The sequence below is a fragment of the Lagopus muta genome, chromosome 1 (assembly GCF_023343835.1).
Source record: "Lagopus muta isolate bLagMut1 chromosome 1, bLagMut1 primary, whole genome shotgun sequence".
Classification (NCBI taxonomy): Eukaryota; Metazoa; Chordata; class Aves; order Galliformes; family Phasianidae; genus Lagopus; species Lagopus muta.
In genome coordinates this window covers 166,987,085-167,230,877 of record NC_064433.1, presented here as the reverse complement: position 1 = coordinate 167,230,877, position 243,793 = coordinate 166,987,085, and the positions used below count along the sequence as shown (strand labels likewise).

Below are 243,793 nucleotides of genomic sequence, written 5' to 3'. Positions count from 1 at the left end.
TGATTTTAAGGGGATGGCTGTAGGAAGAAAACATGTCCCTGCACCTCTCTGTTCTGCTGGGCCAGATGCAAGCTGCCTTTGCAGACAGCATCGTTTTAGCCACATCTTGAGCTGCTTCAAAGGTCTTTGTTTCCCGAAAGATCAATTGCTGTGAGCATGCAAAACCTCCATCCAACACAGTGGTAACACTCAGGTTTTTTTTTGCCCCTCTGTCCAGTTCTATTTTTTTGGTTGTTTTGTTCTCATGAATACATTAAAGGGAAAAAAAAACCAAAAAAAAACCAACAAGGATTGCAAACCCCTTTGTTATTTGCAGATGCTGCTGGTACAATGCCCCAACCCAAGGGCAGCTCCTGGGCCATGCTGGGTTTCTCTGGAGGGTTTGTGCTGTGTCCCTGTGCTCCTCACAGCATCCTGCACTTTTGCCCTTTCCCAGGAAGTTGGGTGCTGCCTGTCCTGGTTCTGCCAACTGCTTTTTGGAGCAGTACTGTTTTGGGAATGGAGATTTCAAGGCTGTGATTTCTTGCAAAAGATGTGCCTGGAACTATTTCTGTTTGCCTGGTTCCACACTTCTAAAGAAGACTGGAGAAAGGAATTGAGGACTTGATGGTCTTTTCATAATAGACCAGAAAGAAATGCAGAATGTCTGCATGGACCAGAAGACCCATTTGTTGCCACAGTTTAGAAGGAGGTTTAGTTAAAATGGAGTATCTCATGTCCATGCCTTTGCTTAGCAGAGCAATGTCCATACATTCCTAGAGGAGGGTGCCAGAGACCAGAGCCTCTGTCAGTTGTGCCCGGTGCCAGGACCAGAGGCCATGGGCACAAACTGGAGCACAGGAGGTTCCCTCTGAACACCAGGAGCCCTTCTGTGCTGTGCAGTGATGGAGCACTGCCACAGGCTGCCCACAGGCTGTGGGGTCTCCTCCTTGGGGATCTCCCAGAGCTGCCTGGACGTGGCCCTGGGCACCCTGCTCTGGGTGTCCCTGCTGGGCTGGGGGATGGAGCAGAGGGACACAGAGGATCCTGCCAGCCTCAGATGTTCTCTGTTTTGATTAACACAAGCATATCAAGCTGATTAAATAGAAGAGAAATACTGTGCTTACAGTAGTTTTCCACAACATTTATTTTAGAATTGAAATTCAATTTTTCAAGTAGGTTTCTAATAGCGATTGTCTAATTTGGATAAGCTAAGATAAACTTTATTTTAGAGTCATGTTAAGTGAAACAATGACTGCAAATGCAAATGAGTTTATGTTAAACCAAGGGAATATCATATCCTGCATTTATTGTGGACTTCTATGTGAAGTGTACAGCTACATGATGAGTACAGAAATTGGATAGTTCGAAATTAAGATGAGAGTTGGAGAGTGACTTTCTGGTCCCTGGTTTAATGTCTGTATGGGTACAGCTAACTATGGTCTGCAAGAAGTCTCCAGAGTCATCCGTGCACAGATCACAGCTTTCCCCCCATGCATTTCAAGTGAATGATCCTTCAAGATGCATGAGGATAGGCTTTCTCTTTTCCTCCTTTCTTTGTGCTTTGCTTTCACATTTCCCCATTTCTCTCTTTTTATTACTGTCATCTCTCTGTGTATGTTTCTGAAGCTCTCTGCTACTTTTCCTAATAGTCCATAAACAAATGACTTTTGAAATATTCCTTCTAAAGACAACCAAGCTGCATCTGAGCAGTGCTGTGGGAACGAATAACCCAGTGCTGCTGTTTGTTTGCAGGCTGTCTGCTTGCTTGGCCTGGTGCTGACTGCCACACACAGCGATTCCAGGCTCGGTAATTCTAAGGAAACTCACCAACTCAATTTATTTCTGAAGGATATGCCCTAATGGGGATGGAACATTAATTAAAAGGCATTACAAGCTCACAGATGTGGTTTGCTGCATGTGTTGTTGTACTGCTCCCATAAGGGTATTTATCACGAGGACGCCAACGGTCTGGCCAGCACATCAGACCCCCTCCTCGCAGCCTGCTGCAGGAAGCAGGAGGATGCCAAGTGCAGGCAGGTGCCACACACCCCAGCAGTGGGCACCAGGCCCAGTGCAGCTCAGCAGCCAGAGGAAAAAGAGGCATCACCAGCAGACTGCAGGCATGCAGGAGAGCGCTGCGTGGCCGCACAGCAGTGCGACAACGGTTCCCTTTCTTCCTCCTACCTCTGCAATGTGCCAGCTGTTCTGTCATTTTGATGTATTTTACTGAAGGGCACCACCCAGCAAAAGCAAACCAACCCAGCCCCAAAGCTGCAGCGAAGCTGATGTGAGGAGAATGCTCCATGTGTGTGCCAGGAGCTGCGGAGCTTTGTGTCTTCACGTATTTAATTTGGTGACTCAGAGTCAAATGAAGAGTTTGGTCATACTTCTAAGGTTGGAGAAGGCCTGGGTTCAGCCCTACTGTGCTGAGATCCATAAGCTGGATTTGGAACAGTCCACATTTCAGGTAGGACAGATGGTAACTTCAGTATGCACTAAGCATGTGTGTTTAAGCGCAGTCCCACTTCATTGATTTTTGTTCCAGGCTTATTTTACTACAGCCAGAAGGAAAGCGGGTAAGATACAGAGGTAAAATGTACTCACTCTCCAAAGAAATGGCACTGTAACTCCCTGTAGCCCTCCCTCCCTAACAAACACTTGTGCCTCAGTTGCTCAGCTTGAGTTTGTATTGTAGACCTTTGGAGCAAAGCTAGCATGTTGTTTTATGGCTTGCATTGCAGCTGTAGGTCCAGGCACAGCCAGCATGCTGGGCACGCAGCTCAGCCAGGGGAGCTTGGCTACCTTGGCACATTGCACCACAAGAACATAACATGACAGAGCACTGTGGAAGAGACTGAGAAGCAGAAGGTTAATGTCCCAAGCACTTGGTAGAAGACTAAAAGGAGACCACCATAGTAACAAGATAAAAAGTGGCTGGAGGAAGCTGTCTAAGGAGAGGTGCATTCCATCAGACCCAAATCCTTATCCTGTAAGAACACACAGACCTGCTGAGTTCCAATAAATAACAGTGGGGGAAGAAGAGATACTGCCAACTTCACTGCACACCACAGAGGGCCAATGAGCAGTCATTTGGGGACGGGGAGAGCGAGGCCTCTCTGACCAACCACCTATTTCCAGAGTGCCCCAAACCTTGAAATGCACTTGTGCAGGGTTAGGGCCGCACCTCTATCACAGCGTTACAGGGGCCTGATGACCACATAAGATCTCAGACTCACTGACAAATGGTGACTGCATACGTCCTTAGGGGGGCTGTCTGAGCACAGAAGGCTGACAGCTGGTGTGTGCCCACCATGAGCATTGCTGGGACACTGCTGGGTCCCACAATGGTGGTAACCCCTTTCTCTCTCTACAGCGTATATATTATAACATCACACGAGGCATATCATCATAAATTATCCTCATGAGTGGTGTCCCACAGGTCCATCCAGGGACCGTACCAAGCTGTGTGGTGCAGGTGATATGAAGAAGGAAGGGATGCCATCCACAGGGACCTGTACAGGCTTGAGAAGTGGGCCCACAGGAACCTAATGAGGTTCAACAAGGCCATTTTGGTCAAGAAAATCCCAGATATGTGTACAGACTGGGAAAAGAACTCACTGAGAGCAATCCTGCCAAGAAGGACTTGTGGGTCCTTGTGGACAAAACATGAGCCAGAGGTGTGCATTTGCAGCTCAAAAGGCCAACAGTATTCTGGGCTGCGTCAGCAGAGGGGTGGCAGCAAGAATAACGGGGGGACTGTTCTCTGCTCTGCCCTCGTGAGGCCCCATCTGCAGTACTGCGTCCAGACCTGGACACCCCAACACTGGAGGGATGCAGATTTGCTGGAGCTGGTCCAGAGGAAGGCCATGAAGATTCTCAGAGGTCTGGAGCACCTCTCCTCTGAAGAAAGGTTGAGGGAATTGGACTTGTTTAGCTTGGAAAATAGAAGGCTCTGGGGAGACCTCATTGCGGCCCTCCGTACTTGAAGGGAGCATATAAACAGGAGGGAGAGTGACTTTTTACACAGTCTGAGAGTGACAGGACAAGAGGAAATGGCTTTAAAAAGGGGAGATGTAAGTTAGATGTTAGGAGGAAATTCTTTACTCAGAGAGTGGTGAGGCCCTGGCACAGCTGCACAGAGAAGCTGTGGGTGCCCCATCCCTGGAGGCACTCAAGGCCAGGCTGAATGGGGACCTGGGCAGCCTGAGCTGCTGGCTGGCACTGCCCATGGCACAGGGTTGCAGTTAGGTGGTTTTTAAGCTTTCTTCCAATCCAAGCCATTCTACGATTCTACGGTTTCTTATATAGCACCAAAAATCACCAGGCAATAAATAATTTGAATGAAACTGTTAACCAGCCATTTGTTGATGTTCCCCCTTAATTTACCCCAAGGGAATCTCAAACATCACGACCTCTGTACCGGGGTAGCCCGGTGCCAGGTGGTTACACACTAATGCTAACCAAACACTGCCAAGAGGATGTAAGCAGCGATATCTAAATTGGTTGCCAGTAATTAAGAGATGTGTTTAATGGCATGGGGCAGATCAACAGAGCTGAGTGCAGAGGATATGCTCTCCCAGGGGAAGAGTCAGTTAAATTGTCCTGGAAACTCACACTCACGGTAGCAAGACTGGTTAATAAAAACATGCATCCCCTTCTTATAAAAGTGCTGATGGCGGTGGGCAATTCCTTCTGCATCCGTCTCCTTGTGAGAAAACTGCTTGAAAACAGCACAGGCTCTCTGCGAGTCACCCCTTGCTTTGCAGTCCCTGATGTTAAGATGTTTAGAAAGCACCAGGGATCGTAGAGTACAAACGTGGCTGAACAACACAAAATAAACCAAACCCGCAGTTTCACCAGTAATATCCTCCAGCTGTTCCTTTAGTGTTGGCTTTCACACCATTCTCACTGTTTTATGGTCCCTGCTTGCTCTGCTGGCAAAAATCCAAGTATTTTGGCACACAGAGAGTGGATACGCTACCAAAGCTCTGACAGATGTGACTTCTGTGACTCTTTGCAGTGGGAAGCGTCCCTCCTTGCACGGAATGCCTCGTGAAACCCACTGCTGGGGCACAGCCTTGGAGCTGCCCATTTACCTGTGTCTTATGCCACTGCTGGTCTCTGTGTAGGTCCTGGACATTTTTGTTCCCACCAGAGCCCTTCTCACACGCTGGCAAGGCAGCAGGAGCTTGCAGGCTGCTGCCCGGTACCTCTGTGAGATGAGGTTGTAAAGGATGGGATTGATGGAGGCACTCAGGTAGAACAGCTGCAGGGCAAAGATGTTGAAGTACTGGGAGAACAGCATCGTTCTGGTGTCTCGGGTGTTTATAAATATGATCCTGCCAATGTGGAAAGGCAACCAGCAAATGACAAAGGCCAGGATCACCACAGCTACAAGACAAAACAATACAAACCATAGTTAGGGAGTGAGTTAATCCAACAGTCATCTTGTATTCTCAATTTCACAGAATCATGGAATGATTTGATTTGGAAGGGACCCTGAAAGGCCATCTGCTTCAACTCCCCTGCAATGAACATGGACACCTACAGCTCACATCCCCTCCAGCCTCACCTTGAGTATCTCCAGGGATGGGGCATCCACCACCTCTCTGGGCAACCTGTGCCACTGCCTCACCACCCTTACTTTAAAAACGTCTTCCTTATATCCAGTCTAAATGTCCCCTCTTTTAGTTTGAAACCATTTTCCCTTGCCCAGTCACAATGGACTCTGCTATAGAATCCGTCCCCTTCCTTCTTACAGCTCCCCTGTAGACACTCAGAGGCTGCTCTCAGCTCTCCCCACAGCCTTCTCTTTCACACAATTCCATCTGGTTTTGCAGACAGTAGAAATGATGTACAGAAATAAATGGCATCCAATTGTTGAAAATGGGAACAGCACTGAGTGCAGTTGTCAGCCTTTGGATTAAGAGGCGATGGACAAAAAACTCAGACAATCTCCAACGGCTGAGTTTGCTGAGAAAAATGTAACAGAAGCACAACGCCTGTACAATGGGATCAGAACAACAAGGATTCCCCCTGGGGATGCCTGTGATGTCACACAGATGATACGGAAACCACAGCTGGAATTAGGAGACGTACCTGTGGAAGCACAGAGCTGCTGCTTACAGCGCTGCTCCTACGCACATCTCAGTTCCCAAAACAAGACCGCAGGGCACAGCAGTGTTAGCACAGCACCTGCACCACATCCAAACACTGTTACAGCAGCCACACGGCTGAAGCAGATGTGAAACAGCCAAGCGTGTGGTTTAAAAGTGTCACCTATGGGGTGACTGCAAAATGTATCACTGTATCCACAAGTGCAATCATTCTTGCCTATAAATGAATGCAAGTGAAGTGAATAATCATTTGTGGAGGATCCCTCACGTTTCTCACAGCTTAGCAAAAGGAATAAAGCCAAAGCAAGTCTGTGCCTGGAATGCATCACATACAGAACTCTGTCAGCTCCTTTGAGGTAAGCAAGAATCATCACACAGAAAGATATGGATATATAGAAATATGTGGTTATATGGAAATTTATATAGAACTAAATGGCCCTCGCTGTTGAAAAATGGAATAGCATCAAGCCCAGCTGTCAGCCCTGGGACTAAAGGGCGACTGCTTTCTTTTTAAAGATGGTTCAGCAGGTTCTGAGTTTGGATGCATGCATTTCTGTTGGAGAGCCCTGCCTCACGGCAGGCAGCCTTCCCAGTAAGTTAGCAAAGGGTGTGCCCTTTGCCTCTGTGTAGTAAGGGTGGTGAGGCAGTGGCACAGGTTGTCTGGAGAGGCTGTGGATGCCCTTGTTCCTGGAGACACCCAAGGTCAGGCTGGATGGAGCTCTGAGCACCTGATGGAGCTGTAGGTGTCCCTGTTCAGCGCAGGGGAGTTGGACCACATGGCCTCTAGTGGTCTCTCCCAACTCAAAGGACTTTGCAACTCTAAGAAAGTCAGACAAAGCGCGCTTGTATGAGCTATCAGTGAACCTCACAGGGCGTGCTGGCTCCCACGGCTGTATGTGAGCTGGGATGCTCTGTGCACAGGACTCTAAGGCTGCTTTGGTCCCAGGCCAAAGGAGAGCAGAACCACAGCACTGCTGGAAGGGAGCTCGAGACATCATTGAGTCCAACTCCCTGCTAAAGCACGTTCTCTACAACAGGTCACACAGACGGGCATCCAGATGGGCCCTGAGTATCTCCACAGAAGGAGACTCTGCAACCTCTCCGGGCAGCCTGCTCCTGCACTGTCATCCTTACCGTAAAGAAGTTCTTCCACACGTCAGTGTGCAACTCCCTGTGTTCAAGACCGTTACTCCTTGTCCAATTGCTACACGCCACCAAGCAGAGCCCGGCCTCATTCATTTCACCTCCCTCTGGCCATTTATAAACACGAATCAGACCCCCAGTCAGACGCCCTTGGAGGAGCCCAGTTTGCGGACAGGCGCGACGCAGCCGGTGGGTCAGACGGGAGCCCGGACCGGGACGGACCCGCCGGCTCCCGGGAGCGAGAGGAGCCGCAGGGGCGCGGCCGCGGGACTCACCCAGGATCCTGACGGTCTGCCGGTGGCCCCGCTCCCGGAGGGCAGCGCCGGGACCCCGCAGGCGGCCCCTGCTGCGCCACAGCTCGCGCCCGATGAAGCCGTAGAGGACGGTGAGGCAGACGACGGGCAGCACGAAGTAGGAGGTGGTGACCCAGAACATGGCGCCCAGCAGCCCGGACTCCAGCGCCCGCGGGGTGGGCTTGCACTCGCGGCTGAAGTCGGTGCGGTTGTCGGGCTGCACCACGCCGACCAGGAAGAAGAAGGGCGCCGCCGACAGGAGGGCGAAGGCCCAGAGGGCGCCGATGACGGCCCTGACGCGGCGCCGGGTGACCAGCACCTTGGCCCGCAGCGGGAAGCAGACGGCCAGGTAGCGCTCCACCGTGAGGGCGGTGATGTGCAGGATGGTGCAGTAGGTGCAGCCCTCGCTCAGGTAGTGCGAGAGGCGGCACAGCAGCTGCCCGAAGATCCAGGGCCGGGAGCGCCACAGGCGGTACAGGTCGAGGGGCAGCCCGAGCAGGATGAGCAGGTCGGACATCGCCATGCTGCCCACGTACAGGTCGGTGGTGCTGCGGGCGTCGCGGTGCCCGCAGGTGACCAGCACCGTCAGCACGTTGCCCACCACGCCGACCGCGAAGAGCCCCAGGCACACGGCCGTCACCGGCACGAGCGCCCGCAGCGGCAGCGCCGAGCACAGCCGCTCGTCGCACGGCGGCGCGGCCCAGGGCTCGGCCCGGCTGCCGTTCCCCCACATGGCTCCGGGTCGCGGCTGCCGCACGGCGCTCCCTCGCTGCCTCCCGCCCGGCCCCGCGCCCCGCGCCCCGAGCTCGGCCCGCCCCGCCCCGCCCGAGCGGACGGAGGGCGGAGGAACAGAAGGGACGAACGAAGAAAAAGAAGGATGCTTTTATTTCCCACAGAGTTTAAAGATACTTTGCTACATCGTTTATGCATTTTCTATGAGACTATACAGGTTTCATCTTCATGAAGTCCGACGTCGTACAGTTGCAAAGTGATATGTTTGGTAGTGTAACTATAACGTTTTAAAAAGTTTTTTTTTTCATTTTTTTTTTTTCTTTTTGGAATGTACAGAATATGAGGTAAAATTAAGATTACATTAAAAACTGTCTTCAATGCAGTCATACGCACTGAGGCTCAAATGGCAAATACGCTATTAAATGACTATCAAAAATAGGAGCTCATTTGGATTTGACTATGAAAAACAGAAGTCACCGCAGCTTCACTGTAGTAACAAATCTTTACCATTTGAGACATTCGACCGTAAGAAATCTCTGGGCTGTTCCACTCAACCGCGTGCGTGCTGCCAAACGTGGCACCGGGGGGAGGGCTCTAGAAAACACCTGTTGTCACTGTGGTCGGGGGAGGAATCGGCCTGCACGTCAAAATGACAGGTTGGAAATCAAATGTAAACATACAGTACATCTCAAAGACAGACCATTCCGCTCACTTGGAGGCCAGGCTCTTCGCCATTGCTTTTTTTTTTGTTAAAACCAAAAACGAAACTCAGCAACAGTTTTGTACAGCACAGCTCATTGGACGTATAACCAAGTACGATACATGCCCGCTCTAAGGTACGAGAAAGTCTTCAGAGATCTTCAAAGCACGAGACAGAGGTTCCTTTTTTATTATCATTAAGACTGACAGAAGTGTTTAATACCATTAAAAATGCTAAACTGAACGCAACTAGGAGTCATTAATGATCCACTATCTTGTAACTCAAATAAATTAAAAGTAGCTAATTACAAAGTGTATAACAAAGAACGTAAGTGTGATGAGACAAGAGTTTTCAAAGATAGTTCACTACAAGCTCTGTGTCACTGGCAATCATCGACATCCAGCGAGATGTTCCATGGGATACTTGATGGAATTCAGTCTGCTCATCCAAGAACTCACGAACGCAAGCTCACAAAACATTGATGAGTTATGCAATTGCAAAGTGCTCTAATGCGACATTAACTACATGCAGTTAACGATTTGGTACAGTATCCAAAAAGAGACATTACATTAAACATTAGGATCTCGAGAAAAAAGCAGCTTTAAGTTTTCTGGTGCAAATTACTACACTTCGTCTTCTGATTTGGTGCCCCAAAGGAAGAAAGAAAAGAAAAAGCAAACGAAAGGCAGTGCTGGATTCTGGTGGGTATGGCAAGTGAGTGGCGGGGTAACAGCAAAGATTCAGAAATGAATTTTGTCTCAAAAAATCTACAAACTGGCCAAACCGGAGGGCACAGACACCTGTATAAACTGCATCCGATCAAAAGGTCAACTTCAGAACGAGTTTTCAATTTGAGTAACAAATCTAAAAAGTTCTCTCTCGCTCTCCCTTCTGGATTCGTAAGAAGAGGCATTTTGATGAGCACACATCAAATCCTGGGGGGAAGATAAACCACTTGTGCCATCCCCTCGCAGTCTTCCCAAGACATCTACTTGCAGTGAAGAACTCCACATTTATCGGGTAAGAAGCTTCCTTCGTGCACACTCTTCCATCCAGTTTATTATTTGCTGCCTGAGAAAAGCCCCTTCCATTTTTCATCATGTATCCTGCCTTCCAAATATTTAAGACAAATGAGGAGGTAGAAATACAGCGCTAAATTGCTTTCACAGCATCAGATTAATATTGTATACAGCACAAGTTTGTTAAGAGTAAGTTTTAAATGCGTTCTACACATTCTTCCCTGTTACGGTAGCAACCCTTAAAAGTGTGGGCCAGGAAACCATTTCTACACTCGTGTTTACTGGTCAAACCCTTTACGTTAAGCACTGCTTGCCCCATATGAAGTTTGTACTGCAAGAAGGCATATTAAAAAAAAGATTGTATTTCTGTGGCTTGCATTCTAATAACGTGTGTCAGCCTACACCTACCAGTAAGCATTTTAAAGTGGCTGAAAGGGTTTGCATCAGTCCCAATGCCGGTGCTAAATGCCTGTTTTTGTAAAAGCAAGAGAACAGAATTTTTTTTAGATTATGAGAAAGTAAAATGTAATGGGCAGCATTCTAAAATAAATCCGTTTTCTTCACTTTATTACAAAGTACTGAATGATAACAGCAATCAGAATGGAAAAGATAGCAAAAAGTGCAAGAATGACAGCAGCACACACTTGGTCGCTCTGTGACCATTGTGTCCTTGTGGTTTGCACAGTGTCCTTGTTGGTGCTCGTCGGTGGTTCAGTCCTCTGAGAGATGAATAGCACTGGTGAGCTGTAGGGGCCTATCAGGTCCTGGTGTCCCGATGTCTCTTGGCACTGGCGAATGGCACACGCACGAAAACGATATTCACAGTTCAGCTGGAGGCCTGTGTATCGGAACGAGCAGTCCGGACCCTTATAAATCTGTCAGTAAAGAAAAGATGCATCGAGTAAAAATGCCACACATACGTATACGTCCCTCAACACGCCTTTCTTTATGCAGACAGGATGAGAGTTGAGGCTGTTCAGCCTGGAATAGGTTTGAGGGAGACCTGAGAGCGGCTTCTCAGTATCTAAAGGGGGGCCGTAAGAAAGAAGGGAACAGACTCTTTAGCAGGGTCTGCTGTGACAGGTCAAGGGAAAATGGTTTCAAACTACAACAGGAGAAATTTAGACTGGATATGAAGAAGTTTTTTTACAATAAGGGTGGCGAGGCAGTGGCATGGGTTGCCCAAAGAGGTGGTGGATGCCCCATCCCTGGAGATATTCCAGGTCAGGCTGGAGGGGCTTTGAGCACCTGATGGAGCTGTGGCTGTCCCTGCTCATTGCAGGGGAGTTGGATCAAATGGCCTTTAAGTGTCCTTTCAAAGTTAAATGATTCTAAGGCTCTGGGGACCTCACTGCAGCCTTACAGTACACAAAGGGAGCCTACAGGAGAACTGAGGAGGCAGTCTTCATCAGGGAGTGCAGTGATAAGACTAGGGGTCATGGTTTTAAACTAAAAGAAGCATTAGAAAGAAATTATTCACTATGAGGGTAGTGAGGCATTGGCACAGCTGCCCAGAGAAGCTCTGGGTGCTCCATCCCCAGAGGCACTCAAAGCCAGCTTGGATGGGGCTCTGGGCAGCCTGAGTTGCTGGGAGGCACTGCTCATGCAGGGAGTTGGAACTGGAAGGGTTTAAGGCCCCTTCCAACCCAAGCCATCCTGTGATTCGATGGTGAAGGTAATTGTGTTCATACCCATTGAAAGAAAAATATACAAAAAAGCTCACAAACACAGTTTCAGTACAAGAAAGTCTCCAATATCTTCCACGTAGCACAGAAAAAGAACCACAGATTCTTTTAAGGCATGACGAAGACCTATTAAACTCTGTTGAAATCTGCAATGTTAAGTGACCGCTTGAAATAGAAATACCAGACCACAGGATATAATCTTCCATTTCCTAATATCTAAAATTGTATCACAAGATTTTAGGTAATTAACTACATTGGGCTACTTCATTCATTAAATCTAATCCAATCCAACTACTTTGCTGTAGTTAAGATACCGTGTGTTTCAAATACTGTCATTCAGCCCAATAGGCGTTGTATTAGGAAAGCCTAAAGGAGTCTGTTCTGTGATTCATCATTTCAGCAGACCCCAGCACAAAGACGACTTTCCACGGGTGTCTCAATTAGTTCACACAATCACAGAATGGCCTGGGTTGAAAAGGAGCACAATGCTCATCCAGTTTCACCCCCCTGCTGTGTGCAGGGTCACCAACCAGCAGACCAGGCTGCCCAGAGCCACATCCAGCCTGGCCTTGAATGCCTCCAGGGATGGGGCATCCACAACCTCCTTGGGCAACCTGTTCCAGTGCATCACCACCCTCAGAGTGAAAAACTTCCTCCTGATATCTGATCTAAACCTCCCCTGTCTCAGTTTAAAACCATTCCCCCCTGTCCTATCACAGTCCACCCTCATAGACAGTCCCATCTCATCAGGCTCCTAGACTTCATTCACTCACAGCAGCAAATCCCACTCAAGTTCAACGTCAGCCAGGAGCTTGTCACTCCTCAAATTGTGTTTCTCCAAACCAAAGCTCCAGAGGTCCAGCACTCATCACTCACATTAGAGAGAGGCAAAGATAGCATTAAATGTCTCTGCTGGACCGCTGTCCCTGTTTGTGAGGTGACTAACGTCATCAGGTAGCGGTCAAACATTTCCTTTAGTCCTCCTTTTACTGGTAATAACAATTAAAAAAGCCTATTCTTTTTCTCCATTACAATACTGGCCAGCTTCTGCTCAGAGTAGGGTGTGTTTATGTGGCCTCATTGCTTGCTATCGAATATACAATATAAATCAGTGGAATTTTGAGAAGCTGCACTTTCGATGACCTGCCCTGTCGCTGCACACAAACAATTTTGAGATGAAGAAAAGCTTTTTCCAAGAGTTTCCAGACCATAGATTCCAGTAATACTCAGCTGCCTGGCTGTCAGAGCGCTGAGTTCATGGGTAGCCACAGGCACAACAATAACTTCACACAGCAAAATCGGAACAGATTTCCTGCTTCTTTCTTTGAATGGTTGGAAGTTTGCACTTGTAAAATACTGTCTAACAATAAAATAGCGGTAGGCAAAACAACTGATGTGATATTTCTATATCCTTCTACCAATTAAAGAAACCCAGATACTGGAAAGAAAAAAGATGAGAGATTTTGAGCAGAAAAATCAAACTCTACCAAGCTATGTGAATATCAGCTTAGTTCCTACTGATACACCTACAAAGAGAAATTGGGCCCACTTGAGATTTTGTTGCTTTTTACAGGGCCTTTCATGGCTGCAAATTTGCTCAATTAGGCACTCCATGCTGATCCTGGGAGTCTAAGAAGTGGTTAACACCAACAACCAGCTGGAAGTTTTTCACCCAGAGGGTGGTGATGCACTGGAACAGGTTGCCCAAGGAGGCTGTGGATGCCCCATCCCTGGAGGCATTCAAGGCCAGGCTGGATGTGGCTCTGGGCAGCCTGGTCTGCTGGTTGGTGACCCTGCACATAGCAGGGGGTTGAAACTGGATGAGCATTGTGGTCCTTTTCAGCCCAGGCCATTCTACGGTTCTATGATTCATTCCAGAGTACTCGAAGAGTTGGACGATGTTACTGTGAGACCTCTTTTGGGTATCTGTCTCAGTGGTCTTGGAAATCTGGAAAGGCCCCATTTTACTGGAAGCTAGCAAATGTTTTTCCAATTTTCAAGAAGGGAAAGAGGATTCTGGTAATTACAGTCTATCAGTCTCACTTTGGTGCTTGGTAAAATTATGGAGATTATTCTGGCAGGTGAAGGGACAAGTGGCTGGAGAGCAGCCCCACAGGGAGGATTCTGGGGATTGGGACTGATGTTGACTCATATTGAGTTCACCAATGTGCCCTGGTGGCAAAAAAGGCAGGGCCATATCCTGGGGTGCATCAAGAACAGCAGAGCTAACTGGCTGAAAGGAATCACTGTCTCACTATAACCAGCAGCAGTGCAGTCCTACCTCGAGTACTGTGTGAAGTTTTGGGCTCCACAGTATAACGACGCCAACATATTAGAATGTGTCCAAAGAAAGGCAGTGAAGATGCTGAAAGGCCAAGGTGGCATGGCATGACTTATGTGAAGTGGCTGAGGATGACTGGCTTGTTCAACTTAGAGAACTGATCTCACTGCTGTCTAGAAGTCCCTCACAAGATGGAGGTGCTGACCTCTTCTCTGTGGTGACTGGCGAGAGAACATGAGGGAATGGCTTAAAGCTGCGTTAGGGAGAGATCAGATGGGATACTAGGAAAAAAGTTCTACACTGAGAGTGTACTCAGGCACTGGAACAGGCTTTTCAGGGAAGTGGTCCTGGCCCCAAGCCTGCAGGTGTCGAAGAAGCACTGTGATACACGGCTTAATTCTTAAGTTGCCCTTTGTGTAGTCAGGAGTTGGACTCTAAAATCCTCATGGGTCACTGCCAACTCAGGATAATGTATGACTGTTTCACTCTAGCTACAGATATGCCAGATGACATAGGTTACTGTTCTCAGCTTCTTGCCCCCATGCTTTGCCATAAGCTACCTTCCCCTGGCAGGAGGTTGGAACTAGATAATCTTTAAGATTCCCCTCCAACCCAAACCATTCCGTAATTCTATGCTTCCTACCTCAAACTGTTTGCTGGGGTACTAACATGATTATTACATAATCCTTTTAAGAATCTGATTGATGTATACACCTCAAATAGTAGATTATTAACCCATTTTGTCTGAAGCATGGGGAGCAATGACACGAGGAACTCAGTTGGGAAATTTCTGCAGGGAAGTGGTAGCAAACACCAGAGAGTTTACATCTCTCCATGAGGCAGTTTGTTTTTTACCCATGTCAAAGAAAATTCTTGCCATCACATTTAAGTACCTTAAAGGCTTCTTCCACCGTGCTTACTGCTCCAGTATTAATTTCTGAAAACCAATCTACTCATTTTATTGCAATTTACTGTGCTAATCTCCTCCGGAAAGGTGAAAGGAACCATACACCTTCAGTTGCAACCTTATTTTCTTGTCCAGTTCATATGGCAATGCACATCGCTTATTAAAGCATTATTTGAATCCATCTCTAGAAGCAAGTACACAGATTATGTCCTACTTACGTATTTAATACTGCATTTACGATTTTAAAGTTACCATAAATTTGACCTTTAGAGGTCCCTTCCACCTCTAAAGACTCTACGATACTATTGATGCCCTGTCCCTGGACTTTCAAGAAGAGGCTGGCTCAGGCCCTGGGCAACCTGATTTAGCTGTGGTGGCCCTGTTGATTGGAGGGGAGCTGGACTACATGACCTTTAAAGTTGCCTTCCAACTCTAAGCTTTCTATGATTCTATAAAGAGTGTTTTCATGACAAGATAATAAATACCTTGGATTACAGTTCAGAGTGTACCGAAAAAGCCCAAACAAATGGACACAACAAACATAGCACTGCACTAGAATCACAATCTCTAGGTTGGAAAATACCTTCAAAATCATCTGCCTGACCTACTGAGTCTCATCACTGAACTGTGTCCCTTAGTGTCACATTTCCACATCTCTTAAACAACTCCAGGGCTTAGGATTGCTTCTTGATTCTTCCTGATATTCTATCTAAAACTCTTCTGGTGCAACTTGAGGCCACTTCCACATGTCTTATCACCTGTCACCTGAGGAAAGAGACTGACACCCTCCTCTCTGCAGTCTTCTTTCAGGCAGATGTAGAGAGCAATGAGGTCTCCCTTTAGCCTCCTCTTCTCCAAAAGTTATGATAAATGAAAATATTAAACATCTATAACTTACTGAAGCACGAGCAACAGATATTTAATACTGGCCTATAATAAAATCATAACATATTTTGTATATACTTATACCAGAATTAATTGTGTTTCCTTTCTGGAAGGAAACACAATTGACTGCTTGCTTAATAATGTGAAAGAGAGTTTAGAAGCCTAATTCCATGCCAATTATCAGGCATGCTCTGGAAGACACAGCATGCCCTACTCCTGAAATGATCCAAGGGTAAGAATTCCATGGTTCATTCTATGATTCTATGAAAATATACTTCATTCTAAAAACAAAGAGAGACTACTGAGGAATGCACAGTCCCCATATTCCGTCCTATAAGAGTACAGAGAAAAGAAGTATCTTGTTGATTTATCCATTTAGGTGTCTATATAGCATCATTCTCAAGAGCATCTGGATTCATGGAGTGAGAAATGCAAAAATGGCTCTGGGCAGCCTGCTCTGGTGGTTGGTGACCCTGTGCAGAGCAGGGGGGGTTGGCTGAAACTAGATGATCATTGTGGTCTTTTTCAACCCAGGCCATTCTATGATTCTAAGAAACCAATTACTGAGTTATATGAAAACCAAGTTTTCCTTCACCTGAATGTTTATACTGCTTAATCCACAGTTCTCTATGAAGAGGCATAACTTACAGCATCAGACCTTTTAAAATATTGCCGACTGTCTTCAAACAGCTTAGTGCAAAGATTGTTTGTGTGTCTCAATTCTGTACCATTTTTTCTGTTTTCTTTTTGCCATTTCTTCCCATTAGCAGACAATTCTATCACCACTTGAGGTGTGAAGCTGTGTTTAGTAACCATCAATATAAAAGCAGAGAGGCCATATTACTCATATCACTTGTGTCTATGATAACAGTTTTAGGAGATGCTACCTTCTGCTATTTAGTAACAGAAAGCATGGTTAACTAGCACAATAATTTCAAACTACTTAATCAAAAGGAGGAACAGAAGAAACATATAATAACTCAAACGCATCATACCTGTTTGAATTCAGAGTCTTTTCCCACCATGACCTGAAGGCAGTAAATAACCGGATCGCCCTTCATGGGCTGCAGAGCCTCCCACGTGATTTCACAGGTGTGATCGTTCATTCTCTCTATCCTTGGTGCTGAAGGAAACCACAAAGCAACAGCTTCACTCTGCTTGCTGTCACTTAACATTACATTCTCATGCTTTGTAAAGGTCTGTACTTTACGTGTGATTTTTGACTTAGAAAAAGAAGAGACTCAGATTAAAATGTATTCTTCCAACACTTCCTGGAACAGAGTAACAATACTTTGGTCTCTTGCTAGCTAAGGTATCCTAGGACAGAATACACTAAAACTTGGTGAGTGTAAATGCTTATCTTATTCAAGAAAATTAGGTGCTATGCCTAACGATATTTTACTATTAGAATTAGAATTATCAGAATCTAGTAATTATTCTAATATACATAGGAGAAAGAACTTTCACATCAAATTACTTAAGCAGCCTGGCCACTCTCTCTCCTGGTAAGCAAGGATTTCACATATAAGCATTCTTGTATCAAAGAATGCATAAACTCTCTTGGCTTTGGAGCAAACGTTTTAGGCTTCAGGCAATTACCTTAAAAAAGCATTACTTTACTATCCCTACCTGCACTTTGAAAACTGCTTAGCACTCCACATACTCCAAGAGTAATGTAATACTACCACCACCAACTTGCCATCTCTTTCAACACTTCCCATGCTCCCCACAACATTCACTGCCTCAAAAACAAACAAACAAACAAACAAACAAACAAACAAACAAACAAACAAACAAAGTAGCAGCATCTTTACCTTTCAAGGCAGCTGGAACAGATTTGGGAGTAGTGAAAATATATTCTTGCGAAAGGGGACCTTCACCAGCTTCATTACATGCCTGAATACAAAATTTGTATGATGTTGACTCACTGAGTCTTTGTACTTTGTATGTATGACATGGTCCTCTGTACAAGGATACAAACCTGAAAATGGAAAGGGTGGCTTAGAGTAAATAGAGAGCCGGAGTACTGTCTTGTAATTTATTCTTATAATTTCCCACAATCTAATGAAAAACCAGAAATACTTAACTATTAAACAATGAACTCATTTTCAGGAGTAGGCTTTTGTTTCTCGTGACTGTGAAACTGAAACAAAATCTCTTTCCAACACAGAATACCGTACACTTCCTCTTGACAAAAATGAACCTAAGCATTTTCAGACACCCTTCTGCACTTGAAATGGGAAAGGACAGTAGTCCTCTCCCTCCCAACAATGCATACTTTCCTTTTTTGAAAAGTCACTTAAACTTGAAAATCAGGCCGACCAGCTTTTAGCTATTTGTGCCTTTGCAGCTCTCCCTTATTACACTTAAGAAAGGATCACAGATCCGACAGCTCTTGTACATCACTGTTAGATGTAGGTAAATGCTGATGCTCAAATGTGAGTGGAGGCCTGAACTTCGTATGTGTGCGTACCATGTACCATTGTGATAGCTCCTGCAGACTGGCCGCTTCCCTTCTTGTTGTAATTCTGACAAAGACTGATCTCAGCAGCTCAAATTCTATTTTCAGTTTTGGCATTCCCAAAACACAGCAGAGATTGATTTTATGTTTACAAAGCAGTGTACTGCTTACAGCAGAGAATGAAGAATCTACCTCTTTCAACATCGATTAGATAAAATTTACAGGACTAATTAGACTAAATACTTCAATAAAACACTAAAAAAAAAAGTGAGAAAAGAGAGGAGTATACCAGTACAAAGCATTTCATTAGACTCTTACTATTGAACTGTAAATAAAAAAGCTATGAAGTTTTTCATCTTGTGCTTTGCAGCACTTAACACTACAGAGCTTCTGCCTTGCCAGATGAGAAGACCTCCTACTGCCCTTGCAAATTAAGCCAAGCAAAAGGAATTTTGCCCTTTGATACTATCTCCAAAGACCATGATGAAACAGCAGATTAAGGCAATGCCAAAACTAACCTTCCATTCTTATCCTCCATTTGAAGGTGGTACAGAATGGAGTCAGTTAACGCTTTTGCAGTTCCCTCTCCCCACTTCAGCTTGAGAGTCTGAGAACTGTATGCAACACACTCCAGGCGAGGAGGATCCGGGGGGAGAGGCTTTGTTTTCAGTTTTATGGTGTGGCTGAAAGGTCCTGCTCCAAGGCTGTTAAGGGCTTGAATTCGGATTCTAGCATTCGAAAAAAAGTACAAATGAACTTGAAATTAGATTAAAAAAACTAACTGGTTACATCCACCAGTTGTGATCAAGAGAGAATAATGGTATCGTATAGGCAGTACTTTCTATGGTGAAGAATTTTTTTCAGTATTGTGCTCTTATAAACTCTCACAAAAATGCAGGATGTCACTCTCCTTGACAAATTCTAAGGGAGTTGAGCTGATTCAAAATTAAACGCATTCGTGTATTTGCATCATAAGCATTAGGGCAAAAATGCAAAAGCTACTCAAGAATGGTTCATCTTTCTGACCCTGCAAGGCCTTGTAGCAAAATTTTTGACGGCCAACCACTATAGAATTTGTATTTCTCACCCTGGAGAGTTGAGAGGATGAAAAACAACCAGCAAACAAACACCCCCAAAATATACAAATCCATAGCTTTGGCTATTTCATCAGCTGACTTTGAGAATGACTACAGGAAAGTTTTAAGCACAGAGCTGGCTCATGTGAAAATAAGGGGACAGTGTCCAGCTCCTTCTCTTGCAAAATGCTGTTTTCACTGCTAAAGTATCTCCAGGTGCACGCAGACATTTTGGGTCTGCCTGAAATGGGAAAGGAGGCAATGAGAAGTTGAAGGTCACATGGCAGAGGGCTTTGTAGAACTTGACATTCAGGGATAATTTTTATTTTTTAGGGAATTCAACAGAAAACAATGATGGCCAAGAAATTTGTTTCCAAAAAGAAAAAACAGAAAACAGAAAAAAACCCAAAAAAACCCTGAGCCAATCTACAGATCTCACAGGTAGCCATAGATAGCAATGTTTGCCTAATCTCATTTTTCAAAGACTAAGGTTCACATGTCTGAAATAGTATCTAGGTAACTGGAAAAAAGTAATCACAGCCATTCCATTCTAAAACAATCAACCACACAATTTCAAAACACTGGAACAGAAATGTGTGTGCAAGTTTATGAATAAGTATCTCTCCTTCTCTACAGTAACATTTAACATTATGTTAATTTATTATAGCACAGAACTAAGGACTTCATGCAGCTTTTATTTGGAGAGATGACAATCCAGGATATGTTCTGTAAAAGCACTTTTGTGGGTAGAAGTGCAGAAGTGCCTCTACAAGAAGCTTCTCAGTTTTCAGTTCGTTGATATGGAGAGCAACAGTTTGCCAGCATTATTACTAAATAATTATGAGGCAACAGAAAAGATTTTAGTCTTGCATACAGCATTAGAAAGAAAGAAAGCCAAATCTTTCAGGTTACAGAACTATACTGAAACCAGTGTGAGCTTAAATTCTAACGTCCGTGAGACTGATATTCTCCTTTAGGTTTGAACATAGAAGATGTGTGTTTGCAACAAGAATGTAGAGTGCCTTTAGGATCTCTACATTTCTATTTTTCAGTAACTCTTATGTCAAACATAAGGGACAATTCTGGTAACTGAAATTGTTCAATTAAATTTTAAATTGACTGATAGATTTCCAAACCAATGTTCTTAATGCTGCCTGTCACCCAAATACATGGTATTTCTGCAGAAATGACATTGCAAGATGTGATGAGCTGTTATTAGATCAGACAATCCAGTCAAAGACTGGATATGGTCCTTCCTTGAATGCACTTTAGCTTGACAAACAGATTAGAAGCTATCTCTCTATAGAGCAAGCTATCCAAAAATGGTTATGAATCTGGACCTGTAATCTGAATTCAATTGAACTGATGCATTAAGAGATCCATCAAATCTACCACAATAAACAAATTAAAATAAATTGTTCTAGAAACAAAATAAAACCAACATAGCTCATCTATTTATGAAGATCATAATTACAGAGCTTCCTTTTACTCCAGGGTTATCTACTAATGCCTCTCAGAGTAAAGGTAGAGAACAAATAAATAAATGGAAACAAAGAATTTGCTGCTGTGGAATATATGTTAGACTTTTGAGTAGCTTTGCATAGCATACCTGTAGGTTGTATCTGGCTGTAAGCCATCTATAAAATAGCTCAGAACCTTCCCAACAGTTATTGGCTGCTTATCTCCAAAGTCTATGCTGTAACCAATGATCTCAGACCCATGGTCACAAGGTTTTTCCCAACTTAAAGCAAGGCATGTGGAAGGATAATAGTGTGGACTTTCCACTTCATCTTCACTTAGTCCCCGAAGACAAGTCACAACTGCAGGCACAGAGGCTGGAGTCATGCATGCCACTACTTCACTGAAAGGGCCTGCACCCGCAACGTTCACTGCCTGCAAATGCAAAGCAGACCACGTTTTTATGGCAGAGACAACTCCTGTTTCCAGATTCCACTAGCAAAACTTTTACATCTTTACCTGAACCCTGCAATAGTATATAGTAGCAGGCAAAAGTCCTTTCATTTCACAGTTGAGGCCAGGCCCGCAATAAGAGATCTGCATGCATCCTTCCATACCACCCCATTCCAGTCGGTATTCTGTGACATCAGCTCCATTACTCCCTGGAACCTTTAAAATGGATACAAGTAGTTAGAAGTTGAAGTCACTGACTGAAAATGAATAAATAAATAATCAGACTCCAAACTTTCTACATCTCTTAGTTTTTTTTAGGTTTGTTCCTATAAAGCAACAGGATCCTAGGCAACAGTGAGGCAGAGAGCTCTAAGCTCCACGGGAATGTTACCCTTCCCCTTTATTTCCTAGTTTTTATTTTAATACAATACAAATAAATCTGATTGCATTACTGGCCTTGAGTCATCCATACTTTAAAAACACTATTTACTATTGCAGACCACTTTGTACAGAGTAATTGTGATTTAGTTGCTTAAATACAGAGATGACCTAGCCTGTACAATTTAGCTTAGGAACCACAAAAGCCAATGGCAAGAGATGGTCTTCTTGGGAGGGTTATGGAAGGTACAGGAATTTTTGCAGACTGGGTCTATAGTGCAGGGAGAACAACATGCAAACGCATGCTGCTGCTCATGTCTTCATCTTGCAGAACAAAGGACTCCTCCTCTGAAGCACATCATGGCTCTCCTGAATGGAAACCAGGCTATAACAGAGTGGGAAGCTGAAAATTGTGCACTGTCTTTTTCCAAGACAGTGCTGCAAAGATATCAGATAGACAGCTATACAACACCACAGACCTGGACTGAAATGCCTCCTCCAGTAGCCTATTTTTCCTCACTGCCTACCGCAAACTTAGCCTCCCTATTTTTGGGGAGTTTTAATACTACCTCAGAAACAGTCATCTGAAATGCAGTTCCAATCAGTCTCAACTAAGATATGACATTACAGAAAGGTATCAGCAGTCAACAAGTTAATTAAGAAAAAAAAAGGTCAAAAACACCTTACCACAAATAAAAAAAAAAAATCTTAGATCATCAGGAGAACTGAAGGAGAATGATGCTGCTGTTTTGGACTACATATTCCAAGAAAGCAATCATATCAAGCCAACTGTTCCAAGATGTCTTCTGCTTTCCCCTTCTTTTGAAAGAGGAACATTCCCTACTTTCAGCATTATGCATGTGAAGATAAGTGACTCGACGCAAACAGAATTTCAAAGGATAACATCTGATGTGATTGATAGACCCCCTTTCAAGTATTTGATATGCTGAAGGGTTCAGCTGCCAGAGAATTTCAGCAAGCAGGATCTGATACAGACCTCATTAAGTTCAACTAAGGCAAAGGTGAATTCAAATTCCTAGACAGAACTGTACTGGGGCTGAGGAGCAAGCTTACCAAAAAAGAACTTGGAGTCCTGGTATGCAAGCTGAACAGGAGTCAGCAGTGTGTGCCTGATGAAGGCTAACTACATACTAGCTGAATTAGCAGAAGAGGATCAAGAAAGCTGAGAGGAATATGATTCCCTTCTGTTTGGCACCTGTGGGGGCTCCATCTCTAGTACTCTGTCCAGTCATGGGCTCCCCAGTACAGACATTGACATACTGGAAAAAGCCTGGCAGATGGCCATCAAAAGGGAGGGCACTGAAATGAGTATTTGATACTAAGAGGAGTTGGCTAAGGGGAAAGTTGCCTTAAGCTACTTACTGGGAAGGTACAAAAAAGACACCGCCAAATTCTTCTTGGAGATACTCAGTAGCAGGACAATAGGCAAATGTCACACCTTGTAGTAAAGGACATTTTGACTGGACTTGAAGGAAAAAAATCTGCAGCATGACAGTTTGCCCAGAAATAGTTTTGTGAGACTGCAGAACCTTCAGACTTGGAGATATGTAAAACGTTTGGCTGGACAAGGCTCTGAGAAACCCAATCTAAATGTGAAGTTAGCTGTGATTTCAAGGAGAGAGTACAGTCCTACGTTACTTATTCTGGGATTCTATAAAGCAGATATCTAAGATTGGCCAAACTATTTCTACCTGAGAGATTTTAAAGAGATTTCTTTAGATTTCTTCATCTCATGGGTGAGTAAGGAGGGCCCCCCTGGGACATACCCAGCAGGAAGCATGAACATTCTGGGTTAAACAAGCCTAATCTTCTGTACAGTTCTGTAACCCACATGATTGTCTCCACCTCAAGCCATTGAAGAGCTCTGTTTAAACAGTGTTCTCAGAGAGAATCCTCCTTTTTATCAGCCTTAGTTTTTTATCTATTGCATTTTTTTAAATCAGACATCTAAATACCATGGGTTTCTAGGAAGTCTGAAAGGCTTTTGCTATGTTACTACTGATGCAATTACATAAAATTAAATCAACTTATGAAAACAACAAATGTACAACAATCCATGGATGTATCTGCTCTGAGGAAACAATTACATTAAAGAAAAAGAATTAATAAGAGCCTGCATAACTCAAATCTAGTGCAGTAGTTGTGGCAAAACTTAAATAAAAGAAGAAAGTAAGACCTCAGGTATCTGTGGGGTTCTAACTTACAGCTGTCATACCATGGTATGATGGATTACTTCTAAGTTTTCACCTACCAAGCTCTGTGTACCCAAGTAAGTATGTTTAAAAATATGATTAAAGTCTAAAGCTTTTAAGGTTGAACTTAAAAATGCAGAAGACATTCACATACACAGCATTGCATTCTTACCTCCCAGGACACCTGGGCACACGCGGCAGATCTGCACGTCACCTGGGGGGGCCTGCACTGATCTGGTGGTCCAGGTGCTGTAGTAATTTCACATTTTTCCGAGTAAGGTCCAAACTATTGAAAAGGGAATTGATATAACTAACTGATAAACACAAAATTACTGCTTTCTAAACAGTTTGTCACAGCACAACTGTGTAAGAGCAGCCTGAAAGTTTGTACTGTTCACTTGCAAAATAAATCTTTGTGGACTGCGGACTGAGGATTTATTTCAGTATCTGACTATTCTCCAAAATAGCTGCAAGACTTGTCTCTACAGCAAATAAGTTCAGCACTTCAAACTCTCAAGCAGAAGGATTTGAAAGCACTTTCCTCTTTTGAAGCTATGTGTTTGCTACACCATAACAGAACACAATTTGTAACTGCCTATTTGTATGTAACTACGAGAAAGAAAAAGGATTCCAAAAATGCTCCATCTATAAACTGCTTGTTAGGGGATTTAAAATTAAGGTCAGTGCATTAAAGCTTTAAGCTGCAGACCTTTCCACAAACAGCGTCAACTGGTGATGATAGTTTTTATGCAGCAAATGCTATCAAACAAATGCAAGCAGCCCTGCCTCGGTCTTTAAATAAGGACTTTGGATACATAAGCAGATAATGCTTGTACTACAGCAACAATTGATTTAAACACATTTAATAACTCAACAACAAAAAAATAGCCTTGCATCTGATAAAACATGACTCAGAAGTTAAGCTAAATATTAAAAAACCCAGAATATGCTTATTAACATGTTCTAGAACAGCAACATACAGTAATAAAGGATGATCAGCTTACAGAGCTGAATACAGAAAACAGTTCACTACCTTACTTCACATAAGAATATTCAAGTCACAAAAATGCTTTGATGAAATACTTAGCACTTCCTAACCTTTTCCCAATGCTATGATTCAGGTATAAGACATAATTTAGCTGTTTTCCCTTCCTTTAAAAATCCCTTTGTTCTAAACTGATGTTTAACTCTTCCCACACAGCAATAAGCTCTGTGTACCAAATGAATCTACATTAAGAAATCCTCATTTTGAAGCGACTTTAAAATTGATTCCTACAAAAGAGAAGATGCTTAATAGCAATTGTACTCTCCTGAATCAATTTCATTTCAGATTGCCTCCTTACCCCAGCCTTGTTAGCTGCTCGCAGTCTGAAGTTGTACATCCTCCCTGGAAGAAGGCTGCCTACCGTGCATTCAACATCAGAGCCTTGGTAAACCTCTCTGTGTTCATCGGTTTCTGTCTGAAACATTTCCAGACCATAGCAGCTAATGGGTGAGCCGCCATCTACCTGAGGTGGTCCTGAAAATAAGAAAGCAAACCTTACTTAATGTTAACACACAACATATTTTGATCCCTCAGTACCCTCAGGAATGGTTGTAATAGCATTACCCCAGCGCAGCTGAATTTCTCTTGCTCTTGGTCTACCCTGTAGCCGAGGAGGTTGGCATGGACCAGGAACCACTGCAGGTGTCTGTACCAGTAAAGAATCAGATGCCTAGGAAGGGGAGAGATTAATGAAGACACCTGCACCAAAACATCAGTTATGTTACAAGTAAAAGCACATACTTGAGTTCTTCCATTTCTTGAACCACATCCTCAAATACACGAAAATACTTTGGCATTAATACTAATACTTAGTATGTATGAATTGTAATACTTATTTAAAACCTGCTACAGCGATTACACAATATACAAAGTTAACTTTTGTCTTTGAGTCACTGTTATACAAGGGGCTACAGTAATAACAATGAAGAAGTCTCACTACAAAGCTAGTATAGGACCCTGAGCTATGAATTGATATGTCAAGCCATTCTCTTTTCCATTAAACTGCAGTTTAACAGTTTCTAAAACCTCACTCCAAGAGCTGTACACTTCTTTCTGTGCAAGAGCCCCTTAGAAAGCCAAGTGGGCAGAAATGTCAAACAGAACTGATTAAGAAATTGAGATTTCAACTTTTTCACTACTTAGTAACACTTACTGTGTAAGTATTTGAAGTGTGCCAGAAAGTACATAGCAACATGCAACAGATGGCACTGTCTATTCTGGATGCAGAAAGGAATGAGTCAGCTGTGGTGAGGGGTTATTAGCTTCAGTGTGATACAGAACAAATATGCCTATTTCTGGACTGAAGGTGATAAGCCTTTTAGTTCACAACAGAGATGCAACTTAGAGTCTTTTTTCACAGCTGCTCTTTACGTATGTTCCAGTAGGAGTGCACTAGAAAAATCTGCTGCCTTTCAGTTTCTTTGAAATGTATTATTTCACTGAGCAACAGATGCTAGATAAAAAGTAGAATGTTTCACAGAAAAGTTTTCATTACATCTTTGTTTACTGTTTTTCTGTCTATTTCTGGCACTTCCAAAAAGTACTGCAACTTTCTGAAAGCTACCTCCATCTTGGAGCTTCTTGGGTATTTATTCTAAAATATATTTATTCAAAGAAGGAAGGAGGTTGGCAGATTGAAAATCTCCATGGAAAATCTCCATAGGTAACTTGTGGGTAGGTGACTGGAAAATACACTGCCTTTCTCCTTCCCCTGTATGGCAGGAACAAAAGCACCACAGCTGCATCAGCGCTGAAGAAATCTCAATTTATTCTCAAGACAAGGTGGCTGTGGGCAGGACTGTCTTTGCAGGAGACTTCTATATGGAAGAATTTCCTATAGCCTAACTCAGCTGCTCAGAGTACTACACTGATCACATGGAAAGCATTAAATTTAGTCTGATGCCTTGGGTTAGGACTTGGGAAAAGTCATTTTCAATTTACTAACGTTGCACAGGGAAAGACATAGTATTTTTTCTGTAAACAAGTAAAATCACATAAAGCAAAATACCATCAGAAGAGAATATCTGTATGTATTTCTTAAAGAAGTAGGCAGAAACTTGAACCACTCTGCACCAGTACTGGGATTTCTTGGAGATTCTGACAGTGCTTTTGTTAAGCACTTCTGTACAATTATTCCTCTGACAGTATTTATGAACTGTTGGATTACGTTTTCTCAAAGATTTGTATTAAAAAACACATCAGCTAGTATTACCATGCTCTGCCCTCCTTCCCCAATGCAATACACACGTAAGCGGTAGGAACAACCAGGATTTAATCGATCACACAAATGCTCCCTTGCAGCTCCACTGTATATTGTGTCCCACTTGTTTCCTGAAAGGTAAAGAATAAGTGTGCAATGAACCAAGGTGTAATTTACCACACTTCAGTATCCTAGACTCACCAAATTAACGTCTGCTTATGTGTTTATGAAAGAAGTAATATTAAAGGCTTGCTTTGCATGCCCTGGGATAAGGTCTAATTGTTTCAGTTTCCTATACAAACTTGTGTAGAGCTGCAAAGTCAAACATCTTCCTTATTTGCTATTTACATTAAATAAGAGAGCATTTACTTTAAAAAAGGTAATTATTACTGGGTCAGCAACCATATCTAAACATCATAACCAATAAAAATAGAAAAGCAACACTTTCCAAGGAAAAGATCTTTTAATTACATCACATATATCCACTCTGCATATTGTCACTACAGCTTAAAATTGATAAAGCTCGTTTCTGTGTTTCTGAATGGTTCAGCATCATCGGGAACACTTGATTTCATTCTTTTCTCTTCAGACAGATTCTTAAATGAGAACATTCTTCCTCTCTGAAACATTACTCTGCTAACCTGGAGCCTTTAAATTAAACCTACAACAATTCACCCCATCACAGAGGGTCACGAATGAAATGTAATGCACAGCTCACTGCATCTGCATGAAAGGCTTAGGCAAACTGTTCCACAAGTGACTGAATGTGGACATGCAACACAGTAAGGAAGTGTTGCTGAATACAATAAAAGGTTTAGATTTTCAAACAATTTAGTTGGGTACTTTTATGCCCAATTAAGAAACGTGCATGACGGAACATAAAAGCAAATAGTAGAAAAACTTCTTCTCTGAAAGAGTGGTCAGGTGCTGGAATGGGCTGCCCAGGGAGGTGGTGAAGTCACTGTCCCTGGAGGTGTTCAAGGAACGTTTAGACGTTGTACTGAGGGACATGGTTTAGTGAGAAATGTTGGTGATGGGTGGGTGGTTGGACTGGATGATCTTGGAAGACTTTTCCAACCTTGGTGATTCCATGATTCTATGAAAAAGAATTACAATAAGGGTAGTGAAGCACTGGCACAGGATGCCCAGAGCGGAGGTGGATGCCCACCCAAGGTCAGGCTGAACGGGGCTCTGAGCACCTGATTGCGCTGCACATGTCGCTGATGATGGATTGTGGGAAAGCTGGTCCAAATGGCCCTTAAGGGCCTCTTCAAACTCAAACAATTCTGCAATTCTGATTCTAAAAACTTTTTCCAGCTACATCAGTGTTCCATCAGTGTAGCGGCAGTGAATGGAACACCGGTGATTCAATCATGCATCCAGCAAGGCTAAGTGGCCCTTTCTTGCCCTTTAAACATCTGAAATACATCATTTGATTTCCAAAACAGAACACGCTCATTTGATAGGTTAAACAGAGCAGCACTTTTGACTCAGTTTTACTGCATTTTCTTTCTAATCCTGAGAAAGAAAACTTCCTGTGTACAAGTATCAACATCCTCATTTTTAAAATGACAGACTCTTGCAATAATATCTGCTATCACATTACATATTTTACCCTTTCCTCAATTTACAACTAAAGGTGTGCATACAAAAAAGATCACAGCTGAATGCCAACACATGACTCCTAGTTCTTACCATTAGAGCCCTCAGAGATTTCCACAACGTATGTATTTATTGCTGCTCCTCCAGTGTCTTTTGGTGGATCTGTGAAAAAAACAACATTCCAACTATAAGCAGGTGAACTCAAATTGTTTTGTAGCTCTTGGGGAAAAATTGAAAAAGGAAAACCAGTCACCCAACAGGAAATGAATGCTTTTTTCACCCAGTTGGCCACAGCATCCTGCATCCTAGTTCAGACAGCTGCAAATCATTCAACTCCTCCACTACCCTAAGCTGCCAAATCATAACCCTGCTGTCATCCACAGATGATGTGTGATGAGTGAATTAGGCAGCTGGGAGATGCCACAGCAAACATTTCATTTAGGCTGAAGTCCTGCGGAAGGCTGCCCGATTACGGTTTCAGGGTCATTGATCCTAATGGCACTGTAATATGGACTGCAGATTGGAAAAAGATTCATATTTACAAGTCAGAATATATCAAAATGTTTGGAGGAAAACATGCAAAAAACCCTAAATATTCTGAGAGAGAACAGAAGTCAGGAGTTCTGTGCTGAACACTTGAACTTTTAATATAGCAATAGAAATCAAGTTCACTATCCTCCTTAGGACAATATGCAAGAAAAACATAGGAAACTACAGAATTATCTTTGGCATAATCCTACTACTCTTTCTCAGAGCTGACTTAAGGAACAGTAAAATTAAAATACTGTGGGAAAGCAACATTTTTGCCAAATATAGAGGCAGCTTCAATACAGAAGGGCACTGCTGCTATAACATTACATTATGTATATGATGGATGAAAGGATGTTGGCTCTGAGGCAAGCATTACATATCACATCATACTTGCTAAACAAAATAAGATGTATTATATGGCACATAACACTTCTTTGGTTGAAAGACAGCAGTTAATTTACTTCAAATGGAAAATGAAGCATTCATATTAATTATCACTCATGAAAAAAAAAAAGAGTACTATAGAACCATTAAAAAATAGGTATTTTTAGATAGTTTTCTTTTTACAAATTAGATATTCCTAATACAATAGGATTTTACTTTCACAAATTAGATATTTCTATTTCTAACAACTTCAAACGTTCTACAAGGTAAGAAATGAAATTGCAATAACTAAGACCTTCGATCACTTGGTTTTCTGCTACAGTAAAATATCACAGCACTGCTTCACCTTTTTCTATTTCATTGCATAAAGGTGACAAAACTCACCCTAACGAAAGTTTCTCAAGATCCCTAATGAAAATAAAAAAATAAAAATATTTTAAAAAATCGAGCATTTTACAGACAGAAGTTAAGCCTGGGCCCTTTTTTTTGATTAAAAAACCTGACAATTTCATAGCATCTACTTATTAAACCAGAGCAACATTAACTTCTTAGTACGCTGATCCATTACTCTTCCAATAATCACTCTATTACTCTGCCACCACAGGTATTTTTTACCTGTATTTTCCTCTTAGTTGACTGAAGTTCTTTACAGTTGACTGAAATGTTACTGAAGTGAAACCTGGCCTTCTGTGTGTGAACATTCACAAAATAAAGAGAACAAACTATAAACAGAGCCGGACAACATTCTTACCCCAGATTATTTTAAAACTTTGTGCGTGGATTTTTCCCTTCACTGAGGGTTTTGAAGGTGCTCCAGGTTTGTCTGGGCAAGTAGTATAGTCTACTGTCTCACTTGGACTGCTTTTCCCTTCTGAATTATAGGCAATGACCTGTAAATATACAAAAATTATCATAACCACAGAACAAATATACCAGTATGCTCTTCAGTGTTAATGGTAAGAACAAATTAACTTATATGTATGCGTAGATAGATATGCCATCAGGAGGAATGAATCTATTATGTACCTTCATTTCATGATTTTTCATTAGTCCTGCAGTTAGTCAACCACTATGCTGAAATTAAAAATGCCTGTGAACTGCTAGAAAGAAAAAGAATCCTTAAAAACAAACAAACAAAAAAACCAACCTACCAAAAACTGGTAATGGTGAAGTTGGAACAAACCAACCAACCAAACAAAAAGAAAATTCATAACCTGCCATATCCTCCAAATTTCAAATGCTGGTGTATAAATTTAGGTTTCTACTCAAGGCATTAAACCAGCCCGACTGTAAAAGGTAGTTCAGATATGCAGCTCTCAGTGGTGCTAATGGAACCTGCAGGTGCTCAAACTGCTTTAATTCAAATGAAGGATTTGAAAGCTTGTTTTTTTAAAACTAAGAGACTCAGAAATTAGTCAGGTCTAAGAGCTACTACCTTTTCCATTACAGTTCTGCAGGACCATGGGATCCTATTCAGAGAAAGGCAGCAGTGCACCCTGGCAGCAGTGCACGTAGACTGTTTCATGGCCTGCCTCAGCAAGCCTTTCACTAGCAGAGCAAGGGATGTGATTTTGCCACTTTGTCTAGCATCATTTAGGCCAAATCTAGAACATTCTTCCCAGTTTTGGTACTCCCTGTTCAAGAGACACTGAGAAATTGGAGAGTGCAGAAGAGAGCCAGCATGATGATTACAGAACTGGAGAACAGGAGGAAGAACTGAGGAGCCTGAGTTTACTCTGCCTAGTAAATGTTTCAGTGAGGGGGATCTAATCACTGCCTTCCAAAACACAAGAAGCAGTTAAAGAAAATAGGAAAACACTCTTTTGGCAAGGATATGTGATGACAGGACAAAAGAGCATGGGCACAAACGTGTCAAAGAAAATTCTGTCTGGATATAAAAAAAGAAATTAATCACCAGGAGTGCAGGCTGCTCAGCAAAGAAGAAAAATGTCCCTTGCTGGAAATACAGAAGTCTCAGGTCAGCAGGAATAGAACAGGGTTAAAAAGCTTGACTGAAAGTCCTGCTCTCTAGACAAATTGTTGCCAGATGATCACCAAAGGTCTCTTCCAACCTGGACTGGTCTGTGATTCTAAGAAAACAAACTGCTGCTATTCTTTACTTCCTAGTTGTGCAGTTAATTTATCATGTATTCCAATTTGTTCCTAGCAAAAATCTAAGCAACCTAAATATATATATACATTTTTTGCTTTTATATTTATTTAACAATTAAATAGAATCCAAACGATAGGATTGATGTCACTACAGCTTGAGAAGAGGAAATGTGAGCTAACCTGCTTCTTAGACATTCTCCTCATAGAGTTTACAAGATTAACAATCATCTGTTTGTTTTTCTGCCTTACAAATGAAGTTACAAGGACAGTTGGTATTTACCTATCGTAATAAGGTTTCCAATGGTTACAAAGTTTCTTTCAAAAGCCTTAAGGAATATTACTACTAATTAAGTCTTTCTCCTGTATAATAAAAATTAAAGACCTGATTAGCGCACAATTTGTTTCTCCTTTATGCCCTGTGAAAGTGAGCAGACTTCTGGTAGCAGTTCTGTTATGAAAACCATAGTATAAATGTTGGTTCTTTATTTTAATGACAAACTTGGGATGCTGAAGTTAACCACGTACTTACTAATAATGTATGCCATTAACATACAGAGCTACTTTCAAAGGAAAACCATAATGCTTTTCAGTTTAAATACATGTATAACCTGAACAGTGGCACCATCTTAAAAATATACTGTAAAATTTAAGTCACATAAGCATTAAATTATGGATATGTACCATAAGATGAATGCCTACTGCAATCTTTTCCACTTCTGAAAAAGTCTGAAGGCATTCAAGGCCAGGCTGCATGTTGCTCTGGGAGCCTTGCCTAGTGCTTGGCAACCCTGCACATAGCAGGGAGGTTGAAATGAAATGATCTTTGTGGTCCTTTTCAACCCAGGCCATTCTATGATTCTATGAAGTAGTAATATTCAGAACTGTAAAATACTTGCTGTAATTTCAAAAGGAGTACTTAAAGTATTAGACTCAAAACAAACACAGCAAGTGCCGGACTTCTCCCTCTCACATTGCTAAAAGATGCTGTTCTTAAGCAGCTCCACTTCTTGCTTATGAAATAGTCATTTAGGTGTATGCAAGAAAACAACTATGGACATTTTTTTTCCTTAATAGACTGGAGACCATTCTGATTCTGCTCCATACTATGGGACACACATCAGCTTTGCTCCAAAAGCCATGCAACTGTTCAAGCGTGACTTGATCGATCCTGAGCTAGCAAGTTAAGACCTTCAAAACGTAGGAATGGACTCAGCATCACAGTAATATTAAGGCCACAAAGATGGTGAGGGGCCTGGAGCATCTCTCCTATGAAGAAAGGCTGAGTGAACTGGGTCTGTTCAGCCTTGAGAAAAGGAGACTGAGAGGGGACCTGATCCAGGTCTATAAATATCTAAGGTGTGGGGGGCAGAATGGCGAGGCCAGACTGTTTTCAGTGGTGAGTGGAGACAGGACAAGGGGAAATGGATGGAAACTGCAGCATAGGAAGTTCAGCACAAACGTGCGCAAGAACTTCTTTACAGTGAGGTGACGGAGCACTGGAACAGGCTGCCCAGGGAGGTGGTGGAGTCTCCTTCTCTGGAGATGTTCAAGACCTGCCTGGATGCCTACCTGTGTGACCTGCTGTAGGGAACCTGCTTTGGCAGGGGGGTTGGACTCGATGATCTCTGGAGGTCCCTTCCAGCCCCTACAATTCTGTGATTCTGTGATTCTGTGTAATATGAGTGATTTACTCACTTGGGTTCAATCACTGCATAGCACTGATACATTAAAAAAAATAAAATCAAACTTGCTCCTTATCCTAAGAGTTTGAGATGTTTTCTATCTACCAAAGAACTAAGTAATAGTACCTGTGTGACAGAGAAGCCAAAAAACAACCAAAAAGCTCCACAGCTGTTACAAACGTGGAGTAATGAGCAAGAATGACACATTTCAAGATGCCTGCAATGGTGCTATGCCCTTTCAGAGGTTCATGAACTTCTACAGAGATGACCAATAAAGCAATGAGATGATAGTTTTAGGAGAGAGACTGGTTTCCCTTCAAATTTAGTTTCCCTTAAGTCAACAAGTCAAACCTCGAGTTCCAAGAGACCCAAACAGCCAGAGGAAGCCATCCAAAACCCACATATGTGAAAAATCTTACCCTAAACTTGTATTTCGTACTACGCCTCAAATTCTTCACTGTGTAGGTAAGATCGTCGCCATCGTATTTTGGCTTGAAACCATATCCCTGCAGAATCAAAGGGGATTACTTGAAACATTATGTCTGTCAACCAGATTCTATAATATCGTTCATATAAATAAATTACTGCATCTTAGAGTGTAATTGTTTTATGTTCCTCTGACAAAGTAATTAAGTGTAACATCATTGTGTAAACACAAGATATTTTATTTCTACCACGTGTATGTGCTGTATATGAAAGCCAAGTATAAAAATAAGGGTGGGGTGAGGGAGGAAATGAATTAATCGTTCTCCAATTCTGAAGAGGAGAAAAGAAAAATAACGAAAAGTGCAGAGTGTCAGGAGAAATTACACCTAACATTTTCCAGCGGGAGAACAAAGGTGCTTATGCTGAAATAACGTCTAAAGGGACTGCACTTCATCATGCCATTACTTTGACCCATTCGTACAGAGCTGAACTTTCACAAGCAAAATTACAAAGTTAAAAGTAGTCCATTATTCTGCAGGATCGGGATTTAATACTAATGACAATTACTGCTGCAATGGAAAGGAGAAAGCTACGTGAGGCGGTCGCTGCAATGACAACTCTTTAGTTTCATTTCAAAAAACACAGTTCCCTGTAGAATATTCTAGTAAAAATAATCACTGTCGCACTTAAATTCAATGATGTATCAAACACACACTATAATCTCTTTCTTAAACTGAGAGAAAATACTTTGAACTTACTGAGTTCTCGTCCTCCATCTCTAGTATATATGAAATTCCTTCATCTGACGGTGTTCCTGAGGGTTTTGTCCACTGTAGGGATAACCAAGTAACTCCAGCATTAATCAGCAAAGGACTTGCTGGTGTAGTTGGGGCAGTGCCTGAGGTATGATACAGGACTTCTTCACTAAAACCACTGTATATAATAAAACAGACAGCATGTAAAACTAACCAGACACAATAACTGATATCTAGAAAAACATCATTCTTACTAAACACAGCTATGACAGTTTTTTGGATATGTGCACAACCAGAAATTGGTACATGCAGATGACTCAACTTGCCCATGAAATCTATTGGTTATAAACAATTTGAACAAGGTTCACATACTCATAATTGAAAGATTCCTGCATGTGACAAAATTACAATGTTTTGCTAAACAAAATGTTCTGCTTTTACTATTGTCATCTCTGTAAAACAGTAGAGCTCTATGCAAAACAGTATGCTAAAGCCAATGCAAAATAAAAACATGAAAATATAAAAACATATATGGGAAGGCCTCAAACTACTCTTTGCTTCCCAGGCAGCAACCAATGCAAGTTATGTGCTTCAAGTATATTCTGAAGCACCAGTCTCTATAGTGATTCAGAAAATAACAGAGTATTGTTATTCAGTGTTCAGTTGCTTTAACAGTTGGCAACATGAAAGTAGGATGTACACCAGACAGTCTCCGAACACAACTTTTAACCTCAGCTGATGACTCTTTGGTAAGTCACAGAAAGAGAGCTAGGGTGAAATGGAGGCATGCAGAAGTCAGTACATGGGTGTATCACACAAACAGGTGACAAAACAAATCGTTCTCAGCTGGAGTTCATTCAGAAATTTGCTGCTTCTACATCACATCTGAAGAAACACTTGTAGGCTTGAGAGCTTGTCTAATTTTTTTGTAAACCGTATGAAGCAAATGTCAAATATATAACTTTAATCTAAAAGCTACACACCACTGAAGTGAGCATTAAGAAACCCTGAAAACTGAACTCATTGTGTGGCTTGAATAACAGAACCAGTTAAAGACCTTGTGTGTCCAAATGTGACATTCCTAGAAGTCAGAATACAAAGACACCCTGATGTTTGTTTCTCTTTTACTGAAACTATGTTATAATATCACACAGGTTGTAAACTTTGGTCTGCTCTGGATTCTTTCGGGCATTTAAAAAAATATCTCACAGACAATGCCTTATCAAATATGCTGACAGCATCCAAAACAGACACAAAGTCTGTGTGGGCATGTAGATTGTGAAATACACTGTGAAGCAGGAAATGGCAAAGTGCAAAGGAAGAGAAAGCTTTAAGGCAGGAGGAATTGTATTTTCTTTTTTTCCTTGCCAAAGTTATGAGGAATTAATTCTCTGAAATGAAAATGATGTGATACTTACCATCTACCCATGGAGAAAAAAGTTCCAGCACTACATAGTTGGGCTAAGAAAGAATGAAGAGAGGCTAGACAGATGCTAAGCCTGTTTCTACTCACAAACAACTACTGAAGCACTTCACAAGTAGATGCAAGGAAAGAAAAAATCTGAATCACCTTAAAAAGCCTTATCTCTGAAGCACTCTGACATCCATTGGAATCACACAGCAGTAGTGTTTATTTAATGTGTGTGGGTTCTCCTAGAGGATACCTTTACAATCGGAAGGAACTGGGAAACAGGAAGAGAACTTGAGCACCAGACCCTGCTTAACTGTCATCTCACTCCCTGTCTTCTCTTTTGAACAGCTGCACTTAAATCTCATCAAGACAAGTCCAGGAGCAACTCAGAGAACACTTCATTCCAGAAACATTTTCCAGAAGGCAGTAACATAAGAAAGACTCTGTTGGAGCACTCTGAAAGTCAATTTAGCCCATTATACAGTCCACTGCCAGTGGCCCAAAGCAGGAGCCTAAGGAAAGACGTTAGAACAGATGCTGAATGCAACACTCTCCAAAGCCTCCCAGCATCTGAGACCTCCTGAGGCAGCTGTAACTTCCACGTATTCAGCCTGCAAAAGATTTCTTCTATCCAGCATGAATTAAACCCTTGGGTCTGGCTCCCTGGTTTTAAACTGTGCTTTGATGCTGTCCAAGCAGGCACTGCTCCCTCCAGCGCTCCCTTGTGCCAACTGAAGGATGCACAACACGCAATCCGTGTTACAAAAACACCACTCTGGTCAGCTGTAGCACAATGCTAAAAATATTTCAAACACTGATTAGGAAAAAAAAAAGGCAATTGTACACTCACAGCTAGAGAAGCCTTGATTTTATATCTCATAGGATCTAAAGGTCCAAGTGCTAGGACACGGTGTAGACACAGGCAGCCTTCTCTAGGGATAATGAGCACTGGTCCTGACAGCATTAGCCAGCCTTATCACTTCACCAGAGGACCAAAAAAAGCATTACTAAGAGCTAATGCATCCAGCAGTGTAAGCATAACCTGACAACATATTACTCTTGCTTTGCATTTTTGAGTTCTTACTTACATTCCCTGCTGTAGTCAGATGTCATTCATTTGGAAATTAAAAACAAAGTTTGGTGCTCTGCAACTTGTGAAAAGTAGAAATAAAAAATAATAACCACATATCCTAAGCATTTATAATAAGCTCTGGAAGCTCAAAAGAATTCAGCACTATGGTAACATTATATTCTGCCCATTTCCCACAGTAACTGTGACTAACTGACTTAGGTAAAAGGACATACACAGGCAATGGGATAGGGGAAAGCACAGCATCCTACAGACAGGCCTACAAGATGCAGCACGGGTTCCGATGGCCTTACTCTCTGCTCCAGCAGAATTCCTGACATCTCTTTATACTGTTTTTACTACAGTGCTAAATTTAAGGAGGGCTGCTCAAACCCTGGCAAACTGTTAGACCAGCTTCAAGAAATGCCTTAGGTCTGAGCACCAGAGGGAATAGTAAAAGGTATCTCTGCTCACACAACTTCAGTACAAACTGCAGCACTAAAGCCATTCAATTCTGGCCCTCTGGCAGGGTAACTCATCTTTTATGACAGCCACCAACATTTCAGTAGAAGTGTGTATTACACAACAGTCACAATTTCATTGAATCTGTGAGTCAGTGCAAAGCAGTGCTTAAAGAAAAATTCTACTGCAAATCAGAGCAGTAAGGAGCAGGTTCAAGGTAGCAACCTTCTGAGGAGGTCAGTGTGAGTCTACAAACACTAAAACTAAAAGCTAGCATAGCCTGAGCTGATTCCATGTGATAGCAGCTATGCTGTATGTGCCACACTTGTGCTACCACTTTGTGTACAAAGGTAGTGTATGAAGGTTATAGAAGGCAGTTTGAGAAATTAGGGCAAGTGGTAGGAGTAGCTGAACTATAGCTGCTTATAAGGGGGGCTGAGATCTGTAGCACTTAGATGCCAAGTATGTACAAATGCTATGGCAGTAATAACACAGCCATAATGCCTGAACAAAACAGATGATGACAGGAATCACCAAACAGCTGAAGTTAGAAAGGATTTCCAGAGGTCACCTTGTCCAACCTCCCTTGCTCAAGCAAGGTCAAGGGATTCACAGTGCACATGTAAGCTGCAAACTGAATAATCCAATCACATATGGTAAATTAACTATGAAAATCCTAGTAGGACAGAACTCTCGTTTCTTTAAATGCCATCATGTTTTCTCCAAAGCAAGCACACATATGCACGCAAATGCATTCTGTATTTATGTATACAGCAGTAATATTTACCTCATCCCCATGTCATTTTTGGCTGCTAGTCTAAAGGTGTACCCCATTGCTGGTGATAGTTTAGTAATCCTATACTGCTTCTGTTGGCCATAATAACACTGGCAAAACTCTCCATTTCCTTTTCCCTAAAAAGAAATAAATTAATCACATTATTCACCCTATTAAATATGTGTCCATCAATTAAAGCAACACACATAAGTGAAGTAAACTCATTTTTTGTAGTGTAGATGACTAAAAAATCCCTCACACAGTGAGACTTTATATAAAACTTTTGCATATGTATGAAATTAGAGGCTTTTAAAATTGTGTTCCATTTCCCAGCTCCAAGGGGCTGGAAGGAGAAAGCAGTACAATACAGCTCAGCAATCTCCCTCTTGGGAAAGCTTCTGGGTAGGAGCTGCAGATGTTCATGGGGACAGAGCTGACCCAGCCCTTTTATACCAATGAAAGGCTGTTATAGTAAAGTGATCATTTATTGTCTACTCTTGAGAGAAGCATTGGCTAAAAAACCACCATAAAAGTGGCAGAATCATGTAACTAAGAAACATCTGACATTTTACATATCCTAAGAAGAAAATTGGGCAGTAACCAGGATTTCACGCTTGCTGCAGGACTTATTTCTCATGTGCCTACATAAGCCATCATTGTGACACAACTTGATGTGCACAGTCACATACAGCTACTTTTGAAAGCCACAAAAAGAAAATTAGAATAAATTGCTTACTTCATCCCATTCTAAAAGGTAACTGTGGATTTTAGAACCATTATCACAAGATGCCTGCAACAAGAAAAAACAGAAACTTGAGCTGTAATTGGATACAACATCACTTTAGGAAAGACCCGCGTGTGTATCACTTCATGACACAACCAGTGGGGGGCAAAATGATGTTTCACTTGCCAAGACGGTCCTTGTTCTGTTTCCATCCAGAACATGCTTTTTTTTTCTTTCTTTTTCTTCATTTAGACTTTGATAAAGTATTCTGGCAGCAGTGTAAAATACACAGAACTTTTCTAAGCAGCTAGACTGTAGGTCTGTTCAAATCTCAGTCTTTCCAAGACACTCCATTTGATTTGCACAAATAAGTCTATTTTTAGTAATAGAGGGAGAAATTGGTTCTTCAGTAAAGGAGGGGACCAGAACACAAACCAGTGTCTCTTGTTCAAACTCATTAACTTTAATTACAAAGGCTCCTGGCTTTTCTGGGAAGTTTTTTCTTTTTAATGAAGTCTGCATTTAATCTGATATACATACCTAAGACCCAGAACAGTGGTTGAAAGTAGTTATGACTGGCAAAAAAATTCTGTTTCAACAAACTGGCATTTTATTCACAAATCTGAAACTGATGAAGAGTTGGCTTTAAAGGTCTTCAGCAGTTCTTACCTTCCACTGCAAAGTAAGAGAATTTTTGGTCCGATTAGTTATCCTGGGCAGATTTGGAGCGTCAGGTTCACAACTCAATGTGGTAAAACTCTCTGCTTCTGAAGGACTCCCCTTTACACAATTGCATTCCACTTGGACTCTAAGTGTGAAAAAGAGTCAGAAATGTTTTACTGCAAAATCTGTGTATAAAATTTCCAAAGAAAACTGAGTATTCAGAATTACGTCACTGCCTTCTATCTCCTTACGTAATAGATCTCTTTTATATATATATGTAATTTAACTGGTGTAAACATCTTGGTTGACAGAAGTAATGTAAAAGAAGAGCCCTTTACTTTGGATCTTCACAATTATATTTTAAATATGCTCACTGTTTGCTGTACTTTGATAAGGAAATGATGGTAACATCTTGCAGGCTTGTTATCTGCTGTTTGAACTGATAATACAGATAATTATTCTGCAAGTGCTTTTGTGAGATAGGCACAATGAAGCTGTTAAGGTACTTTCAGACTATCTTTTGCATTCAGTAGAGCTTACTGAGTTGTTTCACTCCGTCCTTTCCTTTAGGAAGGCTCTGTACAAGCTCTTCTTGTATTTCTGAAGAATGAATTGTTGCCTCTGCCTCAAAGAGGAATGGTTTGCTTTGCTCATAGCCCTTCTCCAAAATGAAATAAAAGATTATTTCCTGGTCGAATCCCACCCTCCTCCTTTTCCTAGCAGCTGCATAGCTATGCCTTGTTTCTTCCTTGGGTGAATCCACACATTACTTTCTTCTAATTCATTTGTTTCTTTGAAATACAAGAACAAAAACCCAAACCAACAAACAAACAAAAAACCCCTTTCCTCTGATCACTGTAACGTGTGAGACCTGTGTCACCTGCTTATGAAGCACAAACAGCAAGTCATGGGAAATGTGACACTGCAGAATACATGAGCATGGAGACCAAAACATCTAACAGTGACTAACATTGCACACAAACTTATTTGTCTTTAAAAACAGTGGCAGATATCAAATTTGTCCATAATCTTCATAGTTCAATCTTTCTCATCTCCCTTTTTGGCAATGTTCAGACTGGCAGAATTCTAATTACTACTTCAGGAAGAACTTAGATGGCTAAGTCATCTAATCACATGAATCCTCTAACGACCAGAAACAAATAAAATCAAATCTGGAATCTGAACACAACCAGGTAGAAAAGGACATTCACAGGGAAAAAATATCCTGGACTATGACCTCTAAGCTCCACACATTTTCAACTTAAATGTAATTGGATAAAGTGCTTAAACATTAACAGAAATAATAACAAAATCACAGAGAAACACTTGCATATGAAAGAGTCCAGTCAATTTACCACTCATCCTTCTCCTGAACACGGTGGCACACCATAAATGAGAAGGGTGGGATGAACAGAAAGCCTTGTTTGGCTTTCAGTTTGGTAATGGACAAAACCCTGGAAAAGGCACTAGAAGGTGCACAGTCCCTCATACTGAGGACCCAGAACTTAGCACTCCCTTTTGAGCAAATGGGAATCACGAGAGTACTTCATAACTGAAATCCTTCTCCTCCCCACTGCACGTGGAAAGAGGCACATTTCTGACTCACATCCTTATGCACCCTTTCCTTCCTACCAGCTGCCTCTAAATGGCTTCTGAGCACAAAAGTCTTGGGGTTTTCCAGACTGGCCTGCTGGAACAAGGAGAAAGTGGCATGAAGCAGCCAGTAGGAAGAACATTCTCGTGCAAGGCACCTCTAATACTTGTGAGGAAATGGCATAAAAGAAGCACCATTGGTGCATGGCTCAAAGGAAATACAAAGATCACTGCACTGGCATGAAGTGACGAGCACAGATACTGGCTGACGTAGCAAAAAATGTTTTCCAAAATTGTTTATGTGATGAACTAAACAAAAAAGGCTGACTTAAAAATGGCAGTATTTCAACTACCACTGTGACTCAAAGGAGGGGACCAAGATAAAGACAATTTCTGAAGGCAATCAAATGTACAGATGATGTACAGTGAAACTTCTGAAACGTTCCCATTGAATTTAGTTATCAGAAAAGGCAGATACTCACTTTGCATGGTAATCGGTTGCTGGCCTGAGATCACTTACAGTAACTTTATTTTCTTCTCCACTGAAAAGAAGTATGATTTTGTTAAAGAGATCATTTTAGAATCACATGCATTTATAAAATGGCACATATCCAACCCAGCTACCTAACATTCCTTGTAAGAAACATATTTGTCACTAGATTGTTTCTGTTGCTAAGTGTGCTAAAATGAAGACACATCAACCCTGCAATCTTACAGGCTTCCTTTGCTATGTTTCTGGTTTTTTTTTTTGTTTGTTTTTTGTTTTTTTTTTTTTGTTTTTGCCTTTTTTGTTTTTAAATAAGAATCACCTTCTTCCTTACTCAGTTGTAGCAGCTGACATGCTGCAGTGTGTGCATGTGTGTGTTATTAGAAAAAAAGTACAAAAGAATTGGGACCTGTAGAAACGGGGATATTTCTAACTCTTCAGCCTTACAAACATGATTACCTAAAACTGCATATGATTACATACACCTACTTTTTAGAGCCTAGTAAGCAGAAAAGGCACTTATGAAACATCAATTACTCTGCTTTTACTGAATCAGCCCAGGTTTGAAAAGCTCTTTTCATCTAGTTTCTAAGGCAGGGATATTCAACTTGTGATTCATGAGCTGCTCCTAAGAAATTCATGGAGGATGACTAATATAAACTCACTAAATACAAAGATTTGTCATTATTAGATAGCTCTATATCTTTAATGATTAATTTTACTGCTAAATTTCTTCAAATTGCAGGGAAAAAAAACAACAATTAAAAACTACTGTATTACAAATTAAACAGCTTGAGAATTTAGCTTGTTTCAATGCTGCTAGAGTTGTGTTATGTGAGAATCTACTTTATTTCATAAAGTAACAGTCTCTTGCCAAGCAGAAAGGAGGAATACCCTTATTGGGAGGAGAGACAAGTACAGGAGTAAATAAACACATGCAAAATTTGCATCTGTCACTATTTGTGTACTTTACTACTTGAAAAGCTGAGATTTCTGCTGTAGCTGATGTCAGTACAGCTAAGCAATATTAAAACAAGCTCAACATCTAACGGTCTTCATATTCTACTTATTAATATAGACTTTGGTAATGAAACAGCCATTTCAACTGGAAAAAGACCTTGTTTCAAAAAGAGATGTTGCACCAAGCTGCTAATTACTTAAATCTCCAAACAACAAGCAGGTTTGAATGAGATTTTAAGCCACACAATTAAATGCAGCAGCAACAAAATAAAGAAAATGAACACCTACATATATACAGTTTTGTATTTTCCATCTTTCCCGGTATTTGAAATCATCACTTCGTAAGTATAAACCCCTGGTATGTTACTCTTGTCAGTGTCTTCTCCGACATCAATGGATGGAGGTGACCACATAAGCAGTGCTGCTCTTGCCTGAATGTCTGACACCTGGAGAAATATAATTTTTGAGACTTCTGCCACTTAAATGCTATTGTGTATAAAGAGAAGAGAAGAAAACTACGCATCATTAGCAAATCAGAGTATTTATACTGATGTATGAGCTACTGATTAGTTTTTACAGACGAAATGCAGATGTGGTACGGAGGGACATAGTGGGCATGGTGGGAATGGGCTAATGGTTGGACCAGATGATCTTAGAGGTCTTTTCCAACCTTAACCTTTCTGTGATTCTGTTCAATCAAGCTGGAAACGAGAAAACTTGTTACCCTAGGGCTGATTGCAAAGTAACGAATGCCACCTAGTGGGCTACAGAGGTTCGGCACAGGAACAGGATGCCCAGGATGCAGTTTGTGTGCTGCACCTGCCTACTATTCCCAATCATTTCAAAAGAACTGGCAACACATCACACGAAATGACTAGTTTCACAGTATCACTGTCATATAATTATATATGTAAAAAGATATATTTTGAGTAGTTGCTTTTGGAAATCTATTACCAGAGTCTGAGAATCAAAATACCATTCTCACAACTGGTGCCCTTAACCCAAATGAGTCAACTTTAAGATTGAAACAGAGAAACTGGGTTACTGGCATCAGATAAACTTTATTCCTAATTTCCAGGTAGTATCTCTTTTTCTATCAGTTAAGTCTACTTGCCTTAGCTGCTGGATTTGAACATCAGATCTCCCCTTCCTTTCAGCAATTTTCTTATGCACTTGAAGACTCCCCTCACTTGTCTGAATCTCTCATCATTTTCACCCTTCTCTTTGATTATTTACTTCTGTTCTATTACCTTCGATGCTTTGCCCAGAATTATAACACTTGATGTAATGCTTTACTAGTGCCAAACTGTCTTATACACTCTATAGATCACATTTCTCTTTGTATGCTCTAGTATGTCTTTTACACAGAGTAAGTCAGGTTGGTGTGAATGAAAGCTGGCATTATGTCTTATTGGAACATTCAAGCATTACAAGTTTCAGCTGTTCACTAGAGAGAGTTAAGAGAGTGGGACACCAAAGGCAACACTGGTACATCAAAGACAACATTCCACTCACAGAACTTAGACTAGTGAAATTAAACAAGGAGCACAGTGGAAATCTCTTTTACTGCAACAAAAGGCAAGAAAGAATATGTAGTCCTGTTCTTAAGTCTCTGGAAGAAAAGTAGTTACCCTGAGTTATTCACCCAGGGCAAATATTTGCTGGTCAACTGAAAACAGACAGAACTTCTGTAAGACATCCAAAACAATAGATGACAACTTTGCACCCAGTAACTGTAACACAATGAAACTATATTATGCACCAAGCTAAAAATCAGTGACCATGTAGGTTGTTCTGGTTGTTTTACTTTGTGTAAACAGGGTATGACACTAAACAATGTTCTGAAGATCTGAAGCTTTGCTGTGGTCAATTTGCCAAAGTTTAAAATGCAACTGTCAGTGTAATTCAGCATGAACAGAAATGCGAAGTAAAAAGTATCTGCAGAATTTAAGAGGAAGTTTTTCACACAGAGGGTGGTGATGCACTGGAACAGGTTGCCCAAGGAGGCTGTGGATGCCCCATCCCTGGAGGCATTCAAGGCCAGGCTGGATGTGGCTCTGGGCAGCCTGGTCTGCTGGTTGGCGACCCTGCACATAGCAGGGGGTTGAAACTGGATGAGCATTGTGGTCCTTTTCAACCCAGGCCATTCTATGATTCTATGATAAATTGGGAATTATGGATATCTTAAAGCATAAAAAGCAGCAGTGTATGTATTAAAAAAAAAGCTTCTATTAATTTTTTTTTGTACCTACACATATACATATGTGCATATAGGGAAAAAGGAGGAAAACACTGTAAATAAGCTACAATATATTAGAATTTATAAAGGAAGAGATTCAGTGAAATAAAACAGCTAACAGGATTAAAGACAGAAGATATTTTAAGAAATCTATTAGGAAAGCTCCAAGTCAAGCACTATTCTATTTCTGCTGGATGTACAAGTCAAAGTTGTGAAAGAAAGCATTCAACAGTTATTTCTACCTTGTTTTTGCAGTGAGGTAGAAATCCATATTCACTCCATATAACATTGTAGCTGGGCTAGAAAATCAACAGCTTGCAGCAAAGGCACTGGGTCCAGTTGATGGTGCCCAGTGAAACTGGATGGTCAACTCTAAACCAGGTGGTCACATACTGGTTCCCTTCTGTGATGTACACTCGTATTAAACCAAGCAGTGCCAAGAAGCCAAACCTAACTACCAAGCAATGCTGAAGAGCACTGGGGAGTGAGCTACTTAAGAAACAAGTGTAAGGGCTATATACCTGAGGATCTGGGAGAAAACTGCTCAAGCTGTGACAGTCATTTACTAATTACTTCATTAAGCAATTATTCGATATTGTCCTTTATACCCGATGATCAGAAATATCCCAATACTTGACTTTTTCACACTAGCCAGAGCTTTAGTATGGGAACTAATCACTAAGAGTTTCAGAAAATCCCACCATCTCTCAAGCGCAGAACACCAGCATATTTTCAGTTATCTCTGTGGTATGTGGAGGGAAAAAGTATTTTTGAAGAACAAAGATTAAAATCAGAAGAATTCACTTCTCTTAGGTGCCCAATCTGAGACACCCAGGAGTAAACTTGAAAAACGTTATGTTACTAATTACTTTGTGTACTTATTCAAGCAACTGCAGTTGATTTTGATTTTGGCTGCAGCTCTGAACATTCTGTGCTTCTTCAAAAGCAGATTGTAATACTTGGACCCTAACATCGAGGAAATTGAGGTGGGCATGTCTTCATTTGAAGTCCAACTTGGACAAGTTAATCTCCTTTTTAAAGATGTGCCATTTGGTTTAAAGAAAAAAAAAAAAAAAAAGAGCAGTTTTAATATGTGCCAGCTGGACTGCACAAGCTACTTAACTGGTAAGTGAACAGCATCATGTTCTAAAAGAACATTACGTTTTGTAGCTCATGTGTGTACTCCCAAGCACTTTATAATGCTATGTAACCAGAAACCATGAGTGACTATCCCTTCTTCTCATTAAATATCCATTCTTCACTTTGCTTTTGTCTTTTCAGTTCCCCTCGTCTTCTCCTGTACTTCCTTTGCCACTTGCTTAGTGAACATGATGGCTGGTGCAGACTGCTTGAATGCTGAGGAGTCAACATAGTTCATAAAGAAACATCCAATAGGAATCTGGAAGCAGCAAGGCTTATGTGCCTCATAATGCACAGGACTGACAAGAGATGCATTAATTAAAAACTCACCATGGAGCACACTGAGACATGGGGAAGCCCAACACTCCAGGCCTCCTAAAGGAGGATATGATGCAGTGGACACTGTACTGAGCAGCACCTGCATGACCATCTGATCATCTGACTGCCATCACAGCTGGTACCTGGTATTCCCTGTGCTAGCACTGAAGTTCAACAAGGAAATAGGAGCTTATGATGCATCAAGAAAACCAAGAATCCCCATATACGAGAAAAACATTAATCAAAAGCCTACAGAAATATTTCTGATGATAACTACAATCAGAAGGTGTAGAAAAACAATCTCCCTGTTCACTTGTGGGAGACAAGGACAGTATTTCCTTGGAGAAACTGTGGGAGGCTTACTTCTGATCATGCAAGGCCTCAGTATGGAATACAATCTCCCTTCCTCTCATCGCATTCCCCTAGGTGCAACATTGGCTAGCATTCCACTTATGCACAGCCCTAACTGTCCTTGGCCTTCACAAACAGTAAGCTGCTCTGATTGCTGCAAATCTGGCTTTTTGCTTGTGCGCTCTTTGGCTTGTAGCAGATTACTGCTGCCTAGGCCTGTGATCTCCTGCTAAAAGGTCTTCTGCAAAGAGAGCACTTGCAGGCACACAGCTGTGCAGTGAATGCAGTGAAATTCAAGAAGGGTCATGGGTGGGGGGGAAACAGTGAAACTAGTCCTGCTTGCCTATAGGGGATGGATGGATGAATATTCTGAGTGGAAGGAAGCAAAAGGAAACGAGACAGAGACGCACTGGGACACTATTGCTTTTTTTCTGTGTCCTCTGCCAGCACTGCTGATGTTACACCTGTTTAATACACTTCTCACTGTCTCACTCTAACTGCCCTAGCATGCTCAACTGTCACTTCCCATGGCAATGGAGTCACTGCTGACATTCCTGACTTGGATGGCATCCTGTATGCCCTGACCACTGGGCAGAAGACTGTGCATATATGTTTTCTAGAAAACTAGGCCCTTCACTTCAGTCAGGATAGAAAGCATCATCCACATTCTTTGGGAGGAAAGGTCACAGCTCACACACATGATGTGAGGGCTACTGAGACCACTGTTGCCTTGTGTGCCCAAGGGCTAGCACTATCTTACAGTAAGTTAACCCTGCAGTAAAATTTGCTTCTGATCCATTCTGATGTGGTTAGACTAGGCACGTGTTTTTCTAAGAGACTCTTGTGATCAACAGTCAAAAGGGGTCTAAGGCACCAGTCCCTTTACACAGCCTGCACAGTCCTGATCCCTTAACAGAGCAGATCTATTTGTACTATGAATTGCAGGGTCCATACAGAAAAAAACAGCATGTTACCATGTTAAAAAAAAAGAAAAAAGCTATTGTAATCAACGGCCCATCATTAACACTAAATCTTCTCTGTTTCACTTTGAAAATAGAATATAATTTTTCTGCCACTATTTTGATGCATATCTTCCTAAAATGTAACACTCAAAAGCAGAAGTCTTGCACAAGTGTCCACTGCTTGATGTAACATAGTGATAGCAACTGGCATTTAGTGTCATGTATGAAGATTAAATGCACAGCTGGGCACCGAGATAACAGGCTGCAAAATAAAACCTCTGCTGCTATATTTCTCAAGTTCCTGCTGTCAGAAAGATGATGAGGTTTAGGAAAGCTGGATTTCATCCCAGGTCCTGGGCAAAACTTAATGCTAGCAGATACAGACCTATGTTCATTCCTCACAGCCATAACCTTTCCTGATTTTTTTTTGGCAACTTTTTGAAGTTTGTTCCTAACCACTGGTTCTTCATTCCAATCTGTACTCATTCATTTATCCCATACCGTTCTTCTTCCCTTTAGTCTTCTTTTTAAATTCTGGTGCCCCTGTCTCACAAATCTAAGCTCTTTACAGAGAGAGTGGTGAGCTGCTGGAACAGGCTGCCCAGAGAGGCTGTGGATGCTCCATTCCTGAAGGTGTCAGATGGGGCTCTGGGCAGCCTGATCTAATGCCAGATCTGGAGGCTGATGGCCCTGCCTGTGGCAGGGGGGTTGCAACTTAATCATCCTTGGGGTCCCTTCCAACCCAAGCTATTCTACGACTCTATGATCTTCATCCTTCTTAGGGAGTTTCAGCCTCCTGCTACTGCCCATCATCCCCTCCACTCTCATTCAGACTCCCACAACCCTTCCATTATCAATCTGCTTGTAAAAATAACAAACAGAAAAGCCATCTGTCCTTTCAATAGTTCACGTCCACAATTCTATTTGCTTCTTGACTCAATTTCTGAAGTCAGATTCCTCATCTATTTTAGGATCCCTCAGCCTTGATTGTCCTTTGGATCTGTAGTCCTTGCCAAGAGCTGTATCTGCTCCTCACTTTCTTTCTCCATTCACACCTTATTCTTCATAAACTTTCTTTCCAGTCCCATTTTACTCTCCAAAATTTCTTCTTATTGCTCCTCCACCAGTTCTGGTCTCCAAGGACATGCTGTTCAGTGCTCTTGAACTTGACTGTTACAGCTACTATCTTCATCCTGGTAGCAGCCTTCTTACAGAATCTGACACAGGGGCAGCAAAGAAATAGTCTCAATCTGACGCCTGGACACAGCAGGACTCTGAGCATTTAGGACTGTAGTTATTTATCCCTGCTCAGCTCTTGCAGCACCACAGAACCACAGAATAGTTGGGGTTTCAGGGCCCTCTGGGTCCCTCTGCTCCAGCCCTGTCCCAGCAGGGACACCCAGAGCAGGGTGCCCAGGGCCACGTCCAAGTGGCTCTGGGAGATCCCCAAGGAGGAGACCCCACAGCCTCTGTGCAACCTGTGCCAGTGCAGAAGGGCTCCTGGTGTTCAGAGAGAACTTCCTGTGCTCCAGTTTGTGCCCATTGCCTCTGGTCCCAGCACTAGGCAAGAGGAACTGTTTAGCCTAGAGAAGAGAAGGCTCAAGGGGGATCTTATCTATGCATATGAATACTTAAGGGATGACTGTAATGAAAAGAATTCCACATATTAAGTATTGAGACAATTCTGGCTTCATAAATGTTAACATATTAAAAATAACTTTGGTCATTTACATTTCAATCAGTGAAAGTTAAATGAGTTTTTATTAATGCTGAGAACTGAAGAACTGAATTTGGATGCAGAAAAGGAGGCATCACTGTATAATATTGCAACAGATACACTCCAATTTTATAGAAAGCTGTAACTACTTACCACTGGCTTGGCTATTTTAGAAAGAAGTGCTTCAAGTGCTTTTGTTTCTTCATTCTTTTCTTGAAAAACAAAATCAAAGCAAACAAAGTACCCATGAATCATTGTTCAGTGACTTTCTATTGAAACAGCTCTTCAACAACTGCATATAGACTCAAATATGTATAAAACAAAGCCACATCAACTTGCATTCATCTAGGGCAACATAAAACTAAAAGAGCTCCCATAGTTATTGTTCATTTTAATTCTAAATCTGTTCTACAATTTAAAAGAATACAGAAAAGATGGTTATCTTTTACCAGTGTATAACTTGAAACTACTGCTCTGGAGAATTTAACCTCATGGCTGACATACTTCCTGCAGATTTCTGTTTGGATAGAGACAAGTTACAGTAGTTTAAAATATCTTACTGTTCATCACCTGGAGGACTGCTGGTAATGCTGTTGGCCTCCATCAACTACAGAGTGATAAACCTCAGCTGAACCATCAGCTACACCCCAGTGAAAAGACTTAAGGTGTTCTGCTTCAGCTGAAGGCATATCTGAATTTTACAGAGCACTGAGTAAGTCTGCAGAAAATGTCTGTATGTGCTTTCTCTTGCAAAGTACAAAAATATGATCATCTCAATAGTATTAAGTGCACATACTACACGTGCTACTTTGGAGGAGCAGACAGACACTTTTAATTCACTTAAAAGCCTCCATTAAACTAAAAAGTTTTTTTTTTAAAAAAGGAAAACAAATGTTAAAAAATCTTAAAAAAAATCAGGTTTAAACCATTTGCAACTTTATATTTCTAAGATCGCTTATGCTGTTGAAACTGATCACATTTCCAATTTCTGCTTCTTTAGAACAAGTCTAAGTTACAGTACATCATTTTCCAAAAAGCCTTGTTAAATCAGAAACAAAACAACCTGGAAAATGGGCATTTCCATCTTTCAAATCAATGTTTGCAAAAAACTGTTGACAAAATGTTTATGATGTATGTGAGCAGCGTATTCTGCCACCTTGCCTTGGCAAAGTCTGTTTTAATAATAAATGCACTACGTAAGAAAAATATGAAGTCACAAGGACAAGTGTGAAGACTATTTTTCTACAAAAGTCCTCCTATAGTGAGGTGGTAGAGACACACATCATGTGAATTTCATAGAACAACAATTCTTTTTCCATAAAATATTCCTCTTTTAACAAGTTCAGTGTAGATCTCCTGATCACATTTATGGTTCTTTCCACGTTCTCTGCAGTATCAGACAGGCCATCAGTATTCAGTTGCTCCTCAAAGCTAAAGCAACAGTAACTTTGGCAGCAGAACACAGTCTTTTATTTACACAGAATTAAGAGGTATAACTAATAAAATCTGCCCAAATCTATACAGGGACTTGCACAGCAGTAGTTTTGCTCTTTAAGGTACATCATTTCAACAAGAGGAGCAGGCTGCTCACTCTTAACTCCATTCCATGCAAGTCAGTGTAGTTATAGGCTACCACCCAAGACTGTCAAAGCATGGTGTTGAACTTACAAATTATGTGCTCAGCCAGTCACTGGACTAGTATGTATAGCAATATATATATATTATATTATATATATATATATATACATACACAAAAAATACTTTAAAAGTATATGCTACATATATATTTTATTAACACTTACCTTCTACTTCTATGTCTGTCTGAGAATTGCTTTTTCCTTTACCCACTGACTTGCTTTTGGTAGAACCTGTGCTTATACCAGCTGTGTCCTGTCCTTTTGTAAGTCCATTAGGTTCACTTGTAGGAGAAGGACATTTCTGAGGAGATGATGGAGGACTATTTAATTTATCCTTCTGAGTTCCATGCCGGTCTTTTAATTTTTTTTGTAACCTTTCATATGTTTTACTAGACCTTTCATCTCTAAAGTTGGCTCTTCCATGTGCAGGCAGGGTATCTAAATGAAAGTTAAACAAGCAAATAAATCACAACACAATGTAATCAAAAACCAATTTAAAAATGCCACGTGAGTTAAGCGTATGCTTGTGTGCAAAATTACATCTATATTCCTACTATAAAACTGAGCTGTCCAGCAAGTAAAATTATGCACAGTAATTGGATCTTAATGACCTGTTAGAGGAAAAAGCATAATCTTTCATTCTCCATTTTTCCACTTAAAAATTAAAATGTTTCTATATTCTTTTGTGAGCTGTGAGGTGCAGAATAAAGTTAACACAGTCCTCCTCCTATAAGTACTTGATTACAAGGTAGAAAACTTGCTCTAATGCTGAATACAAAAAATACAGAAGTTTTAAGTTTGAGAACACAACTAGACCTCTATTGCTTTAATCGTGTTTCTGCAGAAATCAACAGGAAAACCAGAAACCTCTGAAGAACAGGGCAACTGAAGATAGCATGGCTAACATGTAAGTACACTGGATCTGTACAGGGTAAACTGAGGCATTGCTGCAGTCCTACCGAGAGACTAAGTGAGAACATGGCTTTGGAAAAGGTCAGTCCTACATATAATGCTGCACAGAAAAAATAATCAGTATATTTAATTGGTAACTGAACAGACAAGTCAAATAAGTGAAAAGAACTTCTTATGAAATAGTAAGTTTCAGCAAAAAGACTGGCATCTTCATAAATGTTTTTCCACAGCTCCCATTCAAGATATACTCTTATCTGCATGATAAAGCACATATATCTACATCACAGATTTCGGAAGCCAGTACAGCACCATTTCCTTTGACAGAAGTTGCAATGCTTTATAAGCTACATACCCAGATCCCCATACATTTGGGACGTGTGATACTGTGGAATGTACTGCGTCGCCATGTCACCAGCCCCGGTCACTGGTGAGTAGATATGACGTGGTGGAGGAGGGATCATGGCTGGGAGAGGAAGGAAGCCAGGCAGTGGAGGATGAGGAGGCCTGTGTATCACTGCGTGACCACCAGGATGAAATTCTGGAGCCTGGGGAACCACCACAACCCTTCGAACACCGTTATCCTCAATAACCTGTACAGTGAGAGACCGTGCACAAAGACAAGAGCTCAGTAACGAGCAAAGAGTGAATAAAGCAATAATCACAGAATGACAGAATGGTCTGGGCTGAAAAGGACCACAATGATCATCCAGTTTCAACCCCCTGCTATGTGCAGGGTCACCAACCACCAGACCAGGCTGCCCAGAGCCACATCCAGCCTGGAATAATGTCTTACAAACAACTAGATATACTCCTGGCATTAACCTAGCTTGTCCCCAGTGCCCTGTTTCCATCCTCATTCATGCACATTGTATGCTACACTGCTGCTAGGGTTTGTTCTACAGTGTAACAAGTAGATGGCTCCCTGCAAGTGATCTGATAGACAGATGGACTTCATACAGCATGAGTGGAGAGAAAAAGGCATAACAGTGCCTGGTCTTTGCTACACGCCCAACACAGACCTCCACTGTTAATGTGGGATACCTCTTGTCAGTATGTAGCAGCCTCAGTTTGCACCAAGCTGTTAAAGCAAAAAATACCTAGCAGGATAGCAGTCAGCCCTCTCATTCCTTTAGAACTCAATGTAGTTTAAAGTAAGTTGTTTTTTCTCTGTTAAATTATCTTGCATCCTGACTTTGTGAAAAAAAAAAGATGGCAGCCTCTGTTTGCTGCATAAAAATCTCCCTGGCAAACAAGAGATGTGCCAGAAGAGCCTTCTGCCCTGAGCCATGCTGCCACAGGTTCAATCTTATCAGATTACCTTATGAGGGTAAATGCAGACATGTAAGATGCAGGGAGCTGAGGATTTCTGTGTACAGTACACATAGCATACGTGGGAAAGTGTCTCACACAGGTAAAGACGGATACTGTAGAAGTACTGAAGCAGAAAATGATCATCCCTAGATAAGGGTTAGTAATGGGGTCACCCACTGAAGCACGCCACAGATAGAAAACACTGCCATTGTGACCCTCTCTACAAGTTTGTACTGCTAGTAGTGAATTTACAAATAAATATGACTGTTGGTAATACCCAGAGATGGTCCTGGCATGATTTGTCTCACATGCATTGTGGGGTTAACAGCCTTAGCACCTGGGATCCCAATGAATGCACTGTTCTCCAGTTCCTAGTAAAATGCTGCAAAACAATGCCATACGAGGACTGCGAGGGAAGCTTCTGGATGAAATGTTTATCCAGCAAATTAGGATAGTAAGGAAGGAATCTAGAATATCATGACTACACTCAAAAACAGGGAACAAAGCAACATTATGCTCTAGGTTTTCACTTAATATTTTCACTTTGGTAGTTGGAGTTGGGTGGAACATGTACATGTACACCAGTGAGTAATCTGGGGCAATAGGAACAGATCAGGAGATCAAAGCACTTGGTGCCAAGCTGCTTTGACATCCACTGTTTGAGCTTAACAGAATTATGCCTGGGTAGCTCTAGTCCCATGCCCTGGTATAAATACTTGAACTGTGCCCATGACAGAAAGCTGCTTGAAGGATCAAACGTTGTTTTTGCCATTTTATCATTAGAGGTTAGTGTGCATCTGGTACTCGTCTGGAATGGAATTCCTAGTTTTATTTCCTCTGACAGCAATCTAATTTGCACATTCCCAAATCATCCTGCTAGCTGCACCAATGCAGAGTAAGTGAGGACGGTCTAGGAAATTGTTTTAAAGCTTTCCAACTGTAGCAAGAAAAAAAAAATGATGTAGACATGGCTGTATGGCTCTGGTGTAACGTAGAACAAAGATATTTATATATAAACAATAACATTGAGAAGACAAAAATGTGTATGCAATGGAACTGATCCCACTTATGTAAATGGAGCTGGAAATTAATACAAACAATCTAAGTGAACATACAAATACCATGTGGTTGGTTTTTTTTGTAGGTTCACTATTTTCACTATATAGAAACTGCCTCTTACTGGGAAAGGGTAATATTGCAAAGACAATGCTCGTCATATCTGTGCAGTGATAGCTGAATGGTACCTAAAGGCAGGACATGGTAACAGCAGGAAATACAACTACAACTGCTGCTTTCCAACTATGTTCTCTAAACACTGAAATGTACTTTTCATCATTTGAGACCCTTTTGCTTACACAAAAAAATTCCGATTTATCACAAACTCATCTGCAGATCTGGTTTAAAAACAGGCTACTTAAGACTATCAGCAGATCCAAGGAAACAAACAGATTATAAACTAAGTAACTCAGCAACAGATACCCAATTCATGGCAGCAGGGACCTTAAGTTATGTCTGTAACTTTGCTTCTGCATCCAACATCAACTCAACTGCAGTCTCCTAGCAAAGTGTGTAAAAAAAAAGCATCACGTCAAATATGTCATCTTAAGTTAAATAATAAGCTGTTATCCTAAATGTACCAGCAAAACATACAGTTCTGGCATAGGCTTGTTTGACAACCAAACATCACTGGGAAATTCACTACAGGCACTGAATACAGACAGCTTGGGGAAGATGAATAATGATGTATGCGCTTTCTTTCCGAGTTCTAGAACTCCAGTTCCAATAGAAAAGGAAGGGAGAAGTAAACCAACTCATGAAATACCTTTTATTTATGTGACATGAGAAAAATAAACACATTTTATTCCATTGCTGTCTTCAGCTTCTAACAGAGGACACTACATTGTGTCAGAGCCAAAGAGAAGATGAAGCAAGCGGAGGTAGAACAGAACTAAATGAAAATGTGTAGACAAAATGCTAAAGCTGTTCTTCCACACCGATGGCTTTAGGCTTCCAATAGCTCTCAAATTATATCTCCAGTTACAGACTTAAAAGTATATTAGGTCTGAAGAAATCATGAAAACTATATTGCTGGGGGTGCATTAAGGAAAGAATAACTCAACTGCAGCAGTTTTTGCTGTTTGCAAAACCTCTATCAAATCTTCTTTCTTGTCACAGAAACTTCCAACATAAACCACAACAGCTGGCACGCTTTATCAGCAGTAAATGCTTCAGAAGCCTTAGAAACTACAGGTTTTCCTGGACTCTGACACTTAGATGAAAACAGCAGACAAGGGCTTATTCTACCTGCACTCAGCTCAGAAGTCAGAGGGCTGTGCCAGCACAACACCTGCTGCTATAACAAGCTCCAACGAAAGGCTAACAAGCATGTCCCAGTGAAACCTTGTCCTTCAGCCTGCCTGTGGCAAGCTGGCCTATAGGGAGATAAACACCTCATAAAAATAATTCAGATTGTCACAGGTCACACGGCTTTCCAAGCAGTAAGTACTTCATCAACTGAAATGAACTACCCGAGGAATATAGTAAAGCTTCATTTCTGGGTTCAAAAATTCTTCTTATTATTTAAAAATGAGTTAGGAACCAAGCCTTTTTGCTATGACTTAAAGATAAATGGACTTTCATTGTTTTCAATTCATTTTTCTTCTGACTGTTTTGGAATTCAGCTATGAAAGATGTATGAACCAACTTATCAGCCAGCTCTAACAGATCAGAGGTAAAACTAGGGGGACCACACAAACCAGTCTGCCTACCCTAACAGCGTATTCTTGACAATTTTTCATCTAGCTCAGATAATTTGTGCAACATCTCCTGGACAATGGGGATTTTTTTGTTGCATTTTATGCATTATATTCTCTTCACATGGACACATTCAGTCACAGGAAGACTGATCACAACAGAACACCGTGAGAAAGATTGACACTGTGGAGGGAGATATTCATCTGCTCTGGTTTCCAGATCTGAGCTACTAACCCTACACTTGTTCTATAGCTGAGGGAGAAAGAGAGATCATCTACAAGGCCATACATCTATGTCAGCATGACAGCAAACACAAGCAAGAAGAATTGTCCTTTTCATCTATTTTAAAGGACGTGGAGGTTACCTTGCTCACAATTAGTTTTCAGACATTTAAATTAGGAATCCCACAGCAGCGACAAAAGCAGAGTCCCATCTCAAGTTAAACCAGAGAAACATGTTACAGGGCAACTTATTCTCAATGGACACTTATAGTTTTTTTTCTACATTTGCTACATTTTTTTTTTCTAACAGAACTGCTTTACTCCCAATCTGCAAAGAAATTCCCAGACATGAGCTATGATCAAACATAAAGTTATATTGGTGCCAAGAGAAAATATCTGCTAACCCAAATTCAGCACAATGAACTATCTGGGCCATGAACTGTATTTTATGTTCAGAGGACAGCCAGTACATTAGGATCCTGAACTAAATAAGGAACTGTACCTGTTATTCTCATGTAAGTAGTTAATATATAACTGAAAGGCACACATAAAAGCTCTCAGAGATATTATTGGATACCTCCTGTTATTTATTTCCTTGACCACAGTGACTCAAACTTGACACATTCACTTACTGAATTAGCTGTTCCAGTTCTGCTTCCATATAATTGTCATGCAAGAATCAAACAAAGTGACATACCTGTGGGGCATATCCAGGAGGCACATAAATAGTAGGCACTGAACCATTTGGGGACATCATTGGAACCTGAGCAGGACCTGCATGGGTTAAAGAAACATTCTCATGATCCTGTACTGAGAGTTCAAAGAACATGTTGAACTGCAAAGTCTCTGTGAAAAATATACAACGTAACACGGATAAAAAAAAGGCAATGGGCTACACAGATAAAATTATAGCAAAGGGCCCCCTCAGAAATGTGAGACATTTAAGGAAGACAGAAACAAAGTAAAAATAATTGTCCAGCTTATATTTCTCCTTTCCCTGTTAGCTCACGGAAGAGCTTATGGCAAAACTTCTTTGCAAGTGACAAGTTAAAAGAAGCATCCCAAATAGAAAAAAATAACAGAAAGAAAAGATAAAACTAGACAGTATTCAGTTAAGAATAGTGAATAAAATTAATTACAGAACTTGTGGTCTGTTACTATGGACTTATCACCTCAGATGGTCTCAGCACCACAGGAACAGAAGGTGGCAACCAGGACACCAACACAAAATCTCAGAGAAAAGCTAATGTATTACAAACTAGTGAGTCTACAACTAAAAACAGTGAGAAGTTGTGGTACTGTGGCAATCCTTTTAATGAGCGAGCCAGAAGGAACAGAATTCACAGACACCTAGACAAATACAACACAGTGTGTTAAGGTGGCATTTGAAAATAAAGCACTGCCTGGAAAATCCGATACCTTCAGAGAGCAAAGAGTTACTGTAGAACAGCATTTGACAATCTCTCTCAAACACCCTTGAAGTAGTGATGCTGCCTTTGGCTAAAAAGAAAAGAGGGCTTCTCATGAGGAACCAACTGGCCTGAGAAGAGGAAGTAAAGTGAAGGGAACACTGGGCTTCCAAAGCAGCTACAGTGACCACAACAGTCCCACAAGAATGGTACTTCAATGTGTTAACAAAGTTTATGGATGTGGAAATGAATGTCTAGGTGACAAGTTTTTGGTATGCACTCAGAGAACTGCAAAGGGTCTCACAGCAGTCAGTGGCCATGCAATACAAATGCAGAAGAAATCATGTTACTAAGTGCAAAGTAACACACTTGGACAAAACCAAGAGAAGTATTTATTCACAGTGATAAGCCATGCGCTAGTCATACTCTCGTACTCAAAAGCCATATTCTATGTGAGTAGATTAATGAGTTTTTACATACATGTCTAAAGAAATACCAACTGAGATGTTCACTGGTATTCACAGAAGGAAACAGTACATTAAAAATCATTGGAATCATTTGAGTTGGAAGGGACCCTTTATCACTGATCTTGATGAGGGGATAGTGGCCACCCTCAGCAAGTTTGCTGATGATACGAAGTTGGGAGGACTGGCTGACACGCCTGAAGGCCGTGCTGCCATTCAGCAAGACCTGGACAGGCTGGAGAGCTAGGCAATAAGAAACCAGATCAGGTTTAACAAAAGCAAGTGTAGAGTCTTGCATCTGGGGAGGAATAATTCCATGCACCAGTACAGGTTGGGGGATGAGCTGCTGGAGGGGAGCTCTGTGGAGAGGGACCTGGGTGTCCTGGTGGACGACAGGTTGGCCATGAGCCAGCAGTGTGCCCTTGTGGCCAAGAGGGCCAATGGCTTACTGGGGTGCATTAAAAAGAGCGTGGCCAGCAGGTCGAGGGAGGTGATCCTCCCCCTCTACTCTGCCCTGGTAAGACCTCATCTGGAGTACTGCGTCCAGTTCTGGGCTCCCCAGTACAAAACAGACAGGGATCTCTTGGAAAGAGTCCAGCGGAGGGCCGCAAAGATGGTGAAGGGCCTGGAGCATCTCCCCTATGAGGAAAGGCTGAGTGAACTGGGTCTGTTCAGCATTGAGAAAAGAAGACTGAGAGGGGACCTGATCCAGGTCTATAAATATCTGAGGTGTGGGGGGCAGAATGGCGAGGCCGGACTCTTTTCAGTGGTGAGTGGAGACAGGACAAGGGGAAACGGCCAGAAACTGCAGCATAGGAAGTTCCGCACAAACATGCGCAAGAACTTCTTTACAGTGAGGTGATGGAGCACTGGAACAGGCTGCCCAGGGAGGTGGTGGAGTCTCCTTCTCTGGGGATGTTCAAGACCCTCCTGGACACCTGCTTGTGCGACCTGGTGTAGGGAACCTGCTTTGGCAGGGGGGTTGGACTCGATGATCTCTGGAGGTCCCTTCCAACCCGTGCTGTTCTGTGACCCCTAAAGGCCATCCAGTCCAACTGCCCTGCAATGAACAGGGACATCCACAGCTCCATCAGGTGCTCCAGCATAACCTTGGGTGTCTCCAAGGATGGGGCATCCACCACCTCTCTAGGCAAATATCCTGGGGACAGCGTGCACTGCCTGACTCCATTCTTTAAAATAAGACAGCAGAACTAGAAAAGGACAAAAAGAAAAAGCAGAGAACTTTTACAGTGACTTTCCACCTTTTTCATCAGGGCAGATTAAAGAGACTAGGACTATTCCATGTGATGATGGTTAAAAGGTAAAAGAGCATGCAGAAGAGAAATAGTACAAGACCTATAAAAGCCACCAACTGCCTAAAATAGGAAGATGGATCGTTTCTAATTTCTCACAGACGAGATCCAGATTCTAAATTAAATAACCGAATACAAAATTTAAAACAGAAAAAGGAATTTCTCAGGACATGCACAGCTACATTTTGTTAAGTCACAGCTTTGAGAACGTTGTGGAAATGAAAGGCTGTGTTCACAGGTTCAGAGCTACTAAACAGATTGAAAGAAGTAACCAAATAAGAGCTGATGAAAGAACCCCTGTTGGTTCAGGAAGCTCAAAAGAAAGTGATTTCTGTGTCCCTGCCCCATCCTTATGCTCTCCTCTGTAGTGTTTGATACCAGCCCTGTGCCATTTGCACAGGCAAGAGGACTGCACAACAAGAGGAACTGCATACAGATTTCTTTACTTTCCTGCATTTAAAATACACAACGGGCACAACTGATAAAATTTAACAATTAAAGTGAAGCACAGCATAATCTAACAGGTTGTGTGGCAAGATGACAAGGCTGGGATACAAACACCCCAGGCTGCAATCCAACTCTTGGCAAAGTTTCAGTAATATTTCTAAAAGGCTCTTTGTGTTAATAATTGATAAACTGTGCTCACATCTGCAAATGGGAGGTACTACCCAAGTGCAAGGTGTGCTTTATCATATATGTCTATAATAGGAGATATGAGATGTAATGTTACATCTCATTTTGTGAAGTGTGAGCTTGACAGAGAATTCAAATTAACTACGTCTGAATGCCAAGAGAGGGAAAAAGGAAGAAATAGAATTCTATAAAATACGAGGCATGTAATCCAACTTGACTCTTTCACAACAGGATACAAAAGCCTTGAAATATATTACCTTAAAAGAATCACAGCTTTGTTATTGATGAAGTGTTAACACACGATGGTGGAGGGAAGAAAATTTTTAAGAACGAGGTCTTAATTGAGTGACTGAACCGTGCAAAAAACAAATAACAGAACTACAGAGAACTTTACATGGAGAAATGAACCGTCTTTGGGTTTTTGCTCAGGTGAAACCCAAAAATGTTTCAGTTGAAGTTTCTCCAGAGTGTGAATAGCTAAAACAGAAGTGACAGTCACATGAAAAGCAGTGACCAAGCTGAGAAGTGCTTTGGAGTATTACCTTAAATAAATGTGAAGAGGTCAACAGAAGCAGAAACATATTTAATACGAGTTGCCATTCATCCAAATAAGTGGTTTAAATACTTAAACGAGGGCCGATTTCACACAGCTTGTATCCCATAGAGTACTTGCGGCTTTTCATAATGAATACAAGACACTGAAGCTTTCATTAACCTCACCATTTTCTACCATGAAAGTTTCAGGTATGTTGACAACTAAGGCCACAGTAATTTTCAAAGCAAACTCACTGTGCTGAGAGGATGAAGGAAGCCTAATGTGAACAGCTTGTCACTTAGTGAGCCAGTGGATATGCCAGCGTTGGGCTTTAATTCACTGTTACATTTAGACAATATTCTTTAGGTGTTTAAAAACAACTCAGATCCAGGCGAGTAAACTATCCTTTCCAAAGATCACTCATCACTGAGTGCTTTAAGCCTCTGTCCCAACAAACAAACAAAAGCAGCTATTTCCAGTGCAGTACAAAGGTTGATCCACAGAAACGTTTCAGCATCCCCCAACCGAGCAGCCACACAAATGAAAACATAAAGACAAGTACAGACCCCAAGAAATACATGACCTTAGAATGTCCAGTTAGCGGTCTGAAAACCTGCATCCCATCCTGAGCATTTTAAAGACTCAAAATAAATGAAAATCTCTTTTTAACTCAGGATGACTTCTGATATGCTTCCAAATAGATTTTGAGATGACCGTGGAATGAATTAGTCCATATGGGAACATTCAGCAAAAGAGAAAGCACAGGGAAGAAAGCTGATGAACTACATTTTTTTTTTTTAATGAATGCAAGGTCTGCAGTGAAGTTACTTGGTTTCTTGGCAGAAAGCAAGATGCACTGCAGGAGGAATCCCCATCCTTTCCAAGCAGTGTCAGAGGCACTGTCAGAACAACGCTTTTGTGCACCGCACAGAATGGAATTTACATCCACATCACTGTGTGATGAATGTTGATGTGTTTACTGTTTTAAGAGGCCTCAAATCTTCTGTATACTTTCAGTTACACAAGTTCTCCCTCTGGATAAGCGGGAAGGAATTACTGTGGGAGAAGGCAAGCTGCATAGCTCTGTTTGATGCTTTATTCATGAGAAATGGCTCATCAAATGCAGTCAAGGTGTATTTAACCCGGTGCAACCCAAAAGACAAGATGTATCGCTGTGCTTTTCAAATTTATCTTCCTGAAATTTGCTACTTCATTACTACAAAGGGTAAAACTTGTAAAAGCCTCTCAGTGCACATCTCGCCTTCATAAAAACCAAGTAAAACTTGGAATGTTCGTGGGGAAAAGAAAAAAAAAAAAAAAAAAAAGGAAACATAGAAAAACTCGCGGCAGGAGGAGCGCCCGTCGGCCAGCAGCAGGTTGAGTTCTGACCCGGGAACTCTCCCACCTCGTCGCGCCCGTCGCGGGGACGGCCGACGAGCAGCGCCGCTTACAGCGATGTTGAACCGCTGCGAGCGCGCAGCCGAGTCGGCTCCGCAGTCAGCGCCAAGGCCGCTCGCTGCGGATCTCTCCCGGAGCCTCCCTCCCGGAGGCCTTCACGATGCCCTTCCGGGGCAGCGCCGCCCGCACCGCCGCCGCAGCCCCGCCACGGCCCTCCCCGCGCCCGCGCCGCTGCCCTGCCTCAGGGCGGCCCGACCCTTCCTAGCGCCGCGCGGCCGTCCCTCCGCCCAGAGGAGCTCGGGCTCTCGCACGCTCCCCGCGCCGCTCCCAGCCGCTGCCGCGCCCCCCCATCAGCGCCAGCCAGCGGGAGGGCGGGCAACCCCCGGCCCCGCGCCCTGCCCAGGGCAGGCCTTACCGCTCATGTCGGGCCGGGCCGGGCCGCGCTGGCGGCTGCTCCCGGCACGGCACGGCACGGCACGGCACGGGCGGGGCGGCGGGCGGGGCGCGGGTTCAGGTGCGCGCTGCCCGCTCCGCCCCGCTGGAAGGAGGCTGTGCCCAGCGGAACGCTCCCGCTCAGCTATCGCTTCTTTTTTTTATGACCACCGGTTCTCGCCGCCGGTAAGCAGCCGGGCGTTTAGCCGCGGCTTCTCCGTTAATCTGCATAATTAAGTCGAAAGGGATTACTTCGGCCAAATCCTTCCGTAGGATTTACCTCCGGATGAACTGGTCGGCACACGGCACGGCGAGAGGGGCGCGGAGGTCCGGCCGCTAACGGGCACCGTGCGGCCGCGCGTTGAAGGCTGCGGTGCCTTTGATACTAATCGGTGCGGATCCCGCGGCTCATGAGCGCTGCTATACTTAGCGCGAGCGGCGATGAATCACCACCGCTATCCCCAGGAGGAAATAGCATTCAGGATTTACTGCGGCACATTAGGTTAACTATGTCTCCATAACCGAACACCCACACTTTGACATCACGCGGGCGATGATATGCATCGCTGACGCAAGCGCTGACAGGATCAAACACAAAGGCCACCGCGGCAGAAACAATGGAGAGCGCGGCTGACGTTGCAGCGCCCCGACGTGCCGTGGCCGATCAATAGACCCAGATGCCACAAATAGTTGCACCACTAGCTTTTACAGAACGGCCAAGGCCTCAAAGTTTTATTTTGGGCTTCCAGCGGCACCAATTAAACACAAAAATCCAAGAACGGCAATAAACAGGAGGTCTGAATTTGCCTCGTAAGCTGTGCCTGGAAAATATGGAGAAATTGGTGCTTAACAGGTTAACGGGCACTGGAAGATGTCACGGGGATCCAGGAGGTTGACTTTCACTGGGTGTGATGTCATCAAAGCAAGCAGTAACAGAAGGAAAGCAGACACAGAACTTACCACTAGGCCTGAGCTGGGGAAGGAAAGCAAGGAACTGGAAGCACTGCAAGGGCAGGGGTGGGCAGAAGACTTCAGTTTTCAGTGCTGTCAGTTGAACACATTCCTTATGCTCTAAATTCATCCTGACAAAACAATCCCTTCCCCCATCCATCTGTCTACTTTTGCCATCAAGGCTGGGGAACAGCCGCTGACAAAGCGGGAGCCGTAATTTAAATATATTAATTGACTACCGAATCTATCAGTGGGCTGGAGGCTGGAAAACACGAGGAAAAGCAAGGTAAAATGTTCACGTAGATCTGTTCAAAAACAGGAGGAAAAAAAGCATCAGTTTCATTCATACAAGCTTTGGAATAATGGATAAGAACTGAAAGCCTGGAGGCCTAACGACAGTACTTCTACAGATTCCATCCTAATGAAATCCTGATCTTTCCCACGAAACCATACATATGTATTCACAAGAAAAAGGACACAAAATCCCTTCTCATATGCAAACGTGCAGAGATGACAGATTTCCATAGCACTTTATCATTAATACAGCTATCAGTTTTCGTTTATAATGGCCTCACGCACACTGAAAGGACAAAGGTAACAATGGTTTCTGTGTTCGAATAATAAATGTAGCTCCATTACAGCTATTTCTAAACAGTGACCACTGTGCTATTCTTGATTTAAAAAAAAAGACTGCAAACCCACACCTTCAAACGGTGCAAACCTCATGAGGAACTTCCATATGGGAGCTTGTAGAAAGATGGTTTTAGATTTTATAGATAAGCCAACAACTTTTAAACCTTCTTTGTGAACCAACACTGGAGCACAGCATCAACTCCATCTTACTTTTGTTTAAAAAACAAAAACCAAACCAATAACCCACAACACAATGAATCAAAGATGCTAATGTGGAAACACAAAACACAGACTTTCACTGTGCAGTCAAGATTATTAAACTGCTCAGCTTGCTTTGCTGTTTTAGGTTTGGGCTAAGGGCAATTACTTAATAGCTGTGGAAGAGCTGTGTCAAAAAATTACATTCTCTCCCTTATAGTCTTCCAATTTAAGTATCAGGTGAACTCTAAGTCGTTACATTTCAAAGGGAGTTAATTAAATGTGATATACCATTCTTAACACAAAGAAGCTTTGATGAATATGTTTTTATTCTTAGCAGTAAAAATAATCGGGACTGACTGCTTTGCATATCAGCTTAGCTTCTTCTCAAGGAGAGTGATTTCCCAGCATTTATGCTGAACAATATTGATCTGCAACTTCTTCAGACTAATATTTAATATACATGCATAATGCTTAGTCATGTTCCATTTGAATCAAAAGACTCAGGATAAACCACAAGTTAATTATCTAACAGTTGTTGTCACTAAAGTTGTGTATTTATAACCAGAAAGTATTTTTAACTTTCCCATAAGCACTGCAGATCAGAAAGATCCAAGTGGGAAGCACTACTGCTGGTAACTGGTTGTGGCTAAGGGGTGAACAGCACAAGTGAGTCTCAGCAGCTCCTGGTGTGTAGAAAGCTTCTGGAAAAGAGCACACTGATACACAGAAGAGAGATTGTGGTGGGCAAAAACATCAACTTCTTTTCTTCCCAGACTGGTGGTGCCAAAAGTTATGCTGGATAATTATTTGTAAATGTCTTTTTGGCACCATTATACTCAAGCTATTATACTAATAGGTTATTTTTTCTGTACATACCTACCTGACTGCACTGACTTCAAACTAGAGGGTAAAAGTGTGTCAAAGTCTGCTGTGTCAGAGTGGGCTCTTGGAGAAATCCCTTCTCCTCTGTGTAAATTTCTTCATATTCTCACTGTCAAGTTATGTATGTGTATATATGTGTGTATAACACATGTATATATGCACAAACATAACTGCACATAATGACTAAGAAATGCAACAGCACACATGTAAATGCTGAACTGATTTCACCAAACTGTAAAGCAAGGCATTTCAAAACAAAGGAACTCCTAGGGTTAGGCTGTCTGGTGAAAAGCAGACCTAAATATTGCTCTCTGCAATGAGAAGAGGCTTTTAACTACACTGATTTGAAAAATAAAATGACAGAACGCAACCGCTCTGTCCCACTGAAATTTTACTCTTGAACAAAAGTAACTCACATTTGCTGCTCTGGTCAGATAAACAGATGTTCTGTAAAACAATGCAAAACAAATGGAAATGGACGTCAGTCCTACAAGACCTCCTCTCTTCACAGTCACCAATAAAAATATACAACTATTTTTTATGCCCAAATGAGAGATGCTCACTTGACTCAGCCAACATGAAGACTCAGTAAGATTTCAGTTTCAGAAGAAAATGTTCAGATGTAGGCTTCTGAACTATGAAGTAAATGTTGAAATAACACTTCATTACACAGTTTTGTTTCAGAGCATGAGAGAGGAAAACACTCCCTGAAGCTGACAGTTTGAAAGGAGACATTTGGTAATGCACAGTCCTTCTGTCATGGTACAAACTGTAGAGAACAAGCCCCAAGCAGACAAATTACACAATAATGGCATATGACAAAAATGAGACATAAGACCAAGCTGAAAACATCTGATATTACATGCCTCACACTTTTTAACATCTCAAGCAAACATTTGGCTTCAGCAAGGTGATTCACAGGCTGCCTCAGGACGACAGCTCTGTGCTTTTGCACATTTATCAGGAAGCCAACTCATACCAAATGACACAAATCATTGAACACAGGCAGTGTGTCCTCAACGAGATACCTGGTTCAGATCTGCTCTATTGACTCTTGTCTGATTTCACCAGAGTATATCAAGGTTACTGTTAGTAGATTCCTACTGTCAGGAAAGATGTCTTCCTGCTCAGTTGGCAGGCAAGTTAAACTCTGAGCTTCTAACACCTGACTTCTCCCAGTCTGGAAGAGTGCTATGGGCACCAGATGATGGAAAAATCTGATTCACACACTTTGTTACCTCTGCTGAAGACTGGCCACCAGGAAAGTGAAATGCAGCACGTTAAGCCTCTGTCCCTGCTACAAGACACAGTTAACTCCACTGATCAGGTTTTTAAATGGAAAATACAAAGCCAGCCTTTGAAAGCAGAAATGGAACCAAGAGTTCACCCAAGTTATATAGGAATCTCTGGAAAGGTAGACTGCCTTCCTACAAGTTTCTCTCTGGTATTCTTTTTCTTTGAGGGGGAGGAAGGGAAGAAGCCATCTCCAAAAGACATGGAGAGATGCCTCAATGCGGGATGTCCCACAGCGTAACAGCCTGGGGACTTTGCTGGAATTTGGAGCTAAATCTTCAGTGCTGGTGGGCTCTGTAGGGCAAAAATCCTCATATCTCAATTCTGGGTGAGTGCTTTAACTGATTTCCTGTTGCTGCTAGAACTGTATTTTTGGAGAAACCTAATATAGCCTGAGTAAAACAAATAACCTGTCTTGCCTTTAGGAGAGAGAGGCGACGTTCACATACTGTCTCTATATTGTTTCCTTTCAGTAAGTCTTAGACATGTGGTCTCTGCCAGTTCCCACGCAGCCTGTTTTGTACAATCACAAGGTTGTAGGGAATTCTGCAGTCAAAACAGAAGCAATGGATTCAGCGTGCCTGCCAGGATTAGGTTGTGATACAGTGGGTGACCTGGGCTGCACTGTGACTTCTGCAGCTAACACCTTCAGTTAAAACCAAGGTAGAATCCAAACACTGTGAACGTGACTCCTACGACTGGAGTCTAAAACAGCTATTACAGGGGATGCTCTAAAAAGAAGTGGAAATAATGGTTGAATGAAAAACTACTGGTCTTGAAAATTCTTAATAACATAGCAGCCAATGTGATAATATGCTTCACCATTTAAATTAAGACTTTGGAGTCTGCTAATGATGTAAGCAAGAATTTTCTTGTTCAAAAAGCTTTGCAGAAATTTGGTCTCAAATTAATTAAATCCAAATCAGAGAACATTTTAGAAAACCCTGATGTTCTCAAGTGAGACACAGAAACATAGAATGGAACTACATACGCTACTAACACCAGTGGCTTCTTCTGCAGTGAAATGTTTCTACTATTTCATACACACCACAGCACACTTAAACTAATTCCTACTGAAAATCTCACATTTTTGTTAGCGTGGTTTAGTGAACAACACAAAACCTTACAGGCTATCTAAAGAACTTATTTTCTTTTAGACATGTTTTAGCATTCGAAACCTGTAGATCTATAAGGCTGAGGGGTTTTTTTTGCATGTCTTATGTGACAAAGAACCCTTAATGCTCCACAATGAGCTCTCCACAGATCCCTTCAGCAAGGAATTATTTTCTCCATATCCCTAGCAAGTTGCCACACAGGGAAAGCATGTAAGCACAGACAGTAAGAGTGCCTATGAAAAAGGTTGTTTTTGATAAAAACCTTTCACCAGGGTTGATAAATGTGTATTATCAGAAAGACAACATCTGGTAAAGCAGTAAGCAGGGACCAGACACAAAGATAAGCTTATGCTGCTGCAAGTGTTCTCTTCAAACTCAATTTCTCTGTAACCAGATACTTTTTAGAAAGTAAAATACCCATTGCTTTGGCAGCCAAAGTGAACTCAGAACCAGAAAGAACTATGTAAGGAATCTGCTTACCTGTGCCAAACAAGAGGTTAGGGATGAAGCAACTAACTTAGCTCAAAAACTGTCATTCCAAGCCAGACAAAAGGGAAAAAAATGTACTAAAACAGCACAGTTAGTAACCATACATTTTGTATTGATCAACATACCCCTCTTCTAAGGAGCCGAGAGAAGAAAATTGCTTAACAGATGGAAAGTAAATGTGTCCTTTGTGTTGAAACCTTTTTATTGCTTCCCTGTTGTCTGGGTGTAGAAGATCTACTTTTGCTGTTGCTGGACCACTGGGGCCAAAGGACTGAAAAACACCTCATGAATCAAGTCTATTCACCTGCAATTGCTGCTTCATTCCTCTTCCCTATTATCATATATCAGGATCCATCACAGATGGATTGTATATAAAAGCATCAAAACCAATCTTAAAATCAGTCAGTTCTTTTACTTGTATGTCTCCCACAGGGATGCTATTCTTGAGCACTGCTCCTAAGTAGCCAGGAGGTTTCTTATAATTAGATAAAATTTATTCATAGCCTTTTGACATCTACTTGGCTTTCAATCAGCTCTAGCACTAATTTTATTATTATTAGTTTTTAAATCCCTGGTGTTTACTTACCTATTCCTAACAAAACTCACTTTTAGCAAAACAAGTCAACCTCTTCTAGTCCTCTTTCAAAAAATAGCCTCCTGATTCTTCTGAATATCTTAATAGCTCTTTTCTGCAACAGCTGGAATCAGTTTCAATTCATCTTTTGTAAACATGAATTATCGAAGTACAGTTGATGTCTCAGCAGAATCCTATAAAATGCAACTAAACATCCCAAGCTGTACAACTAATTACTGTCTGATGCATTTTATGATCACAGTAACCTTTACGGATACATTACACTGGAGATAATACTTATCTTGTAAGTGAAATAGCTTGCCTGTTTCCTCCTCCTCCTTATCAAGTTTCAAACAATGAGATCCCCATTTATAATTTATTAATCTTATGCATGACCTTGTATGGCACATAGCTGCCTTTCATCTATTTTAGGGGTACCATTCAAACAACACTTCCTTAATACATGTTCTTCTTGGTCTTTCACCATTTCTGGTACATAGGCTTCCTAAGCCACTGCAGTTGCCTAGATTGCCATCTTAGCTGAAAGGTATTTCTGGAATACCTTGATAAATGAAAAAAAACCTGAGCCAATTAGTTACTGAGAGGTTAGAAAGGAATATATTCACATTGCAGGCTATCTGCGCATCGTGCTTCAGCATTCAATCCTTTCCTATTTTCTCCTCAATTTAGAACCTTAAAAAAAACCAAACACTAGATGAGTAAGATTATATTGAATCTGCTGAAGCTCTTCAGAGATACAATCAGAAACATTCTGTACTATGCTTTGAATTTTGTAGTATGGAAACAGGAAACATGCAAGTATATGATCTCAAGACTCCATTGCATACCTTTCATTCTTCACATTTATATTTTCTAATTCTTCTATTTACTTCCTTCTAGTCCCGTTATTTACTTCCTACTGGCCTTCATGTACCCAAAAGCTACATCCTATGCAGGTACAGCCTTACCTCACTGACATTCAACCTCTTTTTCCATGTGACATTTTCCCAGGCACTTCACATCTTCATCTAGCTCTGTGAAATTGCACAGAAATGTTTACCTGCCAATCTACTACTTGTCCAGATACAGCAGCACATCACTACCACCCAACAGGAAGATTCATAAACCTGCACTCAGGTACTTTAGAAAAAAAATAAAGAATAAAAAAAATCCAACACCCTTCTACTTAACTGCTGTCATCAAGATGAAAGTAGATTCTTTCCCATCATAAATAATGGATCGGTTTTTTTCAGATGAGAGGATGAGGCTCAGTAACTGAAAAACAATGACAGCACACTGAAACTCTTGGAACATAATGCACACTTAGAGGGCTATTATGGGCAAATCGGTGCTCTGGATGGTATTTTTAAGACCTGTCAGAAGATGAACTGGGGAAAAAACTTACAGGTAAAGCTGTGTGGGTATACGAGTAAGATTCCTGATCTAGCATGTGTCATATACTCTGCTCAAAAAGCATGCAAGAAAACTTGAGAGTATACACAGCTGTATTCCAAGGGTATTTCCAAGGCACTTTTTCCTCCTTTTTAACGCAGTATTTGTATTGTGTAAGAATCAGAAGGGTGTAGTAAGCATAAAAACACACCTTTAACAAATATATGACTGGAAAGGCTACATAATGTCAGATTTTCAACAAGCACAGAAAAGTGCTGTTCCAACTCATGTTGGCTAGAAGTCCAGAGTAAAAAGCAATCAAGCCAACAGTCAATCTCAAAACCGCAGTGCTTGCAGGTACTGTTGTATCTATTTGCAGTGTGAATGGGGGAGTGGAAGCTAATCTCACACTACAGTCCTCTGCAGCTTTGTTCACTTTTAACAGGTGGTGAATCAGATGGCTTCTCAAATTTAACTATCTGCTTAACAATAGATGAGACTAAACTTACTTTATTCTACAAAGCGGTTCTGTGTCTGATCTCAAAACAGTAAATAAAGAGGAAAGAAAAAAATCAGAATAAATGCAAAGTTAAGTATTTTTGTTATTTTCTGAACATACCAGCAACTTAGGAGTTTTACTGAGATGTCTCTTGACTGCATAAACCATAAGACTCAGCTCTTATTGGGTGTGCAGCCCTCCAGAGCAAACCCTCTTTAAAGCTAAAATGGCTGAGGCTGTAACACAGTAAAGCACTTCACTTTAAGACAGTCTGTTGAAAGACAGCATTCAACACAAGTTTTTGGAAAATAAAGGAAAAGAGAAAGGCTGACAACTCCCTGCAGAAGCATCGGATTTTTCTTCCCTCTCTCATACCACCAACTTTTGTTCTGATTCTTGGAAGAGAGGAGTATCAGTAAGGTACAGCTCCTTGACCTCACAGCTCTTCCCCTAGTTTGGGAATTTCAGCCCATGGCCCTGCTGTGGTCTTTATTCACCACAGTCCTACTTCAAGTGACCTGCATTTTCTATGTGTGTTGCAATATGTTGTTTTATTCACAGTAAATTACTCATATCTTACTGAAAATACTATTCCATATTACTCCTAAGAATTATCCATGAAGTAAGAATAGAAACTTCTCATTCTTCCTACTTCCCATACTTTTCTACTTTAAAAAAGGAGGTGGGGAACAGGTGAAAAATGACTTTGAAGTCATTTCAACTGAGATGTAACATCATTTTTCAATCTGCTAAGAGTCAGATCGGAGTAACCAGAGTTTTACAAACTCCACAAGAAATTTCAAAATGAGGTTTTCTATCACTGAAGAAAGTAAGAGAGGCGGCAAGCCACCTTTTCTCAACAAAATACCGAGTTGTAAAGAAAGCTCTTTCTTCAGTTGCTTTGGGAGGCACATTCATCCCACCTATGACAGTCACAACGATCCAAGGGAAACACAATATACACAGTATGAAGATACTCCATATGTCCAGCATTAAAGGGAAAGAATGAGTGAAGCAGCTGGAGAAAAGGCTACCAGAAAAAAAACAAATTGATAACAGGGACAAAAGATAAAACCATATGCTCACAGAATAGCTGGTTAATCAGAAAGGAAGAAGCGTGTTGTCAGCTGTCCAGGAGCTCTAACATCCATTAACTTGACACACTTCTCTAAGTTACGGGGTGCCCTACGGCCACCTGAGCCATCTGAGGCTGTTTCGGTGGTGCCCTTGAGCACCTGCTCCAGAAAACTGGATTTTTTTTGGAAGTTTGCTGCAGCTGAGAAAGGCCTCCTCTTAGGCATAAAAAGGACAGCAGTACTTTGGATAGTCGCTTGTGCCACCAGTGAATTTGGTCTTTCAAACTTTATGTGAAGCTGCATGTGATTACGCTGTTTCTTAATGGCTTTAAGTGGCTGAACATACACACTTGTAATTGGTCTTTAATTCACATTAAACAGTAGCTATTTATATCTGTGCACAGCTAGCCTATACGTTTGTAATGGCCTTGTTATCTTCTTTCCCCTTGTTTGGAGAACAAACTGCTTTAGATGTAAAACAGATTGCTACATGAACGTCTGCAAAAGGAAGAAAGGGAGGTTGTATCACCACGGCTTTAATGAAGTTCAAAAGCGTCATGATCATGTAAGCCACGCAAACTGACAAACCCTCTGTCATCTAACAGTCAAAAAGACTGCAACTATAATCGTCTGCTATTAATAACACACACACAGCCATATCTTTCAGGCCATGTGCTGCTGATTCACCCATTAGGGAAAAAAAATCAGAAGTAAGAGCAGGAGCCTGCTCAGTCTTGAGGAAATGTAGTGGCTGTGAGAGCTGCCCCACAGCCTTGGAGATGTTGGTTTCCTACCACTGTTCACTGCTACCATGTACCTGACAGTGGTCCAGGAAATAAGGCAGCCAAGACTGTTTTCTGGAATACAAATAGAACAACAGTAAATAAAAATTAATTAAAAGTTATTTTCTATTTAACTTCAAGACTTTGATAGCAGTCTGAACACTTTCACAGCTGCAGCTATACTTCAAGAATGCAGCAGAACAGCCTGAATCTCAAAGAGCTACAAAGAAACATCCTGGAGTTTCATCTAACAATATGCAGCATTTCCAACAGATGACACACCAGCCTGTATTTTTACTGTATGTATTGTTAAAAAAGATCTAAAGAAAGCAGTGCTTATGCACAAAGTTCCAGTCTTTTAATCTTCATGAAAAGTTTAAATATATTGTTTCTGAGTTTTTACAAAACAAAGCACAATTTGTTTTTAAAGAATTAGTTAAATAAGGAAATGAAGAAACTTCTTTCTGTTTTCTGTTTGATGGGACTAGCTGATTCACTGGAGGGCTATACTGCCATCCAAAGGAGCTCTGACAGGCTGGGGAGGTGGGCTGGCAAGAACATCATGATGCTCAGCAAGGAGAAGTGCAGAATCCTGCCTGTACCTTGGGAAGAACTGCCCCAGGCACCAGGACATGCTGGGGGACCCAGCTGGAAAGCAGCTTTCCAGAAAAGGACATGGGGGTCCTGGTGGGGCACCAAGTTCAACACGAGCCAGTAATGTCCTTTTGCCACTAAGAAGGAAAATCATGTCCTGGAACGTGTTAGGCAAAGTACTGCCCACACACAGAGGAAAGTGATCCTTTCCTTCTATTGGTGAGGCCACATCTGAAGTTCTGGGTCCAGTTCTGGGCCAGCCACTATAAGAGAAATGTGGACACAGTAGAGAAAGTCCAACAGAGGGCCATAAAGAAAGGAGAGTACTTCCCCTTTGAAGAGAGGCTGAGAGAACTAGGGCTGGAGGAGAGCTGGGAGAAGAGGAGGCTCAGGGAAATCTCACTGACCACAAATACCCTCATCAAGCTCTTGTCAGTGGTGTGAAGTGCAAGGACACGGGTGCAAACTGGAGCATGGGAGGCTCCCTCTGAACAGCAGAATACTGGCACAGGCTGCCCAGCGGCTGTGGGATCTCCCAAAGCCACCTGAATGTGGCCCTGGACACCCGGCTTCTGGTGTCCCTGCTGGTGCAGATGAACCCAGGGGGCCTTGCCAGTTTCAGCCCTTATGAAATTCTCTGATTTAATAGAACAGAAATGTTAACAATTCTCACAAAACTTCATGATTTTGATCAAGCAGATTTCATCTGGTTAAGATATAGAAAATGTGATCAGCGTAAGTTATTCTAAATATTAAAATCTAAATTGAAAATCCTAAGTAAAATGTTCTTTCAAACTCCTTTGCCTGCATCTCTGATTTCTGATTCAGTTCAAACAGCTGATCAATTTTCTACTTATGTCAGAATCCAAGAAGAGACCCAACATCAATTGTCCCCTCCTTTTGTTTCATAACACAAGAAATACAAGGCTACTTGTTTCCCATCAGCAGCAGAGTAAGGGATCAGATAAACTGACTGCAGTGCCAAGGGACTTAATATTTTCAGACACAGACCTGTCAGGCTTAACACTCTGCATAGGAGTCATTCAAGTGATTCCAGACTTACACTGCCCACAGTAGCACCTGAACCTCAACACTATGAGTTAATGATTTACAGTCTTCAGGGCAAGACATTACTGACTGCAGTCATGGGAGTCAACTCCAGGTACATTTCCTAGTTGCAGCTACTGGCCATAACTGCATTCCCAACATGTACATCCAAGCATTGGCATCTTCCTTTTAAGATGTGAGATGTTAGGTGCCCATGGAAATGGGTGAGTTCTGAAGAGCTCAAAGGCAAAACTTGAGGGAACTGAGGGTACAGCTTCAAAAGAAGGGACACCAATGACATGTTTTCATGGCGTAGGCTGACTTGTTTCCTTTTATAATAGCCAGGCTTCAGCTCCAGAATGGAGACATCTCATTTAAGTATCTAAAATTGTACATCTGCACGCAAGTTAGGACTTCAAACTCCAATTACAGTATGTGGGGATCTAGTCAGTACACACAGTGGAGCGTGGAGAGCTATTCAGTTCAGACTGATGTCAGCTGAAAAGCACTGACTACGCTGTAGCTAGTGACTAAACCTTCACTGCTTATAAAGGGAGCTCAGATCCAAGGCCACATATAGAAACACACATTTTAGGCACCTAAAATTAGATGCCTTGAGCATGCAGCTAAAGCACTGATATTTCATACAAATGTCTCCAGAAGCTTCCTACAGACAGGCTGGGTATACAGTGCATTGAAAAGAGGGAATAAAGGAGGGAACTAAAGAAGATACAAGGAAAGATTAACTGATCAGAATACATTAGAAAATGGGACGTGGAATGGAGAAACTGAGTATCTTACAAGGAATATAATCAATTATAAACTCATCCATTTCAAAATGTGTGAAATAAGTCAATGTAGAATAATATTTAATAGAAGGATGAGCAAGTAACAAGAAAGAAGCATTATAAATGTAGTTTGCCCCCCAAAAGACATTAGATCTATTTAACAACATTTCAAGAAACCAGAGATAGAAAAATTAAGCTTTCCCTAAAACAGTCTAAAACAAATGTGATTAAAGATCTGAATTTCTCCTTCTAATCTGTTTCTAAATTTGCAACTGCAGAAGGTGTTAAGAGAAGTCTGATCTGCTTTTAATCAAACTTTTGTCAAGTTCAGTTTATCCAGGGAATGGCATACTTTAGAACTTAGTCGAAAAGCAGCATGATCAAATCAGCTTTTCCAGCAATACCTCCTTGGGGTATCACTGATTGCCTCTTTAAGAGCTGAGGGAGACCAAGGCCACCACCTTCCCTTCAGTTATCAGACTTAACCAAGGTGAAGGTCAGGCAGTTCCCACAGAAGGGAGAGCACTCTCTATAGAGGTTAGTTCTTATGGCTGCTCTTAGAGCAGAAAGAGTCAGTGTAAACAGACTTTCAGATTGCTACAGCTTATTCTAGTTAGGAAAATGACTTTGTTCTGTTTCCTTGCCAGCTTTGATAATAAAGAGAGATGGTTCTCTCTCAGCACTGCCCTATTGCAAGAAAGACCACAGAATCAAGCAGGCTAATCTGTGTTAGTTTTAATTCAGAATAGTACTACCAAAAGAAAAGCTGCAGAATTAGGGTTTAAGGCAGATTTTCCATGCCAATGACATTCAAAATTAAGGAGTATATTTGTCCTATATGACAAAGCCAGCGTGTGAGCAGCAAGACAAATTCACCTTTTTTTTCCTTTATTTAGCAGAAGAGGTTTTCCTATGTCTCACCCAACCTCTATGCTAATTTACCTATACAAAATCTGCAAAGGCATTCATGCACTCTGTTCATTACTCTAAGCTATAAAAAAGCCAGCTCCCTGTTTAAAGTTACTTTGGAACACAAGAAGGGCAGCTCCTTACTTACTGTGGCACATTTCCAAAGGAAAAGGAACTAGGAACTATACCCACGCTTCACAGTCACTCTCATAGAATGGCTTGGGTTAGAAGGGACCTCAGGGATCATCAAGCTCCACCCCCTGCCACAGGCAGGGCCACCAACCTCCATCTCTGGACCAGCCTGGCCTTGAACACCTCAAAGAAGGGGGCACCCACCACCTCTCTGGGCAGCCTGTTCCAGCACCTCACCACTATCTTCAACATCTTGTAACAAAAGAGGTCAAGCCTCCTCTGAGTTATAATCCTGCATGGCTGACTGATACAAACAGTTACATCTAGTTTGACTGTAGGCAAACTAAGAAAATGCAAACACTCATATACATTTTAGAAATTGCTTCATGTTTTAAGCCATTTCCAAACTGAGCTACTTTAAAGTTCACCTACTACTAGACTCAGCTTTGATAATCCTCAACAAAGAGTTACGTGGGCTTTAAGTCACTGTTGCTTGCTGTGATCTCAGTACTTTCAGCTGATTTGTTTTAGCTTTCTTCAAGGCCTTTATAAAGTCCTCTACATACCTGTGACAGAGATCCTAAAATTAATATGTATAAGAGGATGTTAACATATCAAGTTTCAGCCTTGCATATCGTGTTTAGTCTTCTGTGCAGCACTCACATGGAAGTAATGGACAGGAATCAAATGAAATGATTTGCCACTTAGGGTTTGTTTTGCTTAAAGGAACCGATGTATAAAGCCTTACATTTGCAGCTTTCAGAAGGCTAAAATGTTGAAAAGCAGTAGAGCATCTTTGAAGAGGAAAAGGACAGCAAGTAAAGTTACCTGCATCGTCATGTAATGTCTCAATATTCAGAAATCAGGATTAGGGAAATGGAAACTGATGAAAAATGTCTGACCTGGGCTACAGAAAGAAAACATCACCCAAAGCAGCTTCTCTGGGTGGTTCAGTAACTGTTCTTAATGGGAGCAGGAAAAAAGGGCACTGAAACACAGAAATACATATATAGGTTTACTTGTACAAATTCATTACCCAGTCTCACAAGCTGTCTAATATACTGTAGAGACGCTCAAGGAGAGAATTCTTGTTCATAGTGTTTATTATTTTTGCTAGTTTATTCAATAATGCAGACATATGCATTTAAATATTGTGCTATCTCTAAACTTTGCCCACTGCTAAAGCTGACTCTGAGGAATTTAACAACCAAGAAGCAGTAGTTCTAGAGGTGATGTCACCCTTAAAGCTACCGTATGGGATTACAACTGCAGTGGCAGGAATCCTGGTGCACTCTAAGAACACCAAGGAATGGCACCATATACTTCCTGCAACCCACACAGTGAGTTTAGGGTTTGGTAATAAGCTCTGATCTTGTGAAAGCTGCATCTTCCAGTGACTATCAGCAGCCACAAAAACTCTTTCTGGGGAGTTTGTGAGAACTTGTTGAGCTGGTCAGAAATTCTGCACATCTGTGTTAAACCATCTCAAATAATAACTTACTCCTAAATAAAACTCAGTATCAAGGCACTGTGTGCTGTAAAGAACGAACTGAGTTTTTATGGTGTTTTTTTTTTGGTGTTGTTGAAATATGCCTAGGCAGGAGTTATGTTTATTTTGAGATGTCCAGCATGGTTGCCTTAATGCTATCTGAAAACAACCAAAACCACATGGCACCTAGCACACATAACAGCTCTATTCAAATACTGTTCTGGATAACGGGCAGGTCTGCTCTGCTCTTCCAGAACTGAAATTCATCTTAGAACAGAATAAAGTTTGCATTTCACCACTGTAGTCTCAGAGTTGATATGATCTTCTTTTCCTCTTGACTGACCTCAAAATATTTCTAAGAAATATTTTATTTTTTACTAAAAAAAAAAAAAAAAGGGTTGCTTAACTTTTATCCTAGCGACTAACCTTAATGCCAATACTTGGTTTCACTTTAAAACACCAAGTATTCATGACTCATTCTAATTTACATATATTTTCTTATTTTATTATAAAAACGGCCATTTTCCTTTGCAGAGGCATATATAACATTGTCTCTCTTATTATGTCAAGTAACATTTAATAGCCCTTAGCTGCAACTTGGGACTGCTACAAAATGTGCTTAAGATGAGTCATCTTCATTCATTTATCCTGCAATAGGAAGAATTCATGAATGAGTGATCTGCAGTAATTCAACTCTACAAAGAGAGCCCATTCATATACTTCAAACCTGGTTATCTGAATCACTAATGTAGCTGATTATTTCACTTCAACAGAAGGAAATTTTGGCTTAAGAAAAGTCTCCACAGAAGTCTGAATACTTCCAGTACATCAGAACAGTATCTAAAAGAACTCTACTGAAAATAAGCATTTTGATGTAACACAGAGATATGCAGCCAGATATCATCCTGTCTGTCTAGCAAGAAAATCACGGTGTCTTTGGAAAGTAAAAGACTGACAAATGGTTTCAATTGAAGTTGTGTTAAAAGAGTGGGCAGAAGTCAGTGCTATCAGACAAACCACTATGCAGTCAAACAAAACGTTACAGAATCAGAAATTGTCCATTGATACTGAGAAGCGTTCATTTGAAGTGATAGTTAAGTCAAAACACACACAGCACACAGGCAGTTAAAACCTAAGCAGTTAGCAAAGTATAAAACAACGGTGTTTGTTATTTTACAGAAATATGCATGCAATGCACTAAGAAAGAAATACACTAAGTCATCAAAACTCAGTCAAAACAAAGGGATGTGATTAACCAAGGAGAAAGCGTCCCTCAACAAGCACTGCTCTTTTCCCAGACTTCAGATTTCAAACTAGGAAATACACACAATGGCCTTTTCATCCAATCTTAACTGCCATGGAAGAGGCACATGTTAAGCAGACTCTTCTCACTTACAGCTCCAGACCATTTAAAGCTCTAAAGATCATCTGAGTGAGTTATACAGCAAGCAGACAGCAAGCATAGAAACCTCAGTATAAATGCAGTATTTTCTTCAGAAGGTAGGCCACAGTAAAAGCACAGTGTGCTTCTCCATTAATTAGGACTTTACGTTTTCTTCACTGACAATTTAAAGAGTATTCTAAAATATTCACTATATACATATCTCCCCTTTCTTCTGGAAAGACAATGACTCTTCTTGTTTTCAAGTTGAGAGATGTACAGAGTGTCCAAAATATGAATAGTAGTCCTCAGAAATAAAAGAATTAGGATAAGAGCACCTCAGTTTTTCCAACAGAACAACAAATACAGTTAACATTATGGTTAGATTTAAAAACAATCCACACTGACCTCAGTGGACATTGCCATCTCAAAGGTGAAATGACAACAAAGCACAAAGCAGATTTAGAATCATTGAAGGAATGATTTAAGCAAGCTGCACAAACTACTGCATGTGTGCATCTGCACTTCTGTGGGGTTCCACCCAGAACTGAATGTAACTCATTGCTAAATGTAGTTTACAATACAGACTTAAAAAGCAACCCTTGAAAATACTAAGTAAATGAAGTTCCCAGAGCCAGCTCATTTTAGAAAGTAAACTCAGAAACTAAGAGATTTCTTCATATTGTTTTGATCAGGGAAGGTTTTTAATGAAATATTAGTGAATTTCTTGAAAAAAAAACCCTATGCCTGTTCTCATTCTTTCTTTGGGTAAATTCTGAGGCATCAACACTAATTACATCAATATACAATGTTGTACATAATCACAGTTTTTCTGCAAGCAATGTGCTGTATCTTTGGAAAGTAATATGCAGATACACATTCCTAACATATGCAGCATAGCCTCTTTTTACAGAGCACGTCACAGAAAAAGCAGAAAGTGCATTTTTTTTATTGAGCGTTAAGTCAATATGGTCAGGCAAGAATATAAAGATTGGCAAATATTTACAGGAAAACAGACTGGAAAGCAGTATTAAGACACATTAGATGACTAAATCAACATCCCACTAAGAGCTTCTCCACTAAATTTCTGACATTTTTGTTTCTCCATACCTTTTTCTCAAATAAGCATCTCTTCAAATAGTACTCATTATGTATTTCCACATCTCTAGCTTTGAATTGACCTAATAACAGAGTGCACACAGTGAAGAAAATAAAAACAGGAAAATAATGTGAGGTTTCCTTCTTTAGTGTTAGTGCAATAGTATACTGTGGCTATAACCCATTTTGAAGACTGGGCATCCATTTTGTGGCAAAGTAAGGCAGACTACACCTGAGAAGTGTGGCAGAGCAAGAAGAACCATCGATATCACATTAATCTCCACAGCGTGCACTACATGAAATCATTCCCTTTACTCAAATCTAGATACAGTAGATAAGGTAGACATTCCTCATTGTTGCAATACATACCATTAAACAGAATAGAATATCACAGAATATTCTGAGTTGAAAGGGACCCTAAGGATCATTGAATCCAATTCCTGACTCCACCCAGAACCTCCCCAAAGTCATACCATTAAATAAAACAAAGCAGTGTTACTTGCCAAAGGAGTTTCTTCTTTAAGTCAGAAAGACCCAAAAAGTCACGAAGGTAGAAAAATCTACTGACATTATCATCATAACACAGAAATGTCAAGAGTGGCAAGAATAGACCAGAAAAGGTGCATTCAAGTGAACATGCTCACAGATTAGTGAACGTATGCACATGAAAACCTAAGTTATGATCTGTTTCAATACCACCTACATATATGCCACATTATTTTCACATCCTGGGAAGGGGGAAGGACAAGGAGAATGCCCATACAACAAGTTGTGTGCAAAAGCTGCAGGACTTTTCAGGAAAGGTGTAAAGATCATATCTGAGCTTATTCTCAGTGAGTACCAGGAACAACTGTTATCTGATTATCTCTTACTTTCACCTTCATATTTAAAGTGTGAAGAAATAAGCAGTTGAATCAAATCACAATAGCAAGGTGTCTATTCAGAAAGTAACAGGAGCAAGAAGGATAAAAGCAGTATCACAATAGGTAAGAACTCAAGTTGTAAAACACAATAGCAGTATTTTTGCAGCTCATCACACACACTTCCTACTTTCAAAATGACTTGTGCGAGGAAATTAAACCTGCAGAAACGCAAGGTATGCTTCTTCTCAGCGTTTTGTGCAATAAAGCTAAAATACAATGCCCTATCTGCTGTTGTTGGATTTTTCTTCTTTTTAATCTTAAATTGCAAGACAAAATTAATTTGTTCCCCTCAGAAACTGCAAAGTAACTATTATACAGATATGTTTCAAATAAGAGTCTACAGAAATGTGAGCTGCAATATTGGCTGATTTGTGGTTAAAGTGAAGCAACAAGACTGTGCAACTAGCACACCCTTGAAAAATGGCACTAATGAACATGCAGACTTTAAGAATTGTTGATGTAAACTTAATTACAGTCCAAAGCCTCCTTTTAATCAGCCATCCTGTAGCCCAAGGACACAACTCTGACACTGGAAACAGACTTTTCATCTCAGACTGAAGGGAGGGAAAAGGAGATGCAAGCCTCTTGCTTCAACTTCTCAAGACTGCATCTGTTGGTTCTGGACCAACACACAGAAAAGAGAAGGTAGGATTCATTGTCCCAGCAGATAACAAACAACAAAAAAGTGACCTTATATCTGCATATGTGGATGCTCTCTTCTAACAGAGTGAACTGGTATTCTAAACAACAGCAGTATCTGAGTGCTTGTTTCTTGCAGCTGTAGATTAATTAACTCACAGCTAGTTCAAATCAGAACAGAAAATATCCACAATGACTCCCGTATATTCTTGGATGAAGTGTTTGTACTTTGAAGTGAGATCAAGCTAGAACTCGTGGAGGACATTGCTTGGCAGGAAAACAACCAGTAGGATAACAGACAACTACTATTAGCATAAGCAAAACAATGACCATATTATAGTAAAGAATAAAAAAAAAAACCCAACATCCCTCAAACCAAATTAACAGCTGTAACTTTTAAATTGAGGTCTGTTTAATAAATGAGCTTAATGAAGTTGCTACAATAGTACTTGCCTCTTTTGTCTGCAGACTAAAAATGCCACGTTATTTAATAAATTAATTAAATTAAATAAATTAAATAAATTAAAAATAAATTACTCAACTAATACAACAAAAAAGTACACTCCTAGTGGTACTGAAATCTAACCCTAACACAGAATCTTTTAGACTGTTAAATAAAGCTTGTACTTAAAATTACTTTTTTCAGTCTTTTACTTTCAACACCAGAAACTGCCTTTTATTTATCGTGACGCAGAATGTGGAAATATTATATATATATATTATATATGTTTTACCTGTAATGCACTGAAACTGTCCATCTTCTCTTCTTATTGTAAAAGCTTCCCCTGGATTAACTTGCACAAGAATAACCTTAAAAATAAAAGAGCGTTCACAACCATTACACAGGAATATGTTACAAAAGCCTAGCATGTGTAAAAAAAAAAATTAACTGCAAGAAAAAAGACTGAATATATTATTTTCCACCTTACATTATCTGCTGCCTTCATCCCACAGAGAAAAGAGATTAGAGCAAGAGCAAGTACAGATTGCTTAAACAAACTTTTTCAAAGAACCAAGCAGAGGACAGCAACTAGGGTAAAACAACACCTGTACAAATTTTATTTTCTGGACTGTCCAGTATAATCAAAACAGCTTAAATTATTTAAACAAATTACATTTAATTCCACATTAATCAAACTACAGAAACTACTACAGAAAGTTTCAGAGGTAGCCCAGGACTCCCAGTGTTTATATTTCAAATATTACTGCTTGGCAAACAGTTTTTCAGCATAAGGGAAACATCCTGCAATTTCCTTCTTTTCATGATCCAAGCACGTTCTTACATTCATTAATGATAAAGCATTATTAGAACTAATAAGAAAGTAAGCATATCAGATACACAATATGGAACAGTATGAATAGTTTTATTTGCAGAAAGCTGTTGAACCTCTTTCTTCTTTTCTTCATGTGTGCTTGCTGGTTTTTGTTTGTTTTTAGACCATACAAGGTAGAATATGTAAAAAAGCATATGCAGCTGAAAAACTGCAGACAGAAACCAAAGTAAAAGTCCATCACCATTTAGAGGTGAGAATTCTCCTTTGAAACCTGACTTTGAGATAGTAAGTTTGCAGCTATGAAGAATCCAAACAAGATAAGAACAAAAGAAAATAAAGAACAGGTACATCTCATAGAATCTTTAGAGTCAGAAGGGACCTCTGAAGACCAGCTAGTCCAACTCCCCTGCAGTGAACAGGGGCACCACAACTACATCAGGTTGCCAAGGGCCTGATCCAGCCTCACACTGAAAGTTTCCAGGGACGGAGCACCAACCACATCACTAGCTTCCCTTCCAGACACCTCTTCAGTCTTGCTTGCATGCAACTTCAAAAATCTTGGCCAAGAAGTTTACTCTGTTAAGCTGCTAAAGAAAGGTATAATTGGGCTTGCTGCTGCTTTTTTACAAAGAAAATAGAAAGCTTCAGTGCATAAGAAGGAGGGGGACTGATTTTTTACATGTCTGATATTGACAGGACAAGGAGGAATGGTTTTAAACCAAAAGAGGGGAGATTTGGGTTAGATGTTAGGAGCAAATTCTTTACTCAGAGGGCAGTGAGGCCCTGGCACAGCTGCCCAGAGAAGCTGTGGGTGCCCCATCCCTGGAGGCACTCAAGGCCATGTTGGATGGGGCCCTGGGCAGCCTGAGCTGCTGGCTGGCACTGTCCATGGCACAGGGGTTTGAACTGGATGATTTTTAAGGTCTCTTCCAATCTAAGCCATTTTATGATTATATGTCTTTCATTTTCTCATACTGATAATTTTCCCAATCATCTAATGTATCTGAATATAAAATTCAGTAGAAGTTAGCACTTGATGTTCCCTGAACACAGAAGCAAAATTATAGAAATGAGCTTCAAATAACTCTTGTCTTCAGAATACATTGTATCACCAGAGTTTGTGCTTGTAGCTAGCATTTTAGCAACTGAATACCACTTTCCGACCATGATGGAGGGAACTGAGAATGAATGACTTGCTACAATTTCTTTTTCAGGCTTTCCAAGCAGATGTAACTTCTTGAAGATGTGTATTTAATTCACTTACCTTTTACTCTCTGCTGCAACTTAAGGTTCCAGCTTAAAATTTAGACAGGAATAGGAGTACTTAAAAGCTTGCCATCTGTGTGGGCTGGAAAGTTTCCAGATTTGCACAAATGTTTTGGGTTTATACCCTGACTTCTGGGACGAGCCATTCTGGCAATCAGTACAAGTTTCAGCTCCATGTATTGAGTCTCCACAGTACAGAATCAGAGAATCATTAAGGTTGCAAAAGACATCTAAGATCATCTAGTCTAACTGTCAACCCATCACTATGAACCCATGAACTGTGTGAAGAAGAAAAGTTGTAAAGCTCTCAAGTTTTAAGCCAATGGGTGGAACAATTAATTCCCTTGATTACTTTCTAATAAGATAGAATGAGGGATAAATTGCGTTACTCCATTGCTCCCATTTCTTCAGTGCCAATGCCTGGCTTCTGGCAGCCTGGTAACTCCTCTTTTGTTGCTTTGGGAACCTGCTGGTCCTCCTCCTCCAGACCCTGGGCTGCAGGATATCTGGACAGGAGGCTCCAGCTAGAAAAGCTATGGGCACATTGGCACAACTGCAGCAAGTGGGCCACATACCTTTTGATTTCCTTTTGCAGTGTTTTCTCTTGCATGAAAATCTTCGTTGCTCGTTTCACAGTGCCTCTTAGAAGATAAAGGCTCAACACCTGGGCATAATGCAGTGGGAGAGAGCACTGCTGGCACTGGCTGTGCCACGTGGCAATGATGGAGTCCATACTGCTTTGCACTCCAGTTTTCAACAGGCTTTCCTGTCTCTGAGAGCATCTGAATACCAATAGGCTGGGAAGACTGGCTGACTTAATGCACGTTAATTAGATGCTCAGGAATAGGAAATAGAGGTGGTTTGCTTTTTTTTCTTTTTTTCCAATGGACCATTAGTCCGTTTGATGTACGATTCTGTACTTAACTGAATGGCTCCTGCTTCCAGCCTTGCTTTTATGTTGTACATTCTCATTTATATTTTTTACAACTGTTTCAATATAGGCTACACTTGCTGCTAAGTGTGCCAAAGAGACTGAATCAGGGCTGAAGTCATTTCAGAAGTTTCAAGAACCACTGGTTTCAAAAGCCATTGTGCTGGGGGGTAAAGTGTATCAATCCGACCAGCCCTGGTCCTCTGCCTTAATGCTGCTCTTTAATTTCAGCAGTTTTGTTGAGGCCTGCACATCTCATTGCCCAGCAACACCACCTCCTCAACCCACTGGTGTTATGAGAACAGAAGCCCTCATCTTTCACATCAAATATTCTAGATCTCAGCCTCCTTCCGCTGCTGGGCAAAACATTCATGTTGGTTGTGACCAAACGACAAGCTTTAGCAAATTCTGGTGGTTCAGCCTCTTCCTCCATGCCTCACCCTTTTGGTGACAAATACATTTGCTTTACCCTGCTATCCAAAAGGCTAAAATTGCTATCCAAATCTAAAATGCTGCTATTCAAAGGCTAACGCGCTTTATTCTACTCACATTACTGCTAACTGCTGTTCTAAAATAACTGCAATAATTTGATACAAAAATCATTTATCGTGTGCCAGCCTCAGTGGGATGCACGTTCAACACAGTTTTCAAATGCCATTTCTCTTACTAGATCAACAAAACACTAATAAAAACTTTACCAGCTCAACAAAATAATGGGAGTTTAAGACACTGAGTCCTTGATATGTGCTCTACAATCCTATAAATGCATTCAAAACACCATCTACTATAAAAAAAACCCCACACCTAATAAAATTTAAAAACATAATTGCTCAGTGCTAACGCAACTTTGACTCAACATATTTTTGTCTCAAGTTCAGACTAACACGACTACTAAGAAATGGAGTATTAGGTCAACAACCAATTTTTTGTCATTTTCACTGGGACTATAAATTGCTTCCTTTGAACTGCTATTTAATAATGATTCATATGACCTCAGTACAGTCCTCAATGAAAAGCAGTACAGAATATCTATTCAGAGGAGATTAGCATACAAGCTGAAAATAATGGAGTAGAGCTACACATTTATCCTCAAAACAATCATTTCATAAATAAAACAAAGTGGCCAGCTCACATGGCTGAAGCTTGGAATACCTGTAACATCAGTTGCTGAAAAGTATTATAGAGTTTTAACAGTGTAATTTCATACTTTTCAGTAGTACTTAATTCATTCTACAAAGGACATTAAAACGAATGAACAATACACTAAGCTCTTCAGTGGTTTAATTAAATCAGTATGGATTACAGAGGTTTCTTAGTGTAACGTTAAAAGCAAACTTTATCCTAAAAAGCACAGAAAGATACTGCAAAAAGGAACAGTCTTTATTAAAACCACTTTTTAGCATGAAATACTTATTTTCCTGAAATTTAAAGGACTTGCCTTGCTGCCTGTCCACTGTCAGTCTAAGATGCATAGCCTGGATTGGCATAGACCAGCTTTCTAATAAAACTCAATTGTGTCACGCATTAGAAAGCTCAATGAGGTTTTACTGAAATCATTGCTCAAACTCAGGCAGCTGCTCAAGCCAAGTAAGAGCATAAGAAATGTCCTCACAGCCTTAGCCGGTGGCCCAGGTCAGTAGCCTATTCTAGTGCAGTACTTTATCTCCAATACATCAATTGTAGATGCTATATTTAGGGAAAACAAGAGCCTGGGCAGTTTCTGCAGTCCATCTTGCTCACTGTCTGTAAGTTTGCCTAAACTCTTAGGATTTGCTTACACTGCCTTCATAACCTCCTACAGTGAGTTCCTGAAATTCACTTCTAAGCCATCTTAAAAACAAGTGTCCTACTAGCTAAGTGCCTCTAGCTCTTGTACTATGGGATTTGATGAACGGGTTTGAGTAATTTCACCTAACTCCTTTGTTATTTCTTTGACTCAGCAATTTCCTCTCCTTTTCTGCCCAGTTTCCACTCACTGCAGGGTCCCAATATTTTCAACCTTTAAGACAGCTGCTTCAGTCCCTTGACCACATCACTGGTACCTAAAACTAGATCTGCATCAGCAAAGTGAACAGTGCACAGTAACATTCCTAGGTGCTGCAACAGTTGCCTGCAAAGATGTGCTACTATGTTATAGCAGTCCTGTTCACACTAGGGGCTGATGCCAGCTACCACTCTCCCAGATGATGCTACAAACTGTTCCAAGGCAGTTTGCAGACAGATATTCCTTCTGGAGGAGGAAACAGTTTCCTAGAACAGACTCGTTCCATGACATTCAGCCTCAGTTTCTGAGAACATTCTTGAGCACGCTTAAATTACAAATACATAAACACTGCCTGGCAGCAGCATTACAGTGCTTTGCCTTTTTGAAGGACTAGTAGTTAAGGGATATCATCTTCAGCACTTGTGAAAAATCTCTCTCATCTAAATCCCAATTTGACCTGTCTTATTTGACAAATCCATTCCTATCATACAACAATTCTAGATTTTTTATAATATTAATCTATTTAAATCCAAATTAAAATACAATTTTACTGTAGCTCAAGTAGTATGATCAAGCCTTTCAGAGACACGCAACGTTGAGTTTGACATACTGTCAGCAGACGTAACGATAATTTAACAATAATTTCATCTGAAGGTCTCATATATGATTTAGCTTTACCAGATCAGTGTGAGAAAGTATTCTGATCTTCTATCTGCAGTATCAAAGGCAGTACAAATGCTAAAAGGACAGAATATCAATGCTTCCTATTTTTATTCAGTAAGCTTTAAACTACTGGCATGAGAAACTACTGGATTCTTTCTGCAGACTGAATTAGAAAGAGATCTGAATGTCTTTTCTTCAAATCCTTACCTTATTTTTAACCCTTATGAAATATATTTAATAAAAAAGGCAGAGGGAAATTAAAAAAAAAAAAAGGAAGGATATCAACAAAAAGTGGAAGAGACACTGCAGACAGAGCTGCAGCCACTTGGACTCAGAGCACTTTTCCAAAACAGGGAAAATGTTAAGGTCAAATGTTAATGCTCATCTCCAGAAAGATCCAGAAGTAACATTTATCAGCACAAAAGGAAGGCTACGGAAGCCAAAATGAGCTTCAAGGAGGTATTTCTCCCCATTAATATGATCACAGCAGTGTTTTCTAAAGGCAGAAGAGTAATGTTCCAAATGTTGTTGGTCTTCATAGGTATCAAACACCTTCTTAAACACTCTAACATGTTCCTCATGGCACATGAGTACACAGGTTAATGTATTTCTTTATTGAAGCCTAGTTGTGGACAGAAGGGGTTTAAAATATAGAGCTAGCTAATCCTGTTTTGAATATGTTAGCTTGCAGACTAATTAAATTTAGCCAAAAAGCCCATTCATTTCACTGCAACAACAATTAAAACCAACCCTTCATTCTGTCAGTAAGAGACACAATTTTACAAGCATCTCTGCTTCTCCTTCCATCCTGCTAACTGCAGTAGCAATGTGTCAGCAGTTTGCCACATTTCCAGGCAATTTCATTGAGGAAAGAAAGGCAGCTTAAGACTCGGGATCACATTACAACATGCAGGGAAAGAAGTTTCCCTAGTGCTCTCAGCCACAACACAAAAAGTGAGGAACCAGAGGCCTTCACAACTAATGGATGCTCACTGAGAACAATACGTCTGTCTTCCACCAGACAGACAGTAAGGAAGACTGAAGTAGGTGGCAGCCCTGCCCACAGCAGGGGGTGGAACTGGATGGTCTTTAAGGTCGCTTCTAACCCAAACCACTCTATGACGCTAAGTTCTTGGGGGCCTGGTGCCAGACTACAACTGATTCTGGTAAAGCCCCTGTATGAGGTGAAAAACTTGCAGGGCAAGAACACAAAAAAGCTTAGGCTTAATTCACACGAGTGTTACTTCGTTGTTTCAATATAACATACTTCCATAGTGGACACCATAAATAGAATTAAAAGTCTAAATTACTTCTGCCCATATGGAGGGGAAAAAAAAAAGATATTCCATTAGAATTATAGAATGGCTTGGGTTGGAAGGAACCCGAAGGATCATCAAGATCCAAACTGCCCCAGGCAGGGCCACCAACCTCCAGATCTGGCACTAGACCAGGCTGCCCAGGGCCTCATCCAACCTGGTCTGGAACACCTCCAGGGATGGAGCATCCACAGCCTCTCTGGGCAGCCTGTGCCAGCACCTCAGCACTCTCTCTGTCAAGGACTTCCCCCCTGACATCTATTAGGTAAAACCTGAAATGAGTCAATGAAATCTACAAATTTACCTAGCAAAACTATTTAACAAAGGACATCTCATAGCAAATTTTACACAGCTTTCTTCTTTTGCTCCCCACCATACATATGCAAAGGCAGCTCTGAACAGCACTATCAAAACTGGCAAGGCTCCCTCCTCAAACATCCACATGCATATACATGATACCATCAGCCAAAATTATACTGCTCTAAGGAAATAAAACAACCACTGTCAGAATATTTCCTCACAAATACTCTGCTGTTTCTACCAAATACACACAGGATGAAACAGAATGTATGTGCAAAAATATATATAAAATATATTATATATATATATATATATATAAAATATATAAATATTATTACCAATATATCGGATATGCTGAGGTAATATTTGAAATCCGTTGTTTAAATTCTACAAGCTTAAACTTTGCTTGAAGTTAAAATAAATAAATAAATAAAACAAGACAGAAAAACAGCAGTACAAATGACTGTGTCCAGAACTATGCTGATAACACACTGATAGGAGCAAAAAATACCTGAAATTAAGACAGCTCCTTAGCTTCATCCTATCCCTGCCACATAAAGCTAATACAACCTTCCTAATTTATCAGAATCTCGTTAGGCTTATGGAGAAATGTCCAGTTTACCCTTATCACATAAGGATGATTCTCACTGTAACACATCATGAAACCACAGTTTCAATACCTGTATTTCTAAAAAAGACAAGAATGAAATGCCATCCTAACTCTTCTGAACTCACACAAACATTGAGAAATTCAATTCAGATGTAGAAAAATTCCATTTACAGTTTCAGTACCATCAGCTGTGTTTTCAAAACTGTTTTGGCAAGTTACGTTGCTCAAATAAGTGCTTTTATGCCTAAAAGCTTCTCTGTTTGTGGAAAACTATGCAATGCCCTTTTAAAATATTGAGTTTTCTGAACATCCACTGCTTTATTTCTAACCAGTCTTAGCTGAAAGATCAAAGCCATCACTTTAGAGTTACTGGGATACGAGACAAGTATTTCCTTATTTGCATTAAAGGAAAAATCTATAGATGTCAAGCTCTTTATGTCTCTCAGGGGTATACCTGCTCTCAAACCCATTCTTCAGTATCAAAGGCTATCAGCCCTTTGGAGGGGAAAACTAAAATGCTAAGTGTTTCAGTCCAGACTGAGGCTAAAGAAACCAGAGTAAAATTACACTAAATACTTTGCCTCAGTGCTGTCCGTTGCCTCAAAGACAAGAAAGACAAAGGAACCCGACTGAATTTCAGGGCAAAGAAATATCTGGAGTCCTTTCTCCAGCCCTCCACTTCTCACTGAAGGTGAGAGGAGCTGAGTTAGCTGATATCTTCTAAAAGGAGTTAAGTCACGCCTTGTGGATTTACTTATTTCTTCCAGAATGGGTGAAATCTGGGACAAGTTTTCAACCAAGTTAAAAGCTTCTAGATATATTTAACTTGAGTTAACAGAGCTAACAGATCTGCCATTAAATATATCACAATAAAAAAAATCCAACCCTTCACTCCAAAACTGACTGATATTCCAGAATAGAAATGAAAATACTGAAATATGTTGAAAATGCAGGGAGAAAGCAGGGAAGAAGCTAGGATATAATAAATTGATCTCATTCACTGTGAAAATCACATATAATAGGAATAACTAAGAGCAGGTTACATGTGTTACATTACAACTATGGTTATAGTATATTTCAATGAAATATGTAGGAAGAATCTTCCCATACACAGAAAGGGTTACAAACTGAAGCAAAACTGTACTGCTGAAAAGCAGAGCTCTGGTTTTCTCTCGTGCTGTTTTGGGGGACTGCATCTTTTGAGGATCTTCTCGCCCTCACACAAACAGAAGTCTGGAAAACTAAACAGATAAAGTGTCTCAAATTGTTTCCTCCCTGGACCTTGAAACCGTAACTTAAAAAGCACCAATCATAATCCATTTCTGTATTAGCAGAAATAATGCTCTTTTCTGAAGGAGGATTATTAGGAAAGTTACAAGAGCCCCACTGTTGATTTTCTTCTATTTTTTATTCATTTTCAATCTGTGTTTAGCATTATGTGGATACAGGTGCTAATTGAGTAGCAAATGATTGTCAGTATATATCTGAAATAACAGAAAGATTGCAATGAAATCATGTACTTAAGCATGCTGGTAAGGTACAGAACTGTAAAATAAGCAGTGGTTCGACTAAAAATACTGCAGCTGAAATTAGCTCCATAGTACTGATGACAAGTATTTTCAGCCACAAGGACACAGGTTGGTTCATTTTTGAACATTTCACAAATTTATGAAAAACCTGTCATTAATTCTCTTGACCATCGTGACTTCAGAATGTTAGAAATCCCCAACTAAATCTGCTTATAGATTGGTACAGCCACGTCCATTGCAAGATGCATGCTGTACCTTTAAAAGCCTGTCTGCAACGAGATTAAAAAAGGGTGCATTTCTGGAAAAGGGTGAATATAACACAATACACAACTTCCAGGCAGAGCCACATTTATGCTCTGTCATTGGGGCATTCCGAACAATCACAATTTTTTTCCACTAATCGTTCCAATCGAGATGTTAATTAGTGGCATGCTTAAATCTAGTATCCCATTTCAAAAGCCTTAGCGCTTTGACTTACTGTTGCTCGCATCCTTTTATTTCTCTCATTCAACTGGTGCTACCACAGTGACAAAGGCTGAAGGAGGATCCAACAGTCACCGCTCCAGATGCTCCAATCTGTTCCATTCACTCAATATGAGGCAATCTTCGGCGATGTGCTGAGCACTGGCCCCCTCAGCAGGGCACCTTAACCTGACCGTGACGCCGGAGCATCTCCCTCTACCTCTCCCTAGAGCTGTGCATCCAAACAGCATGTGGAGGCAGGATGGGAAAGGTAGGATCAATTAACAATATAGTCGGCAATACCTACCTCAAGCCTTCCTTCCTATCAAATTAGCCAACGTACAGTGAGCTTCCTGCTGTACACGAATGTATCATGTCACCATAGCAACTAAATCAACAAATAGCTGCTGCAGCATCTGCTTCTGGATCATCTAACGTCAGTCAACAGAAGGCTCGGGTTTAAGAGAACAAAGCTTCCAAATATATTCCATTTTATAAGTGCGTTTTTAATTTAGCCTCCTGATTCCCAGATAGGATATACTAAGCAGGAATGAGCCAACTTCTGACTGTATCCTTGAATATATGATGCAGCTCATGACTCGTGTGCAAATAAGCCAGAAGGGGGGTGGGGGGGAAGGAATAAAGAACACTTTAAGAGAGAATTTAAAAAAATACAGCAAAGAAGTGATCAGTTGGATTTTAATGCACTTGTTCTTAAATACTCTTTACTCCATACTGTGCATTTTTGTTTGGTACATTAGGTGGCATGGAAAGGGAAAAGCATGTTTCCCAATTCTACTTTAAAATTTCCTATTTACATATATGCCTGCCTTAAGTAATGCAAGAACCAGAAATACCTTTTATTAGGTATTAATATTTAAGGCATTGCAGGTGACAAAGATTGTTTCCCTCTATTAGCCCCCAATAAAGAGTGGAACTGAACGGAAATCATCCAGTATTACTTTCTGACAATTTAACATCTGCTGCCTCTAATCCCAACAATAGCAGGGGTCCATTGGCATGCTCTCACTTGTACAAAGACAGCTATGTAAGGGAAAACACTCATTTCTCTCTCCCTGTGAGAATTTACTTCAAATACCACATACAGTATAAGCCTGTGCTTATGGTCTAAGTCCTGGCCCCTAAGCAGACATGGCAGATGAAAGGGCATCTTAACAACCTGGTACCTGCAATGTGAGAATGTTAGATCACTGACTAGACATTGCCTGAGCCACAGAAAGATTAAACATTATTTGGACAGTATTGTCTGAGCTTTATATAAAGAGACTCAAGCCTACAGCTCAGTTAAAAGAAAGGCTATTGGAGTATTCTATCTTCAGTTCACATTCTCTGTGATTCATCAGCACAATGTTCTTTATCAAGAAAAAGCTTTCTAGGTCAAGATAACAGTTCTCCATATCTAGCATCATTTTATTACTGAAAACATTTATGTTTAATTTTAAAAGGGGCTGTTTTTTTCCATCTGTGTATGGTCTTCTGTTACATGGAATGTTGCAGCTACTTTGTCTCCCCAAAGCACGGTCCAATGAATGGGGAAAAGCAGACACAGAGTCTGGATAATTCCACTGCAGCTCTGAAGCTGATGCACTGGGGGTGATGCATTTGTGGGTTTGATGCCCCATTTGCATGGCCCTAAGAGCTACTGATGTCAGAACATTGCAGGGCTGCAGTGCTGTTATTCACGAGCTGCACACGAATTGCCAGATGGAACCACAGCTGTGGTCCAGATAAGGTGATGTCAGTCACAAACGTAGCACAATTCAGTTTTCCAAAATATCTTGTCCATATCATTATGCTGATGAGGCAAAGGACAACTCTTTTTCAGAATGAAACCTGCTAACATTTCAGAAAGTGGTTAAATGGAAAAATGCAAATGATCTATGTAATGTATATTACTGACAACATAAGACCATAAAATAAGAAGGGAAAAAAAACCCAACAAAGTGACATCAGTTATAAAAGTTGGATTAAAACTATGCCTAGGGTCTCTGGCAACTCAAAACAATTTAAGAATCTCATGCTTTTCAAGAATTTCATTTCCAACTATAACTGTCTTAATGTCATCTTTCACAAGACTGCTCAAACTCCACCTTCTATTAAACCTTCTCCTTCCCTACTTATGCTGGCTGAAAAGTGAAAAGTTCTGAAAACTTGACGCTGATTTCTGCATTAGGTGGTATTAATTCATGGCAAGCTAGGCATAAATGTCTGTCGTATCTATTCAGAAAGGTAATGCCAGAATTTTTGTCTAAAATCTTGTTTTGTAGCACAAATTACAGAAAACAGGCTTCTCACCCTCACTTACAAATGTCTTACAGATACCGATCATCACCAAGGAACACTATGCAATGTTCTTAACAATAAAGTTTCACTTTCCTAATGAAAAACAGAAAAGATCCGAGTAGTAAAAGTTAGTAGCAGATCTCCTTTTCCAGAAGTCAGGAGGAAATCCATACAGAATTAAGTGGATATTTAGAATCACAGAATGGCCTGGGTTGAAAAGGACCACAATGCTCATCCAGTTTCAACCCCCTGCTGTGTGCAGGGTCACCAACCAGCAGACCAGGCTGCCCAGAGCCACATCCAGCCTGGCCTTGAATGCCTCCAGGGATGGGGCATCCACAGCCTCCTTGGGCAACCTGTTCCAGTGCATCACCACCCTCTGTGTGAAAAACTTCCTCCTAATGTCTAACCTAAACCTCCCCTGCCTCAGTTTAAAACCATTCCCCGTTGTCCTATCACTGTCCACCCTCATAAACAGCCATTCCCCTCCTGTTTATATGCTCCCTTCAAATACTGGGAGGCCACAGTGAGGTTTCCCCAGAGCCTTCCCTTCTCCAAGCTAAACAAGCCCAGTTCCCTCAGCCTTTCCTCACAGGAGAGGTACTCCAGCCCTCTGATCATCTCAGTGCCCTCCTCTTGACCTGTTCCAAGAGCTCTGCATCTTTCTTGTACTGAGGTCCCCAGACCTGAACTCCAAATGGGGCCTCACAAGAGCTGAGTAGAGGGGGACAAGCACCTCCCTCTCCCTGCTGGCCACCCCTTTGTTAATGCAGCACAGAACACAGTTGGCCTTCCAGGCTGCAGGCGCACACTGCTGGCTCATGTCCAGCTTCTCGTCTATCAGGAACCCTCAAGTCCTTCTCCACAGGGCTGCTCTCAAAGAGATCTTCCCTCAGTTTGTATAAACACCTGGGACTGCCTCGACCCAAGTGCAGCACCCTGCACTTGGCCTTACTGAACCTAATTAATTTACTTAATATGTTGCAGTAACAATTCACATGCTTGGGATTTAAAGCAAAAAGAAAAGGAGAACCAGATTTTTTAATGACAACATGGCTTCTCCTTCAGTTTCTTGAGGCTATCTTGCCAAACTGCAAGACCTCTGGATATTTTCAGGGGTGACAGCAAGCAACTGCCATTTTTCTAATATGCAGCTGACATAAAAATCAACAAGTACTTCTTCACCTTTAACTACTGCTCCAACATGCTGCCAGCACCACTGCATGCACTTTGACCACTGACTATCCCTAAAAGTAACTGGGAAAAGGAAGAGGTTGCTATGTTAAGTACTACTCAGTGGAACCAATATTTGAAACTATACATTTCTGTAAGTCTTTGCTGCTTTGTGTAGTACAGGAGGTTGGAAAGATCTGATAATTGGTGACCATTTCTTCTGGCACAGGGAGCTTTTGTTTATGAAAAAGTTTTAAAAATTCTACTGTACCCATATGTTTCCCCCCCACACTTCTTCCACATGAAGAGCAGAGCTCCCTTGATATGAAAGATGAGCTGAAAGCCGATCACAGGATGAGAAAAAGTAGATGGTTGGGAGAGCTGGAGCCTTGTTTTGTAAAAATAGAAAGCCTTCTAAGAACCAGTAAAAAGAGAAATGTTAAAATCTGCATCTAATTTCACTGACAAACATGTTCAAGACTTGTCAATGTCTACGTATAACAGTGTCCCTATGCTCCATGTCTCACATTTCATTGCTGAGAAATATTTACTTTTTCTTTTTAATCTACTTCATCTGTTTTGTCTCTTCTCTTCTGTACTACACAATTCTCACAGCTTGGCTAAGCAAAGTTTTATTTGTCTCATTTACAGCAAACCCAATCTGTTTCATTTGCATAGAAACAGGCTGTGGTTAGTAGAAAGTGCACAGATTTGCTACTTAAAGTAATCCCACTGTAATATCTTTAAATCATGAAAAAAACAAAAACCTAAGAGTTACAGAAGTGTTTCAAAGGATCTGTATAATGCAACTGACAAACATTTGTGTTTCAAAGTTTTAAGCTAATCCTTGTTTACCAGGAATTAGAAGGATATTGTTAGGAGCAGTCACTTAACTCTGGAACTTTCTGAAACATCTGGTCCTGGCCAGAAGTTACAAACATCAACCTCCATAAATAAAAAATACAAGATGTGAACCAGATTATTCTTATTTCAACACAGTCCAATGAACTTGAGTTTTACAATGCTAAGCAAACTGAAGGAAGGACAGAGCTCATACTGCGCAGTAAAGCGGTAAGGGCTAAGCTTCCAGCTAATCCTCACAGAGGATGGCCAGTCCCCTTGATAGGCACCTTCCATACGTCTGCTTTATTCGAAACAATCTGAAGCAGAATCAGGGAATAAACTCATTTAAGTTGTATCCAGACAGATTAAAAGATAGAAGACTGTCAGATTAACTTTGGAAAATGAATTTAACAGGGATTCGTGTCTGAATGAAAGGGACAAACAATTAACACTTCATTGCTCAAGGAACTACTAATATTTGGGTAGACTGTTCCAATGCTTACAGAATCAAGAAGTTCATAGGTGTTAACAACTCTTGCACTTCGCCTGCAAGCTGTACCAGCAGTTGCTGCGTATTCTATATCAAATATGTGTTATTTGGTGTTCCACTTGCCAAAAAGCAACTACTTTGGATGACTGTCTACACCCCTAATCAAGCTGTGAAGGTCTAAATACTGTGATGATCTTAAAAAGCACACATTTGAAACAAGCTAAGTTGTCGTGCCACAATTACAGCGCTGCTAGTATTTTGCCTCCATAAAATGCCTAACAATACATTAAACAAGAATCCTACAAACATCACAAAAGCTGGTTGAGATGAGGAAACTCAGGTTAAAAAAATAGAAGATATGCATGTGATGATGCAAGTCAATGGCATTCCTCACCTAAAAGAATTTCTTTGTCAGTAATATCTAGACATGTCTGAAAACATGCACAATCAGTCTGGCATTCATGAGAAACAATATACGACATTATAAAGCAGTCAGGATCAACCTTTGGCCTAGCACTTTAATACATGATTTCAGAAAGGTTATAATCCTACAGTTGATTCTTCCTCTGTAGGCTGAGGCAGAGCCATTTCAGCACTTACTCTGATCTCCATCAGGTTTCTGCAGTACAAAAAGAGAATCCAGCAAATGGGAAACACGCTGCATGCCTTACTCTACAGTCAAGAAGTTACTCCAACATCAGGTTACTGGTGGAGAACTTCGCCAAGTGCTTGGCAGCTGAGATCATTCTGGCTGTGCAGTGCTCTGTAATTTATACTGGAGTTATTCCAAAGGATTAAAGAGAAGAAGGGAGAGAAGGTATTGCTGCCTTCTTTTCCCTACATTTTTGACAAAGATTTAGAGTCTAAAACTTACCTGAACAACAACTAGAAACTTGAATTAAAGTAAAAATGCCCTTTTAAAACAATCTCTCTTTTCCAATGCAATTGTAAAATTCAGAGAAAAATGTAAACAAAGAAGATGAAAGAGTGTAGGCATCCATCTTCTAAAGAGTTTACAAAATTGTAAAAATATGTAGGCCATCAGTTTGCAAAGAATATGGACAAGAAGAGAGTTTTGTTATTTCCCAGCATTTCTTATGACAGCTCCGTTTGGCGACACAGGAATACGTTAAAAGCTTGTAGTATTAAAGATTGCTATTTAAAGTAGGAGTGTTAAATCCGGACTACCAAAGGAAGTGCCAAAGGAAGAACTGTATTCTGAAGTTATTAAAAAAAAATGCATTTCACACACATACAAGTAGGATAGCACGGGTTTTGATGGCACTTCTCAAGCAGTCTCTTGCAGCCCCCCTTCTTTCTGTCTTCCAGAAGTTCTCCCCACATACTCAGATTCGGGTATCACTGGACATCAAAACACTGCATGGACAACATGAAACAGCGTTAGGAAAGAAACTGAGGGCTCTCTCCTAGATTCAGTGAGGTTAGGAAGGCTCAGCCTGTACTGACCAAGTGATGGAAACTCCACAGCCTATAAATATCTTTCCTGTGTGTTTTCTCCTCTACTTTCAAAAAGAAAGAGAAAGAAATTAGAGCCAAAGGCCTTTTTTTTTTTTTTTTTTTTTTTTTTTTTTTTACTGTGGTGCATAAACCAGAATCTACTTCATCCCTAAGGACATCATTCTGACTGCTCTATGAAATGTGTAATTCTGGAACATGCAGAGGCTTAGATGGACTTTGCCCACTTATAAATTAAGAAACTTCTCAGTCACCATGAGAAACAGGCTTAGCTAGCAAGCGATGTACTTCAGATGAATTTCAGTCATTAAAGGAACTTTGCAAAGCAGTTACATTTTTGTTTTGCAGAGAGATTACAATAGCTACCTTTTGAAGAACAGACGTAAGTTCTGAGGACTACTCTGTATGTTTTTCACTCTGGCATTCAGATCCTGGGCTCCACTTAACATTAAACGTCCAATGGAAGGAAGGAAGCAATCACCATGCCTGAGCCTACACAGGACACCCTTCCAAATGTTGATGACAGAGAAGCAAAGACTCAGGAACTGGGAGCACCTGCAACAGACTGCAGAGAGGAACTGGGCTACCTCAATGCTTGTAGCCACAGGTCGTTTGCGCCTACTCATCTCATTAAATAAAGCACTTCAATATAGGCACAGCTCTTTAGTCACCTTACTAAAACAAGACAGATATCGGCTTCCACTGTGTGCTTATTTCTCCCCATTGACTGTACTTGCAACCTAGAGTGACTAACACTTGACTTTAAATCTGATTTTCCCATGTCTCCCACATCTCCAAAATGTCAGCTTCCAGAGGCTCATTCCACAGGGGGAAGCCATGTCACAAGTATCTTGGGAGGAATCTAACTAAACTAGAGACTAAAACTGTTCTAGGATTCACAGCACACAAATTAAATCAGATGTTTAGAAAGAAAGAGGACTATCAGAGAAGCTTTATGAAACTACTTAATTCCACGAGTCTTCCTACTGAATACAAGTAGGAAGGCTGAGAACTACACAGCCTTCGTTCTCCTTTGTACATTTTTTTTCAGCTGGTAAATACTAAAATATATTCAGATGCAAATATTAATTGTGCACTAAATCCAATGCTGCTTTTTACTTACCATCTAAGAGCAATACAATATTCGTACCTAACTAAAAAATGAGGGTATTTTGAATTCTATCACTTTCTGCTGAGAACAAAGACCTCTTCTTGAAATGTAAAGCAAGTTTTCAATGCATTTGCAGTCAAAGATACAGCTTAAATGCACAAGAGAAAATTGCTTTCAAAGGCAAAAAGCAGTCTACATTTAAGACTTCACTCTTCCTGACCAAAAGAATATGAAGGATTTAGAGATACAGCAAGGATTAAATAATCTTTGGGCATCAAAACTCACATCCTTTTTACAGCCTTTTCTAAAAAACTCATAACCGACTTTTACAGAAAGTATCTTTTGCATATGAAATGTCCAAGATAAGTTTTATGTATCTTTCAGTGATGACTGCTACACAGAACTACTAATAAACACTGCAAAAAAAAAAAAATAATCAGCTTCACAATCACCTTCTGTACATTGGAGCTGCAGTATTCTATGCAGAAGAGTGTTAGTGATTCCAGTGGGCATAATTCTGTTGCATTTCAGTGCTATGAAGTCACTGAAGTATGGAAGAATAATTGTCAACTAAAACCAGCTTTAATGAGTCCCTGAAAAAGTTCGACATATACACTAATCCAATAGAGCCAAAGGGGAAGTAAAAAAATAAGACAGAAGCAGCCATGCATGTACTCTATGAAATCAAAACAAAGATAAAAGGAAGGAAAAGAGCACAATACGGAAAGCCGTGGGAACATTTATAACAGTGTATGTTTTTAAACAACATTTAGCACAGATTATTTTCTTAGAGGAAAAAGATTATGCAAGACATGCAGTTGTAGGCTTGACTTCCAGCAGCAAGGCAAAACCAAAGCAAGCTGGAACTTGATTATATACCATATGCCTTTCAGAAACAGAAGCATCAGATGAAAAACTGAGGAAAAACATTCAGTAACCTGATTCAGATCTTTATTACCTTTCTGCTTTAACCCCGCCTATATAATCAGAAAGTCATAAAAGGGAATTTTTAGAAGTACTTGCTTTCATAGCTGTCTGACCAAAGACTTTAAAAGGGTAATGCCAACTTTAAGATCAAAGTCTTCATACTCAAAGAAATCCATTTTAGAAATACTAACTTGTAGATTTAATGCTAAATATCTATTTAATTCCAAGAATTCGCAAAACTCAATTTGCACTTAAACTCATATACTGCGTATACTGCGTATACAACACACATTCCATATATATTACACAAAAACATCCAGGCTGGATGTGGCTCTGGGCAGCCTGGTCTGGTGGTTGGCAACCCTGCACATAGCAGGGGGGTTGAAACTAGATGATCACTGTGGTCCTTTTCAACCCAGGCCATTCTTTGATTCTATGATAAACTAAGTATCTAAGGTAAGCAACCAGCTTCATAACCTGAAGGTATTTTTGGTGGTATCTCACTGAGAAATAAAGCTGACTAAAGGCCAAATACTTTGTGCCCCATGCCTCAAAGAAAAGGAAACATTTAGGAGAGGGCTACTCAGAGTGTTATCTATCTTCTTGGTAATGAAGGACACCAATTTTAGACTGGGATGTCTCTCCGCGACTTAACGGCTTTAGTGGGAAGGTGCAAAGAGGGTCAGAACCGGAGGGCTGCTGCAAACTTCTGTCAGTAATTTATTGTTTTGTCTTGGGTAGAGCACTGGGTGCAGTAGGGACTGTCTGAAACAATTTAACTCCAATTTACTATCAGGAAAACAAAGAACCTGTTACAGAAAAAATGAACTTTCCTCCACATTTTCCTGGGTGGTTCGCTCATCTCCACCACAAAACCAGGACTATCCTTCACATCCAACCTCAGTAATAACCAGTAAAGCTGCACTGGAGTAATCAGCCTTACGTGAAAAACTCCAAAGCACTTCTGTCCTCATACAATGCTTTCTTAGTATAAGCTGGTTTTTCTCAGCTTCTCCATATTTCATACCCATCATTATCACTAAGACTGAAGGAGTACACTACCCATTCTACCACATACACTACCACATTAAACACAGTGGTGATACAGTGTAAAAGCAGTGCATAATAAAATGAGAAGAGCTAACGGGCTCCAAATGTGCTCTTCCTTTTCTTCAGTTTCGTACTGTGAAACTAATATCAGCTTCTCTGAAACTCATCTTGTGAACTGTTTTGTTTTAAAATAGGGTGGAAAGTTTCAGCTTTAACCTGATCAAGCTCTTCTTTCCTGTATGTGACCTTTCATCTTAACACATTCCAATATTTGTACTACTTCAAGTTTAAACTGCTAGCAGAGCTTTAAGTACTTGAAATAGATCTTGAAAATATGTACTGTTCTAGAAAAGCATTGGATGGTCTTTATCACTTCAGTACCTCATTTACTGTTCCTGCTGAGTCCAATCACAATACTATCAACAAAGCTTGCTGCTGGGTCCTTGGCTACTTGGGTCACAACAACTCCATGCAATGGCAAGGGCTTGAGGAGATAAAAGTGCCTGACAGAAAAGGACCTCAGGGTGCTCATCACAGCCAGCTGAACATGAGCTAGCAGAGCGTTCAAGTGGTTGAGAAGGCCAACGGCATCTTGGTCTGCATTAGAACTAGCGCAGCCAAGAGGAACAGCAAAAAGCTGGTGAATGACTAGAAGGCAACAGAACAGCTGAGGTAATTGTGGTTGTTTAGTCTGGAGAAGAGGAAGCTGAGGGGAAACATTATTATCCTCTGCAACTATCTGAAAAGAAGTTTTAACAAGGAGGGTGTCATTTCCTCAGATGACAAGTAACAGGATGCAAGGAAATGGCCTCAATTTGCACCAGGGAAGGTTTAAATTGAACAGCAGCAAGGATTTCTGCACAGAGAGAGTGGCCAAGCACTGGAACAGGCTACCCAAGAAAGCAGCAGAGCTCCTAGCCCTGGAGTTAAGAGACATAGGAATGTGGCACTGAGTACACACTAGAGTGATGGGGCTCCATTGTAAAACAAACAAAAAAAGTAACCTAATATTCAGGTTAAAATATTTTTCAAAACACAAGAAAAACGCCCAACTGCTTTATACTTCATTACATTTCATTTGAAGACGTATACATACTTCTTTCATCAGTATAACAAAATTATGTTTGTATTTTTTGTTATGTTTGTATTGTAATCACAGAATGGCTTGGGGTGGAAGAGATTTCAAGGATCATGAAGCTCCAACCCACCCATGCCACACGCAGGGCCACCAACCTCTACATTTAATACTGGACCAGGCTGCCCAGGGCCCCATCCACCCTAACCCTGAACACCTCCAGAGATGAACAGGGCATCCACAACCTCTCTGGGCAGCCTGTGCCAGCACCTCACCACTCTCACAGTAAAGAACTTCTCCCTGACATCCAACCTAAATCTGCCCTCCCTCAACTTAAAACCATTTCCTCTTGTCCTGCTGTTATCTACCCTTTCAAAGAGTTGATTCCCCTCCTGTTTGTAGGCTCCTTTTAGGTACTGAAAGGCTGCAGTGAGGTCACCCCCCAGCCTTCTTTTCTGCAAGCTGAACAAGCCCAGTTCCCTCAGCCTGTCTTTGTAGGGGAGGTGCTCCAGCCCTCTGATCATCTTTGTGGCTCTCCTCCGGACCTTCTCCAACAGCTCTCTGTCTTTCTTGCATTGGGAGCCCCACATCTGGACACAGTACTCCAGATGGGGCCTCATGAGGGCAGGGAAACAATCACCTCCCTGTTTCTGCTGGCCACTTTTCTTCAGATGGAGTCCAGGATATCGTTTGCTTTCTGAGCTTCAAGAGCACACTGATGGCTCACGTTGAGTTTTTCATCCACCAAGACTCCCAAGCCCTTCTCTGCAGGGCTGCTCTCAAGGACTGCTTGATACAAGATGCTGGTAAATTCTGCCTGCCCTTCCCATGGACAAGCCTTAATTTGGCAACCCTGACAAAGGAAACGGCACCTTTAATTCTGAATTGCCCATGTTTTACATACAGAAACCTTTTTCTACATAATGATGGCTTTTTAATCAGCAGATATAAAAGGGGTTTCCAGCAAAATTTCTTGCCACTGAAAAAAAACCCCACATCTGCAAATTCTTCATGAGTCATGTATAAGATGGAAAAGAAGGACAGAAAACAAGTCATGACTTTCACTAGTCGCTAACACAAACCAGTAGGCAATGTTAGCTATCACAAAAGGAAGAAAAATGATCACTGAAGGGCTGACCAATGCTTGCTGAAAATGTATTTTTCCTTTTAACTGAAAAACTCTAGAACTATTCGTTCCTCTTTAGACAACAGTTCTATGAAGAAACTTTATTTTTTTTAAAAAAGGGACACCTACAGTATACATGCAATCAAGAAATCCCACAACTTTCTTCTTTAATCAAATTATTTGCTTGTTTTTCAGATTTAATCTTGCTTGGTTAAAAAAAAAAAAAAAAAAAAAAAAAAAGGCAACATTTTAACAAAGAAGTATCCCCAAAAGAACATTCAGGTAAATATCCGACTTAAAATCCCACACCATTACAAAATGATTTTTGACAGCACAGTTTGCTAATCTTGTTTTTGGAGAAAGCAGAAGTAGTAGTTCAGTCTCAACTACTTTTGTAAGGTTATGGCAATTAGGGAAGGTTCCCAAGGACTGAAAGAAAGTAAATGTCACTGCAATCTTCAAAAGAGGACCAAAGGAGCTACAGGCTGGTGGACACCACATTGAGCCTTGCAAAGATGAGGGAGTAAATCTTCCCAGAAAACATTTCCAAAACACATTGTGGATTTAAAAAAAAAAAAAGTGACTGGGGGTAACCTGTACCAATTCACAAAGGAGAAACTGATAAATCTGTATAGCCTTCTACAATGAAATTATCAGCATGATAAACAAGGGGAAAGCAGTAGATACTGTTTGTCATGACCTCAGTAAAGCTTCTGATGCTGTCTCACATCTTCATATGGAAAACGACGAGCTACAGTTTAGACAGAGGCAGTGTAATAGACTGAGCACTGGCTGAACTGCCAGCATCAGTAAAAGCTATCAGCAACTGTCCACCTCATTGCTTGTCACGGGGCAGAATACTGTTTACTATCTTCAGTGAACACCTGCAAGATGGGACACAATGCATCATCAGCAAGTCTGCAAGTGGCATAAAGTCTGCAAGAGGAGTTGATAGCTGTTCTGCCAACTAGGAAAACCTTGACTAGCAAATGAAATGGACCAGCAGGCATCTTTGGGTTCAGCGGAGGGAAACACAAAGTCCCACCTCTGGAGAAGAACAACCTCATGCAACAGTACCTACCATGTTTGGAAAGTGGCTTTACAAAACTGGACCTAAGGTTCCAAGTGGACAAGTTGAATGTGAGCCAGCAACGCACCCTCATAGCAAAGGTCAACAGCTTCCTGAGCTGCATGAAGCTGCATAGTCCAGTATTAAATGGGGAGGTTTGCGGCCCTGCATGTGGCAAGGGAGTTGGAGATTCATGATCCTTGAGGTCCTTTCCAACCCTGGCCATTCTGTGATTCTGTGAAGTAGAACACTGCCAACAGGCCAAGGGAGGTGATCTTTTCCACAGCTAGAAGCTATGAGATCTGGAGTAGTAGGCCCAGTTCTGAGCTCCTCAGTATGAGAGACATGGATATACTGCAGCAAAAAGCTACAAACATGTTGAAAGAACTGTAGAGTTTGATGTGTAAAGAGAGACAGAGCTGGGAGTGTTCAGCCTAGAGAAGAGAATGTTCAGGAGAGGATTTTATTATCAGTGTGCATGAATACCTGAGAGCAGAATGGAATAAACAACACAGAGCCTGAGTCTTCTTAACAGCACTAGTGACAGGACAAAAGATAACGTGCACAAATTAAAATAAGAAACTCCAACAAAGCCTAAGAAATTATTTCACTCTGAGGGTGGTTGGGAAATACAGCTGTGAAGTCAATTTTCTTGGGGAATATGTAAATCCCAACTGGATATGGCCCTGGGCGACCTGCTCTAGTCGACCCTGCTTTGAGTAGGAAAGGTTTGACTACGTGATCTCCAGAGATTCTTCCCAACATCAAGTAATGTGCTACATGTCTACAAGAAGTTTTCAACAATAGTAGAAAAAAAAGAATATTTACATTCAGGTGAAGAAAATAAATGGTGGAATGCTTAACTTTACATATGCATATTTTGTTCCTTTCTGTTTGCAAGGCTTCAAAATTAAACTATACAAGGCAGAACATGCAAGAAAATAGTAACATTCATTTCCTTGCATGTTAAAGGTTACTGCTTCTCAAATTCAGTATCTGAAAGCAGAACTGGGAGAAAGCAAGAGTAAGTATTGCCTCTTCTCTCTTTTTCTGGAATGTTCTGCCTGTGCACTTAATAAATGAGATTTCTCAGCATTTAAGCTTGTTCTACAAATATCTCACTGCAGCCCAAACCCAATTTCAAGAACTGCTGCAATCAATGCTCCAATCTCGTTTTACATTTCTTTCTTATTTTTACCCTACAAAACAATTCAACAATTCCTCTTTATGATAACTAAAGATCAAACAAGAGACCAGCAGACTCCTGTCATCACAGACAGTGATCTCTCAGTCTGTTCAGATGCTCCATGACACTTTGTTTTTCACCCCTTTTCTTCCATTAGAAGCTGTTCCAGAATCAAGCTTCTCTGGAATCTAAAATATTCTTCTGAAGTTAAAGATGGGGAGAATTATTATATTTTTATATATATATACACACACACACACATGCAGTTTCTCACTGGAGCTGACCCTTCTAAAGCATTACAAAACTGCAGTTGTGCTTTTCTTAGTCATCAGCTTGACTGTTTTTCCCTAACAGAATACTTCAAAAAGTATCCAGGCAGACACAAACATACAAGAGCAAGTCCCACCATTCCAGATGCCCACTTTTAAGGAAGACAGTCACTCTAGAGGCCAAAGTTGTTAGCATGTGTGTGAGCTAATAAGCTCTAACACGGGGCGAAGCTTATCAATCTCAACAAGGTCATGTGATAATGTAAATATGTAGCTTCTAAATTAAGACTTGGCCATGGCTCAACAGCTTGGCAGCTGCCTAGTCTTGCATTTCTATGAAAACATTCTTTCAGAAGACAGTTTTTCTGCTTCATACTCCTAAAAATCTCTTCTCTGCACTAGTTCCATCTTCAGCTCAGTCCCTCAAATACATTAATGACCAGAGCTACATAAAAATACTCCATATGAAGATATTCCAGTCTCAATATCAATGATGCTGTTGGAAAAAGAGAAGGGGAAGGAAAGAGAAGATACTGAAGTTTTCTTACCTGTTGTGCTCCATCCCCGCTAACAATAGGGGAAGTTAGAAGAGGGATTTCACTACTTATAATCGAACTGGTATCCAGTAACGGTGGGTGCTCTGCCATCATCGACGGTACACAAATTCACAAGATCACCTGCAAAGAAAAAGTGACTCAAATGGTTAAACTATACACATCTCTGAAGAGTTATCCTTCAAAAACAGCCTCATGTGAGATTTGTTTGTTTTAAATTACAAAGTTGCACACACCTTAAAACACACCTATGCTTCCACAACATCTCAGCAAGCACGTAGGCTTGAAGATGATGCTTCACCGACTAGGAAAAGCCGTACTTACACACAGGGTAGGTTTAGACCCCCTCTAGTGGCTGAACCTCAGAAGATCCATCACAGCTTTTGAGATATGAAACCAGATTTTTTAACCTTTGATAATAAAGCAAGAGTTTTGTCCGAATTTGACTGGCACTACTGACAGAATGCCTACTGGAAAGATATGAAAACAGAGCAATTGCCTTAGAGATTAGACATACTGTATGTTTGTTTATATCACAGTGGTATCAACTGACATCTATGAACAGGGGCAGCATCAGTACTATTATTTATTTTCTCCTTGTTATTCCCCCAACCTACTTTTTCCATCAAAAGAGACAGGAATAACTGAAAGGTCCAAGTGAGATGAATGAATTCTTAGGTACAATCTTATACCTGTACTTTTAAAAATAAATACAAATTGAAGTCACATTGTTTTGATAGCCAGTAGGCAGTCCTTTAATAACTTTATAAGCAGCTAAAAACTGCAAGAAAAATAAACAGAGGCAAGAGGTCCAGGAAAGCAGTGAGCCACTTCAGCTTTGATGAGTGTCAAAGTAACAGCAGCAGAAGGAAAATCCAACTAAGCGTCCTTATCTGTGACATTAACCAGCCATTAAAAAAATAATAATGTGGTTTATATGCTGTTGTGGTATGAGGACTTAAGACAAGATGAAGATAACAGTTTTTCCATGCAGGAAATGCGTATTATGAGTCAAATGGCTTCTGTAATTCTACTTCATTTAAAAATATCACCAATATCACTGAGTTACATTGGTTTAGTGTACTCTTCTCAATTCTGTCCCATAGACCCTTACACTTGGTTTTTGAAATAAAAGAAGAAAAAAGCAATCAACAATACTAAAGAAACTGATATTTCTTAACAAAACAAAAACAGATGGAAAAAAATCCTATAGAGGCAAGTTGTATATCCAGAATTCCCATAAGTCAATTACATTTTCCATCTTGAAAAGAGTGCTTAGCATCAAATTTATATGTAAAGATTAAGCTGGGGAAAAGCTTAGACAGAATTTCTAAAGCAGAACTGCCTCCCTCCATCAGTACTTACTGTAGCCTGGTGAAACAAATCAGGAAGAGTTTTAAAAGTTACACAGTCCAACAGTCAGTAAGATTACTTGAGCTCATCTGGCTAATGAAACTCTCTTACAAACACTTCTAATACTAACACACCATCTGTTCACAGAGATGTTTACTTACAGTGTATAGCTTGCTTTAAATGAAAAATACTTGACAAAATTCAAGGGATAGAGCCAGTTGAATGACTCCAGTAGGACGTTCTAGAGGTGTTATTTGATTAATTCCAAGAGCTGCTCTTACAGCTTCCTGCACAGAGGTGTCTCAATCTCTACCCCAGCTATACATATACAGTGCAGTCTGGCTGTTTCCATGCTGAAGATTGTCCTACTATAAAATTATGAACTTGAAGAAAGAAAAAAATAAAGCCTTCTGCAATGACTTCAGATACTTCAATTACTTTCTTGGTCTACTCTAAACTTTGGGGGAAAAAAAATCCCTCTAGGTTAAGTGTCTTTGAAACCTGTGATTATTTAAGAATTCATCACCACTTATGCTAAGCCATTTCACAGAAACACAGAATCACCAGGAGGTTTTAGAAAAAACCTCCAAGATCATCCCATCCAACCGTCCGCCTACCATCAACATCTCCCCACTAAATCCTGTCCCTCTGTACATCTAAACTTTTATACCTCCTTAACCAGACCAATTAGTCTCCCAGGCAATGAGGACAGAGTTTTCTATTCCTACCCTTCTTTAAAAGCTTTCCCCCACATCAAAAAAGTCCTCCAGGCTACCATCAATCCCCACAGCTTGTGCAGGTGGCAGAGGGCTGATGAGAGCTACTTGGATCATCTTTCAAGCTAGCAGGTTTGAAGGTAAGCTTCCCAGGATAATATCCAATGACTATTTAAGCAGGGGTTAGAATTAAGACATATCCTTTCTCCCATGGTAGCTACAAACAAGCTCATCCTGTGCCACCTCTTAATCTCACAGGTATAGAACCAGCTATAGTGTCAGAGACAAATTGATTAAAACACTCCAGACTGTAATACAGCACTCTCCTGGGTCTACACAGACATGGATTTCCCCAGGTTTAATTTGAATCAAGCTCATTCTTCCCAAGCTATCCTGCTAATGACTAGATCCTTAGATAAAAGAGTGGCTTCCTGGCTTCCTTTATCACACAGTGATTTTTGCCTGAGTTTGTAACTTGTGATGCAACATTTATTGGGCCTAAATCAAAACACACCCATCAAACTGGACATTGATGAGAATCAAACATAACCCAAACCAACACAAATACTACTGCCATGATCACTTCTTCAGCTCTTCCAACACGGGAACACTGGACATATTTAACATTCATACCAAGATTCACTCATTAATTTTTTTGTAAGTGCTTAAAATATGTGATTTGCAAGAAACTGAGGTTCCTGTAGGCACCCAAGTACTGAGGCTGATTGCACACAGACTTTAGTGCTTTAACTGGGACACAGCTAAGTTCCACGTTGGATCTGAGGGTTTGATTTATTCTGGAGATGAAGCACTGCTGCTCATTGATAAGCCCTGACAGGAGGCACCAGGCATAGTGTTATTCCTGACGTCCTTCACCATAATTGAAGTGCTACCTGGCAGGCTGGGTAATCAATCTAGAGAAAGAAGTAAATCAATGTTTTCTTGACAATACAATATTAGATTTCTTCGCAATGCCACAGTCTTAAGTCTCACACAAATGTGGACCAATGCTATATGCATCAAAAACCTTCTCTTCACCAGTGGTTAAGAGGCACCAACCTATAGACACTGGTGTTCTCTGCCATACCTGTCAGTAAGATGTGGTACGTCCACCACCTGCAGGTGCTTTCTCTTTAGCTATGAGAACAAGAACTGACATGAATGTGTAAAGGTAGAAGAATTGAGTAGTAGAAGATGTCAGATACAACAGAAAAGGTTAGCATCAAAATAATAAAAGTTCAATAAACCTATCTTAGAAAAAATACAATTATACCACGTTTGATCTAAGGGTATCAAGTGGGCACAGAGCTTCTATACCAACAGAACCAGCTACCTTGCACTCAGTTTCTAGAATCCAGAGCTTTGAAAAAAAGACCTCTATATAACCTGAATCCTGGGTAAGACTCAGAAGTCAGGAAGAAAACCAGTCTTACGTTAAATAGCCTACTGTAAAAGGGCAAATGGGACAATCTACAGCCAACAGTGATCGGACACCAAGCAGGTTCGCAGTCAACACTGCATACATATTATTTGTAAAGAGTTAAATGATTGATGAAAGTATCTTATCCAATTAACTTGATCAGAATCTTCTGGTGGAACGTTTTTGACAAAGGTTCTGATAAAAGCACTGGTATAACAGTCAGACCTTTTCAGCAGTACACATTTTTCCTGAAAAAATCATTACACGGATTAGAATTGGAATGACAGCTGTCAAAAATATTAATGGTAAATGTAGAATTACAGAACAGGTGAGCTTCAAATAGGATGAGAAGGATTAGTTCGAGGCTTCTCACTGTAGATGTTTTTAACTTAGGAAAAAAAATGAAAAAAAAAAAAAGAAAAAAACTCAGGAAAAAAATGAAAAGGAAGTTAGAAGGAAGTCTGGAAATGACAACCATAACAGCAATAAAGGACTTCAAGATTTTACTATACTAAAATAGCATGAATACTTAAGCAGCTAGGCATAACAAAAAGTTTTAATTACATAAAGGTAAAGCTATTCTTTCTAGAAAGAAAGATTAACTGAATCCTGAGACTGAATCCTGAGAAGAGCTGATTCTTAGAAGGACAATATAATAGAAGTGGACAGCCAGAAAAGCACAAGCTCCCCCAAAAAAACCATTAACGAGTTACATCCACAAGAGAACCTCATTTAGCAACAAGGACAATATGTTTCCTGCCTCTGGCTGCAAATAAGCTGGAGCTCTACTGTAACCATTTAACAAGCTTTGTCTCCAACACCCTCACTTTAAATTGTTGGTATTTGTTCCAAAGAATACTAAGAGTGACCGGGACTTCTTGATAATACTGTTCCATGTGAAAAATACCCCAGGAGTTTGGATATCTGGACTAAGAGAACCACAAGGTCTGCTTCTGCAGACCTGGATGCAGTGACTGCAAAAGTTACCAATAACCTACCCTCAAGTGAACGAGGGTAGAGATTGCACATGCCCTGACACAGACAAACGCAGGTAGACTAGATACAACATACTGCTAAGTATGTGCATACCAACATTTTCACCTTACTGTGAATAAAACTGCTCCTGCAACTCTTGACGACAGAGCTGCTTTTCATCTCCATCTGGTTTCCCAATGTATTCAGAATCTGAGGTCCTGAGGAAGAGAAGCAGCTTGCATTAGGACAACAGATGAGTTCACTAGTCTTGTCAAGGCCACTGAAAGCTAACAGGTAGTAGAGGAGGGGGTAAAGCAAAGAGATAAATCTAAGGATTTATGGCCAACTGCACTGTTCTAGTAGATTAAAAAGGACCAGAAAAGCAAGACACCTTAGATGAATAGACAGATAATGCTGTTGCTATGCACAGAAGCAGCTGAGACAGTTTTCTGCTAGTAGCCCCTTAAAGGCACAGTTATTTAGAAATACAGACTAACTCGTGCAGAGCATAACTGCTGCATAAACAGTTTTTTTGTTTTTTTTTTTTGTCTTGGTACTAAATATTCTTAGTAGTAGACATTCAAAGTGCAATGCAGGATTCTTTCAGAATCCACACTGAGGCTGCCGTAGTATTCAAGGAAGACGCTGCCTCTCCCAAGTTTGCTACCAAGCAGGATAGGTTAATGCTTTGTACAAGACTTCGGCACTAAACCACCCATCCCTATTACCCCAAATTGCACTGTTGCTCATTTTCCTCATCTTATGAAAACTTTCTAGTCAAGTTTTCTGAAGTCTACCAAAGCTGAAACAATGTGAAAGCATCTGAATTTCCTATATATAACTTGTTTAGATACTCCAGGGGCGGTGTCTGAGGAAACATTAAAGAATCAATTGTACTAACAAGCCAGAAGACCATGTGACATTAAGACTCAAAGGAGTTCTACTCAACAGTATGCAAGTATATACTCCTAAATTAAAATGACAATTAAACAATCCTTAAATACCTTCTGATTAGCTCCTTAAACACTTGTATTCCTCTCCAATACATACAACTCTGACTGCTACTCGGTCACCTGTTCATTAAGGGTTAAAGAACATTGCAAGGCTGAGATCACTGGGCAGTGCATTTCCTCTGCACTGAAAAGGCTCAGCCTTTCCATCCCCAAGAGTCCAGCAGCTGATCTTAACGACAGCCTCTGAAAACACATCAGCATTAAATCAGCTGGATCACCAAGGCAAAAGAACATGAGTCAGCAGCACGCACTCTCGTAGCAACGCATGCTGGCAGCACGCTGGGCTGCGTTAGCAGAAGCACCGGGAGGGTGCTTATTCCCAGCCAGTCAGCACTTACAAGGCAGCATCTGGAGCACCAAGTCCAGCTTTGCTTTTCCCAGCCACCCCCTCAGTATGAGAGAAGTGCCCCAAAGACAAACAGGCTTAAGCAAATGACAGCCCAGGAAAAGCTATGAAAACTGGAGAAGACTGGGAGTCACCTACCTGCTGGATTCCACTACCTATAGGGTCCCTAAGGAGAACTCAAACCAAATTCTTCCTGGAGGCAAACAGCAGAAGGAAGAGAAGTGACGAACAACTACGGGACTGGAAATTTTATCTGATCAGAAGGCAAAAAAAGTATCTTCATAGTGAGTTGTGCAGTACTGGCACAGGCTGCTCTGAGAAGCTGCAAAATATCAATCCTGTAGACCAGGGGTCTCCAAAGTGAGGTGCACGTATCCATAGGGTGGGAAAGACAGTCCCATGGGATGCAAAAGAACGCGTTTCTTGTACTATCAGTATATAAAAGACTTTTTTTAAATAGTGTTCTTTCAATCTTTATCACATTTATTACGTACCTATTAGTACACGTTTATAAATTTAAAATAAGCGTACAGAAATTTGGGGCACATATTAAAAAGCACAATCAAAACATTTGGAAATCACTCTTGTAGAAGGTCAAAACCCGACACACAAGGTCCTGATGAGCTGCAGTAAGCAGTCTGTGACAGTGCCTTCTGGAGCAACCTTCTCTAAACACCAAAATATTAGAAAATCAACACGTACCATGCTATGCTAAAGGTACGCAGCTTTCATAGCTCAGAACCTGGAGAACCACCCTCCATGCTGGTTGCTGGTTACTCTGGTGCCGATGGCTGTTCCTCAGTTTGCCATTTACAGGGCGCTTCTTCCTCTTCTCCCAACTTACACACATTACCACAACATTTGCAGCAACTTAATACTCCGATACTTTAATTCCATCAAATCTGGTGACCAACAGCTATGTTTATTATTACAGAGACTGCAAACAAGGTCCTTGATTCCACAGAACATGAGGTCAGGAGGTGAGCAGTGAGAAGACCAAGCACGCAACACAGAAAGGTAAAGCATAAGGAAAAGGCTCAATGAAATCAACACTAAGTATTTCCAAATAGCGTGATGATATTAAACTACAAGTGACAATAATGGTTCCATTCCAAGATTTCTCTGTCAGCAGAGAAGTTTCATACATGCTGCAGCCTGCATCGTGTTACAGCTGCCAGCACAAGGTTGCCATGAGGTGTTTTCCCAGCAGACAGGTGTGCATTCCTTCCTCACCTGGCTCCTCCTGAAGCTCTGCTCCCCAGGAACCACAGGCACAACATCCTCAGAGGCCCAGGCACCTTCCAATAAGGAGGAAAAGCTGCTCTGAGCAGAAAGCAATTCCTGGTTCTTGGCTTTGCCTAAGCCCAACAACTAAAGAGAATCAAAAAGGCTGTAAAAGCATCGTCCGGTTGCACAGCAAGAAATGCCCTATCTTCCCTTCCCCAACACGAATACAACAGGTTCACTTTCAGTGGGCATCTTGGCAAACAGCTGAAATAAGTAGCCCTAAGTAGCCCTGCTTCTTAGCTTAAAGTCTCACACCTGAGTGACTCTTCTTTTCAAGAAGACAAGAGCTACTATTTAAACTTTTCCTGTGCTTTACACATTCATAAGTACTCACCATCCCCATTCTTTAATGACTCCTGAGATAAATTTATTATTTCCTACAGGCCTCCTTCTGCCAATTTGAAACCTGTAAAAATTACTATCAAGATTCCTCCTAATCTTTCAAATCAGCCAACCCGTTGAGAAGTCATCAGACAGGGCTGACACGTACAAGGGCCTAGCATGTACAAACAAGCTAAAATGGAGGAAATTCTGAAAACAAAATACACTGCTGCATCCTCGAGGTGAAGAGGAAAGGACAAAGCGTATGTGACAGATGTTACTCACGTCACTTAATGCTCTGCTGGAAAAAGCTGAGATACAGGGATGGTACTGGTACAGAAATTTTAGAATATAATTACCCAGTGATCCATAAGGTTGCACCTGAGCTATTAAAGCTAAAAACAAAAACCAAATTCTCTTCAGCTTGCCTTGTAAAAGAAATCACAAGCTAGCAGAATGGCTTTTTTTCCTCCCTGTAGATTTACCATACTTACGTGTGGCAATTACAGTAAAGCAGTTTTTGTGCTTTTCCAATTTGAACTAATTTTTTTAAAATTAACGTTCGATTTCTCTAAAATATCTGCTTTGCTTTTTCAGTTTTTCCTATTTTAGAAAAGCAATTCCTGCAAAACTCGGTAAAATGTTTTGTAACAGAATGAAGAAAATTGCTATTTTCTGTCAGAAGAAAAGTGCTTTGTGGAACATGTCTATTTCACTGTAATTTGACAATCTTCTTTGAAGTGATGTGAAACAAATGGTTATTCCCTTAAGTCCTGGTGTTTAAAATGCCACGGCTGCAAACAGGTAGATATAAAAAATTAGAAGAAGTGTAGTTTTGTAAAGTGAATCAACAGCAACAAACCGACAACAGTAGAAACTGCAAATCAGAACAGTTGGGAACGAAGATGCATTGGAAAGCATTTTCATAAGCAATGCAACTCCCTGAAGGTAAAAAGAATCCATAGTCTATATGATGAATAAGAATATACTTCACTCACAGCTCTCAAGTGGAGTCACACATCTTCACTAAGTACAATTCTCAATTAAATCCAAGAAAACAAATACACATCTCTGTTCCCCCTGTTACTTCAGGGACATGGATATTACAAAGTATACAATGAACACAACACAATTATGGTGAAAATAGTGATTTGTGAGCAACCCTGAGTTACACCAGAACAGCCAGAACTGGTTCCAAGTCCCTCCCCACAGTCACTGTCTGCTCTCCTCAACACAGCAATAGCCACAACTGTAAAGCTTTGTTGTGGGAGCCAAGAGTATTATAATAAATCAATACCTGCATCAGGTTGCCTTCATACTGCAGGTTGCAAACTGTAATGATTTAGGAGCAGCTTGAAGTGCAGTTCATGGATTCATGTCACGGGTACTATTACCTATATAAGAATGCATGGTAGATAACTGGAAACATTCCAGATGTTCAAGTTTAATGCATTTCTATTTATGAGCCAGCAATTTTTGAACCTCAGCCAAACAGGCTAGGCTCTTATTAACAGCTAATGTAGGAAACCAAACCTGTGAAGGTGAGGACTCCATAGAGAAGAACTACTAAATACTGATAAATCAGTCTTCTGCAAAGGGACAACACGCTCACGGATGCTCACACTTCTCATCTAGTCTGGCACTTAGACTGTAAAACGCTTGATTGTATGCATCACAATCAGTGCAGTGGAGACTACCTGAAAACACCACATAGTGGTTTTTAATGTTACCATTACTAGGTTGTTAATAAACCACCCACAGCCCACATCTGGATGAAGCACACAACTTGAAGTGATTGCATAAAAAGAGTTCAGGACTTTCCAACAATTTGCCCCTCCCTCATACACTGACAGAGAAGAGAAGCCAAAACTGGTTGTGTAACTTCTGGGAAGCGGTAACTGCAACCACATAACAAATCAGGGAATTAATCTGTTCATTACATTCAGATCTACTTTGATAGTGTGCATTTTAAATCAGGGAGTGAGCTATCAGCACCACAGTGCATGCTTAGCCCCAGTCCTTACCAGGCACGTCAATGTGATTCAGTCACACCTTGCTTGGGAGCTACAGGACGGCCTGCTGATCTTGCAAGAGGTAAATACTCTTTGGAAGGAGTCTTAAAAATAAATGAGGAGACTGAACCATCCTTGCTATACAAATTAACAAAGACATACAATGCAGTTTAACTTTATACCACATTGATCTGAATACACAGCTAGTTTGTTAGTTTCACCCTCCTCTTACTTTCAAGGACTTCTTTAAACTCTCCTAATTTTACTTTCACGCCGGCTAAATTAGGTTCTCCTATGATACTGCCAGGAGTGGATTTCCTTCAGTTTATTTTCTGAAGATCACAAGGGTTGAAAAACATCTTGGCCTTTCCCAGTTAACCATTTCTCTTGCCTACGTTTCTGTTTCAGAACATTTTCAGAGAAAACAAGCCTGCTCAATGCCAGAGATGAAACTATTCTCATTTGTTACCAGCTCCCTCTTTCTGGCAGCTATATGCAGCAAGGACAAACTTTTTGTGTAACTCCTTTAAGGCAAACTAAACAAACAAACAAGTATTTCTTTTATTAATGTGCTGTAAGTGGCCAGTGAGACAAATTTATTGCAGAGACAGCTGCTGGTCTTGGAGCTACAAAGAGTGCACGATTCAAGAACAACAAGCAGCTTTTAAAGAATTCTTACAAAACAGCCTCCTCTTGCTTGTTCTGAAAGATGAAAGCTATGTTTCCAAAGCACAGGCTAACATAGGATCAATGAGGCCACAAATCTTCAAATTTAAAACATAGGTCCCTGCTTCTGTAAGGAACAGGGTAATAACACAGAACATGACAAGACAAGCACGTGAAAACTACTTTCCCAAAGAAAGAATACACTCAAAAAACCCATATTTGAGTCTTAAAAGCACACCTTTCAGATCTATTTGTTAGGAAGACTTTTAATTGCTAGCTAGTACTAGCAGCTCCCACCTGCTCTGCCATGAGAACTGGCCAACAACACAGCAAGTTAAACTGGAGGGCAGACAGAGCTTTAAGATATTCTTCAAAATTTGGTCAGTGTTAAGCTACATCAGTTCCCTGGTCCATTATGCAGATATACATATGCCTGCCAAGCACAGGAATAAATGGACTATTAACTATTTCTTCTAGCATCAATGCATTTGTAAATGCAACAGTAAAAAAAAAAAAAAAAAAAAAAAAGCCCACAGGCAGCCAATGTGGCAGGTGCTTCACTTCTGTAATAGCAATGCAAGCAGTCCAACAGCATCTCAAGGTGAAGGCAACTCTTAGAGTTAAACGTGCAATTGATGCCAGAGTTCTTCATCAACAGAGGAGTCTCTGCAGCTACAGAAGGGGAAGACTAGCAAAGCCAGAGCAACACACCTAGGATTACTTGTCAACAGTCACTATTTCACAGCTTCTTTCAGTCTTCCTTTCCTAGCACCTTCTTGCAGCTTGCTGAAGGGGTCCCCTAACAGCTCATTAATAGAAACACTGAAGTATTAGCAAATAGTTACAGCCACAGTTCTCTTTCACTGCCAGCACACTGCAAGTCACCTGTTACTGCGTTGGAACTTCATATGCTTCTACAGAGAAACCCCATTTTTACCTTACAGATTAGTTTTCAGCTACAGGCAAACTTCTGCTCATCATTAGTAATAAATCTGCAGCCCTACATTTACTTCCCTGCCCCAAAATGAAGCTTAATGGTTTTGTTGCTAACATCTCAGTTTCCTTCTGCCAATGCAGAGCAGATAAAATTTCTCCACTCAAAAGAACAAACACTGAAGAACGAAACCTTGCAGCCTGAAAACTGTCAAGTTGGAGAAGAAGCATTTGTTATGCGATCAAAGGAGTAAGATATGGTATTAGCTATGGCAAAAAGAGCAGCTTGGCCATACCCCGTGCTTGTAGGATCTTACATTAAGTACTGTACAGTCTTTGTTTACCACAGACATTGTATTTGCACACCGGGGAAACTCAATAGCATTTACAAGGAAGTATTTACATAACACTAAACTATACTGTTGGTTTGTTTTTTTTTTTTTACTTTAGAGTAGATGTAAATATTTGTGAAGCTCATATTTACCTCAAGTTACTCAAGATCAAAAGGCATTAAGAACCGAGCTTCACAGCTCTAAACGCAACACATGTACAAAAACCAAAGCACATTCAGAAAGAACTGCCACGCAGAAAGTGAAGTTAGCACTCTTGTGCCACATACTCTTTTCACTCCCAGTTACCTGAATCACGTTGCTATTTACAGCTGTCACAGTACAAATCCTTTAGGACCTTGTCACTTTCCCCACAGACAGTACTTCCCAGACATCAATCAGTACGGTTGTTTTCCTGTTTCTTGGTTGTTCTTGTGTTGTTTCTTTTCTTTTTTTTCCCCTCAAAGTCACAGAGTGCATCAGCTCAGTTTGTGAACTGTCACAGCTGCGAAGCACTTCTCTTGCCATTATATTACAGAAGCTCATGTACTGCTAGGAAGAAAAAGGACTTTAATTTTTCTAGAAAGCAGAAGAGATTTACCACATTGTAGAAGGTGCTGATCTTCTCTTTTACTGATAGATTGTAATGAGATTTAGTGGTTAAGCTCGGATTGAAAATTTGTAGATATTTTGATAGTTCTTTATGTACAAAATAAGCAGGTAATAAAGTAGGACATTTTTCCACTGCTCATGAATGAAGGTTTGCAACTTAAAAGTTTTGTCCTATGTACTTGAGAACAATGCTGGAAGCAAGGTCAGAGCATTCCATGCACTCTTGTTTCACCATTATGCCAAACTCCTGTTGGGGTTGTGTTTGGCACACAAGCTACCAAGCTGAAAGACAGGGTAACAATGTTAACCACGGCTGAGTTTGACTGCCAAAGTTGGCTGTGGAACAGCACAACTATCAGGCCCAATATGTCTGGTTGGCTCTGTTTGAGAGGCACTCTGAAGACGCTGCCAATGAACGTGGCACTAAAGTTTTAGCAAAGTGTTTGGAAAGCACAAGGATATTCAATTGCTGAGGTTCTGCAGCAAACAGAAAAACATTCTACACCCGCAAAGAGTAATAGCACAACCCTCTAGACAGCCACCCAATATTAAAACACTAGCTACAATTATATTTTGTTATTGACAAAATGGCACATTAAATTCTATTTCCATCTTGTCAAATACATTTATGACAGCTCATCAGAAACATTTCCACCAGTTACAGGCTCAAGACTACATGATGGAAGCACAGCTGGAACAGGACCAGATCTTAGGGGTGGGAGGCAGACTTCAAAAATATTTGTCCAACCTGAAACTAAATGCAGATTGACTGGAACAATTAAAGATGACAACCTGCCAGAAACATGCAGCGCTACGAAGTGTTACAGACACTTTCTAAGCATTCTTCTACCCCATCAGCCTACAAAACAAAGACCCCCTGGATGGCAATCCAAAACGTTACTGCCCATAAGCACGACGTGTTTTGATAAACATGTTTATGATAAAGGTTAATAGTGCTTCTATGCAGGCATCAAGCAAAGACCAGCATTAAGGAAGCTCAAAGTTTAATCTATACAGCAAAACAGAAGGAAAAAGTGCTCATTTCTGTAGTTCAGGAAACATTGGCCCCATGAGCAAAGTAAACATCATTTGTGTTTACTGTACAGAAGCAGCAGTTATGTACTCATTCCAAACTATTATCACTTTCCTCATCTACCAACAGTACCTTTTAGTTGAGCCGACAATCCAAGTCAAATCTATTTTTACTACATCTGGTCTTATAGAAAAGCAACGGCTCTCACAATTCACCTTGGCACCATAAACTGCAGCTAAGTAGAACCTCACTACAAATTGCCTGGGAATTTTCCTGAGCCAACAGTCTTAAAGAAATGGATGATAAAATAGAGAGGCGTTATTGACAGATGTAACCAAGAGAATCCAATTCATATTTCAGATCACAGAAACACGCCAACGAAACATGACATGTTACCTGTAGACATTTGAGTAGAGATTGAACTAGAAATCCCTTCACAATTGGAAGCTGGAGATAAAAAAAAAAAAAAAAAAAAAAAAAAAAAAAAAAAAAGGTACAGAGCTGCTGGATGCTGGAGGGCAGACTGAATTCCTCAGGTTCCACAAAGCAGGGACAGTGCACACCGATGACTGCAGACAACAATACTGTCTAGGAAGCAGGCCTGCAGCTTCATAAAAAGCTGTCTTTTCTAATATCTGGCACACACTATTTCAGAAATTACCTGCCAGCAAGTTAAAATAGCGAGATGCATAAAAGCACTGAGAATGTATAACCATTTAGGGAAAAGTATTGACCACGCTGAAAAATTCCACCTTTCCTGCAGTCAGGCTTCAAGGCTTTGGCTTCCCAGTTAAGTGCTATGACAGAACGCTGCAGTAGCACGTTCAGTCAAGTAGTTAAAGTTGCAATAACAATTAGGAAGGATCTCCGTTAGGTATCTTGAGCCAGAACAATCATCATCATAACACTGACGTAGATCCAAATTCAAGCTAAATTAAATGGCCACAGGGCAAAAAATAACAAACAAAAGCATCTCGGGATTCACAGAACTCACAGCCCAAATCAGATGAGTTATTGGTCTGATTCATAATTCAAAGTTCTGCAGTTCCATTACATTATTACCTATAAAAATCAAAACCCTAAACATTCACAAAGCAGTGGAAACTCATAGTTTGAAAAAGGTCAAAATGCCACTAAGATGAAATCAGATAGCTTCAGCATTGTTCGTAATGACCAGAACTTCAAGCAACTCTTACACACACAGCGTGTCATAGAACAGAAGAAAACCTCAGAAGGTCTCCACCTGCTCTGAAAGCACTGAGACACTCATCTGATTCCATTTACTGTTATCTCCTGGAGTAGTCAGCCTGTGACTGCCCAAGGCAGACTGCTCCCAACCTGACCATGTGAACACACTGCTGAGCCCCAGGCTTTCTGAGATTAGAACTGGCTCTTTCAACTGAGGTTACAGCAGCCAAAGCCAGTTCCTTGACAGTCCTTGTGTAAGTGATTCAGAATGTAAATTCCCCCACTCCCTTCTGAAGAAGTCAGCAAGAAAACCACTCAGGCGCAGTTTGACAAAACAAGTCCCACGTTCAGATCTTGTGTCAAAATAACTTCCCAGACTGCCCAGGGAGGTGCTGGAGCCACCATCCCTGCAGGTGCTTAATATATGTGTAGATGTGGCACTGAGGGACACCGTCAGAGGGCATGGTGGTGCCCTCCCACTGCCCTGTGCGTTCAGTAGGAACACCAGCTACCAGGACCCCTACCCAACCTGCAATACTGAGCTCTGCAGATACCTCCAGCTTCCACATGCACACAGCCTTCTCTCCACATCAAAGCTCATTACTTCTACACTCACCGAGTGACTGGACTTTACAGTTGTTTAAGACTATGGATGAAATGCCATTGATTGCACTTGCTGATTGTGAAGGGCTGCTGAGTTGCTGTGATTTACGCTGTTTCAGAGCATGGAATACACACACATCCACGCATGCAGATTCACATCATGGCTACAGCAACATTTCTGTATAGCTGTGCTGCACAAAACACAAAGTTACCTATTGTCATAACAACAAACCAAGCTCGAAGCTCAGAAAGGACAGCTTCTGCTCCTGCTAAGACCAAAGCTCAACGACAAGCTGCTTTGAGATTTGAAGCCTTCAGGCTGATTTAAGGAATTTACAGCCAGCTATACATCCAATCGAACACAGACGTAAACGGTACAAAGAGCATTTCCCAAGAATGATTTCACGGCACGAGCTGTTCTGGAAGCACCCTGACACTCAGGATGGCCGTAAATCGCTTCAGATAGGTTAAACAAATTACCAACCCTTCAGGAGGTGGTCCGCTCACTCCCACCCTCTCTACGTGCCACCGTCCTTCTGCTTATTTGCTTCGCACCGCGCAATGAAAATCAGCTGGAAAGTTTCGTTTTTGCTTTTCGTCGGTTTCACTTTCCAGCTGCTTGCAAGCCACGAAAAGTTTCTGTTTGCGTTAAACCCGAGCGATAGGCGGGGAAGAAGGGAGAGGCACAAAGGCAGCCCAGCGGGCGCTCCGGCAGCACTCGCCGAGGTAAGGGCAGCGCTTCGGGGAGGCGGCACAGCCCGCACTCGGCGCGGCACCCCGGCCCCGGAGCGGGGCACAGCGCGGTGCCGGAGCCGCCCGCCCCTCTCCCGCCGCCTGTCAGCGCCGCTCGGGCCCCTCCCAGCTGCCCTCTCCCAGCGGCGGGACCCCCCGGGCCGGAGAGAGGCGGAAAGTTTCCCCCCGCCCTCCCGGAGTAGGCACGCTCCGGCCGCTCTCCCCGCTGGGGGTTACGCGAGGCGCCGCCGCCGCGCCCCGTCCGCGCTCCCCGCCCCGACTCACCGCCATGGCCCCGCCGTCCCCCGGCTAACGGTCCGAGCTCCGCCGGCGGCGGGCAGCGGCTGCAGGGCGGGTAGCGGGGGGAGTTCCCGATGGCGCAGCTCGGGCAGGGGCGGCGCCCCGCCGGCCGTTCCCCACCCCCTGCCCGCCCCTCAGGTACCTGCGCCTCGCCCGCCGCCGCGTCACCCCTCCCCTCCCCGCACCTGTCACTGGCCCCCGCCGCTGGCGCTGGCGCCGGCACCGCCGCCTCCGCCCCGCAGCCCCAGCGCTCCCCTCAGCTTCGCCCGCTGGAGCGCGGCCGCCATCTTTGTGGAGGGCTGGGAGGGGCCGCGAGGGGGCAGTTGGCTTTGCCGCACACTGCGCCTGCGCGGAGAGCCGCTCCTGGACGGAGGGGCGGGGCCAGAGAGGGGGAGGGGCCAGAGGACACTGAGGGGCGGGGCCAAGTGGCTGGGGGGCGGGGCTGTGGGGCAGAGGTGAGGGGTAGGGCTCGCTCCTGGACATGGTTTGGGGTCGTGGGCTTGAATCCCCCCCCGGTCAGGTGTTTGTGCCCAAACACACCGTTTCCAGTGTCCTGTTTGTGAGGGAAAAAGGGATATAACACATTTTCTCCAGCTGCTTTTGCAAGGAGGAAGTGTCTTCTCTCAACACCTGCAATGCCCAGCTGATGTCCTGAATGCTAATTTGTGATTATCTTTTGCTTAACGTCTGTCCTTTCAACCGTTGTGGATCAAAATGATTTTCCTACAGTGTTGGACTTAATGACCTTCTGCAGCAGCGGGCTGAGCAGAATGAGCTGCTTCATAAAGCGCTTTTGTTAATTTGCCTTAAAGTTCTCTGTTATTAAGTTAATCAGTTGCTATTTCTCTTGCATATCAGCTATGCTCACAGCACTTTTATGGCTTAATGGCACACAGAAGATAACCCCAAAGGCGCACCAACTGAAGTCTGCCATCCTGGTTGCTCGCTGTAGGGCCCCTCTTCCAGAACTCACCATTTCACCGGTGAAGCAGCAACCTAGGATGTGGTTTGTCAGATCTCTGAAGCTGGGGAGACTGGGACCTGATTGATATTTGGATGAGCCACCTCGTTAGGTGTTGCGGACCGCACTGCTGGTGATTCATCCGGTGGCTTTCGTCTGTCTATGAGTCAGGGCTGAACAAATGCCACTGCACAGCGCTTGTGGGCTCTGCTGTCCAGTTGCACAGCACTGGAGAGCTTTGCCAGTTGGATCTGTTGGGAGGTCACTTGTGTGCCGTCCAGCTGTGCAGCATTTGAGAGCTCTGCCAATTGCATCTGTTGAGTGATCACTTGTTTTCCTATCTTTCTCTGGCGTTAAAACCCTTCCTTGCATCCCTTGCAGGTGAAATTAAGCGATCAGTGTAACATTTCGTGTGCCCTGGTACAGATTTATGGTGATGAGAGGGAAAAGCTGAGAGTGTTTTGGACTGTTCTCCCTGTTCTCACTGGTCCATGTGGCGTATAGGTTTGCACTGCATGACACAGTGTGCTTTCTTCTTTTTTAGGTCATAGATATTTGAACGCCTGCGTATAAAATTCCATTTTCTGCTGGAAGAACATTTACAGTCACCTGAAAATCATTCTGAGTAATATAAGGACTAGGTAAAGCAATATAGTGACCTCTTTGTCTCTTTTCATGGACTGATGTGAATAAATGGATTTTTCTAAAATAAAACAAAATTAAATTGAGATTATTTACCAGTCTAAATAGGATGTGCAGATTTCAGCTACTTGCAAATGATTGACCAAATGCCCCTGCTTTCATCCATTGTAGAACTTCCCAGAAGAAGCCATGGAGGCATAATTTCTTTACTGTCTTGTATCAGATAGACATCCAAGTACTCATGAAAGGCATTTATGAAATTGAGATGGTAGCTAAACCCAGTATATGAGACAAGAGAAGACAAATCCATCAGAGGATTTGCAGTTTATTCCCTTAAGATGTATAATTATTTGTCTGGTAATGCTCCCTTTGTGTAGCCGTCCTTTCTTCAATCAAGCAACGGTACCATCTGTAGGGAATTCTGAAGATTTGATGTAAATATTTCATGTTTGCATTAAGTTTTATTAACTCATAAAAAACAAGCAGCAATGCAGTGCTTGGATAAGGATTGGGCAACTCATGCTAATTTTAAAATCTGGGTCACTTTAATCAAATTTACATTTCTCTCCATCCTTGTTGGGAAAGTCTCAAATTCTGAGGTTACAATAAAATGGCTGTTCACCACTTCAACACACAGCAGTGTTAACAAACAGTGACCAGCAGGCTTGCACTCCACATTTACTATCTGCAAACTGGTTTATCATCCAGACTTCAGGTGAAAACACTGCTGGGAACATTTACCATGATCTCTAGGACCATGAAGACAGAAATTTGGACTAGACTGTGAAAACCGTAAGGTCAATAGCTCTGCTGTCTTCTTCCAGATGAGTAGTATGTATGTAATACAAAACAGTTAAAGAAATACAGCTAGTGTTTATTTTCTAAAACAGGTAACAAGTGCATGAATATAGCTCCACCAAAATGAGCAAGCTATAAGTTGGCAGCAGCTTTATGAGGTGAGTGAAGTTCAATTTTGATGGATTGGTTAGAAAAACTGCAGGAAATTTAATTATTACAAAATTGAGTTACTTCTTCTTCTGTGTCCTTTGAGGTATCCTCTATCTTCACCTGAGCTACACAGCAGTCATCATGTTAATCCAGATCTCTTTCAGAGAAGCTGCTGGTCAGTAGGAGTTATTTAGTGGCTTCTGATTTGACTGAAATGAGTTGAACTGTAAAAATCCCTCTTTAATGTTGCAATGATGTATCAAAATAAAAGTTTGATGAGAACTGTATAATGCTAGGCATGATTCGTTTCAATAGTAAAATAAATGTTTATGGGGAAAAAAAGAAGGACCCTGAGATTTAACTGATACGAGCAGCTGGATTTTTACACAGTTTGACAAACTAGTAAAATTAAAATGCATCAAGCAATGGCATATAATAAAATGTTCATCGTATCCTTAACTTGTTTTTTATTTTTATCAAAATATGGACGGGTGCCTTAAAAAGACACAAATCCAGGATTCTCTGGCTTCTTTACCTGCTTTTCATGACAAAGATGATGAAGACAATCATTCTTTGATAGGATTAAATCAGCTGAATATTTAGAATTATGGTACCAAAATGAATGGGAGGATTAAATGGATAAAATTGTTAATCCAGTTGTAGACAACAAAATTCAGCCATTCAGATCTGGCATTGTGGGAGCAGCTCTAACAGAGTATCAAGGATTTGAGGTAAATTGCTGTTTGTTTCATTCAGAGAGTGGGTGGAATACGCTATTTCCCTTACTGATTCATCTCCTTTCCTGGAAGAGATGCCACCAAATTTAACAGGATTACTTGCAAAATAGTGCATTGCTCAACAAGAACAGGCATGGCAGATCATTTCCTTAAGACGTTCAGGTGCAAAAACAAACCAAACTCTATGAGAAAGAATTAATTAGTTTAAAATTTTTTGAACATCGTGCCAAGATTAAGACTTTGAAAACATCAGCTGGAACCCTTCTGAAAGAGTGGTCTAATTGTGTGGTATTTAATTACTTATAGGTGTATTTGCCAACTGGAAAAGCAAAATAAAGTCAGGGATTACATGCACAGAAAGAGCGACTACACAGTTTAGATCCTGAGTTCGTTTATCTCACTTTATTAAAACAGAGAAATATATATACGGCACAGAACTACTTGTTGTGACATTACTTTCTAAACTTAAGTCAAAAACCCCACATACGAGTGATGAAATGTTCCAAACAATGACATTCATCTTCTTGAATCAGATTCTTGAAGCTGATTATTTTGTACTGTGTAAATCTTAATTGTTTCCGGATAAACATATTGAAATCAGCTGCTAGTTGAACAATGATTTTTTTCCATCATGAATTGAAGGTATCATTTTGTATTACAGAAAGCCTTGAATCCATACCTAAAGCAATGGTTGTCAACACCAACAAAGCAGTATTTACTGGCTTCATAAGTTTTAAAAACTACTGATTTTTTTTTTTTTTGGCTTCCTACACTGGGATAATTATGAACTGTCTTTAGTGATCCCTTAGTAAAATAACAGTTGGCTGGTAATAGATAAAGCTGAAGTCAGTCCTGGCTGTAATGGAAACGTTCACCAGAAGCACATTTTGAATTTGTGCTTCTGCTTGGAATGAGATTGGAATACTTTTATTGCCTTTCTTTTCAGGTCATGATTAAAAGTTAGACATCATAAGATCTATTGGCTGGAAGCAGGAAGACTTACACCATTCATATGCTACATTTAAAATGCCAGACACACTAGTCCATATTTATATAGGGATTTTTTCTTTCTTGAATATTTAGAATTTCATACCTGAGCTTATTTTTCTTCCAGTAGATTTTCTGTCAGGATAAACAGTAGTTTCCATTTCATCAGATGGACCACCAGGAGTTCAGCATGAATTGTCTGGAAAATTGGTTTTCTTCTGGTACCTGGCAACAGTTAGGATGGATTGACTGTGTTTAGGACTTCTTGACCTAGTTCAGTGGCAAGGAGGTTACCTTTCCAATTTAAGCAGCTCTGCCTCTAACTTGAGGAGTTTTGAGACACACAGGATCTCTATTATCTTGTTCTGAATTGCAGGGCTTGGGGTTCTTGCTATGACTCCTTTTTTCCAGCCCTTTTGAAGTACCAGGCTCATGTTGTGCTTGCAGACAAAGAAGCTGAAGAAAGTTTTCATCAACTTCTTCACATAAGGGTGCATTTTAAACTTGTTCAGTAAAAGGCCTCACAGTGCAAGTCCTTGTCTGGCAAGATAACAGCCTGAGTTCAGCATGCTCACGGCACACTAATTAGTCTCTTCATTCAGATTTTCCTATTTTCTTTTTCTTTTTTGCTTTTCTTTTTCTTTTTCCAAGAGTACTGAATATATAGCATGTCGCCAACATTCTCTGTGGTTTTCTGGAAGAGTTTAACTGCTTCATGGTGGCTTGGAGAAGGCTGGTTCCTCACTTTTTTTTTTTTCTTCAAGACTTTTTCAAGACTTTTTCTTCCAAATGAGGTATCCAGACGGTGCAAAAGCATCATCTGTGTGTTTAGCACCTACAAACTCTACGACGGTGGAAATCAAATATACTTCACTAGCTTCAGAATAATGGAACCATTGAAAATTTACGAACCAGGATGAGCACAAAGAACAGTCTTGTTTTGTGAAGTTATGTGCAGGAAAAAGCTCAAGTCATGGTTGATGAGGTGTCTCAGAAATGTTAACAGTGTCAAGCAACTGGCAATTGGTTCCTGTGGCAGGAAATAGCTAAGGCAGCTCAGTGCTACAAGCAGTAGAAGCTGACCTTATTGTTGTTGGAATTGTAGTTTCCTCCTTTTTAATCATCTGTGTTATAAGCGAATTTGTTTTAGCCTTTGAAGAATACATATTCTCCTTTTGTGTGGTCTCTGCTCATTTGGTAAGAATGGTACTGGCTAATGTACACACAGCTCTTGGGCAAGCTAAACTGCTTAGCTGGTCACTTGGTTTATGCAATTGTGTTTGTTACAGAAACATGGCAGGATGCATGTCTATGCCATGAAGGACTATTAAAAACAAAGACACCACCTCTGGCTTTGGGAGTCTCAGAGCCACAAATTGCCAGTGGCTGGGAAGACACTGGGGAGAGGTACCACTGTGCAGTTGCCCAATGCATTGCAGTGGGGCGTTGCTGGAGACAGAATGCCAAGCTTTGATCTGACCCACCATGTCTGTGTTCATCTACATCTGCTTTTATGTTTTGTCTGTGCACAATATTTTTAACAAAGGATAGGCAATAAATTAAATCATTTTTTGTTAGTCTGCGAGGAAAACTATCCACTTGAAACCAATGCCCTAGTCAGTGTTTTGTCCTGCTCTTTATGTTGATATAGGTGGTGATGAACATTAATATATATGAGACATGAGTAGAAAACACAAGTACCTGTTAAAGTCTTAGGTTCTTGCCAAGAAAAATGGGTCAGTGAAGTGAAAACTTTTTTGTTCTCTTTGAAGCATCTCTGTAGTTCTAGCTGATTCTATTTTAACACTGGAAACTATTTAATTCTTCTTTACTTTTCTCTAAAGTAACCTGTAATCTTTCCAGGCATTTCAAGTAGAGACAATAGTAAATCCTTCTGAATGCTACTGTGGATACTTCTTTTCAGCCTGAGAGATTCTATTGACTGTAGAAGTGAGTAGTTTCTGTTTATTTTCTCATGTTCTTACAAACAAAAATACAACTGACAAATGCTCCCTATAAAGCAATAACAAGATAAGAAAAAAAAAAAAAAGGAAGAAAAATAAATAGTCTGAACTTCTATTTGAGATTTTTCAACTTGAGCTCTTTGAATCCAAGTGATGAGTGTGTTCAGTGATGACAGCTCACACTGGTACCTTGTATGCTGACCAGCCTTCCAAATCGTAAGTCATGTGTATTTTATTTTGTTTTTGAAGGACCTATCTTTGGAAAGGGGGATCACACAGCTTGAAATTTTGCTTGCAACATGAAAAGAAAGAATAATATTCCTTCTGCATTTATGTTTTGATGTTTGTTCCAGAGTGGATGAACACTACTCCGAAGTCCCTTTCAAATGAGAAGGGTCTGCAGATGAAATCAGTGTAGTCAGCCTGGCCCACAGTCCTCAGCTCAGTGTTGTGGTGAGAAGATCCACTACTATCTCACCATGGAATATACAAAAAATACTTGTGTATGCATGTAGACTCTTCTAATTTTTGAAAAGAGGAAATCTGGGATGTAGCAGGAGTCTCTTCTGGTGAAGCTATGATTGAAAACTTTTGAGAAACAGGCATCAAACTCATGAGAAATGATTATTACCTTTCACATGCTTTCTTTATGAAGTGTTTTCTCACTGTGGAAAGTACTTCAATGTTCTGAGCATTCTTTAAAATATGGACATGTTGCCAACTTAAGAAAATAAGGAACTTCATCATTACAATTCCTGTTACATAACACTCTTCACCTCTGCTTTTCATCTTATACTCATGGTTTAAGTTTTAAGACCTGCCTCAGTATGAGTCTGTGTTCTTTGTACCAGTAACACTTTGGCTAGAGCATCAACATCAGACTTATAATGAAAAAAACATAGTTTGCTTCCGACCTCTTCGTGCGGTGTTTTGCATTTTCATATATTAAAGCATTACTGCACAAACATCATTCTGGATTGAGCAATTTGTTTCATGCAAAATTTGCTATGCCTGGTGAATTGATCATTTTGAGTTTCCTGGTAGATGATATGAGACACTCTTTTTTCCATTTCAGATTCAGGTCACAGTGTGGCCTCTCATCAAAGACACTGCTGAGTCTTGCTCTTGTTTTCCTTCAGGATATGGCAGCCTTGGCTCTTTGGTCTTAGATCACTCACAGCGTCTTCCCCTCTGCTATCTTTTTTTGCACCTTTGGTTTAGACACTGTTCCTATGTTTTACTTTCTGCACAGTGCACCTCTCCTCATGTTTTTTTTTTCCTCCTGTTTCACGATTTTTTTTACTTTCAGACATTAAATGAAAATGGGGAGAGACCAAGTCCACCTGAGTCCACTGGTGACAGAGAGAAAGGTCTCACAACATCTTTCTTTCTGCCAGCACTTGCTGACTGAAGGTACAGAAGGATGCGATATATAAATCTCTTCTTATTGCTTTCTATATATCTGTAGGGACTCGGCTCCTCTGGGGCTTCTACTTGTTTCACTTTTCAACTTCAGATTATTTTCTTTAATTTCTTTTTTGCTGCTGGCACAATGGCACGTACATTAATCACTCAAGCCCAAGGTGTTCGAAAGAAATGGTCTTTATCTGGCGACACAGTTCCAACAGCTTTTGCCTAACAGAACATGGGCTTTTCCAGAGCTCCTCCCCTGGGTATTTTTGTGTGTCTGGAAAGAGAATTTGCTGAAAGGTGCAGCTGGCTGCCACAGGGACAACAGTTTGGCTGCAAGATAAGGACAGCAGTCTAGACAGATCTGTCTCAGCACACAGGATAAGATTATTTTGCCTATCTGACGTTCTGTTCTAATTGTTGATTGCATGTATGTATTTTGGGTGATGACATCTTATTTCTTCAAGGATTTTTATGAGTAGTAATCAGACTTGTCTAGCCTCACAACCTCCTGCAAATCACAGTTTGCTTGGGATTTTTGGTCTTGCTCGCAGTGCCTTTAGCCTCATTAAACATATTTCCTTTAGAATTTCCATATTTCTGCTGGAGAATTTTAATGTGCAATAGCTGAGGAGTTTACCTTTATTCCATTATCAGGTCTTTAAAGCTGCAGGGGATTTTAATGCACGTTGTGTGTCGAAAAGATGTGGAGCTACATCTGGAATGCTAAAGGACAGTGCTGTTATACCACGTGGTTGCAGAATTAATCAGTGCTTCCCTTGAGACAGGTTTACACATACCACAAGAGTAGCCCTGAAATACCTGCAAGACAAGACTTGTGGGCTGTTAATCAAAGAACCTTTAATAAAGTCTTGCTTACACCTTTTTCACTTTTCCAGGTATGTTTTTGAGGCCTATAGATAGTCAGCCAAAGAGTCTTATGTCAGATAATGGAAAGAGCATGTCCCGCAGTATTTTAGAGAACCCTGTTGGAAGGTGATATAAATAGAATTACTCCGTTGAACTCTGATCCTGTCTGAAATAAGAATACAGCAGAAAAAAGGTTTGGAGAAAGCAACAAAAGTACACTGTATGTGGCAGAGACAAAAAAGGTCAGGTTGTTAGGTGTTGTGAAGAAGCAGACAAGGAATGAAACAGTGGATATATGCAAAATTTTCCCTAAGTTCTCTGAAGCCATGAGCTTAGGGGAGTTCCCAGTGAGGTTAATACGACAGTACACCTAAAACTGATTAAATATCTCCCTGAAAAGTGCAATGACTTTCAGAACTCATTACTCAGGCAAAAGTTTTAGGAGGAGTCAAATAATAGAAGAAAACCTGCTGCTACCACAAATAGACATTAACACACAGGAGGTCATAAAACTTCATGTTCCAGGATGAAAGGCAGCCACTTCCTATTTCGGATCAGGAAGATGCTTCCTCTGGAAGTCACTGTTAAGAACTGTCCATCACAGGATTTTTAGCTCAATCCGAATAGTGTCAGTAGCACTGTTTGACTACATGAACCACCGGTTGAGAACTGCTGGTCTACTTTGCTCTAAATTTAACACTCCTTTTCATGTGCCTCAGGCCATGCTGCCCTAATTTTATTTTCCTTTTTTTCTTTTTTTCCTCATAAAGGAATGTGAGGAATAAGAGAAACTGATTTCCCTGTTGTTCAGGATAGATTTCTACTGTATCATTTTATTTGAGCAGCGTGTTTGGAGGAGACAGTTTTCTTTCTCCTGAAATACGGTAGGCTAAGTTATGTTTACCCATGGTAACAAAAGCCAAGTGGAAGCAACTGTCCCCAATTTAGTACCGGTGTATTTGTAGAGCATTTCAGGGCTATAAAATGCTCCTACATTTTTGCTGTGGTAATTACAGTGAGTGAGCCAGCTGCTGGTTAATGGCGCTCACTGACTCACCTTCCTGTCTGCTCTGACTTTGGGAGGATGGAAAGTGGCTGTGGTGCTGTCATGTAGGGACAGCAGCAGATGAATGCCCCCAGTAACCCATTAATAGAGTATGAAACAGTCATCCAGTGCAGAAAGCAGAAAGACACAATTAATTCTCCAAAATATGAGAAAGTCTGTTGTCATTTTCCCCAGTATCTCTTCAATCAAATCAAAGTTGATTCAGCTAGTTTTTTAAGGGGTGAAATATTAAGTACATTCAGGCTTTCAAGTATAGTAATTTCTGATCTGCTTAAAAGGAGGAAGAAATATGAAGGATAAGCTTTGCATCCTTCCTGGAATACTGTAAAGATTCCTGTTCAGAGAGGAACATCTCCCTGAGCTGAGTGGTCTCCAACTGCCATCATGGTGTTCAGTGTGATGCACGCATATTTTGAGCCTTGTAACAAAGCTTGAATCGTGAACGCTGAGGTCTGTGACATGGAAAAAGGCTTTAGTACACCAATAAAGCTGTATCTCTGGGTGGTAAAAGTATATGGGACGTTATCTTTTGGTTTATTAGGTAGATTTATTACAGAGTTGTAGCTCTCATCTCACAGTTAAATCGCATGAGTCTTACTTATTTTTCACTCTCTTCCTCAGTACTCTCCATACCTAAATCTCACTCTGAGAGTAAATTTATTTTTCACATGGAATATTAAATTCTCCTGAAATATTATGCTACTTGGAAGGTAACATCTATTTAAAAATATAGAGATATCCCTATGGTTTTATGCAGTCAGTAACTCAAAATGGCTTGTGTCTACCACAGCGCAGTTATCATGGACTTAGTCATTCCCACAGAGGGTCTTTGTTATGTTTGAAAAATGCCAATTTTGAAATCAAAGGATCTGGTTCTTATTTACATGACTATGCCAAGAGGCCTTGTAGTGGTTGCAAACGACATTGTGCAGACCTCCTAGTCTCCAGCACAGGAGACTTTCACAGCATCGTCCTGCTCAGACTTCCCACAGTGTATGACCCTTCTTCTGGCAGCAATGAAGCAGAGCCCTGTGGTCCTTTCCCTTTGTGCTGGATGGCACCAGCCCATTGTCTATGGGTCTTTTATGAATTATTTGAGCTAGTTTTTCCTGGTACTACCATTGGAATTGCTTTAAATACTTAACTTTGTCTAAAAATCCTTATTAAAGTCGTGTTGATCATCTTCTGAGTGTCTGATTATATCACACTTTCATACGTGTAAGCATGTTTGTATTTGTGTTCACAGAATCCTAGAATTACATAATATGCCACATTGGAGGGAACTCACAAAGATTATCAAAGTCCACCTCCTGGTTCCACACAGGAGCACCCAGCATTCAAGTCCTATTTCTGAGAGCACTGTTCAAATGCTCCTTGAACCCCAGCAACTTGGGGCCCTGCCCACTGCCCTGGGCAGCCTGTTCCATGCCCACTGCCCGGCGGTGAAGAACCTTTCCCTGGCATCTACCTGACCTTCCCCTGATGAAGGACCGTGCCATTCCTTTGGATCCTATCTGATTATTGCTACTCGGATTTCTGAATAAAGGCACCTTGTTTTACACTCAACAGAATAAACTGTTTGCCCAGTTTGTACGCATTCGGTTCCCACTCTTTTTTCCAAGCAATGTCATTAGAAACATGAAATTATTAAGGATGGAGAAGACCAGTAAGATCATCTAGTCCAACCGTCAGACTTCAGTACAGAGGACTACTTTTTCAAAAAGTGTTGATCCAGATTGTTGTGAGGCAATTTCCACTTCTCAATATCTCAATATTTGAGCTGTAGTTTGTTATTAGAGATGCTGCTAATCTTTAGCCCCCTGGAGCAGGTCTTTCCGGCCTATACCTAACTGCCACCTCCATAGGCCTATGTGAGATTTATAATTTCTGAGAAGAGCGTAGACATAATTAAACATTTTTAGGTGCTTTGCTCATGTGCTAATATGACATTTGTCTCAGAGTGCTGCCTGCTTCCATCCCGACATTTGCTACCTGAATGCAATTTGGTCAAGATGAAATATACCCAAGAAATGCCTGCGTTCTCACTGTCTTTCAAGGGAATTCATCACAGTTGCTGATTTATAGAAGAGCAGTCAGATGGTTTGCACTGGGATGAATTACAGCCAAAAGGGCAACAGGTACAAGATTAGATCCTGTGTAGGCTCATGCAGAGAGACCACAAAGCCTGCCTGCATCTGGTGTTCTTTCTCTTCTTTGGAGTAGGTAAGCACTGGTGAAGTTTCATGTGTTTCATATGTTTCATATGTTTCATATGTTTCATATGTTAAATATTTCTTGTTATCTCTCTATCTATTTCAGAGGAGAAATGATTTAATTTGGCTTTCAGCTTACTGTCTATTTGGCGACAATTTCCATCTCCACTATATTGTCTTTCAGCTGTAATATTTTCTTCATTTGGCTAAAAACTTAATGAAGTCATTTGCCACAGAAGATTTTGAAACATATTATTTATGGCTCCAGTCTGTCACCCTCAGACAATATTCTGGGATGATGCAATGCAGCTGTACACAGTATTTTTACATTTCTCTACACTTTGTTAGTTTGTTCTGTACTTTGCTTGCCCTTTAAAAACTATAAAAGACAATACTTATTATATCTCATGTAAGAAGTCTGTGAAAGTATACATAAATCTTATAGAAATTATCTGTTCTGTTCTTTTTTGAAGTTTTTAGATTAATTCCTGTAATGCAAAAGAGTTAAATAAGTTTTGATAAATCCATTCGAGTCAGTGAGCTAACTCCATGATTTTGTCTTTGTTATAGCTGAATTTGGGATTTCAAAGTACTTTTGAGACTTTTCAATGATAGGAAGGGAAGTGACATTTTTTTTTTTAGCATTCTTGAATGAATGACTTCACAGTTTGCATGTCATACGAGACTCATTTCCTCATTTGTTCCTATTTTAAACATATACTTATCCTCCCACTGTTCCTGAAAAAGTCATGTTTCTTCTAGATTCTCTGCCTAAAAAAATCCCAAAAAACAAATGCAGCTCCCAGCCTGGCAGACAGTGGGCAGTGCCTCTGAATAATGAGCTGGACCTGAGGTTTAAGCTGGATATCAAGAAAAGGCTCTTCACCAGAGGGTGATGGGCATGGAATGGGCTCCCCAGGGCTGTGGACATGGCCTCAAGCTGACAGAGTTAAAGAAGTGTTTGGACAATGGCTCAGGCATAGGATTTGAATGCTGGGTGGTCCCTGTGTGGAGCCAGGGTTTGGATTCAGTGATACACATTTACAATAGTGTGTCCAGTTCTGGGCTACTAAGTTCAAAAAAAGACAGGGATCTCGTAGAAGGAGTCCAGTGAAGGGCCACAAAGATGGTAAAGAGCCTGGAGCATCTTCTGTATAAGGAAAAGCTGAGTAACCTGGGTCTGTTCAGTCTGGGGAAAAGAAGATTGAGAGGGGATCTGATTCTTTATGATAAGGATGATGCAGTACTGGAACAGGCTGCCCAGGGACATTGTGGAGTATTCTATGGAGGTATTCAAGATCCAGCTGGACACCTACTTGTATGACCTATTGTAGGGTACCTGCTTTAGCAGGGGATTGGAATCGATGATATCTTGAGGTCCCTTCGAACCCCTGCAATTCTGTGATTCTGTGATCCTTGTGGGTCCTTTCTAAGTTTGGAGATTCCATGATGCTGTGAATATATGTTGATAGGTGTCCCTTCAGCAATGCTATATATGTTCTATGTACCAAATCCACTCTATATTTCCTCTATACTCAATGGGAAGGGGCACTTCTTGAGGACATTTCACCCATACTGAAGATAAAAGTCTAGAAGAGGATGATGGATTGCATTCTGACCGTAAATTGAAAGTCAGGAGTTCTGCACATGGGAATTTCTCTCATACCCCTACCCTGAAGTCAGTCCCTGCCTGATTCCTGGCAAAGCTCAAAGCTTTTCAGAGCTGCAGTGCCTAATCACAGCTCTGAGACTTCTGTATGGCATCCAGAAGTGCCGAGTGCAATGTCCAGACATCCTACCTAGGAAGAGTTCACCTTGCAAGATATCATGACAAGACTGCTTTCACTGTTTTCATGGTTTCCTTTTACCTTAAGCTTTGCAACAGAGTTATGCTTAAATGTAAAGGTGATCTAGTGCTTAAACTGTTCACAAACACTTGCATGCGTTACACTGGTTCAAAGTATGGTGTTTTTCCAGGCCACCTTCCTGTGCTTTTTCACATTTGTAGTATTTAACAATCTCTTCATCTCTGGGGATTTGCATTTGTGAAAACCCTTAGCCTGTGTTTAGTCAATCTTATAAAGCTGTAAGTAGTTCAACTACATCAAGAATAAGAAGTAATGGAGTAGTGAAGAATAAGGATGCTGATTTGTGGAGTGCTTTTTTATGCAGACTTGCCAAGTGTAACTTCTGAAGATTTAATGAAGATCAAAGCCATTTATGATGACCACATAATTAAAAGTAAAATGTTCTTCTCTTGTGGTCACTGATGTATTGACATGGTTGGTTGTGGCCAATTAAGTTGCAAGTAAAATTTTGTTTCTTTCATACTGCTTGCTTGGAAACAAAGTGTGTTTTAAATGTATGCCCCCATTTTAACTTTAAAAGAGTTTATTTGATTCCTTTTCCTTTTCCTTTTCCTTTTCCTTTTCCTTTTCCTTTTCCCTTCTTTTCTCCCCTTCCCCTTCCCCTTCCCCTTCCCCTTCCCCTTCCCCTTCCCCTTCCCCTTCCCCTTCCCCTTCCCCTTCCCCTTCCCCTTCCCCTTCCCCTTCCCCTTTCCCTTCCCCTTCCCTTTCCCCTTCGCCTTCGCCTTTCCTTTTTTCTCTTCCAGTAAAAAGCTTTTTTTTTTCTTTTTTTTCCTCCCAGAAGTGAATTCTGATTATTATTTGTGTTACTTTTTGCTTTTATTCTTGCTTAAATCTCTCAAGATTTGAGACTCCCAACAGGAGTCAAATCCACCATACTTTATTCATCTTTATACATAAGCTATTATTGTTTTCTCCTGTTGTCTTTTAAAAACGTATCAGTAAAATAACATTTCACCTTCATAGAAAGCTATCTTATAAACAGAGAACTATTTTCTGTTCCACAGACAAAACAGCAAGTCTCCAGTCACTCTGCTGCAAATGGAGTTATGCGGTCCTTCCAGCAATTTTTTCTCTGACAGAAACAATCATAGGTAAAATAGTAGTGTTGCTTCCCTGGAATTTGTAAAACAGGACAGTGATATTTTTCTTTCTCTTTCATAGCTTTTATAGAGGAAAATTTCTCCCAGCAGTAAACAAAAAATCAAAATTTGATGCTTTTTCTACACCTTTTCAAGCTAAGCTTCCATTCATAATCTCCCCACATATTGATTTTACAGTCCTGGCTCTCTTAGTGATAAATACACTTGACAGAATTATTTAGCTAAAATATAGTAATTAACAGGCAAGATGGTGTTCCGAAGATTTAGCAACTGTTTAATTAAATACAATTGTCCACTGGCTAATGCAGGCACAATTTTACTATAAGCTCTGATTTTTCTAATTTGTCTTTTCCTTGTTCTATCTAAAATTTAATTAAAGCAGTCCCGTCTGGGCATAAATGGGAGATAAAGACAACTTATGAGCAATGCAGGAGTGCAATCTAAGCTCAGCTGCACCACATGGATCGTACAGAACATGGTCAAGACTCCCCAGTGACTTTTCTGTATTACTGTAAAGAGAACGGTCTGGGTATTTTTCAGACATTGTGCTTTGCTAGTCTGAAGGAAAGCTACTCAAAATGTGAACAGAAACATTGATACTGATAGCAGTTTTGGCTTTATCTACAAAATAGTCTTACCTCTTCAAAAATTATTTTTTATTCCCAGTGGTCAGAGCAGATGGATTGTACTGGTGTTGCAAAGGCTTCTTTTCCAGATAAGAAACTGGAAGCAGAGAGAAGAGAGTTACAGAATGTGAGTGGACAGCGATGGACACCAAGTTGAACATGAGCCAGCAGCATGCCCTGGCTACTAAGAAGATATCCTGGGCTGCCTTAGGCAAAGCACTGCCAGCAGGTCAAGGGAGATGATCCTTCCCCTCTATTCAGCACTGGTGAGGCCACACCTGGGGTGCTGGGTCCAATTCCAAGTCCCCTAGTGCAAGAGAGGCATGGACATAATGGGAAGAGCCCAACAGACAGCTGCTGAGGTGATGAGGAGTCCAAAGCGCTTCTCCTATGAGGAGAGGCTGAGAGAGCTGGGGCTGCTCAGATGGAGAGGAGGAAGCTCAGGGAGACATCAATGTCGATAAATTCTTGATGGGGATGTGCCAAGAAGCCAGGCTCTGTCAGTGGTGCCTCGTGCCAGGACCAGAGACCATGGGCACAAATTGGAGATTCCCTCTGGACACCAGGAGCACTTCCTTGCTGCACAGGTGATGGAGCAATGGCATGCTCCTGTTCTTGTTGGCACAGGGGCTGGAGGAGATCCAGAGATCAAACACTTCCTACCTCAACCATTATGTGACTGATTCTGTGAAGTATGGACATTTGGACAATAACTGTCTTCCTATAGAATTAATGGAGGAGAACAGGCCCCAGTACTAGTTTCTTACTCTGAATTGTACTCATGAATCTCTTTCTCCTTTCCATTGACTGCTGAGATATCCTTAGAAGGCTGGTTGTGTAATTTAGGCACCTAGGTCAGATCCTGAAAATTGCCAAGACAGGAATGGTGCCACAATAATGGATTTGTTCTTTTGAATTTGCCTGTGAGACCTGCTGGCCAGTAAATACTGACAGATGTGTTGATAAGGAATCATCAAGCTTAGAGTGGGAAATCTGAGCTGACATCTCAGTGCCGCCAAATTATCTGATACTGAATTCACTGGAATTGGTATTTCAGCCCAGTGGGCAAAGTGCAGCAAGATACACATTCATTTTGTCTCATCCCATCCTGTCCCATCCTTTCTTGTCTTGTCTCATCCCATTCTGTCTTGTTCCATCCTGTTCCATTCCATCCCATCCTGTTCCATCCCATCCTGTTCCATCCCATCCCATTTCATTCTGCCCCATCCCGCCCTGTCCCAACCTATTCCATCCCATCCCATCCCATCCCATCCCATCCCATCCCATCCCGTCCCATCCCATCCCATCGCAGTCTTCCTGATGGAATGCTCTCAGCACTTTGTATCACACAGAGAAAAGATGCTCAGTTCCACAGTTCCAGTTTACTCAACTCACATAAAATTCAGTGAAGAAATGAACGTGGAAAGCAATTTGTCTTTTTCATGTCGAAATTTGTATGACAGTGATACTCTCTTAATTGAAAGCTGTGTTTTCCTGCAAAAGAAAAAAGAAGGCTGTCTTTTCTACCCAGCAAAGTTCATTGTGGTTGCTAGAGAAAACAGACTTTGAAGACACTTCAATGAATATACTGCTCTTACTGTTAGTTTCCCCTGAATCTCTCACAGCATAATTAAATGTTGGTCTCTGTAATCGATGACTGTTAGCTATTACCTGGGCATATCCTGATATCTTCAAAAAGATCAGAGGTCACACATAAGGATTTACAAGAATTTTCAGCTCAGAGAAGGAGAGCTTGCCAAGTGGTTTGGATAGACCTGAAGGCATGTCAGGGCTGCTTGTGGTGTTCATAATCCCTGCCTTAGATCTGCCTAGCTGTGTATGTGTGCATGGACCAGTGTGTTACCAAGGGAACACAGAAGCTGGAGTCCCAAAAGCTAAGCACCCAAAGCTGAGTGGTTGTACCTACAGGGATCTTGCCCTTCTTATTGGAAACTGTTGCTGGTGAATCTGCCCTGTTTCTGGCTCCATACCTGTTGATGATGAGTTGAGGATGAGTTTGGTGATCTCAGTACCAGAATCTTCTGTACTCATATCTTCACTGTGTAGAAATGAAGCTTCTCAGGGAGGTGATGGAGTCACAGTGCCTGGAGTTGTTCAAAAACCGCATAGATTTGGCACTGAGGGTCATGGTTGGTAGTCATGGTGGGGATAGGCTGACAGTTGGACTAGGTGATCTTAGAGGTCTTTTCCAATCTTCATGATTCTACAATTACATGATTCTCTGAACTATTTATTATCCCTAGGATTTTAATGTAGAGCCATTGGGTAGTTGCTAAAACTGAGTGGGTCGTCAGGTACAAACTGATGTCTTGTTCCTTCTGGATGAAAACAATTTTTAACAAAGTCATCCAGCGGCATATATATTTGCATTTGCCATAAGGGAACTTGCTTATAGATCTTGCCAGAGTGGGCACAGAAAGAATAGGACAACTGGTATGAAGAGGCATGCAGCAGATGGCCTCTGCACTCCACTGAATCCTTACACTTGTGTCACCTTTAATCCTACAGAAGCTGCTGAAACCCTGCCTGCTGTGTTAAATATATCTAAGTAAGAGGGACTGGCTGCTGTGTGAGGCTTGCTTTCCCTTGTTGTACATCTGTATCAGCCAGGGCTGTTTGGTTGTCCTAGCAGGGTGAGATCAAGGCAGCACCTTCCGTCCGTCCCCAGGAGCTTGGCACTGAGGGGTTCTTTTTCAAAGTCATTTTTTCCTGAAATTGACTTGTCTGACTCACCCGGGTTCAGAAAAGGGAGAGTGGGTGTGTGTGAGAGGTTTACACAAGATTATTACACTCTCTCAATATTCCGTGTTTCTTGTCATCCATCTGTAGTTTCAGAGAATCCAAAAATTAACCTTGGATGGGAAACAAAGCCCAGCTTTTAAATGTGCTGCCGTTTTCTGGTGTCTTTTCTTTCATGTTCTGAGGCACTTTTCTGGAAATATACTTAAGTGACTGGCTACAAAACAGACTTGAGATATGATTTATATGGAGAGGACAGCTTGAGAGCACAGCGCACGGTGCACAGAAGTTTGTCATGTTTGGCTTGTCCTGAAGGGAAAAAGAGAGCTGTGTGTTTTCCTTCTTTGTCTGGAGAGAACACACCTCAAGATGTTGTTACTATATTTTAGGGAGTGGGGCCTGTGTGGTTTGCTCAGGAGTCTTTGGAAGGGTCATCAGAAGATGCTGTTCAAAATTAGAAGCAGGCTGTTATTTGAAGGTGCCCACTGGGGACATCGTGAGCAGCAGCTTCTGAAAGACTCATAGAACTGTTTGAGTTGGAAGGGACCCTTAGCGGTCATCTGGTCCAACTCCCCTGCACTGGACAGAAGACAGATGTAGGTACCATCTCATTAGGTCATCTGGCAAAACCAGTGTAGGTAGAAAGAGTTGGAATGGAGACACAGCAGAATTTCCTGAGGAGGAGGCACCTCTGGGATGTCTTAGCTGCTTCACTCCCTGTGTGGAAATACTTGAGGAGCAACAGGATAATGTCGCATAGCCAGCACCAACAGATGGGGCAAGGGATGGGTTTTTCCCTGTGCACTTTTCCCTGGAGGAGGAAAGAGGAAAAAGCTTCAAACCCTTGGCCAATTATTTAGTCATGCAGTTAATGCTGAGAAAAATCAACTGAAGGAAAAAGACAAGACAGGAAATTGTGGTGGAGATGGACCCTGGAATATGGAGTGAATGGGAAGCTGTGTGAAAGAAAAAAGGATTAGATCACAGAAGGAGAAAGAAGACGGGTGAGAGAATGGAGGAGAGGGAGAAAATGAAAAGGGCCTTAAGGGACAATTGTTCATTTTCAAAAAGGGAAAAGAGAAGAAAGAATAAGAGTAAAAGTTAAAGTAATGAGGAAAGAGGCTGGAATCAGAAGGAGCAGCAGAAGAAGAATCTAGTCAGAAAACAAGAATTAAAGAGGATTGTTCCCAGAGATCAAGGAGTAAACAAATTTACTGAGGTTTTGAAAAGAAAAATGGGGGGAAAAAAGAAAGTTGCAGAAAAAAATAAGCAAAACTAAGTGAAGGAGAGTAAAAGAGAAAAGTGAAACAAAATTAAGGGAGATGATTTTTCTATGCTCTAGTAAGCTTCCTTCTGAGCTATTTTGATAGAAAATACCTGACATTTATAGGGGAACTCTGGGAGAATTGTGGCTTGGGGAAACCAACCTACCTGTACTTAGAAAACATTGGTGCTAGATGAAGCTCTGCAGTGGGAAGGGGAGGTAGTGGCTATGGATGGTCTGTCCTAGCACGTGAGTTCCTGACCCTTGCAAGTTTCTGCAGGGCCTTTTAGAAGACCCTGCCTAGTAACACAAGGCCCAGGTTTCAGTTCTCAGTGTACAAAAGCACATTGTGTTGAAGCATATCTAGAAACATGGCATAGAGTCGCGCTGCCTGGCATCTCACGGCTACAAGTCCTCATTTTTGAAAGTGAGACAAAGCCAAAAGCGTTACCAGGGTGGCATTGCACTGTCTACAAAGAAGGACAAGAGAATAATAATGGAATAACCTACATTAAAAGGGACCTCTACACACCTCCAGAGCACAACTGGTGCTCCATCCCCAAGCACTTTGGTGGTGCTCCACGGGGCTCATTCCACCATATCAACATCTGTTTTGTACCAGGGACCCTGCAGTTGCATGAGTGGTTTAGCAGCAGAGGCATAGGATTTGGGGCTTATGGTATAAATGCAACACAAATTTGAAGGTTACACTATGCAGATGTTGAAAAATCTCAGTTGCTACCCTGTTATTAAGGTTTCAAAATCTAGGCATTTCCATTTTAGCATAACTGCATAGAGTGTGGTAGCTCAAATCCAAGAAAAACACTTTTCTAATAGCCTGAGAGCATGCAGTTTAAAACTGATACCCATTTAAAAAGTAATTTCTCCCATTTGATATTAAACTGGTTCCTTTTTTTTTTTTTTAATCCAGAGGGCTGTTTTGAAGGAAAGGAAGTTTTGCTCTGTCACATGGCTGTTATTGTGGAGATTGAAAATAGCAAAGCACACCAGACAAAATTAGCATTGCTGTGCATTCAGATATACTGCTTCTTATTTGCTCCTTTACTATGAAATAATAAAGTTTAGAGCCAAATATTTATGATTCACCCACTTTTGATCAAACAAAGCCCTTTTACTTCAGGCGAGAGAAAGGTTTATTAAACACAGACACCAGATGACTCAGGATATTTGTCTTTTTCTAGGATAATGTTAGAAAGTAGAGCCAAAACCTAGTTCAGAGGCTGCCCTGAGGCTCCTTGGGGTTACAGTATTTAAAAAAAAACAGGCAATAGCCCTTGCTTCCAGAACTACAAAACTCATTTCCCTGACTCATCTTTCCAATAACATTCACAACATCATTTTGAAAAACAAGAAAACCCAATGACCAAATCCAAACATTTTCCTTGAACGCAGCTGGAGTGAGAGGCTGAGCTTTTATTTGGCCTGCAAGCTATACAGTGACATACAGATACTATGGGAAGAGGGCACCTCAGGTGGTGGAGGAATGCACGTCAGATAAAATCACAGTATGTGTTGCATTGTGGAAGTGGTATTTGTACAACTTTGAGCAAACCAGCCACTTTATTCCTGGTATTATCACAGGGAAGTTTTGCACTGCATAACCAAATGGACACCATTTGCATTCCAAATACTTGTTACATAAATATTTGTTATCTCCTTGTTTTGCTATGAGCTTTGCAGATTCATTTGGGCTGTGCCTCGTGATCCAGATGCTGGGCTCATTTAGTGGTGTTCAGTTCCCCTCCCTCTGACTTCCTCTATGACTTTTGACTGAAGTTTCTTTGTACTTTAGCTCACAACTCACAAAATAGGGACAAGGGCTCAAGCTGGCCAAGGAAAATACCTTTAACCCTTAGGAAGATCTTGAATTGAACCACAGAACCACAGAATCATAGAATCGTAGAATCACAGAACCACTGAGCCACTGAACCACAGAATGGTTTGGGTTGGAAGGGACATTAAAGCCCATCCAGTTCCAACCCCTGCCAAGGACAGGAACACTTTCCAGCAGCTCAGGTTGTCCAAGGCCTGGTCTTGAATTCTTCCATGGATGGGGCATCCATGACATCTCTGAGCAGTTTATGCCAGTGCCTCACCATGCTTGGACCAACAATTTCTTCCTAGTATCTAATCTAAACCTATCCTTTTTTAGCTTAAAACTGTTACCCCTTATCATACCACTGCACTCACTGGTAAAGAGTCCCTCCCCATCCTTCCTGTAGGCTGCCTTTAGGTACTGGAATGCTGCTGTAAGGTCTCCCCAGAACCTCCTCTTCTCAAGACTGTACAATCTCAACTTTCTCAGCCTCAATTCACAGGAGAGGTGCTCCTGCCCTCTTATCATTTTCATGGTCCTCTTCTGGACCTGCTTTAAGAGGTCCATATCCTTGTGCTGGGGCCCCAGAGCTAAATGCTGTATCACCAGCACAGAGCAAATGGACAGGATAACCTCCCTCTCCCTACCAGCCATGCTTCTTTTTATGCAGTCCATGATATGGTTGGCTTTCTGGGCTGTTCTGGACTGCAAGTGCACAATGGACTTGTGTTGAGCTTTTTATCTGCCACTGTTTCCAAGTACTATTTCTCTGCAGGGCTCCTCTCAAGGCAGTCATCTCTAAGTCTGTATTCATCTTTGGGATTGACCTGACCCAGGTGCAGGATCTTGCCCTTGGCCTTGTTGAACTTCATGAGGCTTACACAAGCACACCTCTCAAGCCTGTCCAGGTCTCTCTGGATGGCATGCCTTCCCTCCAACATGTTGATCATACCACACAGTTTGGTGTCATCTACAAACTTGCTGAGGATGCACTCAATCCCACTGCTATTGTCACCAACAAAGATGTTAAATAGTATAGGTCCCAATACAGACCCCTGAGGAACAAAACTTATCACTGATCTCCACCTGGACAGTGAGCCCTTGATCACAACTCTTTGAATGCTACTGTACAGCCAGTTCCTTGTCCATCAAATAGCCATCCATCACACACACCTTTCTCCCTTTCAGAGGCAAGGATTTTGTGTGGGACAGTATCAAATGCTTTACATATAAGTTCAGTTAAATGATGTCAGTTGTTCATTACCTAGGTAACAAGACTGCGTCCAGAGGATTTATGAGAGCCATTAAAGAGGTAATGTACTGTCTAGGTCTCTAAGAGGGGATGTTCCTTTGACCAGGCATGCGCTTACCCTCCAAGCAATGAGAAAAGATCTTTCTTCCCATGACAGTACTTAACATGCATTTTTCAGGCTGTCGCTCAAAAAATTGCAGCACAAAAAATTACAGCCACTCTCTAGGTCTTTTGTGGCTCAGTTAACACACTTCTGAGCACTATTAAAGGCTCACACTGAAGATATTGTGGGAACACACAGGGGAAGGTGCAAGAGAGATTTTACACATCTTATTTGTTTATTCTAGTGTACATAAAAGACCTTCTTTAATCAAAGAAAAAGATCACTTTACTCCAGATAGGTTAGTAGATCTGCTGCTCACTCACACACCCAAGGATGAGCTCCTACATCACAGAACGATTTGAGACTCCTTGTAATCTGATCACGTTAGCAAAATTTGCTCTTGGCTTTGCAGGAACTGAATAATAACCTATCTGACAAAAAGGATGGTTTGAAGATGCAGTTTTTTTGCCACATTCACTAACACTTACAGAATATGAGATGGCACCTCACGCTCTCGGTGTAGCAGAAGTTAATGAGTTCACATTTCCCTACCGTGATTCCTGTTTGCACCAAAATACAGGATGCTACTGTTACCTACCTCTGAGTTGAGATCAGCAGAGCCACTTCCACAGTGATGTTCCTTGAGGAGCAGAGGGATGATTCTCAGGGTATTGAGAAGATACATTTTCAAGAAGTGGCAAAATAATTGGAGGTGGTTTTTTTCTTTCATTTTTAGTGGGGCTTGGCTACTGCCATAGTGCTTAATTCATAACCAAGCTGATTCCAGATAGATAGAAGGAAATTTAAAGGAAAGGCTTACTATATTTTCAATGCTTATTCTTTTCTAGGCTTCCTCTAGGCTAAGAGGGGTTTTCTGGGACAATAGTTTTGCAGACAGCATGAGCATTATGTCAGTGTTGGCAACAATTATCCCTCAAAACGATTTTTTTTTAATAGGCTGTTTGTGTTCCCTTGTGATGCATCTTCAGTCCCCACCCACACCTGCTGCTGTGTCTGCTCCGAGGGATGGAAAGATTGATTCTGTCTAATTTTGCCACCCACTCTGAAGCTGCTGGTTCATAACATCTGCTGAGACTCCTCCATTCAAGCCAGATTTTGTGAATGGCAAAGCTGTCTTAAAGCCAGGTTCTGAAATGCTGTGCCTCTTCATTTTAGAGAATTCCATATAGAAAAGTAAACCAAACACTCTTTGAACCCACTGTGCATGTGTTTTATTTTAACTTCTCTGCTTCTATCCTCCCAGAAAATGGCAACAAAGCTGTGAAGGTCTGCAGCACAAGTCCTACGGGGAGCAACTGTGGGACTTGGGAGCGTTCAGTCTGGAGAAAAGGAGGCTCAGGGGAGACCTTATCATACTCTGAAATGACCTGAAAGGAGGCTGTGGTGAGCTGGAAATTGGTCTCTTCCAGGTAGCAGTGTAAGGATGAGAGGGAATAGCATTAAGTTGCACCAGGGGAAGTTCAGGTTGAGTATTGAGAAAAAACTCAGAAAGAGTGGTGAGGCATTGGCACAGGCTGCCCAAGGAGGTGGTGGAGTCACTGTTCCTGAGGGTGTTCAAGAAACGTGTTGATGTTAGTGGGCAGTACTGGTGATAGGTGGACAGTTGGACTAGATGATCTTAGAGGTCTTTTCCAACCTTAATGTTTCTATGATTCTGTCTGATCCCTACACACGTGTGTGTGCACATACACATATCCTGGGAACTATGAGAACAATTCAATGTTATAATGTTTAGAATGAGCAGGGAACCAGATGAGTAAAGTGCTTTATGCTGCGAGGGCAATTCAGGCTTGCCTTTCCTGAAGTAAATTTGGTCTGTAGCAGACAAGTTTGTTAAGTGTCACCGGATGCTTAAAGGGCAAGCATTAGTCACACTGGTTCAGAGCAGTGTAGGGAGATGAATGTGAAGCTTGATTCATAACCTGGATGAACAGAGGATGCTTTTCAATGAGAAGGTAAAAGAGGCAGCTGGAACATGAAAGAGCCTACAACACTCAACAACTGTTACTCCGCTGCAAGGAAATCATTTTGCGGTATCTGAAAATGACTTTGGATGACAGTGCCCATCATCACGTGGAATAACTTGTGACTCAGCATTGGCAGCCACCTTGGTCATGGGCAGTCTTCATAAAATGTTTTCTCCTTTACAGAGATCTGAAAGCACGTGAAATCTCCAGTTCCATTTGCTTTGCAGAGAGAGACTTAATGCTAAAGCTGCTTTCCTGAACAAGAGATGAAAAACACAAATGTCTTGTTTCAGAGCTGTAGTGCAAAAAAGGCAGCAGCTTTGCCCTGTGCTCTGACCGGTTCTACAGTGAATGGTGACATTTGACTAGCTCCTCACTGTGAAGGGAAATTTTACACAATTGTGCTGCGGACTTAAAGGTCAACTGTCCCTTTCTGACATTCCCCTCTGTAGTAAGAGAGTTGGCATCATGGCATGTGGTTGCAGCCAGTGTCTTCTAAAAAGCCCTCAGTATTGTACACATCAGCACAAGTCCATCAGCGTGTGCCTCTCAAATGCTCATAGTTTTCATCTAAGGATGGTTTAAAAATCAACTATACATTCAGCCCATGCAAATGTGCTTAATCTCTCATTTTTTAGCGTGGAAAATTCTTTGCAACAGAAATATATCGAGGCTGCAAGATGTCACAGTATTGTAGAAATGTAGATTGCAAAAAGCTTTAGCCTGACCTCCTGCTTGAAGCAGAGATATCACACATGTTGGGTCACATCAGCCACAGTTTTGTACAGCTCAATCTTGGAAACTTTCATGGCTGGAGATGCCACAGTGTCTCTGGGTACTTGCTCCAGTGTTGCATGACCCTTCCAATGCAGAAGCTTTTTATACCAGAGGCAAGAAATCTCATAGCAATGGAACTTTTCCTTATTAATGGGATTCTTTCTGTTACATGTCTGGAGTCCTCCATTTAGGACACACTGAGATGACTAGTGTGAATTGGTGCTGCCTCTCAGGAGTATAAATTACAAACCTTGTATGAACTTGGACTGCAAATTTAAAGCCTGCAAAGATTTGCAGCAAACAAATTAGCTGTGCAATGACATCATTAAACCAATAACGAGAAGTTCTGTTTGCTTTTTGTTGCATAAATAGGTGAGAGCCCCTGAAAGGAAGCACTGAATGACTCATGAAAACACTTCACAGTGTAGAAAGCTTAGGGTTCTTCCAGATTTCATAGAATAATAGAACCACGAAGATTGGAAAAGATCACTAAGATCATTCCAACTGTCAACTCATCCCCACCATGTCCACTAACCATGTCCCTCAGCATGACATCTACACGGTTCTTGAACACCTCCAGAGGCGGTGATTTCACCACCTCCCTGGGCATCTTATTCCAATGCCTCACCACTCAGTCTGAGAAGAAATTTTTCCTAATACCCAGGCTGAACCTGGCACAACTTAAAGCCATTCCTTCTCATAGTATTGCTGTTACTTGAGAGAAAAGACTTATCCCCACCTTACCTCAAGCTTCTTTCAGGTCATTGTAGAGAGCAATAACATCTCCCCTCAGCCTTCTCTTCTCCATAGTAAACAATCCCAGTTCCCTCAGCCACTCCATGTGAAATTTGTGCTCCAGACCCTTCGTGATTGTGCAGGAGAAAGAGTCATCTTACTCTCTGCCCTTTTCAGACCTTTCACCATGCCAGTGTTTCATCACAGAGCTGAAATGTTGTTCTTCAAAGAGTTAACTAAGCAGGAACCTGAATATGAGCTTCTTGCAGCAGTAATGAAAGATGCCTCTGGAGTCCATCACCTCTGCCATAGATTGCTGCCTCAGAGGCATGGCTGGGAGGCAGGACTGCTCATCTCCAGCCATTTCAACTTGGGATGGGAACTTCAGCAGCTGTTCCTCACCAACAGAACCTGAGTGGTTATCTGAGGCAGAGAGTAGGGATAGAACAGTGCATGTCCCTCCTCACCTTGCTCCTCTACAGGTACCTGGGAGCAGGTTAGCCATGAGGCAAATAGCTGATGTGGGACATCACTGCCATGCATCAACTGAGCTGATGTCATCTATATGCATGCCTATTTGCACGGTTTCAGCTTGTCACCCTAAGCGGTGATCTTACATGACCTTGTTGTGGCAGCCTTTGACAAGAAGCCAGCTGGTGGCATTGCGTGCCGTTGGGTGAGGAGCATGCTGCTCACCTGCTGTGCACTGACATCGGGACTGCCAGCAGCTCTGCTTCATGCCAGGATCTGTCGGGTTTACAGAAGCATGCTTCATTTCTTGCCTGAGATGGCAGTGAAATGTTGCTTGCACTCTTCCCCAGCTGAAATAAAAGAGTGCTGTGTTTCAGTAGTAGGAGAAAGGGCCTCTTTATGCAGCTTATCTGCTGGCTTGCAAAGCACCGTGGAGTTTTCCAACATACATGACCACTACCTAACACAAACCAGTCTGCATGGTCACTGGCGGCTTAAATTTGAAAGTGCCCTTCATTCTTCACCTTATCTGGGGAATAAAAGCCCATAAAGCAATCTAATGCCACTACATGAAGAACAAATCCTCCCTGACCGAGGTGTAGGAATCTCAGCAAGATTTATTTATTACTCACCCACATCTACGTGTTCACTTCTGCTGCTCCATCACGGTAGGAAGTGCCAAACTACTTCCTCAGGCTGACTAACTGGGTTGTATTTGCCATCCCTCTCTGCATAGGAAATGGTGCAAAATTCTTATCCTATTTCAAACATGCATTTTTGCACGCATAAATTTTGTGAGTCTTACTGTTTGTAAAAAACCCATGATTATTTAACTACTGTGTTGTCCAAACCTTTCAATTTTCCTCATAGCTTATGCTTTATTTTCCGTTGATGGGCTGCGTCTACTCCTGAAGCTGTGTGTGCAATTCCTGTTGACTTTATTGAAAACTGTATGGGGTATCTGAAACAGAAGTAATTCTTAATATTGTTCTTTCTGTCCCATATTGCTGTATTCCATAGCATCTGTTTAATAAGCTTCTTTTTCCCCATTCGAGATTCTCTTCTGTCTGAGGTGAACTGGTGAATACAAGCCAACTAACTTTTTTCATCTGAAGTACTTTAACTGAACATTTAGGTCACCGAGAATGAGGGCCCAGAAGGTCAGTGGTTGCACTAGGTGATTTTAGCTGTCTTTTCCAACCTTAGTCATTCAAATATTCTATGACTTACCTTTAAAGACATCCACCTGCCTCTGGCAAATTCCTGACAAAATCCAGCTCACATTCATCACCTGGAAAAGTCAGGAAGATGGGGCTCAGTAACTAAACCAAGCCAGGAGCAACTCTTCCAGAATTTGGTTGGCAGTTGACCAGTATTTCAGTCCATTTTTTTCTTGCTGTTATTTCTGCCATATCTGAGAACAGCTCAGTTTTCCATTTCCAGTCATGCATGAAGCATTGAGGCCCTGGCACAGGCTGCCCCATTCGTGGAGGCATTCAAGGCCAGGTTGGATGGGGCCCTGGGCAGCCTGAGCTAGTGGGTACAATTCTACGATTCTATGAGTCTATGAAAGTGGACATCAAGGTTTAAGGATGTTTGGTTGATTATTCAGGCTCATTTCTGTTTTCACGGAGCTTCACTCTTCCTCCAAAAGCCCTACTGTCCTCTGGAAGACTCAACATGCTACGCTGATTTTACTCTGAAGTGAATGAGTGTCTAACACACAGGAATACAACCGCTCCTACAATCACACCTCAATTAATCCCAGCTGTGTCTTCCCTGAGATGGCATTTTTGGGGAGTTATCATCAGGGAAACGAAGCAGTTCTTTTCCCTTCCCCTTTCCTGTGTGTTTTCCAGTAGAAGATGTCTACATGATACCAGAAGACATTTCCCAGTCAAGTGTTTGCTGCTCTGGTAGTGAAGTGGTTTTTTTTCAGTAAAAGCTTCATTGATGCTCATAATGAACAAATGTTCTGTTAGAAGAAGGCTTTCCTTCATATATAGCAAATCAATTGCTTCCAAAACTGGATTAATTTTGTATGAAAACGTCATTTCTAAGAGTGAGTGGTTGACAAAGCCTTTCAATCTACCTGTCTAATCCAGGCTGCCCACATGTATTATGACTGAACATTTCACCAAGCCATGGTTGCTCAGTAACTTATGTTAGAGAACGTAGGTGATTCACTTGCAGTTCTAGCAATCTCATGGCAAAAGGCAATGCCACACTTGGTCTCAATAAAGCAAATTACAGTGGGGATAGTCATATCTTCTGAAGAGAGTCCTCCAAGTAAGGACCGCAGGGCCTGGCAGGGCAATCTGATGGAATCTTTGCTGCCAGTGTTAAAGCCAGAGCATCTGCATGGAGCACTGGATGATGGCAATCAGTGCCTTCAGTTCATGCAAAACAATGAGAGGAAAAAAGCTACTTCTGAATGGCTCATTTGGGGCAGTGCAAGGCCAACAATTGCATAGGGATGTGTCCTGCCTCTGCCCTGCTTGAGGTTGAGCAGTCTGTTTGGAGTCGTCCATCAGAGGGGTGGAGCACATTATCCCAGGTCATTCACAGATTCATAGAATCACAGAATCGTAGAATATCCTGAGTTGGAAGGGACACATTAAGATCACTGAGTCCAGCTACTGGCTCCACACAGGACCATCTGAAAATCAAACCATACTATACATTACGTTACTATACAAAACACACGATATATACTATACATAACCAAACAATCAACTACTTTTAAGTATTATTTATAGAATCATTAAGGTTGGAAAAGACCTCTGAGATCATCTAGTCCAACAGTCCAGCTACCAACAATGTTGGCCACTAAACCATGTCTTTTAGTACTTCAACTACCCTTTCCTTAAACACCTGCAAGGACAGCAACATGCCCAATATGCCCAATATTTAGGCACAGTAAAGGTCTGATCATACAGCTGAGCACCTGTGACTTGGGTAAGGAGAGAAGGCAGTTATGGTTTCCTGTATTATGTGCCAACTCAGATTTCAAACAGCACAACGAAATGCAATTCCATGCATCAAGAATTGCTGGGATTATGGGTAGAGTCTCCTCTCCTGTGCTGCACCTGTTTTCTGCTGTTTTCAGTACTTTGGTATTCACATGTGTGTTCAGTGTTTCCCTCCAAATTTTCTATAATACAGGATGATTTGGACTCACACCTTAAACTCACAGAGAATGAATAAAACCTCCCGTGAGGTTTCACTGTGACCTCAGGGTAATCAATATGTACAAACCTCACCGAGGAAGCAGAATGGCTTCCCAACACATCTTAATCCCAAGAAGAGGGCAGGAACCAGAGACAACCTGCCAGGCTTTACTACTGCTAGCTGATGTTGTTGAGCATTTTGGAAGTTAATGGCACTTTTCTCTCAAGATCTTCTGGCTTGCAGATCTAGGCCAGACCCATCTACAGCCCTGTATTAGAGTGCTTAAGGCAAGGATGCATAGGACTCAATTATTGACCTATAGGGTCTTCTTAATGTGTTTGAACATACTATTTTGGTGATAAAATAATGACCATGGGATTTTTCCTGAGATTTGATGTTTCTGAGAAGAATGTCTATCTAATTGCTGTCAGACAGACTCTTGGTATGAAAGGGCCACGACCTGAACCTCCACCCTTTGCTGGCATCCTAACAGTTTAGCTCTTACTGTGTCATTTTTAAAAATTTATTTCCTAACCAAAGCAAAGACATTGATTTTCTTGAATCATTTTCCTGACTAAGCAAGGGGCTCTGTTATCTCTGAGCCAAGGAAGAATTCATTTGATATTCATTCTGGACAGCACGATGATTCATAGACATTACAGAAGAAGAAAAAAGCTCAGAGTGAGCAAATCAAGTTAAATTCACAAGAAACAGACTAAGCTAGCTGCTGCAGGTCACTAAGATGCTGAAGGTTTTCTCTGTGTTACTGAACTGGCAGATCACAGCTTAAAACCTTCTGCATATTCTTAACACCGTCTTTCTTCCAAACCAAAACCACAGATGCCTTTTTCTGTGATGATTTCTGGTAGAGTTGGTGAGGAGATGTTGAAACTGTGGAAAGGACCATGAGGCTCAATGCTAGTGTTTGAGATTCTGGTTTTTAATAAGCTGAAGAGAAGATGGAGTCTATTTATCTACAGACCCTGAAGGCTTGAAATTCACCTTTAAACCACTGTCTCAGTTTTGTGGTTCAGATTACTTCCTGACATGCTAATGTCAAGCACTGTTATTTAGTAATTGTATTGCTAATTTAGTAATAGTAATAAGAAGCATAATGTGGTTTTTTTATTATCACGAACACCCAAGACCAGATGTGTTTTTTGTGTTACTTGATTTTAATTGACTCTATGTCAGTGACATGGCTCATGTGAATTTGCACCAGGCTCTCATAATCTAACAAACATGAATGTAATTGCTGTGATACTTAAAGGATACAGTAGGAGAACAACACTGATTTATTACATACTCAGGGAGAGATGTCTAGGATGTGATGGGAGACCATTCTTATGTAGGAAACAAAGCATGTCACCTACCAGAACAGTATGGCCAGTGGCATGGGTCTAAGTATCAGGGAAGAAAAGGAAATGGCTCCGTGCAGGAGAGCATTGCAGCATGTTCACATCAGCAATTTGGGAATGGATTTTTTGTGTTAGACCATATTCTACAGCTTTCCCAGAGGGGAAAAACAGCATAATCACATTACTGCATTCCCCATGGGCAGCGCAGGATCCCTTTTCAGGTTGCCTTTGACCTGGTGCTCACTGGGTTTTGCAGCAAAAAGTAATTTCTCTGTTGCTTTAGATGAACCAGCTACAACTCCCCTCTCTGTTTTAAAGGTTGTCAGGATGCTGAAAGACAGCTATAATTCTCAGAGAAGTGCATGGTAGCCCCAGATCTTTGAATGCCCTCTTATCCACACGTCCTACAGCAGAGCCCATATCCTGAGATCTGTAGGACCTTAAGGCACTCGCAGCTAGGTGTCAAAACTCTGTTCCACCTCTACAGCTGAATCGTTATAGGACACATAGTCAGAGGTTTGTAATATGTCACAGCAGCAAATAGAAATTTCTTCCACTTCTGTTAACATTTAGGACAGATAAAACAGCCCTCAGTGATGTCAGCCTACAGGGGAGCAGATAGGCTGTGGTACCCATACTTCAGTTTCCCAGGAGTGGCTTTAACCACACAGGTCACACAACAATTCCCAAAAGCACATCCAGAACAAGGAGCCAGCAGGACAAATAAAACTGAAAATCTTTCATCCAATAAACCTGCTGTCCCCTATCTTGGAAGGACTCTTTGACAGCTCGCGGGTCAAATATGACTCCACTTGCTGGACAAACTTGAACTTGCTATCATTTGCTGAATATCTTTTTACAGAGGAAGAATCTCAGTAATTCAACTAGAAAATGTGGAGTGAACTTTGCCCAGCTTTGAGGAGAGTGAATGCCCACTGTAGGTGCAAGAAAGACATTGAGAAACTGGAGCAAGTTCTTCTGAGGCCCATGAAGGTAGTTAGTGGGCTAGACCACAGGTTGTGGGAGTGGGCTGGGATTAGGAGAAGAGAAGGCTAAGAGAGGATCTAAGCATTATTTTCCCAACCTGAAAGGCAATTCAGAAGATGGAGCCAGACAGTTCTCTGGGTAGCTGGAGAAAGATGATAAAGGTTGAGTTGCTCCAAAGGAAATTCTGATTACTCTTAAGGAAAAAATTCACTGAGGGTGGTCAAACACTAAAACAGGTTGTTCTGAAGGCCCCAAATCTGTCTTGGGAGATACTCAAAACTTGACTAGAGAAAGTCTTGAGCAACCTGGTCCAACTTTGAAGATAGCCCTGGGGGATGTGAACGGGTTAGCCTTAGTGATTTTTAGAGGCCCCATCAGCCTAAGTAATTATACAAGTCTATGATTTTTTTTTTCCTCTTTCAAGTGTCCTAGACTCACCCATGCGCTGTGCATATTTAGGCAAACAGAATGCAAGCCCCTTGGAAAGCAGCATTCCCACAGCACAAGAGAGAATAGGTCCCATTCATTTCCATAAGAAGCTCTCCAGTGTGCCGAAGAAGGAGGAGTTTATGTCATCCTCTGCCCCATCCACAGCCTCTTTGCTGTGGACTCTCTTGCACAGTCTAATGCTTATATGCTGTGTCTGAAGGCAGCAAGCAAGCTTGTGCTTATTTATTCTAGAAAGGTCACTTCAGACGTCGTATCTGGATTCTGGGAGGTCCAGGCATGACTCAATCTTCCAGCTTAACTGATTTAGGTAGCAAGAAGCCAACAGCATTGCTCATGCTCACACATTCAGTGTGAGTCAGTCACTTGGCTTAAAGATGTAACTGCAGGCTGCTGGCTGCAAGATCTTTACTCTGTGACCAGATGCCTCCTTTTTGGTTGACCCAACCCCAGTTCTGACTTGGTGCTTCTAGAAACCAACCACAGCAGTATGACCTCTAATACATTAGACCTGTGTGATCACAGGGCATTCCCACCAAGAAGCTGCAGACATGCAGGTGTATCATGCTCCCTCCCAAAATCAAATGCTGACTCGTGCAGAGCACTCACAGCCCTAATTCTGCACTGTTATGTCACTACACTGAAATTTCCAGATAGAGTTTACTTATTTTTCACTGCAGTCCTCCTACTGTGCTTCATGATGGACCAAGTACACTTTTAGTACAGCCCTTAATGCCCTACAAGACACACCACTTGCTTGCACAGCCCTGTAGAATGACTTTGTTGCTTTGGGCCGTTATCTGAGGGCATTTGATTCCTGTAGTCAGAAACCACTTCAGGATGAATTGATGTTTAATGTCTGTGATATATAACCTGAAACCCTATGATTTCATCAAGGCAAACTATACTCCTCTTAAAGTAAAGTCACTGTGATTTCACTTGTCCGGATGGAGCTTTTGAAATCAGGCTTTATATTTTCAATATTTGGAGGAGCTTGGAGGAGAGGACAAGCTTTTGATGTGACCTTTTTAGGTTTTTTTTCTGTGAAAGCCCTCAGGAAGGAGGGATTGCCTCATGCTAATAACTAGGGGTAAGTTCAGGGTTAGGTGTTTGTGGAACCCATGTCAGGCAGCACAGCTGCTACAATCCAACACTGGCATGGACCAGATTGGGAAGTCATTTGGCTGGAATTATCCCCGTGTTTCACAGCTGGTGTTGCTCCATCCAGAATGGGCAAATAAGATGATCTGCAGTTAGACAGCCTTGCTTTGAGTTTTGTTTTACAGTCCAAACCTCCAACAACAGTTACACGCCGCTTCTGTTTCTTCAAGATTAGCACAGTTTTGGTAGATAAAGTGCAGGTTGGCACAATGAATGTGAAACCAACAGCTGTTTCCTTCCTTTATAATTTCTCTTTTTAAGTTGATTGCCAAAAGGGATAACCTTCAATTATGGCTTTCATTTACAGTGCTGTGTTGACTTTTAACCAGACAAACTTCTTCAGCCTTCCCTCACAAGTCACTCAGTTTCTGTACAAGCTACTCTCCTCCCATGAATAGCCGGTCCCCCTCACGATTAAACAACAAATACAATCTTCTTGTAGCAAGAATAGAATAAAATGGAGCTATGACTCAGTGCTTGGCAGGCTGCAGAGAAGAGGGGTCTGCGAGAAGTGATGAATATGTTGGGGATTTCTACACAGAAATTCAGTTTTTATATACACTCTTAGCTGATACAATTAATTAAAAGTTCTTAAGTACTTGACTAATCTAACTGGGACAAGGGAATAAAGCAGATTATATTTCTCTAATAGTATGCAAGTCAAAATAGCAGTATCTACCACTATAGATAAATGCCTTGGCAGAATTCTTGTGATAACCCCGATTCTTAAGGCTACGTCAGCTCTTTTACGTTATGTAGCACACAGCTAGCTGATTCCTCTGATATTTTTAATAGAAAATCCATTTTTAATTCTCTCTCTTATTTCTAAGAACTACCAGTCACATTTTTCCTCAGGTATATATGCATAATTCCCATTGATTTTAATGGCAGTGGTAAAGTACAGAATCGAGAACAATTTGGTCTTATTTAAATTCTCTTTTCAAATGAAGCTTTACTGTGAGATCGCTGTGCCTAGATGAGGCTTCCAACAACGTGTCTTGTTCATGGAGTTTCTTTCTCAATGTCAAAACCCCCTTTTCTGAAATAAGGAGACAGCTTCTGGCAGAAGCATTTTACTGACAGTTTGTCTTAGTACTGAAGAAATGAGCACTTGTCTCAGAAACTTTTCCCAGCCTACATAAAGCACAAATGCCTCCAAGGAAGCAGCTGCAGGTCATTTTCCTTTCCGCAGGAGGCACAAGAGCTGGTGCGTTTAGAAGAACTGGATGGGAGTTAAGCCAGTGCCAGAGTCCCAAAGTCACAGTACCTGAGATGATGACAATGCTTTCAAACTAAGAAAAAACAGTGCTGATAAACTCAAAATGAGTGAAATCATAGCCAAGTTGTGTGGGAGTCTGTGAAGAGATGGATAACAGAATCATAGAACCATTAAGGTTGGAAAAGACAACTAAGATCATCTAGACCAACCACCAAACTGCCAACCACCAGAGGATGTATCAGTAAAGGCTCACCTAGGAAAAAAAAACTGAATGGCAAACTTCATCTGCTCTTACTGTCAGCATGTGAAAGGCTACCAGCTCTTGGGTTGCTGGAGCTCTGCCATTCCTCTGGATGCTGTAAACTTGAGCTTGGAAATTTTTGCTGGGAATGCCTGCTCAGCTCATTTCAAAGCCTTGCATGAGCCCACCTGGCATTCCCTTGTACCAAGCCAATGGTCTGCAGGTTGGTGCAGAGCTGAGTACGCTGCCATGGCTCCACTGTGCCTCCCAGGCTGAGCTTTGTGCAGCTGCAGATGGGGAAGAAGAGCAGTAGAGTGTGTGAAGGAGAGATCATTTCTAGCAGCTCCACATCTGGAATGAGGGACTTATCTCCCCTGGTAGCCCTGTGTCATGCAGTGTTCACTGCAGCCACTTGGGGCAGGAGGCCATGCGTGGTCATGGCTGCGGTGCCGGCGCCCTGACCTGTGTGCTAAAATCTCCATATACTCCATGTACTGCTCTCATATTTCCTGTGTTGTATCTCTTTCAGATGGTACACTGACCCTTATGTGGACCCCAATGCCCTGAACTGCCCTCAGAGCACGTGGTCTCTGCAGGCAGTATGGCGAATATCTGCAACTTGTATTTGCTGTGAGACTAGGGATGAGAAGGGGACTGCCATGCGGCTGCAGAGACAGAATTACAATGGAAAACACGATATGTGGCATGAATTGTAGATTGTCAGAAGTGTAAATAGAAATTTCAGCCATGTGTGGAATTAGGAGAGATGAAACTCGAAGCGCGATGCTCTCTATGTAAGTTACCATCTGACATGGAAAGCAAGGATAAGATTGTACTGAAGACTGCTCAAAATAAGTAATTCCAGCAAAATTAATGTGTCAGATCTTCCGGATCTTCTTCCTGCTATGGGAAATCTGCTTCAAACCCACTTGTGTAATGGAAGACAATGTGAAAATGTGTTTTGCATTGTTTATACTGAGGTTAGTGCTTGGAGAAAGCTTGGTATTGTGTTTGCCAGCCACTGAATCTATGTGGAGGAGATGACTTTTATTCCTCCTCCAGCTCTGAGAACGCTTCCTCAATCTCTCGGCATTGAGATGGCATTGCTGCTGCTGTAGCATTTGCAAGCACTCTGAAAAATACTGAAATGGCAACAGGGAATGTGCAGTCCCTATGTTAACAGTGACTTGAAGAGAAATGGACTGTGTCCTGGATTTGTATTCATCAAGTGTCTCCAAGAGACAGGTTGCTCTTACATTGAGACGCAGGAGTGTGGCATGATGAAGAAAGGCATTTAACTCGCTGTTATTGGGAATAGCATGCTACATGCCTTTGTCCTAGGAAACCAGTTGGAAGAAAAGAGGTTTGGTTTCAGGGACCTCTGTGATTTATAGACATAGCTATTTCCTTTTTCTTTACACAAACCCTTGTGAAGTGTGCTATAAAAAGCGCAGGGAAAGTCAATTTTTATTGGAGAGTGTTTGGAACAGGGCTGTATGTGGGAAGGAGCTGTTGTAGCATCTGCCAAAGCCTTCTAGGATGTTATGAATGGCCAGTCATTTCCATCTAGAATGAAGGAATAGGAAGGGTGGGGAAGACCGAACTAGAACTGCTGCTTGGGACTACAGAGACCTCCAAAATCGGTGCTGAAGGAAGTGATCAGGGCTGCACAGACATTACAGAGCATGAGACATTCCTTCTCTGTAGTTTTTGTTGTTTCAGCACTGGCTCACATAAATATTGGCCAGACTGCAGTGGGAGTAAGCCTCACAATGTGACATCTTTTAAATTTGCTTGTCACTGCAAGCATTTTCAGTCAATGTACACTGACCAGAGAACTTTTCTGTATAGATTCATCCGTCCTCATGCTGAATAATAAACCTTTACATTTAGTTTCACTACTGTGTATTGCAAAGTATGTTTTAAGGGTCCTTATGTATTGATCCATCCAGAATGGCCTCTGTGGCAGGCTCTGTCTTCCTCATTACTTACTTGTTATGCAGTTCTCAATTTAGTCACAATTTTTGCCAACCTTAACAACAGGTGATACAGATTCCATAAAATCTTGGCTCCTTTGCACTGAATTGTGTGTCTTTGCTTTCTCTCTAGTATCACCTCTTTTCTGTGTTTTTGGGAGAAGAACCCAAGAAGCTTTAAATTGGGATAAAAACATACTTATTAATCCTAGCCCCAAATTAATTATTGAGGACCTGATTCTGAAAACGTCAAAAGGAAACAGAGAAGCTTCATTTTGCTGTAGGGACTTAAATAAACTATTATGGACGTTGTAAGTTTGTACATTAGGGAAAAAAAAAAAAAAAAGAAAAAAAAAAAAAGGAATAACCAAAAGCACTGTTTTTCTTCACTGCAAAAGAGTTTGATCTCTGAGCTAATGTACAAGAAGGCCATTTCCAGTGTAGTCCTCAGGAGGCTCTCAGAGAACATTTCCAAACCTCTGTGAGATGAAATGGGGGAGAAAAAGTGAGAAGCATGGATATTAAAAATGAAAAGAAAATTATTTCCTAGACTGATATCTTCTGAGAGAATACATGATACCTGCTGATGTCTGCATCTACAGTTTAGCAATTTCATTTGTTAATCTTGTTAACATGCTGTTTTCCCTCTATTTCAGTTAATTAAAAGAGACAGATCTGACCTGATAATGGTCTCCATGGTGCTTGTACTCACACTTTCCTAAACCCTGACACACTGCTGTTTGTTATCACAGTTTCTCGGGTTTCCCGTTGTTTTTCAAGCCATTTTTCACAATTGAATAAGAGCTGATAGGAGATAACGTACCAAACAAGGCTGTGTGAGTTTTTGCTTTGAAAGCAGCAGTAGTGAGAAAGCCATCATTTGGTAAGATTACTGGGCAAGGTTGTCAGATAAGCATTTAACTGACAAAATACAGGCTGATGGAGTACAGAGCCACCTGCAAATGTATGGACAAAGCCAGAATTTCATCCTCTCTCAAAAAGGAGGCAAGATCATTCCACTGTCTTCTGTTCCTTTAACTCAGAGCAGTATGAAGTGGCTTTTCAATTTGAGTCCTGATATACTTGCTTGCGTCATTGTTTATAAAACAAATCAAGCAAAAAGTAGAGGAAAAGACCTTGTTAACCCTCACAGCTTTGCAGTTTTTCCTTGACTGATTACAAAGTTCTTTCCATATACTAATTAAACATGTGAAAAGGCCACACATATTGATATATTCCATCAGTTTTCAATGCCAAATATGTTTACTGCCAACAGGCAAGAATAAGTTAACGAATGGAAGAGATTATATATAGAAATAATTCGGCTGGTAAAAAATGATGAACATGGAAAAATGAGATCCACTATGTGGAGCTAAAAAGGAAGAAATAAATTAGTAGGTTTAGATGAAGTCTAAAAGAACTTCTATTAATGATATGGCTAAAATACTTTTATTATATACTATGTAGGTCCTCACCTGAAAAAAAATTAAACTCCAGTGTACTAGCTGGAAGACAGAAGAATTTATTAGTGGTATGGAAATTACCATAGAATTCTAGAATCATAGAATCACAAGGTTGGAAAGGACCTACGAGATTATCTAGTCCAATCATCCTCCTATCACCATTACTATCTGTTAAGCTACTAAACCACATCTCATATCACCTCATTCAGACACCTCTTAAACACTGCCAGGGACAGCGACTCCACTACTTCTCTGGGCAGGCCATTCCAGTGCCTGGCCACTCTTTGAGAGAAAAGGTTTTTCCTTATATCTAACCTAAATCTCCCCTGACACAACTTGTCTCGCACATTTTCTCGGGTCCTGTTTGTTGTCTGGTTGACGTGGCCAACCACCTCCTTGTCACAACCTCCTTTCAGGAAGTTGTAGAGTGAAATGAGGTCTCCTCTGAGCCTCCTCTTCTCCAGACTGAACAATCCCAGCTCCCTCAGCCACTCAAGTATGAAATCTGCTTAAACTACACAGTGAAAGGCAACTGATCAAGACTTTGACTCTTAGTCAGTACTGGAGGTTCATAGTTCACAAAACTATTAAGCCACAAGAAAATCTGGGTTGGAAGAGGACTCTGGAGGATTTCTGGTCCCATCCCTCACCCAAAGCACATCCAGTTATTGCATGTTGTGCAGAACCTTGCCCAGCTGAGCTGTGAATATCTCCAAAAATGGAGATGCCACTAGCTCTCCAATACCCATTTCAGTATTTGACCATTCTCATGGTGAAAAAAATGTTTCCTAAAGTCTTACTGGAATTTCTGCTTTTGCAATGTGTGTCCATTGCTTCTGTTGCTATACAACTCCGATAAATTTGTCTCTGTCTTCTCTGCATCTTACCATTATGTAAGCATAGTCATCATTCAGATCTCCCAAGCCCTTTTTTTCTCCATATTGGAACAAACACCACTTATTGCCATTGCTTATATATCCCTATGCTTCTTCTGAATGTCTGTTTTCTAACTTGACTATAGCTTAACTCACATTGTCTAAACTCAACAGGAATTAATCTAGGTCATCCAAGAGAGAGGACAAGGTTGATGGGTTTTGTCCATAATTTCAGATTTCTAACCAAAAATTGTTGCAGAAGTCCCAGGGGAAAAGAAAATTTTACTGACCCAGAAGTCACGACATTTCACAGTGGCAAAAGAAGAGGCAGCTCTGAACAATCTGAAGGGACTCGTCCAAACTTGGCTTGGCTGGAAGTAAAGGCTTCTGCCTCGTCTTCAGTAGAGTTCCCTTCTCTTGGATCATTTGATCAGCTCCACAGAGTTGTGATGACCAGTAGTGAAATGGTTAACCTGAAATCAAAATTCTAGCAAACAAGGTTTTGTGTTAACAACATGAAGAGCTCATGACCCTCAGACAGCTGTTGCTTCCATTTGTATAAAGATATTGTATTCAGAAGGCTTCACCTACAAGCCTAAGGATCTTTCTTTTCTGATGACACAAGTTGCTCGACCAATAGTATGGACCTTTTGGTAGGAAGGGCCCATTGGGTATCTGCTGATGGAAGATTAGTGGCATCTAAAAGAATGGAACTCAAATAACTTCTGAAAAAACCCGAATAAAAATGTGTAATGGGATGGATGAATGGAAAAAAAATCACAGTAATTCCTTCTGAACACAATTTTCTTATGAACAGAAGACAAACGGCAGAACGGAAAACAGTGGCTTGCCTTACTGAGATCTGCTCTGACAAATAACTATGTACACTTGTTTTTATTATGTGACCAGACTGTTCTTACGGTGGAAGGATTTTGAGATGAGGAAATGGTTACTGTTCAAAACACCCCATGGTCATTGCAAAAGAGCTGCTGCAGAGCCAGAAAACAAGAGGATAGTAATGTGCCTAGGGGTGAGGTAATGGGATTAGGCAATAGCCAGATTATGCAGCATATTTTCTTAAAGAGACAACTAATATACAGACCATAATCTCTTCCTCTTTCATTCCCAGAAAGAAAGAAAAAAAAAAAGATATATATGGTATCACAAGATAGTGATTACGTGGCACCAAACACAGATTTACCTGAGTCTCCAAAGACTGGCTCAGAGCTCCATACTGGGAACCTGGGTTGAGGCACTCAGCCATATGCATGAGTTGTTCTCATGGAGATACCTTGTACAAATTAAAGTGGATCCTCTCAGCAGTGATTTATCCTATTTAAACTAAGCAGGGATTACTAGTTAGTAAAACTGTACAGGTCACCAGGAATTGAGGTGTTTAAAGATTTGCGATGAACTCAATTAAAATACATTATTCCCAAACAAACGACTGACTGCAATTTCCAAGACTCCAAACTCTGAGCACAGGAAAATTCCACAGAGGACATTTTGGTTCAACCTGCTTAAAAGAGCAGTGTCCTTGCTTTGCAGAGGATTTCTGAAGAGCACAGCAAAACAACTAGTTTATCTGCATCTCCACTTTTTAAAAAACAGTTACCTAATCTCACTTTAGTGCATCATATCCTGTACTTTCTTCAGTCACAATGAGTACCGACCACCCTTGTGCACAATGTTTTATCTGGGCTTGCAAGAGGATGGAGGAGGGAAGTAACAGAGAAAGAGATTCTCCTTTTTTGAAGTGGGTGAGATACAGAAAGGGTGATTTAAAGGGAGAAAATCTGGCATACAGAGAGAACTGCTTGTGCCTCTGCTCTCAGTGGAGTTTTGAGTCATTCATGCAGTGCAGCAGCTAGGGAGCCTAGTGACTCATACATTGCTAACAATGAAGAAAAAAATATATTTTCTGAAACATTCATGCATTACTCACATTTTCACTTTCTATCAGCTGATTCTAGTAGCCTTATTCCACCTTTTTGGAGCTGCAATTTAGTAAGCTGGGTTACATAAAAGATGCAATGGGCTTGAGTTCCCTTTAAAGCAATGAACTACATCTGGCATCAGGCTGCATAGATTATCAAGTATTTGGATGCCCCTCAGTTCAGGATGGAAGTTCTTATTATTAACAGGAAAGAGCAGTGAAAAGTGCAAAACTCATGTTGCACCAGAATTCAGTGGCTCTTGATCACTGTTTTAACTTTATGTTGTGCTTATCATCCCAATGACTTTTCAAATGATAAACCAAGCATATCTGGGGACTTCTTGGCCACTCTTGAGCTGGTGCGATTCCTTGGGTCTTCAGTACTAAAAATCATGGAACCACATGTGAAAAAAAAAACAACAACAAATCTTCTCAAGGCTGAATAAGAACAACTCTCTCAGTTGCTGCTTGCATACGATGCTCTCCAGCCCCTGCTCATCTCAGTGGCTCTTCCACTGAGATTGCTCCAGTATGTCCATGCCCTTCAGCCATGCCTTCCATGCCTTCAGCCTCTCCTCATATGGCCTGTGAGGGGTCTGGAACACAGGCCATATGAGGAGAGGCTGAAGGAGCTGGGAATGTTCAGCTTGGAGAAGAGGAGGCTCAGGGGAGACCTTATTGCTCTCTATAACTTCCTGAAGGGAGGTTGTAGTGAGCTGGGGGTCGGCCTCTTCTCTCGTGTCATTAGTGATAGGACCAGGGGGAATGGCTTCAAGCTACGGCAGGGGAGATTCAGGCTGGGCATGAGGAAGTATTACTTTTCAGAAAGGGTGGTCAGGCACTGGAATGGACTGCCCAGGGAGGTGGTGGAGTCACCGAGCCTGGGGGTGTTCAAGGAAAGGCTGGATGTTGTATTGAGGGACATGGTTTAGTAGGAGCTATTGGGAATAGGTGAACAGTTGGACTGAATGATCTTTTAGGTCTTTTCCAACCTTGGTGATTCTATGATTCTATGATTCAATATGGGGGAGTCCAAAACTAGACACAGCATATGGTCCTGATGTGGTTCCACAAGTGCTGAGTCAGGGACCGTGATCACTTCCCTTGACCTGGGGGGGGGCACACTCTTGCTAACACAACCCAAGTGTTTGTTTGGGCTTTGCCACAAGGTCACATTTCTGATGTGACGTGGGCAGTACAGATGCACAGTACAGCTGCAAAGTGCTACGTTGACCCAAAGACATGTTATGACGTCTATATATGTTCGTGATGTCCATAATTTCATCCACTTTGTGGAAGACTGTGTAGATTATTTCATAGATCTCTGGAGTAAGACCAGAAAATCTTGATTTATGAGAAGAGAATGAGTCACTTCGGTTTTAAAGAAAAGCGAAATGAGATAGACTTTCTGCAAATAGTGTTGAGATCTATGGAAAAGTGCTGTGTGAGAGTTAGACGTTGTTTTATGCAAGTTCTTTGTGAATATTTTTGTAGTGTCACTGTTACAAAATTCTGCCCCAAGGCAGATTTCAACATTTATGCTGCATTGTTCTAGGAGCTTACTTAACATTATAACATATCGTTGTGACTGAAAGCTTAATATGAATCAGAAAAAGACTCGGTATTTTTCAGGAGAATGAGAATATCTGTCTCATATTAGCAAGGAATATGAAATAAAGAAAGGGTTTGTAAGTTCTGGAAAGGTTGAGGACCCCTAATAAGAGGTGTGCTTGTGCTCAAAACAAAAGGAGGAGCCATTACTGTGAGAGAGAGTATTTCCATAACTCTCTGATGAAATTTCTTATTCCTTCCTCTGAAGACCCTGACAGCCCTTCTCAGAGAAAAGAACTGGGAAGGTCCAAGATTTCCAGTGCTGAGACTGAAATATTTCACCAGAAACCCCTGAGGGCCTTCCAATGCATTCCCATGACTCTGTCCTCTACCCAAGAAGCAAAAACGTTTTTTTCTGCAATTGAGTGGGAAACAACCAGAGGTACTCAGATGCTGAAGCCTACAGAAACACAGGATTTATCTCTCATGAAAGCTTAGCAGAACACTCAAGGATGAAAGTGGACACAGCAAACTCTACCTGGCTCTGAAGTGTACTAGAATGTCAGACATCAGTCACCTGGACTAAAACCGCAGTTAATCTCACTTCTAACTTGTGATGCACTTACTTAGATATCACTCCTTTTCCTAATAAATCAACATATACTGAATTAAATTAATGGTTTTGAATGGATTGGACTCCTAAAGTCTGGATAATGTTTATTGAAGTTAACAAGCCTCTGTGGGTAAAATACTGCTCCATCCTCAGTGTGATACTCAGTGTTCAGGACCTTCCTAGGGGAGACGTGGGTATCCCCAGGGCTTAGTCAAGCATGTTCTGGAGTGTGCACATCTCAAGCAGAGACAGATGGTTGTTTGCTTACCAAAAAATAAGTAGGTTAATTCCATAGAGAAATATCTGTATCTTTATCTCATTGCACTTCAGGAGTAATCTGAGGAGAACAACTTCAGCGGTCATTATGGGAAACACTGAGAAGTCAGGTCACTTATTCATGTTTCCTGTGGATTTAGGTATTTAATATTGGGCAATGCAGTTGGAAATTTAAAGAAGTAAGGCAGTAAGGAAATTTAAAGAAGTAAGTATTGCAGAATGTCTTTAAGGCTTTGAAAGGTAACTGTGAGGAAACTAACCAAGAGCAGGACAGAAAATGTCAATATGTTACTAAGTCATGGGTAGTATAATAGCGAATGGAAGATGTACTTCTGGCCCCTCCATTTCAGAGGTAGAAAACATACACAGAAGGGTGGAAAGGACAATTCAACATATAAAATGGTTTCATGACTAAGAGAAACAAGCTGGAACAGGAGTCTTCATCTTGAAAAACAGTCAGTGGAAGGTCTTTTGAGACCTGCATATCCATTGGTATCATGTTTGAAGTGCCATAAAGAAGGTGAGCAAAGTAGATGTTATTCACTATTTCTTAAAGTATAAGAGCTAGAGGAGCTCCAGCAAACAGGTTTGGCACAAACCAAAGGAAGTCTTTTTTTTTTCCCCAAAGAATGACTACAAAATTTTGGAACTGGTTGCTGTGGTTATTGTGAAGGTGATTGAAGCCATACTGACCAATTCAGATCTAACTGACTATTAGACATGCTATTGTAGATACAAACTCCTGCTCAGGAAGTTCCCCAACCCTCTTTTAAAAGAAGTCACCAAGAAGACAGATTACTTGTATGTGCCCCTGTTTCTGCTGTTCTTCCAAACCTTTCCCTGCTTCCTACCATCACTCCTGGGGGATCTCTGTACTCAACAGAGATGAGGCTGCACCTTGAGTATTGCGTTCAGTTTTGGGCCCCTTACTACAAGGAAGACAATGAGGCCCTGAAGTGTGTCCAGAGAAGGGCAACAAAGCTGTGAAGGGTCTGGAGCACAAGTCGTATGGGGAACAGCTGAGGGAACTGGGACTGTTTAGTCTGGAGAAGAGGAGGCTCAGGGGAGACCTTATTGCTCTCTACAAATCCCTGAAAGAAGACTGTGCTGAGGTGGGGGTCAGCCTCTTCTCTCAGGTAACAGTGATAGGGAATGGTCTTAAGTTGCACCAGGGGAGGTTCAGGTCAGATATTAGGAAAAATTTCTTCTTAGAAGGAGTGGTAAGGCATTGGAATGAGTGCCCAGGGAGATGGTGGAGTCACTGTCCCTGGAGGTGTTCAAGAACTGCTTAGCTGTGGCACTGAGGGATATGGTCAGTGGACATGGTGGTGATGGGCTGAGAGTTGGACAAGATAATCTTAGTGGTCTTTTCCAAACTTAATGATTCTGTGATGCTATGGTCGAGATTCCTGCAGGCACTGGGCTATAACAAAAGGGGACCACCTTCAGAGGAGCCAATCTGTCATCCATCTCTCCTACCTTCCTTCTGCCTCATCCCACTGTTGGACAGGGATGGACACAGCCACAGCACAGACCCAGGAAAGGAGCTGTATGACAGTCCCAGATTTTGCTTTGCCAGATGCCACCAGGCACACATTGTACAGGGCCATGCAATAGAGGAAGGAGGACATCCCCTTATCACACACAGCATCTCCTCCACATTAAATCTCAGCTTTAGAGTGGAAACTCTGAAGCAAACAATGTCATTTCCTGTTATCCCATGCATTAAGTGCCACAGGGAGGTCCTCCTGCTAGGTGTCCAGGAGTACTCTAACTCTGTGTATGCACTCTATGCTTTCATAATGAACCAGCCTCACCAAGGAATTAACTCTGCTGGTTTACCTCTGCTGCATGAATAATCACTGGAGAAATCTGCATTCTTTCAGCAGTGCGTTGGAATGTTTAAATTATAAAACTCACTTTCATTTAATTAAAGGGTGAAAAAACAACAAAAATCATCATTCATGTTAGATACTCTAAGATCCTTAATTTCCTTTAAATGAAAACGTTGCTGTCAGTTTAGGTTCAGCCTAGAAAGATGAACAATTTGCTTAATTGCTTGTGAAACAGAAGATCATGCTGCCCAGTAGTTTGTTATTATATTTCAGCCATTGAATCACAGTATTTTTACCAAAGAGAGGTCTTCCCCTGAAGATATTTGTAGTTTTCTGTTCACAGAAAAACAGAATCTCTCTAATAACATTTCTTCCCATGCTTCTTCCCTTACTGTGCAGTGTAGGCTAGCCTATGTTCCCATCTTTCAGCTGGATGATGCTGAAATTAAAGAAAGATCACAGCTAATGACTCTCAGAGCTCCTCAGGTTTGTGGAGAAGCAGTAGATGTACAAGTGTGGAAGATGTGTCAGAGCTGTGGGACATCACCAAGGCAGTGCAGCTGCTGGGGATAGTACTGCAAGAGTGGGTGGTGGCAAGGAACACTGCTGATGCCAATGGGTGGGGCTACCCTCTTCCTGTACTCGCCCTAAGAAGGATTTGCCCATAGCTCCCTCTATATTTGGCAAAAATGCAATTGTAGGCTATGGGTCTTACCACCCTAACCATCTATATATGTTTGGATCCATCCACACAGGAAGAGCAGCCTGACTCCCAGGAGAGGTAGAGGTGCTTCCCCGTGCCCTGTTTGCTAGCAGGGAGCTCAGAGGGAGAGAGAACACTGGGCTGTGTTCTGAGCACAGATGCAATATGCTGTGGTTTGGGGTGGAACAACCTTTCCCCTGCGTATTGCCTAGACAGCTTGGCATTTACAGCTTGGGAAGGGCAGCAGTGTGGTTGGGCTGCAAAGCATGGGTGAACCCAGACATTGACCTGCCCTTGCTGCAGAGCACCTCGTTGACCCCTCCAATGGCCTTTCACACTCAGGAGGCAATAAACTCAAACACCAACATAGCCTCTCCCAGCTGCCTCTGTGCCCACGTGCAAACAAAAGTCTGTCTGGGAAAGGTCACCATTTTCTTAGGTTTCTCTCTAGGACCTGTGCTTGGCTGCTCCCTCTGCCCTGCTGCCTTCCACCACTGCTGTGCAAGCATTCCACAAGTTTGTGTCCATGGCAGGTCCTTCATTGCTGACACAGACGCAGGATGCTTTCCTCACCATGTACCTCATCATGGTACATTGCCTTTGGTCAGTATTCCAGTTTTCTTTCAGGATCTGCTCCACCCTGGGAAAGCCCCCAGCTCATACAGCACTGACCCAACAGACCTCAGCACCAGACCAGGAATTTGCCATGGAACGATGATACATTTGTTTAAAAATCCACCCCAAATCCCAGAAGGCTGAAACCATAATGCTTTGACTTCTCAGATACAATTCATCATAATTAATTCAGGTAGGGCTCCTTTTAGATCTGTCTGATGTCAGCAGGTCTGTCAGGAGAGTGGTTAATGGGACATGACATATAGAATCATGGAATCACCAAGGTAGGAAAAGACATCTAAAATCATCCAGTCCAACTGTCCAACTATAACCAATATTTCCCACTAAACCATGTCCCTCAGTACAACATTTAAATGTTTCTTGAGCACCTCCAGGATTGGTGACTCCACCACCTCCCTGGGCAGCCCATTCTAGTACCTGACCACTCTTAGAGAAGAAGTATTTCCTAACATCCAACCTGAATCTCCTCTGGTGCAAACTGAGGCCATTCCTACTAGTCCCATTGGTAGTTATGTGAGAGGAGGGCCCAACACCCCCCTTACCACAATCTCCCTTCAGGTAGTTGTAGAGAAGTCTCCCCTGAGCCTCCTCTTCTCCAGACTGAACAATCCCAGCTCTCTCACATTCTCCTCATAAGGCCTGTGCTCCAGACCCCTCACCAGCATATGCACTACCTTTGGACTGAACCTATGGATCCCTTTCAACTCAGGATATTTCTCTGAAGCTATGAACAGGCATTTCCAAAAGTCATCCCTTTGCTATCTGGCATCATTTCTCCTGAGCTCATAGGTATGTACAGCCTTAAGTTCTGTTTCAGTGCAGTCATCTAAGAAATGACATGAATTAGGTGGAAGTGAGGAGGTGTTCAGAGGCAGTGGGTGAATGAAGGGTAACTCAAGCTTTCCATTGAGGAGGCAGCATGAAAAAGCAAATCCTCCACAAGGGCGGCACAGAAAAGGAGTGATACGGTGTGGCTGCCTGAGACAGACCAGACATCCTTTTGGGCTCTGTGATTCACATGACATTTGTGCCTTATTTTCAGCTTCTCAAACGTCTGTAATCTTGCTGTTATTATTTTTAGCTCACTTTGTTAAAGAAACAAGACTGATGTGATGAGGCTGCCTGTCATTCCTCCTCCCAAACACCATGAACTCGCTGCCCTCTTTCTGTCCAGCCTGAATGAGGGTGGATGGTCTCACCCATGCCATGAGGACAGGCTGCATCATACACACCATTTTGCAGCTACAAGGGCTATAATCTCACCCAGGTGCTTCCAGGACCCCCCCAGTGACCGCCAGATGCCAAGAAAGTCCTTTTTGTTTCTGTGTTTTTTTCCACTTCTGTCAGTCTCACTCTGCAAATGTCACGCTTAGTGTTTTGTCACCCAAATTTCCATTGCAGCCACATGATCTGCTTATCCGTGGGCAAAAGGCTTTCCCTGTGTCAGAATACAAATTGCAGCCATGAATTCACCCTTGGCTAAATCGCGTGTTTATTCCAGCTGTGAACTCTGCTCCTGCAGGGAGGAAATCATCACCAACATCAATTCCCCACGCGGGAAGGGCCTCTGGAGGGAGCAGCGCAAACACTGCAGAAAAGCAAGCCTGATGTGCTTGTTATTAATAAAACACCCAGCCCAGCTTTAATCATGGCTCAGAACAGCATAGGAGTTCTGGTTTACAAGGCACAGTACATGCACTTATTCTTCCCCAAGTGGAATTTTATGTAAGGTGATAAAAATGAGAAGAAAACAGTGGAAAGCTGGGGGAAAGTGGAAGAAACCTTTGCAGCAAAAATGTGAAGAAAACAGTGGAAAGCTGGGGGAAAGTGGAAGAAACCTTTGCAGCAAAAATGTCCATTCGTGTATCTGTGGCGTGGAGCAGAGAAGCAGAGTCCCCATGTCCCATGCATGTTCTGCTCTGTCCCATGATGGCACCCCATGTGTATGCCCTTCTAATCCTACTCCATCTGTGGCTCTCAGACCCAGTCAATAGACTGCAAATAGGGTCCTTCACCCAGGAGGGCCCAGGGTGATCTGGTAGATGATGGGTAGGCCATAAGCCAGCAGTGTGTCCTTGTGGCCAAGAAGGCCAATGGTATTCTGGGATGCATTAGGAAGACTATGGCCAGCAGGTAGAGGGAGATGATCTTCCCCCTCTACTCTGCCCTGGTGAGGCCACTTCTGGAGAACTGTGTCCAGTTCTAGGCTCCTCTACTCAATTAAGACAGAGAACTTCTAGAGAGAATAGAAGCAGAGCCCTCCAACAGAGGGCTACAAAGATTTTTAGGGGTCTGGAGCATCTTCCTTATGAGGAGAGGTTGAGAGACTTGGAACTGTTCAGTCTGGAGACGAGGAAGCTGAGGGAGGATGGGTCTTATCAGTGCTTATAAGTATCTGAAGGACAGGAGTCAAGTGGATGGAACCATGCTTTTTTCAGTGGTGTGCAGTGACAGAACAAGGTACAATGAACACAAACTGCAACACAAGAAGTTCCATACAAGACAAGGAAGAACTCCTTTACTGTGAGATAGACCACTGGTTGTCCAGAGAGACTGTGCAGTCTTCTACTCTGGAGATATTCAAAACCTACCTGGATGCTTTTTTGTGCAAGCTACTTTAAGGAACATGCTTTAGCAGGAGATTGGACTGAAGGATCTCCAGAGGTTCCTTCCAACACCTCTGATTCTTTGATCCTGTGATTCAAAGTCTGTAAGGACTTCTACACCTGGTATACGCTTACCTCTGTACTTCCTCCTGCAGCTCTAGAAGGAACCAAAAAAAGCTTTTATTTGTCCTGCTCCCTGCTTTCCTGGCCCCAGCTGCTGGCTGGAAGGGCACCATCTCAGCTATTTAACCCCACTGGATTCTCAGCAGCAAGCCCTTATATAATGGAAGACAGCAGAAAGATGTGGGGTTTTTTAATCCTTAAACACCCATTGTTAATATTTTCTTTGTTTACACTCAGATCCATTCCAAGCTTTATTTGAAAAATTATTAACAGCATGCATCCTTCTCCTCCAGCTTAACACACAGGGAAAACCTTTGCTATAGCATTGAGGTTTCCTGCATTTGCCCTTTGCATTTTCACATGGTGAATCTGTGCCTGGATTACGGAGACAGTGTCTCCCAGTTCTGGTGCCAGGAGATGAAGCAGGTGAGCAAGTGCAGGGCCCTGCTTCCCAGTCCTGCCCTCTCACAGCACAGCTTCCCCTCTCACATGCTCAAGTTACCAAAGCAACTCTGGCATCTCCTACTACCTGACACACAGAGTTTGTTGCAGCTTTTCATAGCAGCATGCAGAGAACACTCGCTCCTGCCTGGTGTGAAATGCAGCAGACTGGCAGTGCTGTGGGAGATGGGGCCGCACACTTGAGCACTGGGCATTGCACACTGCCACACCACACAGGGGGCAGAGATTTGCCCTGAGGAATTGCTTCCCAAGCAAGCAAACTGTGAAATGGGGATGATCTTACCTCCCATTTATGGCAAAGATCAACAGATGAATGTTTTTAATGTTCACAGGAGCACTGGGCACAGGCAGCACCTCCCACCTGGGGCCAGGAGCTCATGCATCTGAAAGACCAAGTCACGTTCTTTCCTGTGTTTCAGTCCCTGGAAATACCCAGAGCAATGCTCATGGCTTCAGTGCCCAGCAGGACCTTTCTCTGTGACTCAGTGCAGTCGCATGTGACTCAGCTCTGAAAAACAGTATTATTTTTCACTGATAATTTTGATAAGTATAACCTTAAACTGGGCTACATTACAGATGAGAACCCAAGAGCATTTTTGATCTCCTGTTATTTGCTTGTAACACTAGCACTGCACGATGTACATGATCCTCCCTGATGATATAATTGCAGCAATCTATAAACGTGCTTTCTTAATTCATTGTATTCAGCATTCACCTTTTAGCAAGACAGGCATTAATTTTCACATGCACTTTACTCAGTTCAAGGCTAAACACAGCAATTGAAAGCAAGAGTCCTGATACAACACCCGCATTGTGCTAGCCGGCTGCCTGCTGTGTTTCATAGAACCATAGAATCACTTGTGTTGGAAGGGACCTTTAAAGGCCGTCTGGTCCAACTCCCCTGCAATGAACAGGGACACCTACAGCTCCATCAGGTGCTCAGAGCCCCATCCAGCCTGACTGTGGGTGTCAACAAGGATGGGATATCTGTGCCCTCACTGAGCAACCTGTGACAGAACCACTGCACCCGTACAGTAAAAAAAACTTTTTCCTTATATCCAATCTAATCTATCCTGTTCTAGTATGAAACCATTTCCCCTTGTCCTGTCACAACAGACCCTGCTGGAGAGTTTGTCCCCTGCCTTCTTGGATACCGAGATTTTCTGACCTCCACCTCAGCCTTGGCTGCCATCCCAATGGAGAGCAGCAACGTGTGGATGGCACTGTTCCCTCAAGCTGGACTGTGCAACACATGACTTGGGCTTGTTCCCAGCTTTCTCTCTCAGGGCATGTTTACAAGATGAGAAACGCACCGGGACTGTTGTGAGTTGCTTGTTCTTGATAGTGGCTGTATCAAAGCTATGTGCTTGTAGTGCTTGGGCAATATGCTGAGTATGGCTGTCCACCCAGAACCCTCACTGGTGCCCTCAACTTCCTCCTCAAAGGTGAATCAGGTCAAAACTGCGGAAAACAGAGTACTAAGAAGTCAATTTTCCCCTAGTTCAGCATCTGTTCTAGGGACAACAGGGCCAGCTGAGCTGGATCCGAGGGCAGAAGCTGTGGGTGATGAGATCAGGGAGAAGCCTGTCATCCTCTCTGCCTGGGGAAAGCAGCATCACCTCCAGAGCCTGCTCTGATGGAACTGCTGGGATCATGTGAGTTCTAGGCTGATCTGGAAAGTCTGCTGCAAATTTCGGGGAAATGACCGCTGCTGGGCATAGAATCATAGGATCATAGAGCCGTTAAGGTTGAAAAAGACCACTAAAATCATCTAGTTCAACCACCGACTAGATGATCACCATCATGCCTGCTAACCACATGCCTCAGTGCCACATCTGCATGGTTCTTGCACTAATGAATGAGTAGCCTTATATCCTGTGTATCGTTAGTTTATCCCAGACTATGTTGAAAGCGTTTGTATTTAATTCAGTATCGTGTTCCCAGCCATGCTTCCACTCTCTCCTGACAGTCACCAATACAAAGTTCTGGCCCTAATCCATTTCTCCCTGTACCACCAACCCTTGAAGGAGGATGCCATAAATTTTCCAGGCTTGCCACCACCTATCCAGCCCACAACAGCTGCTGTTGCATCACTGAGAGACCTCCAAAATAACAGAGGTAAGCAAACAATGCCCAGGCTGATCAGCAAATGCTGCTACAGGTGCCTTGTGGTCAGAGAACGGATCCTACAAAGCCTTGGATTTTCTCTTGTTTTCTTCCCTTCTCCCACTTCTTATTTTCTTACTTATGAACATGCAAATGCAACAGGGAAATTTAGGAAATCTGTTTCTAAGGCAACTGATTAGGTGATGATGCAAGTTACCTTATTATTTGAAAGTCAGGGTGCCCTGCATTGCAATAATCCTCTACCAAAAGGGAGAAGAGCAGTTTATGTAATACTGACCCACCCAAAGGTAGCATGGCAGAATGACTTGCCTTGAGAATAACCATGTGGCAGAAGCCATCAGAGTCTTATAGAGTGACTGGAGGCAAAATCTTTTCCTTGCTCCCATACAAGGGTAACTGGGGAAGGGGAGCTACAGTGGGAAAAAGCATTCATGTAATGCAGGTCAGACGTCCACCTGCAATTACATTTAATTATAAAGAAGAGAAATCAGAACAGCAAAGATTCATTACCTGAATGTTGCATTTAAATGCAGGGATACCGTTGATATTGGACCAAGGATTACAGCTCCATGGAATCATAGGATGGCTTGGGTTAGAAGGAACCTCAAGGATCATCAAGCTCCAACCCCCAGCCACAGACAGGGCAGCCAACTTCTATATCTAACACTAGACTAGGCTAGGTTCAGTTGAACTAACACTGTTTTCAAGAGTTTCAAGATTTCAAGATTTTCCTATGGTTGAGAACAGGCCACTTCTTAGAATGGGTTACAGAATGAGTCACAGCCCAGCCACAGGTTTTTTCCTGCATCTTCCTTCTCCCTTCCTGCTCTCTCATTATCTCCAGCCTCCCCATGTGCTGCCATCTTTCTATACAAACTTGGGCCAACACAGTGTTTCTTTTTCTTTGACAGTGCCCAAAGTCTAGGTCTCTCCATCAGACGTTGCCTTCGACCTTAGCAACCAGCAGCTGGAAGAGCTGTCTGTGGCATACAGATGTGAGGCTGCTGCCCATCCTTTCTCCAGAGCTGCCCCTCTGGGTGTTTCTCACCTTGGTGGGAGCCACCCTGCCCATCCTGGCTCAAGAACCAAGTGGAAATAAACCTGATGTGCTCTCCTGCTTCTGCAGGGCACTCACATAGACTGGGGATAACATGTCTCCATGTTTCCTTAGCCAACACAATGGCTGCCAGCAGTGAGGAAAAGTTGTCACTGGCTTTGTTTCCTGCTCCAGTCCCTTCACCTCCCCCGTTCCTGAGGGCACGCAGATGAGGATCACCACTACTACCTGTCAGCTTCCTCCTCTTCATGTCTTTCAGCCCAGACCACTCAACAGTAACAGAAGTGCTTCCAGTCATGGCACATCTGCAGCTTTGGCTGTGTACTTGTTTGGGTCCCCACAGCACCAGAACCAGACTTCATTCGGAGTCTCCCCAGACTGCCTGAACTGAAGTTGTCATTACAAAAAATTTCTCAGAAAGAGTGCTGAGGCAGTGGCACAGGCTGCCCTGGGTGGCGGTGGAATCACTGTCCCTGGAAGTGTTCAAGAGTAGATGTGGCACTGAGGGACATGGTTGGTGGGCAGGGCGGGGATGAGTTGCCAGTTGATTAGGTGATCTTAATGGTTTTTTTCCAACCTTAATGATTCTGTGATGCTGTGATTCTATGGTGATCCTGGGACCCCTCAGTTCTTGCAACCTGACTATCTCTGCCAGCTCCCGTGGTGAATTTCTATGAATCTCTGCACAGATCTGGACCATTCTTATGTTCTGGGAAACATTCTGGTGCTTGGTTTTTGGTCTTTTTTTCAATATGGTGGGGATCCAAAAATACCACGGAGAAACACCTTCTGAAGAAATGGCAGGAAGAGAACCTGCTGATGGTGCCTTCGCTGTTCTGCTACCTGGTGGTTTTCCAGATCCAGAACAACGTTTGGAGGATGTCACAACAGTGACTGCACCATCCTTTGCTGTCATAAAATCACAGAATTATTAAGGTTGGAAGAGACCACTAAGATCATCCCCTACAGCCATCAGCTGATCCCTGCCATGCCCTCTAATCCATGTCATGTCACTTGGTGCCACATCTACACAGTTCTTGAACACCTCCATAGATGGTGACTCCACCACTATCTTGCAGATTTCTCTCCTTGCTCCTCCTTGTTATATCCCAGGTCCTGAGTGCACTGCTGTAAGCAAACCTGTTTTCTGAAGCATTTCTGGTGCTTCAGTTTGGCCTTCTTATTCCTCTCACGTGTGGAATATGCTACAATAGGGGCCTGTTGCTAAACACTCTACCTGCAGAATTTAATTTGCCACTGAACCTTTTTGTTTTAGGACAAGGCAAAGCTTCTGGTGCAAGTGCCTGTGTGTAAGCTCATTAGGGAATGCAGCGGTCTGGGTGCTGAGATGCCTGCTATGCTCATTCCCCCAGTCCCAGGACAAGGCTGCACTGATCCTCTGCCATGAGCTGCTCTCAGGTGCGCATGTGCACAGCTGTGTACATTCTGCAGTGATTTCCCAGTGGGCTGGGGAAGAAAAATGAAAAGTAAAATGAAATTGCAAAGCTGCGTCGGCTCTGTGGGAAATTGTAAGGTAATATGAATAGCAAAGGAGGGAAAGTAACCCCCTACCACTTTCTAAATAGAGCCAGAAAGTGAATACAATGCTAGTAAAACTGAACTGATAATCACTTCTGTCTGGAGGAATTCATACACTTAAATTAGGCTCAGTTTACTTTCTTGTTTTCTTTTCTGGCGTTTAAATGCAGCACCTTGGAACACCCTATTACAGCAGGACACAGAATCACAGAATTGGGACCATGCTGAGCACCTTCAGAGCCCCTGTTCCCAGCCCTTCTCACAGCTGCATGCCATCCTCCATATAGATGGCACCAAGAGACCTGGTGCCACGTTTTGCAGAGCTGAGTGTAGGATTTTGCCTGGTGTAGGGCCAGTCATTGGCTCAGCAGTGTGGATTGCTGGAGTTTGCTTGTGTGGTCCTCTAGGGCCAAATAACATGGATGTTGTGAACATGAGAGTGGAGTAAGAGAGTGGCTGAGTAAGAACTTTCCACTGTGCTCCCCAAAATGGGAAGCAGCTCAGGTACAATATCAGTTCCGTGCAGATCTCTTCACAATAGAGAAAGATGTCATGGACTTCCCCTCCTTTCCTAGCCCAGCTTCAAACTGCTACCCTCACATAATCCTCCTAAGCATTCACTGCTTTTAGTTTTAGCTGCAGTGAGGAAATTGCCCTCAAAGCCATACTTTCATCTTTCCTAGAGGCAAATGTGATTGGATTTTGGTGCATGCTTTCCAGGAAATGTTGGCTCTGGTTCAACTCAAGCAGGCTCTGCGTTGTCTTGGTAGAGTATCCCAAGGAGACAGAGCTTTTCATAGGGTTCATTTGGGCTTTCTCCCTTTTACATCTTTGTTTTCCCAATTGTAATATACTTTACTGGCCAAAAGGAATTGAAGGATGCTTTTAGGTTGAAAACTTTTTATTTTTGTTGTCGTATTTATTTACTTATTTCAGTAATTAGGCATTAATTGTGATTGCCAGTCTACTTCCAACTTTTCACACTGTTGTAAGATCTTTCTTGTCCAGATGGGTCATGCCAAACTTCACTCTACCACAAACACTTTTAGAACTTCTAGTGTGCCTTTTTAAATTGTTCTGGTATGAGATCTAAACAGATGGTAAGCAACAGAAATTCATTGTCATATAAATATCTGCCAGGAAGAAAGAGCTAAGGCAGATGGGTTTCATCTGCCTACCTCAGCCTCCTCTGTCATTTTGTTTGTTCCTCTGGTTTTTCATCCAGGAGTTAATACTTGCACAGGAGTGCTGTTTCAAAGCATTATACAATATTGTATACAAAAACAAGTGTTTTAGGTAAGAGGATGCTAAATGAATACAGTTACTCAGATGTAGTCCATGAAGCCTAATTGATCGAAGGTGTGGCCTTGCTCCTGCCCATGGCAGTGTCGATCAGGAGGTAACAGCCCATCAGCTCCAAGATGCAGACCTGTTGTAGCACTACTTTTTTATCTTTGGACTGAAATGTGAAAATCAGAATTCCCTAGGGTCTCTCAGAAGTAAAGTTGCACCTATCACAGGTAAGTGATCTCAACTTCCAATTTGTAATTGGATTTCCAATGAGTGACTGGACTTCCAATGAGAGATTTGTCTTGCAAAGTATGAACTTACATTTTGCACCCCGAACACTGCATTACTGATGTGAAGGAGCATTTGAGCCAGGAAGTACATCCCCTACCAGGTTCAGAGTCATCTGCAGGTTTGGTACAGGTGCAGAACACCCAGTTTTCTGGGCTGTTGAAATACATGCAGAAAGTGAGTGGGAAAACCTGAACACAGCCAGTAGGGGTGTATGACAACCAGAGTTAGGTTGGTGTAAGGAAGGAGCAAACCACCCAGGACCTGATGTGGACACATCCTGGCCGAGCAGCATCGTGTCACCTGCACACTGTGACAGCATGCTCATCAATTGCAGGCAGTAGTGCCAAATCCTATTTTCCAGGCAATCTATCTCGGCCGTCACTGTAAAACATTATATAACTCTGTTCTACTTGCTATTCAGCCTGCATCATACTTTCTTGGGGCTTCAGTAAAAGACCCAGACAGATTTTGCAAAATCAGGCCCAGCCTGTTAAAAGGTGATTCCTGGTTTTGCTGCTGTGGCTGCCTGTGTGCTGTCACCCAGCCCTGCAGTGCCATCCCCCACTCACTTGCACTGTGCAAGGACCATGAAGCATCACCCTGAAAGACTACTGAAGTATGCTGCTGCGCTTAACGAGGTGGGCTTTCCAGTTAAATGTCTGGAAGAAGCAAACATGTTCAAAAATATGGGCCAGATTTGCAAATACCTTACCTAATAAAGTCCAGAATACCATAGCAGCAAGGCACACTGCTGGCTCATGTTCTACTTGGTGCCCACCAGGACTCCCAGCTCAGCTTTCCAGAGTAGTTCTCTAAAGTGCTGATGCTGTGGTAAAAGCACAATCAACCCTCCCCTCCATCTTCTGATCATGAGAAATACACAAATTAGAGTGACACCAAGTGACAGCCTGGGGCATCTCAATTGGATTCCTCATCTTGCTTCTTCTTCTTTCATCAAGGAGGCCCCAACAGTGGGCAACTGAAGGCACCTGAGAAGACTTTAAAGGACCAACCAGCCTACCTGTGTTGTCTGAGGAGGATAAATCTCCCAAGAGTGAGCTACTACAACACACATGGAAGTTTTTGGTGCATCAGATTTCCATTCACATCCTGCAGTGTCTATTTGGGCTGCTGCACAATCCTAGAGATCTCTTTTGTGCTCTCAATACCAGCTTTCCCTGCATATCTACTGACATTTGTTCTTGTTTTTTCATATGACCCACAGTCCGACATCACCCAAATTTCATGACGGCTCCCTGTATTGTTTCTTTACTATTTCCTATCTGAAAATTTTGTGAGAGGCAGAGAACAGGTTTGAGAGGGGACGTCTGAGAGGTACGAGAATCAGGATGAGGAATGGGCCAGACCAAAGGTCCATCCAAGCAGGACTTCCACTGGTAGAAGAATGTAAAACTGGGTGGGAGGAGAGTATTCCTGACCCTCCTGCAGCTTCCCAAAGGCAGAAGCTGCTTAGCTGGAGAACATTGCTAGCCTACGGCATTTCATAACCCTGGGAGAACATGAAAGTAGGAATAATCACAAATCGTTGTACCCCTGTGGGCAAAGTGCACTTCAGCCTTTTTGTAACATGCCCTGTGGGCATAAACACTAAAACTGAAAAAATGCTGGAAGTAAACCCTTTAAAACAACAGCAACAACAAACCAAACAAAACTAACACCATAATGCTGCTAATGCAGTTCTGCCCCGGAGGAGCAGCTGGGGGAGGGGACGAGCCTTACCTCGCTGTTCAGAGTGGCTTTGCCAATGCACTGATAGGCAGCACTTCAGGACTGATGGAGAGAAGGGTCATGGCCAACAAGTGGTAGAATTTAGATGTGGCTCCAGCTTGCACATCTTGACTGTCTGCTCTCTACTAACATGTAGTATCTGTACAGCTCATGCACACAGACACGCAGAAGCCAGTCACTGTAGGCTAACTCTACATTTAAATATTTGTGGAGAGCAAATATCACATTATGTGATTTGGATAAGAAAAATCACTCTTTGCGTTGAGTTGGTTAGACGGATGACTGGCCGGGATGAATCACAAATGTTACAATCCAATTCATAATTCCAGATTGCGCCGTGCTATGGCACATGGTTATGTTCACTGATTTGATGGCTTATTTAACTAATCAGCACAGCAGGAGCGGTTCGTTTTGACTATTCCAATAAATGAGGGCTCTGTAATTTGCACATGCAGCTGTAATAGTTGTAATGCTTCATTCCTGCTGTGCTGCTTAGTTACATAAACCATCCAGTCAGAATCAATACTTATTTACTGTACCTAATCAACACAGTTTGAATTACAAACATTCTGAATTTGCGTATAAGCCGAGGCTCTGAGCTGTCCCTCAGGTACCAGCATCTGAGGCTTTCTTAATCTGTTTGAAAGGGCAGCAGAAAATGATGTAAAAATGGGCTGAATAACAAGCAGCTCTTCGGAGGACTTCGTTAGCTCTTTTCATGTGAAACACACTGATTTGACATTCATAACAAGAGGCTGTTGGAAACCACAGAGGAAAGCCTTAAGAGCAGCCTCTCCTCCACGGCACAGACTTTGACTGGCAGTTTCCATGTGGCGTTCAGTTCTGCTGGACACAGAACAGAAACATAGGTCTGAAGATCCTATGGGAGCCTGGTGGTACCTGCCAGCCGCTGGGGTGGGCATAGGCTGGGGGAACAGCATGGCTTGGGAATCATAGGCTGAAAGCAGTGCTTCCATAGGAGGACTGAAACAGTCGGTCGTGTTCATTTCCTACTTGATGCCTAATATGCAGTGTCTCTACCTAAGGCTCAACCCTGTGAATGCTGCTATTCTTCATAAATTCTCAGCCTGAGCTTTCACAGATCGCAGCACAGTTAAGGCTGGCAGGATCCTCTGGGTCCCTCTGCTCCAGCCCCTGCCCCAGCAGGGACACCCAGAGCAGGGTGCCCAGGGCCACTTCCAGGCAGCTCTGGGAGATCCCCAAGGATGAGACCCCACAGCTTCTGTGCAGCCTGTGCCAGTGCTCTGTCACTGCACAGCACAGAAGGGCTCCTGATGTTCAGAGGGAACCTCCTGTGCTCCAGTTTGTACCCATGGCCTCTGGTTCTGGGGCACCACTAGCAGAGTCTGTCTGGCCTCAGGCACTGTCCCTTTAGAGATTTAAGGACACTGATGAGATGCCCGTGAGCCTCCTCTTCTCCAGCTGACTATTTCCATCTCTCTCAGCCTCTCCTCACAGGAAAGGTGCTCTGGTCCCTTCATCATCTTTATGGCCCTCTGTTTAATTTTTTCTGCTATGTCCAGGCCTCTCTTGTACCAGGGAGTGCAGAACTGGTTCCAGCACTCCACGTGTGGCCTCATCAGTGCTGAGAAGAGAAGGATCACTTTCTTTGAGGTGTGAGCAATACCTTACCTAATAAAGTCCAGAATACCATGGTAGCAAGGCACACTGCTGGCTCATGTTCTACTGGGTGCCCACCAGGACCCCCAGGTCCTTTTCTGTAGAGCTGCTTTCCAGCTGGTTGCTCTCAACATATCCTGGTGCCTGGGGCTGCTCCCCCCCAGGGGCAGGACTCTGCACTTCTCCTTGTGCCTCAGCTACCCACACAATAGCTGCCTCTTGCACTCTCCATTAAACACTGGCCACATCATAAGCAGTATGCCAGTGGGGTGAATGGTGACATGGGTTCTGGGAGGTCTCTTCTCTCAGATGAGTGCTGGATGCTGGAAGTGGTGCTGGGCCAGCTGGGAGCTGGGGCTCTGCTGGACCAACCAAAGTGACAGAAAAGATCTGCCTGCCTTCATATCAAAATGCACACCTTTAGAGATTGAAACATCACTGAACGTTGTGTCCATTTGAAAAGGAACTGAGCAATCTCGATTACCAGGACAATTTCCCCCTCGCGTACCGTGTAACAGAGGAGAGGGGAAAAATCAGAAAGGAAGAGGATTTCATCCTCAGAATTTTTCAACTCCACTCCCAAATAGGTTTGCCAAGTCATTTTGGGTTTTATTTCAATTCAAGAGGTTTTTTTTTTCTTTTTCTTTATTTTTTCACCCTGGAAGAATGCACAGCCAGTTTGTCACAAACATGTTTAATCAGAGCAGATGTAAAGCAAAAGCTGGTGGTTGCTGTGAGCTCATGTTCCTTCTCAGGGCACATACAAGCAAACAGCAGCCCCGTGGCCATCAGCTGGCCTTATGAATGTCCCTCTTGCTTTTCCTCAGCAGAACTAGCAGATGTTACAACCACCACGTCAGTCTGCTCCTCTTGGCTTAACAGGGTAAGACAGCCCACAAAATGGGTTTGCACAGCAGGTCCAGCACAAGAGCTGGGAGTGTCTCAGCAAAGAGCCATACCCCTGATATCATGGCAGCTTTTGTCCCCGAGATACTGACAGACTCCAGAAAGCAAAGGCATGGCTTCAGCACCACGTTCCTTCTCCATGCCGTACAAGCAATAAACCACGCTTTTCTCTAACACGAAACAAAGCATGTGAGCCTGTGAGACCTGAAAAGTGTGCCTTCAAGGCAAGACTTCAGAAAGAAAATTGTTTAGAAATTGTTTTAAGATCAGCATGCAGAATACCACTCCTCAGGATTTTTATTTATTTTTTATTTTTTATTTTTTTTGCTATTGGATTGTTTAATAAGAGGATCCCTCTGAGGTGCCTGGAAAAGTCTTGAAGTGCCTCCTGCATTTTAGATCACAGAATCATAGAATCACAGAATGGCCTGCATTGAAAAGGGCCACAATGATCATCCAGTTTCAACCCGCCTTCCCTGTGCAGGGTCGCCAACCAGCAGACCAGGCTGCCCAGGGCCACATCCAGCCTGGCCTTGAATGTCTCCAGGGATGGGGCATCCTCAGCCTCCTTGGGCAAGATGTTGTACGTTTGCCTGTGTTGCTGAGCTGCAAAGAACCCAGGCTGGTACAACTTGTTTAAAATGCATCGTGGCCACTGATGTATTTGTACTTTGAGTTGAGCCCAGTGCACTCTGTAGTTGTTACTTTGCTGCTGTGTTTCTGTTCATGAAATCTGTACATTTATGAGCTCCTCACTGGGCAAAGGCTGTGTGTAGAAGCAAATGGAATAATGCAACCATATGCCTCAACATTCCTGATTGCACTCATGTGTTTTCAATATTTATCTATTCTCCATGGGTGTTTCAAGGGATGGAGATAAGGTTGGTGTACTGATAGCAGCCCTGGCTGTGCTGATGGCCTTGGGCTTTGCTGGGTGCAGATGAGAAAGCAGTCTAAGTACATTCCACCAAGACACAACAAACCAATATTACAAATTTCAGAACGATGTCTAACCATTTCTCCACTGCTTTTGATGCATGTCCGAAGCCAAGCACCATACAGGCATGGGACTGGAAAGAGCTACAGTTCAACTGAGATCAGCGTAGGGAAAGTCAATGAAAAAACTATGAAAAAGCTCTTTTTTTTTTTTTTTTTTTTTTTAAATTGAAATTATGTGAAGTACTGTTAGACTCAATAAAGAAAAAGCTTACATATTTCTGAAATTCTCTGATATTCTTGATCTGTTTGCTCCTAGTTGGGGAACCACCCCCTGCCTCTGTAAAACCTTAAAATGGCTTCCTGATTATCATCACCATGCTCAACACAACAGGGAAGGGACACCCTTGGCCACACTTCCCACCACACAGCCCAGATCCCCTGCAGGGCATCAGAGACTCACTGGGAGTGAATAAATGAATAAAATGTGGAGCAGAAATTTTGCCACATAGTCCTTGGCCCACACCTGGCTAGCCCAGGTTTGCATCAGACTAAGGCAGAGATCTGGGAGCAAAGGGATGTTTGTGAGCTCGAGGGAGCTCACCAGCATGACTTCCCAATGGGGTTGTCACTAACCAACAAAGGACAATATCAATATGTATTCTACCCATGTGGCTCCAGGATGGAGTATGTCTTGCTGCCTCCCGCTCTCCTCTCAAGTACAATGGGATGATAGGGCATTTAGCCTGATCACCACCAGCAAAGCAATAATTTCAGCCCTGGTTTGTCCTCTCCCAGTGGCTGTGGCTTCCACTGTGACTGTACAGGAAAGCCTGGCAACTCCCAGTGCCTGTCCTGAATGAAGGCAAGCCTATGTGCATGGGCCCAACCTTATTTGTGTCACCAGCCCTTCCATGTGCAAGATCTTCCCACTGGGATCAACGCTGGCTTCCTCTGGTGAGGTGCCCACTGTGAAGATTAGTCCTATAGCAAGGAGCTGCAGCTGGTGGGTGGCCATGGCCATGGCGGCTGGGCTGGGTGGAGAAGCCCCACAAACAATCCCAAACCTTAGAACAGCAGAGTCCCCATCATTCCATGTCCCTAAGGCATGCTCTTGCTGTGCCCAGCCACAACAGAGACCACACCTGGCTTGCTTTCCCCAAATTTTGGGTTGGAGATGGCTGAGCAAATCTGAACTTCTTTACACACCCACCACAAGACATGTGGTTTTATATATATTTACATCCCCACATATATTTGCTGGGCAAGTGCACACAGCCATTGATTTGGACACAAACCGTAGAAAAAGCATTTTGGATGGAGGCAGCTGAAACATAAACCTAGAAAAAATAAAATCATTTAACAATGTTTTCATCATGAATTTGTTCAGTGTTGTTTTTGTTTGTGTGTGTTTTGTTTATTTTCACAATAAAGGGCATTATGTTTCCCTGGTTTTCTGATCCCCACGTTCAAACAGCTGTTTTCTCATCAGTAGAAGAGAAATGCTATCATTCAGTTTCTGAAAGACACTCCATTCACTTTTATCTCATATTTCTGCCAATAACTGTGCATATACCTATGTTTATTTCTGTCTCTATCCGTGACAAATGAGAAAGCAGTTCTGGCGTGAACATACTTGTTCACATGCTGATTCCCTGTTTGTTTGAATAAAATTCCTTCTGCAGACATCTGCCCACCGATCCATCCAACTACTCATCCATCCACACTAGCAGAAAAACCCATAACAATATTTGCAGGAAAACAAGTAAAATGGAGCACAGTTGCAGTTGTAATAAACTGTAAGTAATAGAGAACCCTATTTTTAGGTTTGTTGACAATCCATCTCTCCCTGATTTATGCTGCACTGCCAGTATATTTATGATGGGAAAACTTCATGAAGAAAACACATAGTTGTAGTTTAAAAAACTCAGTTTGTCTTAGTGCTTCTGTTTACCTTCAGAAATATTAGGGAGCTGTCAGAAAAGATAACTTGGAGGGGAATTCTGCTGAAATCTTTCATCATGTATGCTTTTTCAAGCAGTTTTAAATATCAGGAAGAGTTCAGCAACAGCTTTCTAATGGAAGCCATGCCAGTAAATAAACCTATGTGTTTTAAGATGAAAATTTAATCCATGAATAACAGAGTGGTCTTTTCAGTGCTCTTACTGCTTGGTGGTGGTGACTGAAAGAGGCAGAACTTTGTCCAGGAAGACTCTTCCATTTTTGCACCCAAGTGACAGAAGAGAGCATCCTGATGATGAGATCCATCACTTGGGATGTTTTCCTCAGGATGTGTGATGTTGGGATAAACATGGTGTGAGCAAATGTTGGAGGAAGCTCTGCAGTGAAGCACAGTAAAGCATAGGTGTGCTTTATCTGGCTAAATCTTCCTTATCAAAATCAGAACAGGGACATACCACAGTACAGCCCTGGGCTTGTGATGCTCCTTTATCCTAAAGGTGACCCAGGATAGTTTCTATGATTTATTCCTAAAGTCATTGAGTTCTTGATGTGCCCATTACCAGGTAGTGTTAATATTATGGCTCTGATATGATCACTAATTTACAGGTCAGTCTGTGTTGTGACATCTACGAGCAGCCCAAGGCATTCTTTGGCTTTGGTTTCTCACTAGTTTCAGGAGAATGGACCCTCTGTCAAAGCTCTGACATGATGCAAATATAGGAAGGAAAGAAGGAAAACTCATATGTGAATGGACTTCAGTGCCTTTGGTTTTAATGTTGTGATTGTAGCACGTTCCAAGGCATGTAGTTTATGCTGCTGTTAGAAAGATGCATCGATGGCTGTGGATGAAATAATCTTACAGAGTACTGCAGCTTACTCTCTAATTAGGAAAACAGGGTACTTAAGATATAGAAATGGAATGGAGCAGCTAGGACAAGGAAAGATAATTCCCTGGCAATTCACAGTATTTCCAGGATAACTTAGGGTATGCACATCACAAAACCTGGCAGAAAGGAGAAAACAGACATCTGACATTTCATTCCATGCCTTTCAGCTTCCAATAGCAATGATGAACTAAAGCCAAAGCAGTTGTTTGGGAATTTATGATCAATCAGGGTTATTGGGCCTTGGCCTTAGGTCAGGAGGTCTCCTGGGGTTCATTCATCTCTGTGAAATGCTCCACATCTCTTTTATTGCTGTTTAAATGATGAGCGACTGCAAATTACAAGAGTGGCACTGATATATGTCAGCTGGTTCAAGGTTTGCAAATCAGAAATAAATTTTGGAAAATGGAGCACTTATTAGAAATGTGTTCCCTTTTACCTGTACCTCTTTGTTGGTGTTATAAGACCGGTGGCTGGGCTGATTTGAAAGTCGTCATGAAACAAATTTTGCAATGCTCTTTTGGAAAGAAAAAAAAGAAAAAGGAAGAGATGCTGGAAAATACAATACAAAATTATCTTCTGCAGCACAGTTTATTAAACAAAGTCTCTAGCCTCTTATATCTTATAGTTTTCTTTTTGGCATGAGCCTTGAAAGGGGGGGCGAAGCATAAATATAAGGAGAAAAACAACAGAGTGTGTTCTTGCATAGTTCTGATTTTCAGCAACAGGAAAAAAAAACAATGAAATGAATCAGATTTTAATAGATTGTGCTCTTTCAGTGGCAAAGAAAGCTGCTTTAAATTCTTTAGTTCAAAATTACAGTGATCAAAATGATACTTAGAAACAAAGTAAAGAGGAAAAGGGGAGAAACTGTGAGCCACAATAGTTGTTGACCAGAATGCGAAGTCCAATGCAACTCTCAGGAAAAAGCCAACACAAGACTGGATATGTAAAGTGCCTGTAGCCCTAATTGGAGAAATCACTAGGAAATTCCCCAACTCTGGCTGTAGAAACTTGCCTCAGCTGACCCTGTCAGTGCGTGCTTCCCCATGGCAGGGCGATGTGCGCGCTGAACTGCAGGGTTGGAGCAGTTCTGGTGACTAACTTACCACTGACCTCTGCTGGGAGGAATCGCGTACATTCAGCTTTATGTCACGGCTCCTGTCTTGCTGATACGTGATGGAGAAGCCTCTGGCAGCACCAAATTCAGATACATACGTGTGCACATATTTATATGTAGTATATGCACACCTATCTGCTAGAGTCTGCACCTTCCATCCTTGCCGTCAATGGGGTTACCCAAATGTCCAAGCTGTATAAAAGAGTAAACACATAGAATCATAGATTCATAGAATCATTGAAGTTAGAAAAGGCCTCTAAGAGCATCTAGTTCAATCAGCAGCCCATCCCTGCCATGCCCAATAACCATGTCCCTTGGTGACAAATGATATTAAATAATTACTGCAGCGTAACAGATCAGTTGAACCCACAGTGGAGTAGCAAGAGAAGTTCAGGATGTCACGAAATTTTGGTCAATAATAGCCCAAATCAGGAGTTGTACTGACCATATATCACACTGGCCACACAGAACAGGACTACATCTGGAATCTCTGTCCATGAACTGAAGTCAGTTTATGATGGCACAACAAATCACTGAGACTGAACAAAGAATGCAGACAAACAGAATTTATTCCCTTATTGAAATATTCAACAGCACTCCAGCTATCTATCTACTGCAGGAATTTATTGCCATGAGAATAGAAGACGAATCAGATTTTAAGATGGGAGATAGCAGTGAAAAGAGAGATCTTGATTTTATTGAAAAAGAAATGACAAGGTTTAATGAGACAAGATTTAGTGTGGCTGAAGGAGAAAAAAGAGTCCAAATTACAAGGCAAAGGAAAAAAAAAACTGGAGTTGTCTGCTGTGATAGATGATGCAGAAGCGGCCAAAGGGAAAAGATCTGGCTTTCCTCTTGATGAGTTTGCGTTGGGGTGGAGGATGGCATGCACAAGCCTATGTCAAAGGAATTAAGTGCAAAATTGCTAAGAAAACACTGAGCTAGGTTTGAGGCTTAGCCAGAGAAACAGTATCTCAAACAATGTGGGAAGGTATAGTTGCCACTATGGAATATGTGAGAGGTGAAAACAGAGAAGTGAGAGGAGAAATCAGGAGGCAGGAAAAAATTGTAAATAGGGGAGGATTTGGGAGGATACAGCCATTAAAGGAGGAGGGAAAGGAGTGCAGCACTTTTTTCTTTTGTAGCCATTTGGATGATCCAACAATATCTTCACCTTGGACGTTTCTTATTAGGGAGGGAAGCGGTAAGAAACAAGGCACCAACAAAAAAGAGCCAGACTGAAAAAAAACAAAACATTTGCTTAGATATCTCATAACACTGCAAGAGTTGGTCCCATTTTCAGACAGCAAATGTGAAGGCATTGAATGGAAAACAGCATTAAGCACAAAGATAAATTCTGTGCTAACCAACATTTCTGTGAGAACTTCAGCAGCACAGTCGTGCCATTTGCCATCCTCCAACTGCTAGGCAGTGGAAAGGGCAATTGTGTCAAGTCCCATGTGAAAAGAGAAGACCACATCCTCTGTGCTAGTCTCATCTAAACCCAAGTTACTCCTCAACATTTTGGTATTGATTTCGTCATTCTTTACTTATAGGAAGGAAGATGCACTCACTTTAGTGCCTCAAATTTCTGTGGAAATTCTTGAGTCCATCTTTCTGCCACTGAAGGTCTTTGGGGCAAGGTCACAGCGACAGTTAAATGCAAGCTTCTGTCTGTCCTTACACAGAACTGACTGTGGTACTTCCTTCTCACACTCATTTCTGTCATTTTCTATATTAAAAATATCTTTACAAAGCTTTGCTTGGGCCCTGTGGCCTGTCCCAAATGGCCTTTCCCAGTGCATGCTCTTGGGAATGCTTAAGTGCTTGCATATTTCCTGATAATACAGGAATGGATTTGCCAGAGTTTATAAACATGAGGGAGGCCAACTTTTTGTGTGGTCTGATAGCGACAGGACGAGGGATAATGACTTTAAACCAAAATAGGGGAGATATCAGTGAGATATTCAGAAGAAATTCTTTGTCCAGAGGGTGGTGAGGCTGTGGCACAGCTGCCCAAAGAAGCTGTGGTTGCCACATCCCTGGAGGCATTCAAGGATAAGTTGGATGGGGCCCTGGGCAGCCTGAGCTGCTGGGTGGCAGCCCTGACACCCAGGGGCAAGTGGGTTAGAACTGGATGGGTTCTGAGGTCCCTTCCAAGCCAAGCCATTTGGTGATTTCATGATTCTATGGTTCTTGTCAGTTATAACTCAGCCACACAGAGAGCTTATCTGGATTATCTGCAAGAACTGAGGTGTGCATCAAGATTTCCCAGCTGATTCTGAGAGTGCCGAAGATAAAAGCAGAGAAAAGCAAAGGTGCCCAATGGGCATATATTAGAAGCTGAAATTATGAACTAATCCCAGCTTTTGAGTGGTAATTGTGGAACAAGGTAATTAGCATGGGAGCTAAATGATGGGAGCTAAATTTCAGCACAAAGCCTAAGGCTTTTGACAGTATAAAACCTGGTATTATTGTGCAGCCAATATTAGCCTTATTAATAACAAATCCTGCAGAGCTAGTAGTAACTTTCAGAGGAGGAAGACAAGACTAGAATTGCAAAAGTTAATTTAGATTTTTTAGATTCGTTTATTTTATTACCTGAAATAAAGTAGGAGTAAACACTATAAGAGCTTTGTACAGGCAGAGTGGTATAAATTGTACTCACCAATATTAAAGCAATTATCTATATAGATGTAATGTTGGTGATTTGTTGCAGTGACTGATATATAAAGTTTGACTATATTACTATTATGTGCTCCTCTTGTAAAATGACTAGGGAAAGATCCTGGATATTTAAGTACCAAAACTCTCTGTTCATTCTTCGTCATATGAGGTAATAGCTGACTTCACTGATCTGATTTGGCAGATCTCAATTTGAGAAGGAAGAAAGTACGAAGTACTTGACTGAGTGTCTCCTAGGTTGATTTGAGGTCCTGATAGTATCTGTTTAAACTCTGCTGAAAATTAAGAAGCAAAAGTCATAGTTTGCACATTTCTGTGTAGTTTAAACATTTGAGGCAGTGTCCAGATCTAGCTTGGGACTCCTCCATATGGGCATCCGTGCTACCAGGAATCCATGCTATGTGCAGGAATCACCTACTTGTATTTGGTACCACGATATCTTTGCAGAGATGGTACCTATGACACAGTAAAGGCAACAGACATGCATCACGGTATTTTGTCAGGATATCTCCCACCATTTAAAATGACTTAAGGGTGACACCATGAATGACTACATAAGGATGTACAGACAACTTAAACCAGCTCCATGTTAATGAAAACAGAGGAGTCTAGAGAGTCACTGAGCTAACATTTGCATCTATTTGTCCCTATCATGTCTAGTGCCATTTGGGATGCCCTTATGGATCCCATCATCGCATCTATCAGCCTTGTGTCAATGCTGAAGGGCTTCTAAATAGCATTAGACCTTACATGTGTATGACTAGATTTAGCCTTGAAAAGGTAGAGGGAACTGAGCTTGTTTAGCTTGGAGAAGAGAAGGATCTGGGGAGACTTCACTGTGGCCTTCCAATACTTGAAGGGAGCATATAAACAGGAGGGGGAACGGCTGTTTATGAGGGTAGATAGTGATAGCACAAAGGGGAATGGTTTTAAACTGAGACAGGAGAGGTTTAGGTTAGATATTAGGAGGAAATTCTGTGGTGACGCAGTGGAACAGGTTGCCCAAGGAGGCTGTGGATGCCCCATCCCTGGAGACATTCAAGGCCAGGCTGGATGTGGCTCTGGGCAGCCTGGTCTGGTTGATGACCCTGCACATAGCAGGGGGTTGAAACTGGATGAGCATTGTGGTCCTTTTCAACCCAGGCCTTTCTACGATTCTATGATTCTATGAAATTTAGACCTCTCACTGACTTGGAGACACCCTTACATGACTGTGATCCTACCCAAAATTGGTGTGAGAGTGTAAGAGCTCTGAAGATGTGTGGAAGACCTGTTTAGAAAGGTCTTTTCCTGCTCCTTGAGATCCGGCAACTCTGCACAACTCTGTGACTAGCAAATGAACACCATTAGGCTTCTTTGGGAATGGGTTCATGCCTTGGAGAATTTTCTCCCTCCTGCGAAAGTCTATTGCTGACCAGGTTTGTTCCCAGCCTTTCCTAGATGGGGTAGAGCTGGCCATGTAGTAAGTAACAAAATATATCACTGAGGCAAAATTTTGGCTAACAGCTTTTTCTCCTGGGTTCCTCAGGTTTCCCTTAGACCTGTTTGTGCAAGTACCAGGTGTCCAAGGAAACAGTGACTGTGTCTGGAAGGCCCAGCTGTGCCCATAGTTTCACTTGTTGTGCTCTGCCCTTTCCATCCCTTGTGATTGGTGTAAGGAGGTAGAGTGCATTTGTGTACAAACATTTCTATGAGTTCATTCAACACCTACAATATCCCAATATGTAAACAAGGTGGCTGTTTTACTCTAAAAACCTCTTTTGTATGACTAGTGGCCTGTCCAGAAATGAGAGACTGCTGTCATAATCTCAAGCCCTTCCAGGAAATAAAACCTGCAGCACTTTTTTAGCTCAAGTGTCACTTCATCTGTCAGGTGTGGTATGATCCAGAGCTGTGAATTACTTAGAAAATAGCCTTTTTGGGGGGGTTTTGATCAAGTAAGTTATCAGCTACACTTTTCACAATAGGTGGAGAACTTGGCTGGATGTGTCTATGAGCTGACCTCATCTGGATGTTTTCCTTATTTTATGCAACTGAAAAATTTCCTTGGGATGCTAGCAGTTCTTAATATCACTTTTTAAATTGAATTTGGAAGTCTCCATTGCATACATTGCTAGAAAAAAAGAAAGAGGCATGTACGTATATGCATGTGCTCAGGTGAGGAAAGAGAAAAATAAGGAAAGAAATAGTTGCATGGCTATTGCACCAGATATTTTGGGTCCAAACCTTGTTGCACTTGGCAGATGCAGCAGGGTCAGCTCTGATTGTTTTGGCCAGACGATATCATACCTTCCTGGGTGATATCAACCTCTGGGGTTTGGAACTAGATGATCTTTGGAGGTCTATTTTATAATTCTATGATCCTATGATTTCCATCTGTGTGCTGCTACACAAGAGTACTTTTCAGGACATTTCTGGGCAGTCTCTGTTTACTGGAAACTTACCTGAAAAATTTCTGAAAGGTGCAGTCAACATATTCTGATTCTCTGACAAGAAGAGCATGATATTTAACATTGATAGTCATCCTAAAGGACCACCTTCTTGAAAAGTGGAATGAATTTTGAGCTCATTCTGTAAATTTCAGTGCTCTTTATATTTCCCAGCACACTGACAGTTTCAAACCTTGCACTGTACAAGGACTCTGTTTGACAGCAACCACCTCCCCTCTTATCCTTTCTCTGGAATGCTGGTGACTAGAAATGTAAGAGCCCAGACTTCCACTACCAGATGCCACTGTGCATCAGCATCATCCCATCACCATGGAATTACACTAACACAGCAGGAGTTGCAAGAGCCCAGCACAGCCTCCAGACAGGACTGGCGGATATTCTGAATTGTTTGAGAACATCACTTTAATAGCCTTAAATCAGTCAGAGCTGACACAGGACTGTATTTGTCCTCAAATCCCAAAGGGCTCTCCCTGCATTTTAATGTGTAGCTTGAGTGTGTGCAATTTACTGGCACAGTGTATTTTTAGCCAGAAGATAGGCTTCTTTTGTATTGGCTCAGGAAGGTGAAAGTTTATCATTTAAAGAGCTTGGTGATGCCATCTGTACCTAGGGATTTACTTTTATGAGCTTGTTCTGTGTGCTGCTATGCGACGGCTGCATCTTAAAAACTTGCGTTGCTTCGTTGAAAAATGTCATATTTGGAAACACCAAACTGCATGCAGTGGTTAACAGTATAGCAGCTATTTAAAATTTCTAAGTGATAGAGCAGGATTTGCCTCATTTTTCTCCACAATTCTGCAGAGCTACTCGTGTTATGTCTGCAGATCCACATGTGAAAATCTGAAGAAGTCACTGACCTCTGTGGAGCTACACTGAGTTTATATTGGTGCAACAAGGCAAAACTATTCATACTTGTTGGACTCTTCTTCCAGCTGGAAGTCTCCAAAGACTGATCAAAATTTGCTCACCACACTTGCAGATGAACAATGTGGCTACTACTGTTACTGCTGCAGCTGTAATGCAGCAATTCACAGTATTGGCTGCATTTTGCATAAGAGAAAGTTGAAATATGACAACTTTGAGTGCTCAGGGTGGCACAGAGGAGAAGTGGCTGAGGGTCTGCACAGTGCAGAACAGCAACAGGAATCATCCAACGTAGGCTTCTGGTGCAGGAGAGTAGCTTCATCCCTCCTTTAGACATTTACAGCATACTTCAAACCTTCGATAGATGTCACTGGCTCAGGGTTCCTTATGTGACTCTGAGATCAGGTGGTGCAACATGGTTTGTGTCCGTAAGCTTAATCACTCTTCCATCTACACGGCCACGTGGCTGTCTCCTGACTGGGACTAGTCAAGGTGCTGCCTTAGGCTGCCAACGCAGAATCACTCTTGTGCAGAAAGGATCAGTCTTGAGCAGGAAAGGAGAAGGTTCCCTTGCTAGAGAGTCAGAAGCATAAAAGCAGCCTGGCCAAAAGCAATCTTTTGTCCCAGAGTTGTCCTCTGAATCAACCACACTACTGTTGACTCATTTCTACATGATGGAGAACATGGGAAAAAAACAGCAATCTCTGTTGTTCTGGACCCTGTACTTGCTTTATTAGTCTGCATGTAGGTTCTACTCTGCCAAAAGCAGAAACAGAATGCCTCTAGCCCCAGATAGCATCATTGGACATCAAGTTAAGTCAGGGTTTTTGGCCAAGACCACAAAGTAGGGTCCCCACTAGTGTTATTTCTTCAGAACACCAACTGTGGAAGAAGCTGTTTCTTACCATGCTTTTCAGTCTTCTTTCCAGCTATTACTTACTGCTTCATACACACCACACAGCTTGGATAAAATATCCAGGTGAGCTCACTGCTGTTGATTCTTCACATTGTTAACAGCCCACAGCTTTAAATGTAATTTAATTCCAGTAACTAATATTTGGGCAAATCTTTTGGACTAGTGTCGCCTAGTGTCTCTTCTGACCAATCTGCTTCTTTAATATGCAACATTTAAGCACCACCTGATGAGTATAAGCCCGTAGAGAGTCTGATGTACATTAAACTTTCCGTACTGCTTCTCTTACTGCAGCATGCATACATTTTGCATTTTCCTTTCTGCCACTGAATGGCTTTGCTTCCTGGATTAACTAGTAATTTTTTCTCTGTCTCCCTTTCCCTCTCTCTTATGTCTCCTTTCTTTCCTTTTGCTCATTTGTGTCACCCTGTTTCTCTCTCTTTTTTTTTTCTTTTCATTCGTGTTCTTTCCTTCCCTTTGCTCCCTTCTTCCTTTCCTTGGGTCTGTTCCCACTCTCCAATTTTCTGCAGCTGGAGAACAAATAAATATAACTGCAGTTAGCAGCTAGCACCAACACACAATAATGATCATAGCTCTAGAAAGAGGGAGCAGCTTCCAGCACCAATTCCCATACAGAGATATTAACCACCAATGTCACAATCTTGTCAACGTCATCTTGCCCTGGTCTGCCTCACCCAGGCTGGAATCCGCCTTGGGATCTCCTATGCTCTGAGTGACGGCAGCGAAGAAGCCGTGTCTGTCTGATCAACTCCATGTCTCTTCCCACTGTGGGCCAGGCCGTTTGGTGCTCAGAGGTGGGATCAGTGACCTCTGCCTCCAGCACCCATTTCTCATCTGGCAGAAATGTGGAAATTTATAGAGAGTTGTCCCACAGAAGTCTAAGCCTGATGTCCCAAGCTGGCTCATGCTATGATGAGTTATCCTGTTTTAAAAAAGGTTCTGTGCCTGATTTCTTTCTTACTTTCCTTTCTCCTCACTTCTTAAGAGAAAACAATAATGTGCATTGCACATTCTTTCTCTTTTCTTCTAACGTCTTTTCTTTGCTTCTCTTTCTTGGCATTGTTTATTGCAGTTTCCATCAAGCAATCCATCAAATTAATATAAATCAGCAGTGTCTTGATAGTCATAACTTCAGATATTGTCCATTTATAGGAAACATTTATAAGATTTGCTCTGGTCCAGCCCATGTGCCACAGCAGAGCCTTCCTCCGCAAGCTGGGAGAGATCTAGCAGATGGCACTGCAGGCTGAAGAGCAAATGTCTTTAATAAGTTTTTCAGACTGGGGGGCAATGACTGATTAGATCTTGGTTAGCACTGCTATTGAAGAGGGAGAAAGAGAAGCACATAGGCAAGGCTAATTGTCAGTTGTCCTCTAAAGATTGCAACTGGTAGTTCTGATGGAAGAAGCTGGAAGCTGAGTGCAACTTTTTACTGTGGGTCCTCCAGAATCACGCCTGAAACTCATTCATTTTTATCTCATTATCAACAATCCTAACACAAAAAGTGTTAATAAATGTTAATAAATTTAAAGCAAAGGATTCACATATCATGGTGAAAAACCTGTGGGAAATGGAAAACAGAAACAACGTAAGTGGTGCAAAATATGAGACACTTATCTTTGAGCATCTCCATATTACTAGGTAAAAGAGAGACAGACAAAGCCCAGAAGCTGATTAGCTCCAGATGTCCCTCTCAAGGTTTTTCTGAAAACCAGCGTGGGTGTGAGCTGGCCCAGGATGCTTGGCCTCATCTTATATCCATCAGAATAGACATTACTGTAAAGACACAACAGTAGTGGATGCATGGCCTTCCTCTGTTAGAAACAACAAAAAGGGGCAAACGGAGACGTGCTACCAGGCCACAGGGAAAATAGGAGTCCTTGGAGCAGCAAGTAACAATGAAAATGGAGTGGAATCTATGGAATCATAGAGTGGTTTAGGTTGAAAGGTACCCTAGAGATCAATCAGTCCCAACCCCCTGCAATAGGCAGTGCCACCCAGAAGCTCAGGCTGCCCAGGGCCCCATCCTGGTCTTGAATGCCTCCAGGGATGGGGCACCACAGTTTCTCCAGGCATTTGCTGCCAGTGCCTCACTGCCCTATGAGTAAAGAATTTCTTCCTAATATCTAACCTAAATCTCTCATCCTTTATTTTAAAGCCATTCCCCCTTTTTCCTGTGTAAAAATTGGTCTCGCTCCTGTTTATATGCTCCCTGCAAGTACTGGAAGGTTGCAATGAGGTCTCCCTGGAGCCTTCTCCTCTCCAGGCTGAACAATCCCAAATCCCTCAGCCTTTCTTCACAGGAGAAGTACTCCAACCCTCTGATCATCTTCATGGCCCTCCTCTGAATCTGCTTCAACAGCTCTACATCTGTCCCATACTGGGGGCCCCAGACCCGGCTGCAGTACTCTGAATGGGGCCCCATGATGGAAGAGCAGAGGCATACAATCCCCTCCCATCTCCCTGCATCTCTTTTGATACAACCCAGGCACACGCTGCTGGCTCATGTCCAGCTTTTTGTCCTTCAAGACCTCCGAGTGCTCCTCAGCAGAGCTGCCCTCCATGAATTCTTCTCCCAGTCTGTACTTGTATCTTCACCATGCACTTGACCTTGTTGAACCTCATTAGGTTCACATGTGCCCACTTCCCAGGCTTGTCCAGATCTCTACGGATGACATCCCTTCCTTATTATTCTAGCAATAGACTAAAACATAAATGTTTCTTCTCAATAATGTATCTTGCAAACAAACTCCATGTGGAAAAAAACTGGAAGGCACAGAAGAGTGTCAGTGTATGAACAAAGCACTTATGACTGCATTTAGATCACAAATCAGAAAATTGTTTCTTGCTACCATCTGGAAAAAGAGTTTCAAAGAAACATTTTCCTTTAGGCTTCTATCTACTTTTCAGGTGCCTCTGATCAGTTTCTCTGCATAGACATATGATGGTATTGCTGGAAACAGAACAGCACCATCTCCCAGGAGATCCCTTCCAGGGCTGTGTCTCTGTGGTTTTCATGAACGGGAACTGGAAGATTTAAGATGGGATTTGTCTTGCCCAAGAGTAGCAATCTGTAAGACAGAAAAAAAGGCTCAGTGAATCACTCTGAGCTGCCATTAAAGTCAATGGAGCAACTCGTACAACCTCTGCATTAGACTGGAATAAACCTGCACTGGGAAAAGCCCATCTCCTTCTGCTATATGGGGAAGGAAGAAGGACTTACACATTAATCTTGTAGGCATCTGAAGCTCAGAAACTGCACTGGTTTTTCTCTGGTAATCTCTCTGCAAAGTATAGTAAGAGGGAGAAGCTCTGTTGGGTCTCATGGGTTGGTTTAGATGTAGCAAGAGCTCTACAAAGCAACCATCACTAAAGTCACTTCTGTGTGACCACAACCACTCCAATGGTGCGAAAAGACATGGTATGTCCATTAGTGAGCCAAACCCAAACAGCAAAAGGAAAGTGTGCATCACAGTGCTTATGGGAGATGCTATCTGTATTACAGCAGAAGAGAGATCACAGCTCTGATTTTCCACTGCTCAGCTCATTAGGAAACCACCAGCAACTCTAATTACCGGAACCACAGATAACTCTTGGGCCTCCATCTCACAAGATGACTCATGAAGGAGGTGGAGACAACCTGATTGACGCTACAGCTGATACACTTACCTAATATCCAGCCCGCATAGCTGGCACCTGCACACAAAACCCTTTGTGTGATTGTGCTGGAAGGCTGGACTGGAGGATTGGGTTCTGTGCTTCAGGCAGCCAACCTGCAGGAAAGGAGAAAGTGATCTTCACAAGGCCTGAGGTATATGCATCCCGAAGGAGAGATAGCTTGAGGTAGCAATGGAGCAATTCAGAGAAAGATTGCAAAAGTAGAGAAGGTTTCTTACAAAAATACATCACAGGCCCAGGAGGAATTAATTCTACCTTATTGTGTTTTATGGGAAAAAATGAAACTGTGTGTAATGTGTTGCAGTGTCTTCAGAATATATACCGAGCTTTCTTCACAGCCCTCCTGCTCAAGACACATCTCCAGCCGACACTATCTGAAGTGCTATCTCCTGCACACAGACAGATGTGCTTGGGATACCTCAATGCACGTCATCACAACATGACCTCTTTACATTTCTCTGAACTGTGTGCTGGTATGATTTCTATCACAGTGTGGTTTGCGAGGTGGAAATCCCTGTTCTTTAAGGCAGTGCCTTGCTGACTGCCACACAATTCTGGTTTGAATTTCAGTCTTTACTTCCTCATTCACTACATGGAGGCTTATTCTGTACCACAGTATAGTATACAAATATTGAGGTCTAAATAAATGGATTCATTTTAAATTGCCTGGCATGGACTGGAAAGCATGTGGCCGCACCAGGTCTTAGTTCCATGCACATGAATTTGACCTTCATAGAATCATAGAATTTCTTGGGTTGGAAGGGACCTCAAGGATCATCAAGCTTCAACCTGCAGATCTAAACTAGACCAGGCTGTGCAGGGCCCCCATCCAACCTGGCCTTGCACACCTCCAGGAATGGGGCATCCTCAACCTCTCTGGGCAGCCTGTGCCAGCACCTCACCACTCCCATAGCAAAGAACTTTCCCCCGATATCCAACCTAAATCTTCCTCCCTTCAACTTAAAACTTCATGTAGTTACGGTCTCCGTGCTCACTTCTTTCCTACTCAAACTTAACTTTTTCACCTCTCGTAGAAGTTAACATATACTCTAACATTCTTGTGCTTCTTATTTTGGGGCACTTTCTAAATATCCTGCTTGGATTTTGAAAATACAGCATCAGTGCAGTTTTCAACTGACTTTATATCTTCTCATGTTTGCTAGAGGCAGCTGGGCAATCCCACAGCATATGAGCAGAAGTCCCCAGAGCTGCAGAACAATCTGTGTTCTGTTACAACCTCCACTCATAGCACATCTTTTCTGAAACAATAAAATTTGATTGCTTCTTACACATTTGTATATGGGAAAATATAATACTGTCTTCTACTGGAGGAAGATTATATTGGCCTTCAAATCAATTTCAATTCCCCTTGAGTCTTCAATATAATTTTATTTCATCTTTATTTTTGAGTATTACATTTTCATCGCTTCATTCTACTTTAAAAATTGGAATTCTTTCGATGCCTTCCACAATGATAAATTAGTTGTAATTGGGAACATTGCTCTTGATGGGAAAGAGTAGTTTTAAGTTAAAAGTCCTAAATATTAGAATATGGAATAATAAATATAGAATCCCTTTAGTTTCTTCAGTGCTGTTTTGAAGGGTCTGTTTTTTCTCTCTTTTTTCTCTGTGTAAATTAAAGCATTCTCCAATGGAGTCTGCACAGAACTTCTCAACATTTAATGTTTTTATTTAATTTATTTTTTAAAATCTGTTCCTAGATATTAATGGAATACACTCAAAAAAGACATTCATCTTGAAAAAGTTTGGCTCTGATTGCGAATACTTATTCACTGGCTCCACAAATTAATGCCTACGGTCATGTATATAAATACATAAATGTACAGAAAATGCATTGTGTGTGCCTGTATGTGTATATATATATATACATATGTACACATGTTTTTCTTAACATGCTACACACTACATAAATGACAATGTTTACCCATCTTATTTTTTTAATTTTCTTCTCCTGTGTTTAATTACTGGATGATTAATATAAAATCCAGGACAAATAAATGTGTACTGAGAAACCAGGAATATAAATACAGTCCAAAGACAAGCATGTCACGGGACCACACGATGGCTATGATTATGCCCATAATAAGCCAAGAAAATAACATCTTGAAATATACTGAGTATGAAAAATGAAGAAAGTTCTCATCTATGGGCACATTCCTGGGTGACTTCAAAGGCTCATTCCTGGCAGACTGATTCAAACTAAATGAATTTCTGAAATGGAGATGTTGCCATGACTATCTGTTCCTGGCAAAGGTTCCGTAAGTTCCTTACTTTCATTTGATGCTTTCTGAGAAAGTCTTTGGCATTATTTCTCCGACTTTTGGTTTCTCTTTGTCCCATGACTCTGGTTCCCTATGGTTCCCCTATATTCAGCACTAGTGAGGCCGCACCTCGAGTACTGTGTCCAGTTTTGGGCCCCTCACTGCAAGAAAGATATTGAGGCCCTGGAACGTGTTCAAAGGAGGGCAACGAAGCTGGTGAGGGGTCTGGAACACAGGCCATATGAGGAGAGGCTGAAGGAGCTGGGAATGTTCAGCCTGGAGAAGAGGAGGCTCAGGGGAGACCTTATTGCTCTCTATAACTTCCTGAAGGGAGGTTGTAGTGAGCTGGGGGTCGGCTTCTTCTCTCGTGTCATTAGTGATAGGACCAGAGGGAATGGCTTCAAGCTACGGCAGGGGAGATTCAGGCTGGACATGAGGAAGTATTACTTTTCAGAAAGGGTGGTCAGGCACTGGAATGGACTGCCCAGGGAGGTGGTGGAGTCACCGAGCCTGGGGGTGTTCAAGGAAAGGCTGGATGTTGTGTTGAGGGACATGGTTTAGTGGGAGCTGTTGGGAATAGGTGAACGGTTGGACTGGGTGATCTTTTAGGTCTTTTCCAACCTTGGTGATTCTATGATTCTATGATTCTATGATTCTATGATTCTATGAAACGTGCAGCTGGTGAGCCCTGAAGTCAGTATTAGCAAAGCTAAGGTGGACGCCCACATTTCCAGACATGGACCAAACACATTTGTTGATACTATGCTTTCCTTCGAGCAGCCACAGCTGCACTGGGGATGAAGATGAACCGGGTAAGATTCCCTCACAGTGGAGCTGTGTTTCATAACATACACAATTTTCGGACTTCTCATTCCTCAGCTTTCTGAAACAGATGTGGCCTGACCACAAAATGCTGCTGGTACAAAGCACACAGAGTCAGGGAGCCCAGCCATCCCAGCAGGATGGCTCCAGGCCCCCCCCTGAGGACCAGCCCAAGATGCCTTTCTCAGCAGAGAAGGCCCCGTCTGTGCTTGGTTTCTCTTTGCAACCCATGCCTTGCCAGAGTTCCAGGAAAAATTATTTTAAGGATACTTGGCTCACGGCTGAGATATTGCTTGCAGGCTGTATGTTAGCTTTTCTTTTTCTTTTCTTTTCTTTCTTTTTTTTTTTTTTTTTTTTTTTGGCAGCTACAAGGATAAAATCCAGAGAGAATGAGAAAAATAATCCAGCCCAAGAGCCATCATACATCTTATGAAGGCCTTTATTACTCCAGCTGGAGCACTCTCTTTTGGTGGTCCCTCATCACTAAAACCAGCCCAGAAATGTGAATATGCTCTAAAAACAGTACTCTCAGATTGCCTTTTTTATCCTTTCTTTTTCAAATTTTAAATCTCACTGAACCTTCTAGCTGACAAGGCATTGAATGTAGCCATTTTGCACAGCACCAGGTTTGGGTTGATGGCAAGCATGGAGAATTCCATATATAAATGTGACAGCAGAAACTCCAGAAGATAGAGCTGGTGTTTGAGGACACAGCTCAGTACTGCTACATTAGCCTTTCTCAGGTGCACATCCACCTGGGGAACCTATGGTAGGAGCAAGTGCCCTGGCCAGCTGTGTTTGTGGACCTTCCTGTTCCCTGGGCATGCTCCAGCTCCATCTGACTACACCAGCACAAACCCACCCTGAGCATTAGTCCTCCCCACAGGTTCATGTTCTGGCTGACACAGAAAGGAAAACCAGAATGAAGAGACCAGGTGAGAAGGAGGTACTCTAGCAGGCCACCATTGTGCATGACAAAAGGAGTACACCCAAGTCATGTTTCTGCCTTATCACCTTCTCTCAGCTGTTAGTGCTAAGTACGGTTCAAGACTGGCCTCTTCCCAGTCACTTCAATTTCAAATTTATGATTGCACAGAGGCAGAATTTTGTGCTTCAGCCAGCTGGACCACATATTATGGAGAAGTGTAAGAGCAGATGGGAATGGCACAGGAGAATCCACTGATCGTTTTCAGAGGAATGGAATGTTCAAGACAACATTAAAAAATGAAGAGGCTTAAATACACCTGCAGGTCTTCTCCAGTCCCAGGATGGCTTATTTTACTTTCAGGGTGGTTGCAGCTCAAATAGCATCCTTGGTCTCACAGAGACAACCCATCTCTGTGCTTTCAAGGAGCAAGATGATCTCAGAGTCTACCAACATGGCCTGTGGTGCCTCTTTCTGACTATCTGATTTGAAGTTTACATGTCCCTTCTTTCAGGAGGGATCCTGCAGACCTGACTCACAATCAGCAAAGCTCAGCAGCGTGCAAGGAGATGATGTGAGCAGCCAGCTTGTCAATGAGGAGAACACCTTTTTCAGGTTGTGATATGCGAGGGAATAAATATGAAAGTGTCAGATTTTCCTCTAATACCAGTTCCACTGATACACTTTATGCTTACAAGAGCCAAAAAAGTGTTATTGTTGTCTCCCTGTGTGTTATCTCAGAGTCTCCAAAGCCAGAAGCAAAGAGTAGCATGCTGAGGCAAAGACAGCATCTAAATGAGCCTTTCCAAGCACCATTCTCCAAGTAAAACCTTTCCCCTAAATCAGCCAACAGTAAGCACTCTTAAAGACCACTGTATCTCTTCATGAAAGCCTTCAGATTATTGTGTCCTCTTAAGTCAGCACCCAAGCCCTGTATAAGGCAATATGAATGACAAACACCATGGTTCAGAGCTTTACTTCTTCAACAGAAAATGAAGGCTCAACTTTTACTCACATGAGCAGGAATGTGACAGGTTTTGAGCAACCAGGTTTGGGCTCCAGCCTTGGGCAGCTTTCTGCTTACAGCTGTGAAATTAAAGGAAGGGGATGTGGTGGTAGAAAACATGCCAAAGGGGAATTTGGGACGAAGGAAGCTATTTAATCCCTTTGGCCTCTAAGGAGGCTTTTGGCAGGTGGATGTACAGATGTAACTACATAACATCAGCTGCATGAAGTTAAATATATTGCTTATCTTTGCAGACGTTTGTAAAGATTGTTATATATACACAGAGCAGTGGTGTGAGAGGAAGGGAACTGCAGTCATGGTCAACACTGACCAGAAAAGCAAAATGGCCTAGAATGTTACTGGGCTCCCTCAAGGGATCTGCATTTGCACTTTTATCACAGTCGTTGACAGAGACTGAAAGAGACTGTCTTTTAAACTGGCTCAGATACAACACGGGAAATCAAAATATTAGTCCAGGGATGAGGTCACTGTGGAAATAACAACCTACTCCTCCTGACTGCAACTATATTTTATTATTTCGGGTGGGTTTTATTTCCACTCCTGTCAACTGAAGGTGCAGCAGGTCACTTCTGTCCTGACCACCCCAAAGGACCAAGAGGAGCTTCTACAACTCTAAGATAAGGGGAAAAAGTCTGACAGCTGCTCTGCTGCCAACACGAGATGCTGTTGCAGCACAGAGCAATACGCAGCTCAGAGGGGATGCTGAGTAGTGAAGTATTTTTCCTTTCCTCCAGACTCTCTTAAGAGCTTTAAATATAAGCCCTGTTGACAGGATGTGTGTCGAGGAAGGCAGAAGGTATGAAAATGAAAATTACACGGGATAAAGTATTGCTTGTAATAATTTATTACTTGTATTTATATGAAAACAGCATTATGTATGTTATATACTCCTTATGAGACAATACATATATATTCCAGATAATGTACAGATACTACAATTTATAGTATATATAAATTGTAATGCTCATATTATAATTTAGACGACTATATATATAGTGCATTGCTTATAATAATGTTCTCTGTTAGATAAGAACAGGTTGCTCAACGATTCCTGCCCAGCTCACACCAATCTTCTCTTCATCTTTGGCTTTTTTTTTTTTTTTTTAAAGCATATGGAGAACAGTAAGCAGCAGGTTTGTCCTCTGGGAAGGCATGGGGTCACATATGGAAAAGACAGAGGCATGTCCATAGTCCACAGAAACACACTGCTTCCCTGTGCATTGCAGTACAGCTCCATCAGGCAAACAAAGCCATACGTGGGCCTCCAGGGATGAAAATGCAAACGTAAGGAGTGATATTTCCTTGTGCTGAGGATCAAGTGGTTCAGGCTACAAGTTTACTTTAGAAAATCTCTTTTGTCTCTGGTGTAGTTTTGGATGAAAAAATTAGCTTTGTCTAGAAACCCCAAGGCTTTCATGAGTGACTGGAAAACATGCATAGGAAGCCATATTTACAATCATTTACAGGTAATTAAATCATTTATGATCACTTAAATACTTAATTTTCTATACCTAGGTCTCTCTTGAGCTTAAAATTTTACAATTACTTTCATTTTCTACGAGTGTAGCTATTCATGGATTTTGTCCTAGAAAAGAGATATCAAAATGCTTTTATTCAAGGTAGGTGGTCCCTTGAGGGATCCAGAGGCACTGTCAGTAGTTTAACTGTTTTATATAGTAACCAGTTTTGTAATTTTTATAATATACAGTGGGGATTTTTTATAACATTTTTTATTTCCACAGTGAAGATCACTGATCTTATGCACTGTGTGCAGAAACATACAAGGGTTTTGAAGGGAGAAATGGCAGTAAGTGTGAGCACGGCATGTTGTGCAAGTTCTACTGTGCATGAGGATCTCTGACAAGGATGATCTTCAGTCCTTTGGCAAGTAAATCATACTTAGAAGATCTTTTACTATTATCCACACCCCAGATTTGGATTTCATGTTCCCAACAATTTTCTTGGTGAAGAAAGCAGCGGGATGCTCTCACACATCCAAAGACATTTCTCCCTTGTGAAATGATAGCCCATTTAACAAAAATTCAATCTCCATTTCTTTGTTTTTCTCCCTCTGCACTCCTTGTTAGCTGTGCAATCAATACAAAGCATAACTTAGGCAAATAGTAAATCTAGTTTATTGAAACTTGGTTTTGACAGTTCATTCAATTGCTAACAAAGTTGTATCATATTCAATGCAAAAAAAAACTGGGATACAATTATCCTTTAGATGCAAAATGATCCACTAATAGGGTACATTTGGATAGGCATGGCTGCAAACGCATTAGTGAGATTGGGCTGAGGATAACCACCTCTCATTACTTTCCATTCCCTTGTATCAGTTAAGGTGTACAACACCTCACCAGAGGCTCTGAGATTGTCACTTGTTGCTGCTCAGGACTACTCTTGACAAGGGAAAAATGAAGAAAAAGAGGTTGCCCCCTTTCCCTCTATTTATTTGTCTGCTCTCTCTTTGCACAAGCTCCCATCTTGATCCTGCAGCCATTGCAATTCAGTGGCATTACTCCCTATTCCTTCAAGAGCACAGGACTCAGCACTGCAGGTGTTTAAATGGCTTCAGTAGGTCAACTCTAAGACACACAAGCCAATTTGAGGTATTGAATTAAGGGTTTGGAACATGAACATTACTAAGATTTAATGATAAAATGTTGTGCTTACATCAAAGACAGAACAAAATGACTAAAACACATTGCCTCTTCAATTCAACACAACCCTTACATAGCCAAGAGAAGTGTGATTTTCCCAACGACATGCCAAGTACTTTTCCACCTGACCAGCAATGATTTGTTTTCTGCGAATTTGGGACAGAGCTGAAAACAGCTAGAGTTATTTTTGCTTGGTAGTAATAACATTCAGTCTATTGAGTGTTTTCTCCAACAAAGTTCAGAGTATTGAGAAAGCACCTTCACTGTCAGAAACCTTCCTTTGGGTGGATTTCACAAGGAGGGAAGGCCTCAGCATTGCTGAAGGTCTCACACAAGAGGCTATTCTCCTGGAAAACATGAAGAACTTTCTCATCTTTATATTTTTTAATTCAACATTCAATGTGGTCAAACAGAGTCTGCACCCTGTCTTCTTTTAATTGCAACTGCCTTGATTTGCAGGAAATATGTTAGAAAATAGGGACTTAAAAATGCAGACAGCAATTTTGTGATATTTTCTAAAGTATGCATAGGTGTAGCTCCCCATTGCCTAAATAATTTTAGTTTGCCTCTGGATCCCTTCATGGAGATGAGCTGCCAAACCTCCGGTCCTCCAACTCTGTGCCAGCCCCCATCCTGCCCTCACTGCTAATCATCACATCATTCATGTCATCCCAGTACTCATACTGTTTGCTGAAAATTGTCACCTCACTTGGTAATCAGTGGAATATTATGCAAAATACCTCAGTGGTCTCCTCAGAGGTGTGTATTTAGAAATGTTAATGCTTTCTAAAAGCCTGAGCTATCGTGGGTTTCATTTGGCTCTCTTCTTGCTTTACAGTCAGCTGCAGCAGATAGTTATCTTCACTGTTTATAGCTCTGTTACATATAAACTTCTGGCCAGAATTTGAAGAGAGATCTGGCAGAGGACTATGAAGCTGTTGGGTGGTACAGCATCTAAGGCAGGCACTTTTATATGCACACAGGTAAATTGAGAGCAGAGAGACTCTCAGAAGAGCAGTTTCCCTTCAAAAATCAATGTCTGTGTATTGTGAAATGAAAGAAATGCACTCCAGTAGCAAGGCAAATCCCTTTCGTTCCCTTGTTGTGAGGAGGGTGGATATTCCAAATACATCTATAGTGCTCAGTAGAAGTGGACAACTGATCACACCTAAGCACCTGACCTCCAGTCACCCACGCTGCTAAGCTCCTGCCTTGGTATTGACCATCCCCACTGAACTTTATCCCAGTCACTTTTGTTCCCAAGGGACCTGGCAAAGAGCAGTATGGCTACAAGGTGGCCAGCACCACGTAGCCTCTTTCACCACACAGTATGGATCCAGTCTAGATGTCTTGCCAGGAGTGCAGGTATGTAATACTGCAATTCCGCACGAGCTACCTTCGGTATAAACTTCTGATTCTTGCTTTGAAATTTTCAGCAGCGAAGTAATATAGCACGGGGTCGAGGCAGCTGTTAGTGGCAGCAAGGCAGAGCGAGACTGCCTGAGCTTTGTGCACAAACAGATTGGCCGGGCTGCAGCCACCGAGCACCAGGTAGACCGTGCGCAGTATGTGGTATGGCAGGAAGCACAGGAGGAAGAGGATGAGAGTGATGATGATGGTTGACAGTGCTTTCTTGTGACAGACTGCCTTCTTGCGCTGGGGAGTCTTGGACTTGAGCAGCGCTCTGATGGCAAAGATGTAGCAGACGATAATTGTGCAAAAAGGCAAGATGAAGCCCACAACAAGGACGAAGCTGTTCATCATGAGGAGGTGCTGCGTGCTGCTGGGGTGGAGGTCCAAGCACTTGTCTGGGTTTCTGTACCCGGCGATTACTTTGCTCAGCAGAGGGCTGGAGGCTGCCAGAACAAAGACCCATATCACTGCGCACGTTATCTTGGCATACTTCATGTTGGTTACTTTCCAGCTCTTGAATGGGTAGACGATGGCCGTGAAACGAACCACACTGAGCACGGTGAGAAAATAAATGCTGCAGTACATGTTCACATACATGGTGTACGTCATGATCCTGCAGAGGATATCGCCAAACACCCACTGTGATCCCAACAGATAATAGGTGGCTCGGAAGGGCAAAGTGCTCACAAACATGAGATCTGAAACTGCCAAGTTCTGCATGTAAATGTTTACCGAGGTCTTCCTCTGGGAAGGCTGGAGGAAAACATATATGGAGAGGCTATTTCCAACACTGCCCAGGAAAAAGATTAAGAGGTACGTGATGGGATAAATGACTTGCTTGAAGGCATCCGCGTGGCAGTTGAATGAGCTGTTAGTGGAGCTGTCATTTGGTGTCATCTCAGAAAAATTCATTGTCTGGTGTGGGAGCTCTCTGTCTTTCTGCAAAAGTATAAAGAAGTGGAGCAAGTGCGGAGCTGGAGTCTCTGCAGGGAGTTCAGTGCTAGGGCTGTTTCACAGGACAGAAATTACAAGACGCGGTGGAAATTAAAGCCTCCTTAATGAGTGATCACTTTGTGATGTCTCTGTAAATGAACACACCAAGAAAGCTCTAAATGGTTTCAGTATTACAACAGGTTTTGTGGTTGTTTGTTTTTCCCTCAAATTATGAAAGAGCTGTCTTTTAAAAGTGGATGTTATGCATTCATTTTAATGGCAATTCCCTGACCTTCTCAATGCAAAATAAGCCATCTTGGCATTGGCCATTTTGCAGCAGGAGGTTTGAGAACCCGGATACCACCCATGGAAGCATCAAAAACTGATCAGAAAAAGAAATCACCATCCACCAGTAAGTCTGAGCTTCAAATTAGGATGAAAAGTCAAAATAACTGAATTTGCCAATAGGAACCAGCCAAATTTTCCTGGTATGATATCTGTTGTTCACAGCACATCAATCAATATTCCTGAGTGATACCAAGGACATATTGATGTACTTCAACAGATATAAATTAAGGATGTTTTGACCTGAAACACTATAAATACTGCTCTCATTCAGGGTTCTTTTTTAATTCCCTCCTCCTCACAGTGCATTTCTTCTTTCCTCTAGTTAGTTTCCTAGGTCTCTTTTTGTGGGGTCTTTTCTTCATTTACTACTTTACCAACCTTTCATGTGCTCATTTCTTCTATCAGACATTCATCTACAGGTACTTCCAGGGCAGACTGCATTAGCAGCCCTAATGAAAATGGCCTGTGGGAAACAGGCTATTTTCATAGAAAGTAATAATTTCATTCCTATGAGATTATATTTCAATCAAATCAAAACAACCAATCAATCAAACACTCTAAATAGTATATATATTTTTTCTCATTAAAGTCTTGTTAAACTCCTGATTTTTTCTTTCATGTGATCTGTAACTAGTAGTATTTTAAAATCATAGAATCATAGAATAGTCTGAATTGGAAGGGATCCATAAATATAACCAAGTCCAACTCCTAAAAGGAGGTCTCCAATTCCGTCACTTGTTTAGCAATCCCTTCTCTGCAACTGCCAGCACATCCCAGAAATGCACTGAAAAATCTTAGCCTAAAAAGCAGAACTATATGAAATTGCCAAGTGCATGAAAATAAGGTTTGAATATATCCCAGTGAGAAAGATAAGGGCCTGGTTTCTATGCTTGCAGGTTACGTCTATGCCTCACAGGCTTCATGATTTTAAATAAAATTATTTGTGCTCTTGGAGTCTCCCTAGAGAGAAAATTTTGCTCCAGACCAGGTCTTCTTGGACCACCACTAACACACTATAGTACTGGCAACACTGATGTAAATGGAAGCTCATTTGTGAACTCAGATACCTTCTTGTGGTACAAGAGTTGTGCTGTGTTGAGGGCAGCCAGTGACCTCTTCAGGGCTCTGTGTCAGAGTACAGATCACTTAATGCAGCAACCAGATGTGTCCCAGAAGTTATTTTTCATAGCCAAACCGTGAGACAGAGCATGGGAAATGCAACCTACTCAGGCTGGGCTCTTAAGCCCACTAGTTCTCCTCTAAAGGAAATCTCCTCCTCATTTGAAAGACTCTTCACCAGTGGAGGGGATAGACAACGTAAGCTTCCCAACACAACTTTTGCAGTCCTAGGAGATTTCATAGAGTCATAGAATCACAGAATGGCTTGGCTTGGAAGGGACCTAAAAGATCACCTAATTGCAATCCCCTTGCCATGGGCAGGGTTGTCTCCCACTAGATCAGGCTCTTCCCAGGACTCCATCCAACCTAGTTTTAGTACTCAGTACAAAGTTACTGTCTGACATCAAAGTTTTCTGTGTGGGATCGGGAACCAACTTTTCCTCTAATGGAAGTTGGTCCCCCTGTTTTACAGGGAGACATCACAGCCCAATGTACTGCAAAGGGAAGAGATCTTTCGATGGTGCTTTGCTATAGCCCAAGCATCCATCCATACCAGCCATTCCCAAAACAGGAATGAATAGGAGGGGTTTCAGGCATAGGGCCGGACATATAGGGCCCCCCAAAGACTGCAGAAGTTTATTGGTGGTACTATCTAACATCCTTCTTAGAAAAACAGGGACAGAAGGGGACAATCTGAAATGGGATTCTCTCTTCAGTGGTACTGGAAGCTCCCTTGGAATAAATTTTTTCTATATGTGGCTTTCTATGACGGAAGCTACCAAGTTGAAACGTTCCAAAACCACCATGGCAGGAGAGAGAGCACATCTGCAGAGCAAAGGAAAGGGTGGCTTTTCTGAAATAACTGCTGTGTAAGTATATCAATGGGAGCCTCTGTGCCATGCTGTCGGCTTGATGATAATGATAGTGTAGGATATATAGGTGAAGGAGTGGCACTGTGCAGGAAGGACTGTGTAACTAGCAATTGCATACAAATATTACAGCTGAACGTCCTTGTGGACAGTCATTCCATCTTCTCATAATGAAAAAATATAGTAGTAGGGTTATGCTACCAAACTCCTCACCATGATAATGATAGTCATCAGAAAATGTTAGAAAAGCTGAAAGCAGGTAGGGAATTTCAGATTCCTTCATACAGATGTGATGGTGCATCAGAACGAGATATACAACAAATGCCTAATTCCTGGGGCAAATAATTCTGCAGTCTGCAAGACATGATGCTGTTTGATCTTTAGTGCCACGTAGGCCCCAGTTCTGGCAGTTTTGGAGGGAGGGAGTACTGTACCAGCAATCATGGTAGAACTCACAATGGCAGTGCTGTGGGCCAGAGGAACAGTCCCAGAACCAAAAAGGCTATATAATTTTAGAGGGAATATGAAAAAAGTATTGAAAGAAACCAACACAAAACAGCAACAACCAAATCACAGAGAATTCAACAAAACTTATGTCAGGTCAGAGGAGCCAGATGCACTGGACATGCACGTGTAGAAAATATCAAACTATAGGCAAATGAGAGGCTAATAAGTAATCAGGACCAGATGGCATGCATATGAGTACCCCAAAGCCTCTCAGATATGAGACTGCTGGCCAAGGCACATAACCCACCATTATAATCATGTGCTGTTCCAGGGGACCATTGCAGCACCAGGGCAGCTCTTCATCTACAAAAATAGCGTGAGAGAGGAGACCAAGGGCTGAGAGTCAGCGGTCCTGGTGCTTGGGAGCTTACTGACCCCCAGTAAATATACATGAGAGCTGCTCCAAAAGTAATGCTTCCTGTTTTACTGTTCTGGCCCATGGCATTAGAGGCAGAAGGTGGTATGGCAGTAGGTGTGGAACCTTCCCAACAACATCCCGTTACATTTTGTTGGCAAATGGCATCAAAGAGGCAGTCTGACAAAATGGTGTCTGACATGGAAATGCGTTTGAAGCAAAGGACTCTCACTGAGTTCTTCCATGAGGAAAAAATTACACCCATTGACATTCATTGATGTCACACTGGAAAGTTGGCAGATGAGTATTAGTGGAGTTTAATGGAAGGTGATAAATGCTGGAGAAAATAATCTAAACCATGCTTACGTGATACATTACTGTTTGCTTCTGCATTAGCTGCAGCAGAAACAGACAAAAATTTCAAGAAAATGAGTCACATCACCAAGAAGTCTGGGACAACTGGTATAAAATCACCTTGTATAAACCTTCCTGCATTCCCCCCAGTGAACATGCCGTGCAGTTCTGTTCTCTGCACCCAAGAAAAAGAGATTATAGACCTAGAGAAGAGGCAGAGAGAGATGAGTGAAATCAGCAAGGTGATGGAGCAAGGTCTCAAAAGCCTGGGTAAATTCAGCATGGGCAGGAGGAGGATGCAGCCAAGGTTTACAGATTCCTGAAGGAGGTGGATAGTGTGAATGTATCACTATGGATGTGTTCCCACGTGGGGTGCTCAGCAGGGCTGTTGGGAATCTACGGTCGGGCAGATAGAAGAGGGCCTTTCTCTGTGTCATCTCCTCTCACTGGGGGGAGGTGAGCTGGAAGAGGCTGCTGCTAAAAGTGTAAAAGGGAAACTCTCCATTTCCAGACTGAGAAGTCTCTCACATCCGCTACTCTGAAACCCTGAGATCTCTGTAACACAAAGAACTCCTAAAGAACGTATTTTCAGTGAAGTGTTCTGCATATCCAATGATAAATAAAGGTATCGGACCGTTCATTCAAAAATACATGTCTTTTTTACCCTGAGAGATAAATATACAGACCCAAAAAGGAAGCGCTCTGTGCATCTATCACAACAGCCCTCTGAAGAAGACTCCTGACACAACAGTCCCGTATTCATTATATGAAAGCAGGTGTGGTATTGCTGCTATATTTGGGATTGCTAGCATTTGCCACTGTACTTTGAGAAAACCGAAAGTTCTGAAATATCTCAAAGTTCCCATTGGTTTTCCTTCTGCTATTCGTGTTGTGTTTCAGGAGAAGCATTACCAAAAATAAACGTAATAGAACGCAGTATGTGGAGTTAACACTGAATTACATTCACCAAAACATGTATTATTAACCTCACTGCGTGCACAATACTAAAAATAAATAAATTCAAACTCTACCTCCTAACCTCTTTTATTTTAAAAGTTTGCCATTAACCAATTATTTTTATCATCTAGTTAAAAGCCAACACTCACTTAATCAGACCCACTACTTGACTGTCATCTTCCATCTAGAAACACTGCTAGTTACATAAATCCACCCTTCTCTCTGCCAAGGAAAGTTCTCAAGTCCAACTTTATCATAGAGAAATTTAGTTAATGATCACAGCTTCTATCAAACACAAAGCTTACTGCAAGCAATATACAAGCAGATTGTATTTTATTCACTGCAACTATTTTATCTACGTCAGAAAAAGATGGCAAGCCTTGTCTTACCTCAGCTGGTGTGCCTTCTGGTATGCTCAGTCTCCTTCTTCTGCTTGCTGTTGCTTACAACTTTCAGTTTTGTTGCTGGAAATCAGAAGCATAAAAACTTGAAGCAAAACCCAAACGCTGTTTACGCAGAAGCCACACAAATGCAAACAGTAGTAAGAAAAGGAAGTAAGTCCTGATTAATAGATCTTACATTTTCTTAAGAGAGAAACGTTCTCAGCTCAAGGAGGGCTGCTAGCAATCACATGGCAGTGTCGCATGTGGCTTTGCCCAATGAAAAGGGCCCTGCAGCTATGCAGCATCTGGAAACTGTCTGGATTCCTGCATTTGGGCCGCACTTAAATGTCTGTGCTCTCAGTAATTGGAGTTGCTTGAATTATTAGGCTAGGTTCCCGTATATCCTTCACGTGGGTCACTGTGAGTATAGTTCATGGAATTATGAAGAAGAAGCGTTATTTCCCAGGCTTCTCATGCAGAAATGAGTGAAACCATAAGCACGCTTCTATGGGTTAATGAGTAATCTCATTCAGCACAAGTAATTCAAGGATGAGTTTGTGAAGCCAAGGGACTGCTTTTTTTTTGAATGCTGATGGGGACTAAATACATTGCTATTTTAGGACTTAACAAGAAGCTGCACTAAATGCCTTACTGCCCCTTAATGTCTTATCACTTCTCAGTGGAGCAACAGTGATCACATAATCACAGAATCATAGAATTGGAACATAGAATTCAGGTTGGAAAAGAGGTTAAGATCATGAAATCCAATTGCAGCCTAACCATGCTACTCTAACTCTAACAATCTAACCATGCTACTCTAATTCTAACAATCCTCCACTAAATCACATCCCTGAGCACCACATCCAAACACAGATGGCACAGATGAGTGCTCCTAGCCCACTGCAGTTGTGAAATAGGGTTCTATACACACTACAGATGTAACAGTTTGTTTATTCTTCTGTTCTGTCAACACACACAGGAGGGCCAGATGTATCTCTAGGTGCTGTGTTTTATTTCATAAACATCAGGAAATACCTCTGTGCTGTGCAGTGACAGAGCACTGGCATAGGCTGCTCAGAGTCTGTGGGGTCTCCTCCTTGGGATTTCCCTGAGCTGCCTGGACGTGGCCCTGGGTACCCTGCTCTGAGTGTCTCTGCTAGGGCAGGGACCGGAGCACAGGGATTCAGAGGGCCATTTTAATCTCATGGATTGAATATTTGCAACATTTGCTCTAACACTGCAAAATAATTATAAAAAAGCTCCCTGGTAGAGATCAGGAACCTTCAAGGTGGGTTGAACTAGGACCCAACTGAGACCACTCCAGTGATGCCTAACTTAGACCCCGCCAGCACCAAGGGTTGTACATAGATGTCCTCTTCCAGCTGCTTTGCTTACTGTCCCAGTCCAAAGTCTGCCAGCAAAGCTGCTCAAATCTGTGCTCTCAAACCCTATTCAGCCATGGAGACATTCACCCCAGACACCTGAAACAGGACTTAGCTCATTCCCTTTGGATGGAAGCAGAATAGGAAATGATCCCATGAGTGGTTTGGAGGGCAGCTTTCAGTGTCAGAGCCTTTTGAGAGGAAGCAGTGGTCTGCAACAAGGAGCAGCATGGGAACTATCACTTCAGACAGCAAAGTCATAGCCAGAGGAGAGCTGTGGCTTCTGAGATGCTCCAGCCACTGAGATGGCATCTTATCATACAACCATAGAATGATAGAACGGTTTAGGGTTGGAAGGGATCTGAAAGATCATCTAATTGCAACCCCCCTGCTGAGGGCAGGGCTGCCACCCACTAGATCAAGCTGCATAGGGCCCCATCCAATCTTATCTGCATCTTATCAGCAAGTGACAGAGACAGCGCAGAGACAACCAAATAGCATCTCTGTCACATGGCTCGTGCTGATAAACACGCTGGGTCTGATAGTCAGGCTGTTCCCACATACACAAGGTCGGAGATTGAAACTTGCAGAAAAGTTAAACATTGATCACATCTTATTTTCCTGAATGTGTTTTGAGGCTGTCTCTTTTACCATACGATGTGGTTATCTTCGTTGCCAGCATAATTTCTTGCATTCACATTCTTGTACAGCCTGTTTTCTGGAGGGTACTGCTTCTGCACTTTGGTAAAGTAATTCTGCATTTTGCTTTTAGCCTGGGTTTGGATAGATAGAATTGGCTGCCAACTTTCCCTGCACCTGAAAAGTGGATTTTGAGTGACTGCTTGAGAATTTTTGTATAGTCACTGGATGACTCAGCTTCCGAGGGGAATTTATTATATTTCCTTACTAATAAAAACTTCAGCAGTTCTGAAGAACTCATCACAGAATATCACAAGGAATCAAAGACTCATCACAAGATGACATATGCACAGCATACTCAACAGCTTACAATTCCAATTATTTCTGAATCTTGACTCCTGGTAAACTCACAGCGGATCCGGGACACAACTGAATGCAAGCCACCCATCTGGGCTGCAGTTACATGCCCTCTTGTCTCTGTTTCTATTCCCTTTTGCATTTCTCGTTCCCAGCAACAGCCCAGTTTCAGGAGAGACTGACTCACTCGTTTTAATTCTCCTTCCCTATAGACCTACTTTCTCTCCAGCCCTGTGAAGAAGCACTGCCCACGAAGGGTGGTTCTGCTCTATTCGACCCATAGTGGCAAGAAAAGCCACCACTGCAGGCCCCCATACATTCCCTAGATTTGATGATGGTCCACTACCTGGTCCATTTCTCCATCCCTGCAGTCTCTGGGCAGGTTTTGTCTGCTCTGCACCACAGCAGGGGAGGCTGAGAGCTGCCTTATGCACACCTGGGCAAGGCTGGGTCTCAGACACAATGCATGCTTGACAGACCCGTGCAAATTCATCAGCCAGTGCTTATGGAGCACACAGACATTTGTACATCAGCCCCACAGCTGTGAGAATGATACAAGGGAGATGTGGCAATCTCCTGCAGCAGGGCAGCTATCAAGTGATGCAGGCAAGCTAAATGAAGAAGTCTGCATATTTTTCCTGTTATTTGGTCAATATTTTGCTATCTACAGACACAAACTTCCAGTGACAGTGTTTCACTTCTGTAAATCAAGGGATTTTTTTTGTTAAAATGAATCTGTCAAGAAAATACCATCATTGAAGATTTTAGTGCTGTGTGTCTTCAGCATAGCAGCTTAACCTACTAACACATTTCTATTTCCAGAGACTAAAATTGCAAAGCCCATGTTCATTTTCTGTGCAATCCAGAAATAAAATATCACTGAATGCTGGTAGCTCATCTGCTGTCAGCCATAAGGATGGATAGATGGGAAGATGAAAGTGTCTGCTGCACGAAGAGAGGTGAAGGAGTAGGGGCAATTTTAACAGAAAATATTCAGAAAGGAAAAACACAGAAGGTTTCCAAGCTGTTTCTTTTTGCAACATTAGTCATGATTTTTTTTTATCGCCTGTAATCTTTCCTTAACTGTTTTTTTCCTCTTTATTGTATTGATGATTAATGTTAATATTTAAATGGAATGATAAAAGACATCTAATATTGTTTTTATATAGAATAAGCCATCCTAAGTTCCCTACTCAGAAAGCTCTGTTATGGATTGTGTTTATCTCATAGTTAACTCTGTGCTATTCTGCTAAGATCTTTCTTCACACAAATATAGAAACCAGAAGCAAAATAAACATTATTTAATACTGTTTTGCTGCCCTACAGTTACCCTGACACAACACATGGATAAATAAGTATCAGCAGGGTTGCAAAGTCAGAATGATCAGGTTTAGGTGCTCCACATCTTACACGTGGTGGTTAAGCACCGTTATTAAATACAGCCTGCAAGTCTTTCCACGTGAACTCCAGCCAACACCAAATCCACTTTCATATCAAGGTAGTCCTTGCTAACACTTAACCTCAGGTAGTGTAACACGAGCAAGTGCAAAGATGTAAGTTCAGTCTGTTCCCTGGTGGGGAACAATCCAACTGGAAAGCGGCTTGGCAGAAAAGGTAATGCAGGTCCTCCTGGACACCAAATTGAACATGAGCCAGCAGCATGCCCTTGCTGTTAAGAGTGCTTATGGTATCCCAGACTGCATTGGGCAAGCCCTGCCTGCAGGTCAAGGGAGTTGGTAATTCTGCTCTATTCAGCACTGGTGAGGCTACACCTGGAGTGCTGGGTCCAGTTATGCACTACCCAGTACAGGAGAGACCTGGACATAGTGGAGAAAACCCAACAGAAGGCTATAAAGATGGTAAAAGAACTGGAGAACCTCTCCTGTGAAGGGAGAGGCTGAGGAAGCTGGTGCTGCACAGCTGGAGAAGAGGAGGCTCGGGAGAATGTTATCAAGGTCCATAAATCCCTGAAGCAATGATGCCCAAAGGTTGGAGCCAGGCTCTGTCTGTGGTGCCTGGTGCCCCAGAACCAGAGGCCATGGGCACAAACTGAAGCACAGGAGGTTCCCTCTGAACACCAGGAGCCCTTCTGTGCTGTGCAGTGACAGAGCACTGGCACAGGCTGCCAAGAGGGTGTGGGGTCTCCTCCTTGTGGATCTCCCAGAGCTGCCTGGACGTGGCCCTGGGCACCCTGCTCTGAGTGTCCCTACTGGGGCAGAGGCTGAACTAGGTGGACTCAGAGGTCCCTTTTCATCTCAACTGTGCTATGATTCCATGAAAACCATTATCACTGCAACTCCATTCCCCAATACCACTTTCTTCATGTTATTCACTCTTTTTTTTTACTGCAATCCATTTACTTTTTCATTCCTGCGTATCACAGAATCACAGAGTCACCAAGGTTGGAAAAGACCTTCAAGATCATCCAGTCCAACCATCCACACATTGCCAATAGTACTCACTAAGCCATGTCCCTCAACACAAAATTCAGCCATTCTTGAACACCTCCAGGGTCAGTGACTCCACCTCCCTGGGCAGCCCATTCCAGTGCCTGACCACTCTTTCAGAGCAGTATTATTTCCTAACGTCCAGCCTGAATCTCCTCTAGTGCAGCTTGAAGCCATTCCCTCTGGTTCTATCACCAGTTACACGAGAGAAGAGGCCGACCCCCAGCTCACTGCAACCTCCCTTCAGGTAGTTATAGAGAGGGGAGGTTGTATGGTGATGTTGGAGAATGCTCACGTTTGCACAAATGTATCTCCAACTGCATGTATACATGATATGCATACACCCATGTAAACATTCAGACACAAGGACTTACAGAGAACTCATGCGTTTGTGTACTTGTAGTATAAAAGTATGTTACAAGGTAAGTTTAAAATTTTGTCCTGAGTTTGTATTTTCCTGATGTTTTTTTAGGTAAAACTCAGATGGGCTTGAGTCATTGGCAGCATTTTCTGTTTTTCTGGCTTTGGGAAACAATTTAGGGTATTGTACATTCACAGAATTATAGAATGGCTTGGGTTGGAATCCCAAGGATCCTTGGGTTGGATCCTCAAGGATCATTGAGTTCCAACCCTCCACCACACACAAGGCTGCCAGCTGCTAGACAAAATACTAGATCAGATTGCCCAGAGCCCCATCCAACCTGGACTTAAACACCTCCAGGAACAGGGCATCCACAGCATCTCTGGGCAGCCTGTTCCAGCACCTCACCACTCTCTCAGTAAAGAACATCCCCCTGACATCTAAATCTCTCTTCCTTTAGTTTAAAACCATTCCTCCTTTTCCTATCACTATCTACCTATGTAAAAAGTTTATTTTCGTTGTGTTTACAAGCTCAGTTTAATCACTGGAAGGCTGCAGTGAGGTCTCCCCACAGCCTTCTCTTTTCCAGGCTGAACAAGCCCAGCTCCTTCAGCCTTCGTAGGAAATGTGCTCCAGCCCTTGGAACATCCTTATGGCTCTCCTCTGTTGAAGACTTTCTATGCTGTATTTTAAAATATCAGATAGACTGTATGTGTGCTTTTGAAGGAGAGAATAACATCACCTTTAATCCCAGTATTTACTCAGAATTTTAGGAACACTTCTAAATATTTGACCATTGGGTGTTAAAAATGTCCACTTAAACAAATGAAATTTGCAGCTTTGTAAATTGTTCAGATTCTGTATTTTGTTTGCAACCAGCGTATCCCCATGCAAAAATAAGAATTAATCATCTCTGTCACAGACTACATGCTTTTGTGAGCTGACTTAGTGAAATCCTCTTTACTGGCACACGTTGAACAGGACTGGATGAGCCAGCTGGAGGTGGTGGTGGCAAGGATGAGAGAAGAAGGGGAAAAGTACTGCAGCACCAGGTTCCTCTTCCCTCACAGGACAGAGGTCACTCATACATCGCACCATACCATGCTCTAGGAAGCTGCTCACATTGAGCTAATACCATCTTTGGTCTTTATGTGAAGTCATAAAATCATAGAATGGCTTGTGTTGAAAAGGATCACAATGATCATCTAGTTTCAACCTCCCTGCTGTGGGCATGCTCACCAACCACCAAACCAGGCTGTCCAGAGTCACATCCAGCCTGGCCTTGAATGCCTCCAGGGATGGGGCATCCACAACCTCTCTGGACAACCTGTTCCAGTGAAAGTCTGAGTTCTATGTTTCTTTGTGGAAGACACATGAAGCCTAGGTACTACCACCCCATGTGCCCAGGTATCTAGCTTGGAGGCACCTCAAAACTCATCTCTGCAGTGGTTTGTCACCAAATGACCTTGTTCATATACAGTTTGTGCCTGGAAAGATGTGAGCAGTCAGAGGTGGAATGGTTATTAAAAAGGGTAGCAGTCAATCAAGTCTGCATGGATTCTTACAGTAAAACCAGGAGATAGCTCACTGTGTCTTGGATAAACTGCCTCCTGTTTTGCTTTCAGAGTCCTCACTGAAATGAAGTAAAGGCAAACTGTTCATTTTCTGGAGAAAGAAAATAAACGCAAACGCATGATTTAATCCAGTTTTGTTTGGCAGAGATATTTCAGCCAGTTTGTTGTTGTTGCTTCAAGACCAAAGCTGTAATTCTTTTGAAATCTGGAGCATGACACCAGAGAAGAATTAGCACAATGGTTTTAGTTTGATGTAACATTCCCAATACCCAGCGACCAAGCGCCTTAGTAGAGAATAAACAAAATGAAGTAAGCTGTTTGTTCAGCATGTTCCAGCACTGGCCCATCTGCCTCCTTTTGTACTCGCAGTCCCTCTGCCACAACTTTTCTCATCCACTGCTGTCAGAAGTATGACTCATTCTTCACATAATGGAGCGGGGAAGAAGCAGAGAAGTTTTTATATATAATAAAGCTTTCTCTTGCCCAGCATCTCCTGCATCAGCTCTTATTTTACTTCTCATTAAAAAGTATGACAAAATGAAAATGTACTTTTTGTAGCTTTAGTTATCTTCAGCACTCACTATTTGTGTCACAATTCTGCTCGACTCCCTCCGTGACATGGACAGTGGGCACCGTTGCGATGGGACGATAGTTGGACTAGATGATCTTAGTGGTCTTTTACAACCTTAATAATTCTACTATATTGTGACTTTATATCATGGGGCAAATGAAGCTTTGGCATAGCTGATTATAGGACGAGGCATTCAATCAATTCCCAATCCATGACAGAACTAAGTGTTAGCAAAATTTACAAATAGTGACTTTGGTGGATGGAGAGGAATTCTACTTCCATCTATCCAATAATGTACAAGCTAAGATAACACACTTTCCTGGGTGTACAGAGCTGGTATGGATGTCCAGTTGTGGAGACAAGGGCTTGTATCTGAGGGACTTTGAAATCAGAAGCCACTCCAAAGTGGGGACAAGAATCGCCTCTGTCATGTTTTGAACCTGTGTTCCATCACCACAAAAACCACATCCACAAGCAGATGAAATGTTTTCCGCTGAAAGATTCTGTGTATTCTGCCCTGCTAGTAGCATTTTCAGCAGATGTCTGTCTTCCTTGTAGTTATGCTGTACTCCACTTCCAACTCCTAAATTAAGGCTGTGTTTTTCTGGAGCAATAGAACAGATCTCCCTGCTCTTCCTTTACACATGCTAGACTGGTTTTAACAACACATATTCTAGCTGACAGACAAGAAGCAAAACACACAGCAAGCAGTCAGCAGATTTCCAATTCAGATGAAATCTCACAGCTTTTTTGACACAAATCTCACAGCTTTCTCATGAGATCCTCCTATGAATCAGGCAAGCATTGCTCCTGCAAGAATCTCATGTTAGACTAATTTCCCCATGATGAGAACACAGCTTGCCAAACAGATGGCAAGAAGAGACCCAGCAAGCCAAGATGTTCTTCCAGTCTTCTGGAACCCCCTGATCCATATAAGTGATATATGTGGCACCATGCTGGGGAGAGATAGGCTCCCACCTGTACAGATGATTTCCAGTCAGCTGGAGGATGTCTGTGACCAACAGTTTGATATTTTGCATTGCTCAGTGCTGAGAAATGCAGTGTTTCTTATTTGCTGCAATCACTGGTACTCATGTATAGGGCAGGAGTGGGATCGGGGCCTGTCAACTCTGACTGAGCTGCCCATAAACTTCGACTGGTTATTTTATGATAATACTGTTATCAAAGAAAGTGACAACCTTATGTAAGGGGGAATAGAGACAAAGATGATACCCTTTAAAATTAAGGCAGCTCTTTGCATTTCGGATCTTAAATTGACCTGACAGATTTACATGATGCAGTCTCCAAAAAACATCACCCTGTGGAAAGCTCCAAAGAACACTGACTTTAATATGCTGCTTGCACTTCATTTGCTGGACTATACACATTAATTTCCTAGACACCTCTTAAATGAATTAAGAAGGATTGTAGGTATAATTCCTATGAGCTAACCAATGATTCTAACAAATAACCCAGATGTTCTAATGTAACAATAGTATCAAGTATTTACTTTGTTTTGAAATAATCTGTGATGGTCACTACAACCTCTGAAGGTAATAAAATAATCTCCAAATGTCAGCATAGCAGTGCCATTTTCTTGTGTCAAGCAAATGTCCTAGGTCTACTGGCAGGTGTCTGCTTTAGGAGGTGGTTGGACTAAATGATCTCCAGAGGTCCCTTCCAACCCCTACGATTCTGTGATTCTCTGCTTGCATATCTGCAAAGCTTAAATGCTTCAGTGGGATCAGCAGCATTATGTAAAGCATCCTCCAGATACATCCATAGAAAACTCCACTTCTCTTTGACAGGCAATCCTGAAAATATTTGCAAGTGTAAGTAAATCAGCTCTGGGAACTGAATACTCCCACTTCAGGGATGCTTTCTTTTTTTTTCATTTTTCATCTATTTAATGCACAGATCTGTCATCACTTGCATCGCTGAGATGTATTAGAATTAGAATTGTGAGACCAACCGCTAAAATTAGACAAAAGATGAAAGGACAATTGTGCCATGCCAAGAGTTCACAAATGAGTGATAGAGGCTTATTTTCTATTTGATATGACAAATTGAGTAAAGTTAATAGAGTAATGAAAGATTCTTTTGCTTTAGCATGAGAAATCTTAGCCACAGACATCTATAAAGATATTATCCAAATTATCTTTGGCTGTTTCTTGAGATACAGAACACAGTGTTTGCAGGCCATAACCATAGAAACACAAGTGCTATTTCTTGAAAAAAAAAACAAAAAACAAAAAAACCAAAGCATGAGAGAGCATAGCTAGAAGACAGTGACCACCCTAGTCACTGTATAAAGGCAGCCCAATTTTAAGTATGTAAAATGATAAACTACACAGTAAGAATATCTTGAATCTAAGCCATTTCTGTGTGCCTGGGAAAAAAATAACAAACAAGATCTCTGGTATCAAAGTATAAGAAAGCCACTATGCAGCTGTCAGGCCGAGTTTTGGAAGATCAAAGCTACAGATGTACACACACGCTTTTCACATACTTGCAAGATGGATGAGGACAGGAGAAAATAAGATGCCAAGAAAGGCCATACTGAACCAGTCAAAATGCTCACTTTGCCTGGTACTCTGTCTGTGGCATGTGGCAGGGACCAATCAGGGACACTTGTGCAGCAGTTCAATAAAAACAGTCTAGTATGTGGTGATGCTTCTCTAGAAATAGTCATTCGGTTGTCAATAATTTTTCTCAAGGATTTGCTGCAGAACTGTCAGGAAATGTAATAACCCTTGATGTTTTGGGTTTTTTTTCAGTGAACTTGCCCATGCCAATCTCTGGCAGCCACTACACAGAAAGAACCTCTGCAGAATCACTTACCATGGAAAACTTTTGCTGCAGAATTGGACTGCGTACATTGAAGATGTATAATAAATACATAATATAGATGTGTAACAGAATTACGTATGTGCAAAATGACACTTTTTCATCTGTCTCAAACTTTGAACAGTGTCTGCTATTTTTTTTTTCTGTACTATCTACTTTTTATATTTAAAAAGTGGAGGAAAAAAATGTTTATTCCTATATAAAAAGTGGACACTTACTGATAATGATCTAGGGTCTGTTTAGGACAGCATCCTATCTCCACTTGGGACTGATAGAGAAGTGTAGGAACAAGGCTAACTTACATGGCACTTCCTCTTAGCACTCTCTGACCTTGCAACTACTTTAGCAAGGATAATTTCTTTCATTGACTCTGAGTATGGCTCCCACTGATGACCTCACCTGATGACCTTTTAATCTTCGATAGAAAAAAAAGCAGTGCATTTGGATGACAAAATAAGGCTTTCAGGCATTACCATAGGTGATAATTTTCCTTTTTTTTTCCAGACTGGATGTGAGTACAGTCAAGGTGTGTTCACCCTTTCCAGACCATCCATGGTTTTGTAGATCTGTGCCACATTCCCAACCCCTTTCCCAGGCTGAGTTGTCCCAGCCTTCCTACTCATTCTTTGTATGGAAGCAAGACTGCACACTTACATTATTTTCAACCCTAAAACTCATCCAATTTAATACCAGCTGAGCAGAGGAGCTCAACGTTGCACAGAATATTAAAAAAATTTGTGCATTATGTTGGCATAGTAACATTTGTAGGTCATTCCTTTCTGCTTCTGAACTCTAAGCTGAGCTCTACATACAACTAGTTCTCACTTTTGAAAGGTAGCAGCCAGCTCAGAGGCCATCATCACATCTATGAAGGCAGAATTTCTGGACAAGGAAGCTATCAATGTGCATTATTTTATATGTCACTATTGGACTTTCCATTTAATTGCTTTGTTATTCAGACTTACAATATGTTTGTGTGGCTCTTCATAAAGTCAATCCTCATCTCTGCTATTTAGTAGTCCTAGTGGCATCTTCAAGTTTCACCTCCTCACTTTTTACCTCTGTTTATTCATTATTTATTGGTATGTGAAACAATGATGCTTTAGCAAGGATCTCTGCAGCACACTGGAAACAACATCTCATCACAGTGAAGGTCCCCTTGGCAAAGGGCCTTCTTTCATGTCTTTTGAACACTAAAGTATATACAATGAGACCAACCAGGTCTCTTTTATTCACAGAATTTTTCACACAGAGGTCCCAAATATATTTGTGTCGTACAATTTCCCATTGGAAATGCATATATCCACTAATTCTCAGTGTTTCTTTAACAGAGTTACTAGTAATTTGCCCAGTATACACGTCAGTTTTCAGAGAATCATAGAAATAGAATGGCTTAGGTTGGAAGCGCTCTTAAAGTTCCCTCCCATGATCAGGGCTGCCACCCAGCAGCTCAGTCTGCCCAGGGCCCCAACCTATCCTTTCATGCGTCCAGGAATGGAGCATCCACAGCTTCTTTGGACATCCTGTGCAAGTGCCTAACTGCCCTCTTTTGTAACAAAGCTTTGAGTCACAGAATTTCAGGGGTTGGAAGGGACTTCAAGAGATCACTGAGACCAACTCTCCTGCTAAAGAAGGTACTCTGCGTAGGTCGCACAGGTAGGCATCCAGGTGGATTTGCAAGTCATTGCAGTGCAGGTACTGCAATGCTGCTGAATGAAGAGCTGAAGCTCATACTATCTAGAAACAGAGTAGAACTGAAAATTGGAGTCCTACATCCATGGTGTGGTCACCAAAGTACTGAACAGTATAAAAGCATGAAAAGCAATGGAGGAGGGCTATGGACTGTTCACAAAAGATGAAGCAGAGCAGATGACATGAAGGTGTATGTAAGGGAGAGATTTGACTGTACAGCCCTTGCTGCTAGAGATGTTGCAGTACAGAGCCTCTGAGTGAGGATCAAGGGGGCAGACAACAAGGCTGACATTAGCATGGGTACCTACTATCAACTACCCACCTAGGAAGATGGAAGTGCTGAGCTGTTCTACAGGCAATTAGGGAAAATCTCAGCACTGGTTACCCTCATCCTTACGGGAGACTTCAAATTCCTAGACATAAATGGAATGAACATGAAACAGTTGACTTCAGAATTTCTGGTGGAAGAGGAAAGGTTAGCAGAGTTGCCACTACAGAGTTTATGGGAGCAAACTTCAGGCTTCTTAGGGAGCTAATTAGCAAGTTTCTCTGGTAATCTGTTCTAATGTGCTAAGGGGTCCGTGAGAGTTGGTCACTTTTCAAGAACAACCTTTTAAAAGCCCGGAGCAGTTAATCCAACTGTGCTGCAAGTAAAGCAAGTGGGGCAGAATACCATCCTGACTGAACAGGGAATTCTTGGAACTGGGGCAGAAAAAGCACATAAGCTCTGGAAGGAAGGTCTGGCTACACAGGGAGACTACAGAGCTGCAGTTTACAACTGCAGGAAGAAAATGAGAAAAGCCAAAGCTCAGCTTGAATTGACACTCGGTACTTTGGGGTCGGATGACAAAAAAGCCTTTTTCAATGTCAACAGCAGGAAGAGATCAATGGAAAATATTGCACTGATACTTGGAGAAGATGGTCGCCTAACAAGTAAAGAGGAGGAAAATGCAGAGGCATTCATGCCTTTTTTGTCTCAGCATTTAACAGTAAAGACAGATCTGGGGCTGCCAGTACCTCAGAGTTGAAGGACCATGACTGGGGGAGCAGTGACTTTCCATCTGTATTCACTGGAGTTGCGGGGGAACAGCCGTATCAGCTCAACATTCATAAAGCCATAGGGCCTGACAGGATTAGTATCAGAATAAAAAGGATTTTTAAGTTCACCAAAAGTCATGGGAATCTGGGGAGGTTCCTGCAGACTGGAAGCTAACTAACATTATGCCCTCCTGCATAAAGGGCATGAAAGAAGACACAGGAAACTACACTTTTAGGCTAACATTAATTCCTGGAAAAACTTATGGAGAAGATTGGCCTGGAGGGATGTTGAATGGCATTTAAGGAACACAGCTATTATCAAGCATAGTGAACATGGATTCATCAAAGGAAAATCTTGCCTCAGTAATTTGACCTCCTTCTACCACTATGATTTGGGTGAAGGAGTGGAATGCATCCATAGGAAGTCTGCTGATTACATGGAACTGGGAGGGGCTGGGACAAGGACAAGAGGGACAAGAGGCCTTGCAGGGGGATCTGGGTAGATTGGAGCACTGAGCTCCAATCAGTGGCATGAAGTCCAACAAAGGTAAATGTTGTGTTTTGCACCTGGGACAAGAGCAATGCTGGACACCAGTACAGATTGAGAGAGCAGCCTGTTTGTGACAGCAGCTCACCAGGAGCCAGTAGTGCGCCCTGGGAGCCAAATGGGCAAACTGCATTTTGGGATGGGTTCAATACAGCATGGACAGCCAATCAAAAGAGGTGATTCTCCCACTGTATTCAGCTTTGGTGTGGCTTCACCTCGAATGTTTTGTGCAGTCCCGGGCTCCACAATATAAAAAGGATGCTAAGGTCCTTGAGAACAATCAGAAGAGGGCAAAAAGGCTGCTAGCAGACTTGGAGAGTATGCCATATGAGGAGAAGCTGAGGACAGTTGTGTTGTCCATTCTGGAGAAAAGAAAGCTGAGAGGCAACCTCATTGCTTTCTAGAAGGAGGGGATGTGGACAGGGAGTGCTAGTCTTTGCTTCTAGAAACTGGTGGCAGAATGGGAACGGCACAAAGCTGTGCCAGGAGAGGTTCAGACTGGTCATTAGAAAGCATTTCTTCACTGTAAGGGTAGTCAGACATTGGAACAGGCTTCCTAGCAAGGGGTTGATGCCCTCATGCCTGTCAGCATTCAAGAGGCATTTGGACAACAACCTTGGTAACATGCTTTAAATTCTGCTGAGTCCTCAAATCCTCAGGCAGTTGGACTAATGATCTTTGTAAGTTCCTTCCAACTAAACTATTTTCTATTCTACTCTATTCTACTCTATTCTACTCTATTCTACTCTATTCTATTCTATTCTATTCTATTCTATTCTATTCTATTCTATTCTATTCTATTCTGTTCTGTTCTGTTCTGTTCTGTTCCGCTCCGCTCCGCTCCGCTCCGCTCTGTTCCATTCCATTTACAGCCATCTGATAAGCACTCTGCTCTAACACATAATCTTATGCGTAATTATATGCATAATAATAATTTTATGCTTTTTTTGTTAATAGTTTTCTTTGGATTGCAGAGAATTTTGTGAGGTTTTTTTTGCCTTACTACCTTTTTTGTACTTAACCACATCTTACAGCTCTTTCCTATCACCCTATTTGGCCACAACTTCGGCTTTTCAAATGAAGCTTTCTTGCTTTGAATAACATTCCTTTCAACAATGTTTATCTAAGCAGCCTTCCTTTTGTGCATTCTCAAATCCTTTTTTGATTAGTAGAAGGCATTTGCTTTGTTCCTCCACTATGTTCAGTTCACTATGGTATATTTAAGAGGTCTCAAGATGGCATGCAGATATTCAATTTTGACCTTTAAACATTTTGTTAATAAACATCCTCACTTTCGTGTAGTCCCCCATCGTAATTTAACAGCTGTAAGAGAGCTTTGCTTGTTTCTTTGGGTTTGTTTTTTGTTTCTTTCAATCAGTCCAGCAAACACTGTAAATTCAAGCACCTCATGGTCAGTACAAACAGCTCTTCCATGGTAACTGTGGCTATATGTTGTTCCTTCATGAAGGACAACCTCCTCCAGCTTAATCTGGTTTGAGCAAGGGATTTGGACTAGAAAACATTCAGATGCCTGCCAGCCACAACTATTCTATAATGCAATATTATAATAATGACATGCTGTATATAACAACAAACATACTAGAAAATAATATAATATGAATATAATCATACTGGCAATATGCAAATACAGAAAAGCTGCACCAAAAGCATTGCCTTCTATTTTATTATACTGGCCCATGAACTAGGAGGTGGATGTTGGTGGTATGGCAGTAGAGGTCGAATCTTCCTGCCAATATCCCTTTACATTTTGTTGTCGTGTGACAGATGGCAGCAGAGGGACAGTCTGACAAATTGGCATCTGACACTTTGCACTCTTTATTATCTTGCATTATGAGATTCTGATATACTTATTACACTGATATAATGATTTCATTTTTTCAGTTCAACTTCTCCTCCCTATTTTCAAGACTTCAATTGTTCTTCTGCATTTAGGTTGGAAATAGGAGTTCTTTAAGATTCCTTCAAACCTAAGCCATTCTATGGTCCTATGATTCTATGATTTTCCATTTGAGTATTGCAGTAGTTGTTAGTATTTACTTTGCTCTTTACTCAGTAGTAGAATTTTCCACTGGTGGATGGTACATCTCAAACCATGTGCACTTCCTTTTGAATACTGATCTGGGCTTTCTTGAGTTGAAGTATTAAGCATGATTAAGTTATTGTAATGGTGGATGGGAAGCTGGACTTGAGTCAATAATGTGCTCTTGCAGCCCAGAAAGCCAACCATATCCTGGGGTGCATCAAAAACAGTGTGGCCAGCAGGGCGAGGGATGTGATCCCGTACCTCTGATCTGCACTGTGGGACCTCACCTGGAGTACTGCATCCAGATGTGGAGTCCTCAGGACAGGAGAGACATGGACCTGTTGGAGTGCATCCAAAGGAATGGAACACTTCTCCTACATGAGAACAGGCTGAGAGAGCTGGGGCTGTTCAGCCTGGAGAAGAGAAAGCTCCAAGGTGACCTGACAGTGGTCTTTCAGTATCTAAAGGGGAGCTATGGGAAAGAAGAGCACAGACTCTTTAGCAGGGTTTGTGGTGACAGAACAAGTGAAAATAGCTTTGAGCTTAAAGAGGGTAGATTTGGGTGGCATATGAAGAAAAAGTCTTTTACAGTTGGGGTGATGAGGCAGCAGCGCAGGTTGGATAGTATCAGGGCACCCCTAGAAAAAGATTCAACTGCTTGTGGTTTTCACCCCAAAGTAAAAATGTGTCAGTATTAAGTTACTCACTAGTAATTCAATTAAGGTCTTCATTAAGGATTTAACTCCTTAACGTAAAGGCCAATGGTTTAATTTAAACCTGAAGTGTCTATGTTTTATGTAGGAGAACTGGTTCTTACAGAAGCACTAGTTGATACCCGGCCTTTGCTGGAAATGAAACGCCTCCTTAACTGAGGGTTAAAACTCCACAGGAAAAGGCAGATAGCCACTAGGAAATTTTAAGAGAGATGATTTCTAAAAAGTTACAAGTGGTCTTCAAAAAGCTCAGGAAGAGGGAAAAAGGAATCAGGGGAAAAAAGGCAGATTTGTCTTTTTATAAAACAGTATGAGATAATTATTTTAGTTATGTTTATTGTAGTAGCTGGAAGAGCTCAGAAGACAGGCAGATATCTCTTCTAGTTGCCTTGCTAATCAATAGATAAAAGCAGGCTGAACAGTAAAGCACATAGATCAATACTAAGAGCTGAACTGAGAAAGCTGAGGGATTCTCTTGTAGGAATTATGGTTTATTCATAGCACCAATGTCCATTTGTATCTAAAAATATTTGGAAAAGGATAAATGAAAGGTCATGGTGGCAATGGTTTGATGGCTGGAATAGATGATCTTAGTGGTCTCTTCCAATCTTAACAATTCTATGGTTCTGTGACAGCAATCGAAAGAGGTGATCTGCTATTAACACAGTTACGAAAGAATACTGAGATATCATAGTTATTTCTTCAGGGGCTACAGTGGTAAAGCAGAGCTTGGCAAAACCTTGGATGCTACCATTCAGAATAGTCCTCGGGAGAGGATGAGGCCTCTGGTGCACAGGGTAATTCAAAAGGAGGAAGAGTCGTGTCTTTTGAAGGTTGTGGATTTGAGGTCTGATTGCTGCACTGTTAAAATTCTGCCCTCGGCAGAATAAAACCCAGGGCATGTAAATCACTGCTGGTGAACTCTTAAATCAAGAGGCACATATGGTTTCTATAATAGATCTCATTTGTTTGTGAGAAAGGTATCAAAGAAGGCCCGCTATAGGTACAGAGATGTAAGAAAGTAGCAGCTAGGCAGAAATTCCTGCAGGGAAAAATAGATGTTGTGCAGCAACAGCAAGGACACTCCAACAAAAGGAGGTGCCAGCAGGGAGAAAAAGAAAGGCAGAGGCACTGGAGATTGAGAAATGGTCCCTTTTTGTTGACTTTACGCTGATGTTTGATCCTGACTGTCAGAGGAAGTATGAGGAGACTGGCCAGGACTGGGTATACTGGGGGAATTCAGTGAGCAAAGAAATATCCTCGGCTACAGAGACAGCAGAGGAATGACAACAGGGTCATCTGATTATTATGCCCCCTGAAAGGCATCCCTGTGGTATCCTAAGTCCAGGGACCAAGAAGATTGTGGGAGCATTTACAAGTGGGTCTGAGTACTTTAAGATTTGAGACAAGCAGTATGCACTGGTAGTATTTACAGGGAAAAAAAATAAATCAGATACCATGAACTGGGAAGATTTCCCACTGAGAAATTTAAAAATAGAGATTCCTGGAAATAGCAAGAACCCTTGAAACAGTTGTTTTAAGAAACACAGCCTACAATAATTTGATAGAAATAATGCATACCCAGAGATGTTCTCAGGCATCAGAAATGATCCCAGATTGTCTACAGTGCTAAGTGATTGAAACAACCTGGTTGTTGCACAACTGGTGTGCAAGTTGGCTGTCCCAGTTTCCATGCATGATTTGGAAGTTGCCAGGAGCACTGCAATAGGTTGTTTGGAAGAGACAGCTGGTAAGAAAGATTGCAGGAAACCAAGTTTTTCTATATCTACCTGGGCTGGTTAGTTCAATGTCACAATGGTTCAGCACATTTACTGCTAGAGTAGCTGTAGCTATAGGGGTTGGTATAGATTTAGGAAGTGAGCTGAAGAATGACTGAAACTTATTATAGCAATCATCTCCTTTCTCTCATATTTCAAAGATTCAGGACAAAGGCTGTGTCAAGATCTGGCTGGCAAACAGCAGATTTCCCAAGTAAATAAAAGATTTGATTATGAGAAAATGGACAGATCCAAATTGAGAGAAAGGGTCATTGGCCACAAAATCAGCTTAGGTTGGCTCCTGATGCAGGAAGATATGAAAAAATATACTAACAATTGACTACCAAGCAAAGACACCAACATTAATAGTACGGAATCAAGCGTTCCTGTTTTTGGCACAGATATCTGTGCCAAGGAGTCTGTTACAAAGAGATTTTATGAAACCACTGTGGCTTAGGCTGGGCATGCATGATTCAGCAGTAGCTGAGATTAAAGCATTTCCCACTAAAAAGGCAAAAGAGAGGAAATTATGTGGAGATTTCTGGGAAAAAAGTGACTTAGCTGAAAGAGCTGTTGTCATAGGAGATGTTACTAATTTGAATTGAATGAATTAGTCAGTGAGTTCATATTCCCTTTTACGCTGCGGAGCTTTCATCCTAACAGACAGATAAACTCCCCACAATTGGCTTCCATGGAAGATATGATGGAATATTTAGCAAGAAAGAAAAAAAAAAGGCTCACAGGGTGAGATAAGAATAACTTAAAGGGGTAAAAAAATAAAAAGAAAGAGAAAAAGAAAGAGAAACACAAGCAAAGGCTGTTGTAGAAGCAAAAAAGAAAAAAAGAGAACAATTATTCTCTGCTTCCCATCAGCAAGCAATATTTGGCCATGTCTTGGGAAGCAAAGCTTGAATGCATGTAGTGCTTGAGCAGCCTTTTCTCCTTTCTTTTTCTCCATCATTATTGCTGAGTGTGACAGCATACAGTTTAGAACATCTCTTAGGTAGTGTTAGACCAGCTGCCTTGGAGAAGTCCCCTCCTCACCTCTAGTGAGGCCCAGCACAGCCTACTAGTTTTGGAGGCATTTGGAGTGAGCCTTGATGCTGTGCCAGCACTGTTCAGCAACAGACAAAACACTGGTGCCATATCAGTGCTGTTCCAGCCATGTGGAGAACACCATCAGGACTATGACTGTAGTTTGACTTCACCGAAGGCCATATTTCAGTTAATACACCGGGTGCTTGTTTACAGTTTGTTTGTGGAAATCTACAAATACTTGTCTGTTGGCATAGCACGGTGCTTGGAGTCTAGTTAAAGAATGATTTGCCTGAACCGAGGTAACCCTTTGGATTAAGAATAAAGTATCCTGGTGATACTAGCAAATATCGCACAAAGGAAAGTGATGGTCGGTCTCACAACCCACCCATCTTTGGCTCTTCAGACAGGAAGGTCAGATACTTCATTTATGCAACCTTCATTTGACTCCTGGGTTAGGCTTGGGCTGGCACTCCTCTGCCTTTGGTTTGTGACTGCACTTCTGTCAGGCAATGGAGTGAGGTTTCACTCATCAAGATACGCGCACAAACCTGTTTATACAAAATGCGTATGGCTTTCTTAAGTACACAAATTACTGAAAACTCTCAGAAGGAGCAAATGACCTGCATAGACTATTTTAGAGTGCATTTGACTGTGAAGGGCTGGGATACCTACGCTGATTGAAATCTTTATCTACTGAAACCCACTTGGATGGCTTTTGTTTGAAGGCTGGTTGTCCTTAGCAACTTCTTAGCAAAAGCGAAAAAAAGGCCTTCAGGAAATGGTTGAACAATTTTGATCTAAGCAATCTGAAAGCTAAAATTCTACATATATCTGGTACATGTATTTCCAACTAGGAAAGGTTTGGTTTTTTTTTAAGGCAAAGTTACTTACTTAGGCAGTAACAGAGGTTGTTTGAAGGGAATCAGTATGCATTTGTTCCTGGTACATATGAATATAACGGATTCGTCAGTGAGAAAATCATGAAAGTGAATAAAATATAAGGATATTAATTTTGAAATAAGCTTAGGCTTTTGTCTTATTATGATCATATGCCAAAATAAATTAATATTTGAGGCTTTGCATGTCTTGCTTGTTCAGTTCACTGGTAGAAAGAACTCCTCCTAAGAAGTCATCTTCATAAAGGTACAGAAATAGAGCTGGAAAATAAAAAGAAAACCTAAAATAAATACATTTAGGGAAGTATTCAGAGACATTTTCATTTTTCACACTGACAGTGTTTCCTTTCCACACTCTCAAATTGATAATATCGTTCCCTACCTGAATTGTCCAGGAGACAAGGATTGCAGAATACATAAATGTTACTTAAGGCAAAGGGACACTGAGTCTTAAATGCAGTATTTTCTTTCTTAATGTACTTGTTTCTGGTCATTAACTGAATTGGTAAATTTCATGGCACCTTAAGTAGTCCTTCCAGTATTATTCTGTTGCAAGTAATTGTTATTCTACATCCAGCATGTCAGCTCCCAAGCCATAACAGGACAATGTTGCAAAGGTTCATTAAGTGTTTGCTCACTCTCCTTCCCAGTACTAATGAAGAGTGATGGGCTTTGCAGGTTTTATTGTGGGTGAGAGATTGTATGTCAAGGATGATCTGAGAGGTGACAGACCCCTGACTGTCAGAAGGGACAGATTCTTTGAGGTAATACTTTCTGCAACTGTCAGAAAGGAGCCCGATGGTGGCGTTGGCCAGCAGAGCCAAAAGTGCTCCAAAGAAATTGGAATTTGGAGCAGCAGTTGTTCAAATGTAAAGAGCCGAAAGTGTGAACAGTGGACTTCTTAATACAGTGCTCCTCACATTTCAGGTTCAAGAATATTTCCATGAAGGTGAAGGACAGCATTCTGAAAAACAAGTCTCCATGTTAATTTGAGTACAGAATGGAGGTAGGTTTATGGTTTCAGGAGACGTATTTTACCACTGTGGGCAGTTTTATCAACCAGCAAGCTAAACATAAGTATAGATTGCATTAAGAAGCACTTCAACACCCTCTACAGGATCCACAAACCAAAAATGAAGTCAATGATACCTGCATTTAAATCTGATGAATTGAACTGAATGACGAAGATGATCATGGATTATTCAGATAGTTCTGAAAACACTCATTCTCCTGACCTCTACTCTCATCAATAAACAGCTATTACATGATTTGTTGTTGTTGTTGTTGTTGTTTCTCAAAAAAGATGAAGAATGCAAGTCTCTTCTGTGCACAGAAGGTGAAGCCAACTCAAAGCAATCAAGGCTGATTCATCAAGAGAAGCTGTGTTGGCTGTGGCAAACCTCACTGCTCCTGGCCCCACAGCACAATGAGGCTTCCCAAAGAGGAATGCATCCTTCCCTGGATGGGACATGCAGAAGAAGACTGAATCTCTATACACCCACCCAACCAACACAGAGTAACCCATGCTCCAGGCAAAGACACAAGAGCAAAAGCAGGGCTTCTTATTAAGATTGCATTGTTTCAGTTTCCTATCTCTATGTGTCTACTAAATCTGACTTGTGTGTCTATCTAGGCTGCCTCTGCCAAGACACAGGGAGAACACTGACACCATTTGAGTGAGGACAAGTTGTGGTTGTGAAAAGCAGCTACTCAAGAAGAAAATCTGTCCAGGTGTGTACCTACTGAGAGATACATCTGAGTCTCTTGGCACACCAAAGCAGCCCCAAAGTAGGATATGCCCTTGGAGAGGGGTGCAGGTCCAAGCCAGGCCAGCTGTGCTAACCATGCCCTGCCTGGGACAGCCAATCCTTGTAACTGCATGGGGATAGTAGGGATAGCACAGGGTTTAACCTCGAGTTACTGCCCACAGCATGGTAACTGGCTTGCGTAAATGCAACCAGAATGCCTCTGCATCCAGCCACAGTGCCCACAAGCTTTAACGCTTCCCATAAAAACGGATAATTTGTTAGCCACAAGCCTCCTGCCCTTTCTTGTAGCTAGCTTTCATAGCATTTCTTAACAGATTTCATATACTGTGAGCCACAGGATGGTAAAGCTCCTATTAGAGAGACCTGTTGATAGTGAAGCTTCAGTTCATCTTTGAAAAGGTCAGGCTTCTCCCATGTGTGTTTGGAAAAACGAGAAATTGTATTATAAAAATAATAAAAATACCTGAAAAGCGGCTTAGAATCACTTCTCCAAGACTTGCTAATGCCATTTTCAAGGTGATCTGATCTTATGTAAATAGGGCAGGCAGTTCCAAAGTGAGTTGGTCTTCTATGAATAGGGAGAGCTGTTCTTGCACTAACTCTTAAGGAGTTCTTTGGATGCCTGTTTTTCACATGATTTCTCCATTTGCTATTTGAAGCTTTGAAAAATGCTGCCACAGCAGCTTCGGTGACAGGTTTCAGAGCTGTGAGTTAAAGACAAGCTGCAGGGCTGCAAATAGCAGGCCCACAGCATTACCAAGTTAAAGGTACTGGGGTGCAAAGTCCATCTCCGAGATGGGACACAAAAGCATTGGGCCCAGGGCATAGAGACCCACTGCAACACCAGCACCTCCCCCCTGCACCATGCAGGCAGCTGCTTTCTGCTGACACAAATCTCTGCATCAAAGCAGTGAGTCATAGACAGATGTTTTTAGTACAAGGTTGCCAATGTGGAATGAGATCCTGAAGGGAACTGAAATGATGCAAATGATGATTAACCTTCAGGTGTTCTGCAAACCCTCCTCTTTACTTCAGCAGTCCCACTTGAAAGACCAGAAAATCCCAGTTCTACTGAATTGGGTTTTTGAAAGACACATGCTGCAGAAAGCCTTGTGACAGATAACGATTCTGACTAGCAGAGAAATAGAAATTTATTAGCCAGAGTGGGCGATCTTTAACATCTTTATCAGTGACATAGACAGTGGGATCTTATAACCCTCGGGAAGTTTGCTGACGACATCAAGCTGAGTGGTGCAGTTGACTCAATAGAAGGAAGGGATGCCATCCAGAGGAACGTGGGCAGGCTTGAGAAGTGGGCCTACAGGAGCCTAATGAGGTTCAACAAGACCAAGTGCAAGAGCTTATGAACAGGAGGAAGAACAACTTTTTATACTGGCAAATAGTGACAGGGCAAGGGGGAAATGCTTTAAACTAAAAGAAGGGAGATTTAGAATAGAGAATAAGAGGAAATTCTTTACTCAGAGAGTGGTAAGGCACTGGCACAAGCTGCCCAAAGAAGCTGTGGATGCCCTGTCCTTGGAGGTGTTCAAGGCCAGATTGGATGAGGCCCTGGGCTGCCTGAGCTGATGGGTGGCAGCACTGCATGTGGCAGGGGGTTGGAACTGGATGGGCTTTGAAGTCCCTTCCAACCCAAACCATCCTGTAATTCAATGATTCTATGATGATTCTATGATGCTGTGTGAATTGGGATGCACTGGTACAGACTGTGCTCTCAGAGTGTCTGTTAATACAGGGCTGCTCTCCTGATTGGCCCAGGAGTTTGAATAATATCATTAATCTTTATATTTGGTTTAAATTAGCACGTTCCCAACAACAACAGAAGAGCATAAAACAGGTATAAAAGAAATACTAAAAAAATAAACATATGCAGAATGCATCTCACACCATAAAGTCAAGACTGTGTGAAAAACAACAGCAGTTCCCAAAAGTTAGCAGAAAGCGATGCAAAACTGCATTTTGACGAGTACCTGTTTATAGAAGAAGCCATTACAATAAAACCGTGAACGCTGCATTCATGAGCAGAAAGAAGTCGTCTCAGAAGTGAGTCACTGGCGCCATCTAGAAGAGGAAAAAGCGCACCAAGCAAAAGTGAACTGGGGGCACAAAGAGCAGCTCATCCTGGTTTGCAAAGTGTAAAACACTTCTCACGAACACCGATTTCTATGAATTGCAAGGACACTTGTCAATGAGAAGTGTTCTCCGCATTTCCAAGCCTCGTTGGTACTGAAATAAAATACTTACGAGTGTTTTTATCCAGTTTTACTCATATTTTTAGTATGAATTGGTCTCTGAATGAGGTATTCCATGAAGCAGGGACTCTACTGTCTGAGGTGAGCAGCTGCTGCTCAGCCTTTCCCCATCTCTAAGGGCTACAGAGAGGCACTATGGGTCACTGGCTCCATCCTACTGCAGGTGAAGCATGTGCCAAAAGCTCTACAGGGTGTGTGATGAGGGCTTCCTGCTGGGAAGGCTGTGGAAAGGAAGAACAGAGCTTTTTCCTTCCTCTGCCACATGCAGTAGGCCATTTGTGTGGGATGAAGAACCATTTCCAGATGGGAGAGCAAAGGTGGGAGAAATAGCCCAGCTGGTATTTTGAGAAGTAACTCTTTGACACCCTTATTGCAGCCTGAGATTCATGAACAGTTTGGAAGTTATGAAATCTTGTATTCTAACACAATATTCAACACTCAGGTGCATTTCAGCCTCGTGGCATTTCTCTCTCTAAATTGGGAGGGGAGTACTGCATGGCATTTGTACAACAAGAAGCTACTGCAGCAGCAGCTTGTCCTGACTGCTCACAGAACAGTGCTGGAGAAAGACAGACCATATGAGCCATAGCACAACACAGACTAGCCTGATCACCAGAAACCAGTGGATCAGATGTAGGGGATATCCTGGTGGCTGAGAACATCTATCTGCAACTGCCACATCTATCTGAAATTATCCATCCAGGCTGTGTTCCTAAAAAACACGGCCCTGATTTTGCAATCCTCTCTTCTCCTTCATGTGTCATTATGTTAAAGACAGGACAACCAACTGCCTTTCACAACTTCAACAAACAAACCATACTGCTCTTCCAACAGAAAGGACTGCTCAAAGGCATGAGACTTCTGCAGGAAAAGATCTTTACAAAGATTTCAAGTCTCTCTGATACCCACTTGTGTTCAAATGACTCTTGGCTTGGTTATTTTTCTTTTGTGTGCTTGAGTCAATAAATTTCATACATTTGGTGGGAATTCTCCAGTGTGCTTCCACAGGACTAAGCAGGGCAAGATTTCTGAGCTCAAAACCTGTCTGGCCAACCATGTTGCTCTGAGAGGACTTGTTCCACCTAGATTAACTTACAGAAAAGTTTTATAATCTGTGCTTTCAGTACAGAGCAGCCAGACAAGATGGTCTTAAACAGGGAGACCTTACATAGGACTATTTAATGGAGATCTTACTTATGATTTCTATGTCTGACTCACTGGAGGTAGCCAGAAAAAATCATGGCAGAAGCCTCAGATATGGTCACACTGTAGGGTTGTAGAGGGCCATTGAGTTAACTAGCAAAATCACCAGTGTCAGTTTTACCAGCAATACAGGGGAAACTGAGTTGTTACTGTTTTGGTCTAATTACAGACTCAGGTTGTTGCTTTTAGCTGCACACTGGCAACCATGTGCATTGGTCATTGCTGAAGTGCAGATGGTGCAGCATGAGAGGGCAAAGAACTTATTTCAATTACAGTATCAATCACTTATCTTTTAAACAAAAGAATGCATCTATCAGAAAGAAGCCAATAAATGTTTGTGATGTGTCTGTTTCTCAGTGTGGATGGATTTTGAGCAAGATTGTGATATTTGATGCTGATTGATAAAGAGGCTGTGACAAAATGGAGAATTAAGGTAATTAACTGCAGCATGAGCAGCTCTGCTCAGATATTTGTAAGCTCACTGACACCTGACAAGGTCTTGGCATAGCAATGCTATGATGACAAATGTATCAAGCAACTAATGTTTGACTGGTGGGACACAGAAACAGAATGTGCTGTTTATTAGATGGTTTAGACTTCAAAAGGCAATGTCTGAGGAATGTTTTTGGAGTTTTCATCACCTCTACATCTGCTGATCCTTTTCTTCTGACCAGAAAAGAAGGTTTGAGCAGGAAAAGCACAGCAAGGTAATGAAAAGTTGTTCTTTGTGATTTTTTTTTTCATTTTAGCATTTATAAACATTACCTCTTTCTATTTAACTAAGCTTATGACTTCAGTGGTACATTCTTGGTGTGTGTGATCCAAACCATTCCTAGTTATATTAAAATAGCCAGTGTTTACTGGGGCTATATCCAAGCTCAGTCTAATCAGACAGTTTGTCTGTCGCTCCAAGAGCAGCAAGATTAAATTAAAACCCAAAAGTGGACCCCAGACTTTCTGGCCACTGCGTTTTCAAAACATTCATATTTGAATGAAGAATTCAGTATGGAAAACTTGAAATGTAGGAAAGTTGGCAGTCGTGCTTGGTTTTACCTCTGAACTTTGAAGGCTGGCATGCTTTCTTCTCTAAGGTAAGCACATGTAATAGTACTTGTGGCATAATGCAAAGCCCATGGGACCAATGTTTTAATGAGGTCAGTCTTTTCCTTGGATAAGAAACCTACAAACAAAGCCAAAACGCTGCAAGAAAAACTACTGCAAGGGGAAGTTAATTTATTTGAGCCGGAGTCCCACCTCAGTGCTGGAGGTGCTACCTTGCAGATGTGGCTTCATATAGGGGCCAAGCTGGTTCCTCATGGCCAAGAAGTCTTCCTTATGGAAATTCCTGGAAAGAGTTATTCCCATGAGCTCCTTCCAAGGGGCTGTGGTGGTTGAGCAGAGGGAAGGTGCCTGATGTGGCTCAGGGGAAGGAAAACCCAACAGAGGTAGCTGAGGGAAGATGGCAGACCGAGAGAAAAGGAGGGGTGAGCAGGAGCACCTGAAGAGATGGAAATTGCAAGCTGGACCGATGAATGAAGTGAGGGAAGGAGAAGATAGCTGTGCAGATGAACTGACTGAATACTGACATGGAGGAGGAATCTTTGCCCTTTCCAGGAGAGAGCGGCCTGAGAGGTCCTAGGCTGCTCACCTGCACAAAGTCTCGTTGAGTGCATTTCAGCTGCATTGGGTGCCTGTCCAGAATGCTGTGATACAACACAGAGCCTGTTGATCAAAGGCAACGAGAGCTCTCTTTTAATCCAGATGTAGTGCAAAGTACACTGACATCAAACTGGATGATTTTGGCAGAATTACAGATTGAGGAGTTCAGTTCTCCATAGACAAACTGGGAGCTGCATTATCCCCTCAGAGGATCTTGAGAATAATGTTACAGTCTGTGAAGCTTTCAAAACCTGAAGTTGTGTGCGTTGTGGTGAATCCCACAGGGAAATTAATCATTGCTTTGGGGAGAGGAGTGGAACAGTCTGCAGTAGACAAGACTTGTGGGCCAGTCTTATTTCACCTGATTGAAGTACTCATGGTACACAATATAGGCCCCTTGCTCAAATCAGGTGCTCTGCTGCAGAAGGGAGAGAAATGACTCTCAAAAGTAATTCAGATTTTACACTAAATTGCCTCCAGCACTGACTCCAGATGGAACTTTGGACAACTGTCCGCTGTCAGTGTAACTTATGGCACTTCCTAACTTTGGAGAGCTTAGATCTGAAGCCTTCACACTCTCTTCGCATGTCTTGTTGTGCAAGATGTGCATATAACTCTCATTTATTCAGGATATCTCTGTTGTTACATCAGTGACATATGGAAGGTATGTGAGTAGAACAAGCCCTCTTCTTCCCTGTGTTAAAGGCAACACTGATACTCTGCATGTGACTTCAAAAGAGTTTACAGACAGCCCCCCTAATTCAAGCACAGCTTGTATCTGCATGCTGCTTCTGCAGAAGATGGGGAGTACACCTCTGAAAGGCATTGGAGCAGCTTCTAGGAGAAGTCCCACCTGCGGCAGCACCTCTCAGCAAAACACCTCTGGCTGGAGGTGCCAATGAGGTGCTGCTTCTCATCTCTCCCTTTTCCTGCAGTTCTTGGTGGAAAAGCCACGCTGCAGCATATCCAGAGCACGCACGATTATATATGGAAACATTATTTATAGAGTATAATTATGTAAGCATCACTCTGACTCTGTCTCTGGCATGAGTTGCATATGGCATCATTCTTCCTCTCTACTGAGGGAATTAGCTGCTGTAATGATTTACACACTTGAGTATGAATATTTGAGACAAATCTTTGAGTTCTAACATTATTTTAGGACAACAGCCATGTCAAAGTAAGCTATTTTGGTGAACTTTCTCTGAATAAAAATTCTTTAGGAAAGATGATTTTGCTCTTGTTTCCTACATCTCTCGCTATATACAAGTGAACAGGTACATGTTACAGCTATTGACAACTGACAGTACCCAGAGGTGGATGTAGCAAGCAGTGTCGTGTCTCACAAAGCAAACACAACATGCATGGTGTCATGTAACCTTTCTTATGCTCTTTCTTACGCTCTTTCTGGAACACAGTGGGAATTATCAAATTACATTTGCTGTCACCACTACTTTACCACTTTGGCAAAGTAGAGGTAATTGATTACAGGCAATCTGGAGTACGATCCAAAACCAATTACACACTTCAATATTGAGGAAAATGTAAAGCTTTCTTCCTACTTCACTTATTTTCCAAATCTATCCTCGTTTTGTCAAAATTTGTCTCTGCCATCTAATTATTGAGTAGTCTGTGGTCAGGAGCCAAACATTTAAGCCGTTTTGAACCAGCTCTGAAATTTCTTCCTCCACAGTAGCTCTAAGTGGGCACTGCTTTCTTGCTTTCAGTCATTTCAGAATGAATATCTTGTTACATTCATGATCTGATTTCATTTATGAGGCATTGGCTAGGGCCACGGGAAATATTAAATATCTCTTTTAATTCTAAGTGGTAACACCTATCTAAACACAGATTTGCTGTGAATTCCAAGACAACTGGAAGACAGTATTATAGCAATATTCAAACTATAATTTGGTAGTCAGGTGACACTGGTACTGAAATAGCACTTCCACTAATGCCAAATGGTACATACCTTAAAATCTGTGTCGTTTTACTTACATCTCATGCTTTCTTTACAGTAAATGAGTGGAAACAGGCACATCCAATTACTTTATATTACAAGTAGCTGAGGCACAGGCATTGACATAACACTGTCTAATTTGATCAGGAGGATTCTATAAAAAAAAGGTGTAATTGAAAATGTCAGTACACTAAAAGCTTATACCTAAAAGAAAATAAGGGTTTGGTTGTTCCTATACAGCCTGCTGATAGCAAAGGTAGAGCATGGGTGCAGAGTGCCAAGAACAGAGACTTGTTGTGTCAACAAGACCACACGACGCAGTGAGCTCTCTTCTAGATGCTACCACTGCTCAGATGTGCCTTCCCATCCATCTCTGCATATTGGTTCAGTAGCATGAACAGTTTTTTCACTCACACACCATTGCCTAAAATCCAAGATGGCCAGAAAGGCTTTTATGGCCATGGCCATTCTTCTTTATGTTGGTTCACTGTCATACAGGAGTAAATCTCTTGGATTATTTGGATGAGTTTGACAGTAAAAAGTAATCTCCATGTTCTTACATACTATATTGCTGAATTCAAATTGGGTATTGGCTTCAGAGCTTTGAGAATCATCACCAGTTCAAAATCTTTTCACAAAGAAAACCAGCTCCAATTCTTAGGACCAGTTAAAAATTTCAAGAGGGAAGCTCTCAGAACAGCCAAAGTACATCTTCCCCTGTGACTACTCTTGCATGCAACTAGTCAGCATTTGCTCCTAATTATATTTTTACACGTTGCAATAACTCTTCCTTTGGAGACACGTGTGGAAACAGCAGCTAGTCACAGTTTCCAAGAACATTATGGCATGTAAAATTTAATAGATGTGTCTCTGGCAGGCCATAATCTATCAGTGAAATTGCTCGTGGAAGCAGCATGCACTACAAGGTTGTAGCTGCTTCTCTTGGACTTGCAAGTGGGCATTTGGAGCTGATGTATATTGATAAAGGAAGATATCAGAGGAAGAACAACCAAAGACACACCACCTGCTTTTCTGCCTTCACTCACCCACAGCCATCAGAAACTAATCCTAATTGCACAGTTAAATTTAGTTAATGACTACTTCTTGTCCTAGGGACAAAATAAAGCATAAGAAGTCCTGGGTGTTTCCAGCATATATCCATTGTATAAGTCTGGCATATTGGGAATAAATCCTGTCACAATCGATCCCTGTAATTCTTCTTCACTGTCAAGGGGACTTCTGTTTACAAAGGATCACAAAAAGAGGGGGTGACCATAGATCATATCATGAGATACTATCTGATTGTATCTGACTGTATCTGTACTTCGCTATGAGCAAATAAATAAATAAATAGAGTGATTCTCTTATCTACCAAACCTGATGTGCCTAAGACAGGACACCTCCGCAACAAAATTGAGAGCAGCAACTTCCTAATTCTTTGATTCACTCTCAACACATCTTAAATTAGCAGCCTGCTGACTGCTTTAATTTGCATTAATAAGCCTATGTCAGCTGTACATTGCTGGAGTGGGACACAATTCTGCCAGCTTCCTGAAATAAAACTGCCAGCACAATTGGAAGGTGTTTAATTAGGAAG

The 243,793-nt window shown here is 41.9% G+C and overlaps 3 protein-coding genes and 1 long non-coding RNA gene across 9 annotated transcripts; 1 reads left to right on the top strand and 3 right to left on the bottom strand.

Moving 5' to 3' along the window:
* Window positions 1–4,033: 4,033 nt before the first annotated feature.
* On the bottom strand, window positions 4,034–8,267 carry MLNR (motilin receptor). Its single transcript, XM_048957631.1, has 2 exons — window positions 7,517–8,267; window positions 4,034–5,373 (listed from the first exon to the last, which is right to left on the bottom strand). Exons 1-2 carry the CDS (start codon window positions 8,265–8,267, stop codon window positions 5,075–5,077), a joined length of 1,050 nt encoding a protein of 349 aa, XP_048813588.1. The 3' UTR covers window positions 4,034–5,074.
* Window positions 8,268–8,401: 134 nt separating this feature from the next.
* On the bottom strand, window positions 8,402–122,450 carry FNDC3A (fibronectin type III domain containing 3A). Of its 4 annotated transcripts, none has more exons than XM_048957289.1 (26): window positions 122,309–122,450; window positions 106,279–106,407; window positions 82,031–82,106; window positions 56,923–56,999; window positions 52,292–52,529; window positions 51,193–51,465; window positions 49,544–49,602; window positions 42,952–43,109; window positions 41,699–41,758; window positions 39,630–39,768; window positions 38,973–39,026; window positions 38,249–38,373; window positions 34,523–34,697; window positions 33,758–33,844; window positions 30,296–30,434; window positions 28,723–28,791; window positions 27,040–27,158; window positions 25,392–25,497; window positions 25,126–25,301; window positions 23,955–24,068; window positions 21,258–21,407; window positions 20,890–21,173; window positions 18,723–18,932; window positions 17,558–17,724; window positions 16,739–16,866; window positions 8,402–10,860 (listed from the first exon to the last, which is right to left on the bottom strand). In XM_048957289.1, the coding sequence occupies exons 2-26, from the start codon at window positions 106,378–106,380 to the stop codon at window positions 10,546–10,548; spliced, it is 3,600 nt and encodes a 1,199-aa protein (XP_048813246.1). In that variant the 5' UTR covers window positions 106,381–106,407; window positions 122,309–122,450; the 3' UTR covers window positions 8,402–10,545. The 4 variants fall into 4 exon arrangements, with proteins under 4 accessions (XP_048813246.1, XP_048813257.1, XP_048813266.1 ...); XM_048957300.1 differs by lacking the exon at window positions 122,309–122,450 and adding an exon at window positions 122,109–122,217; XM_048957309.1 differs by lacking the exons at window positions 106,279–106,407; window positions 122,309–122,450 and adding an exon at window positions 91,648–91,674.
* On the top strand, window positions 121,651–133,937 carry LOC125698938 (uncharacterized). Of its 2 annotated transcripts, none has more exons than XR_007379382.1 (3): window positions 121,651–121,817; window positions 123,629–124,682; window positions 132,955–133,937. It is a non-coding gene; the product is annotated as an uncharacterized LOC125698938 (long non-coding RNA). The 2 variants fall into 2 exon arrangements; XR_007379381.1 differs by lacking the exon at window positions 132,955–133,937 and adding an exon at window positions 124,778–125,472.
* Window positions 133,938–195,490: 61,553 nt separating this feature from the next.
* Window positions 195,491–213,705, bottom strand: CYSLTR2 (cysteinyl leukotriene receptor 2). 2 transcript variants are annotated; one of them, XR_007379350.1, is made up of 3 exons: window positions 213,418–213,594; window positions 198,446–198,549; window positions 195,491–197,847 (listed from the first exon to the last, which is right to left on the bottom strand). XR_007379350.1 is itself a non-coding variant. In XM_048957668.1 (3 exons), exon 3 carries the CDS (start codon window positions 208,496–208,498, stop codon window positions 207,566–207,568), a length of 933 nt encoding a protein of 310 aa, XP_048813625.1. In that variant the 5' UTR covers window positions 208,499–208,668; window positions 213,418–213,492; window positions 213,608–213,705; the 3' UTR covers window positions 204,363–207,565. The 2 variants fall into 2 exon arrangements, 1 of the variants encoding a protein (XP_048813625.1); XM_048957668.1 differs by lacking the exons at window positions 195,491–197,847; window positions 198,446–198,549 and adding exons at window positions 204,363–208,668; window positions 213,608–213,705 and having other exon boundaries at window positions 213,418–213,492.
* Window positions 213,706–243,793: the final 30,088 nt, after the last annotated feature.

Coding starts and splice junctions, on each gene's coding strand:
- FNDC3A (XM_048957289.1), bottom strand. CDS start 106,380: ATGATGGCAGAGCACCCACCGTTACTGGATACCAGTTCGATTATAAGT. Junction 28,792..30,295: donor AAGTTTTAAAATAATCTGGG/GTAAGAATGTTG, acceptor TTTTTTTCACAG/ATCCACCAAAAGACACTGGA. Junction 25,498..27,039: donor GGGAAGGAGGGCAGAGCATG/GTAATACTAGCT, acceptor TCCCCTTCCTAG/GCATCTGATTCTTTACTGGT.
- MLNR (XM_048957631.1), bottom strand. CDS start 8,267: ATGTGGGGGAACGGCAGCCGGGCCGAGCCCTGGGCCGCGCCGCCGTGC. Junction 5,374..7,516: donor GCAGACCGTCAGGATCCTGG/GTGAGTCCCGCG, acceptor TTTGTCTTGTAG/CTGTGGTGATCCTGGCCTTT.
- CYSLTR2 (XM_048957668.1), bottom strand. CDS start 208,498: ATGAATTTTTCTGAGATGACACCAAATGACAGCTCCACTAACAGCTCA.